Below are 281,710 nucleotides of genomic sequence, written 5' to 3' on the forward strand. Positions count from 1 at the left end.
ATTGGCCTTTATCAACCATTTCATCAGTTTCTGGAGCACGACACTGTGTGAGGCGTCCTCTGCAACTGTCCATCTGAAGGAGAAGCCATCTCTCCTGGCTCGAGCCCAGACCATCATTCTCCAGCATCCCGAGATGGCGAAGGCAGAATCCACTCCAAAGAACTCTGAAATCTCATTAGCGAATAGTTGTAGGAGACAACGAAAATCGCAGTCAGGCGGCAAAAATCCCTAGGGAATGCAGTTTTTCTTCCTGTGACTGATTGAAAAAACAATTACATTTCTCAATATTCCTCCAACGGAGGCTTGGATTTCAGTACTAGATCACATACAAACTGCCGGTTTGAGGCTCTTCTGTCAGTTCAACTAGATAATCAGAAAAGGATGGTTAGGCGCACACATCCGAAGTCATGCTCATCAGAAAAGCAAAATGCTTTTAAGACAAGATTACCAGGATTTTAAAGACTAGACAACGTGTTACTATTTAAGAAAAAATATTTTTATTCGCAAGAAATGGAAATACAAAAGCATAACAATTTCATTTTTTTTTCCCAAACTACAAGTATCCTACAAAGCGTTTTTATTTGTGGTATTCACTTAGCTATGATGAAGAATAAAAAGCCATAAAAAAACCCAGCACAATATGACAGATAACAGACTCACAATATATTTAGACTTAAACACTGCTGGTCTATAGAACTATTACAAAAGAGAGGTGAAGTCCAGCCTATCAGCATAGACATTGAAGCTCATGGTTGATTATAGTCTAGGGTCTGCTCAGCGTTGTTTTGGTAGGGTCCCTCATGATTTGTCAAGGAGTGCTGGTGTTTTCCACAGACTCAGAAAACGTTTTATCGGCCAGGGAGAGGTTCTAGGAGTGTAGGCCCTGGGTCCATGCTGCAAAAAGTTCATGTTCTCACCTAGCTGGTGAGCAAAGGACAGGGCGGAGGAATGGAGCTAAAACCCCCGGGGATTTTCTTTCCCAGGATGCAGAGCCTGCTAGCTGGAATTCACAGAAGCCTGGATGAACAAGACAGCAGATACACATTTGGTGGATATCTCCAGCGTGAGGCAAAGAGCAGAACATCGCACAGTGGGTCCGGTGCAGGGAGCGGACACCGTGGTTCCTGCCCAGAGAACCTTCAATGTTCACAGAAAGGAGCCTGCCCCACCGAATCCACGGACTGTACTTCCCGTATCACTTAGCTGTTCATCTCTCTCATAGTTACTGGTTGCCCCATTTTCTCCATCTAGAAAATTAAAGCCAAAATTTGTTGAGCACAGTACTCAGCCAGTACTTAAAAAGTGCTCAAGAAATACTATTTCCCCTCGTTCTCAAAACGAAGACAAAAACAAAGCATTCCTGAATTATGTGGCCCCAAATGACAAAATAAGACAATACCTAGATTTTTCCTGTGCTAAGTGTGGGCTCTTTGGCCGCAGAGAGATGGAGCGTTCATCCTCCAATGGGCCAGGTTCCTTGGCCCTGAGAAAATGTTCTGCTGTGAGCATTTATAAGAAGTTTAATCCAGGCTGGCCGTTTTTTGATGTGATTGCAGCTCTACAAAATGGGATTTTCCTGACAGATAAAACCCCATTTCTTTTCTCCGGATGTGCGCATCCGATCATGGCGCACCTCTAGGAAACCATTTTTGAGCCTCTGGAAAAAGGTTTTCCCCCACACTCCCTTCACTCTAACACAATAAGGCTATCCGTAAGGTCTCCCAGGGACAAAGGAGTCCTCGGTCATCCTGGAGCCTATACATAAGGCTCATTTAAGGCACAAACCAGTGTTTGAGACCAGGCCGGAACCTGTGTGTGTGTCAGAAAGAGGGAGGGAGGGAGAGACCCGGTGCTTTTGTCTTTCGAGTAGCTACTGATTGAGTCAAGTGCCTTGGCGCCCTTCCTCCCCAACATTCCCCAGCTCCAGACAGCACTTGGCCTCAGTTAAGACTCCAAAGTCCTGGGAGTGACTGACCGACTGAATGGGAAACCTGAACCGGGTCTCTGGCTCCTTCACAGCCTCCCACTCTCTCCGGTGACTGTCCTCCCGGAGGCGCTCCTGCCATCACGTGTCTCCTAGTTGTCTCAGCTGCAAAGCAGTCCAATGAAACGGCTCCCACTAGAGCACTACCTGCTAAAGGCTTCTCGGTCCTACCAGCACCACCCGAAGCGGGAAGAGCCGGCGTCTTTAATAAAGGGATTGCAAAGACCGGATTCAAGGGAACCAAAGGAACGACTCATGCCGACAAGGGGGTGGCTCACAGCCTTCTCCTCCGTCTCCAGTCTCCCCATGTCACCAAAGCCGGCGAGGGTGGCCCCTTTCCTCAGCAAAGAGCGGGATGGCTCCATTTGTGCACTGCGTTCACGGACACACCCCATTTGATGATGTGTTTGTGCAAGAGAGCTGGCCCCAAGAGGCCTCGGACTCTCTCCCTGTGGTTTCGCCCGGTCTGGGGACATGGAAGAAAGGAGCCATGAAGTGCCGAAAAATTTTCACAGAACGCACGCGACCAAAATCCTGGACACGGCCTCAACGTCCGCGTAAAGATGAATCAATTCGACACGCCTGCTCTACCGGCACGTGAGGGTCACCGCCCTCTTTTGGCATTCAGGCTAAGCTGAGAGATTTGGGAAGAAAAACACCATGGTAATTACAGGCGCTTTATAAGTAAGTTGAGCCAAAAGCTGCTTTCACAATCAACGAATGAGCTCTCCAAGTCAAAATCATCTCCATTAGCCAAAAAAGGTTATCTAATTTTGCCTACACCAGTGTCAAAGTTCACCCCCACCCCCCACGCAAAAGGAACAGCCTAGTTCAGCTATCAGATTTTTGACATAATACTCTCTTTTATGTGGCCGAGGCTCCAGGGTCCTGACACTTCATGGGAATTCCTTCTTAAACTGGCACTGAGGCCTTTCATTTCCAGCATCCGTTTCTGAGCACAAAGTCAAGAGCTGTGTGGAAAGGGCCAAGTGGGGGCGGGGGGGGGGGGGGGGGCGTTACTCAGGTCTCACCCAGTGAAAAACTGCTTGTTCTCTGAATGTTTGCAAGACATCTCCTTCACCAGGGTAATCAAAGAAAGGAAAGAGGAAACCCTGCTTTCACGATGAAGAGTAGAATTAATGTATTTATGAGTAACATATTTATTATTTATGGTTTATGATTACGCCAACAGTGTCACAGTGTTCAAAACTGAAGTTTGGAAGCCGACGTCTGCCACTGCTTGACATCGGCAGGCTAACCAGATATTACTGCCTGGACTAGTGGACCGCTGCATCTGGGGAAACAAATCCACTGAGGTCTGGGCTTAACCCTGGGACAGAAAACGAGCACACATCTGTGAATTCTTGGGTATCCTTCGGCCCTTCTGTGTCCTCTCCACGCCCTGGGATCCTCCCCAAGGGACGACTATTTTGTTCCCTTTACTTGCCCACATTGGGAGCGAAGGGCAGAGGCTTTTCTCAAAACAGCAGGAGGACGTGGAACCCCCTTACTATGGCCATTTGAGCTCCCAAGCTGATGTCTCAGGTCTCTAGATACAGACTCAGTTCTGGAAGAACGGCGTCCCAGAGAGAACACCCTGCTGTTTGGAGGTCTGGAGAAGGGGACAACAAGCAAAGGCAGGTAGGGGCCAAAATAAAATCCTCAAGGTACTAAGGGAGAGACTGGAAGTCTACCGGCCTTTCCCGGCTCCCGCCTCATTCAGAAGAACAGGGTTTTCTACCCTGGCTACCCCTGGAGCCTTCAAAACCTGGATCTGGTTCCATGGCAGCAGGTGAGTATGCTGACCCATTCTCACACTTCTGCCCTCAAATGCAAAAACCCCTCCTTTCTCATCGGCCAAATACTATTGGAGTTAATTCTTTTTGACCTCCTCAGGCCCCCACGGGCTACCTGTGCCTGATAATTACACGGCGTTTTAAAGGAAGGGATGAACCACAGCAGCCCGTGGCCCTACCCGACACCAGCCAGGCCCAGGAAAATCTAGAGCAGAAGGGAAGGAGGGAAGGGAGAGGAGAGAAGCAGGGGCAGGGGCATGTTAGCAGCCCCTCTCCCCGCACAACTCTGACGGCCTATGCTCTCTCTGGCCAACGTGAGGGGCCGTGAGACTGCAGACAGCAGCCCTGATCCGGCTTCCACACACAGCTGAAGAGACACAGTTGGCATCTCCCAGTCTGGAACTCTCTCCACCACAGCACAGAGAGAGGAATCACTCACGGGGAGCTCCAGATGTACCTCGGCAGACCAAGCAGGGATCTGCTCATGAGGTATGATGGCAAAAGCTAATGACACCAAATCCTGCATCTGACATGGAACGAAAGGCCCAGGTGTGGGCTTAATCCCTCGTAAGTGCAGGTTCCAGTGACAGTGTCGACAAAAGAGAGAGAGAGACCAGAGGTAAAGCTAAAGGCCCTGCAGCTAATACTAAAAATAAAATACAAAAGGTAAGCACATTCCTTATACGAAATCTTTCACAAGCTAGGGGAAAACACTTAAGGGGAATCTTCTACATTATACAATAAAAAGGCAATTTCCATTTCTTATCTGTATGAAAGAGGAAAGAAAATTTTAAACTACAAAAGTTACTTTTAATCATTAAAAAAAAAATAAAAATAAAAGTAGGTTGGGGGATTAGGTGGTATCTCTTTGGGTGAGCTGCAAAGTAGCCAAACCTGACTATAAAAGGTAAGACTGTGGATACTAAGGTCACGTACTCCAGCCCCAGGCCTCAGGCCCACCCTCTGTGTTGGGGCAGAAGGGAGGGTACAGCAGAAGTGTCAGGGCAGGTGGGGAGGAGGGGGCTGGGCGCAGGTGCGGAGAGGCAAGCCAGCAAGGTTGTCCGCGACGCCTGATGTCGGGGACGGGGATTCCCTTCTGCCACAGGAACAGGGCAGGAAAAGCACGTGGCCACAGAGCCACCGACCCGAGCAAGGTGTTGCTCCGTCTTTCCCTGTGACTTCATTCCGTGGGACGACCCAAGCTTCCGGGGATTTCCCAAGTACAACGATAGGCCTCGGGTTGAAGAAGGAGGAGGACGAGGAGGAAGGGGAAGATGGGAGAGGAGGAGGAAGGGGAGGGGGTTGACGTAGAAGAAGAAGATGAAAACAAATAGAAGCCACCATCTGGGGGATTGGGATCCCAGAGCTTCGGGTACCCTCCGAGCTCCACGGGCCAACAGGAGACTTTGGCCGTTTGGAGGGAGGCGTCGGATCTCTTCAGTGTGGTTGCCAGCGGGAAGCCTCAGTGAGCTAATAAATACTATTTACAAACGGGGAGGAGAAGCCGGGGAGGCAGACCTATGGGTATGTGGGGAAGTCCTACAAGCAACAAGACGGGGCAGGTTTGCCTGGAGTAGAGGAGCCTGATTCCTTCAGGCATTGCACTTGCGGCCTGAGAAGGGGGGTGGGGTGGGGGTGGGGGCATCCTCGCTCCGGCGCGGGGAGGACGATCTGCCAGGGCTCGGTCGGGGCAGAGTGGCAGGGGTGCTCACTGAAGGCCCCGGCACCTCTGAGGCTCTTGGGGGTGGACGCTCCGGCAGCCGAGGCTGAGGAAGGCAGGACATCAGTCAGTGCTTTGCCAGATCCCAACAGGCATCCTGGTATTTCTGTGGCTAGAGTGTGCGGTCTCAAAAGAACAAGCGTCATCTCTTCTTCACGCCCCACAGTGAGAAAGAGGCAGTCTCTTTTTTGGCACTCTTGGTGGAAACAAGTCTGCTCGTCCCAGCCCCGGACCTAAAATAATTTCCTATGGCAGCAAGCAAGAGGGAGGGAGGGATGCCGGGCTCCGTTCTTCAAGGGGGGAGGGAGAGGGAGGCGCTCTCTCACCGCAGGTGGAAATCCCAAGCTGTCCTCCCATCCAAAGCCACGACCGCTCGCCCGTGTCTTCATCCAGATCAAAAGCAAAAAGGAAAAGCTCCTGACAAGGGGGGTTGGGAGACGTAAAAGGAGAGCGAAGAGAAAGAGGGAGGTGGAGACGGCCTCTTCAGAAGGTGGCGTTCACTCTTCTGTCGAGTTCTACAACTTTTAGTGTCTCGTTCCCCTCCAGTTTGGTGCTGACCCTGTGAAGATACCGAAAGGAGAAAAGAGTCTGAGCCACCAACGGACAACTATGATTCTCATGCTTGGGAGGATCATACAGTCATTCCATGACTGACTTTGTGGGCTGGCCCAAGCGTGTTCTTACTCTTTTCCCACCTAATGACAATCCTCTGTTCCCAAACTTTCCAGCTACCAGCCCGTGCACTTGTTCCCATTCTTACCTTTATCACCGCCTAATAGGAGATGTCCCAACCCAAAGGATAAACACGGTGGTGTGATGCTGATTTGTCATAAATTGCTTTAAGGTCATGTATTTATTGGGTGGTGTCCCCTATGCTAGACTCCGGAAAGAAGAGAATTAAAGGATAAAGTCTGACTCCTGGTCTACAATGCTAATAGTTGAGATAAATTCAAGAGAAAAAGCTACCCTGAAATAACACTCAACACATAATAGAAAATAAATGCTATTAAAGTGTAGAAAGTCTCTAGGCATTCAGCGGAGGGCTACGGGGCTTTTGGTATCAGGGAGAGATCCCAGAAGAAGTGAGGTTTCGGTGGGTCCCTGAACAGTTGAGCCAAGAGGGGAGAAGACTTGTGTCATGCATATGCACATGATCAAGCAGCTGAGTCCTCTACAGCTCCCAGTGGCTCCCCCACAAATGTCTCTGGAATGGAAATAATAATAATGCCTCTCCTCTTAAAGTATTTAAAAGGATTTATATATCACATTTGCATAGTACTTAAAATAGTAAGTGCTAGTAAATGTTAAATATGCATGTACAATGTAAACACATGAAAGTACACATAATTATGAACCTTGCCCCACTGCTTTAGGGTGAAAAAAAGCCGAGGAATTTGAAATAGAATCTTCAAGTGGGAGCATTAGCATTGGAAGAGCACACTTTCTGGGAAGCACAGGGGTCAGGGCAACAAGGTCACCACTCACACCAGGCAGGCCCAGGAGTGTGCACGCAGACCCTCCTTCCTGCACCGTCTGGCATTTTCAGGAGCCCACCCCAGCATAACAACATCTGGCCATCCTGTATGCCTTTGTGTTTCCAAAAAGGCTGTTCTCCACCACTATCGAAAAGAAACAACTCACGGAGAATTGGAGCCCCATACGTTATTTTCAATATGGAATCAGGTATATATGCTCAGTGCCTCTCAAACGATGTCCCTCGATATAAATATATAATTATAATTCATATATGCTTTTACTTACAAATCATAAAACTATATATTGACACACAGCCTGACATATGTGTCTGTAGCTGGAAGGTAGGGGAGGTGTCCTAAGGCTGCATTCGTGTGGCAAGCACGCTGCTAAGGGCGGGCTCTAAGTGTGTTTATGAGGCTTTGAGGGGAGGCAGAAGGAAGTCACCTCTGGGAGCCACCACCTCGGGTTCCCCAGTGACAGAGCAGACACAGGGGCGGCTCATCCTAGGCCGCATCCCCAGTCTCTGCGAAGGGCAGCTATTGACAAGTAGTAAACTCTCCAGAGTCCTGGGTCCTGGAAATAGGTCCCGAAGGAGCCCAGGGGCTGCGCCATGCCTATGCAATGTCTACACCCCACATTCCAGGTTGCTGACTCACAACCCATCATCCGTGCACCTGCGTGTGCTTGACTCACAAGTGCTGCTGTAACTCCAATAGCACGGATTTCTCCAGGCTGCTCTCATTTGACAGAATGAAATGGGGAAGATCCACTTCAGGCCTGGGATCCAACCCTGATGCCCTGAGCAGGGAGGAGCCTCTGTCCCAAGGCCCAAGTTCCCCAGCCGAGGCTGGGCCGGACGGCTCCTCCAGGGGAGAATGTTCCTCATAGATGAGCAGGTTCCTGGATCTCACTGAGGACAGAGCAAAGGAACAGGTGTTAGGGAAAGACTGCAGGGTTTACCACATCCCCTCACTCACTGCCCAGGGCTGGGAGCAGATTACAATTTGTGGGTTCTTGTTGCCCAGAACTGAGGGTGCCAGCTGGAGCTGGCTTTCCACAAAGGCTTCAGGGTTTCAGAGTTTTGTGCATTGAAAAATTATACCAATTATACAGTGCTGGAAGAACAAAAGGAAAGCAAATAAACATGAAGCAAACTTCCACCCCCACTGCTTTGAAAATAAAACTCCCCTCCTTGCCCACCCATAACCATCTGGGGGAAACAATTCATGAAGAATGGGAGTCAAATACTTGGGGATGTCCAGAGCAGCTAAAATAAGAAACATTTCCAATGAGTCGGTCTTGCACGGAGAGAAGGTACCAGGGCAGAAAGCTGCGTTTTCATTTAGAAACCCGAGAGGAGGCACAAAGCCAGAGTCATAAATCAAATCATGGAGACCGTTTCTTTGTTTTATAGGACGGCTGCCTTGCTAGAGGGCTCTGTAGCAATTCTCTGCAACACAGAAACTCTGCTCCCATTGGCTTCCATTTAAATTTACAGATACATTCCCTTAGGGAAAAAAGAACTTCCCAGGAGGTCACTGAAATTATCTGGTTGAAATGCCAGTGTTTCTGTCATACACCTGGCGGAGATACAACTACCTGGTGACGACCAGAGCCCTTTCAGAACTGCAGAACTGTGCCTCCCCCAAATCCAGCACCTCCAATTCCATCCACATTTGCTCTTATTAGTGTATATGCATGTGTATTGGTGTATATATCATGATCCCCAGAGACCGCTGTTATTTCCTACGTACTTAAAAGGGATCAGTGATCTGGGTGAGGTTACCACACACTCCTCTAACACCCAGGTCTCTAAATTCTCTCAGTCTTGGCCATGATGTTTTGTAAGACAGACTGATTCATTTCTGGGATTCTTACTGTGGTAACATACATTTCCCCTGAATGGAAGGAGAAACACAGGAGTTCCTTTAAAATGTCACGGGAAGCTTACTGCTCCCCCCAGTCTATTCCCCACCCACCCCCACCAAATGCACATCCCACCCCTTTCTCAGAGCGCGAAAAGGAGACCTCAAGAATTTGCCAGGGAACGTGGTCTATAGAAAAAGAGTTTGCAAACTGTGCTCTATCAGGCTCTAGAGAATCCCCAGCGGTGCCTCAGCCCAGTGGGTGAGGGACACGAGGGGAGACCCAGCGGCCCGGGCACCATACCCCCATGTCTCTCTTCCCTCCCTTCAATGGAGAAGCTACACTTCTGCCACTTTTTAAAAGTTAGACTTTCTCATAAGACTTGCTTCAGAAAGGCGAACTTTCAAAAAAACCCCAGAGACATGAAACGAGATCCTTCACGAGTTGCTGAGTGCTGTCTTACCGACAGAGGCTGTATAGGGCTCCTGCATGGAGTGCTGGCTGGGCAGAGCCATCTTGGTGGCAGACGGATAGGGTCCGTAGCCCTGAAAGAAGCTCCCGAATGCAACAGCAAAGCAGAGCACAACCACCTGCAGGGGGAGAGGACGCAGGGCCTGTCAGCTCCAAGGTCCACAGGGCAAACCTTGAGCCCTGCACCACCTGGGAAGTCCGGGGGGACGGACTCCCCTTCATCAGGCCACCGGAATGCACCATCAGCTCACCCGCTGTCACATCGCGGCAAAGCAACTGTGTCTGAGCGAGCTGCGTGGTTCCTCCCACCGCACCTGGACTGGGCAAGCTGGGAGGAGACTGGAGATGGGGGTGGGCTGGGGCACCTAGGGCGCTGTCTCTTTGGGAAGCTCACCATGAGGCACGTGCCGGTCTGCGTGCCCGCCAACTTGCAGGTGCGCGAAACCTTGCCCATCACCAACGTCTGAAGCTTCTGTAGTTGCTGCAGGAGAGTTCTGCAAATACAACAAATCAAAGCCATGAGGAGAGTCTGGGACAGAAGGGGGTGCTTTCAGGTGACCTCTTCCCCCATGCTCTGGGGAAGCTGCTGAAGCCTCGTGCCCGAATGTGCACCCAGCACCGAGGCAAAGTTTCATTCGGAGGAAATGCGGACACCGGTGCCTTCCAGAACCAGTGCTGTAGAGCTTCCCAGGGCCGGGGAGGAGCCCGCTTGAACAGCCCATCCGGGTCTTGTGCTGCTCTGAGTCAGAGGTGAATTGCCCCAAGTTACCCCTGACATGCCAGGCCTTGTCTGTCAGCCACTGACAAAAAAATGAGCCAAAAGAACATTTTGCGGGGCGGGTGCTGGTGATACAAGGACAATTATTTACCCACGAGAGAAGAAACAGTGAGGAAGACGTAAGGAAGGAGAAAAGGCAAAGAGAAGAGGAAAATGCCCAACAGAGAACAACTGAAGGAGTGGCCGGGGGTGGTGGCCGCCATGGGAAATGGCAACGGCATCAGCGAGCAGCGGTCACTTAGCAAATTTGAGGAGAAAGAGGAAAACCAGGAATGGCAGGGAGGCAACGGCCAGAGGCACCTCAAGCCGTGGTTCTTGAAGGCTCATGGCACCTCTAGAGTCAGAAACGAAGCCAAAATATGACGGAGCAAAGAGGCCTGCTCAACTGGACCCACGCTCAGAGCCAGGGATCTCGGAAACCATCCTCCCATACAGACTCTGATCCTTCTGCAGGAGGAGACAGGCGGCAGGAGCAAAAAAAGAGTTCTCTCCCTAAAATTGGACAAGTGTGCACACCCTTAAAAGGGAAGGGTTTGGGATGAGAATACTGTATTCTGGTCTGTGTGACATCAGGTCACGGAAAGAGCAGATGGTGAAATTCTTCATGAATTTTGAACAGTGTGAGCCACAGAAAAGGATCTGACAGCACTGCCTCCTGAATCAGAGCCCCTGGGATGAGTGTGTGCGAGCAGCAGAGACCTTGAAGCCCCTCCTGGCCGCACCCCCTTCCCCAAGCCCAATGCACGTGGCCAAGTGCGAAGATTGTATAAGCAGATGCTTTTTCTTGAGCCTTAGAAATTAAAAAAAAAAAAAAAAAAAATGCAGGCCATGATATCACATCAGAAGGCCAGACAAGTTCACTGGGAAACGTCAGCAAATCTCTCATTTGCAGAATTCTGGGCTCTCCCAGAGAACTTGCTTCCCACCACGGTCTGTCTGTCTCCTGAATAGCTTTCAAGTACTCGAAGGACAAGCCGGGGTTCCAGAGTTTGCAACATTTACCCTGACAAGTGCCAAGGAAACGGGTTCTCCTGGGGTTTAAGCCAAGCAGGGACAGGTTGGCCATGGGATGATATGGCCTTCAGCAGCTAGATGGCTACGAATGGGGGCGGATTTGGGGTGCCTGGGTGGCTCAGCTGGTTAAGTGTCCGGCTTTGGCTCAGGTCATGACCTCTCGGCTCGTGGGTTCGAGCCCCACGTGAAGCTCTGTGCTGACAGCTCAGAGCCTGGAGCCTGCTTCGCATTCTGTGTCTCCCTCTCTCTCTGCCCCTCCCCTGCTCAGGCTCTGTCTCTCTGTCTCTCAAAAACAAATAAACATTAAAAAATAAAAAAAAATAATAAAAGTGTTCTGTATGTTACTCAAAGCTTATAAATACTGATAGTATGGTTATTTTAAATCCTACTTAAAGAGAGACTGTCATTTGTGACAGTATGGATGATGAACCTGGAGAACATTACACTAAGTGAAATAAACCAGAGAAAGAAAAATTCCACGTGGTATGACTTATACTTGGAAGCTTAAAAGAGAAAAAAAAATTTTTTTTTAAAGTTGAACTTAGAAACAGTAGAAAACTAGTTGCCAACAGCTGGAGGTTGGGGGAATTGGGGAGAGGCTGGTAAAAGGATACAAACTTTCAGCTCTAAGATGAAGAAGGTCTGAGAATCTAACCTATAACGTGATGACTATTGTCTATAACACTGTATTGGCTCATTGAAATTCATTAAGAGAGTTGAACTTAAATGCACTCAATAAAAAATTAAAAACAAAAAAAAGGTAAATATGTGAGGTGATGGATGTGTTAATTAACTTGATGTGAGGAATATTCCACAATGCGTGCATATATCTACTCATCATGTACACTTTAACTATCTAACGTTTTTGCCAATTATACTTCAACGAAGCTGAGAAAGAAAGGGGAAAAAAATAAGAATTTACAACTAAATGATCATATGATGCAACAAGTTTTTTTCCTTGTCAAATTTGTTCTCTTATCCCCGCACTCCCTAAGAGCACTCCATTCTTTCATTATTATTATTTTCATTTTTAAACTTATTTATTTTGAGAGACAGAAGGGTTGGGGAGGGGCAGAGATAGAGGGAGACAGAGAATCCCAAGCAGGTTCCACGCTGTCAGCGCAGAGCCCCATGCAGGGCTTGAACTCACAAACTATGAGACTGTGACCTGAACCGAACTCAAGTGTCAGATGCTTAACCGACTGAGCCACCCCGGCGCCCAGAGCACTCTACTCTTACCCACTAGCAAAGCTGCTGTTCCCAAGCTGGGCGCTAAGTGGACTGCTATGCACCAACTTGCTGGGTGAGCATTCATTCTCGCAGAGCTGACAGGTGGCTGGTGGGGGTTTACATTTTATTGGCCACCATCTGTGCTGCCGACCCCAAAGCCCTCACTGGGCTCTCCGTGCTGGATTTTGGGATTCCTGGGGCAGGATATATATAGGTGAGCCCACAAACAAGACCTGTATTTGCCCGGACAGCACAAACCCCTTTCTCTCATATTCTGGCCTCTTCCTGGGGTCCCGGATTAATGTTTCTGTTGCCTACTAAACTATGGAAAGGGGCCTCCTGGCTTCCTGGCTCGCTGCCCAAGAACCACGTCTTAAAGTGGTGGCTGCCGCTCCGTGGGGGAGGGGGAGGGGGTATTTCAACTCCCATGGGGCCCGTCTGCTGCCTGAGCTGGCAGGGGCTCACGTTCAGCTGTGCTCTGTGCCTTTGTCCATCCGGGCTTTAGACAGCAGCACTCTAGATGTCCCCAGACCCATTTCCCAAGTGTCGAGATGATTTTAAAGTGAAACCATTTCCATCTTTTCCCAACCATCCCTATTCACCCACAACCATCCCACACTCCCTTCCTGCCCATTTCCTGCTCTTTGCCCAGTCCTTGGAGCACAAAACACCAAGAAAACCAATGCAGCAAATGACTCGGAATCATTCCTCTCTTCAAATTTCTGGTTGAGATTGCTAGGCTGGTACCATTTCCCTGGGATGAAGAGCCTCCCAGGAGGCTCTGTTGCGCCCCCTAAAAACAGAGCTCTAACAGATCAGACATACCTAAACACCAATGGTAGAATGTCTTAGCCTCAAGCTAAGGGGCCCCCAGCTACAGGGGCAAAGTGCTACAAGTTTGGAAGAAGGGTCATTTAAGTCTGGCTGGGTGAGCAGGCAAGGCTTCAGGTTTTCCAGGTGTATATGGCATTTTCCTTGGCACTCAGCAGCAGATCGTCTCCAAACTCATGATAATTATATTCTGAGTCCATTGCAAATGAAAATAGTTGTTTGATGGTCCCTGACTTCTAACAGTTTATAATCTAACTCTTTAAGAGGAACAAACATGTAGTTTTGACATAGGTTCTTTTTCCTTAGCTTGAAATTTTGGTAGAAAGCAACAGTGATTGATAATGTGCTCTTTGCTGCTGCTTCTCCTACGTGGATTAGTGGAGGTGAACTGAACCAAATGGTAGAAATGATCACACTCGGAAGCCCATCCATCAGCAACTCCGAGTGATTTCACCCAAGGAAAGAGATTTAGCTAGCCCATCCATCCCCAAATCTAAACAGATTTCACGCTCCAGTCAAGTCTGGGGAATTCATTTATATTTGACAGAAATACTCATTTTTGTTGTCATAAGGAAAGGAAATTAACAGTGACTGAGCACCCACTGATTGAGTTCTAGGAACTCCACATCCGGAGATACAAAATAATTGTCTGAAAGACATGTAACTTGTTAAGCTGAAGACCTAATATGTAAACTAAAACGTGGTGCTGTAGTTCAGGTACCTTCCAATGCACTGCAACATGGGTACCCTGGTTTATTACCTAACAAAATCTGTAACCAAAATACTTCTTGGTTAAGGAGATTTTTCTCACACCCGGTGACATTCACCTCATATCAACAACAGCCCAATGAAGAGATAGTGTCTACCGTCCACTGTTAGATAAGAAAAGGTTACTATCAACCGGGGCCAAGCCACAGATGGAAGAGCCACAGGAAAAATCAGTCCAATGGCAATGAGATACATACTAACAAAGTTTCGTGATATTGCTACCGAAGAAACAATAAGGGCAAATCAACATTTCCTGGCACATCTCCACCAGAGAGACCAAAGATAAAGTGCCAAGTGATAGATAAAAGGATGAAGGGTGATTTTTGCCCTACATCAGGTGTCTGGAAGTCATGTCTGGGCTTTGTTTAGGAAAACGGAAACTGCAAGACGTGTCCCTCTGTGAGACACCGAAAGAGCTGATGAGATGGCTTTAGGATTGCTCAGCTGGTACGTCTGCGCTCACACAGGGGATTGGCTGAGTTTAGATCTTGGTGCCACTGCTGCATACCTTTAACCAAGTTATTCCAGTCCTGGGTTTAGGCGCCTCATCAAAGTCAATGCCTTTGATGTAATCAGCTACCAAAATGACAAGAGAACCCCCACCTCCTGGAACACTCTGGATTTCTTGAAGCAAATACACCTTTACAGAGTGCTTGCTGTCCCTTTCCGCTGATGACAGATGAAGCCTGCCCTCTTTACAGGGAAGCGTGGTGTCTCCAAACTGAAATATTAGTCTGAGATGATGTGGGATTCTCCCTCATGCCACGGGGATAGATGCCACGGCCCATAGGACGGGGAGCGTGGATGACAGCTGTTAGCCTGCTTCGGCTGAAGAAAAGGCAGCCAGCAGATGAAACGGAAGAAATATTTTAAAGCTAAAGCTCTAAAAACCTAACCACAGGACAGACCCAACAGTGCATTCAAAGCTCAGCATCAACTTTTCCTTTATTACTGTATTTTAAATCATCAGTGACCGGGGCTAATTATGGCTTAATGAATTCTCAGGCTTTGGGGAGCAAGGTCTCAATTTAGAGAACAGAGTACTCTTAGCAAACATTTATCTGGGCCAAGAGATTTTTCACAACTTGTTAAACTGGGAGTGTCCAACTCTTGATTGAAAATGTGGATTCTGTCCTGTGGTGAGACGTAAAAAGAAACTGAGTGGCTGTCCTCATACAGTTCTTTGCAAGAGAGCAGTCGAAGGCAGCTGCCAGCCTTGCCCAAAATAAAGTATCACCCTGTATCTTGGGAGGCATATCAAGGGAAACTGGGCAAAACATTAAAAAATGGCCAGGAGTGCAAGACATAATCTTATAATAAGGGAAATACATCAATGGCCTCATGTGTTTTCTTTGTATTTCATTTAATTTTGTATTCTACAGTTTCCTTTATTTTTGAGCGACAGGGCAAGAAGGAGAGAGAGTACGGTCACACAGTTATTGCACGTGACGCTCTGAACATTCAGGGACCTAGTTTCTCACTGGGGTGAGAAGCCAGAACCCAGGAAAAACAATCAACTGGTGGCTCCCAAAACCTTCCTGGGCCAGAAGCTCCAAACCAGGACCTCTCGAGAGCAGACATACTTTCCATCGTATCTCATAACACGTCTTACTGAGGAACGGAACCAATTGGGCTATGGTGTGTGCGTGTGTGCACACATACGTGTGTGCATATACACCGCTCTCTGGATAAGCCTATAGAGATACAAGCAGTTTTTCCACATCCTTATAGAACTAACAGCGTAGTATTTTCCCAGTCCCAAATCATGAGCCATGAGTGGGTTGTGAAAACACTTGGGTTGCCACGGCCGCGTTTTTTAAGGAAACAGTCAAACAGAACACACGGTATTAGAGGACATCACACAGAGTAAATACGCATTCCTTTGTGAAGCATTCCTATTAGTTATGCACGTGACGTATTATGTTCCTGTGGGGGGTCTGGGTCGCTACCTACAACGCACAATGGTCACAATTAAAAAGCAAGCCTAAGGGCAGTGATATAGCCACACGTATATAATTCACACACATCTATACTCAGCCATACATAATTATCTTGTGTGTGTGCACAGACGCAAAATAATTATATATGGGGGGATATCAGAGGACTTCATGATGTCCTTCTGAACAAAAGTCTCACCTGAATCCCTCCCTGTCTCACCCCCACCCCAGTCTTTGAGAGCTAATGTCTCTAAATTTCGGAGGATTAGGAGGAAGGTGTCCAAAAGCTAAAACATTTACCTCAAAGTCCTGGGGTGAAGGTGGGAAGGTGGTGTATACAAGGAGACTCATGAAGCACCTCCAAGACTTTCACATACTGAAGTGTAACATGTATAAACCAATGACAGTCACAGGGTGCTAAAACCCTAAACTTTGAATACCTAGGTCTTTATGATCTCTTACTTAGGCTTTGAGAGTTGTTCATGGGGCTATGGCCTAAATAGGGGGACGGGGACAAGGATGAATTTCTCCTTCCTCTTTCTGTGCAACTGCTGTATCACAAAGCGTTTGTTTTGCAGGGATCAGAGGACATTTCTGAAATATTCTATTACCTACTTGCCCAGGAACAAGAACAAGAGAGCTCTAGAATGTTTTCTGGGGCTGCGGAATGGCTAATTTTACCACAAAATTGTACTAAAATGCCCTTCCAGTCTCTCTGGGGAACTCTGTCTAGTACCCAATGATCTGTTGAAGTTTGAAAGATGTTCACCTGAAAAGAAGGCTTATACTCTTCACAGCCAGAAGTTACAGACAACGGAGAAATGACAGGGAATTACAGCAAGATCAAGATCTGCAGAGGGTAAGTGTTGCCATTCACCAGTACTCCGCTAGCCTCTCTGTGTAGGGGAGTGGGCGGGATCTGCTGTCACGGTCCGTGGACAAAGAACAGGCGAACCAGGGGAAGAGGGTAACAGCGTGTGGTGCAAACAGGTACGGCTGTGTGGGCTAAGTAAACACACGAGGAGAGGCAGAACACCAGGAAAGCCCAGTGTACTTAGCGGGAAAGACCTCTACCAGGAACTGTAGATAGTTCAAACAATGAGAGGGGCACCTGGGCGGCTCAGTCAGTTAAGCGTCTGACTTTGGCTTAGGTCATGATCTCCCGGTTCATGGGTTCGAGCCCCGTGTCTGGCTCTGTGCTGACAGCTCAGAGCCTGGAGCCTGTTTCAGGTTCGGGGTCTTCCTCTCTCTCTGCTCCTCCCTTGCTCACACTCTCTCTCTCTCTCTCAAAAATAAATGACCATTAAAAAAAAAAAAAGAACAAGCCAAAGTGGAGTTGGATGGAGACAATGATAGCTAAGAGGACCTCACAGACCATGGAGGATTTCAGGCAGACACCGGCCAAGGTTCAAACTCCTTACACACTCCATCAGCTGCGGGGGTGGCCTGGTCTACCCTTCAGAGAACAGACTTGGGGTAGAGACCCACACAGGCCCTGGAGATGGGCCAAGGCCCTTGGGCAGGGAATTCCAGAATCCTAGGTACCAGGGTAGGGTCTGAAGGGGCAGGGTGAGAGCTCCACGTGGAAGCATCATCCTGGCCCTGCTGACTACTCTTCCAACGGAGAGACGTGTGGCTAGAGGTGAGCCAGAGTGGACTCCTCAAAACCACAGGTCCAAAGCAAGGCCCTCTTCTTTAGGTTGAAGGTAGCCCTGCACTAGGAAAGGCAGTGGTCCTGGAAAGGGGTGCAGCACAAGAAAAAATCAAGGTGGGGACTAATCTAAAAATTAAATGGCTGAGGTCTAGTCCGCCCGCCCCACCCCATTCTACCTCTAGACGTTTGAATGACCTGAACCTCACTGGGCTTCAGTCTCCCTTTCTGTAAAATGACGTGACTACGAGTCACATTAGATGGTCTCCGCTAACGTGCAGTTCGACTCTAAGTTCCCATGGCCCCACACATGAAGGCGGAGGAGAGGGCCGGTGGCTCACAGCCCTCCAGAGGCAACAGAGCCAAATACAGAATTGAGAGGAGCAAACTGAACCGCCAACACCTAAAACTGCCGGGCTGGGCGGTATGCGTGTGTCACCGGCGCGGGATTTCTCTGGAATGGGACCCGGGCAGGGCCATCCAGAGAGCCTGCGGCTTAGAAGCGTGGATCGTGAGCACAGGACAGCCAGCATGATCCCCCGGCAGCCCCCCACACGGGCTTCATCCGCACTCTGCAAGTGAAAATGTATTTCCTGACTGAGCACAGGAAGACGGGCCCCCTGGGAAACCTCTCTCTCTCTCTCTCTCTCTCTCTCTCATCTCACACGTTTCCTGATGGCATGCAATTAGTGGATCACCTCAGCAGAGCAGGTGTGAAGGTGCTTTCACACTGCTTGGCTCTGCTCCGAGAGCCTCCCAGGTAAGGCTGCAGAAGCCTTAAGAGCACGTCTTCATTTTCTCTCCTGTCTTCATGCTCTTCGGGTTTCCCGAGCTCTGATAAAAGGGTCTCTACATCAAGAAACCAACAATATGCTAGGTGGCTGCGGCTGAGTCCAGTATAAAGGGAAAGATTCAGGACTGACTCCTGATCTGGGCACTCATTTTTATCTAGAGAGGTGGAAAAGTCCCTTGTGGGGTATAACACAGAAGTGGTAAAGTGTAAAGATAATCTTCCTTTAAGCTGGTCAAGGAGGAAACATCCCGTCACTTTTCCCGCCATGTCCTGCCATATGAGACAATGGCGCCCAAGGCCTCCCGCCCGACTCTAGCGACCCAGGATCCTGTTCACGGAGAGCCGTTTCCCTCCGACCAGCACCCTCCAAAGGATAATAATGCAAGAAGCATGGCCAGGAACACAAACACAGGTGTGTGTTCATTAGGCCCAGCCCTGTACTTAGTTCAAACACTGGGTCACTTAGGCAGTGTTACAGGAGCAAAGGGACCAAAAGTCTCCCCTTATCACATGCCCAAAACACCAGCGCCTTATGACTGGTGTAGGGCAGGAGATTGGCAGGGTTTACCTTATAGTCCGTGTGATTGGTGCAGTGTCCTCTGAGCAAGGTCAGGCCCTTGGCAGGGAACAGAAAGAGAAGGGGGAAGAAGCTGGAGGGAACGTGGACCCACCTTCCCTGTCTCAACCAGGGCAACACTATCTTTATTTCTTGACCTCTCAGGCTAAAACCCGTAAGATAATCTGTGGGAAGGGGCACCTGGGTGGCCCAGTCGGTTAAGCATCTGACTTGGGGGCTCAGGTCATGATCTCATGGTTCGTGAGTTCCAGCCCCGCATTGGGTTCTGTGCTGACAGCTCAGGGCCTGGAGCCTGCTTCAGATTCTGTGTCTCCCTCTCTCTGGGCCCCTTCACCGCTTGCGCTCTGTCTCTCTCAAAAATAAATAAATGTTTAAAAAAATTCTTTAAAAAGATGATCTGTGGGAAGACTATATATTAGTCAAGTGTCAGCCATGACCACCATAAAAGAAGGGTTGTCCACCAGGAGAAGTAAGTTTTGAAGAGGGAGAACACACATAGGGCAGTCGAGGGACGGAGAAGGGCACCAATATCATGAGGTAGGTTGCTTTTTTTCAGTGAGGATCCGAATAAATAACTGGAAAAAATTTCCACACAGTTAGTAAAGAAGAGGAAAATCATCACGGACTCTCATCACTTGAAGAACATGAGATATGTTGACCGTAAGCTCAAATATGCCATATGATCCCATAACCCATATTCTATAATAATACCAGATTACAATCGCCATTATTTAAAAAGATAAAAATAATTGAAAACACAGATTGTTGTTGCACAGAATCAGATGTGCCCTATGTCAGTGTTCCTCATGTGACGGCTCTTTATCAAAATCTGACAGAAATAAGGATTCTGTAGAAATATATTTCCTGATACGAAAATGTGTCCAGTGTATTCTGTTAAATGGGAACAAGATAGGATGCATATAGGTATAAATACATAAATATAAACTATCACAAAATATAAACATATCTCTGGGTGAAATGATTGCAATTTTCTGCTTTTTTAACTGTAGTTTCTGATTTTTTCTACATTGGGAATATATCACCTGTGGGTGTGGGTTTTTTAAGTTTAAAAAATATGATACAGCAGGGTCAGCCTGGAGAGGGGAGGGGAGGCATTTCCCAGGAAAGGGGGGGCAATGGAGCCCTTCTCAGAAGCACCCTGCTCCCCAGCACAGCCCAGAGTGCACCTTTGCTGCCCCCTTGTGGTTGTGAGAAGACCTGGCACACGGAGCCCGTAGACCAGAAGGCACCTGGACAGAACTCTCCAAGGTGATCTTGGATCAGTTCCTCCTTCCCTTCTCAGCAGTTCATGGCGTGGATTTGTCCCACTCATGAACACAGGGCTTCTGCAGCAGCAAGTGCTAGGGCGGGCATGGGAACATTATCTGTTCAGGATGCTAACAAGATAGATATGGACTCTGGTGGGGGTCCAGGACCCAGAGATACGCTGTGGCAGGGGTGAAGGTGGAGATAAGGAGGGGTGGAGCCTCAGAAGACTAATGGCCAAAGGCAACCATGAAACCAGAATCCTAAAGTGGCACTGAAAACCCTCTCCTTTGCCTCAAGGGAATCAAGACAATAGCACACGGAGCTGGTGACATTTACTTACTTCTGCCATCTGTCTACAGAGCATTTGAGGTGACCGCCCTTGATCTGCTATTTGAGCACACGTTCCCAGACTTGGAGAGGGCAGCCCAGTGGGGTTACAATGTCCAATGTTCCCAATGACGGTGGTTTTAACTTCCGAGCAAATAAGCCTGCTGTTCGCGCGTCAAACCATGAAGATGGGAGCCATATTTAATGTTATCATCCAATGACGTGCTAATAGATATTACATGATCCCTTAACAACCGCAAAATCGTTATCAGGCATTTATACTCAGCCTTAAAATGATTAAGTAATATTTTTCTCACCTCAAAGTCTACTTTTCTCTGCTTGGATTGTTTATAACAACCATAGGATCCCCTCACTAATGAACACTTTAATTTTTAAAGCCTGAATAGGCACTGTGCACACACGCAAACATGCATTCTGGATTAAACTCCCCAACCCTAACCCTAGCCCTCAATCCCTTTCTCTTGCATATGCTTCTCCTATATTGAGGCTCCAGAACCAGACATACTGCAGTTAAATACAGCTCTCCCATTTACTGTGTGACCTTAGGCAAGTGACCTAACCATTCTGAGTCTCAGTGATCTCCTCTATATAGTGGGGATATTAATAGGACCACCTCACAGGGCTGTTGGAAGATAAAATGAGTTAATATCTGTGACGCACTGAAAAGAATACCTGGCAAGAGAGCGCTAGAAGAACACGTTAACTCATTCTGTCTATTACTTTTTTAAGTGGCTTTGAGGGTGCGGCACCTGGGTGGCTCAGTTGGTTGAGCCTCCAACTCGATTTTGGCTCAGGTCACAATCTCACGGTTCATGAGATGGAGCCCCAGGTCAGGCTCTGTGCTCTGTGCTGAGCCTGCTTGGGATTCTCTCTCTCCCTCTCTTTCTGCCCCTCCCCAGTGCATGCGTGTGTTCTCTCTCTCTCAAAATAAATTAGAAAACTTAAAAAAAACAAAGCCACTCACTTAAAAAAAAAATAAGAATAAAATAAAATGGGTTTGAAATGTAATGAATGAATGAATTTTTATAAGCGGTAATTTAAAACACAAACTTGGTCTTCTCTCTTCTTTTCACTAATAAACACCATTTGTTACTAAGGCTGAGTGACGACGAAGCGGCCAGTCCCTCTCTGGCCACCTCTAACGTTTAGCGTCATTTTTAGAAGAATCAAACTTATCCAACTTTATTCTCCTCCAAGCCTCCTCCTTACGCCCCTCATCAGAAACCCTGTCAGAACTGGCATCTCCATCAATTCCGTATATGTTAAGAAAAGTAAAGAACGTGCATGCGTGTGTATGTGAGTGTGCAATGCACGTGTGTGGCGGGAACAGGTGGGCGGAGTATGGCCGTCCCAGACACCTGGGCACGACTGTACCTTCAATGGGATCTCCTCCACTTCCTTCCTGCTCTGCCCCTCTTTCCGCCCCCCCTGCCATTAGGCCATTTGAATAGCTCCTTACTTCAGCGACACTCACCTGTTGGTGTTCTCCAGAACCTCCACCTTCTTCCGAAGCTCCAAGTTCTCAGTGGAGCAAGACTCCACCCTACAGAGGAAAGAGAAAGAAGACAACTAGCTGTATCACTAGAGCAAATGCGAGGCCAGGAGCCAGGGTGGAGGCAGGTGGGGCTCAGAGAAGGAGGTGTGGGAATCAGCCACTCTAGAGAGGTGAGGGAGGGAGTCTGGCCAGCCTGAGTTGGGAAGAAGGATAAGACTAAAGAGAAAAGAGACACACACACACAGAGAAACAAGTGCCTCAGTAATGGAAAACAAACAGGATGGTACAAAATGTAAACTCCTTCTGGTGTATTCTAGCCTTGGCTGCTCTCACCTCATCCCGATTACTCTTGACACCTGTTACACGTCTCCCTCATCCTACAAGGGCTGGATGCTGCTGGCTGTAACCTCGGCCGGGAAGACTGATGGGAAGCCAAGGCGTTCGGGACAGGGTGAGGGGAGAGGATGAAAACCCAGTGCCCCAGTACAAGGAATCCAGGCGCAGGAGCATAGGCATCCCCCAAAGAGGCAATAAAGACCATCTTGACCCTGGATGCCTACAGAAAATAATGGACCAGAACGGGAACTGCTTAATGCCAAACTACCAATACTTAAACCAGGACGTAGAAACACTAACTTTCGGTAGGAACTTCAAGAACCAGCCAAGGATCCACTCCTTTCCCCAGACACAAGGGAAGATTCCTTTCTGGATCAGCGGCCTCATTTCCATCTTAAAATGATACCTGTTGGTCAGCTGGAGAACTGTTTTAAGGCTAATACAAAGTTGTGTTTCAAGCCTATATCTAAGCCTAATACAAAGTTGCCATTTTCCTAAGAGCCCTCCTGATATTTGGAGCCATTCGGAAGAACAAAAGACGCCTTCAGGTGTTTTTGTGAGAAGTCACTAGCCCGTAGCATGAATTATAGTGGACGGAAAATAAAGAACGCCAGCTCGACCTACTGCACTGCCTGTGTGTTTCCCTAAGGTGTGAGGGAAGTGGCCAAAAGAACTGATTAATTAGCACTGCCCCTTCCTGCTGAAACAGTGCTTCTCCTCCGTGGAGAGTTCCAGAAACGTGAGCGTATGTTAATATTTACACTTGTTGGCAAGGAAGCCTTCAAGGACTTAAGGAACTTTGGTTAGAACGGTGTAATACAAATGCCTACTAAGACTGAGGGTACTTTTTACTTCCAGCCAAACTTAAAAAGCTTGTCCTCTAAAAACCACTAGGTGGCAGGCAAACCATAGCTGATGAACCAGTGGGCTTTAATGGTGGCCAGAACGAACTTCGCTTCTCATGAAAAACCCGATGCTTTGCACACTCCCGGCTCCCCATGTATGTCACCCAATAAACACACCCAGTTTCGCAGGAGGCTTACTTTTTCTCCAAGCTGTCCATGTATTCTTTCTTCTTTCTCCTACTTTCCTGGGCAGAAATCTGAGATATAAGGGGAGAAAAAAGGATTCACTTCCTGCTATACCGATAAATCAATTATGTGTAAATGGAAGAGAGAGATCTGTTAGTGCAGACATCACCGGAGTTAATCAGTTATGTATAAATGGAAGACAGGAGTCCGTTAGTGCAGAAATCACCAGAGTCCTGCTCACTGTTGTAGCCACTCTTCATCTATTTAACCTGCTGGCTCATCTGTGAATCACCTCTTCTGACCACCCTGGTTTCAACCAGCCCGTGTTCTCCCCAAACTAGGTCCCGAGTGGGAAGCATGGCGAGCCTGAACAGAACACGTGGGTCACAGATCATCTGTAGGATCCTGGATAAATGATTTCAACGCCGTGAGCCTCAGCTGGCTTGGCTATAACACCGAAACTAAGAGGGTTGGGCTTGCTCATACATAACCCCCTACTGGTTTTGCACATGGACCAAGAGCCATAACCAAACTTTCTTTCTTCCTTTCTTTGCCTCCTCCCTCCTGCCCTGCTTGTGCCCTAGTCATGCCCCTGGGCGTCACCAGCCCCGATTTGCACTATAGGGGGCAGAGGGATAGGAGACTGCAGAACAGTGGACTGCAGAATTTTTTTAATCAAAAACCGAGTAAAGAAAGAAAATAAACAAATACCCATAATGTATTTATGTTTAATATAAATTATATACATGCCTACGAGACCGAAATATTGTGCACATCATAAAACAGAAACTTGAAAGGCTGAGATAAAAAAAAAAATTAATGAGAGTTCTAGTATCTTCCTCTCACCCCTGAATGGATCACCCAGGGCACCCAGGAGTCCACACACCCAATTTCGGATCCACTGACCCAGAGGATGAGTGGAGGGGCTGGAAGAACACAGGGGTGAGTGGTGGCTGTGTTCCCGCTTCCCACCGAGGGGAAAGCCAAGCCGAGTCTTGTCCCCCTCCATGGGACGGGCCCTCGGTGGCCACTGGGAAGAGGGGAGTAGTGGCATGCAGGCTCACTTCTGGTCACAGTCTTTGCTCATAGAAGCACTTAGATTTGGGGCGCCTGGGTGGCTTAGTTGCTTAATCTTCCCACTCTTGATTTTGGCTCACGCCGTGATCTCGCGGTGTGTGGTTTGAGGGAGCGATTCTCTCTCCCTCTCTCTCTGCCTCCCCCCCCTCAAATAAATAAATACACTTAAAAAAGAAGCAGCACTTAGATTTGAAGGGCTCACCTTGTTCTTGATTTTCCTCCGGATTTTCTTCAGAGCCTTCTCCTCTGATTTTGTTAGAGGCAATTTGGTGGGGATGGGATAGCCCTCGGCGATCAGGGTCCTCTTCTCCTCTTCTGTCAGGACGAGTGGGCCTGATCCTTGAAGTTTCTGTGAAGTTCAAGGGGGGGTGAGCAGAAGAGGGTCAAAGCACAACAGCTGAGCACGCTGAAGAAACACGCAAACGTCTGAGAGAAAAAGATGTCCGTGTGCTTCGGGGGAGAGACAAGCATTTGTAGTGGGGGCAAAGATGCTGAAGGCACTGTCGTGTGACCTGTTGCAACCCAAGGGTTACCACTCAAAGGAGACCACCCATCCGTTCCCAGAAAGTACCCCACTGGCGAAGATGTCAGAAGGAAAATTACAGGGTTCGTTTCTCGCATCTCGCAAGATTTCGTGGCCTTGCGGTGATGGCGGATACACCTGGAGCTCTGTCTGTGAAAGAGTGTTGTTGTTCTCCTGAAAATGCAGTTTTGCAAGATGCTCTCCTTGCGCCGGGGGTCGCTTCCTGTCCCCCGCTGACAGCTAAGGCGCCAGAAACGCACCTGCAGCCACATCCCGCGGAAGTCTCTGGCTTCAGTGGAGCCCCAGATCGTCCACCATCAGTGAAGATGAGGACTGTCGCTCATCTCATTTAGCCCCTAAGAGGATGATGTGTTTCTGACCGGTCAAACGAGCTGAGTGCCGACTGCGTGTGAGCCCCACGTTCCATGTCATGGCACGCTCAACACAAACTGGGTCTCTCAAGCAGGAGCTTGTGCTCGAGACTGAGACTGAATTGATCCAAGAAAGGGTGAGGGCAATTAAATGTTACACTGTGATAGCAGCTCAAGGTGCACGCAAAACCCGGGGAGAGAGACGCTTCTATGAGTTTGTGTGATGGGGAAAGCCTCCGGGTACGACAAGAGACTTGAATCGTGCCTTCTGAAAGGAAGGGGATGATTTACACAGAGAGGGGAGGGCATTCCAAGCAAAAGGCAGTATTTTGAAAAGTGATTGAAGATGCTATTCTGGAATGGATCAGAAGTTCTTGAAGCAGCAAAGCATCAAGGCACCTAGTACAGAGTAGACATATTAGGGCCTGATACCAAGAGCTAACACAAGAAACACAACAGGCTATGGGGGTGTGACCCCAGGAGGATTTCCTCCAAAAATGTGCAGACTGGATTGATTGGACGAGGGAAAACAGGTATACAGGATGAAAACCATTCTAGTTCCAAAGGGGTGAGGAGTTTACTTAGAGCTGGTAAAGACAGAGTGGGGAAAGTTAATTCCCCTGTCCTTGGTAATGGTGAGAGAAATGAATGTGGCCACAGATCCAGAACTTTCTGGGACACACTGAACTTAAATTTTCAAAATTATGTTAATTGATAGATGGTTCTTACAGAATCTCGAATATCTCATCCCATTCAAATTTGCTCTGTGATATAAATTCAATGCGATATAAATTTCATAAGGTTGATTGTAAGTTTATAATTTTTCAGATTTCACAGACATCAGTGCGCTCTTCAGAATAGTAAAAAGTTAATACCTAGCCCTATTTTTATTGGGGAAAAGGTGCCCTTATATACTTCAGGGATGAATGATGAGTCACGCTTTCTAACCTGAGTCTCTGGAGTAAGAACTGTGCCACACAGGGGCGCCTGGTGTGTGTGCCACATAGTGGCTCAGTCTGTTGAGCCTCCGACTCTTGATTTTGGCTCAGGTCGTGATCTCACAGTTCATGGGTTCAAGCCCTGCGTCGGGCTCCATGCCAAGCATGGAGTCTGCTTGGGATTCTCTCTCTCCCTCTCTCTCTCTCTAACCCCCTCCCTCCCTCTCTCTTTCTGCCCCTCCCCAGCTCATGCACACACACTCTCTCTCTCAAAACAAAAAAATAAACATTAAAAAAAGAGAGAGACTTGTACCGCACACAAAAAGCGTTAAGCTCTGTTTTTGAGCTTTAGACGTTAACACGTTTGATCGCCGACACACTTTTAAGTTCATCAAACATGGTTTATTTGAAAAATATGTTCTCTCGCAGGCCGCAGGATCATCTAAAGTGATGGTAAATATCTGCGACATGATTTGGAGGAGGAAGGCAACACCACATTTTTATCCCCTGTGCTTGTAGCTGCGTAAACTAAGCACATGAGTGGTAACTGGATACGCACAGGGAGAGGAAGAGAATTTGTGTTAGCGTGGCCGGGTGACGGGCAGGTCTTCAGAAAGGGCTGTATGATGGTTATCGCCCTGTTTTAGCGAATTAAACCAACAACTTCCTTCCAAGAACAAAAATCAAGCGGCCTTCAAGGGCACCCCCTCCCAGTGAAGCTCCAAGTGACCGCGGGGGAAGCGTTCGCGTCCAGTGACGCCAGAGTACTCACGTGAGGCGCTGTGAGGAGAGGAGAGCTGGACAGGGCGGAGGGGGCCCGGGCCGTGGCTCTGGCGGGGCTGTGGGTCTGGGGCAGGCCGAAGGGGTGCAGGCGGGGGTTGGGGCTCAGGCTGCCCTCCGAGTCACTGCTGTGGCTGCTGGGGGGCGTGGGAGGTAAGTGCAGGTGTTCCACGGAGGCTGAAGAAAAGAAAGCGATTGCATCCATCAGACAGCAAAGAAGCAGGACCTGGGGGTGGTTCCACATCTGTACATCCATTCAGCCCGACTCGGGGCAGCTGGACCGAAGGCTGAGGATTCTGCAGGTGCTGATGTGGAAAGATCTCCAACATATACTGCTAGGGGGGAAGGGGGAAATCAAGCAGCCCTCCTTTTGTGTGAAAAAGGAGAGAAGGGGAGTACATCGTATTTGCTTGTCTCTGCATCGAGAAACTGGAAAACATATAAGAAACTAATAAAATTATGACCTCGGCGGGGGGGGCAGGGGGGCAGCGGGAAATTAGGGTAGACAGTGAGAGCGCTGGCATAACTTGTCACTGTATCACTTCCTATCATGTATATAGCTTGACGTGTAAACCACGTTAATGTATCAGGTACTTAAAAAAGAATCTTTAAAAAAAAATTAGCAAAACTTGGGGCCCCGGAGGGTTTCCAGTGGCTGCTTTGATTGATAAAAGCTCATGTTTCTGAAGGAATGTGCCGGCAGGGCCAGCCATTCTTCCTTCAGAGAATTTGAAATCCATCCGCCGACAGATAGATAGGTGGGAGCTGGAAAATAAACGTGTGGTGGGGATCTTTCTGCCCCACAGTCCCCTAGCATCTGAAAGTCCACCCCTCGCCTCTCCTCAGGGAGTCACAGACACGCTGGCTGCGGGAGCCTGGGAGCCTCGGTCGGTGTTATCACGCACACACCTGCAGGGCAGCAGCGAGGGGCTCCCGAGGGAACAATCCACTCTGAGTGCAACCTTTTTGACAAAGGAACTCTCCTTTTTCCGACCCGTGGACATTGTCACTATGCTGAAATCCCTTGAGAGCCAGCCACTGTTATCGAGCCGAGGGGCATAACCCTGGGTAAGCCTTTCACCCCGTGCCCCTCCGAGGCCCCCAGGACAACAGAGCCCTTAGCACCTCAGCTGGGCCAGAGAACAGCTTGGGGCCGCGGAAAGGCCTTAGCCTCTTCTCTCCCATAACTAGAGACTGCCGAGGTGCTATCAGTGGGAAGGGCCTTGTAAGGCACAACTGATATAAGAAAATCGATCCCATCCACAGCTGCCTTTGGAGGTGACAAGCAAGGACCAGGTGGCTCTCTCTCTGAAAACACCTGAATATCCCAGGTAACAGGGAGTGTCCCTCTTGGCCACCCCTCCTGCCACCCTCCCTGCTCCTCGCGTCACGCATTTCTTTCTTCTCTGTCTTAGTCTCTATTTTTAAAATGTATTTTTAATTATTTATTTATCTTTTGGTAAATGTTTATTTATTTTTGAGAGAAAGAGCAGGAGTGCGAGCAGGAGAGGAGCAGAAAGAGACGGAGAGAAAGAGAGAGAGACAGAGTCCTACGCAGGATGCACACCATCAGCACTGAGCCCGTTGGGGAACTCGAACCCATGAACTGGGAGATCATGACCTGAGCCGAAGTTGGACGCTTAGCCAACTGAGCCACCCAGGCACCCCTCTCTCTCTCTAACTATGACCTTGTTTTTCTCTTTTTCTAACGTACTACCTTTCACTAGCTGCCTCCCTTTTTCTCTGCCAAAGTCTTGCCAAAGAGCTCCATGGGTTTTTAATGTCTATGGGTATTCTTAAAGCTAAAGAATATTCTTTTTTTAAAAAATTTTTTTCAATGTTTATTTATTTTTGAGAGAGACAAAGACAGAGCATGAGCAGGGGTGGGGCAGAGAGAGAGAGGGGGGAGACACAGAATTGAAAGCAGTTCCCTATGTGGGGTTTGAATTCACTGACCGCAAGATCATGACCTGAGCCGAAGTCGGATGTTTAATTGACTGAGCCACCCACGCGCCCCAAGCTAAAGAATGTTCTAAAGTAATCCAGATATCTCTAATGCCAACACCCCTGCCAACAGTTGCAGGTGTCTGAAATGTGTGCCCACCTAGGAAGGAGTCCTGAGAGAGTTAACCAACGTGTCGGATGACTTAAACAAGGAGGCCATTAGACTGAGATGGCTTTAACGCTGTGGCCTAGGTGAGCAAACCTAAAGTCTGTGCTTGTAGATGCATCAAGGTTACCAAATTGAAACCTAAGGGCAAGCAATTCACAAACAGCCAACCAGGCTTCAGACTACAGCCAATCAATAATTGCTTTGCTTTGCTTCTGCAAATTATAAAAGTCTCTCCCTGAGCTCCCATTGGTGGAACTCTCCTAACCGCTTCTGGTTGAGCACTGCCGATTTGAATACGTTTTTGTCCAAATAAACTCCTAAATTTTTTTTTAATACGCCTCAGTTTATCTTTCAGCAATGTTAAAAAAAAATCCCCAAACCCAGGAGCAAAACCCATTAGGGGTTCCCACTGTCTGCCACCCTGTGCTGTTACATTCTGGAGAACTAGCCAAGTTCTTGTCCTTTTCACTTAAGCACAGTCCAAATTATTCTAATCCTTTTCTCCTTTCCAAGCAGAAGGTACCCCACACAAAAGGGAAACGGCATGACATGGAAAGTGAAGGAAATGTGAATCCCCTCTTTCTTACTTATTAAGAGCCACTGACCTGGCTATCGGGGCCCTGATATCAGATTTCTAAATATCATTTGAAATGCCGGTCTCAGATTACTTGCAAGGTCTGGGGACAGCAAGCTACTTTGCCTCGAAACTCCACTGCATACAAGGATATCGAATTTCCCTCTCTCTGTTTAATCTAGGATAATGAGGAAGGACTGCCTGCCACTTACTTTACTCTTGAAACCTTTCTCCTCCAGTGATCTCAGATTCTGAAGTCACTCCAGGATTCATTGTTATAGTGAGGACACTTTCTGAAGCATATTGCAACATAAACTAAAAGAGCAAGATGCATTTGCTAGCTTTCGTGAGAATGAAAAGAAATACTTTAGAACAGGATATAAAGCTGAATGGTGCTAATGGAAACACCCAGTGGAAAGAAACATTGTCTCTATAGGGATTCTAGTCGATATTATGAATTTTAAGAATACAATCATTTCTTACTGGCAATAAAGGCAAATGCCAACCCTGATTAAACTGTCGCAGATAAAACCCTGAGTTAGTCTCCAGTGCAATGAAATGCTGGTGCCTTTATGAGAAATGTTCACATGTAACACCCACACGTTAAGTACACACTGTAACACAGAGGCCTTTTCTATGGCAAATGCAGATAAGAATTTCTTATTTGTGGATCACACTAAAGATCTGTCCTTCTAACTATGTGCCGAAGATATAAATAAGAAGGAAGATGACGGCGGGTCCGAAGGCACAGATGGAAGAAACGTGGGACCCATGCAGGAGTAGCTCAATAAAAAAGGCAAAAAAGCTCCCTTCTACTCTATGACACTTGTGGGTCAGTGTTTGGAATTCCTCACTATGGGCTTCAGATGAGAACAAGACAGAGAAGTCAGAAAGAAACCGACACAGAGAAAGAAAAACTGAAAAGTATGACAACTTCAAGTCTGACCTTATTCTGTTCCAAATGGATGGCAAGACGCCCAGTGAGATGCAGGAACTAATTTAGAAATAGGGAAGAGGCTCTTTGCAACTATTGTCACTTAAAGTCAACATTTATTTTTTATTAAAAAAATGTTTTTAATTGTATTTATTTTGAGAGAGAGAGCGAGCAGGGTAGGGGCAGAGAGAAGGGGAAGAGAGAATCCCAAGCAGGCTCCATACTGTCAGTGCAGAGCCTGATGCAGGGCTTGAACCCATGAACCAATCATGACCTGAGCCAAAATCAAGAGTCGGACGTTTAACCTACTGAGCCACTCAGGTGCCCCTAAAGTCAACATTTGAAAACACTGAATGATCAGACAAATTGTGAATTCACTTTACAAAGGGTTTAAACTCAAGTTGTTGTAAACAGGCAAGGTGCCTTTGCAGATATTTGTTTATTTGCCTCTACTGATCACTGAGGCAGCACAGAGAATTGGGTTTGATTCACACGCTCACACCCAAAAGGGCAGCAATTGCGTTGGTCATCAGCACCCCAAGTTCATAGCTGACTATAAAGGTTTTGAAAAAACACCCTTGCTAGGAGTGAAACTAAATGAAAAGATTCAGCATAAAAGATTCAAGCATATACACACAGGTAAAAGGTTCAAGTACATACATATATGGGAAATTAAATTGTAGCTTTCCAAGTTTGTATTTAGAATCAATGTTTTATATATATGTATATAAATATACACACATATATATATAATATATATACATATACATACACATATATAAAAATATATGTAAATATATTTTGTAAATATATTTGTAAATATATATGTAAATATATATAAATATAATATATAAATATAAATATGTAAATATATATACATATATATATTTAATGTTTATTTATTTCTGAGGCAGAAAGAGACAGAGCATGAGTGGGGGAGGGGCAGAGAGAGAGGGAGATACAGAATCCGAAGCAGGCTCCAGGCTCTGAGCTGTCAGCACAGAGCCCGACGCGGGGCTCAAACTCACAAACTGTGAGATCATGACCTGAGCCGAAGTCGGTCGCTCAACCGACTGAGCCACCCAGGTGCCCCGAGAATCAGGGTTTTAAAGCACAGAGCTGTTTCAGAAACCAAGCTATCCCTGCGGTACAAATTAATCCCAGCACTTTCTCCCACATTCCCTTTCTCTTTCGACTGTGCTCTGACGTCTAGTAGCCCCGAAGGGAGGCAGGGAGGGTAGACAGACCTTCTTTAGGAGAGAAGTTGAGGAACTGATCCACTTCATGAGGCTCCAGCTTAATCTTAGGAATAATGGTCTGGCAGGAGGAATCAACCTGAAGGGAGAATTTCAAACAGTTTTTAAAAACCGGCAACAACCTCGTAGGATCACCAGGGAAGCTAGCTATTTGTCATCTGTGTGTCGCCCTCCAGGCAGCCCTGCTTCTCGGAGCTGGCAGCAACCTGGCTGAGCACAGGCTCCTTCTTTGACAGGGAGGAGGCTTTGTTCTTAACCTTTCTCTCACTGCCAAATCTGGCACTACAGCTCACGGAACACTCAGAATTCCAAAATTAAAAAACCAGGGCGAATTCATCAATGCTTCCTTCTATTGTTTTTATGGTAACATAAAGGCATTTTATCATGCAACAGTCTGGAGAATTTGTAAAGGGCCACAGGCCTCCACCAGTTTGTCCTATGGCAGGAAGTACATGAACCAAGCTGCATCCATTCCCCTCCAGGCTTCCTCATGGTTGACGACATCTAACCATGAAACAGTACGGAAAAGAGAAAAGGTCTCTGGCCCATGAGTGGAGCAGGGCCATGACCCTGACCTTTCTGAGTTACATACTAAAACATCAACTGAACCAACATCTCGAGGAGCAGGGAGACTTGGACACGCTCTAGAAGCCCAGTGCAATGAACAGATCCAGGCAGCGAGTGAGAAAGGAATTCTAGAGGGCATTGTAGAGGTGTCCTGTTCACAGTCCCTCATCTTTTCCATGATGGGTTGTCAAGAACACTAAGAACAAATATGGCGCCTCTACTCTTCTGTGTGACCTCTTCCTGAACAGGTATAGGTAGATATTACACCTTGCTCAGAGGACATCTGACTTAAAGAACGTCAGTGGAGTCACTGTTTATAACCCTTGGCTTTGAACTTTAGGAAAGGTAGGGCTGGCTTCCAACATCTGGAAGAAGATGTGTGAGTATGATTCTGGTCTATTACTAGATACCAGAAATATCTGGAGAGAAGGTAGAGCAAACTAAATTCTACTTCCTGTAGGCATGGAATTGAACCAGGAAGAAATTCCCAATTTTTTATGTTTTCCGTGGGTAATACGATAAACGTTGGTAGGTTGGAGATCCCTGAACTGGGTCAGGGCAACTCTGCATTGCACTAGGAAAGTAAAATGTTACACAGGAACCAACATTCCAGTTAGCCACCACATGCAAGCATGCATCATCATTTAACCCCTCTCTTTCCCCTGGCTTAAAACTGAAGAGTTTTGTTTTTTTTTTAAACTATAGATATCCATCTATTTTTTTTTTTTTAATTTTGTAACAGCAATCATCGGAAAAATGAAATCAGACTCGCTACCACTTTTTCTGAACAATGTCTTCAAAGGAAGTGGTATAACAAACGCTGACCCCAATAGGTATTGATATATACATACGTACATACGCAATTATATATCCTTAAGCATATACAGCCACTAGCTCTAAAAAGGTTAAATGCCTTATTGGAGAATGAGCATCCGTATCTTTTGATCCAGTGTGTGTGTATAAAAGAAAATTGAGTATACCCCAGTATTCGGTTCCAGGAGGGGTTCCTCCTTTTCAAAAGGGGTGGAGATGGCCGTGATGGTCAGAGTGACAGAGGGAACAAGTCCCGGGGGCGGCTCCTCTGTAATCGGCTCTGTCTTGATGGTTGTGGATGGAAAGTCTGTAGACAGATACCATTTCTCACTTTCCACTTCATCTATGGGAAAAAGATAAGCACATGTATGAATTTGTCCAGGGTATCATACATAAGTAAAACAAACGACTACTGAGCTTGCTCCTCAAAACACAGTTCCAACAATAAAGGGCAGAATAGGAGGAAATAAAGTGAGGATGTGAGAGGGGAGAGAAATGGATAAAGAAATGAATGGCAAAGTAAGAATCTATACCTGCATTCGCTTGAGTGTAAGTTTGCCGAAATAAACAACAAGGATACACGGAAAAGAAAGACACCCACCTTCCTGGTCAGGGCAGCAAGGAGACTGGATGGATGGGGAACAAGATGGGAGGAAGAATCTCCACGTGTGATGTTTTACACTATTTGTTTTCTCAAACTAAGTGAATGTGTCATCTATTCAAAAATATAGAAGTACATTTAAAATTAAACGAATGGTTTGAAACCAGAGTCTCAGGAGAGACGTCTGGGGACCACGGACAGGTGGGCTCTATTCTGCTCTCAGTGAACAGTGATTTTTCCTTTCTTTTCTTCTCACTCCCTGTTTTTGTCCTTCTGTTTCCCTATGACCCCACTCATACCTTAAGCCCGACCTAGAATTCCAGAACTTTACTTAGCCCTCTGCAAAACTTCAGGGTTTATAATAAACATCTGCCTTTGCTGCAATGGATCAAATATCTAGAGAAAAGGGCTGGATCTTGGCTTGCTACTGGCTTTCATGGTTATCACAGGCCCGGGGATTGCAACAAAGCATTAAGAACAGACAGAAGCACCTTGTCCCTTAATGCCCATTCTTCTAGACACTTAATGTCCACCTATTCCTTACCAAATTACTTCAGCACTACTAACTGAGCACAGTCATGGAAAAGGAGGGAATAGTTAGGAAGAGAAAAGACAAGGAGACTGCAAATAGGTTCAGAACAAGAAAAAACAAGTCAGAGATTCCCAAAGTCAGCATTCCTTAGCTGATACAATTTTTATTAAAATGAGGCTAAAATGAAGCAAAGATACATTCCTTGCTTTATGAAAAGGTTTAAACACACACACACACACACACACACACACACACACACACCACATGCTGAGTGAACCATTACTATACCAAAGAGCAAAGTCATTCCCATTAGGACTCAAGTTTTCTTAAGAGAAGGTACGCGAAGATCATTCAGAACTGGTAGAGGCAGGGAAAGAGCAGGCATAGAAGCAAAAACTAAAGGTTATAATTATTAAAACTGTATTCCATAAGCAACTTCCTTGAAACTCAAGAAAAAGTTAGGTTCACATTTACAAAGGAAAATGATCTCCCCCTCTGCAATCCAATTTATAATTGACTTCATTGACTAGCTCAGCCCTGATTTATTTCCTGAGGCAAAGGAAAGATGGGCAAGACTTCTGTTGGTTGAAGACATTTTGCGTTTGGAACTAGTTCTATAAAGCTGTTGAGTGCGATGGTGTGATGGGAGAATTTCCATCATTCACAGGGTACGCACCACATCCTGGCTGAAGGGGGAGGGGCAGGAAACAAAGGGCCTTTTGATGGCGGCCAGAGGAGAGAGACCACACTGTACTTGACACAGAATTCTGCTGGCCAGATGGGCGCCCGGCTCAACTTAGAGAAGCAACTGGATGAAGAGCCAAAAGAAGATTCTAATGCCTCTCCCAAAATGAGCTTAAGAACTAGAAACTTCTGTCACCAGCAAGGAAGACACACTCAGGACAGATTTGGGGAAGAGTTGGAGAGACAGAGTGCACAGATCACACTTTCTCTATTCAGGAATGGCATATGGCTGCCTTTGCTTTGTGAAGTCAACACTTACAGCCTGTCCACACTAAGCAGTATTTATCCCTGGCAGAGAGACTGGAAGAGAGATAGTAAGATAAAATACAGCCTCAGTGTATGTTAAAATTAACAGTAAGGAGACATCCCTGAGAAAAGGTCGCACAGGGAATTGTAAGATAAGACCAGACCCACCCCCATGCACTTACGACCACTATGTGGTGAAGCGTAATTCACAAGGCAAAAAAAGAAAAGGCAAAAGTAAAAACAAAACTATAAGACAAACTGAAGACAGGTAACACAGTCGGTTCTTCCAGTGTAACTAAGCCATCCTCAAAGCACATGCATTCATAACATAGGTCAGGGTAGTTGATATTCTTTTTAAAATATTTTTATTTTATTTTATATTATTTTTGAGAGAGAGAGTGAGAGAGAGTGTGAGCAGGGGAGAGAGGCAGAGGGAGAAAGAGAATCTTAAGCAGGGTCCATACTCAGTGCAGAGTCTGATGCAGGGCTCAATCTCATGATCCTGGGATCATGACCTGAGCTGAAATCAAGAGCTGGACGCTCAACCGAATGAGCCATCCAGGCAACCCAAGAGAGTTGATATATTTTTTTTAAATGTTTGTTTATTTATTTTGAGAGAGAGAGAGTGTGCACAAGTAGGGGAAGGCAGAGCGAGAGGGAAAGACAGAATCCCAAGAAGGCTCTGCACAGAGCCCAACGTGGGGCTAGAATTCATGAAATGAGAGATCATGGCCTGAGATGAAATCAGGAGTCGGACAGTCAGCCGCCTGAGCCACCAAGGCACCCCAGTTGATGTTGATATTTTTAACACTCAGTGTCCTACACCCCTTTTTAAAAATTTTGTCTATCTATCAATCTATCTATCTATCTAAAATCATTGCTGTGTCAGGAATAGAGACTGCAGGATGAACAATGATACTTGAACTAGGAAGCAAAACCTCCTCTCTCAAAGACACTCTTTCAAGTGAGAAGCCCAAGGAAGCTGCCTCTCTTCCCACGAGCTTTGTTGAGGACAAAACACTGGCGTTGCCTTCATGCTTCCACTTCAATAAAGAAATTTATTGGGGCGCCTGGGTGGCTCAGTCGGTTGAGCGTCTGACTTCAGCTCAGGTCACGATCTCGCGGTCTGTGGGTTCGAGGCCCACTCTGGGCTGTGGGCTTGGAGCCTGGAGCCTGCTTCCGATTCTGTGTCTCCCTCTCTCTCTGCCCCTCCCCCGTTCATGCTCTGTCTCTCTCTGTCTCAAAAATAAATAAACGTAAAAAAAAATTGAAAAAAAAAAGAAATTTATTATTCTTTTTTTCCCCAAAATTATTTATTTTTTAATTTTACTTTTTAAAATTTACATCCAAATTAGTTAGCATATAGTGCAACTAAGATTTCAGGAGTAGATTCCTTAGTGCCTCTGACCCATTTAGCCCGTGTGTGTGTGTATATATATATGTATACATGTATATATGTGTGTGTGTGTGTGTGTGTGTGTGTGTATACACATACACACACAATGGAATATTACTCGGCAATCAAAAAGAATGAAAACTTGCCATTTGCAACCACATGGATGGAACTGGAGGGTATTATGCTAAGTGAAAGTAGTCAGAGAAAGACAAAAATCTTATGACTTCACTCATATGAGGACTTTAAGAGACAAAACAGATGAACGTAAGGGAAGGGAAACAAAAACAATATAAAACCAGGGAGGGGAACAAAACAGAAGAGACTCATAAATATGGAGAACAAACTGAGGGTTACTGGAGGGGGTATATACACACATACATATACATATATATACACATATACACATATATATACACATCGTATATATACATATACATCATATATATATGTGTGTGTGTATATATATATACATATATATATACACACACACATATATATACATATATATGTGTATGTATACATATATATACATATACATATATATGTGTATATATACATCGTATATATACATATACATCATATATATATGTGTGTGTATATATATGTATATATATATACACACACATGTATACATATATACATATACATATATATACACATATATATGTATATGTATATATATGTATATATACATATATATACACATATATATGTATACGTATACATATATATACACATATATATGTATACGTATACATATATATACACATATATATGTATACGTATATATATGTATACATGTGTGTATATATATATATGTATATATATATATACACACACACCACATCTTCTTTATCCATTCATCCATCGATGAACATTTGGGCTCTTTCCGTACTTTGGCTATTGTTGATAGTGCTGCTATAAACATGGGAGTGAATGTGTCCCTTCGAAACGGCACACCTGTATCCCATGGATAAATGCCTAGTAGTGCAATTGCTGGGTCCTAGGGTAGTTCTATCTTTAGTTTTTTGAGGAACTGCCATACTGTTTTCCAGAGTGGCTGCACCAGCTTGCATTCCCACCAACAAGGCAAAAGAGATCCTCTCTCTGCATCCTCACCGACATCTGTCGTTGCCTGAGTTGTTAATGTTAGCCATTCTGACAGGTGTGAGGTGGTATCTCTCATTGTGGTTTTGATTTGTATTTCCCTGATGATGAGTGATGTTGAGCATTTTTTCATGTGTCGGTTGGCCATCTGGATGTCTTCCTTGGAGAAGTGTCTATTCATGTCTTTTGCCTATTTCTTCACTGGATTATTTGTTTTTTGAGTTTTATTTGTTAAGTTTGATAAGTTCTTTATAGACTTTGGATACTAACCCTTTATTCTGATATGTCGTCTGCAAATATCTTCTCCCGTTCTGTCGGTTACCTTTTAGTTTTGCTGATTGTTTCCTTCGCTGTGCAGAAGCTTTTTATTTTGATGAGGTTCCAATAGTTCATTTTTGCTTTTGTTTCCCTTGCCTCTGGAGATGTGTTGAGTAAGAAGTTGCTGCGGCCAAGATCAAAGAGGTTTTTGCCTGCTTTCTCCTCGAGGATTTTGATGTCTTCCTGTCTTACATTGAGGTCTTTCATCCATTTTGAGTTTATTTTTGTGTGTAGTGTAAGAAAGTGGTCCAGGTTCATTCTTCTGCATGTCGCTGTCCAGTTTTCCCAGCACCACTTGCTGAAAAGACTGTCTTTATTCCATTGGATATTCTTTCTTGCTTTGTCAAAGATTAGTTGGCCATATGTTTGTGGGTCCATTTCTGGGTTCTCTATTCTGTTCCATTGATCTGAGGGTCTGTTCTTGTGCCAGTACCATACTGTCTTGATGATTACAGCTTTGTAGTATAGCTTGAAGTCCGGGATTGTGATACCTCCTGCTTTGGTTTTCTTTTTCAAGATTCCAATAGCTTTGGCTATTTGGGGTCTTTTGTGGTTCCATACAAATTTTAGGATTATTTGTTTTAGCTCTGTGAAGAATGCTGGTGTTATTTTGATAGGGATTGCATTGAATATGTAGGTTGCTTTGGGTAGTATTGACAAGAAATTTATTATTCTAACTTACGGATGGTTTTTGAGTTGGAAAGAAGTTTAAGGCCATCAAGCTCAGATATATCATTTTATAATGAGGAAACTGACACACAGGTCTAGATCACACAGCAAATCAGTGGCAGAACCTGGTCTCTGCATCCTGACCTGGAGTCTTTCCATTAAAGAAACAACTAAAAATGTAAATAAAGTCCTGTGCACAGATCTGATTATTGTAGCATTATTTATAATCACAGAACACTGAAAATAACCAAAACAGTAAAGAACAAGGGCAAGGTGAACGAATTATGATGCAACTATACGTGGAACATTTATGTGGCCAGTAATATTACACATATAAACTTTTTAATGACAAGGCAAAGAAAGACTTATTATAGAATATTTTTAAAAATCTGTATACAAATTTATATACTATTAATGAAGAAATTGACAGAAAAAAAAAGACTGAAAGGAAATGTGTCAAAATAGTAAAATTCTCTCTGGAGAATAATTCAGAACGTGAATGGATGTTTTATTTCTTTAGATTATATACTATTTCTAAATTTTCTGTACTGGAATATCCTGTGCCTGGATAATCATGCATTGACATGGCCTGTTTCTACATGTTCAACTTTATGCCTTGCGATGATAACTATTAGATAGAAGCCCAAGTGGCTCAAGGGGCCTATTCAGAGTCCCTTGACTCAACAAGGGTCAAAGAGTACTTTCATATATGTCATAAATTGCATAATTGGCTTCAACTCTTCACTCACCCCTCCACTGCCATGTAATTTTGCAGTACCTTCCCACTGTGGACTAATCCCCACCTTGGACTGGCCATATGACTTGCTTTGGCCAAAGGGATGTTAGCTTCCTAATGTGAGTAGAGTCTTGAAATGCACTTGCACAACTGTATTTACACACTTGTACTACTGCCATCTTAATGAAAAGGATGTGCCAGAACAATCTACTGACCCCAGAAGAAGGGGGGCAGACATGTGAAACAGAGTTTGCCCCACAAATGAGACTGACCAAGATCAGCCAACACTCAGCCTTAAATATGTGAGTGAATCTGGCTGAAACTAGCAAAATCACTCAACTGTCCCCCACCCAAAGTACCCAGCCTCCAGCCAAGGCATAGACATATGAGCTATAATAAGTGACTGTTCTTAAAGCTAATGGTTCTTGTTATGCAGCAGTATAGCTGGCTGATACGATATAGCTGAATGTATATGCAAGAAATTAAATCCATTATATCAGAACCTATTGCAACAAAATAGCTGCACCTACTTGCCATAATAAATCCTCTCAACCATCACTTGTGACCATATCAATACGTTTGTAGATTGACTGATTAGATCTACCGGTTACATCATAAAATAAATGACTTCATATGAAGAAAGTCAGCCAGTAAGAAGTGTGGTGAGAATAGCAGTCCAGTGGTAGTTGACATCAGAGAAAAGAGTTTTCATCCTAAACTACCAAGTTTGGGCTTATACTCTGTTCCTCATCGGAAATAAGTATCAAATCAGAGAAAACAAAATGACAAATGTAACCTATGAGGTAGAAGGTTAATAAAGGATAGAGTGAAAGGGCGTGAATAGAACATGTATTACAATTTTCCACATTACCTTATTTTTATGGTTTTATTTTCTGGTCAAAAATATCAGTAGAGCCACCATGGCTTAGAACTGGAATTATCCTCAGATGTTTGAGTTATTGGCTAAACTACAAAAACAAAAGTCAGTACACTTGACACCCTTTAATTTCTAAAACCTGAAGCTCAGATATTGAGGGAAAATTTTTTTTTTCCTAAATGGTGTTTACACACCTTTTAAGTTTCATTTCACAAGGAAAAATCACCCAATAAGGTCAGTAGTGCATACTGTGGGGAATAAGACCATTGGCCCCCATATCATCTGACTTTATTTAAATGGTTTCCTGTCAAAGGTCAAACTCAACTGGCATGATTCCTTAGCATCACCACTTAGCTATCAGCCAGAAAATAAAAATAAGCCACTGTCTGCTGGTGGTGAGCAAGTCCTTCCCATCCAAGGACAAAATGGAACTGCCATGGGAAATGGGGCCAGACTCTAGGAGTACCCACAGCAGGGTGCATGGAGGGGCCAGAAAAGACACTACATCAGAGCCAACACAGAGGCAACACTACAATGTACATCCTCAATCACTTCCATATATACTGCAGAAATTACAGTATTGATTAGATGTTGATTCCTTGGGGAGGGGGAGAAAAAAGATATACACATATGTATATATAATACGTATGCATATATATTCTTTTTTTTTTTAATTTTTTTTCAACGTTTATTTATTTTTGAGACAGAGAGAGACAGAGCATGAACAGGGGAGGGGCAGAGAGAGAGGGAGACACAGAATCTGAAACAGGCTGCAGGCTCTGAGCGGTCAGCACAGAGCCCGACGCGGGGCTCGAACTCATGGGCCGTGAGATCATGACCTGAGCCGAAGTCAGACGCTTAACCGACCAAGCCACCCAGGCGCCCCGCATATATATTCTTAAAAAGAGAAATCACGTGGGGCAAATCCCACTTATATGATACATGCACATATATATCCATTTGCTATTGATATGACATGACTAACATTGAAAAGGAAATTTTTGTAAATTAAAGTACACCTCATCTAAATCTTTCGGCATTTGATAACTGTGCTTGCTCTTCAAAATTTTTCAAAGGAGCTGGCAAATCTTGACTGCTTTTTGATGTAAAAATCTCTTAAAGGAGAAAATGCTAAGGCTGGGTTCTGGAGGCTGGGAGAAAGGCAAGAATTGAGTCAAGTGTGTCAGAATCATGTTAATGGTTGTTTATTTTTGAGAAAGACCCAGAGCGTGAGTGGGAGAGGGGCAGAGAGAGAGAGAGAGAGATAGAGAGAGAGAGGGAGACACAGAATTGGAAGCAGGCTCCAGGCTCTAAGCTGTCAGCACAGAGCCTGACACGGGGCTGGAACTCATGATGGTGAGATCATGACTTGAGCCGAAGTCGGACGCTTAACCGACTGAGCCACCCAGGTGCCTTCAGAATCACGTTAAACTATATACAGCCCGCCACATGTTTGAATGAAAGTTGGTGGCCTGTCTGCCCACGGTCCCCTCCGTGACAGCCTTAACCCTGAAATAACCATCAGTCATGAGTGACATGATGAGGTGTTGAAAAGAGTAAAAATAGCAAACACTTAACTGTGGGTGTTTACTATATGCTAATGTTGTTGTAAGAGCTTTACATATGTTAATCTTAAGAGTAACCAGGTAAGGCATGCACTACTTACTACTACCCACATTTTATAGACAAGGAAGCTAAGGGATCAAATAACTCACCTAAAGTTACCTAGCAGGTGTGCATCAGACCTGGGATTCACAGGCTGTTCTCCTTGCAACTCTAGGATATTGCTTTACAACAGATCAATGATTAAATGGGTCTCTAGCCAAAAGTGATTATTATTCCCTTAACGTGTTTTGAGCCCATAATTAGCTACTGCAAAAGGTGCAACACTGGTTCTTGCTATATTCTCACCTGGGTTTATATAAAATTTGAATCCAGTGTTCCTGAGGTAAAGATTCCCAGTTTAAGACCAACGAACAATAGCCAAAACGTGCCAGGCACTGTTCTAAATGTTTTCATGTATTAGAAGGACCTCTGTGGGGTGCCTGGACGCCTTAGTTGGTTGAGGGTTGGACTTCGGCTCAGGTCATGATCTCACAGTTCGCAAGTTTGAGCCCCGCATCGGGCTCTGTGCCAACACCTCGGAGCCTGGAGCCTGCTTTGGATTCTGTGTCTCCTTCTCTCTGCCTCTCCCCTGCTCATGCTCTCTCTCTCTCTCTCTCTCTCTGTCTCTGTCTCTTCTCTCTCTCTCAAAAATAGTAAATAAATATTCAAAAAAAAATTTAAAGGTTGCGGGGGGCATCATTATCCTCCTTGCCTGTTAGACAAAGAAAGTAAAGGCAATACCCAAAAAGGTGACGAATAGCCAAAGGACATATACCATGAGCTCAGGCATCAGACTCAGAGAGAGCAGCCCCACCACCTCTGAGTCTCCAGCCCACCCACATCAGAGGACCCAGTTACCCTCTGTGGGGAGATGAGCGACAAGTCTTCCTTTTCTACCCTTGAATCTACACCCTCTATGATGGTGGCTCTGACTGACTGACGCTCTTGTTTGTAGCTCAAAGTAAATGTGATAAAGATACAGCTGTTTGTGGTCTTTCTGTGACTTTCAGGTCTCACCTCCTCGGAGCATTTCAACATCAAGATATCTGCAACACTGCCGACTGGAAACCCAAGTCACCTATGACTCCTCTCTCCCCTCTACTCCACCTACTGGACCGTGTGTCAATCCTGCTCTGGGCTTCATCTAATTATTTCAAAATCCATGATTTCTTTGCCATGCATGTTTTATGCCTTTCCTTCTCTCCCTGCATTAATGATCCATGTCTAGGCCCGCTGTCCGTGCTCTGGCATCATCAGCCATGAGACATTAGTTTCGTCTTCAAGCCTTCCCCCAAACACCACCCCACTTTCCTAAATATCTGTTTCTCCCCAAACCCCGAGTCTTGGCTTCCACCAGGCTTCCCATTTACCGGCAGCACTGCTCATCTTTAGCTCGCAGACTATTGTTTTCATTCCCACCTGGGAAAACAGCGCCGTAAATTTAGGGTATCCGTACTAAGCCGGCTTACCTAGCCATCCTTCGCCTCTGCTAGCACTAAAAGCCCAGCTGGCTTAATCGGAAGGAAGATAATTATTATTTATGTTCCTAGTCCCAGCCCCTGTAGAACCTGGAACGGCCACAGTTGCAATCCCTTATTCCACCCCAAATAAAGTTACCTTGGCTTGTGCGTGGTGTAAATATTGTATTAGATCACTCCTATACTAGTGTATTTTATGCTGAATCTGTTGATATTTTACGTAGGTTCTAATTTTGTTCCTCTATCGTCTGGAAGGGTAGTGCCCTTGTCTAGATCGCCCTGAACAGCTTTACTCCGGCTCTACTAAGCTTCTTCTTCAGGAAGAAGACTGAAATTAAAGAACAAAGCAAATGAATACATAGCTTCCCGAGTTAATTACAAAGGAACATGACTAAAATAGAATAACTCGTGAAGATACCTTCCATGTGGTGAGGCACAGGACTTGGTCATTCAAATATAAGCTTTTTTCCCTCAATCCCCGTATAGAAATATCCACAGACATTTTACTTGGATGTTTCTGCTTATCTTTTTATAACCTTCTCTCTCTCTCTCTCTCTCTCTCTCTCTGTTTTTGTAGAACAGAAAACCCTGCCTGGCATCTGGTTAACAGCCTTAATCATGGGGAGAAATGAATGAGCTGGGGGCAGAATATCTTTCTGGTGGTTTTGAAGGCCGAGCCCACACTCTGACGTCTGGATCCTGTGGTTGCTGAGGCCACATGAGTTTTTTAGCTCTAGTGTTTCAGAGAAAGAAGTCTACAGTCATATTCAGTCCTGAAGATAGATGACTCCTATGTAATCTTAGACCAGTGTTTCTCAACCTCTCTTTGTGGGGGGTGGGGGGGGAATGGGGAGGGGGAGGAGGGGTGCTGCGAGGGTGGCAGTCACAGACTCTTGAGGATCTAAAAAAAAGTTATAGATGTTCTCAGCAGAAAAAAATGACAAATGTGGACAGCCCAAAATGTTGTATATCATTTTAGGGGTCTACAGTCCATCCAGGTCCATGAAAAGTCAAGAGGATAAGAGCACCTAATATGCCCTATGTCACTGGTCTGGGGTTTAAGGAGGGAGGGTGGGGGAGAAGAAACAGCAGGGAGAGAACAAGGAAGGACAAAGGAAAAGAAAGAAGTGGGAGAGAGAGGAAGAGAGTATAAAGACAGAGAAAAATCCTAATAAAGTAGGAGACGGTCTACTCCAATTGTTCATCATCTTCTTTTAGGCTTAGCAGCAACTACAGAGGAATTCCACTTAATCTAAGTAAAATTGGACAAGGAGATCTGAATCACTGGCTTTCCCAGGTATAATGAAACAACTGGCTATCCATCACTAGAAACAAGGACTCCTACTTTTGCTTAAGCTGTTTTCCCAAAGCGAGAGAAAAAGAATATTAAATTTAATGTGAACAGCAATTTTTAAATGCCGCCTTCTTACACACTTCCTAAAGAACTACCACCCTTTTCCAACAGGAAGGGGCTCTGTTGGGCAGAACACGTGCTGCAAGAAGGATCCTTGGGGCTGATCCTCCCTCAAGGTGGATGCAAACAGGGTTTCAAATGAATAAAATAATTCTGTTCCCAAACATCTGTCTGTCTACACCAAACTCAGAAAAATATTGGATGCTAAGATGTAGGCAAAGCTTTCCGGGGAAAGTGCCCCATCTACTCATGTACGCTAACTTTGATTTCACACCGCCCAAATGGTTACCCTCCTTGTTCATTACCCCCTACTTGTACAAGTGCTTTTGCTGGCATAGGAAGGTGGTTTTAACTCAGAGAAATCCTGATATTTGAACATGAATGGTGGATCAGAAGCCCTTTGCAAGCTATATCTGACCCACTACACCTGTTCTCAGCAAATTACTAGCAAAGCCTATAGCAGCACAGGATCTATACATAGAGGGAGGCACGAGGTGAGGGAACTGAATGGAGTGTGCTTTGGTCTAATGATAAGAAAGCTTTCCCAGAAGAGATTCACTGCTTCTTTTTCCCTAACACTCAACTATTAGCATCAATGGCACCCCTGAGTTCCCCTGGGTTGCATTTATATTGATTGCAATTAAAATACAAAGAAATCGTTTCATCATGGAAGAGAAAGAGACGGGCACCTTTGGAAACGTACTTATTTGAAACCATTTCACTAGAGACCTTGTTTTAGAAGAATCAATGTCCCAGCCCTCGGGCCTCCGTCTGCTTCCCTCCAGCCACTGTTCCAACTCTACTCAATGCTTCAAGGCCCAAATAAACTCTGTCTCATTCATGGTACATTTCCTATGATCTTCTCTGGGTGTGCCTTCTCTGCTCTGAACTTCTACAGTTTAATTTCCTTTTGGGACATTTCCATTCTGCCTGGTCAAGTATTGGGGTACATGGCATTTTCACTAGAGTCTGAGCTACTTGTAGGTGGGATCTAAGTTTCACTATTGTGTATTGCAATTATCGAGGACAGCGTCTGACCCACAGCAGGTGTTCCGCAAACATACGTGGAATTGAAGGGGCAAGTGGGTCCGCCTAGATTATTTAGGCCTTCTCTAATCTGCATGTTCTAGAACAGCAAGGCTGCAGAATGGCTGACCACTCCACAATTATATAATCATCTAAATATAATACAAGGTGGCCCTATTGTTATCACTCCAGCCACACAGCCTCTGCCCTCTGCACTTGATGTTTCCTCTGCCTAGAAGCATCTTCCTGAGACAGCTAGTTCTTTTCCTCATCTGCTGACCTTTACTCAAACTTTACCTTCAAAGATGGTCCTTCTTGGTCTATCCTATTTAGGATTTCAATTCCTCATCCCCCGTTATGGTGGGAATGCTTGTGTCCCCCCAAATTCTCATGATGAAATCCTAATGCCCAATGTGATGTTATCAGGAGAGGGGCCTTAGGGAAGTGCTTATGTCATATGAGGGTGGAGCCCTTGTGAATGGAAACAGGGCCCTTATTAATAAGAGACCCGTCAGTGCTCCCTCGTCCCTTCTGTCATGTAAGCATACAACAGGAAGTCGGCAACTGGAGAGGGCTCTCATCCACCCATGCCGGCACCCTAATCTGGGACTTCCAGGCTCTAGAACCATAAGAAAGTATTTTCTGTTGTTTATAAGCCATGTAATATTTTTGTTACAGCAGCCTGAATAGACTAAGATGCCCGCCCACGTCCTTCAGCAAGTCCCTATCCATTTTTCTGATTTCTTTTTCTGTATATCACTGATCACCATTGAATAAGCCATATATTTTACTTTTTTCTTTTTCTTATTTTCCGTCACCCCTACCTCCTAGAATGTAAACTCCATGAAGGCAGAGACCTTTGTAATTGTGTTCACTTTTTACCCTCAATGCTTAAAACAGTGCCTCGCAGGTTAAGTACAAGGTAGGTACTCAATAAATCGCTATGAAGTGAATTTTAAGAGTGAATCATAAAGCATTTATAAAATATCTACTCCTACTTGGCACTGTGTTTGCCCCTGTACAAGACAGCTGCGAAAGGCCAAGAAACACCACCTGATCAAATGCATGCAGCCCAGTGTATGTGCATAGTCAGAGAGCAAGCAGTGTAGGGGACAGCAGAGCAGGTGTCTTCCCTGATGCTGTCACCAGAGGTTAGGAATGTGCTTCAGTCTTTTCTATACCTTCTCCCTTAACCACTTACTGTACAATTAACTCAGTGAAATAACTGTTTATCAGATACCATCAAAGTGCCAAGCACAGTGCTAGGTACCAGGAACACACAATCATACTTGCTCACAAACCAGCTCAAAACAGAGAAGAGAATAGAAAAATAAATAATGGCTGGAATATAAGGACACATGTAATAGTCTCTAGACAAATGGCAAAACCAAAACAAATAAACACACAGAAGCAGTGCTGTGAAAACATAATGGGCGACAGCTTCCAGATGGGAGAGTCTGGCACCGGATGACACTGAGTTGGGTCTTGATGGGTAGGTGGGAATTTGACTGGTGGGGCTGACAAAGGTAATGGGAACCCAGAATAAAGAAAACAGTGTAAGAAAAGTCGTGGAGTGGAAAAGTCAGTGCCAGAGGCACACAGACAGGGAGAGACGGGACAAGGTGGGGAAAGGAGGTAGGATCAGCCCACAAAGGGCTTTGAAAGCTATGCTGTGAGGTCAGCTTCATTCTATAGAACAATGGAGGACTATCTGAGATTTTGCAATAGGGAATGAATATGAACAAAAGTGAATATTGATGGCTAGAAACCCAATATCACATTTCATTGTAGGTCATAGCTTGGGAAGTTAAGAAATCCTCCCCCAAACTTTCCTGATCACCTAAAGCCCTGCCATCCTCTTACAGTTCCTGGTTTGAAATAAGAATGATTGCAACAGCGGCTGAGAACAATATCCTTAGTATCAGCAGCTAAGAACGATATCCTGGGCTAGGCACTGGCGTATATTCTGATGTTTAATCTTTACAAGACATGAAATAGATGCTGTTTTTATCCTACTTTTACACATGAGGAAGTTAAGTAGTTGGCCCACAAGTAGTCACTGAAATAGAACTTAAACTGAGGTCTGACTGCGGAGGACATAACCTTAACCACCACCCTTAGCATATATTCTCCATTTTTATAGTCAGTTGTATATATTTCTAATGTTCCCCACGTGGTAGGTTCTATGAGAACAATGTGCTCATTTTTTATTTCTATTTCCTCCAGTGTCTAGCATGTGAACTCAAGAACTGCCAGGTGAATCAATAGCTACAATTTAAGGCACTGATAATATGTAATAAAGGAATTCAGATCTGGAAGAAAGTCACTTTACAGACACATGGTCAAACAGCTTAACACTCTAAAGCCAAGAAAACTAGATCTTCAACAAATACCATACTGTTGGCATTGATGATGGGCATGAAAGGGTCACCAGGAATGCTAGGTGACCTAGGAATGCTCGCCAAGATCTCGTATACATGTGGTCAAGGGAACATGCTGAATATGGGTTAAGAGGAGGCCCAAGAAGCTTGTGTGGAGAAGAGCGGTCATAAAAATTCTTTCTCAGAAAAAAATGACACGATCCCTTAAGCCATTGGAGTTACCGGAATTACCAACCAAACAGGCCAACCTTGATTTGCAAAAGGATGTTCTGCTGCCCAATCCACGGGGTCAAAGAAAGCAACTACTGGCATTCGTTATAGCAAGTTCCCAGAGCACACGGCCGGGGGTGGGGAAAGCATCCCGTGACTCTGCATTTCCCCACAGCCCAAGCCCTAGGCTTTCTGTGGAGTAGGTATGCGGCTAATGTGAGTGCTGACAATAGTGTAACGCACACTCCACACCCCCGAGGAGCTCCGAGTCAAAGGTCCCGTGGTCCCAGTATTTCCCCTGCCCTGAGTTTACCGTCATTGAAGCTGTCACCGGTGGCAACGTGGGTGAACGGTGACTGGGCCCGAGGCTCCTCACACAGGGAGTAGCTGTGCTCAGCCTGGATGAGAGGCGCCGGGGATGTTGGGGACGGTTCCACCTCCATCGACACACTCTTCTCGGAGAGGAAAGGGTCATTAAGGAGCTGACCCAAGACGTTCTGGGAAAACTCATCCAGAAGTTCTGAGAAGTGCTACGAGACACAAAGGAGGAAGAACTCAGTTTCTCTGAACCGTGATCTGACAGGTACACAACATCCTAAGGCAAATCTATCATCTGCTGCTTCAAATGAAGCCATTTATATACAGTGTCCAGTTATCTCTTGCTGTGTAGCAAACTAGCCCAAAGTTCAGTGGCTTAACATAAGTACACTTTATTATTCCTCACTATTCCATGGGTTGGCTGGGCAGACAAGCTGGTTTCATCTGAGTCCACTGTGCTGGAAGGTTGGCTGGGAGTGACGCAGGGCCAGGCCAGTCGAATGGCCGGACCCTTTCCTCAGTGACTGTGTCAGGCCGAGATCCCTCCCATGAGGGCAGTGGTGTCCTAACGGGGAGAAAACCAAACCTGAATGGCCTCAGCAGTCACACATCATCACTCCCTCCACATTCTTTTGGTCAAGGCAAGTGTTGAGGCCAGCTCAGACACATGGGATGGAAAAACAGACTCCACCTCTCGACAAGAGGAATGGCAAAATCACAACAGAAACAAGTGTGGGCGAAGGACAGCACCACTCACTGGGGGCTAACACCGTAACTACCTACCTCATTTTCATGGAAAATATTTTAAAATACACTATATCCTCTATTTCTATAGCACGAGGGTGCTATTTATAGCAAGGTGCCAAGTTCAAAGACATCAGAGGCAGCTTCCTTCTGCTCTCTCCAACCACCCGGACTCTGTGTTCCTCTCCAGTTTTTCCTTAACCTCTTCTCATCCTCCATGTTCAACACCACTGACTCCCTAACCCACAGCATGCCGTGAAGATGATACAGGAATGGTCTATACACATACTCACAGGGACTCCTATGTCCCTTGTTCCACGGTCCCCACTCTAACGGAGCTGCAGCCCCAGCCACTCTCCCTCATTGATAGGGGATATTCCGGGGTTTTTTTCAATCTTGGCACTACTGACATTTTGGACTGGATAATTCTTTATTATGGGGGTGGGGCTTTTCTGTGCATTACTGGGTGTTTAGCAGCATCCCTAGCCTCTACCCAATGAATGGTAGTAGTGCCCCCCTAGTTTCAAAAACTGGAAAGGTCTTCAGACACTGTCAAATGTCCCTGTCAGGAGTGGGGAGAACCATCCTTGGTTTAGAACTACCACTACAGACTACATTAAAAATAATAATAACAAAATTGGGGGTGCCTGGGTGGCTCAGTCAGTTAAGTGTCTGACTGTTGGATTTTGGCTCAGGTCATGATCTCACAGTTGTGGGATCGAGTCCTGCGTCGGAATCCGCCGAGCTGACAGCACGGAGCCTACTTGGGCTTCTCTCTCTTCCTCTCTCCCTGCCTCTCTCTCTCTCTCTCTCTCTCTCTCTCTCTCTCTCTCAAAATAAACCAAATAGATTTGGGACACCTGGGTGGCTCAGTCGTTGAGCATCAGACTTCAGCTCAGGTCACGATCTCACAGTTTATGGGTTAGAGCCCTACACTGGGCTTTGCGCTGACAGCACAGAGCCTGCTTCAGATTCTGTCTCCCTCTCTTTCTGCCCCTCCCCTGCTCACGTGCGGGTATGCTCTCTCTCTCTTTCTCTCTCTCTCTCTCTCAAAAATAAACGTTAAAAAAGAATATCTTTAAAATAAACTTTAAAAATAATAACAAAATTAAGTTAAATTTCAAAGTTCATCATAGCACCTGCTGCTAGAGCCACTTCTCCCTTCTTCACATTCCCTGAGCCACTTACTGATTAAATTTTAGGGACGCTTCTGGTATAGAAAGGAAGTTACAAAAGCAGATACAACAATAGGAGAACTGATTGCAAATGGCGATGCTTAGGGTAGGCAATGAAAACTCTTGGGATCCCCACGGATACTAAATTCTACCACTGAATTTTCTGGAATGAATGCAGCTTGGGGACAGGAAGGCAGGAGGTTAGAGCTCTAAGATTATGGAGCTTGTAGGACAGAACATCTCCTTTAATAAAGGTGAGAAAGAGACAACAGGGAAGAGGCCCTTGTAGGCTAGGTCCTCAAAGTAGAGTTAGGTTGGTGGATTTCACCAACATCATCAACAGGAGAACTGGCTGCATCTCATCAGGACTTTGGGCACAGGCGGATCGGCATCGGTCATCTATAAGAATAAGAGAAGTGTTTGGGGGAGAGTTCTCTGCACACAAACACATTTAGAACCGAGTAGTCCTTAGAAGCATCTAGGCAAGAATTCCCAAAGGCCGACTGCCTGCATCCCAATTACCAGGAGAGTTTTGTTTTTGTCATTTTATAATGAAATATTTTAAACACTCGGAAAAATTATAGAAAATAGTACCATGAATGATTATGTATTCATTCTTATGGGAAAAAAAATCTTAACTTTTCCATGTTTGCTGCTACAACCTGTTTTTCTTAACTCTTTTTTTTTTTTTGACTCTTTCTTTTTAAACAAATATACATGAAGGGACTTACTGAAGCCCCCAACCATTTCTCTTCATCTCTCCTAAAGTTACTGCTACCCTGAACTTGCTTATCATCCCTATTCAGGTCTTTACATTCTTACTACATATATATGCTTCGATTATGTACAAATTAACCTTTTAAACTTTAAATAAATAGTGCCATACCTCATACGTCTTTCTGCAACTTTATTGTCTCCAAGAATATTTTTCAGATTTATTAATATTTATACAGGTAGCACTGATGCATTCACCTGTACTTCCGGATTGTGCATCCCATTGCATTTATCTATTTCTTCTTGAGAAGAAGATAGGTAAAGATTTTATTTATTTATTTTGAGAGAGAGCACACGTGCCCAAGCAGGGTGGAGGGAGGAACAGGAGGACAGGGAAAGAGAACTTTTTTTTTTTTTCCTGTGAGGACTAAATATTTTATTCCTGACAATTGGTTCTATACACTTTTGTATTGCATTTCGCTTTTCGGTAACTGTATATAAGCTGTTCTTGAATTATGTATTATATAAACTTGCTTTTCTTCATGGTATTTTTTTAAATTTATTGATTTATTTCACATAATTTACTTATTTAAATTAAAGTTAGTATTTGTTTCAGGAGTAGAAGCCAATGATTTATCACTTACATACAACACCCAGTGCTCATTCTAACAAGCGTCCTCCTTAACCCCCATCACCCACGTAGCCCATCCCCCCCACCCAACACCATTCCAGCAACCCTGTTTGTTCTCTGTATTTAGGAGTCTCTTATGGTCTGTCTCCCTCTCTGTTTTTATCTTATTTTTCCTTCCTTTCCCCTATGTTCATCTGTTTTGTTTCTTGGCAAATGGCAAGATTTCATTCATTTTGACTGCTGAGTAATAATTCACTGTATATTTATATATATACCACATCTTCTTTATCATAAGTCAATGGACATTTCTTAATCCCTATCACCTATTTCATCAATTGTCCCCGCCCACCTCCCATTTGTAACCATCAGTTTGTTCTCTATAGTTAAGAGTCTCTTTCTTGGTTTGCCACTCTTTCTCTCTCTTTTGCTTTTTGCTCATTTGTTTTGTTAAATTCCATATATGAGTGAAATCATATGGTACTTTTGTTTTTCTCTGACTTATTTCGCTTAAGCATAATACTCCAACCATGTTGTTACAAATGGCAAGATTTAATTCTTTTTTATGGCTGAGTAATATTCCATTTTATTCCATATATATTTTATTCCATATATATATATATATATATATATACCATATCTTCTTACCCATTCATCAGTCAATGGACATTTGAGCTCTTTCCATGATTCAGCTATTGTTGATAGCACTGCTATAAACATTGGGGTGCATAGGCCCCTTCGAATCAGCATTTTCATATCCTTTGGATAAATACCTAGAAGTGCAATTGCTGGCTCCTAGAGTAGCTCCATTTGTAATTTTTTGAGGCACCTCCATACTGTTCTCCAGAGAGGCTGCACCAGTTTCCATTCCCACCAACAGTGCAAAAGTGTTCCCCTTCCTCCGCATTCTTGCCAACATCTGTTGTTTCCCGAGTTGTTAATTTTAGCTATTCTGACAGGTGTGAGGTGGTAAGTTATTGTGGTTTCTTTAGTATTTCTCTGATGATGAGTGATGTTGAGCATCTTTTCATGTGTTGGTTAACCATCTGGATGTCTTCTTTTTTTTTTTTTTTAATTTTTTTTTTAATGTTTATTTATTTTTGAGACAGAGAGAGACAGAACATGAACGGGGGAGGGTCAGAGAAAGGGAGACACAGAATCTGAAACAGGCTCCAGGCTCTGAGCTGTCAGCACAGAGCCCGACGCGGGGCTCGTACTCACGGACCGTGAGATCATGACCTGAGCCGAAGTCGGCCACTTAACCGACTGAGCCACCCAGGCACCCCCTTTTTTTTTTTTTTTTTTAAATTTTTTTTTTTAACTGGATGTCTTCTTTAGAAAAATGTCTATTCAAGTCTTCTGCTCATTTCTTCACTGGATTATTTGTTTTTTGGGTGTTGAGTCTGATAAGTTCTTTATAGATTTTGGATAATAACCCTTGATTAGATATGTCATTTGCAAATACGTCTCCCATTCCATAGGATGCCTTTTAGTTTTGCTGATTGTTTCATTTGCTATGCAAAAGCTTTTTATCTTGATGAGCTCACAATAGTTCATTTTTGCTTTTATTTCCCTTGCCTTCGGAGATGTGTCAGGTAAGAAATTGCTGTGGCCGAGATCAAAGAGGTTGTTGCCTGTTTTCTCCTCTAGGATTTTGATGGCTTCTTGTCTTACATTTAGTCTTTCATCCATTTTGAGTTTATTTTTGTGTATGGTGTAAGAAAGTGGTCCAGTTTCATTCTTCTGCATGTTGCTGTCCAGTTCTCCCAGTACCATTTGCTAAAGAAACTGTCTTTTTTCCATTGGATACTCTTTCCTTTATCCAAGATTAATTGACCATATGTTTGCAGGTCCATTTTCTGTGTTCTCTATTCTGTTCCATTGATCTAAGTGTCTGTTTTTGTGTCAGTACCATACTGTCTTGATGATTACAGCTTTGTAATACAGCTTGAAGTCCTGAATTGTGATGCCTCTAGCTTTGGTTTTCTTTTTCAACATTACTTTGGCTATTTAGGGTCTTTTCTGGTTCCATACAAATTATAGAATTGTTTGCTCTAGCTCTGTGAGGGACACAGAGAATCTGAAGCAGGTTCCACACCCAGCATGGAGCCTACACGGGGTTCAATCTCATGACCCTGAGATCGTGACCTGAGTCAAAATCAAGAGTTGGATGCTTAACCAACTGAGACACCTAGGCACTCCTAAATATTTTATTTTTATATGCGATACTGTAATAAACATTCTTCAACATGACAGGAAATTAAAAACAAAATACAAATCCTGTGACCCACCTTTAGAGATTTTGAGTTGTTCAAAAGCATCCATATTAAATCCACCACCACTGCCTGTGCTTCTAATGCTTTAGTTTTTCAACTCCTGAAGGTCGACCTCATCTGCTCTCACCTCCCCCACCCCCCTCCCACAAGCTCCACTTTACAATTAGTTCCCTAGAAGCTTACAATGTCCCTAGAGGTTGAGATATGCCCAAGTTAGAGGAAGATTCATGGATTTTGCAGCTACCATGTGTTAAACCTTAAATAGATAGTGGGGATACAAAATAGTAAATAAGAAAATACCAAAGGCCTGGGCCTTTCCTGACCACGCTTTGCATACAAGGAACACAACACCTGCAAAACTAAGATTAGGACCCAGGTTTCCAGACTATAAGATAACCTGAAGTCAGGGTCTGCCTCCCTGAGCAGGTCTCCAAGGACAAATTTACTGGTTGCCTGCTGGTGAATATTCTTCACATATCTGACAGAGTTCCTTTCAAGACCAAAATTAAGGTAACAAAAAGAGAAATAAATAACACAAACTTAAACGGCAAACACAAGAGCCGGACTCACAGTCCCTGCATTTCCAAGCCACGTTTCTGTCCCCTGAGCGGCAATGTCTACTCTGGCCAGCTGTGCTGACCCTGCTGACCTTCTGTAATCCTGCTCTACCCTGAGGCAAGGCTCTTTTTGATTGCAGGGCTTTCCCAGGGAAGCTGCCAGGTTGGGCTACTCGGCTGCCACCGTTTTCTTTCTCCTGAGCAGCACTAATGAATGTTTTCATGAACATCCCCCAGATAACCAATAATAAACCTTCTCTAACTCTGCCAACCATCCCCCAACTCCCTCTACTTTGGGTTTCATAGTAATTATCACGTTGCCAAACAACGTAGCTCTAAATGACAGGCAGTCCCGAAGAACTCGCAGTTGTTCCCAAATGTGTTATGATCACCTCCTCTCTGGAAAAAGAACCCCCTCAGAAGGAGAGACCGACGGTACCTAAGCTCCACCCACACCTAGGAACTTGGCAAGGCGGTGAGCACTGAGTAAGTCCCAGGGTGGACACTTGTGATGGAGAAAGATACCGTCCCGACTGGTCTCAACCAGATGCTGTGAGTCAGCCCAGCAAATCAGCTCCAGCTGTGGGCAGCTGTGGGCTCAGGCACTCAGCAGACAGGCTGACATCCCAGTGCCAGTGCAAGAAAAAGGCCAGAATCAGCCCACCATTAATGGCAGCCAGTAAGAGAGGGTCTCAGAGACCAAAAACCAAAGAGGCAAAGTGACCCTCCTCAAAGAGGGAGCCTTCTTGGATCTTGCTAATACTTTAGCAAAGGACTATGCATGTGAATCCAAGAGTTTTAAAATTTTGAGTTGAATTTTTTTCAAAGACAAGGCATAATAGCATTTCACTATTCTAATAGTCCAGTCAAGCTTTCTGGGGTTACAAGTCACTTTCATAGCATTCCAATCAATCAATGCTCACAAGACCTCAGTCATCTGCTTGAGCTAGACCTTGAACTAAGGTCCTTTTTTAAAAAAAAAAAAAATGTTTATTTCTTCATTTTGAGACAGTGTCTGTACATGAGTGGAGGAGGGGCAGAGGGAGAGGGAGAGAAAATCCCAAGCAGGCTCTGTACTCAGCACAGAGCCCGACATAGGGCTTGATCTCATGACCGTGAGATCATGACCTGAGTCAAATTCAAGGGTTTGCCGCTTAACCGATGGAGCCACGAAAGGGGGCCCCCTCTTATTTCAAACTGATGGAACTTTCCCCATAGTGTTTCTTCCAGGAAAGAAGTGTTTGAGGTTCAGATCCAACTGCATGGACAAGTTCCATCAAGTATGAAACCATGACCCTGCTGACGATCACTGATGGTGCAGCTGACAGGACCAGCAGGTGCCAGGTCATCTGGTGGTGAAGCCCTTCACATATTAGACTTTCGGAAAGTGAGCAAGGTGTTGTCCTATAAGTCAGACATGTGCTCTTTCACAAATGAGAAAATGGGGACTCAGGGCAGTTAGGTACATTGCCCAGGGTTGGGGTTGCGGGTTCTGAAGCGCGTGCACTTTCGACTATAGAACGCTGCCGCATTTAAGTCTGCCTCCAAAGCTAACGTAGTGGGGGCTGGAGTTGAAAAAACATTGACATAGATTTCACCAACAGCCCATCCACTCCTCCACCACAAACACAGTCTTCCACATTCAGTGTGGAAACATGCCACGGGGTTGTTAGATGGGGTGGCTCCCGGCATCACTTCCGTGGGACACTAGCAGTAACGATGATGAAGGCATGTACTTACCCTTAGGGCCCAGTCCTGCCAGAGGGTTCCTGGTCCCATCACAGAATCTCTGACTTGGAAGAAACCTCCTTGAAAGGGTTGAACCCCTGCCTCAGGACAGGAATGTTCCTCACCCACTTCAGTGAAGACCCTTGGCAGCTTACTTTAAGAACCTGGGTCAAGGTTTCATCTCCTCATTATCTAAGACCCGGCACTAAATGTCCTCCAGCCTGGCCCCAGCCATCCCGTAGTCTTGTCTGCCTTCATTCTGACCCGTGATGCCTTCATTCCAACTCTCATCGTTTCCTTATGGCATTGGGCAATATGGCTTTAGAGCCAGCTCTGGATTTGAATTCTGGCTCACAGACGTATGGGCCTGAGCAAGATGACTTCAGTTCTCTAAATTTCAGTTTGCAACCCCTGTAAAGTAAGTATAACAACAGTACCAGCTTCCTGTCATGAGGATTGAGTTAAATAATGCATGTGATACACCCAACACTTCCCTGGCATAGCAGTCAATTTTTTAAAAAGCTCTTTAGGAAAAAAAAAATTATCAAAATTAAAACAATAAAATGTTGGCATTTTGTACTTGTACACTGGCTTCCCACAGTGCTCTTTCTAGAATATCTTTTCATCTTCCTATGCATTAGGAAACTACCTTTTAAAAAAGAACACATCTGTTTCTTCTACAGTCATCCTAGACAGACATAGCTTCAATAGACTTTTTTGCTTCTCTGACCAACTTCAGCCTTTTGGAATAAGTATCTCTTAATTTGACACATTTTTACTCTTCTTTGATGTTTCTCTCATTGCCAAGTGACTTAAATCCTTTACCTTTTAGGCCTTATAAACTTCATAACCAAGATGGAAACATTTTTACCCAGCCCCCCTGAGCCTAGTACAGACCACAGGTCATATGCACTCAACAACTGTCTCTTGTCTCAATTTATTGTCATTCTACAATATCCCAGCCAAACAGTAAACACATCTCAATGAAAACCTAGGCCTCCCTATAATTATAAATAATTGCTATCAAAATTTTTAAAACATTATCCATGTTTACAAATCAGATAAATTAAGAGAAATTTTTAACCTTACATAAATTACTTACTTTATAAAAAAAAAAATCACCACATTGCTGAAGCACCGACATTGTATTTGTAGATCATTGGCCAGTTGTCAAAGGGACATGCAAGGAAAGAGTGGTTTACAATCTGGGCTGCCTCCCGCTGCTAACAACCGCCCCAAGAACTGAGGTCATGGGGGTGAGGAAAAGGGAGTAGGAGAATAATGGATTCATAATTCTTTTCAAGTTCATTTTTTATTTATTTTGAGAGAGAGAGGGACATAGCAAACAGGGGAGGGACAGAAAGAGAGGGAGGCAGAATCCTAAGCAGGTTTCATGCTGCCCGTGCAGAGCCTGACGTGGGGCTTCAACTCATGAGCTGCGAGATCATGACCTGAACTGAAATCAACTGAGCCACCCAGGGGCCCCAGGACTCCTAATTCTTGAGCTTGAATAACTGGTCACATAAAGCTACTGAGCTGACTTCCTTGTATAGCTCACCACTAGGTTTTCTCTCTTTCAACAGATATAGTGAGTGTTTACTCTGAGCAACGCGCTGCATTGGCCGAGATGTACAGAAAGATGAGTCAGGGTCATCTTATAGAGAGATGACGGTCCTGAGGGACAATAGGAGCTACCTGAAGTGGATGTCCTGTGCCCTTACCGAAAGATGTGCTCAGAGAGCATGTTCAAAGCAGTTTTGCCCTCCAGAGGTGGGGCCGACAGGCATCTCCTGTGCTCAGGCTGAGGAATGCCAGCCCCAGCCCTGGACTTCTCTGGCTGGCATATCATCTCTTCTAGATTCAGTTTCCTTGTTTCACTCTGTGTGTGTGTGTGTGTGTGTGTGTGTGTGTGTGTGCCTGTGTGTGTGTCTGTCTGTGCGTGTGTGCGTGTCTGTGTGTTGGGGGTGGGGAGAGCAAATAACTAGATTTTGGACTGAATCAGTAGTTTCCCACCTTTTCCGATCTTTGGACTCTTTTGGGAATCTAATGAAAGCTTCCTACAGAAACATGCCCACAAGCACAGACTCCTGGTGGCTCCCCACCTCCTTGAGCCTGTCCAAGAACAGGAGAGGAGGATTCCACAGATTTCCAGTTAAAAACCACCAGCAGAGATAATACTACATACAACACACAAATAGTTACAGGTCATTGCTATCAACCTATTCAACTCTAATACCCTATAATTTTCTAAAATGCTGCAGGCAATACAAAAGGCAAAAGCTTTTCAACTTAAGAAAAGGCCCTCTTTCCGCTTCTTGGGTCTGCCCCTGTTACCCTGCCGTTACCCTGCCTAGGGCAGTGAAGCTGGGGAGGTATAGGAGGTAACCATGGGATAGCAGCACCCGCCAGCTCCCTGCCAAGAGGCAGGGGCCCAAGGCCTGCCCTGGGCTCCAGTATATGCCCCTAACAAAGATGCTATTCTCCAAGCCTACTGCCTGGAATGGGGCTGCCTTTGCTGCCCACATCTGGCTGAAGGCTGGCTCTCAGGCAGGGGAAGGAGGGTTTTTAGTGAAAAAATTGTAGCTAGAAGCCTTGCCCAGAGCACAGAATGCTTCAAAGACTTGGAGCCCCACATGTATGGGACGTGGTAGGGGAAGGCTGACAACTCCCAAAACCTCAAAGAAATGCAAAGAAATAATTTTGAGGGCACGCCTCAAATTTACCTTAGAAACCAAGGTTTCCCTCTAGCAAAACACATAGTTGGCCAGTATAGTTGGCCAGTATTGGACAGGAAGAGAGGGAGGGAGGAGGGAGGAGGCAGAGGGAGGAGGGAGGTGGGGGAGAGGAGGGAGGGGAAGGAAGAGGTGTCCTCCCCTCTCCACTCTCCCAGGGGCCATCTTCAAGGAGGCTGCTCCTTAGACCTAAGTGGATCTTGCCCTGCAAATGTGCCTTGGGCACAAACCACCCAGAAAATGGCCTAGCAGGAGAGGAAAAGACTATTCTGTCAAAAATCACAAGGAAAAACAAAATGGCTCATAAGTCAAACCCTAATACAGTGAAATTTCAAGGTCTCTCAATTTTTTCCAGTACCAATTTTAGGTACGATAAAGAAATCTGGAGTTGAGCTTTAGAATTCCCCATTAAACAAGCAGTTTGGGGGGACGGGGGTTGGTGCGGAGAGGGTTGTATTTTTGGTAGATGCTTTACTGAAATTTTACAAGCAGTAGCAGAAATTGTTTCTCAAGAGCCCTATTCCTGCAAACAATCATTGGTTTGTAGTATCCGGATGTGCCTTTCTCTGTAAAAAAATAAAAGCATGTGAAATAGGGTTAGTCAAATTGTAAAGGCTTTGGGGATGCTTGTATAAAGGAAGCCTATTATAAATTCATTGGTAGGGTATATTCTATTTTTTCTAAAAAGAGTCACCCCTAATTTATTTATTATGTAAACATGAATTTTTATGTGATATTTGTTTCCAGGGAGATGCACCAAATACTAATCCCTTTTAAACTGCATGATTTTTCACCATTAAAGCAAGTAATGGTGCATTTTCTCCAAATGCAATCCAATCTTGAATGGTCTACAGCGGGGCTTCTTGCTTAACATTGGAGGTGAAAAAAATCATTATTTCATTTTACGCAAACAAATTAATTAATGAGATAAAGGGAGAAACACCCTGTGGGTGGCTCCTGCTGGCACAGGGGAGCTCAGAGACTCAGAGTTAAATGACACAAAGAAATCCAATCTGCCTACTTCTTGCTTCATTCATATATATAGTAGCAAATGCCCCAAAATGTATTTCTTAGAACATCCAGATACTACAAACCCAAACTAGCCTTAGCCTGGAGGAAGGCCTCTCTTCTATGGCTTAACAGGATCGGATGAGTTCCTACAGGAATAAAACTAAGAAAACATAATAATAATAAAAATAAGCCATGTTGAACGCTTAGTGCTTTACGCATGACAAAACACTTCCACATCATCATTGTATCTGATCTGGACAAGATCAAGAATAATGTAGAAGGTTGGCCTGGGGACTATGGAGGAAAGGGTGGGATTCCTGGTTTCCAGTTCCATTCCCGTTTACTTTCAGCGTCTCATGCTGCATCCCTGTCACCAATACAGAGAACCCAGCAACAAGATTCCTAATTCTCAGATGCTTTTTGAATCGTGATTTGAGTTTGAGATTAGGATATCTCCTCATGTTGTGAGAGGAAATTCTTAGGGTCCTTCTAGAGCAGTCAGAGCTATCCCAGAAATTACATATAATCCATATCACATGGAGTAGTCCTCTTTGATTAAGAAACTCAAACCATCCCCTGGAGTCCTCTTGTATCTTCCTTCCGCTACAACAGACAGGTGAATCTCCCCCACAAATAAAAGCTCTTCAAAATCATGGTCAAGCCAACCATCCCAGGTGGAAGCAGTCCAGCACTGCCATTCTGTTCTCTCCATCAGCGCTGGAGCCACAGAGTCCACGGGTGGTCTTGACTTGCCCAGTCCCGCAGTCCAGACTCTGCCTCCATGTCGCCCGTGGGAGCACTAGAGACCCAGCAGGGCTTGCTTTCTTTTTTTTTTTTTTAATGTTTTTATTTATTTTTGAGACAGAGCATGAGCAGGGGAGGGGCAGAGAGAGAGGGAGACACAGAATGTTAAGCAGGCTCCAGGCTGTGAGCAGTCAGCACAGAGCCTGACGTGGGGCTCGAACTCACAGAGTGTGAGATCATAACCTGAGCTGAAGTCGGACGCCTAACCTACTGAGCCACTCAGGCGCCCCATAAACCCAGCAGGGCTTTCTGCCAGATGTATACCACATGCCAAAGCCAACAGGTGTGCTTTTAACCGGCCCACACTTAAAATCCCCAACATAATTCAATCCGAGTCTAAATTCCCCACAGAGGCAAAGTAAATGTAAATTTCTTATTCACCATCTCCCAAACTGCCTGAAGAGTTTCCTCCTAACTGGTGTTTTATAACCCTTGTTGATACCCCTCCTTCTGTGCTTGACTTTTAATTTGTAGTTTTACCCTTTTATGCTCTTATGATATAAGCCAGCTGGGAGGCTTGTTTTGGCCAGTCTCTTCTGACTGTGCCTCCCGCCTCCTCTACACATAAAACCTCCTTCTCTTCTCAGGTGCTTTCCACTCTAAACAGAAAACGAATGGGGCGCCTGGGTGGCTCAGTCAGTTAGGCGTCCGACTTCGGCTCAGGTCACGATCTAGCAGTCCGTGAGTTCGAGCCCTGCGTCAGGCTCTGGGCTGATGGCTCAGAGCCTGGAGCCTGCTTCCGATTCTGTGTCTCCCTCTCTCTCTGCCCCTCCCCCGTTCATGCTCTCTCTCTGTCTCAAAAATAAATAAAAACATTAAAAAAATAAACAGAAAACGACTTTATCTCTCTCCCCATCACACACCTTCCAGTCTTTACCAGGAAACACCCAGGGCATTCCCTCGGGGCCTCTAACTTCAAAGAAGGCATAAACTAGGATATTCATTGTTTGTATTTTTTTTAATGTTTATTTATTTTTCAGAGAAAGAGAGAGAGAGAGAGTGTGTGTAAGCAGGAGAGGGGCAGAGAGGGAGACACAGAATCCGAAGCAGGCTCCAGGCTCCGAGCTGTCAGCACAGAGCCCGACGCAGGGCTCGAACCCACGAAACACGAGATCACGACCTGAGCTGAAGTCGGATGCTTAACCGACTGAGCCACCCAGGTGCCCCTTTTGTTTGTATTCTCTTGAGTCCTACCTTAAAACAACCAAACTCTGGTATTTTTGCCATTCTAGAAAAGCTTCTGACTCCGTGGTAACAGGCTCCAGATCATAGACTGATGATGCTTGAAGAAATACCTGGTCATTTTAATTTGAGAAAACTGAGATTTGGGACAATATATGAAATCTTTACACCATTGATTCTGTGACCACAGAGATGGAGACTGTCATAGGATCACCAAACGAATGACTGAAGAGTCCCACAGACTTGGAATTCTTTGAAGAGGACCTATGTTTCACAATGGGACAATTCTATCTCAAGAGCCAATGTCAAGGATGTCAGGTGTGAAAAATTAAAGGAGCCATAAAAGTTTCAGGGAAAAAAAAATTGGCATACTCCCTTGAGCCCTATTTATTTATGAGCCAGATATGCCGTCAGATTACCGAGATCATCTCATCTCTAAAGTGCTATGCTAGGGAAAAGAGAAAGGGCTTCAAGAGTACAAGGTACTATCTGCCTTGTTGTCCAAATGCACAGGGAGTGACTCACTGCCAGCTGGTACCCCTTCACCCCCAGATAAGAGCAACAAGAATTCCATAGGTTGCCAAACTGAGAGATCCAGGCAGGTTCTGGCTTAAAGCCACTTAGACTTTTGCTCTGTCAGATCTCACATGTATGTTTCACCTCCCTGGCATGCTGGCCTGCTGAAATGTACCGGAGGCTCCTAACCCTCTGAAGGAGTGTTCCATCCACTGGCATCATGAGTCTGAACACGTATGTTCTAGATCAGCTCTGTAATTTTTAGCAGTAACCTTGAGCAAATCACTCATGCTTTCTACCCCATCTGAAACTAGGAAAACTGCAATCTGCCTTTCACACTTGTCAGAAGATAAAATGAATTCATAGAGAGCCTGATCTGGATATAATATCGTAAATAAAAACTGGGCGAGAACCATTAATGGGCTATGAACATGAAAGTCACCCACATAGATAGTTATTTCTTCCCTCCTCTTGACCTGCCAGTTAACAAGTGCAAATATTGGGAGCATGGCACCTGCTGGATGTCTGCCCTTCCATGACCCTTCCTCTTTATGAAACTCAACCAGCTGAGGTCATGAACCCCCTTCTATCTCCGAATGCTGTTAAATCCAGGAGCTTGACAGATTGGTCAGGACAGAAATCTTGGCACAGTGAGGAGTGAAGAACCACCAGTTACCTCTCTGCTAACTGGTGAGACCAGAGAGAGATTGGAAAGGCAAACTCCATTATTTTAAATGAAGAAGCTAAAGCTAAGAGATGCTCAGGTACACCCTCCAAAGAAGCAAAACATGACGTTTATTCACTTAGAGCAGTTTCTGTCACTAATAAGGGCTCAATAAATGCTAGCTGTTTTATTGTTATCATTGCTACAAACTTTGCTGAAAGGGGGACAAATTATTAAGCATTTCTCTGATCTATCAGCCTATTAACACGATAAAAGATTGTGAGGCTCACTGATTCCTTGTGATCTCATACTAGACTCTAGTTTGTTCATTCGCTTACCAAGAGGCTCAGTGTTTAGTTCGTCAATTCCTAATTGATAAATCTTCCTCTTCCCCTTTTGAAAACCAGGCCCATATCTCTAATCTAAAACCCTGATATTCCTCCATAGGTCATCACTCTGATTACATCCATGTTTTTTCGAGCCTTTTCATTTTATCCAGCAATTATAATTTTCATGGAAACTCCTCAAACTTTTGAAAGAGAACTGGTCACAGCCAAACTGGATTATCTAGGGCTCACTTGGTGGTACACCTGACAAAAAAGACCCAGAAAACCCAAACTAAGCCAGTGAGAAGAAAGAGATCATCCCCAGTGGGCAACTGAGAATCCCTGACAGAGCTAGCAGAAAGTGAGAAGACTAGGGCAACTTGGTTGTGAAAAATTGTCCTGGAGAGGCTCAAAGATACCTGGCCTGATTGTAAACAGCAGCCAGCCAAAGATTCCCCAAGATGGATATTTACAGGTTTTCAAGTCTTCTTCTAGAAGTAGAGTCCAGGTGCTTCAAAAGGCATCCGTCTAGTGCTGTGGCCACCAGACTGATATTCCCTGTCATATAGCTACGACCCTGCCCTTTCTTTTCATTTGACCTTGGGAGACTTGGAGAATGTCTAATGAAGGTGAAAAAAAGACAGCTAGCATTCTCTTTCTAAGAAAGACCGTGAATGGAATGTAGCGATCTTGGAGTTGTTAGGAGAGTAAGCAAACTAAAGATATTTTGCAGTCCCTCTGGGAAACGACGTGCAAACCTCACATGTAAAAGCTTAAACAGCTTAATTGAGCATTTTTCTCCCAAGAGAGAATGTAGAGCAATGCTTCTCCAGTGTTTTTCATTATTCAACAGCGGTGGATACTTGCTTACTGAGTCACAAGTAGGGAACATTTGCTCTCTGGTCATTAGCGGTGCTTTTTCGCTCCGCACTGTAGCCAATGGTCTCAGAAATGACAACAGGTTTGAATGCAATAGTGATGCAATGCTTTAATGAGGGTGGGGAATGTTTTGGAAAGAAAGTCAGCAAAGTTTCATTAATAAATAAAATAAGAAGTCAAAAGGGCAGCTGCTGGTGTAGTAGGAGGAATGCTCTATTTGGAATTAAATAGGTCTTTTTTTTTAATGTTTTATTTATTTTTGAGACAGAGAGAGACAGAGCATAACGGGGGAGGGTCAGAGAGAGAGGGAGACACAGAATCGGAAGCAGGCTCCAGGCTCTGAGCTGTCAGCACAGAGCCCGACGTGGGGCTCAAACTCACGGACTGTGAGATCATGACCTGAGCCGAAGTCGGACGCTTAACCGACTGAGCCACCCAGGCGCCCCTGGAATTAAATAGGTCTTGATGTAGATGTAGCTCTCTCACAATCCAGCTCCGTGACTTCAGGCAAGTCATTTAACCTCTCTGGGTCTCTTTTCTTAGAATACAAAATAAAAGAGTAAAACCAGCTGGTCTCCCGGGCCCCCTGCAGCTCTAACATTCTGAGAGCAGTTATGATGTAGGCGGCCTCCATTTCTCCTCACCAAGGGGAATAAAATAGCCTGAAAACAAATCTTAAGCCTGAGTCACTGTTCCCTGCAACTCCTTCCCTCTGGCCTTTCCTGAGGCTCTTTTGGCAAAGAATTCGTACCCCTAAGGATGACTGAGCTAACAGCTGGACGGCACTTGGCTAATTTCTGCCTTTCAACAGCTGGCCCAGGACACAAACAACCAGACAGGATTCTACCAGAAAAAATGACTCAACTTTTGCAGGCCAAGTATAGACGGAGAGAAATACCCAACCTAAAAAGTGTTGTACTGTTCTCTCCTGGCCCCTAGACCAATATCCTTGCAGCCTAGCTGTACTGAACCACTACGGGAAATGAGGAAGAAAGAAAGGAATAGACAATTTCTAGGAAGCCCCAGAAAAATCCATGGCCAGAGTATCATGTTTTCTGCTCTGCTCCTTAGAAGAAACCAAACATTCTGAAGTGGTGAGAAGTTCTCAACCAGACCATGTTGGTATTCCAGGTAAAAAGATTCTTCAGAGATTGAAATTGTCCTGCATATTACAGGGCCCCCGGATGCTAAATACTAGTAGGTTCTCACTCCCCAGCATGAGGACAACCAAAAATCTACCATGTATTTCTAAAAACCAAAGAAGGGAACTTCTGATGTAGACCCAGCTGGATGACAAAGAATGTTTATGTTACTTCCGGTTCTTCCGTGGGTCTGTTTTCATGATTCATGGGAAATGCAGCCCTATGTCAAAACGTTCCCTTGATGGCTGTCTGGGTCATTGGATTGTTCTCCCTCCATGGCCTCACTACCCACTAATATCTGAGGGCCCCTTTCCCCATGAATCCTAACACTCTCAACATTTGCAAAGCTCAGTTTTTCTAATAGGCTAAATCTCTAACCTTTGAAGTCTGATCCTTTCCTCACCTTTGTTTAAACAGATTTTTTGCCACCAGCAGCCCGTTTATAAGGGAAAGGGAAAGGGAAAGGGAAAGAAAAACAGCCGCTCACAAAGCTGCACACAGAGTCTGTGTGTGGAACGAAGGTGCCACTGGGGCACCTCACGGACTCGTGATGTCTGCAACGTGCAGTAAAATTAGTAAATCGTGCCAGGGCTAATACGCCAGTCTCAACAAAGTGGTTTGTTTATGAGGGCTTCTCGCTCACAAAAGAGGTATTTAAAAACTTTACAAGTAACCGTGGGGATGGACTAGGGGAAAAGTAAACATAAAGCACAAGTTTTGCCTTTGCAAGCAGCAGGCACTCTATCAATGACAGGACAGCACCTAACACACAGATAAGTGAAGCAAGCACTGGGAAACACAGCAGGATTGCGACCACTAAGAAGGAATTACTGGGGCACCTGGGTGGCTCAGTTAAGTGTCCGACTTCTGCTCAGGTCATGAGCTGAGTGCATGAGTTCTTGAGTTTGAGCCCCATGTGGGGCTCTGTGCTGACAGCTCAGAGCCTGGAGCCTGCTTCGGATTCTGTGCCTCCTTCTCTCTCTGCCCCTCCCCTGCTCGTACTCTGTCTGTCTGTCTCTCTGTCTCAAAAGTAAAAATAAAACATTAAAACAAATTTTTTTTAAATACTAAGAAAGATTTATTGATCAAAGGTGGATAACCCTGACTTGGTATTTATCATCCATCCAAAATGTAAAACAGTCCACATGAGGTTATTTCAATATACTAAGGTAAGCAGGGATATAAGTAAGTAGATATTTAAAATGTTATTGTAAAAATAAATAAATAAATAAATAAATAAATAAATAAATAAAATGCTATTGTAGAAAGCTGTTTGTGAATACATTAAAATGAGGAAAATACATATCAAAAAGAAAACACATTACCAAAACTGAATTCCCTTTATTTTTCAATTATGGAGAATTATCTACAAATGCTATAATGTATGGAGAGAGATCTGACAAAATGTTGACAAATTTCTGCTTGGTAACAGATGTGTAACTAGTCACATAGTATAACAGATGTGTTTTTTAATTCCTATTTATATTTTCTATGCTGAAAATCTAGGAGTTTATTTTATTTTTTATTTTTTTATTTGAGAAAGAGCACGCACGAGGGGGATGAGGGGGGCAGAAGGAGAGAGAGAGAGAATCCCAAGCAGGCTCCAGGCTCAGTGCAAGAGCCTGACATGGGGCTCAATCCCACGACCCTGGGATCATGACCTGAGGTGAAACCAAGAGTCAGATGTTCAACCAACTGAGCCACCCAGGTGCCCCCAAACCCAAGGGTTTATAATGGGGAGAAAGCATTTGTTTTTCAAAAACAGACTCCATTTAATTGAATTAAGCGAGACCTAGATTAAATAGCCCTCAGGGAACAAAGAACAGTGAGGAGAGCTGACTAGAGGACAGCATTTTCTGCCCAGAAGGCAGATTTTCTATATTTCACTCCTGATATATATAAAAAAAAAAATAACCCATTGGGAGACCTGGGCTTAACAGGCTCTGTAGGACAACAATACCCCAACTCACAGCATTGGGTGTTTTCCCCACTGGCACTTTATTTAATTTTTTGAATGTTTATTTTTGAAGGAGAGAGTGAGAGACAAAGCGCTAGTGGGAAGAGGGGCAGAGAGAGAGGGAGACACAGAATCCGAAGCAGGCTCCAGGCTCTGAGCTGTAGCACAGAGCCCAACGCGGGGCTGGAACTCATGAGCCACGAGATCACAACCGGAGCTGAAATGGGACGCTTAACCAACCGAGCCACCCAGGTACCCCTCCCCGCTGGCACTTTAAATGTTAAATGCACAGAAATCTCTTCAATTTTGTCCTCCACAGTGAGGGCAATCAGGCCCCACAACTGGGCCTTTCTCCAAAAAGCACAGCTACCTGCAAGCGAACGTGAGGGGTTTGTTTTCAAAAACAGCTTCAAGGGGGTAGTCTGTGTGCAACTGAAATGCAAACGCTGGAAATGAGTTCCTTTTTTCACCACTAGGGTGGGCCCTGGAACGTCTCCCAACCATGGCCCCAACAATAACACCATTATAAATCAGAATTTCCACCCTGAGCCACTGTAATTAAGCTCTTATCCTTAGATTGTATTTAGTGGTAGTTTCTGTTCTCTCATGAATTAGGGCCACCAGCCAAAAATACCCAAAGACCTTCGATCCTTGCTCTCCAACCCCATTCCCCCTTCCCAAATTATGGTCTGCTACATGGAGAGAACAGACTAACAATGGCCACTCTCTCTCACCCACCGTGGGTGGCTGAATTCTAAGACGATCCCAAGATTCCTGCTCCCTGGTGTATGCACCCTGTAAGAACACCTTCCCTTGAGTGTGGCCTGTATGACCTGGGAATATGATGGCACTCCTATGAGAGCCAGGCTACGTCATGATGAAAAGCAATTTTGCAGATATAACTAAGGTCCCAATTCAACTGATTTTAAGTTCATCAAAAGAGAGATTATCCTGAATGGGTCTGGTCTAATCAGGGAAGCCCTTTCAAAGAAGTTCTAGAAGTCAGAAAAAGATTCTCCTGCTGGTCTGGGAGAAGCAGGCAGTCAAGAGGCCTGCCCACAGATGCAAGAAACTGAATTTTGCCAACAACCACATAAGCCCAAAAAAAGATCCCATGCTTAGAGGAAACTGCAGCCCCAATTCACACTGGACTATAGGTTGGTAAGACCCTGAGGGGACGTAGCTAAATTGGGCCCAGACTCCCAACTTAAGGAAACCATATGCAAAATACATGTTGGTGTAAGCCAGTAAGTTGGTAGTAATTTGTTACGTAGCAAAAGAAAACTACTACACCCACTGATTGGCCTTGTGTCTGTCCACTCCGTCACCCATGCTCTTCTTGTACACATTTTTGAAGATGATTGTGTGCAGGAAAAGTGAATCCTAAGGACAAATGTGGGGCCTGGAGAATCTGTGAGCCTTCTAGTCAGCCTCAAACTGAAGAGTGTGGCCTTGCCCCTTACTTGTCCAAACTGCTCCACTCCTAGCTCTTGAACCTGATGCTTTGCCTCCTTTTGGAAAGTCAGGCCAAGATGGCGGCTATGACTTCATACCTAGCCTGTCAGACCACAGATCTGGGTTTGGATAAGTCTCTTTTTCCTGGCCAAGATGAAGCTGACTTTTTTCTTTTAGAGAAACTTTTACAAGAAAACCATGAGGAAGAAAGAGAAGGGATTTTTGAAATAAAAGAAGTAGACACATTTACTTAGGACTTATTTCTTGCTCTAAGTTAACTGAAGGCTAGTCACATCCTGGGCTGGCTGGTGTAGCTTCTGGAATATTCATCTCCACAGCTGCTTCCCTCCCTGGCCCTGTCTTAGCAGGAGGTTTACAACTGTGCCAGTTTCCCTCTGGCCCGACTTGCACTTAAGTTGGCACCTTAACCAGCCCTGGGGCCCTTCCACTCTGCAGCACCCCTCCCAGGTTGTCCCCTTCTGGTTTCTGGCTCCATGGATGAACCAGGCACCTCCCCATACGACTTCAACAATTCCTCTCCTAAGCCTCATACTGGGGATCTCACAAGATAACACTTCTGGGTCAATCATCATCTTTAGGTCTCTTTGTTCCTATGTCTCACCCTTTTCTCTGACCTCTTCAGCTTTAACTCAGCTACGACATATTAAGAGTTCATTGTATCAGGCAACTGTGCTGAATTCTGGAGATACAGAAATAATGTCATGCAGCTCAAGGCCCACTAGGACTGCCTAAAACATGCTCAGTAGTCCACGACTGAGCCTGGTACTACATTATGCCAAAACTTGATTCACGGTTAATCTATTTTTCTCGGCTAATGCCTAAGCTTCATCTTGTTAGTAGCCAGAAAAGCAGCACAGTTGTGACCAAACCTTACCTGCAGCTTGTCTCATATAAATATACACTATAAAATTAGAAAAAAACAAATGTAATAGGATTTCAGGGTCTACAAGTGCTACTTATAGATGCCCATGGCCAATAACAGAAGAAAACAGAATACCGAATTGCCTTGGGCCAACATGAATCAGTGGAGGTAAATATTACCTCTAAGAGGGTTCTCTTGACTATTCAAATGTGCGCTGGGCTCAACACAAGAATTCCTTAGCTTGAATTTTCCTATTGAATCCACAGGCATCAATATTAGCATATTATTGAAAAATAACTTCATGAAAATAAGCCGACCACTTACCATCAATGTATTTGTCTTAGAGTGCCAGCTCCTAGAAGGTGTATCAAATGTATTTTGTCTTTGTTTTGTGACCTGCACAACAGGATGAGGAAATGGCCATTCACATGACTTCTAGTGATGATAATGAAAACCAGCATGATCCCTGGAAATTGCCCGTGTCAGCTTTGTTACTCTGTCCCAGGATTACCCATGGCCGTATATGAGTCATCAGAAATGTAGTGGGACATTCACAGAAGAATGGGAAAATTCCTAAACACGTTATACATGAAGGCACCCCTCTATGTAGTTGAGAAATGAGTCAATAGCTCACATCAGGATCCAAAGATCACTGGTTTCAGGGTAATCTCAAAGGCTAAGCCAGCAAAAACAAATGTTTTCTCTCAGGGAGATACCTGCTATCAAAGTTCAGAAAGAAAGAGCCACTTGGACCTGGAGTTTCACATTCAGATTGCTGACCCAATCAGCCCCACCATTGTGAACTTTACGGTGACCCTATGAGAGTACTCGAGCAGTTGGGGTTCCTCTTCTGCTAATGTCATACAGAAGTTAAAACAATAATTCCAGAAACATACACCTGTACTGTATCAGTGTAAACTAGGTCTCAAAACATTTTCTTAAGGACCCACATATTCTCACGTAAGTATAAAATTATCAGAACAAAGGGAATCTCTTTATACGTTCCCCGCCCCCCCACCCCAGCCCTAGTAAAGTTGACTCAAAGGTTGGCTGCTTGGGAACGCTTTATCTAGTTTGGGGATCTTACTGTGCAAGTCACTTCTGTATATTTCACTCTTCCCATCAATGGAATGGGTGCCTGTGTTGCACTAACCTCTTCCCACACCATTTATTTGGTCTGGGTGTGAGATATTAGCAAGCCCCTTCCATCACTTCATTCAAAGCCAACACATACATCAAGCTTGTCAATATCCCCGTCAAGATTAGGGCAAAAAACCTAAGGTAGACTTCATTAATGTTTACTCTGAAACATTTATATTTCTTATACTAGGGGAAAGTAATGTGTTACAGAAGGTTAAAACTAAATAATGATGTGAGCTCAGACATTTACTGATGCAGAAGCCAATGTACGCTGTTTATTTAATAATGGTGCTGTTGAAGGTGGTAATCTCCATCCAGGCAGAGATGCCAGGAAGGAAAGGTCACTGTCAAGATTACTTACTGATCTTCTCTCAGGATCTATTTCCTTGTCAACATAATTCTCATCATCAGAGGAATAATGGGAAACTGGCTAGATGTATTATTTCATTAAAGCTTCACAACAAACATATGAGTTAAGTGGTATCATTATCCCCATTTTACCAATGAAAAAATGCAAGCTCAGAGGGGTTCTGCAACTTGGCCAGAGTTGCACAGCTGAGGAAGGGGCAGAGCCAGGAAATCAAAATCAGTTCCTCTGACTGTGAAAACCATATTCTTTCCATCACGCCCCTTGACTCCCCTATGGTGAAAACGTGGGTGGATGTTGTCACGCATTTGGGAGCCGTATGACAGGCACTGTGTTTTCCATTGGGGAGATCTACTCTCACCAGGAAAGAAGTGGTCACAGAAAAGACCAAGACTCACTCTCTGGACCTCTGCTAAGGGTGAAACACTGATAGTCATTTCAAAAAGATAGGTAAGGCCAGGTATGCTTACCATCAACTCACATTTGCCTTTTTTGGGAAAATGAAAGGAACAATTCCATCTCCCTCACTGGGTCATTGTAAAGATCAAATTACATAGGTCACATCAAAGAACTTTGCAAATGGCGACAGCCCTCATAAATGGAAGGTAGAATGATTTCCCTTATCCCCTACTGAGGCTTGGAGGGCTGTTTCCCACCCCAAGCTTCTGAGCTTACTCCCTAGTAGTGCTTTTTCCAGGATTTGGTTTGTTTGGGGTGAGGGGTGAGGAAGGATTATAAAGGCTTCACAAACACCAGAGCAGTGTGTTGGGACCTTCCACAGTGAGTCATTTATGGCTCAGTTATTCATGGCACAGCCAATCAGCACAATAGCATACACAGCCAATCCTCATTCTAGGCAGATTCCCTATTTGTTGACTCGCCTGCTTGCCAAAATTTATTTGTAACCCCAAATCCATACTTGTGGTGCTTTCAGTCATTCCCAGATACACTCAGAGTAGCAACATTTTGAGTATCCTCAGTGCACAGTCTCAGCAGGGCTTCAAGCTCTGCCTTCTTGTTCCAGATCTCATACTGTAAGCAAGTGTCCTTTACATGGTCTATTTAGTGGCACATTTTTCACATTTTTGTGCTCTGGGTGAGTGATTTTGCTGTTTAAAATGGCACCCAAGGGTGGGGCTGAGTGCTGGCTAGTGTTTCTAAGCGCAAGAAAGCCGTGAAGTGCCTTATGAAAAAAATGTGTGTTAGGTAAGCTTCGTTGTTCAGGGATGAGTTACAGGGCTGCCAGCATGAGTTCAATGCTAATGAATTTTAAAAATATATTAAATAAGGTGTCTTTATACAGAAACACACAAAAAACAAGGTTATGTATTAATAGAGAAATGAAAATATTGTGACCAGAGGCTCATAGGAACCTAATCCTATATTTCCCCTAGGAGCAGTGATTTAACACTTGTTGATTCAGTGTTCACAGCAACTTTACAGGACATAACTACCCCCCAAACGAGAAGGGACTATATTTATTCATTAAAATTTGTAAGCATAGAATATAAATTTGAGGAAGCATGGGAAAATGTGTGCTATGCATTTAAAGAGCTACATATTAACTCTCTAAAATCACATATTCTATCAAAATCATGAAAAAGACTGGGAGGGAATATACAAAGTAGATAACAGTGCCTCCAGGTTAGCAGAATTACAGATTTGTTTTTATTTCTCCAACTTCACTAATGCTATCTCCATAGATTAAAAATTAAAATTTAGGGGCACCTGGGTGGCTCAGTCAGCTAAGCATCAGACTTTGGTTCAGGTCATGATCTCACGATTTGTGAATTCAAGCCCCACATTGGGCTCTGTGCTGACAGCGCAGAGCCTGGAGCCTCCTTCACATTCTGTCTTCTTCTCTCTCTCTGCCCCTCCCTCGCTTGCACTCTTGTCTCTCCTCTCTCAAAAATAAATAAACGTTAAAAATTTTTTTTAATTAAAAAAAAAATGAAAGTTTAAATGCAAAATGATTCCCACCATTAATATCAGTGAGAAAAGTACAAAAGTCCTTCCTGTCAATTCTATGACTAATCCAACATTGGGCAACACTTGCAAACGTAATTAAAACCATCTGGAGAACTGGTGATGTTAATCTGATTCACTCTTCTGAGAAACTTGAAAATGATCTTCCTAATACAGATAGGACTTACCGTCCAACAACGTTGAAGGTTCTCTTCATGTTTTGATTTCTATCCCTACCGTATACTCAGCCTCCTGCCCTACTTCCCCATTGCTGATATGACATTGTTCCAAGGCCCTCAGAGTCTCAGTCCTTCACCTCAAATGTCAGTCCATAAAGGCAGGGCCTGTGCCTCCAACCCCATAATCCCCCTATTTTATCATCTTCATGGTATTTCCCATTATCTTCGATTATCTTATTTATTTATCTGTTCCAGCTTTTATTGCCCGACCCCTGCCCCCTCCCTAGAATATATCATCTGTGTGGCTCATTGTTCACAGCCACCTCACCCCACCCCACCCCCACCACACCTAGGAGGGCCAACTGGCAGATAGGAGGAGCTCAATAAATATTTGCTAACTTACTGACTCTTGGGTTTTCTTGATTCCTTTTTCTCCTTTGACCCCAAGCCAGCAGTCATCATTTACCTATCTATCTTATTCCAGGAGTTTGGGAATATGTCAATTACTTAATAAGTCTTTTCAGTAGACATTCCTCTGTGTCCCTTGACCCCATCCCAACTAATTTCCTGAGACACAGCAGGGTCCAGGGTTAGAGATTTAGTTCTCACTCACTGCAGTCAATTTAAAGTGGGATTAGCCCTTCATGGTGTTCTGGTAAAAACGTGCTTATCACTTAGCTGATTCATTGCTACCCAACACAACACATTCCTTCTTCATAACTAAATTACTGCAAAGCCTTCTGACTTCTCTATACACACGCCAGCCTGGCTGAGGTTGAGGGACTGATGGAAGAATAATAGTGTCTCAGACTTGCTGTTGGTTTATGTTAATGTTCTTCTAACAGGGCCAAGGATCCCCAACACGTGACCCTCCTGAAAGGGAGGGGCGAGTGGGGTTGCGGAGGAGAGGAGATTGGGGTTGGTGGTGAGCACCTTGAAATGTGACTATGGAAAAATCATTTTGTCTCTGTTGAAAAATTCTTTTTTCACTTATATGTGTTTTAAGGCTGTAAAGGGGTATACATACTGAGCTATTTGTAACATCATGTCTTAATCAGAAAGCAGCTGTAATATAGAAAAAATGCTTTACCTAATCCTGTTTTCATGTTGGTTTCTAGGCAACTGCCTGACGCCCAGGATGATCCTGGATTTTCACGCAGCCCGGTAACATCACACAGGCATGTAACTTCACCAGGACGGAAAAAGAAGGAGGGGTTTGTGAGCAGCAGCAAACATGGAAGGATAAATGGAACTTTCTTGATGAATCACAGGAAGAAAAAATCCAGTCACTCTTAATGGAAAGAAGATCAAAATCTCAAGAGGCCCCCTGCACGGGCTTCTGTCTGGGATTCTGAAGTTCCAGGAGCATAATCAGAATTCTGCCCTTTGATCTTGGGATACAGGTTTGTATGCGTTCTGCTCACGCACGAGGGATGGCTAAAATGACAACCCAAACTGGGAAATGGTCTGTAGCCTTGAACAACTTCTGGGGACAAAGGTAGAGGATTTCAGTGTTTACTTAATTTGCTTGAATTGTATATCATTTTCCTGAAGAAAAAAAAGAAAAAAGACTAGCAAGCTAATCCCAGGGACCCCATCCACCACTCACAACTGCACCTGCTCTCCAGGTGGGGACAACCAGTAGCACCCAGGGGAAGTAGGAGTGGAACGGGGAGGGGTCACCTCAGAGGTGCCTGTATGCTCCCCGTGCGTGGGGCCTGCAGTGGCCCCACGCTTCAATTTTCAAAAACGCTCAGCCAAAGGAAAAGCAATGCAAAGAAATCATCAGGACACTGCAGGGTGGTGTCACCCACTATACAGACAGTCAGTCATCCTTAAGTCTGAACTACTTAAGGAGCACTTCTATTTAAAAAACAGGTCGTTCTGTGTTGCCCAGTTCCCTAGGTCGGTCACGTGTAAAGTTCATCTGGAATGCTGCGCAAAGTGTTAGGGCTGCTCGCTGTTTTGTGTAGCAGTGAGAGGAAGCAAAACAGAGAGAGACCGGCAGGGGGGCCGGAGGGAGAGCGACCAACTGCCCCAGTCTGCCCCAGACTTCCCTGATTTTAGCGCTGCAAATCCTGAGTCTTGGAAAACTCTTCAGTCCCAGGCAAACCCGGACCATTGCTCAACCTTCAGAGGGGTAGAAAGAAAACTGCAGACATTGCCTAAGCACAGGCATACTTAGTCATTCAACAACCTGAGTCACAAAGAACCCAGACTCAGGAAACCCTGCTCTGCGTGTCCCTGCTTTAAAACTGCACTGAGCCACCATCTGCAGGAGATTCTCCACCCTGATAGTCGCATGGAGAGCCTGGGTTCTTCTTGGATACCAAATAAACTCTACAGTAACAGCATTCCTCTGACAGCCACTGACAGAGACCCCAGTCCCCCACCTCTTCACCCTACATTCGGAGGTAAATAAAGGAAGGCCATGGTAAACCAGTTACTTTCTTGACCTGTAATTCTTTTTTTTTTTTTTTTACATTTATTTATTTTTGAGAGACAGAGAGAGACAGAGCACAAGTGGGGGAGGGACAGAGAGAGAAGGAGACACAGAATCCAAAGCAGGATGCAGGCTCCCAGCTGACAGCACAGAGCCCGATGCGGGGCTCGAACTCACAAACCGTGAGATCATGACCTGAGCCGAAGTCGGAGGCTCAACCGACTGAGCCACCCAGGCGCCCCTTGACCTGTAATCCTTACCAGATGAGCCTTTTGTAAGTGGTTAGTACATACACAACCACTCCATCATTAGAAACCCTTGCTCACTTTCCATTTTCGTTGAGGAGGAAGCCATCCAACAGGAAAAGCAGGGTTCCAGGGGCGCCTGGGTGACTCAGTCGGTTGAGCGTCTGACTTCAGCTCAGGTCATGATCTCGCAGTTCACGAGTTTGAGCCTGTGTCGGGCTCTGTGCTGACAGTTCGGAGCCTGGAGCCTGCTTCAGATTCTGTGTCTCCCTCTCTCTCTGCCCCTCCCCTGCTCATGTTCCATCTCTCTCTCTGTCTCAAAAATAAATAAAAACATTAAGTAAATAAATAAATAAATAAATAAATAAATAAAAAAGGAGGTGTTCCAGACATTTCCTTTAGGAAGCAAGCAGCAAGATCCTTATGTATAGAAGCAAGTCACATGCTAGTTTGCTAAGAGCCACAGGATAAGTGTGACAGTGGCAATTTTAGGATTCCTTCCTCCGGACTGTCACCTCAAGCCAACATGAACATCAGGGTCCAAAATTCTTACAGAACCTAAAAATATGTGAGAGCACCTGGGTACTTTCTCTTATAATTTGTGATTAAAATTTTGTTCTAATTAGGAAATCATTTGAAAAAGAAAAGAGAGAAATCCAGAAAATAATGTAGGAGACACCCCTGAAACCCAGACTTTTAAAATGTAAATGTGCGATGTCAGACTCCGATTTTCAGAAAACGAACTGGGGACACCTGGGTGGGTCGATTGAGCATCCAACTCTTTTTTCTTTTTTAAGAAAAAGAGTTATTTATTTTGAGAAAGAGAGAGAGAGAGCACAAACAAGGGAGGGGCAGAGAGAGAGGGAGAGAGAGAATCTGAAGCAGGCTCCACACTGTCAGCACAGAGCCTGATGAGGGGTTCGAACTCACAAACAGTGAGGTCATGACCTGAGCCAAAGGCAAGAGTTGGACCCTTAATCGACTGAGACACCCAGGTGCCCCAGCGCACCCAAACCTTGATTTCAGCTTAGGTCATAATTCCAGGGTTGTGGGATCAAACCCTGCATCAGGCTCTATGCTGAGCATAGAGCCTGCTTAAGATTCTCTCTCTCTCCCTCCCTCTCTCTCTCTCTCTCTCTCCCTCTCCCCCTCTTGTGTGCGCTCTCTCTCTCTAGAAGAAAAAAAAGAACTGAAATGTTACAGACAAAACTCAAAGAGACACATACCACAAGGAAATGACAATTGAAGCTCAGACAGATGAAACCATTTCTCAAAGCCCCACAGGGAGCTTCTATGAGACCGCTCGAGTCTTAGTCTTTCTTATTCCAAGTAAAATTTATCTTCTCTCATTGGGTACCTTTCAGTCTGCTGAAAATCATTCTTAATCCGGTGCTTCAAAAACACACTAACTCAAGCACTTGATTCCAGGACTCAGATTTTGCTGTCACCAAGTGCTGGTAGATGCCACATGTTTGGAGAACAGTGAATTCTCCCCAGGAATGTAAAACTTCAAGTCAGGAAAAAAAAATTTTTTTTTTAATTAAAAAAACCTAAAAAGGCCTTAAAATCATTTAGAAATAGTTGCTTCCTCCTTGGAAGTAAGTGGAAATGAAATAAAAAAGCAGTAATTGTGTGACGTGAAGAAGATATAACTAGAAGCACACAATTTTGATATAATTGAACACTTTCAATTGTAAAACATCAAATCAAAACTAGGTTCCCCCATATTCACAAAAGCTCTCCAGCCTGTCTCAGCCCCTTTCCGACTGTCATTTCACTCTGTGCTTGCCATCTTTGGGGCCTGACAATCCATTAGCATGCCATGCTGAGTAGTTTTCGAGAAGCGAGAGCCCAGAAATGCCATACTGAAACAGCACCAAATAACAATGACCAAAGTTATTTTAATTTGTATTTCACCGTCCAGGTTCTAAATGTTATGATCAGTACATACAGCACAATGCTTCGCCTGACCGTTCAAGCAGGTGAAACACGACCCGGGGCTAGATGAACCTAGTCACCCTTTTCTAGGAAAAGGGATCTGCCACTTGCAGGAAAAGTGGCAAAATTCAATTAACCAAGCTGTTGAAGAGCTGCTTTTAGAGAAGAACCGGTTTCATTTTGTAAAATAGAGGCCTTTCTAAAACCAGCTGTGTGTGAATTTCATCCAATTTCCCCCTGATGGGCATTAAAATTCTCAGAATGTTTGTCTTCCCTTTCTCCCTGCCTGTGCACTCACAGGGCCCCTGCTCTGATCCAGCCAAACACAAGGACATAGATTTCCCCAAACATGCAAGGACCGTTACTCCTCCCTGCCTTTGCGCACCAGGTGCGGCAGCCAGAATTCCACCTCCCGCCCCCCCCTTCCCGACACATAACCCAGCCTCTTCCTACTCACCCAGGGAGTCAGGTCGCTGTGCACCCAATGTGCACCCAGAGCCCTTATGTGTGCTCCTTCTACTGAATTTATCACTTACTCTGTGCATTTTTTTACACCTATCTCCTGCTCTTCAAGGAAGTTACCCCAGGATCTAACCCAGTGCCTCATCATGGCAGAAGCCAAATAAATGTTTGATAAATTGATGAAAGCCACAGCCCTTTGCTTTCTCTGCCCTTCTGCACCACATCCTGACTGTCACTCTACAGTCAACCACTCTACAGTCACCCTTCCCACCAAAATTTCAGTTCAGCCCTGACTACCTCCTGCCAGGCAGGTAAACAACCAGGCCATTCCCTCAACTAATCAAGAAGCCTTAAACTCAAGAGAAGACAGTTCATTTTTCTTTATTTTTAGAAAGTGAAGAATATGCTGATAACCTAAAGAATTCCTATTCCCTCCGTTCAGTTTACCTGCTTCCTGAGTTCTCCTGAACATGCCTGGAGAAAGACAGCTGGGTATAAAAGAAGAATGGCAAATGCAATGACCTTTACCTCTTTCCCTTGTCAAGGTAATAACTGATTCACAAGTAAAAACATTTCAGATGAGCTCTTACTAATTTTTGCTCTAATATAGGGTAGAATAATGATCATCATACAGCATCTCCTCGTGGAAGGTGAAAGCATCATGTCTGGCATGCTCTGCAGCAGGCCTGACCCACTGACATCTTAAGGAGCTATAAACCGAACCAATCACTTCCCAGTTTTCTCCTAAATACAGGTCATCACTGTGCCAAACTTCCAAGGTCACTGAGAAGCAGGCAGCTCCTGGGCCCTTCTTTCTTCCTTGATTGTGCAATTCCCTGGAGTCAGTGGCAATATAGTTGAGTTTAGAATTTATAGACCAGAAGACAATTCAGAAAATTTACGTTACCCAAGGCATACAGGCCAAGGCTACGACTAACAGACTTTATAGTCTAAAACAAGTTAGAAGAACATTCATATTTTTAAAACAAAGATCCCATTAAGTTTCGGATTTAGAGACAAACCACTAAGATCTCTGGGGTCTGTGGAAGATGATTAGAATTTCTACTCCCTCAAAATAATCAGAAAATAAATCTTTAGCTACTTAAAACAAACCTAGCCACTTGAGATCATCTGATGGATTAAAAAGAGTTCAAAACAACTTTATTTAAGGAACTACCTTATTTGCCTAGCTTTTGCTACAATGCAATGTCTAAATGCTCCAAGAGATCCAGCCAATTAAGTGGGGAGGCTCTTGCTCCTTTTCGCATGTCAGACCTTCTGCAACAGAGGACAATGAAGAAACTGCTCTTGAGCCAGGGCCCCTTGAGCAGCGTCCAGCCAGGTCATCCAGCTGACCTGTCCCTACTCTGCCTGCCCACTGCCTAGATCTGGGTGAGGGGATCTGGTCAGGGAGGAAATCCAAGGAAGGGCCTATGGGGCCAGGGTCAATCTCAGGTGCCAGCACTTTACAAACCTGAGCTCTGGCCAAAATAGAAGGGAAGTGATAATGTAAGCATCTCTTTTCAGTCTTGAAAATATCAAATGACAAAAACAAAACAAAAAAAGGATGCAAATTAAAGCAGAAGAGAAAGAATCTGTTGACTCCAAGGAACCAGAACTGTCAATGAGGATCATAGAGCATAGAGTCCTCATCTGGGAGGGTTGCAAAAATGTTTTCCATATTGTGTGGTTCCTCTCATTAAGAGGTGGTCTCTGTTTCTCTGCTCATTGATTCTGGAATGGCCTTTTTAAAAAAATGTTTTATTTATTTTTGAGAGAGAGAGAGTGGGATGGGGGGAGGGACGGGGTGGGGGGTGGGGAAAAGAGGAGCTGAAGCAGGCTTTGCACTGACAGCAGCGAGCCCAATGCAGGGCTTGGATGCACAAACCACGAGATCATACCTGAACCAAAGTCGGACACGCAACAGACTGAGCCACCCAGGTGCCCCTGTAATGACGTTTTGAGTCGTTTTGGCCAATAGATTGTGGTGGAAGTGACACTGTCCAAGTTCTGAAGCTGGGCACAACTTGCCCTAAGAGTGTCTGACCCTCCCAATCTACCTCATGTAAATGGGCTGCCATATGAATACACCAGGGCTGGCCTGTTGGAGGATGAGAGAACCAAGACCCCATATCCCCACCATTCCCTTCCTCTTTCGCTCTAACTGATCTCCAGCCACCCTCAGAAGCAGCTAGCTGACCAGCAACAGACCACAGATTCATGAGTGAGCCCAGCTGAGATCATCAGAGGAACAACCTACATGAGCCAAGTCTAAATTGTTGGTCCACAGAACCCTGAGCTAAATAAATGGGTGTATGCTTGAAGTCACTAATATGTAATTCAGCAAAAACTCATACACCATTCCCAAAAACTTTCTGAAAGAGATACTCACGTGTTCAAATGGCATTCAACTCCTTGAAGATGAGAAACCAGACCAATGATTTCCCAAATATTCCACAAATGAGGTGAGTGTAAATCATGGTGTAAAATAAAAGTTTCAAGACCAAATAAAACTATCCTAGATAAACTTCATCCTTTACCACTCCACGAGGGAAGTGAGAACTATATTTAGAAAATTTAAAGTAACTTTATTACTGGGCTTACCAATGCAGCAGAAAATGGGATGATAAAATACCTCAGTAACTCACTTCCATTCCCTTGCCCTTCTCAAAAGTCAACCCGTCCGTGTTCCAGGTCCTAATTTTCATAATTCCCATTACTTTGAATCCCCATTGTAGTCCTCTAACAAAACAACACAACAGCAGTAACTTCTGCTTATACGTGAATGGTCACAACCACCCCATTAGGAGAGTATGGTTAGACCCATTTTATAGAGCAGTAAACCAAGGCTCAGAGAAGTTAAGTAACTTGCCACGGTCACAGGGTGTGACTGGGCTGGAGCTAGGATTTAAGCTACCAGCTGTGTGATTTCACAGCTCATGAATTTTCCATTATGTAACACAAGCTCTATGAAATAGTAAGTGCTGAGCTCATAACGTAGACATCTCATGACAATGCAGGCTTAAAACAGAGTGACTATAAATAAATGCAAAAATAAAAATATTTATATAGAGACACACACACACACACACACACACACACACACATAGGGGGAGAGAGAGAAAAAGGTGTAGCTGTGACATGCAATACTGCCAAACTTTATGGACTTTGACCAAAGCCTTTCTGCGACTTACAGAGAGATAGAAAGCAGCAAAAATATAAGATCATTAGAATTAGCTTATTATCCAATTACCTAATAAAAGACATCACTGGACCAATTATCTCTGAACCCAAAGCATACACCAAGACATCAGGAAGGGGAACCATCTGAAATTCACAGGAACACAACCGGCTAAGTGTGCATATTTGTGAGCAGTTTTGCCATAACACAACCACTACTAAAGTCAAACATGGGTTTTATTTAAACTAACAAAGAAATATAATCTTATTCATCAATTATTTTGAACTTAAAAGTAAACTATTATTTGACTTTTATTTAAAGGAGAAAAGTAGTCTTAAAAAGTAAACCTGTTTCTGTAAGAAACTTACATTTTCTTTTTTATTTTTAATGTTTATTCATTTTTGAGAGAAAGAGAAAGAGCGTGAGCAGGAGAGGGGCAGCGAGAGAGGGAGTCACAGAATCTGAAGCAGACTCCAGGCTCTGAGCTGCTTAACCATTTGAGCCACCCAGGCACCCCGAAACTTACATTTTCAAATGTAAGCTTTATGCTCTTCATGAAATTCATTTCCTTCTTCCAAATTATTTATAAACCAGAACAGAGAGAAGAGAATTTAAAAATTTCAACTGCCCTTAATTGTCTTGATTTAAATTAATCTGCCCAGTGTCCCTGAGATCTGGCCAGCATATAATTATGGGGGGAAGTACGTTAAGTCCGGTGAATCAAAACTGGGGAAAGGGGGCACCTGGGTGCGCAGTCGGTTAAGCGTCCGACTTCAGCCAGGTCACGATCTCGCGGTCCGTGAGTTCGAGCCCCGCGTCAGGCTCTGGGCTGATGGCTCGGAGCCTGGAGCCTGTTTCCGATTCTGTGTCTCCCTCTCTCTCTGCCCCTCCCCCGTTCATGCTCTGTCTCTCTCTGTCCCAAAAATAAATTTAAAAAAAAGTTGAAAAAAAAATTAAAAAAAAAAAAAAAACTGGGGAAAGAACGCCACCATTTTTTGGTCAAAGCAAAGCGGAGTCGGATTCTGTCTGATTGGGTCAGTTGTCACTCCCTACATCCAAGGGTCCTAGAGCTGGGGGTCTCTCGGCCTTTTCCGACTTTGCCCTCTCTGGAAGAGGTCCTTCCTTTCCACCTTTGTGGTACCAGGACATCCAGATACTTCTGTGAACCTGGCTGCTAGGCCTCAACTGTGGCTATGGTGTTTCAGTCACTCCTTCCCCTCCCCATTTCTACACCAGGGGTCTAGACTTTTTCTCTAGTAAGTTGGTCCCTGGAGAAGGAAAGCTTTTTCTTATCTTGCCCAGGGGCACACCTCAGAGATTTTGGATTGTCACCTTGATTGTTATCTCTACCTGATGTCCCTGGAAATTCTCAGGCTCGTCCTTCACCATTTCCTGAAAGATCCCCCAGGGCTGACCTGCCAGCACAATGTCCAGATCTCTGTTGCTTGATCTTAGGATGACACCCTCCTGAGGCCCCCAAGGCCAGCTGCCTATCCCCCGAGGCCAAACTCCCTTACTTTTCTGGGCACATTCCTATGGACTCCAACTGCTCCCCCTCCTCCACCCCCGCCCAACACCGTGTCTCCCTGAACCTGTCTCCAGCCCTCCATTTCTCCTTCCCGTTAACCCCACTCATCACCACCTCCCCCTTCTGCTTCCCCATGTGCCATCCCGCTGAAAGTCAGGGCCAAAGTCAGGAGACTCTTGTTCTCCAGGGGGAAGCTGCAATATGTTCGCATCAAAAGGGGCATTGGAGGCTTTTAAATGTAAAACCTGGCTCAATGCAGGGACACTGCCCGTCCAGCACTTCTGAAGATAAAGACCTTATGGTGTAGCACACAGCACTGCTAGGCAGCTTAAGTGCTAGGCTGCCATACGCGGGAACTAAAAGCTGCCTCCTCCGGAACTTGGATGGTTATGGTCTGGACTTTGGAACTTATTTGAAGACTGTCATAAAGGACTCTTGAGCATTGAGTCTCCGATCGTGTCACTCACTTGGATGAACAGCAGGTTCCGGGCTCTACTTTGTCTGCTTTCCAGCCTGCATCTTCTTCCAGCATCAATTCCCCCCTTCTTCCCCTTGCTCACTCTGCTCCGGGCACCGCTGGCCTCCTCAAGGCTGCCCCAGACCCAACACACACCTTGGGGAACCACTTTCCCCACTTTCCCTGGGTTGAGCGCTCCTTCACCCTCACTGCCTTCGGTCTCAAATGCTGCAAATATCAGAGGGGCCTTCCCTGACCACTCCAGGTAAATGAGCCACCCCACCTGTTTTCTTCCCCATAACACCATCACCTCCTGAGAAACTCCAGATGTGGTTGCCTCCTATCTCCCTCACTAGCACGGCAGCCCCCTGAGGGCCGGGCCCTTGTCTGCTTGATTCCCTGCAGCATTCCCTCCCCCCCAACCCAGAATGCAAGACCTGACACAGAGTAAGTGCTCCTGACGCAGAGTAAGTGCTCCGTGAATATTCATTCAATAATGGATTCCCACCCTTCCACACTCCCAAGTGCCATCACACACGCTGGCCTGCATGTCCCACTCGCGGGGTGATTTTGGACTTGGATTCTGACAGCTTTGAGTCCCTTGGATCTTGAGCCCTCCATCTCCCCTTCCTTCCTTCCTTCCTTTCCTCCTCTCTGTCCCTTCTTTTCCTCCCCTTCCTGGTCCAGAACCTTCTACCGCAACAAAAGCCTGGATAAGCACATGGCCTATGTCATCTTCTGATTTGCTGATAAGAACGGTGAACAGATAAACTACGACTCCTCTCTCCTTTGATTTTAAGCCAGAATCTACATTCTGTTGACTGCCTCTTAGCAAAGCATGCTGTGGCCAGGCCAGCGCTGCTCTCTTCCTATTCCCAAAGGAGCTGTGTCATAATCAGCCACAGATGTTGCCCAGAAATTAATGTCAAGCTTTTCACTTTTCAAAAATCTATACTTTTCAAAAATCTACACTTCTCTCTAGTTTTCCTGTGACAATGCTTCATTTTGGTAATCTTTCTACTGGTTTCTAACAGTCCACGAGACGTTTATACTTGTTCTCCAATTAACACCAATCCTTCTATCTTCTGGATACATTGTTTCATTGTTCATATATTTTCATAGGTTGGATTTAAATATTCTTCTAACTTCATCAGCTAAATTTACAGTAGACTCCTTGGTCGTAGAGCTCACCTAATTTTTTCCCTGGATCCTTTGGAATCCTCCTCTCTAAATTTCTGACCCAGGGGTCCTTATGTGCAGGTGTTACTAGGTTTGTTTTTATAACCTTAAAATAGAAATGGCCATTCCCCTCTTAGTTCTGGTGGGTAGTTTTTTTGTTTGTTTGTTTTATTTTGTTCTTTTAGCCTATTCTGCTCTGTAGAAGAAAGAAAGAAAAAAATAAATATGAACAAAGGACGGCAGCACCTAAGTTAAGAATTTATCACAATCTGCTTTCAGCTGAAACAAATCCCTAGAAAGTCTAAATGTCCCCTGATTCCCTTTAAGTTTACCATGTTAAAGAAACCCCTCACTTAATCTCCCGGCCAGTCTGTATACCCGGACTCCCAAGGCACTTGTCACAACCAAGTCCATCCTGTATTTTGACAGGGGCACATTTTTCTCAGGTGTTTATTCTTCCCATGCACTTGGAGCAGACATGGGAGCACCTGAGGCTATGGACTCAACAAATACAAGAATTCTAAGACATCCAGAAAAACCAGATCATTCGAGTAGAGGGGGAAGAGGGGGGCAGCTGAGATATGCAAACCAGTCAGACTCTGAATTGTCTGCATAAACGGACTGCTTCCAAATTCTTCTTCTTCTTTTTTTTTTTTTATAATGTTTATTATTGAGAGGGAGGGAGAGAGACAGAGCATGAGCAGGGGAGGGGCAGATAGAGGGGGAGACACAGAACCTGAAGCAGGCTCCAGGCTCTGAGCTGTCAGTACAGAGTCCAACGCAGGGGTCGAACTCAAGAACCACAAGATCATGACCTGACAGCCGAAGTCAGATGCTTAACTGACTGAGCCACCCAGGTGCCCTGACTGCTTCCAGATTTTTCCAATGCTATGCTTTCTTTCAGATTATAGAGATTCAGAAACCAGTAGTGAGTAAAATCCAGTTCTGCTACAGAGATTATCCAACAGGGGAAAAGAGATAGGTGAGCTGACTGCCTATGTAAAGACACTGGAAATGCAACTGTCTCCAAAACCAGAGTCAGGTCAGGGGATGCTGCTGTGGACGGTGCCCCCCAATAGGTCCGACCATTGCTGACTCCCCCAAGCACACCCTCTGCAGATAACTCGCCATTTCCCTATAAATCGAAGTTTCTCGTTCTCCTCCTCCTCTCTCAACACACATCATACACACAGAGCACACAGATACATTTACATTCATTATAGGTGAACAATAGCCATAAAAGACAGAGAAACGTTGAATTCTGCTAGTATAAGCATTTGGGTTTTTTCCTGTAGAATAATTAAACAAAATCAATGACAGAAGCTACTTGATTCTGAGGTTTTAGACTCCACCCATGAAATATTAGACTATTATTCATATTAAAATATTAAGAGACGGGTGTCTGGGTGGCTCAGTCAGTTAAGCATCTGACTCTGGCTCAGGTCATGATCTCACGGTTCACGAGTTCAAGCCCCAAGTCGGGCTCTGTGCTGATGGCTCAGAGCCTGGAGTCTGCTTTGGATTCTGTGTCTCCTTCTCTCTCTGCCCCTCCCCTGCTCACTCGCTCACTCATTGTCTCTCTCAAAAATAAATAAACATTAAAAAAAAATTTTTTTTTAATATTAAGAGAGCCCACAAGTGATTAGGCCAATCTGACTGGTTCTTTCAGAATTATTTCCTCAGGCCACTTTACAAAGAATCATGCTCTCAGAGAGCACTGACTAAACTATCTTTAGAGAAGGAACATGGCCTGTGCCAGGAGCAAAGAGCCCAGAACAGGAAGCCCAGGGTCCCATCCGAAGGATGCACCTGCCTGCAGAGTTTTGGCCCAGGTCACAAGCTCTCTTCTGTGGTAAAGTGAAGGAACCAGAATGACCTCTCAAGTCTCACCCCACCTCACCCTGTCTGATTCTACATCTGAAGAGGAACAAAATAAAGTTCTGTTATCTATGCCAAAAGCAGCAACTGGGAGATAGGTCCACCGAATCTAGCCGTCTAGCCCAGGGCAGGAATTCTGCACTTAGTTCCTTCGGGTCACTGTAACAAAATACTGCAGGCTGGCCGGCTTAGAAACAACAGAAATTTATTTCTCGCATTCCAGAGGCTAAGAAGTCCAAGATCAGGGAGCCAGCAGATTCAGTGCCTGGTGAGAGCCCCCTTCCTCAGAGACTGCAACTCCTCACCGTGTCCTTATGAGGCAGAAGGGGCTAGGGCTCTCTCTGGGGTCTCTTACAGGTGCTAAATCGCTAAATCGTATTCACCTCCCAAAGGCCCCACCTCCAAACACCACATTGGGGGGTTAGGATTCTCACATGCGAATTTTGGGCAGACGTAAACATTCAGTCCACTGCAAGCATGTATCAGAATCACCTGGTGGGTCGATTAAGACCCAGATGCCAGGGGCTCACCCCTGGAGTTTCTAATTCAGGAGGTCTGGGGTGGGGCCCAGAAATATGCATTTCTAACCAGTTGTCAGATGTTGTTGCTGTCCGTGGAGCAGATGTGGAGAACCACTGCTCTCCAGGGAAGGGACGTGACATTCACTGATGGGATTGGGGACTTTGGGAGCTCGGGGGTGGGAAGGGTGCCAGCCAACCAAGGCAAAGAAGCCAAAGACACAGACCACAGAAAGGGATAGCCATGAAATTCTTCCAGAAAGTGAAAACATAGGGCTAACTGCATCTTCTTAAGTTATATCCTAATGCATATTACCTAAAACTTGGAAAATACATGTTACTTTCATTGTAGATCTTGTTTAAATACTTTTTAAAAAACACAGAAAACCATGTCCTATTAAGCTTAGCTTGTAATGTAATGCTCTTCCAGAAAATAGGTAAAAACAAAAGCAAATTTAGTCAACAAAGAACCGGAAATAATATTGACCTGTCAGCACAGAGCCTGACATGGGGCTCGAACTCCCGAACCGTGAGATCACGACCCGAGCTGAAGTCGGACACTTAACCAACAGAGCCACCCAGGTGCCCTGAGAATGTCTCACATCTAACTGCAGAAAGTGCAATGTGGAGATTTCACAAAGAGCCAGCAATAACGCATTTCGCCTCAGTTTCATGCCTCTAGAGTGAAAAATAATAAAAATTAGGAAATTAAAAAAAATAAAACCCAATTGGACACAAAAGGGAAGAACCTGTGTAATATGAGAGTCAATTAGAGTTTCCCTGCAAAAGGTTTTTATTAACAAGCTACAAGAAGTGTGGTCCTGGATCAGTTTCCTGCTTCCAGATTCTACATGTGAGTAGCACTCTCCTTGAATCAATGCCCTCCCAACATTCAGACTCTAAGTGTCTGGGAACGGGGGCATGCAAAGAGGGTACTATGGACTGAATACCTGAATCCCCCTAAAATTCGTATGTTGAAGCCCCAACTCACAGTGGGATGGTATTCGGAGGTGGGGCCTTTGGGAAGCAATTGGGTTAAGATGAGGTCGAGAGGGTGTAGTTCCCCTGATGGGATTAGTGCCCTGATAAGGAGACCAGAGAGCTGCTCACTGGTACTTGCTTGTAAGTAGGCTCTCTCTCCCTCTCTATCTCTCTTTCCCTCCCTCTCTTCCTCTCTCCTCTTTGATCTTTCTCTCTCTCTGTCTCTTTCTTTCCCTTTCTCCCCCGGCATCCCCCACCCTTTCTGTCTTCTCCTCCCTTTCCCTCTCCTTCCCTCTCTCTCTTTGTCTGCCCTCCCCTCCTCCCAGCCCAAATGAGAGAAATGAGTTTCTGTTCAAGCCATCCAATCTATGTCTTTTGTTATGGCAAATCAGCTAAGTCAGAAGGGAATGAATGTAGGTCATCCCAGCAATTTGGGGCTCTGAACTCGTAATCAAGGAAGCTTCATATACCTAGTGACAATTTATCTAACTTCAGGCCAAAGGCCAGGAAAAGAGTCTCTTCAATATAATAATGCCATCACGCCCACAGCAAATCTCAGACAGAATAGACGCCAGACTTGGTTTGGGTCCCGGTTCTCCTCCCAGAGTGGCTGCACTTCCTGCCCCTGGCTTCTCCCTAATGCTATTCTCAAACAGGTGCTGTCCCACAGGTGCTGCCCCGCAAGGCTCAGCACCAAGTCACCCCTTGAACCTGATGGGGCAGTTTGGCTCCGGCATTCGGATTCTCTCCCAGATCCCCAATGCCATGGCTTCCAACCAGAGTTTGGCTTCTGATCACCATTCCCTGCCTGCCAGTTCCCAGCAACAGGAGACCTGCCCGAACTCCTTTCCAAAGGACCTTCATCCACTGACAGATCAGCCCCACGCTGGCCACCTGCACGAACTTACAGCCACCGCCTACCTGCAATTCCCTTCACTGCAGACCTCCACCCATTTGTGGCAACACCATGTAAACACCTAACAGCTACTGTGCTCTCTCTCTGCCTCTCAAAAATAAATAAATGTAAAAATAAATAAATAAATAAATAAATAAATAAATAAAGTTAAATAATTCAACTATACTCAAATATAAACAAACCAACAAACACAAAAGTTAAATAATCTTACCAAAATCATACAGCCAGTCAGTATCTTAACCTGCGTGCTTGGCTTCAAAGTCATAGTCTTCCTATTATGCCCTAGTGCCATTTTCACTCTATCCTGGCGCACCCCGTCCCTTCCCTAGGTTCCAGGGCTGATACCTTCCTGGACTAGAGCTGGCCACTCTTACATCCATCCATCCTCTTAGCCTTATGCAGTGCCACCCCGGCCTCCAGCAACAGGGTCCACAGCTAGGTCAGCACCCCGCCCCCATACACCTCCTTAACCCCATCGCCTGATCGCTGTCTCGACCTGTTAATTGAATCCAGTTTGGCAGCTCCCCCCTGCCACACCACCAATTTCCAGGCTGAAGCACAGAATCACTACAGTGTGTAAGAACGAGTCTTGTACGAGGAGGAGAAGGAGAGGAGGGAGAAAGGAGAGGAAGGGAAAAAAAAATGAGGAAGGAAAAAGAGAAAGGAAGGAGAAGAAAGAACTTAAGAAATAGAGTTGAAGAGAGAGAAGGAGGAAGAACGAAGACGTGGTGCCCAGTAGGACAACACGTGTCAAGTAAGGACATGCGTGTGTGTGGCTGCTTCGTCAGGAGGGACAGAAACTCTGGAACTGTAGCACAAGCCCTGGGCTTCCGAGTTGGGCCAAAGCAAACTGTTCCTAGTATGAGAATTACAAATCGTAAAAGCCATGTTTGCCCTTTCATCAGACACTGGATAAGAAAAGAATCCAGCCATAAAAGGCATTTGGGGCACAACCAGGGCAATTTGAGCATGGGTATATTAGAAAAGAGCAGGTCACTGACTTTCAATTGTTTTTTGAGTCCCTATGAAGTTGTTCAGGAGTGTGTCTTTGTTCTTCAAAGACACCTGCTAAAGTACTTAGGATGAAATGTGCTAACGGCTCAACTAACTGTTAAAGGGTGAGCAACACAACACAACACACACAAAGAAACACAAGCTAATATAGTAAAATGTTCACAACTGGTGAATTTAGTTGAAGGATGTAGGTCTCCCTTGTACTATTTTTACAACTTTTCTCAGGCCTGAAGTTTTTCAAAATAAAAAAGTGTAGGGAGGGGCACCTGGGTGGCTCCGTTGGTTAAGGTTAAGCATCCGGCTCATGAGATGGAGCCCCGAAGCGGGCTCTGCACCAACAGCCCAGAGCCTGCTTGGGATTCTCTCCCTCCCTCTCTCTCTGCTCCTCCCCTGCTTGCTCTCTCTGTCTCTCTCTCAAGATAAATAAACTTAAAAAGTAAAATAAAAGGGGCGCCTAGGTGGCTCAGTCGGTTAAGGATCAGGCTTCGGCTCAGGTCACGATCTCACGGTTCGTGAGTTCGAGCCCAGCGTCAAGCTCTGTGCTGACAGCTTAGGGCCTGGAGCCTGCGTCGGACTCTGTGTCTCCCTCTCTCTCTCCCCCTCCTCTGCTTGCACTCTGTCTCTCTCTCTCAAAAATAAATAAACATTAAGAAAAAAAAAATTTAGGAAAAAAAAAAAATAAATAAATAAAGGGTAGGGGGAAAAGTACAAATTAGCCCCAACCTAAGAAGCCAAACTTCCATAAGCCTCAGGACATTTCCATTTACCCGACAAGTTCCTCCCACTGATGCTGAAGGTACTACTGTATGGGGATTACGGGCGCATCCAGCCCTGGATTCAGGCTACCCTTGCAGAGACACCATCTACCACCGATGAGCAAAACAAGTTCCTAAACCTCTTCCAACCTCAGTTTCCTCCCCTGTAAAAGGGGGTCCTAAATCATACCCAACCCAAGGGGTTGATTATGAGAGGTAAAGGAGATAGTTCACAAAAGTCACTATTACGTTATGCATACAAGAAGGGACAAAGTGACACTACCCCCACTTAAACTGCTGAAAAAGAATCCCGGAGGACAGGCCGACTATTTTGTCTTAGAATTTTTTTCCTCTCTCCCTCCTATGCAAAACACAGAGAAGCAATTTCAGAAACATGGCATGTGCCAAAACACACAGATATTGGAATGGGTCCGTATGTCACATCTGTAATGGGAGAACAGGGTGACGCCCCTCTACCAAACAAAGCTTCCTACAAACGCTGTTTTTAACTTTACGTTCAGGGTAAAGTACTTGCAGCGAAGAAACAGCAGTTGTGGGAAAGAAAACCGAGCCTCCTTTTGCAAACAGGGCAGTTCACGGAGCAGGGGCAGGGGGCTAGGTGGGAAACCCGAAGTCAAAACAGATCCCTTCTTCTGGCAGGAAACGCTCAGGCCGCTCAGGCCAAGGACCTGGAGGGCTGGCTTCTCCCCTCCCCACAATAACGGCCCTGATGCCGAGCGCGGCCCAGACACAGCACATTCCTTGGGGCTGGAGAGTGGGCGTGGGGCCAGCAGCCGTTAAACACCACTTTTGTATCCTCCAGCAAGAATGTCTGGAACCAACAGCATGTGCCTTGTTCTAAGAACAGATTTCTCCTCTAGCTATTTCTCCAACTTACAGAAGACCTGTTATACGGAGCACATCCACCTATACACAGCACTTACTTTCAAACTGTGTGCCTCAGTGTGAAACACTTGGGAATAGCCATATTTTGTAAAAGCCTAGAATGTGACATGCTTCCAACATCATCAGTAGGAACGTAATCTCTCAATTCAGTTAGCAGGAATATTTGAAACACACACAGATTTCAAAGAAAACAATGAAGTCTACACAGAGCCTACAGTTGCCCGTGTATTTCCAGAATTTGAGTTCTATATTTAAAAAAAAAAAAAAAAAAGAGTGGTAGAAGACTTAGAAGTTGTTACACAGGGCGAGGCCGCTCCCTCTGGGGCAATGCTGTGACACGTGAGTGCATGCAGAACTCAAGGCCTGACGCCTTGCAGTCAGAATACCCTGGGTCCCCTTTCCCGTTACAAACCATCGTATCCTAGGTTCTTCCGACCTTAATCACGGACTTCTCTGCACAGTCACAAAAAGCACTGGGATGTTTATAACGACTATTCTGGCTCTTCTCCACTGTCCGAGATTACTAATTAAAAATTATGCAAACAGATTTAAAAGAGGGGGGAAAATGAGGGGGAAACACCAAAATTGTAACACTTGAATATTAATTGAGAAATACAAAACATACAATGAATACTACACAGGCATTAAAAAGTGATTGGGGGGCACTGGTGGCTCAGTCAGTTAAGCAACGGACTCTTGCTTTCGGCTTAGGTCACAATCTCGCAGTTCGTGAGTTGGAGCCCTGCATCGGGCTCTGTGCTGACGGTGAGGAGACGGCTTGGGATTCTCTCTCTCTCTGCCCCTCCCCTGCTCGTGCTCTCTCACTCTCTCTCTCAAAATAAATAAATAAACTTAAAAGAAAAAAGAAGTGGTAGATAATGAATAAAGGGAACAAACTGGTGGTTGCCAGAAGGGAGGTGGGTAGGCAGATAGGTGAAATAGGTGAAGGGAATTAAGAGTGTTCACCATGATGAGCACTGAGTAACATAAAGAACTGCTGAATCACTGTCTTGTACACCTGAAACTAATGTAACACTGTATGTTAATTAGACTGGAATGAAAAAAAAGTAATAGGTAAGTATTAACATAAGAGAAACGTCTATCACTGGATGTAAGAGAGTATGATATAAAAGTTAAATGAAAAATATTAATTATATATAATATATATTATTAAATATTATTAAAATATTAATTATATATAATATAATTACATATAAATATATATATATAAAAGAAATATTGACAGAAGAATGTCTGAATGCTAATGCAACAGAAATCTACACCAGTTTTGGGGAGATATAATCAGTTTCTGAGAGATGTCTTTTTTATTTTTTAGTTTCTGTAATGGGGTAATATCCTTTTTGTAATAAACAATAATAAGTTCTTCTTTATATACATGTTTTTCTTCATTTTATTAATTTTTTGTTTTAGTTATTTTTTAGATGTAATTTATTGTCAAATTGGTTTCCATACAACACCCAGGGCTCATCCCAACAAGTGCCCTCCTCCCTGCCCATCACCCACTTTCCCCTCTCCCCCAGCCCCCATCTACCCTTAGTTTGTTCTCAGTCCTTTTTTTTTTTATATTAAATATAATTTATTGTCAAATTGTTTTCCATACAACACCCAGTGCTTATCCCAACAGGTGCCCTCCTTCCTGCCCATCACCCACTTTTCCCTCTCCCTCACCCCCATTATAAATACATATATATACACACACATATATTTATTTATTTTTGAGAGAGAGAAAGAATGGGTGAGGGGAAGACAGAGAGAAAGGGAGAGAATCCCAAGCAGGCTCTACGTGGTCAGTGCAGAACCCAACGCAGGGCTTGATCTCACGAACTGCGAGATCATGACCTGAGCCAAAATCGAGAGTCAGATGCTTAACCGACTGAACCACCCAGGTGCCACTAACGGTTACTCTTGATTTTAAAAAAAAGTAAAAGAATGAATCTATAATAAGGGCAGATTTCTGATTATGAATTCAGTATTTATCTAAGGGAATTAAACCCCAAGGTATGATCTGTAACATTGAATACATTCAATAAATACATTTTATGTCAACCAACACAGGAAATATTTCCACACTAGCAAATTCCCATATGGATACCCTGGTAACAAAGTTCTCCTGTTACCTTTGGTAGAGTGCCCAGTTGCCAACACAGGGATAGAGGCTTTTGGGCCCCTGCAAGAATTATCTGTATATGAGAAAACGTGCACTCGTGTGGGCATGTGTGTGCATACACACACACACCTTCCAGAAAATTGAAGAAATAGCCTCGTATGAAAGACTAACATGATTTGAAATTCCTCAGCTAATGATGGACTTAGTCAGAGACAGCCCTACTCCCATTTTTTGCCTTGTGTAGAAGACTTGGGTCCTCAGGGCTAGCGACACTGGGTGTTCTCTGAATTGCACAAGCTCACAGTGGGTGTGTGCTCAAAGTCGATAAGCTTTTACGAAATCAGCTTAGTACCACAGCAAGGAACACAAAACACAGTTTTCTAGACAGTGAGCCACAGGTGCCCATTCTCTTTGGACACACTGGGGATGCACGTGGCCCCTGAAAGCCAGAAGAACACATTGCTAGGGCAAGTTAGTCTACTGTGTTCCTCGGACGGAGTAAGCAGCCAAAGGTAACAGGAGGTGCCGTATAGGCAGGAAAGCAGAAGCATGGGACCATCTGGCACCAGATACATTATTATGTCCAGAGACTCAGTATGTTAAATCTGGGACATCGTAAGGGACAGGTTACGTTTCCTAACGTCACGTAGGCAAAAAGTGAGAAAGGCAAGAGGGGGTCTCAGTCAGCCGGGGCTTTATAATTCAATCTCAAAACCCTCCCCTTAGAAACTCACTTTCATTGTCAGGGTGCCTGGGTGGCTCAGTCGGTTAGGCATCCAACTTGGGCTCAGGTCATGATCTCTTGGTTTGTGGGTTCCAGCCCCGCGTCAGGCTCTGGGCTGATGGCTCAGAGCCTGGAGCCTGCTGCACATTCTGTGTCTCCCTCTCTCTCTGTCCCTCCCCTGCTCATGCTCTGTCTCTCTCTGTCTCTTAATAATAAATAAATGTTTAAAAAATTAAAAAAATAAAGAAATTCACTTTCATTGTTTAATTTTCCATACAGGCTTCTGATTAATAACTCTCCCATCCATATTCACAGTTACATTCTCCAGTAGTTAATTATGCAGGTTTTCACAAGATTACTAGTGATCTGAAAGCATTTTATGAGTTGCCAGTGTATGTTCTGAAGAGCATTTCCAGACCAATGATTGCACATCACTGACTCTGCTGGGGCCAAGCAGGAATCGGTGGGGAATGAGAAATGATAGCAGAAGGAACTGATGTGAAGCAGAAATATCCATATTATAATATCATAAATAAAAGCAAAGAAATAATAGAAATAGAAATAATTGGAAAGAAAAGTAAAATGTCAAGCATCTGCCTCTTAAAAAAAAAAAAACAATCCCCTTGTGTAAAAGAAAAAAAAAGCAAATAAAAAGACCTGTCCTATCTACTCCATTGGGTTCATCCACTGAACAAATATTGCTGTGTGCTCAGTACTGGGATACAATGGTGATAAGACACAAACAGATCCTTGCTCTACTGGAACTTACACTAATGGGTGAGAAGATGTCCATCAGTCAAAATAATGAACAGAGAATATAAAATGTTATAATGCCTCTGGAAAAAAGGCAGCCAGATCTCCAAGAGCAGGGAGAGTTGAATCATAAGGCTCAAGCTCAATCTAACGGATAAGCAGCAGTTAGGTGGGCAAAGGGGAGAGGATAAGAGTGCTCCAGACAGAGGGAAAAGTATGTGTAAAGGCCCTGTGGCAGAAAGAAATATATTTTAAAACCTTACAAAAGGGAATGGATTTTTAGGGCTGGAGCACAGATGGCTAGGGCAAAGCTATATAGACAAAAAGCCACAGAGGGAGATCTGGGCCTTGTTAGGATTTCTTTTTTAATCATAACAGCAATATAAAGCCATTTATAAGTTTAAGGAATGACAGTGACCTAGTCAGATTTGTGTTTCAAAACATTTCTCCTAAATTTGGAGATCATGGGAAGAAGACAAAATAGATGTGGGGAGAGTGGTTAATAGCTTACTACAATAGTCCTGGTAACAGATGGGGGTAGCTTTGCCCTAATGAGGCAGCCAAGGAGACGGGAAGAAGGGAATGGAGTCAAGACACTTAGGAGGAAACGTCCGTAGGAGACTCAGTGACAGACTGAATATGAGGGTTTAGGGAGAGGATGTCAGGGGGCTCGTAGGTATCTGGCCTGCCCAAGTGGATGAGTGACTACACCCTTCACCAAGATAAGGCATAGGTTTTAGGTAGAGCCTGGGGGAGAGAAGGAGCACAGATTCAGTGTTGAAGAATGGCCCAATGGACAGACAAGCTAGCAACTGGATAATCAGGTCTTAGAGAGAGATCCAGGCTAACGACAGAAATTACAGGCCTACCATAATGTAGATGGTAATTGAAACAACAACAGAAGTTGCTCAAGGAAAGGTTACAGAGGGAGAGGAGAGGACATTCGGGCATCGCGCCCTGAGATTCTCAAACCCTTTTAGAAGATTGTCTGACTCAAAGGAGATAAGGCATATGAATGTATTTTATAAACCGTAAAGCATTAGAAAAAATAGATACTATAAAAGCTGAAAGGGCTTGGAGACTAATATTTCTCTGTATTTTATAGGTGTGGAAACTGAAAGAGAAGTTACAGATCAAGCTCAACAACGCCATTAGTTGTGTAGACAGACTGGGAAGGAGTTTAATCCATATCAAAGCTTCAAAAAGTCCCGGAGAACAGACTGTCTGAGTTCTCTGTGAGCCCCAGAGGCTCTGGGAAAGGAGGCTGAGAGTGACTCATAATCGGCAGGGTATTTCTTTTCGGGAACCCACAAATGAGTCCCATACTTTGGCCTCTGCAACACGCTGGCTGCAGCTCCCAAGGGGCTGGCGGACACACTGTAACCTCACATCTGCAGGACTCATGCCCCATCTCCCTCCCTTAAAGGGTCTTTGTTGTTTGCTCCCCAGCCCCACAGGCAGGACAGAAGGGCCTTTGCTTCGGTACTCCTTAGAAGCAGCACGAAGTTTGGGGAGCAGGAAAGTGAGAAAGAGACTTCATTCTGCACATTTCTGGGAGGACCGGGACCCATGACTCAGTGGGAAGTAAAACACAGGCACCACACAGCACACTCTCCTTGAGGCACTGTTCCTCTCCGTTGCCTCAACGCCCAATTGTAAACTAGCAGGAAAGAGAGGGGCAATCAAGCTTGCACAAAACAGCTTTTATTTTTCTCTTAGGAAAACGGTTCTGAGCCATATCCATTTGCTAGAATTAAAAGTGATTTCATCCCCAAAACAGTGACCTTAGAATCACTCTGTCCAGCTGCACAAATCAAATGCAATTCAGTTCAGGCCATTGAGAAAGACACAGAGTGGGAGGCTGGACCAGATGACCCTCAATGCTTCTCAGCTCCAAGATTCTGCTCCCACATTGAAGAACCAGATGTTCCTATAAAAGAAGTAGCATCTTTCAAAAACACCTATTTTTTTTTTTTTCCTCTGCTAATATGTGAATTAATGGCACTCAGAATTTCAATTAATCAAGTTTGGGTTCAACATGGATATTTTATCAGCCAGGAGTTTGCTCTCACCTCTTTTCTCTCTGGGGGTTTCTTAGGGTCCCTTTCCTAAATATACAATGGCCATCAGGCACCAGGCCTGTGCTCACACCTGCTGACCCAACACTCTTTTCCACAGAACATATGCAGTCTCTCTCCACCCATCTCAAACATCAGGCCTTAGGTGGCATCGGCCCCAAATTAATCATCTGGAGAAGTGTGGGAGGTTTTTCTTTTTTTTCTTCAACATTCTAATTTGAAAAATGTCAATCAGAGCAGAGTTGAAAGAATTCTGTAATGAACACTACATACATACCACCTAGATTCTACCATTAATGTTTTATTGTTCTTGCCTTACCACAAATCTATGCACCAATCTCTTCATTCATCACCCCATTTAATTTGTGTTATAAATTGCAGACCTCAGTGTAAATACAAATCTGATCTGGGGACTATTTAAAAAACTCCTATGCCCTACCTTCAAAAAAAATCTGATTCTGTCTTGAGTGGGGCTCAGGCATCTATATTTTTAAAAAAATCTCCCCAGGTAATTCCAATATGTAGGTAATGGGATAGGCAAGAATGCGTCACTTCCCATGAGCCCTGACCAGTAGGAGTGGGACATGCCAGAGGGTGGAGACAAAAGAATTCTACAAGCTATGCAGCTTGCAGTACTCAACTTTCCTATATGCGCACACCAACACACACAACAAACACAAAGGGCAAAAGATGCAGAGGTGGGGGTTGGAAAGATTTGCCTTTATTCCCTTAGAACCAAGGCAGCAGTGGGTGGTGGGGGGTGTGCTGAGAGAATTTGGGTCTAAAGACACTTCCTGAGCTGGCTTACACCCTGGTGCATCACCCCTGCCCAGCTGCCTCCCTCTATCCTTGCCAGTTTCCTTCTCCTCCTTACACTGCCTCCTATCTACAGCAGAAGGCTATAGAGTTGCAGGGCTTCTCAAAATCTAGCAAAAAGAAGAAAATTAGCAATAAACTTTGCCTAGGTTTCTCAGTGCAGACAATCCAGAAGGTGAATGCCTTGGTGGTAGCAGCTATTGAAACGGCAACAACCCCCGTTCTGCTTGAAGACCCAGAACACACACATGCGGTAGTTACGCAACAATGCAACAATTTCAAGATAAAACTATGAAGACAGGGGCACCTGAGCGACTCGGTCCGTTAAGCGACTGACTCTTGATTTTAGCTCAGGTCCCAATCTTGGGGTTCCTGAGTTTGAGCCCCCATCGGGCTGTGCACTGACAGTTCAGAGCCTTCTTGGGATTCTCTCCCTCTCTTGCTCTCTCAAAATCAATAAATAAACTTAAAAACAAACCTCTTGGGGACACATAATACTTACAGGAGTTCAGAAAAAGGAATGACAAATAGTGGTTATGAGAAGAATCTTGGTATAACCCACAAGGCGTCTAATCGAATAACTAGCAGCAATTTCAGAAAAGCCTGGATATTAATTTCATGTTGAAGACAACAAACAGATAGACAGAAAATCAATCATATGCAGCAACACCAATAAACCTTGTTGTTTAAGAAATGTAGAAGCAGTATCCCGCAGTGCCGTTTAATTTGCACTTAATACTTTAGAATCAGGGAGCACTCTTAACATTTTCTAAATTGATTCCACATAAAAAAAATATCATTTAATCCTCATACCAACCCCGTGAGATCAATGGGTATTATCATTCCACTTTACAAATGAAGCAAATGAGGCCAAGATAAATAAAATTAAGTCAGAGACTACTGAGCTCCACGAACCCAGAATGTAATTACCTGACTTCTAGCCACATTTTTGTAATCCAAAAACACTTTACAGAAAAACTGCAATCAAGGTCAGATAGAACAAGCTCTCTTAAAACAGACTGAGCAATGGAAAAGATGAGCTTGAAAAGCAGTCAGGACAAAGCAAATAAAATGTGATCAACTCAACATGAAGGCTGATGGTCCAGGAAGGAGCTAATGGTCAGCCCTGATGCTATATGAAGGTTAGTAAGTCAGGTCACATTGTTTTCGAATGGCAGGGAATAGGCAAAGAATGTAGTAGGACATTGGTCAGGCTTTGACACTGGGGAGCAGGAAGCCGAATGACCCAATCCACTGCTATTCCCACTAAATGATGAGGAATGACAGGAGATGAGGCTGTTCGAGGAGGGCAGCAGAGGTGATAACACCAGAGGCAGGGGCTGGATCCCCACGAGTCTGTGCTTCCCCAAATCGTGGCCCATTGCGATGCTGGGCGCAGAGCACTGCTCGAGAAAGATGTGTGGAAATGGAGACGCGGATGACAATCTCAGAGACACGTGCATTCATTTGACCAAGTGCCTGTGAGGGCCTAGAGAGAGCAGAAAAATGAGGGGAAAGGTGCTAGTAGGAGGTTACTGAGAGCTCAGAAGTCATGTGCCAAAACTGAAGAGTCACGAGTAGTAACTGATGCTACTCTGGGAAGAAGGAAAGTCAAAATAGTTGTGTCTTAAGTGCAACATCTGAGGAACTGGCAGCGTCTGCCTGGAATGCCCTATTAAGAAGGGCTAGGGTCAAGTGTGAGCTCAGAAGGGAGAAGAGGAGGGCCCAAAAGCAGATGTCTGCTGCAGGTGAGGAGGGGGCAAGGGCACCACAGGTGCTGTGCACCCATCATTTCTGATCCAGTCATCCCAGCTCTAGCATGCTTTCTTTATTATCGGGAAACTTCAGCTTTTTAGTTTTACTCTCCTACTTCTACCCCAGGGTTAGGACAGGGCAAACTCTGCCAGGGTAGACTAGGCAAAGTGCCATGAGCTCAAGCCATCAGGCCAAGATATCCCAAAGCATGGGTTGCAGCCCGTCCCACTGGACCTTAATTTCAGAACAGGATTGTTGCCCTGTAGGGCTGACCCCCAAGGGCTTCACGGGGGGGCCAAGTCAGTTTCTTGGGCTCTATCTAGCTTGACCTGGCATCAGCGCTTGGTGCACTGTGGCAGGGTTGGGGTCCATCAGCCTGACAGGAAGGGCAGCAGGATACCTTGCCAGGGGTTCTCAAATGTTAATGCACATGGGAATCAGCTGAGGAGCTGATTATCATCCAAAAAGTCTGGAGTAGGAGCTGAGACTGTGATCAGGGACAAACTCCCCCACGGAGCTCATACTATCAGTCCATGGACACACTTGGAGTAGCGAAGCTCCAAGCCAGTAATTCTCAACCCTTATTTCGTTTTTGGAATCACTAGGGAAGCTATTAAAATTTCCTGCTGCCCAAGCCTCACCCAAGAACCAACTGGACCAGAATCTCTTGGGCTGGGACCCACACATCAATATTTTTTAGGCAGTCAGGTAATTATCACACGTAGCCAAGATCCAAAACCATTGCTCTAGGCCATGGGATGGTCACAGCTGGAGCTTCACAGTTCCAAGGTGTTCATCCGGCCTGAAGCAACTAGGGGTTGGGATCAGTCACAGAGGTGATCAGAGGCCTAGTTAAGGTCTCGATCTGGTGGGCCACACCCCTAGGCCTGGACAAACACAACTGGGGAAAGGGTGGGAAGGTTTGCCGGTGCCCAGGGCTTCCCCCATGCATCACAGACACCTGTAAATAGCAAACCTAGATCCAGATTCCCAACCAGTGGACCAGGCTCCTAAAATACATAACTGGCTCATCAATGTTTGCTCCAGAAGTGGTAGAGCTACAGGCTAGAAGTCCCCAGTATTTCAAGTGTGGGGGAGGGAGACAAGAAAGGCAAAACAGGGAAGAAGTTTTCCACTGCTTACCAAAACAATTCCTCATTGCTACGTAAGAGTGACTAACTCTTCCTGTAAGCTACTCCTGCTCTTTATACATTAGCACAGCTACTCCACAATGTGAACCCTTCTGAATCCCTAGCCGATCCATACATTTGGAAAGTCAATTCTGCAGTTTCCAAGCCCCCCCACCCCGCAAAGACCCTTAATGATGCATAGCATTATTGTGACCACCTCCAGAATGCCATCATCGGCTGAGGCCCACAAGTCCTTGCAACGAGGCAGAAGAATCTATGAACAGATTCCAAACTCTGAGCTCAGGTCCTCACGCTGTCAGGACTGAGCAAAGCTCTAAAAACTGTGGCAGAGTCAGGGCACAGTCAAGAGAAGAAGGGAAGGGACTAGGTGAGAAGAAGAAAGGAGGAGAGCAAAGGACACAAGAATGGAAAAAAGAGGGACAGGAAGGAGACAAGAAGAGGAGGCCTGGGTGGGGAAAGGGGAAATGGAACCCAGGAAAAGGTCTCTACTCTTTCAGGGACTGTGCCCAGGTCAGCAGGGAGCCAGCCCTAGGCTAAACCCAGATTCTAGGAAAGTCTGCACTTTTAAAATGTCTTATGTTTACCACATTTCAAAAGTGATTTCAGTGGCTTAAAGGAAACATATAATATTAGGTCAAATAAAATTGAAAATGGATGGAGAGAAGAAGTCGTGATGTGGGAGGACCAGGAAGCAGAGGAGAAAAACTTAAGGGCAAGCTGGCTTCAGCACTGGGTGTTATGAACGAGTACATGAGCCAGAGCCCTCCATTTATGGTCAGAAAAGACAGCTTCAACTTTTGTCTGCTTTGAGTCATTATCTTGAGAGTACTATGAAATGTCTTTAATAAGTAAGATTTGGTTTTTGGCATATGATGTAAACTGCTCGTTTTGTAATGAATCCTCCAAAAAACCCAAAAAAGTTGAGGGGGTGGACTTTGTTTCCAAGAAGACAAAAAGGTTAGGTTTCAGAGACAAAGTGCTGATTGCAGGTGAAGCTCCCCTTAGTGCTTGGGGAGGTAAGGTCACCTGTCAGCGGTCAGGGTCTGATTAGCATACAGCAGCAGCAAGAGGGAGCAGGGCTTCCCTGGAACATTCTGGGGGATGGACAGCAGCACGGCAGCGGTTCTGGGCCATGCCTACAGGATGCTGGCGGTGGGCACCGCTGTGCACAGACCTGATCCCTCCCAGCCTCCACTTTAGAAGTATAATCTCCAGGAAACTAGCTCTTGACATTTCCAGGGTCAAAAACAACTTTAGAAAATGTGATAAAAAATGCACACTTGCACTGCACCTCCATATCCTGGAGACCATTCCAGGAGGTTCCCAGACCCATTGGAGTCATGGACCCAGCTTAACAACTGCACTCCACAGGGGTTCACCCCTCACGGGCTTCTTCTGGCGGGAAGCACAATGGCCTGTTCACCACCAGTTGTCATTTGGGAGCCTCATGAAACTCCAGTGAACCCCCAGTGCTATGGACTGAATGTGTCACCCCAAAATCCCTATGCTGATGTCCTAACCCCCAATGTGATGATATTTGGAGGCAGGGCCTTTGGGGGGTCATTCGGGCTAGATGAGGTCATAAGCGTGGGATCCCCATGATGGGATTAATGCTCTTTGAGGAAGAGACGCCAGAGCTCTGTCTCTAGCCTGTGAGGACACAATGTAAAGAAAGCCAGGAAGAGGGCCCTCACTGGGAAGAATTTGCTGATCCCTTGATCTTGGACTTCTCAGCCTCCAAACTGAAACAAAGAAACAAACGTCCATTGTCTGAGCCACACAGTCTATATAGTATTTTGTGACGGCAGCCCGAGCCAAGACACCTAGCACTCTCCATGCCAAACACCGTCCACCTGTTCCACCTTGGGCATAAGAGCCTGAGACGCCGGTCCCCTCATTTTTGCCTCTTCGGCCAAATGGCCCTGAGGTAAGGGTGGAGAACGCCCTCCAGAGCACTACCAGGCACACGGGTCCAGCACTAAGGAGACTGGCTGGGCCCCCAAAGAAGTGGGCCTCTTCACAGCCCCCTCACATTCCGGGCACAGGAGAAGTAAGGGCAGAAATGAAATGTCAGGGCCACCAGGCAGTCCTCAGACATGGGGGGAGGGAAGAAGAGAATTGGAATGGAAAGCTCAAAGGGAAAGCTGGTGCAGGGCTAGTGGTCTTTTAGACACGTTCCAATAAATCTGGCTAACTTCACACACTCCCTCTGCAAGGAATCCATAAACAGCATCACCTCCAGGCCGCGCTTCTAGAGAACACACACCAGGCTTCAGGCTTGCATTATTAAATGGCTCCAGCCAGGCAAAGCTGCTCACTCTGAAACCACTGTTTTGATACATCATTGCTCTCCACCAAATAATAGACCTTTACAAATCCCTGCTCAGAGCCAATTCCTCCAAGCTGCCTTTCTGGCCTGGCTGCTCGGTCTGCCATGGATTTCCTTCGTTGTGTTGTTCGCCCGAGTCTCTGCTCTGTCTCACACATGTGATTGTTCTGGCGGCCTTGCTAGGCTTTGCTCCTCACGGCAGGGCTGAGGTTTCTATTTTCTTGTGATCATTCCAGGAGGCCAAATTCCAGGTTCTGTCCTCCGAGGCACCCAGTAATTTCTGCTGGCCAGCTGCTTTTCCTGAGAAAGCGTAATCAGACCTTTTGATTCCCAAATGCAAACCGCCTGTGTCTCTGCCGCTCTCTTCCCTGGTGAAAGGGACTTCACAGCCCATTCACATTCTGGGCACAGTTTATGCATCGGGGGTGAGCAGCTCAGACCAGGAGCGCCGAAAAGCACAACTGGGGTTTCTGGCATACTGAGCGGAAGTAGAAGGAAATAAAGCAGTTCCCTCATCTGTGTCGTGAAGGGGTTGCGCTCAGCAACATCGAGGGTCCCTAGGAGATCTAGGATCCTACAAATTTGGGGCAGAAGTTGTTTTGTAATGAGGCAGACGCTGCTGCTTGGCCACTCAATACCCATCCTGCCCTCCCTCCTCACCATCAGACACGCCAATCTCGTTCGAGTAGCCAGGGATCCGGCTAAACCACTCACCTTCCTGGACCCTCTCTAGCAGTGAGGGATGGCCAGGGAAACCTAACAGGGATTCCGCTGGTACTCCAGAGCAGATCTTGGCTTTTTCTAATATAGGTACTACCCCCTTCTGCTCTGCCCTCTCACTTTCTTCCCGTCAGGGAGGTCGATGTTACGCTGGAGGTGACACAGTCATCTTGCGGTCACGAGGTAATGCCCATGAGGGCAAAGGTCTACCCGCGAAAGATGGCAGGCTGAATAGGAGAGACCATCCCGGTACCCGCTGGCACTGTTCAGCCATGACACCAGCCCTGGAGAGCCTAGCTCAGGACCTCTTGCTTCGTAAAGCTAAGTAGAGCATCACATGGTTAAATTCGTGTATTCTGAAGCCAAGTGACATACATGGTTCCAATCCTGAAACTTTTGTTCCTGGTTTTTTTTTTTTTTTTCCTAGAAGCCAATTTGGCACAGGTAATAGTTTCTCAAAGGGCAATGAGGAAAAATAAAATCTATCTACCAGGATATTTTTCTTTTGGTTGGAAAACACCAAAGAACAAACTTGTCATGAAACTTGTCTGCATTTCACGAAAAACCAGTGAAGGGCTAACCAGTCTCCCCATCTGCCAGCTGCTTCGCCGTAATGCGGCTCCTTGGAGAAGAACCATCAGGTGACTCCTTCAAGTTTGTTAACTTCTAGAGCTAAGGATTTTCTCTCATTGGCATTTAGCCCCATGACCAGCAATTTGTTGTTGTTGTTGTTGTTGTTGAAAATAAAAATGTATGACTTCCAGAGAGGGTGGAGGTTCCAGAGAGGGCACAGGTTTCTAGCAGCTCTCTCCCAAAGCCCTACTGATATTGCCAAAATAATAACAAGGCATTATGGGAGTGGGTCCATTCACATGGCACAATCTCTGGGGAACTTCTGTTGGATAGGAGGCTGGCTGGTCCAGATCAAAGGAAGGCAGAGAAGACCCACTTAGAACCTGCTTCCCAAGAAGGTAGACTCAGGGAAGGTTCTCTCGCTCAACTCTCCTTACATCAACTACTTTGGAAGGTCAAAGGCTGAATGCAGTCAGGCCATGGGTCAGAAAGACAGCCTGTGGCTTCAATGCCAGTTGCTACAACTTATCAACAGCATTCAAAGTCGCTCTGCTGGGAAGGCCCAGGGGACAATCAGAGCCCTCCAGACTTCTCCCTGATGCCATGGTAGGGCCCCACGGGGCTGCCCTATGCCATGCTTACTGTTCTCGTCCACTCTCGCGCTAATGGATTCCTCAGTATGTCACAGTCAGCCCCAGAAACGTTTTTCGTATTAGAAAAGCAATGTAAATGATCTCAATGTTGTCACAGACAGTTGTTTCACGGGGTGGCAGGGACAGGGAATGGGCCAGCTCTCTTTTGCCTTCCTTCCTGTGACTTGAAGAATGTTAACACCTGCTACCAACCCACTCCTCAAAACCTCCAAAGAAGTTCAGTTCTGCAGAAGCAGGTGCCTGAAAAACTGAAGTGTGAATTTAGTCATGCAAATCAAGGCCAGGAGTTCAGCCTAAAAATAGTCAGGTAGCAACTAAAAAAACAAAACAACAAAAAAACCAAAACAACAACAACAAAAAACTTTAAGGTTTCCTTCCCCCTAAATGTCTGGCCACAATCAGGCCACATTAGGGTGAAGGTGGTCTTATTACTTCCAGTTATAAGATAAATTAAGTTCTGGGGATGTAACGTACAACATAAGGACCATAGTTAACAACATTGTATGATATATTTAAAAGTTGCTAAGAGAGCAGAGCTTAAAAGTTCTCATCACGGGGAAAAGAATCCGTAACTAGGTGAGGTGATAGGTGTGAATTAAACTTATCGTGGTGATCACTTTGCAACATATACACATATCAAATCATTATGCTGTACACTTTAAACTTATACAAGACTGTTATATGTTAATTGTATCTCAACAGACCTGGACTAAATAAATAAATAAATAAATAAAACAATTAGGTCACATCCAAGAGGCTTTATTCTGTCTACTAATTTTTTTCCCCTGAAGTTTAGAATTCAGCAAGGGGTTTCTTCCTATGCATCCCTGAAATTACTGGAGTAAAAAAAAAAAAACAAACTGGAGCGCGGGACCCTATTATCTCCTAAGCAGGGCCCATGCACCACCCACAGAGACACTTTGGTCACATCATGGCACTCATCCTCTTTCGTGGCCTTGTGAAACAGCCTCAGAAGGGTACCCAGGGTAGGGAACGCTAGCACCACACTGTGAGCCCCAATCAGCACGTATTTTTTTTTTAACATTTGCTTACTGTTGAGAGACAGAGAGAGCAGAGGAGGGGCAGAGAGAGAGGGAGACGCAGAATCTGAAGCAGGCTCCAGGCTCTGAGCTGTCAGCACAGAGCCCGACGCAGGGCTCAAACTCACGAACCGCGAGATCATGACCGGAGCCGAAGTCGGATGCTTAACCGACCGAGCCATCCGGGTGTCCCCAGTCAGCAAGTATTTTATTGACTACCTATGTTGTGCTCAACACAACGAGTGGGCCGAAGGAGTGCCTCAAGCAGAGGCTGGAGCTGACAGAGGCCCTGGGCCGTGATCGGCCTCACCCACTGCTCTGGTGCACCCGGCAGAGAACATCATGGTCTACGAGTGCCATGCCAACAAGGCTTGGAAGCACTGAACACATAATTGCTTGTTGGTGAAAAGGTTTATGAAGTCTGTGCTGACTCCATATCTCTGCTTTTTCTACTGCCCCCCCTGCTGAGTTGTTGAGCCATCAGCGGACAATGGGATGTTCAGAGTCCCACACCAGACCCAGGAAGGGCAGGAATAAGAAAGCTGCACATACCGACCCAGCCACCCCACCTATTAGCTGGGCCAGGCTGAATTTCAGTTGCCTCCTATCAGTGTGCATTTAAATCAAAAGGAAACGCTGGGTTTCGACCTACCTCATGTTCCTACTATGTAAACACAGCTGAAACACCAAATGGCTTTCTGGCTGCTATTTTTCTGCTCGTCTTTCTCATCACACACGAAAACGTCCACGGTGACAAGGGCTGGGGGTGGTGGGCACCTTCAGTCAGAACATGATGTCCTGGAGCCCAAGCAGTGGGGGGCAGCTTTGTTGGCACCTGGGCTGGGTCCTGGCCTCCTCTGCCTCAGCCCAGGGCGCCAGGCCTTCCAGCTGCTTCCAAATGTGGGTCATGGGCTGCAGAGAGCCCTGGAAAGAAAACTTGCAAATCCAGAGCAGAACCAGAAAAACAACTCCTGGCAGGGCCTCAGAGCCGAATACCATCTCGGGGTAGGAAGTTAAAAGTCATAGCTACAGAGATGGGATTAGGGTGCTTTGGTCATGAAAAAACATGGTATTTCCCCCCTCGATCCCAACTCCTTTCCAAAGGAAAGGAGTGCCTATGCCACTTGTAAATGGAAGGTTGGGGAAGGGGACATACCATATCTTAACCGAAATTCTGCTGAAATCTCTACGGCTGCTCCTAAATTGAAGTTTTTATTAAAATAAAACAAAAAACTGCCCCCCCCCCCCCACCGGACACACACACCTATTTAAGGCTCTTGTGAGCTATTTAGCTTCTTGGACTAAAATGAAAGCCTCTCTGTGACTAATTAAAAAAAAAAAAAGTTAAAATCAAAAGCTGCCTCAGGTAACCCCAGCTGATGAATCTTGACTCCCCATTCCAAACTTCGTAGGAGCGGGATGCGGACACCGTGGTAGAGGTTGTGCACAGTGCCGGGAGGGTAGGGGGTGCGCGGGAACTCGTCATACATGCTGCTCAATTTTACTGTGAACCTAAAACTATTTTAAAAAATTAAGTCTATTTTGTTTCAAGTGTATTTCTTTATTTTGAGAGAGAGAGCGAGAGAGAGCGTACCCATTCGTAGGGGAGGGGCAAAGAGAGGGAGACAGAATATCCCAAGCAGGTGCTGCACAGGCAGCGTAGAGCCCCGCTTGGGGCTTGAATTCTTGAACCTTTGAGATCGTGACCTGAGCAGAAATCAAGAGTTGGATGCTTAACTCACTGAGCCACCCAGGCCCCTTAAGTCTACTGTTTTTACGTTTGTAACGTAGGTTCTTCACAGGACATTCTGTTACTGAAAGAATGGGATAAGAAGCCAGCAAACAAGATGACTAGGAAACAACCTAGGCAGCCAAGAGACCACTCAACCCACAGTGCAGCTGAAACTTGGGGTGGTTCCTAAGCTTCCTCACAGGTGTCTGCTCTGCTCAGGGCTGAGAAGGGCCACCTGCTTCCTCCCTGGGGGAAGTGGAATTGTCCCTCCTCCCCATCCCCTCCTCTTCTCGCCCTCCTGTGGGCCCTCAGTCCTGGCTGCCCAGCTCCTCCTCCCATGCCTGTTGCTCATCTCCCAGGAGGCTGAGGGCCACACAAGCACAGCAGAGAACAAAGGTAGAAGTCAGCCGCAGCACACAGGGGACATGCAGGGGGCATGGAGGGGGCAGGGAGGTGGCTGCAGGGTGTCCCACAAGAGTCCCCTGTGTAGGTCCCGAAACCCAGGAACTGCTTGTAGCTGCACATTTTCTTTGAAGCTGCATCATTTATTTTACCGTTCCTTCCACTGGCAAACCCTCAGGCTCATGTTCTTATAGCAAAACCATTTGTCCTCGCCTACTATCATATCATACAAAAATGGGGCCAATTAGGTTCTCTGCTTGTTGAATAGAGTTGATGTTATCTGTAATCAAACCCATCTTTGGCAATCAGTGGGGTCTACCCTATATTTCCTTCGTGGGACGAGTCAGAAGAAATAAAGCAAAGCCTCACATCTACAGGCATTTGGTAAATCCCAACACTCTTACACAGGTATTAAGAGTCCAGAGACCAGCCTTCTGCATGCTCCAAGGCCATAAATGACACATGCACAAAGGGACACACGCATAAACTCCTGGTTGCCAGCCAGAAGGACATCCAGGGACAGATGGACTCAGCCTGGAGAAAAGAATGAAGAAAGTACCTTCATAAAAGTGCATGGGCACTGTGACAGTCTCCAAGGCCAATTTTAAGGATTGTTTTAGGCTTCTGTAAAAACAAAGGAAAGAAAGAGGCAGCCTTGCGTACATTACCCACTGTGCATATTTACTCCTAGGTGCTGTCCGTCTGTCTTCCACTCCTGCCTGGAAACCAGGCCCCTACCCGCTAAGCACAATGCCACATAGCATGCCACGGGCTCAGACCACAGGGAGGCCGCCATGGCCCTGAGACACAGGCACTGCGCTCAGCTGCCATGCACACAGTCCTTGGAGTCAGCTGCAGTGCACGCTCAGTCTTTATTTATCTTAACCACTCTGTAGCAATTCTCTCTTCTCTTGGATCCTGTGATGGGATTTTCCTGGATTTTCTCCACATTTTCCTATCGGCTCTTTCTGAGTTCCATCTGCAGATTCCTCTTCCCTGGCCAGCCCTTCTAGGGCCCCCAGGGCTCCATCCTTAGCTTTTCTCTTACTTGTCACTCTCATTTGACCTCCCTGGACCAGCTTCTGTGGGCTATTGGCCTCAGTGATCCCCACTAGACTTGCAACATCCAAGTCTACACCTTCAGTCCAGACTTTTCTCCAGAACTCTAAATCCAAGTTCCCAAAGGCCTTTTCCAAATGTTCCATGGACACATTAGAATCAATGTTTGAAAGGGAACTCATTATTTTCCCCACCGAACGTGTTCCTCCACTAAATATCCCCTTTCCAGGTCACTGGAAGCCCCGCCAACTCAGTCTGCCACTTCAGAAAACAGGAGGTCTCCCATATCCCCCTCACGGTCCCTCACGGTCCCCATGTCTCCCGGTCTGGCTCCCAGCCCTTGCTTGCATTCATGTGCTCGTCCCGGTCGGGTCCAAGGCCCTCACGGTGTCTTGTTCGACCTCACGGCTGAAACAGGCAGCCACAGATCATCTCACCACCATTAATTCTACCCTCCAATCCATCCTTCGTAACCACTAGGGTTTCCTTTCGACAACATACTTCTGCTCCTGTCCCTCTTGTTAAAAGCCCTAACAGCCTCCTACCTTCCTCCCCACAAAAGAAAGGCCAAATGGTTAAGCAGGCATGTAGACCTTTTATGATCTTGTCATATACCCCAACACTCTCCGCAGGGCACCTACTCTCAAAGTACATAAAACTACTTGGGATTCCTAGAATCAACCATGACATTTTGCACATTCCTACTCTATACTTGCTGTTCCCACTGCCTAAAGAACTCCTGTTTTATACGTCAGGACCCACTGTAAATCTCACCTGCTCTGTGAGGTGTTCCCAAACTCTTCGTGTTCTTTGTGCTCCAGAAATACTTTGAATGCAGCTCTAACGCAAAATGTACACCAGATATTTAATGACTTGTTTATACATCTTCCTTCCCACTCTACTGGGAGGGCCACAAGGTCACAAATGTAATATCCTCCTGCCTAGAACACACACAGGTTTAGAAAAGCAGTTCATTAAGTTCCTCAAATTGGAGGAAGGACCGACTGTGAGAGATGTTTCCCCAGGATGCGTGGACAGGAAGCCATGGGAAGGAAGGAGTTAATGTTTGAACCTTTACAATGTTATGATTGGTAACCTTGGATTTAAATTTCTGCTTAACACAATTGGCCAGTGAGAAAGCATTTTCATCACAAATCCTTATTTCCTCCAAGTTTTCTAAAAACATCACCCTATCAGTTTGAATCCTGCAGGCTCTTTCTCAGCCAAAAGGAATTTCCCTTTAAACAAAAACTATTCAGACATTTCCAAGATATGAAATGTTAAAAACCAGGATTTTCCACTCAGACAACTAGGAAACTGTTTATGGATTTTTTTCCCTCCAGACTCCTCTTATTTGCCAAGAAGTCTGAAGAAGATTTTTTTTTCTGATGTTAAAAAAATGTTTCCTACCTCTGTGCCTCTCTGTTTTTCCATTCTTTATTTTGTCTGGGATTTACTGAAGCAAGATTTTAAGTCAGAAAACAGAGGCTACAAAATGCAGCATGACATCTGCCAATTAGCTGCCCCAATTATACAAGGAATCAACTAAATCTACTTACTGGTGTTTTAAATCATTTTTTAAAGCTGAGAGCCTTGCAAGGGTAGGAGCATGATATCCAGCATAGAACTACGGGGTTTAAAAAAACTCTCTGGGACCACGCGATACAAATGAAGCATTTTACAGCTGGATAAACTGAGACCCAGAATGTCAAGTAAACTTGTTACAAAATGAATTCACACAAGATGCCTTATGAGCCAAGGAAGAACTCTCTTCCAAGAGACACTGTCTATACTTCTAACAAGAAGCAGGCATAGAAATTTGGGTGGCTCAGAGTACCCCATCTCAACTCTTTAAAAAAGATAAATAAATAAATAAATAAATAAATAACACCTCAAAGCTTTTCAGTAATGTCAGCAAAATCTATATAAATAAATTACTCCACAATACAGCAGTTCAAAGGCAGGCAGTTCAACATGAGGCAATTGTAACTGAGATTGACAGCAGTTATACACAACAGAGGAATACATGGTACATGATTCTAAGAGGTTATGTCTGATTTTTGCACTGACCTTCCACACAGTCCTAGAAAAAATCAGACATACCACCCCAGAACACCACAAAGTGTTTCCCAATCTGAAGAATAAGCACGAGCCCAGCCAAAACACAGCCTCCATGTGATGGGTGACACTGACTCTAGAAACAACTGTGTCCCAGTAATGACCTGTGAGCTTCTCATGCATCTATACGCAGGAGAGCTGAGTCAGTAAAGATTCCCTGAGATAAATGGGATGTAGTGCTAAGGGGGTTCAAAGTGTCCCCAACTCTTAGAGTAATGCATTATGAAGATTCAAGGATTACCCAGCCACAGCTCTTCCGCAGCCAATGAGGGCCCAGAAGAATCTTGGATTATACCAAAGAGCTCCCAGTTTCCATCAAGAGACAAGTAATAGATATGAAAATCTGAGAACCAGCTGTATTGAAGGTGACAGAGGAGCCCAGGAGAGCGTACAGAAAGAAGGTACCAACTGCTCACATTTAACAGGTAGTAAGGAAGCCAGGGAAGAAGGAAAAGCTAAGCCCACTAGACCGTCACGGAAGCCAAAAGCAAGAATGAGTTAGGAGATGACCTTGTGGTCAATGCTGCCAAGTTACTTCCATGAGGCCTAGCAGGTAAGGACAGAGAACAGACTGGATTTAGCAGCTAGACAGAAGTTGGACGATCTTCTAGCAACAGTAGGAACCAGAACAGACAGGGTGCGGAAGTAAGCAGAAAGTAAGGAAATGGAGACTGTAGCTATTGCCCACTTGTTTGAGAAAACCTGGCAGTAAACAAGGGAGAAAAAAATGAGCACGAAGGAGCAACAGCAGAGACGTATGTTTACAGCAGAAGGTAGAAGGACAGGAAATGAAGATGTGTGAGAGAGAATAATTACAGGCCCCCGTGCTTCCCGAATGATGTCAGACTCCTGAGGTGAGGACCTCTCTTCCCCAGATTAGGGGAGAGAGTGGAAAAGCCTATCTATCAGGGCCAGGCAGTGACATGGGAAGAAACCGTGACCCAAAGAGGTGAGGTAACTTGTGGAAGGTCACTAGAGAACCAATGGCCCTTGACACCAAATCTGCCTGGCTCAAAAGCCCACCCTTTCCACAATGCTGCCTGCAATGCCACTCTAGTGGAAACTGGGACTGTTAGACAGCCATCCACACTCCCACCTTGTTCTAAACTCTGCAAGAAAAGTTATTGATGCCAAATGACCCATGTTGCTTTCCACTAAATTTTCAGGTTTGCAGAAGCATTTACACGAATTCAGAGTTTTAAAAATATATTAACAAAAGAGGTCAAGGCCACCAAGCGTATCATTTCTCTAAGACTGCCTCACTCCACTTAATTATGTATCTCTGAGCATCCTGCACTTGGCTAAGCATCATGGGACGACAGCAGAGCCAAAGTCATGTCCCCTGTCCTCAAGGAGCTTGTATTTCAGCTGAGAAAATCTCTTCAGTGCTCAAGGCCTCAGATTCTCTGTAGAAAATACAGGCCATTGCCTCCTATGCGCCTCACAGATGACCTATGTGATTCGATTCAGGGAAAATTGAGGTCACTTAGAACTTTATTTGGAAGAGATGAAGAGCATGTGATGAGCAGGGAGGAAGAGGAATAGGTTCAAGGGTGACCCAAAGATCATGGGTCTCATCATTTTCTTTCAATCCTAACTCTGCAGGGGCAGGGAACATGAACACTCCCTTCATTCATAAAAGCACTCACTTGGACAATTCAGACATCCTACAACAGTAGGCCCAAAACCCTACTAAGGGCCCAACCAAGGCCTAGGGCCATTTGCCCCAAGTCAGTCAGCAGACAGGTCTGAGCCATGCCAGACTGAGGCAGGCAGTTCAAGATGCCAAAAGGCACACATGGGCTTATCAATATTTGAATAGCTATAAACAACTGAGAATACAGCTTCTTTGAACACTGACATTCGGCTTTCCACCTGCTGATCAGAGGTTGTGTGGCCCTCGAACGAAACAAGTCATTCTTGTCTTGCATGATAAGCATGATCATGGACTTAGTTACCTCCAGTCCTGATATTTGACCCTGATGCAGACAGTTCAGATAATATAGTTAATTCTAGTTAGTGAGTTGGGACACAGCGGCACACTCTCCCAGATATCCTTTGTGTGTATTTTGGAGAGGCTATTCCTGTCTCTATGGTCTTCCTTCATTGGGTGCTATTAGCACAGCTAAATAACATCCTTAGAGCTTTGCAAGCGGCACAGTACTTGGTTCGATATTTTATTCCCAAGGCTAATTATTATAGATTTTAAAACATGTTCCATTTGCTAGCCCACCTCTGTGAGGAAAACAGCCATTGGTCAAACAAACCCACTAAAGAAAGGACTGCCAACTCAGACTATTTTCCTAAGGATCACTACAATGGTCATGCTGATTGAGCCTCCAATCACTTCTCAATCCCCAAATGACTGATCTGAGCCAATCATGTAAATCCCTTTCCAGCCATTGGTTTTACGATGGTCAAGTGACCCAATCCTTGCCAACGAAACTCAAAGTAAAATCAGCTGATAGGCTTCTGAAAAAAGTTTCTTCCATCCTAAAAAGGGACACAGGAAGATACAACCTCTCTTTTTCCTTTGGACATTTGTCATTTTGAATCGAACACCCGAAACTCATATGGGAATGAGTTGCTTCCTGGTTGCATCCAACCTGAAGGTGAAATCTGCACATAGATGGATGGCACTTAGGACCACAATGATACCAAGGAGTCGCCAAATGAGCCAAACAAGGAGCCATACTTCTAGGACTCTTACAACATGACATAATAATTTACTTATTGTATAAGCAATCTGAATCAGTTTTCAGTTAGTTACAGCTGCAAACTTTATAATTATTAATCAATTATTAATCTACATACAATATCTCATATCTCTTGTAAGAGCAAATTCACATCAGACCTCCCTGCTTCCATAGAATACTATTACTCAGGGGTCTTTCAAGAAAGAGGGCAAGTACATGGAGTGGCTCAGTGGGTTGAGCGTCCGATTTGGGCTCAGGTCATCGACTCGCGGTTTGTGGATTTGAGCCCCATGTTGGGCTCTGTGCCGACAGCTTGGAGCCTGGAGCCTGCTTTGGATTCTGTGTCTCCCTCTCTCTCTGCCCCTCCCCTGCTCATGCTCTGTCTCTCTCTGTCTCTCAAAAATAAATAAGTGTTAAAAAAAAAATTAAAGAGGGCAAGTACAAAACTCAGCCTCACCGTCTCATCCTTCAGGGCTGTGCCTGAATTCCCCATCCCCAACCTGTTTTATCACTATGAGAACAATTTCAGAGACAATAATATAATGGGTCAAAGAAATTTCACCAAGCCAATGAAAATCCGTTAAATTGTAGATAAATTAGCAACACATGTACCTGGTTGCCCTATGAATAAGGGCCATATATATGGAACAGTGGAAGAATAGTGAAAGTTCCCTCTATTCCCCAAATATTCCTCCTGTACAACCTGGATATTGCTTTAAGTTCTCCATTTACAGATTCACCCTTTTGAGCTGAAGTAATTGTAAACACCCATTTAGGGGGTCATATGTTATGCCTTACTAATATTTAAATTTTTAGTATAAGTTCAAATCTTTCATGAGAGCAAAATTTAAGAGGAGGGGTTAGAAACAGAACACCATTACAATGAGTCCTTGGGGTCTAAGAAGGGAGGAAAACCTGAAAACAAAGGTAAAGAATGGTGAGGTGAGGGCCTTGAAGACAAAGTATGTTTGCTTTGCAATTCTACGTGAACTCACCGGTTATCATTCAGTTTGTGGAGATCAGGTGATAAGTAATGAATGATATTCTCAAGCCACAGGGACCCAGGTTCCCCCTCAGGACCTGGCCACAGGCCAACAATAGGAGTTATCTCCAAGGTGGAACATCAGCCCCAAAGCTCCAATATCCCATTGGAGCCACATCAGTTGCTGGGCCAGCTAGGAGGAAGGGGAAACCACCAGCCTGTGAGATCAGCCAACTCCATCCCGGCACTCAGGGATAGAAGAGGAAGCCAGATGGCCTTCACATCCGGACACCAGGCAGGTTGAACATTCCCTTAACTCTCTACCTCCCACTGTCTGGAATCAGTCGTTTTATTTTAAGAACCAACGAGATATAAAATTTTAGTGCATAACCACTGAAGAACCTTACAAAGTACTGGATTTACGTGAATTGCATTGAAAACAAGCAGAACATCTGTCATTATCTTTGCCAAGACTTCGTAGTTCCCATCGTATAATTTTTTACAAAGATTAAAATCACTGCAAAAATTGAAAAAAAAAATCCCTATTTTCCAGATTGTTAAACCGAGATATAAGAAAGTTACCAAGATCATAAAATTTATCACACCCATACCCACTATTAATCCTCCACCCTGAGAGCCCCTTTCCACCAAGCATTCCTGCCTCCTCTCTTCACCCAAGGCCTCCACTGACTTGAGAGGTGTTGAGCTTTAATGGAGCACCAGATCCCCTCTGCCCCTATGGAGACTCAGGCTAAAATTACCTCTAGTCCAGTTTTACATGGTGCCTGTAAGCTTTAGTTCTTCATTTTCTAAATACACTCAGGAGGTAAAAATTAGAACAGTACAAAAGGGATAGTATGTAAGTAACCCCCTCTCCCCTGTTCCCTCCCTTGACCTCCAGTCCCCAGGTCCTCTTGCCAGAAACAATAATCTATTTCTTGAGCATCCTTCTGAATATAAACTGTATATATATAATATAAAGTTTACAGCCTGTTTTGCTCTTTGAATTACAACATCCCACAGTGAATTTCCAGAAATGTAATTTGCACAGAATCTTAGAGGAACACAACATACGTATTAGAAATGCCCAACACCCAGGCAGGTTTTGGGGGAAAGGAACAAGGTTTCTCACAATGATTTCAAACCGTAAGAGACATACTTCTCGTTTTTTAGATCCACCTTTTCTGAGCCCACGTTTAGCCTGTACACACTCTTGAAGAAACAGTGTTCATAAAAGCACTAGTGACTGGCCCAAAATAATATTTTGTCATCTGTAAGGGAACAATTTTTTACGCTTCAAGAGGAAGCCCAAAGCTGTAACAACTCAGGATTGAATGAGCAAGTCCATATTCGGTCTATCCGTGCACTTCATTATTTTGTAGACTTTGAACCTGTCGCCCTCCAAGCCTTTGTCCTTCTGAGCCAAGAAGTCTTCTTTACAATAACCAAATGAGAAAAACATTGCTCCCTGATGGCTCACAGAAGGCGCCAGAGACGTTAACCACTCCAGCCTCAAGCAATGTGAACCTTCTATGTTTTTAAAATCGGGTAGGTGACAGGTTTGCTAAAACAGGGCATTAGCAATCATGCGTGTGGGAACTAAATCCCTATTTAGACCTGGAGGTCAGGCCATTCCACATTTTGGACGAACAGTAATAATAACCAGTTCTGCAACTGGATACCCAACAGAGTTTAAGAAACAGATGGGAAAGTTATCTATTTTCAAATCTCTGCCAAACTCCCCTTAGTTTAGAAGGAATATAATCCAGTCATCTGTGCTACTAAATCCAATACCTCTTTCAACACTAATTCATACACACAGGGGCAAGGACTTGTAGCAATGATGAGTGGCATTTTGTATGAGTGAGCTGCCCAGAAGAGACATACATCCCTAAGTATTAGAGCTAAAAGTCGTTAAAAGAATAAATAAAACTAGAAAAATTAATAAATAAAATAAAATAAAATTGGAAGAAAAATAATCACACATCACTGCTTCATCACCGTGACATAGAAAAGCTGAGCCCTTAATACCAAAAGGAATGTTAAGGTCTCTACCCCTGAAACTGTGCATAAAGATCTTAATTAGAGCCGGTCCAAACTGTCCCGTCTGGAGTTCATGTCAAGTCACAGGTAGCATTTCAAATCCTGGCCTGTGATCTCACAAATGCAAGTCATGGGCTGAAAGGGAACGCATACGCCTGGACATAATTCATCCCACCAGCTGAAAGACAACCCCAAAACTGTGGCATTACAGCCGCTGGATGAGACATGCTCACAGTATGTGTTAGAACAAAAGGCAAGAACTGCCTCTCTGCAAATGGCTAACACCTGGAGCACCCAATTATCAGAAGATACTCGAAGGCCAATGTGCTGTAAGTTCTGCACTGACAACAGGAAGCACATCTGGGCCACCGAGCCAAAGGCAACCCACGTGGTCTCCTCGGGGGGGGGGGGGGGGGGGGGGGAAAGGCTCAGTGAGCAAAACCCAGATCACGCTACACATCTGGCTTTTGCTCCAGCGTGAACTGCCTCTCCTTCTCAGCCCGGCACTCTGCATTTTTTTCAACAAGCCATTCTCCGCCACTGCTCCACCACAAACGCTTTGGTGGGAATCACAGGGAGGCCCTCATCCCTTTTCCCAAAATAACGTCAGCCAGAGGCAAAGGCCAAGGAGGTGGAGCCTGAGGCCATTTTGCAAAAGTTTCAAATATCCTGGCACCCACCCCCTTAAAAGAAATCATGAAGGGGAGACAGGCAAGCTTCTCATTTTCTCATTAGTGTTGTCTCTCTGCCTCTCTCTCTCTCTCATTACAAACTTCTGCATTTAAAAAACACAAAAAAACCCCCAAAGGGATCTCGCATAAAATCATATTAACATTGCTGGCTGTGGGAAAACAAATTTCATTTTGCAAATTTAAGAACCAAAGATTTGAAATGGAAACTTTCAGAAAATGTGCAGTGTTCTGTGACATTTCGATCCCCAAAAGGGGTCCTGGAGGCATAAGGCTGAACAAAGAACTGGTGAGCTGTCCCACCTTCTCCAAAGCTTTTTTGAAATACGCAGCTGCCTCAGATTTTCCAGACTCTGCTGATCTTTCCTCTGAAGAGAGAGGAAGCAGACTTCTTGGCTGTACAGTTCAAGAAACCAAATAAAGTAGTCTCCCTCCTAAAGTCAAAGGGGCCTTTCCAACACACACACACACACACACACACACACACACACACACGTACTTACAGGAATATAACCAAGAAAGTAAAGAAAGAGAGAATATGACAGCGAAAGAAAGAAAATGCCTCTTTGTTTAGTTTTTTTAAAAACCTTCCCACAAAATTAATAGCAAACTAAACAGTGGCATATTATTCTCCAGTACCTCCCCCTTCTGCTTTACAGTTCTTCCAGCGAGAGCAAATGACATTACAGATGTGAAAAAGGCTCGGGGGGTGGGGGGTACAAATTGCTAAAGAAATACAAACTGTCATTACTATTATTAAAACTTTAAAAGGGCCAGCTGCCCGCGTCTATCTGTTCAGACAGAAAAACCACACCTCTCCCTAGATCTCTTCACTCTGGGCATACCTGCCTCTTCCCAGATACTTCCTTCCCAGGTCCCCGTCCCCAGCTGTTCCTTTGATGACCACACCTCCCCCTTGCAAGGCGCCCCTTCCCCACCCCGCCGAGTCCTCACCGTGTGGTACATGAGAGCCTCGGTTTCCCCAGGCTCTGACAGCTCGCTCAGCTTGCGGTCCCACTGCAGGACGCTCTGCTCCCCGCTCTCCAGCACCTCCATGCTGGTCCGAGGGACGCTGGGCCGAGGATGCTGAGGGCAGGAGGGGAGCGGGCAGGGCCGCGGCAGAGGGTGAGGTCCGGCTCCGCAGGGGGTGTGTGCGTGTGTGCGTGTGTGCGTGTGTGCGCCTGGGCGCGTGTGGCTTATGCACTTGGAACGGAAAACGTTCTCTGCCTGAGAGAGAACTGCCAAGGGTTCCCGTCCTATGTCCTCGGAAATTTGAGAATCGTCGGGGAGAGACAGGCTGCCCAGGTATCTGGCTGAAGGCTGAAGGGGTTAAAGCTGGGCGCGCATCCAAAATAAAGGCAGGAGATCAGCTCTCATCCTAAGAAAATCCCTTCGCAGTAAGCCCACTTTCCACTACTGCTCCAGACACAAACTTTCAGACTCCCCAGAGCTTCTCAGTTGGGCTCCAGGATCCAGCTCTGACTCCACCTCCACCTAGGGCAGTGACCAGTCGGATACTCACTTCGTCCGCTCTACCCAATCAGAAGTCTGGCTTTCCGCCCTGTCCCGCCTTTAAGGCTGGGCAGCGGGAAGTCTCTGCCCAGACTTTGGAATGTGGGCGGGGACCACCTTTGACGTCACCAGGGAACTCCTTCTGCCAGGGCGCAACCAGCCACAGCTCTCTAAGGCAGCGGGCCAATGGAGTGCTTGAATCCGGGAGTGATGGACTGGCATTGTAGCCAATGACAAATGGGGGCCTAGGAGGAACAGCCAATCAAATAGCGACAAGAATACATTTTACAAAAGGGGGAGGGCGAACTCAGTACCTTCGCTTAGAATACCGAGAAGTTAGCGCGCGCTCCTGGAAAAAGAGAGCTGCTGTGTGGGCCGATTTATATATTGTCTTAAGTATTTCATATGCTGTCTTAAATATCTATATACGGTCTTAAATATTTTCTTAATATAGATTAGGTCATTTGAGTCTGGATTGTTTAAAAAATGAGTTACATATTATACACAAACATAAATATTCCCCATTGTGCACGAGTTTGTATTAGCTTAGTTCTAGCAAATTGTCATCGCCTGTTCAAATTTTCAGCCCCCTTTCTGCTATGCTCTTCTCCTGACATGTTGTTTTTAGGGGCTTCACTTATTTTTTGCTTTCAATTCACCCTACAGACTATTGATAAGAGCCAATGGCTTGCTTCTCCAGGTCCTGAAGATCAAGGAGCTAAAGACCTGGAATTCATAGAGCCTTTTATCTCTGTGGAAGAGTCAGGCAAACAAAACAAAACAAACATATAAAAAAAAAAATAAGGCCATAATATAATTTCAGAAAGTAGTAACTGCTACAAAGAAAAATAAAAGCAAGGTAAGAGGATGGGGCAGTTCGATGCTATTTTAGATAGCCGTCAGTGTTCTTTCTGGGAAAGTGACATTTGAGCACAGACCTGAAGGAAAGGAGGTTTGAGGAGGAGCTGGTATTTTGCTGACAGAGAAGCCAGTTTCTGCAGCAAGATTTTCCTCAGTGACTGATGAGAGAGGAGGCCTGAGAGATGGGCAGGGTCCAGATCACCAACCTGCCTAGATTAGGGAAGAGAGAGCCTATTCTAGTATTTTCTCCCAACACTGTGATTTTTCTTCCTCTTTTTAGACTCCTCCTTTTAAGGAAACAAAGTCATTGAAAAGATAGTTTGTTCATTTTGTTTTTGGTATTTTTAATTGGTTTTTTCATTTTAAATATGAAGAGGTCTGCCAAGTGTCTCTAGAAGTTTCTCACAATAGCACATTCAGGTATTAGGGAGTACTTCCTCCTCTCCTTTGCAAGCATTTCTTGGTGAGTGGGGTCAGTCAAAGGTCTTGGAACTCTGTGTTGTCTTTAAGCAGCAGATTGTCATGTAAACTATTCCATTTGTCCGGTCCTATCTCCTGGGACTTTTGAGAATATTTTAATACTTGAATAGAAATTCTAGCTTATGGGCATACACCTTCTTTGTGTAATAGTTTTCTCGTTTTTCCCTTCGTCCTTGATTCATTAAAAAAATTTTTTTTTAATGTTTATTTATGTTTGAGAGAGAGAGAGAGACAGAGTGTGAGCAGGTGAGGGGCAGAGAGAGGGAGACACAGAATCTGAAGCAGGCTCCAGGCTCCAAGCTGTCAGCACAGAGTCCAACGTGGGGCCCGAATTCACGAACTGTGAGATCATGACCTGAGTGAAGTCGGACGCTTAACCAACTGAGCCACCCAGGTGCCCCAATTCTCATTTTTAAATCTGCTACCTCCTTCCCCACATCCTCTTAGCATACCACTCAACATGAGTAAGAAGGAAACATGTACATCCTCCTTAATGGTGGAATACAAATATTTATCTGTCAAATATTGCTGCTTGTGACAGAATCAGCCTCTGGTTATGCCCCATGTAGTAGGCAGCTTCTTGGCTCCGATTATTCTGCTTCTTGGTATTTATATCCTTGTGTAATTCCCTGCCCTTCAGTGTGGGCTGGACTTCCTTGAAACAAATAGAATATGGCAAAAGTAATGGCTTCCAAGAAAGATTCTGACTGCCCACTTGCTTTGTACTCTCTTCCTCTCTTGCTAGCTTGCTCCAAGGAAAGCCAGCTGCCATGCTGGGAGCTGCCCAGTGGAGAAGCCCACATGGCAAGGAACCGAGGGAGGCGTCCAGCCGGTAGCCAGCAAGGAACTGAATCGCTGAGTCCCATAACCCTTGAGCAACCACATCCTGCTAATAACCATGCGAGTGACTTTGGGAGCAGTTCCTCCCCCAGGTTGAACCCAGAGATGACTACAGCATTATGAGAGACTCTGAACCAGAGGACTGGGCTAAGCTGCAGATTCCAGACCCACGGACACGAGAGGTAATACACATATGTTGTTTTTAAGCCACTATGTTTTTCTTCATGAAATAAGTAATATAATAATTGGTACCCTAAAGGTTTGATGAAATTTACCTGTACTCCAAAAATAATGTCACAGTCCCTAATGGTGATTTTTTCCCAGCCCTCCTTGTTTCATGTTTCCTCATATTTCTTGTTCTGCACTTGGGTTTTGTGTCTGTCTCTTTCCCTCTCATTCTTGGGATTTAGCAATTGAGTTGACTTCCCCCTTCCTCTCCCCAGTTTCTCTGGCATCCTTAAAAAGTAGCGGCAGTTACTCCTGTGTCTTTTTCTTTTTCTTTTCTTTCTTTGTTTTTTTTTTGGGGGGGGGGATAGAATTGACATAAAACATTACATTAATTCATTAGTTTCAGGTACACAACATAATGACTCGGTATCTGCATATATTACAAAAAGATCATCACAATGTGTAGTTATAGTCAACATGATGCACATTATATTCTCCGGACTTCTTTATTTTATAACCAGGGAATTTATACCTTTTGACCCACTTCACCCATTATGCCCCACCCCCCATCTCCAATCTGTTCTCTGTATCTGTACATTCAGTTTTTTTTTTTTGTTTTTGTTTTTATATCTCACATATAAGTGAGATCATACAGGATTTGTCTTTCTTCCTGACTTACTTCACTTAACACCCTCAAAGTCCATCCATGTTGCTGGAAATGGCAAGATTTCCTTCTTTTTAATGGATGAATAATATTCCATTGTGTATTTATACCACATTTTCTAAATCCATTCATTCACTGATGGACACTTAGGTTGCTTTTGTGTCTTGCTATTGTACATAATGCTGCAATGATCATGGGGCTGCAGATATCTTTTCTAGTTCGTGGTTTTATTTCCTTCAGATGAATACCCAGAAGTGGAATTGCTGGGCCATATGATAGGTGTATTTTTAATTTTTTGAGGAACCTCCATACTGTTTTCCACATTGGCTGCACCAATTTACATTCCCACCAACACTACACAGGGGTTCCCTTTTCTGCACAGCCTCACCAACACTTACTGTTTCTTATCTTTTTTCTAATAGCCATTCTAACATGTGTGAGGTGATATCTTATAGTGGTTTTTATTTGCCCTTCTTCATTTTCCCTGATGATTAGTGATGTCAAACACATTTTTATGTAACTGCTGACCATCTGTATGTCTTTGGAAAGATCTCTATTCAGATCCTCTGCCCATTTTTTAGTTGGATTATTTGTTGTTATGCTGTTGAGTTATATGAGTTCTTGATATATTTTGGGTATTAACCCCATATCAGATATATGATTTGCAAATATTTAATGCCATTTGGTAGGTTGCCTTTTCATTCTGAGGATGGTTTCCTTTGCTGCACAGAAGCTTTTTGGTGTGATATAGCGCCACTTAGTTATTACTTTTGCCTTCATTGCCTTTGCTTTTGGTGTCAAATCCAAAAAATCATTGCCAATACCAATGTCAAGGAGCTTACCACCTTTGTTTTCTTCTAGGATTTTTCAGGTTTCAGGTCTTACATTCAAGTTTTTATTCCCTTTTGAGTTCATTCTTGGGTATGGTTTAAGATAGTGGTTTTGTTTTGGGGCGCCTGGGTGGTTCAGTCGGTTAAGCGTCCAACTTTGGCTCAGGTCATGATCTCATCGTTCACGAGTTTGAGCCCCGTGTCGGCCTTGGTGCTGACAGCTCAGAGCCTGGAGCCTGCTTTGGATTCTGTGTCTCCCTCTCTCTGTGCCCCTCCCTCGCTCTCTCTCTAGTGCGCAAAAATAAACATTAAAAAAAATTGTGGTTTTGTTTCATTCTTTTGCATGTGGCTGCCCAGTTTTCATATCATCATTTATCCAAGAGACTGTCATTTCCCTTTGTATATTCTTGGTTCCTTTGTTATAAATTAATTGACTATATATGCATGGATTTCTTTCTGGGATCTCTGTCTCGTTGCATTGATCTATCTGTCTGTTTATATGCCAATACCCATACTCTTTTGATTACTGTAGTTTTGTAAGACAGTTTGAAATTGGGAAGCATGATGCCTCCAGGTTGTTCTGCTTTCTCAAAATTGCTTTGTCTGTACTGGGATTGTTTGTTCTGTTTCTGTGAAAAGTGTCATTAGAATTTTGACAGGGATTACACTGAATCTGTAGACTACTTTGGATAATGTGGACATTTTAACAATATTAATTCTCCCAATCATGAAACAAGAAATATCTTTCCATTTATTTGTATTTTCATTAATTTCTTTCATCAGTGTCTTATAGTTTTCAGTTACAGGTCTTTCACCTCCTTGGTTAAATTTATTCCTAGGTAGTTAATCCCATTTGATGCAATTGCAAATGGAATTGTTTTTTAAATTTCTCTTTCTGATAGTTCATTATTAGTGTATAAAAATGCAACAGATTTTTGTATGTGGATTTTTGTATCCTGCAACTATATTGAATTTTTTTATTAGTTCTAACAGTTTTTTGGTGGAGTCTTTAGGGTCTTCTATATATAATATTGTGTCACCTACAAATGGTGACAGTTTTACTTCTTCCTTTCTTATCTGGATGCCTTTTATTTCTTTTTCTTGCCTAATTGTTCTGGCTAGGACTTCCAGTACAATTTGGATAAAAGTGGTAAGAATGGACTTCCTTGTCTTGTTCCTGATCATAGAGGAAAATCTTTCAGCTTTTCCCCATTGAGTATGATGTTGGCTGTGGGTTTGTCATATACAGACTTTATTATGTTGAGATATGTTCCCTTTATACCTACTTTGTGGAGGGTTTTTATTAAATGGATGTTGAATTTTAGCAAATGCTCTTTCTGCATCTACTGAGATGATCATAAGATTTTTATCCTTCATTTTGTTAATGTGACGTATCACATTAATTTGTGGATATTGAACCATCCTTGCATCCCTGGAATAAATTCCACCTGATTATGGTGTATCATCCTTTTAATGTATCGTTGGATTTGGCTTGCTAATATTTTGTAGAAGAGTTTTGCATATACATTTATTAGGGATGTAATTTTCTTTTCTTTTTTTTTTTCTCTTTCTTTCTTTCTTTCTTTTTTTTCTTTCTTTTTTGTTGTTGTTGTTGTTGTTGTTGTGTCCTTATCTGGTTTTGGAATCAAGGTAATGCTGGCTTCATAAAATGAGTTTGTAAGTATTCCCTCCTCTTCTATTCTTTTGGAAAAGCCTGGGAAGAGTTGGTATTAATTTTTCTTTAAATGTTTGGTAGAATTCAGCAATGAAGCCATCTGGTCCTGGACTTTTGTTTGTTGGGAGGTTTTTGATAACTGATTCAATTGCTTTACTAGTAATTTGTTCACATTTTCTCTTTCTTCATGATTCAGTCTTGGTAGGTTGTATGTTTCTATGAACTTATCCATTTCTTCTAGATTTTCCAATTTGTTGGCATATAACTGTTCACAGCAGTCTCTTATGATCCTTTGTATTCCTGTGATATCAGTTGTAACATTTCCTCTTTAATCTCTGATTGTATTTATTTGAGTTTTCTCTTTCTTGGTGAGTCTAGGTAAAGGCTTGTCACGTTTTTTTTTTTTTAATTTGAAGTTTATTTATTTATTTTGAGAGAGGTGGGGAGGGAGGCAGAGAGAGAGAATCCCAAGCAGACTCCATGCTGTCAGCATGGATCCTGATGTGGGGCTCGAACTCACAAACTGTGAGATCATCACCTTAGCCAAAGTCAAGAGTCAGATGCTTAACCAACTGAGCCACCCAGGCATTCCAGTTTTTTTTTTTTTTCTTTAAAAATATAGCTCTTAGATTTATTGATTTTTTTCTATTGTTTTTAAAAAATTTTTTATGTTTCTTTATATCAGAGAGAGAGAGAGAAAGCGAGCATGGGCAGGGGAGTGGCAGACAGACATAGACAGAATCTGAGGCAGGCTCCAGGCTATGAGCTGTCAGCACAGAGCCTGATGTGAGGCTCGATCTCATGAGCAGTGAGTTCATGACCTGAGCTGAAGTCAGATGCTTACCCAACTGAACCACCCAGGCACCCCTTTTATTGTTTTTTTAATCTCCATTTCATTTATTTCCACTGTGATCTTTGTTATTTCCTTTCTTCTACTAACTTTTGGCTTCCTTTATTCTTTTTCTTATTCCTTGAGGTATAAAGTTAGGTTGTTTAGTTGAGATTTTCTTATTTCTGAATGTAGCCATTTACTGCTCTTCTACCCATTTTGATGTAGGTTTTTTTCTCATTTGCCTAATGTATAGGAGTCACTCAGCTAGGTGGGAATGCAAACTGATGCAGCCACTCTGGAAAACAGTATGGAGGTTCCTCAAAAAATTAAAAATAGAGCTGTCCTATGGCCAAGCAATTACACTACTAGGTAATTATCCAAAGGATACAAAAATACTGATCTAAAGGGCATATGCACTGCAGTGTTTATAGCAGCATTATCTACAATAGCCAACATATGGAAAGAGTCCAAATGTCCATCAACTGATGAATAAAGAAGATGTGGTATATATACACATGGAATATTACTCAACAATCAAAAAGAATGAAATTTTGCCATTTTCAACAATGTGGATGGAACTAGAGTGTATTATGCTAAGTGAGGTAAGTCAGCCAGAGAAAGATAAATATCATATGATTTCACGCATACGTGGAATTTAAGAAACAAAGCAGATGAACGTGGGGGCGGGGGGGAAGGAAAAATAAAATAAAAATAGGGAAACAAACCATAAGAGACTCTTAAATATAGAGAAAAAACTAAGGGTTTCTGGGGGGGGATTTAGGTGGAGGGATGATCTAAATGGGTGATGGGCATTAAGGAGGGTACTTGTTGGGATGAGTACTGGCTGTTATATGTAAGTGATGAATCACTAAATTCTACTCCTGAAACCATTATCACACTATATATTAACTAACTTGGATTTAAATAAAATTAAAACAATAAAAAAAGAAAAGGAAGATTAAAATACAGTTAATTAAATTAAAAAAAGGAGTCACTCACTAGTTTGGGGTTTGTTTCAGAAGAAATTATTCTATATGTAAATTCAGTGGGTCTGTGAGAGGACATGAGTTCGGGATTGCCCTACATTGCCATCTTGAATCAGAACCTCCTGTGATAGATAAATGGCACCTGAATAACTGGAAGTCATATTTTCCCAAAGCCAAAATCAAGTACAGGACACCTGGGTGGCTTAGTCAGTTAAGCATCCAACTGTTGATTTCGGCTCAGGTCACCATTGGGGTATCAAGCCCCACGTTGGGCTCTGTGCTGACAGCATGGAGCCTGCTTGGGATTCTCTCTCCCTCTCTCTCTCTCTGCCCCTCCCCTGCTCATGCATGCTCTCGCTCTCTCTCACTCTTTCTCAAAATAGTAAACATTAAAAAAATCAAGTACATAAGCCAACACGATATCTTCCTGATTTTTTGTGGTATTATTTGCTATATTTCTATTTGCTGATCTATTTACAAATTTGCACTACATGTTTTCTATACCTTCATCCTAATTATTAAGACTAATTATATCCAGAATTGGGCACTTGACAGATTTCCACATCATGAAAATAAAACCCTCCTTTCAAGATGGCATAGCCCAATGTTTCCACATGCTTTCAATCTGAGTATTCAATAAATATTAACCTATTGATTTTTCTCTTTTCATGTCCTATAATTTCTTCAGCTTATCCATAAGAATTTGCCAAGTACCTGTTGAATTCCAGACATAATGTGTCCATATTTTCCAGGTATAAAACTTTCTCAAAAAAAAAGATGTGGAATCTTGCCACTCACACTTTTCCTAGACTAATGGTTAGGGGATTAAAAGGCCATATTCAGTCAAGTACGAAGATGTAGAATCCAATGACATAGTCAGATGTGTTCCAGTCTGTCATTTCTCAAGCTTTCCTGAAGTTGGAAATTACCTTTGACCTCAAGCCTTAGCCAGTAGATGAATATCACAGCACCTAAGGAAATTGAAGTTGGTGATAGAAAGATATGATTATCTTGAGTTCTCTGTCCTAAACTATGATCTTTCCTCTATTTCCCATGAATTGGAGAAAGAGTTCAGTGGCAAGCCTGTTGCCTTTCTTGCTGAGAGAAAAAAATCTGCCTAAGCCCACATGAAAAAGTTGTGCAGAATAATGAGCAAAAACATCTCTAGAGTCATACCCAGACACTGGTACCTAACACAAGCTTTGAAAACTTGGTCTTCCCAAGTGAAATCGTGTCTAAGAGAACAAGTGTGAGACTGGACAGCAGCTGGCTTACAAAGGTCTCCCCCATCAACAATGAAAACCATGTGAAGGGGAGGGACAGGCAAGAAAGGATTCCATCACAAAAAGATGCCTAATTCTTTTAGTCTCCCAGTGTTGCCATAACAAAGTATCACAAACCAAGTGGCTTAAAGCAACATCAATTAATTGTCTCATAGTTCTAGAAACCAAAGGTCTAAAATCAAGGTGTTAGTAGGGCCATCCTTCTTTGGGCAGTCTAGACAGAATCCTTCCTTGCCTCCTCTTAGTTCTAGGTGGTGGATGTCCAACCTTGATAGTCCTTGGCTTGCAGCTGTATCTTTCTGATCCTTGTCCCCATCATCACATGGCACCCTCCAGTCATGTGTCTGTGTCTTCACGTGGAATTCTCCTACCTGTGTGTGTCTCTCGTCTTTTAAGAACACTAATCATATTGAATTAAATGCCCACACTACTGTAGTATGAACTTACCTTAATTAATTAGATCTGCAATGATCATATTTCCAAATTGGGTCTCATTATAAAGTACTGGTGGTTAGGAAGGACTTTAACATATATTTTGGGTGAGCATAATTCAACCCATAACACAAATATCAAGCCACCATCAATCAACATTACCCTTTGAGTTCCTAGTGCAAGCACATCCCTTTGTTTATTAATGTCCCTAAAATATGTCTTTGATTCTTTGGTAAAACCACCATAACCTTAAAAAAAAAAACAACAAAGCAGACTTTATTACACTTAGAATTTAGCTTCCCTGTCACTATTATTCAAGGTGTATGCCATGCCCTTCTACTCCTCTTCTATCTTCTCTTTGTACATGCCCATTCAAGAGCTCCCAGCAAACACCACGTTCTCCAGGTCCAGACCTCTTGCCTTCTGTATTGAACCATTTGTGATGACACGATCAGATTTGCATTTCTTGGGAATTTATCATTCCTCTTGACCAGTTGTCCCTTTTATTATAACCAACCATGTGATCCCACCTATCTTGTCTCATCATTGTTTTAATAGATTCTGAAGACTCACCTATTTTGTTCTATTACACTCGGCTTTCTACCGTTCTTTGAGAGTTTTCTTTCTACTTTAACATGTTCTATCCTTTGATTCTAGTTTGGAATGGAATCCAACCTTTAATATTACTTGACATTCCTTCTTTTAATTCTTCTTGTTCTGTCTTCAGTATAACAAAGAAAATTCCCAGCTCTGAGAAATTTTTCAATTATCATTACTTAACCAGAAATGATGTCTTTATATTTCACATTCATTTTTCTTTCTTGCATGTAGAGCAGAGAGGAGAGCAAGTGCCTGGGAGAATCTACAGTCTCTCCCTGGGAGATTGAGGGTTACAAGGTAGGCTTGGGAGTCCTGTTAGTTCTGAGGGACTCTAAAATAAATGGTAATGAGAACTCTGAGCACTAAGATAAAGAATCCAATGAAAGGAGGAGGTGAAGATTACTGCTTCTAACCTCTGAGAAGTGTGCCCTGGGTAGACAGTAAGCTGGAAAGGACTGGAAATCACAAGGCCCTTGACTACAGATTTGACTGCTTGCCGATAGAGAACAGCCCCTGAAGTGGGTCATAGATGGGGCCACTCTACCTGAAGCCAAGGAAACATGTCTCTGTCTCTCAGTTTCTGAGACAGGGCACTATGAAAGCCTAGAGAGCAGGATACCCTTTGAAAATCTAATAGAAAATCTGTAACCTCTTCCCATCTTGGCAAGATCAGGGATGGCAGGAGCCACAGTGAACAAGAGGAGTTGCACAGGCATGAGCTGCTGTAATCACACATCACTGGCCCTGTTCTACCATTGCTGTCCCCAATCTTGATTCCCCACCCTTCCAGTGCCACAAGGCAGCATCACAATCACATTCTGAAGCCATACTCTCACTGCTTTGCCACTGAGCCTGAGCCTGCCAATACACTACAGCTCCTTTTCGAATGTTAGAGGATATTTTCTCAGTCAACTGGCTGTTTGAAAATAAAATTTTATTAAACTCCTACCTTACGACTTCTATGGAAATAAATTTCTGATGGACTAAGGACACAAGTATAAAATAAAATTAAACTGTTCAGAGGAAACAGCGATAAAATACTTTTATAATTTTAGCATGAGCAAGTTCTTGGCATAATATAAAAGGCAGAACATTTTCAGGAAAAACTAGATTTATTTAAACATAGAATACATACAGAAAATGCAACTTAAGTAAATGGAATTAAAATATTATCCATACTGTTGTTAACCTGAATCCTTTAGAGTGAAGCTCTTTTTGAACTGTTTTCCTGGTATTCCCATCCCATCCCAAGTAAACAGTGTTAACACTGGTATGTACCCTTCCAGACTTTTCTTTATGTCTATATAATTCTATACAAATACACATATGGGGTGCTTGGTCATTGTTGTATTATGCACACTTCCCTGCATTTTGCTTTTCTCACTTAATAATAGACTTGAACCCCCCCCCCCCACCAAGTTCTCCAATATAGATCTAGTACAGTCTTGTTAATGACTGACTGAAAAAGGACCATTAAAAGATAAAATGAGTCATATTAAGCATTTTAAGAGTTTATTTGAACAAAATGTGATTAAATCAGGCAGCATCCAATAAATAGAAAAGGAACTCTAAGAAGCTGTACAAAATAAAAGACTTTCATAGGCAAAAGGGAGCAGGAGCAAAGAAGTTGCATGTGGCAAAAAAGCAGGTTAGTTATGCAACGTTACTATCCTTTGGGAGATGGCAGAGGTCTATCCCAGACGAATGACCTAACTAGTGCTTATCAGGTGATTCCTGATTGACTGGTTTAAGATTCCATTTCTGGGAGTGCTGAAAGTGTAATCAAGTTGACTTTTGGTTTGGTGATGTGGGGCTTAGCATAAACAACTCCATTTTGTCCTGTTTTTAACAAACTGAAGCACTTTTTATTCCCCAACTCACAAGCATTTACTCCATTTCCAAATTTTACTGCTAGAAACATCAATTACATGACATGGGATAATATACTTTTCTGTTTTGTAAGGTCCTATAAGTGACCTTCTCCCAGTATGGAAGATTAGTCTCAAGTTGTTGAATTTGACAGCCTAAGAGCACCAGGTGCCCAAGGACTGGAGATGGGGATCCAGGAGTGGAACTTAGGAGGGAGTAGGGAGTTGAAGTGGCACGAAGGACCAGGGAAGGGACACAGGCTTCAAGTATGTACTTTGCCATGACACAGTTTTGCCGGTGACCAATGCAGGGTCCTCACCCTAGGATATTGTTCATACTGTGTCACAAGTGAGGTTGTAGATTACTTAAAGGAGGGTGGAAGACAACCTGAAACTAAAGATCTGAACTAGAAAGAACAGGAACTTAAATTTCAGCCAGAATCTTGGTCACTTCTACAACACTGCCACCTTGTGGCTGTAGAACATTGCAGCTGGCAAACCTGAAGTGATAGGTTGGAAAAGCTGAGAAGTCATTACTTAGAACCAATTCTCATGTTCTATCTTAATTTGTACCTCCTTGGTCAAGGTATAAACATTTCCATCAACCCGAAGAGTGTCCTTATGCTACTTCCAATGGGTACTTCCCCTTCATCATTTTTCCAACCTCCATTAGATTTGCTGTTCTTAGAGATCATACAAATGGAATCCTACAGTACATCCCCTTTTGTGCGTGGTTCACAGTGTCTATGAGTTTCAACCATGCTGTTGCATGTAGTCAATTACTAGTAATGGTGTTCTCTAAATTTTACACAAACATTGAATTAGCAAATACTGGGTCATTGTTTCTAGGGGAAATATAGGGGCAGGTTCCTGTGAGTTTCAGTCATAACAATTTCATCACCTCATCAACACATATAAACAAACATACCAATATATATAAACATATATCAACTGATTAATACATGTAAACAAGCAAAATCAAAGCAAATCCTGTTTTATGTGTATTTCTGTTTAAAGATGCCTTATTTAATATATATTGTTGATTCATTAGCGTGGAACTCACTGCCAAGAGCACTGCATGAGCTACAATGCCTGAAAGAAGCTTATCCAACACATGTATTTTCTCTGTAAGGCACAGCACAGCCTTCTTGCACTTAGAAATGCTTAGTACTACAGCACTAGGGCCATTTTGAACAGTGAAATCGCCATCAAAAATTTGAAAAAACACAGAATAGACCACAACAATAAGGCATGTTTACAGTATGAGGGCTGAAATAGACAGAACATGGCATTATTCATCCTCACTGGAAACATGCATGCCAGGCAATTCAGAGTTTTCACCACTCTATGTGTGTCCATGAATGACCATGAGTGCCATATTGATTTTAGGCTTTCACATACATTTTAGCAAATAGGAAAATTCTCAGTGACAGAATCCACAAATAGTGGTGATGAATTGTATCTATACTCTGTTCTTTTTTATTGCTGAGTAATAGTCCATCGTATGTATATGACGCTCTTTGTTTATCCATTCACCTATAGATGGAATTTGGCATTGTTTCCTATTTAGGGCTACTATGAAGTAGGGTTCTATAACCGTTCTTGTAGAAGCTATTTTGTGAAGATGTATGCATATTTCTCTCCAAGAGAAATATGCATGTTCAGCTTTATTAGAAACTTTCAAACAGTTTTGCAAAGTGATTTACCATTTTATACTCTTATCAGCAATATGAGAGTTTTACTTGTCCCACAGATTCACTTATACCTGCCACTGACAATCTCTTTAATTGTATTTGTTCTGGAGGGTGCGCACTGGTGGCTTTCATTTCTGTTTCCCCCGTGATTAATGATGCTGCACACCATTTTATACGTTTATTGACCATCTGTATATATTTCTTTATGAAGTCTCTTTTCAAGTTATTTTGTCCATTTTTAATTGGGATGTTTATCTTTCTTATACTTAATATATAGGAGTTCTTCTTATATTCTGCATATAAGTCCTTTGTCAAATACATGCATTGTAACAAGTAATGTGACCGTTTTCTCCCAGTATGTGGTTTCCCTTTCCATTTACTTAATGGTGACTTGTGGTGAGTGAAAGTTTTAAATTTCAATTAAGTTTATTTTGTAAATTTTTTATTTAGGGTTACTGCTTTTTGTGTCCTATGAAATCTTTGCTTACTCCTAGGTAATGAAATCATTCTCCTATTTTTCCTAAAAGCTTTATAATTCTACCTTCCACATTTAGGTCTATAAGTCATCTGAAAATAGATTTTTGATATGACGTGAGTTAGAGATCAAGGTTGATTTTTTTTTCATACAGACATCCAATTTCTCAAGTACTGAAAGACTCTCCTTCTTGAATAGAAGCCTGCATCATTAATTTGAAATCTTTCTTCTTTTTAATAAATGTATTAAAGCTATACATTCCCCTCTTAATATTGCTTTAGCTGCACCTTATATATTTTGGTATGTTTTGTATTCATTGTTGAGCTAAAATACCTTCTAACATCCATTATAAACTTTCTTGACCCTTGGGTTACTTAGAAAGTGTTTCTTCATTTCCAAACATGTTGGAATTTTCTGGGTATCTTGTAGTTATTGATTTTTAGTTTAAAGGAATCCAATTCCCATATATTAGGTTGATGTCCCATAGCTCACTGGTGTTCTTTTTATTTTTAAAATTCCTTTTTTACCCCTGTGTTTCATGTTCAATAGTTTCTACGTTTATTGCTTCAAGTTGACTAACTTTTTGTTATGAAATTTCGAATCCACTATTAATTTCATCCAGTGAATTCTTCATCTGAGACATTGTAGTTTTCATCTCTGAAATCTTATTTGAGTCTTGTGTATATTCCATGCCTCTATTAATGTAACATTGTATAAAAATTAAATTTTAAAACTTTAAAATAGTCAAGGCATTGGGTAAATTAATTAACTTAAATTATTGCCATGATCTCATTGATCTAGAGATTTGGTTTAGCTTGTGTGATAAAATTTTATACTTTTTAAGAAAATACATCTTTTCCTTCTTTCTTTTTTCTCCTCACTCACTAACATCATCTTCTCTTGTCTTTCAGGTATCCTTATTAATAATCTGCTGTGTATATTTCTTTATTCAAATTCATGCTCACTTATCCAAATACAATATAAACACATGCATACCTCCCCCCCACACACATGCTCATATATGCACACATGTATATATGGGGTCTTTTTTTCTCTGAAAAGATGGGATTGTATTATACAACTTCTCCCTTACTATCCTTGCTTAACAACGCCATGGAGAAATCCCTCCGGGTCATTTGGTAAGGTTTCCATTTATCTACCTTAATGACTGAATAATATTCCCTGTAGTAGACTGCATCCAACTATTCCACTATTTATGAACATTCTCTTATGTCTAGTTTTTTATTTTGTGGTGTTTTGTTATTATTACTGCTATTTATCATACGTAACAATTATTATACATAGCATACATTATGTGCTATGTATATAACACATGCATTATGTGATATATATGTGTATATATATACTCGTACATATATATTTGTATAGCTTATCTATGGACTATGTCCCCAGAAGAGGAGAGGAGCATTTTCCAGTGAATATCTGCAGTTTTCATTTTTGTAGATCTTATCAGCTTGCTTTCCAAAATAGAACATCTGTTTTTATTTGTACCATCACTGCTTGGACTTCTGCTTCTGGCCAAGATGGAGTAACAGAGACTATATTTAACCTCCTTCCTGAAACAAACTAACAATCCAGACAAAATATATGGAAACAGTTTTAGACACTGGATGTTAGACAAGGAAAGACAGTGATTCCTGAGAGAAATAATGTGAAATGCTATATTTCTCTTTTGAATAAAAAATTTATTTATATATTAGAGTTATGTCAATTTTATGAATTGTTAACATGAATTTAAAAATCATTTTTTTACACAGAAGTTTCTTTTTCAACTGCCACAAACCAGTGTAACTGCATTGCCATCTAAGAAAATTAACAATAATTCCTAAATATCCAATTAATATTCAACTGTTTGCAGCTGTCCCTATCTTTTGTAGTTTTTTTTTTTGAAGCTGACTTCTTTTTTTTATTTTCAAATTTTTATTTAAATTCTAGTTAGTTAACATATAATGTAATATTGTTTTTAGGAGTTGAATTTAGTGATTCATCACTTACATATAACACCCAGTGCTGATCCTAACAAGTACCCTCCTTAATGCCCATCACCCATTTAACCTATCCCCCCACCCACCTCCCTCCATCAACCCTGTTTGTTCTCTATCATGAAGAGGTTTTTTTTATGGTGGGGCACAGGGTGGCTTAATCCATTAAGCATCCAACCCCTGATCCTGGCTCAGGTCATGATCTCATGGCTCATGAGTTTGAGCCCTGCATCAGCTCTGCACATGGAGAGCTGCTTGGGATTCTGTCTCTCCCTCTCTCTGCTCTTCCCTCTCTCTCTCTCTCTTAAAAGGAATAAATAAAACTTTTTTTAAAAAGAGGCTCTTATGGTTTGCTTCCTTCCCTCTTTTTTTTCCCATCCCATATGATCATCTGTTTTGTTTCCTAAATTCCATATATGAGTAAAATCATATGATATTTGCCTTTTTTATAATTTACTTCGCTTAGCATAATACACACTAGCTCTATCCACATCATTGCAAATGGCAAGATTTCATTCTTTTTGATGGCTGGGTAATATTCCTGTGTGTGTGTGTGTGTGTGTGTGTGTATACACACACCACATATTCTTTATCCATTCATCAGTTGGTGGAAATTTCGGCTCTTTCCATAGTTTGGCTATTGTTGATAATGTTGCTGTAAACATTGGGATGCATGTACCCCTTCAAATCTGTATTTTTGTATCTTTTGGATAAACACCTAGTAGTGCAATTGCTAGATCACAGGGCAGTTCTATTTTTAACTTTTTGAGGAACCTCTGTCATGTTTTCCAGAGTGGCTGCACCAGTTTGCATTCTCACCAACAGTGCAAAAGGGTTCACATTTCTCTGCATCCTCGCCAACCTCTGTTGTTAACTGAGTTGTTAATTTTAGCCACTCTGACAGGTGTGAGGTGGTATCTCATTGTGGTTTTGATTTGCATTTCTCTGATGATGAGTGACATTGAGCATCTTTTCATGTGCCTGTTGGCCATCTGGATGTCTTCTTTAGAGAAGTGTCTATTCATGTCTTCTGCCCATTTCTTCACTGGATTATTTGTTTTTTGGGAGTTACGTAAATTCTTTATAAAGTTTGCATACTAACCCTTTTATCAGATATGTCATTTGAAAATATCTTCTCCCATCCCATAGGCTGCCTTTCGGTTTTGATGATTGTTTCCTTTGCTGTGAAGAAGCTTTTAATCTTGAAGTCCCAATAGTTCATTTTCCCTTTTGCTTCCCTTGCCTCTGGAGACACGTCAAGTAAGAAGTTGCTCTGGCTAACTCTGGAAAACAGTATGGAGGCTCCTCAAAAAATTAAAAATAGAACTACCCTATGGCCCAACAATTGCACTATTAGGTATATATCCAGGGGATACAGGTATGCTGTTTCGAAGGGGCACATGCACCCCCATGTTTATAGCAGCACTATCAACAATAGCCAAAGTGTGGAAAGAGCCCAAATGTCCATCGATAGATGAATGGATATGGTGGTATATAAATACAATGGAATATTACTCAGGGATCACAAAGAATAAAATCTTGCCATTTGCAACTACGTGGATGGAACTGGAGGGTATTATGCTAAGCGAAATTAGTCAGAGAAAGACAAATATCATATGACTTCACTCATATGGGGAATTTAAGATACAAAACAGATGAACACAAGGGAAAGGAAGCAAAAAAGAATACAAAAACAGGGAGGGGGACAAATCGTAAGAGACTCTTGAATACAGAGAATAAACTGAGGATTGCTGTAGCAGTTGCGGGTGGGAGAATGGGCTAAATGGGCAAGGGACAGAAGGGCACTTGTTGGGATGAGCACTAGTTGTTATATGTGGGGGATGAGTCACCAGATTGTACTCCTGAAATCATTATTGCACTATATGCTCACTAACTTGGATGTAAATTAAAAAATAAATAGAAGAAAAAAAAAGGAAGTTGTTTCGACTGAGGTCAAAGAGGTTGCTGCTTATGTTCTCCTCTAGGATTTTAATGGTTTCCTGTCTCACACCGATATCTTAAATCCATTTTAAATTTATTTTTGTGTATAGTGTAAGAAATGGTCCTGTTTCATTCTTTTACATGTTGCTGCCCAGTTTCCCCAATACCATTTGTTAAAGAAACTGTCATTTTTCCATTGGATATTCTTTCCTGCTTTGTCAAACATTAGTTGACCATAGAATTGTGGATTCATCTCTGGGTTTTCTATTCTGTTCCATTGATATATATGTCTGTTTTTGTGTCAGTACCATACTGTCCTGATTACCTCAGCTTTGTAATATAACTTGAAGTCTGGAATTGTGATGTCTCCAGCTTTTATTTTATTTTTCAAGATTGCTTTGGCTATTTTGGGTCTTTTGTCCTTCAATATAAAGCAGGTCTTAGGTCTGTGAAATATGCTGGTGGTATTTTGATTTTTTTTTAATTTTTTAAACATTTTTATTTATTTTTGAGAGACAGAGACAGAGTGTGAGTGGGGGAGGGGCAGAGAGAGAGGGAGACAGAGAATGCAAACCTGTAGGCTGTAGGCTCCATGCTGTCAGCACAGAGCCTGACATGGGGCTCGAACTCACGAACCGCGAGATCATGACTTGAGCTGAAGTCGGATGCCTAACAACTGAGCCACCCAGGCGCCCCATGATAGTGGTATTTTGATAGGAATTGCATTGAATGTGTGGATTGTTTTGAGGAGTATAGACATTTTAACAATATTCCTTCTTCCAATCCAGGTGATGGAATGTTTTTTCCCATTTCTATGTGTTATCTTTAATTTCTCTCATTGTTTTACAGTTTTCAAAATATAGATCTTTTACCTCTTTGGTTGGGTTAATTCTGAGGTATCTTAGGGATTTTGGTGCAATTATAAATGGGATTGATTCCTTGATTTCTCTGTGTGCTGCTTCATTATTGGTGTATAGACCCATCTATTTGCTGTCTGCAAGAGACTCATTTTAGACCTGAGGACACCTTCAGATTGAAAGTGAGGGGATGGTGATCAATCATGCTACTGGAAGTCAAAAGAAAGCTGGAGTAGCCATACTTGTATCAGACAAACTAGACTTTAAATTAAAGGCTGTAACAAGAGATAAAGAAGGGCATTATATAATAATTACAGGGTCTATCCATCAGGAAGAGCTAACGATTATAAATGTCTATGTGCCGAATACGGGATCCCCCAAATATGTAAAACAATTACTCACAAACATAAGCAACCTTATTGATAAGAATGTGGTAATTGCAGGGGACTTTAATACCCCACTTACAACAATGAAGAGATCATGTAGACACAGGATCAATAAAGAAACAAGGGCCCTGAGTGATACATTGGATCAAATGGACTTGACAGATATATTTAGAACTCTGCATCCCAAAGCAACAGAATATACTTTCTTCTCAAGTGCACGTGGAACATTCTCCAAGATAGATCACATACTGACTGGGTCACAAAACAGCCCTTCATAATTATAAAAGAATTGAAATCATACCATGCACACTTTCAGACCACAATGCTATGAAACTTGAAATCAACCACAGGAAAAAGTCTGGAAAACCTCCAAAAGCATGGAGGTTAAAGAACACCCTGCTAAAGAATGAATGGGTCAAACAGGCAATTAGAGAAGAAATTTAAAAAAAATGTAGAAATGAAAATGAAAATACAACAATCCAAATGCTTTGGGATGCAGCAAAGGCAGTCCTGAGAGGAAAATATATTGCAATCCAGGCCTATCTCAAGAAACAAGAAAAATCCCAAATACAAAATCTAACAGCACACCTAAAGGAACTAGAAGCAGAACAGCAAAGACACCCCAAACCCAGCAGAAGAAGTGAAATACTAAAGATCAGAGAAGAAATGAACAATATAGAATCTAAAAAACTGTAGAGCAGATCAATGAAACCAAGGGTTGGTTTTTTGAAAAAATTAACATAATAAACCTCTAGCCAGGCTTCTCAAAAAGAAAAGGGAGATGACCCAAATAGATAAAATCATGAATGAAAATGGAATTATTACAACCAATTCCTCAGCATACAAGCAGTTATCAGGGAATACTATGAAAAATTATATGCCAACAAACTGGACAACCTGGAAGAAATGGGCAAATTCCTAAGCACCCACACACTTCCAAAACTCAAACAGGAAGAAATAGAAAACTTGAACAGACTCATAACCAGGGAAGAAATTGAATCATTTATCAAAAACCTCCCAACAATTAAGAGTCCAGGACCAGATGGCTTCCCTGGGGAATTCTACCAGACATTTAAAGCAGAGATAATACCCATCCTTCTCAAGCTGTTCCAAAAAATAGAAGGGGAAGGAAAACTTCCAGACTCATTCTATGAAGCTAGCATTACTTTGATTCCTAAACCAGACAGAGACCCAGCAAAAAAAGAGAACTACAGGCCAATATCCCTGATGAATATGGATGCAAAACTTCTCAACAAGATACTAGCAAATCGAATTCAACGGCATATAAAAAGAATTATTCATCATAGTCAAGTGGGATTCATTCCTGGTCTGCAGATCTGGTTCAACATTTATAAATCAATCAATGTGATGCATCACATTAATAAAAGAAAAGATAAGAACCATATGATCCTATCAGTCGATGCAGAAAAAGCATTTGACAAAATTCAGCAACCTTTCTTAATAAAAACCCTCAAGAAAGTCAGGATAGAAGGAACATACTTAAACATCATAAAAGCCATTTATGAAAAGGCCACAGCTAATATCATCCTCAATGGGGAAAAACTGAGAGCTTTCCCCCTGAGATCAGGAGCACGACAGGGATGTCCACTCTCACCGCTATTGTTTAACATAGTGTTGGAAGTTCTAGCATCAGCAATCAGGCAACAAAAGGAAATCAAAGGCATCAAAATTAGCAAAGAGGAAGTCAAGCTTTCACTTTTTGCAGATGACATGATATTATACATGGAAAACCCGACAGACTCCACCAAAAGTCTGCTAGAACTGATACATGAATTCAGCAAAGTTGCAGGATACAAAATCAATGTACAGAAATCAGTTGCATTTTTATACACCAATAATAAAGCAAAAGAAAGAGAAATAAGGAAACTGATCCCATTCACAATTGCACCAAGAAGCATAAAATACCTAGGAATAAACCTAACCAAAGATGTAAAAGATCTGTATGTTGAAAACTATAGAAAGCTTATGAAGGAAATTGAAGAAGATACAAAGAAATGGAAAAACATTCTGTGCTCATGGATTGAAAGAATAAATATTGTTAAAATGTCAATACTACCCAAAGCAATCTACACATTCAATGCAATCCTAGTCAAAATTGCACCAGCATTCTTCTCGAAGCTAGAACAAGCAATCCTAAAATTTCTATGTAACCACAAAAGACCCCGAATAGCCAAAGTAATATTGAAGAAGAAGACCAAAGTGGGAGGCATCACAATCCCAGACTTTAGCCTCTACTACAAAACTGTAATCATCAAGACAGCATGGTATTGGCACAAAAACAGACACAGAGAACAATGTAATAGAATAGAGACTCCAGAAGTGGACCCACAAAAGTATGCCCCACTAATCTTTGACACAGCAGGAAAGAACATCCAATGGAAAAAAGACAGTCTCTTTAACAAATGGTTCTGGGAGAACTGGACAGCAACATGCAGAGGAATTAAACTAGACCACTTTCTTACACCATTCACAAAAATAAACTCGAAATGGATAAAGGACCTGAATGTGAGACAGGAAACCATCAAGACACTAGAGGAGAAAGCAGGAAAAAACCTCTCTGACCTCAGCCTCAGCAATTTCTTACCTGACACATCTCCAAAGCAAGGGAATTAAAAGCAAAATGAACTATTGCGACCTCCTGAAGATAAAAAGCTTCTGCACTGCAAAGGAAACAATCAACAAAACTAAAAGGCAACCGATGGAATGGGAAAAGATATTTGCAAATGACATATCATACAAAGGGCTAGTATCCAAAATCTATAAAGAACTCACCAAACTCTACACCCGAAAAACAAATAATCCATGAAGAAATGGGCAGAAGACATGAATAGACACTTCTCTAAAGAAAACATCCAGATGGCCAACAGGCACATGAAAAGATGCTCAACGTCACTCCTCATCAGGGAAATACAAATCAAAACCACACTCAGATCTCACGCCAGTCAGAGTGGCTAAAATGAACAAATCAGGAGACTGTAGGATGTGGAGAAATGGGAACCCTCTTGCATTGTTGGTGGGAATGCAAACTGGTGCAGCCACTCTGGAAAACAGTATGGAGGTTCCTCAAAAAATTAAAAATAGATCTATCCAATGACCCAGCAATAGCACTGCTAGGAATTTACCGAAGGGATACAGGAGTACTGATGCATAGGGGCACCTGTACCCCAATGTTTATAGCAGCACTTTCAACAATAGCCAAATTATGGAAAGAGCCTATGTGTTCATTAACTGATGAATGGATAAAGAAATTGTGGTTTATATATGCAATGGAATACTACTTGGCAATGAGAAAGAATAAAATATGGCCTTTTGTAGCAATGTGGTTGGAACTGGAGAGTGTTATGCTAAGTGAAATAAGTCAGGCAGAGAAAGACAGATACCATATGTTTTCACTCTTATGTGGATCCTGAGAAACTTAACACAAGACCATGGGGGAGGGAAAGGGGGAAAAAAAAGTTAGAGAGGGAGGGAGCCAAACCATAAGACTCTTAAAAACTGAGACTCTTATAAACTGAGGGCTGATGGGGAGTGGGAGGGAGGGGAGGCTGTGTGATGGGCATTGAGGGGGGCACCTGTTGGGAGGAGCACTGGGTGTTGTATGGAAACCAATTTGACAATAAATTTCATATTAAAAAAAAAAAGAAATGCAACAGGTTTCTGTATATTGATTTTGTATCCTTTGACTTTACTGAATTTGTGTATCAGTTCTAGCAATTTTTGGGTGGAGTCTTTTGGTTTTCTATATAGAGTATCATGTCATCTGCAGATAGTCAAAATTTGACTTCTTCCTTGCTGATTTGTATGCCTTTTATTTCTTTTGTTGTCTGATTGCTGAGGCTAGCACTTCCAGTACTATGTTAAATAACAATGGTGAGAGTGGAAATCCCTGACTTGTTTCTGACCTTAGAGGAAAAGCTCTCAATTTTTGCCCACTGAGGATATTAGCTATGAGGTTTTCGTATGTGGCCTTTATGATGTTAAGGTATGTTCCCGGTAACCCTACTTTGTTGAGGATTTTTATCATGAATGGGTATTATACTTTGTCAAATGTTTTTTTCTGTATTATTGGGAGGATCATATGGTTCTTATCCTTTTTTTTTATTAATGTGGTGTATCACATTGATTGATTTGCTAACATTGATCCCCCCTTGCAGCCCCAAATAAAATCACTTGATCATGGTGAATGATTCTTTTAATGTAGTGTTGGATTCAATGTGTTAGTTTTTTGCTGAGAACTTTTGCATTCATGTTCACCAGGGATATTGGCCTGCAGTTTTCTTTTTGAATGGAGTCTTTATCTGGTTTTAGAATAAGTGTAATTCTGGCCTCATAGAATAAGTTTGGAAGTTTTCCTTCCATTTCTGTTTTTTAAAATGATTTGAGAAAAAGAAGTATTAAACTCTAAGTGTTTGGTAGAATTCCCCTGTGAAGCCATCTGGCCCTGGTCTTTTGTTTGATGGGAGAATTTATATTACTGATTCAATTGCTTTGCTGGTTATCAGTCTGTTCAAGTTTTTTCTTCCTGTTTCAGTCTTGGTAGTTTATATGTTTCTAGGAATTTATCCATTTCTTCCTGGCTGTCTGATTTGTTAGCGTATAGTTTTTCATAATATTCTCTTACAATTGTTTGTACTTCTCTAGTGTTGGTTATTTTTCCTCTCTCATTTGTGATTTTATTTATTTGGGTACTCTCTCATTTCTTTTTGATAAATTTGACTAGGTAGTTAATCAACTTTATTAATTTTTTCAAAGAACCTGTTCCTGGTTTCAGTGATCTGCTTTACTGGTTTTTCATTTGTTTCTATATTGTTTATTTCTGCTCTAATCTTTATTATTTCCCTTCTGCTGGCTTTAGGCTTCATTTGTATTTCTTTTTCTAGCTCCTTTAGGTGTAAGATTAGCTTGTTTGAGACTTTTCTTGCTTCTTGAGGTAAGCCTGTATCTATATACCTCCCTCTTATGGCCACTTTTGCTGCGTCCCAAAGGTTTTGGGCTGCGGTATTTTTATTTTCATTTCTTTTCATGTACTTTTTAAATGTTTTCTCTGATTTCCTGGTTGACCTATTCATTCTTTAGTAGCATGGTCTTTAACCTCCATGTATCTGTGGTCTTTCTGAATTTATTCTTATGGTTGACTTCCATTTTCATAGCATTGTGGTCAGAAAAGATGCATGATATACTCTGAATCTTTCTGAACTTGTTGAGGCCTGATTGTAATCTAGTATATGATTTATTCTGGAGAATCTCCCATGTGCACTTGAAAAGCATGTATATTCTGATGCTTGAGGATGGAATGTTCTTAATATATCTGTTAAATCCATCTGGCCCAGTGTGTCATTCAAAGCCATTGTTTCCTTTTTGATTTTCTGCTTAGACGATCTGCCCATTGATGTAAGTGGGGTGTTAAAGTCCCATACTAATATTGTATTATTATCAATGAGTTTCTTTATGTTTTTTATTAATTGGTTTATATATTTGGGTACTTCCAAGTTGGAGGCATAAATATCTATAATTGTTAATTTTTTGTTTGTTTGTTTGTTTTTTTATTTATTTATTGAGAGAGGGGAGAGAGAGAGAGAGAGAGAAAGCCTGGGAGGGGCAGAGAGAAAGAGAGAGGGAGAAAGAAATACCAATGCAGGGCTCCAACTCACGAACTGTGAGATCATGAACTGAGTCCAAACCAAGAGTCGGATGCTTAACTAAGTCACCTACATGCCCCTAAAAGTGTTAGATCTTCTTCATGGACAGACCCCTTAAGTATGATGTGATGCCCTTGTTCATCTCTTGTTACAGTCTTTGGTTTAAAATTTAGTTTGTCTATGATAAGTATGGTTCATCGGCTTTCTTTTGACATTCATTAGCATGATAGATGGTTCTCCATCCCCTAACTTTCAATTTGCAGGTGTCTTTAAGTCTAAAATGAGTCTCTTGTAGGCAGCATATAGATGGATCTTGTTGTTTCATCCATTCTCATACCCTATGTCTTTTGATTGGAGCAGTTAGTCCATTTACATTCAGAGTGACCATTGATAGAATGAATTTAGTGCCATTGTGTTACCTGTAGAGTTGGTGTTTTTTGGTGATGTTTTCTGTCCCTTTCTAGTCTTTGTTGCTTTTGATCTTTTTTCTGCACTCAAAGAGTCCCCTTTAATATTTCTGCAGGGCTGGTTTAGTGGTCATAAACTCCTTTAGTTTTTGTTTGTCTGGGAAACCCTTTATCTCTCCTTCTATTCTGAATGACAGGCTTGCTGGATAAAGTATTCTTGGCTACATATGTTTCCCATTCAGCATATTGAATATATCCTGCCCTTCCCTCTGGCTTGCCAAGATTCTGTATACAGATCTGCTGTGAACCTGATTTGTCTTCTCTTGTAACTCAAGGATTTTTGTCCTTCTATTGCTTTCAGGATTCTTTCCTTATCTTTGTATTTTGGGATTTGACTATAATATGGCTTGGTGATGGCTGGCATTTGTTCAATTTAATGGGGGTTATCTGTGCTTCCTGGACTTCAATGTCTGTTTTCTTCCTCAGATTAGGGAAGTTTTCAGCTATAATTTGCTCAGATAAACTTGCCTCTTTTTGTCTCTCTTCTTCTGGGACTTCTATGTTATAAATATTTTTATGCTTGGAGTTGCTTAGTTCCCTAAGTCTAAATTCATGATATAATACTTTTCTTTCCCTCTTCTTTTCAGCTTCATTATTTTCCATAATTCTGTCTTTTATATCACGGATTCATTCCTCTACCTTGTCCATCCTCATTGTCATTGCATCCAGTTGGCTTTGCATCTTGGTTATAGAATTTTTTATTTCAGACTGACTAGTTTTTAGTTCTTTTATCTCTATAGTAAGGGATTCTTTAGCATCTTCCATGCTTTTCTCAAGCCTAGCTAGTATCCTTATGATTGTTATTTTTCTGGTTCAGGCATCTTATTTACATCTGTGTTAATTAACTCCCTGGCTGTTACTTCTTCCTGTTCTTTCTTTTGGGGTGAATTACTCTGTCTTATCATTTTGTCTAAGTCACTGTTTTTTGTATGATTGTTAGAAAAGCCTATTATATTCCTGCTCCTGGAAGTAATGGCTATATAAGAAGAGATCCTATACTCTTTGGGCCTGGTGCTTCAGGAGGTGTTTCAGAGTGTGCATTCTGCTTTGTGTTTTGGCTGCTCCTATCCCGGGTCAGTCCTCTGCAGAGTTTCTCCTTGCCTGCCTGCAGTTGGGGTGGGGGGTTGGGGCACCGTTTGGACATTGTGCACTGTGTGGCAAGTTTTAACCAGGTGTGTTTTGATCTTCTTGTTAAAAGAAGCTAGGTCCTATTTCCTCTGGAGCTGAAGCTTTCCAGCACTCTATGATCATTAGACTTGTACATGAGGGGTTTGTGATGGTCTTCTGGGGAAGGGCCTGCTGCACTGATTCTTAGGTGGACTTGCCCTAGTGGAGATGCAGGGCAGAGGGGGGTAGTGCTTGGTGTAAGTACCTCCAGCCTCCACTGAGGGGCACTTTGTTTCTCACTAAAGTCAGTCAGTGCTGATGAGCAGAGGTGTCACCCCACTCTCTCCTCCCAAGAGCAGAGGGAGTGTGTACCCACCACTCTTCAGGAAGCCCTCACAGAAGAGCAAACAACCTCCCCTCTTGTGTCCCCAGCTTCTGTCAGATCCCTGCCTTCACCCTGAGTCTGAGCCATTTGCCTGCCAGGTGGCATAGCACTCCTGTGTTTTATCTCAGGCACATGACTGGGTTTCAAAACTCCAAATTTCAGGGACGTGTGAGGCACAGACCCACACTGGTCCTCTGGGGAAGGGTCTCAGCACTCTATGGCCAGTTCCAGTTTTTCCCAGAAAAGCAGCCCTATAACCATGTAGCAGTTCAGAGTTTATGGCAAAAAGCAACAGAAAGCTGACACCAAGGTTTGCAGCCCTCAGCAAGTGTCTCTGTTTCTCTGTTAGTGAACAGGGCAGCACGTTGGCTTCTGCTGGCTCTTTTGTCTCCAGATAGGCCATGCTACCACTCCCAAATGCACTCCAAGAGGGGGAACTATTTCTCCCCGTGTGACCCAATGGATCTTCAGACCACGCTGCCCATTCTAGGCCTCCACCCTCCTTCTCCATAGGAACACAGCTAAGCCTGCCAGGTACAACCCTGGCAATAGCACAGACTTCTAAAACTTCAGACTTTGAGCTCCACTGCTTACAAAAACTTGTGATAGTCAGCCCCTTTCCTTTTCCCAGCCAATGGTTTTGGGAGAGAGTTTTTCTTGTGTAATCCTCTGCACGCTGCTTTCACTCTATCTCTGTCTTTTTAACTCCTCTCTCCATGATCAGGGATCCCTCCCCACAATTCTTTTCTCCTCCAGATCAATTCTCTGAAACTCCTACCTTCCACAGTGTGGCCATTCTTATACCTCTCAGTCCTGAGATCAATTTCTTGGGTGTTTAGAATGATTGGATATTTATATAGCTATGTTCAACGGATGAGGCAAGCTTAAGGCCCCCTATTCCTCTGCGATCTTACGTCCTCTTTCTTTTCTAAGTTGGGATCCAATCAAGATTGACACATTATATTTATTAGTGATTTATTACTGATTTTTTTTTAGTCTCTTTTAATCCAGAATATTTTTCCTATCTTTTCTTCTTTCATGGCATTGGCTTTATGAAGAGACAAGACCAGTCGCCTTAAAGAATCACTCATATTTGAGATTTATATGCTTGTTTTTCATGGTAATTTAAAATTATGTACATTGGAAAGTGAGTCCTGAGGCTTGTTAGATCCAAGTTAAAAATACTGGGCAAAAGTGCCCAAAAGAGTGATAATGAGTTTCTCACAATCGTATCATTAAGCAAATAATGACAAGTGGTGGTATTCTTAGTATATGTCAAATTTTATTATTTCATTAAGATGGTAGTTGCTAGCTCACACTGATATAAAGATATATTTTTCTCTCTGGGGTAATATTTTGCCACAGTGCAAATTATCTTGTTGCCCAATATACTTGGAAGTAGAGGTTTCACAACCACTGTGATATTCACCTAAATTAATTATTTAATGGAAGTTGCAAAATGCTGATATTGTAATTCTTACATGACATGCCTACATTCTTCAGTAAATAAGGGTCATCTCTCACCAAGTGGAGATGACTGTTCCTTCCCAAAAGCAGAAGGAAAGTTTAATTATTTTTCTTTAACTGCCAATTTCTATTATATCTTGTATAACAATTGTCTGCAGTGGTCCTCTGTGACTTTTTTCCTGCTTTTTTTTTTTTTAAGTAACTTTGGATTCGTGAAGTTGTATTTATTTAAAGTTTACATAACCACCAATATTTTTGATAATAAAATTGTCCCAAATTTTACCAGTGGCAGCTCCTGCAAACTGACTTCTGTCCTTTTGATGTCATCCTTTTGATGCTTCCTTCTCTTTGGCATATCCAGAAATGACCTTGTCCTTTCCCACCCCAGTCCATATTCAACCATATTTCTGAAGACCCCTAATTCCCTAGAGTGGGGAAAAGTATGTAGATATCCATATCTGAGCTCTAGCTGTCCCACTGCTAGAATGTCATTGCTTTGAGATCCTTTCAATATGCAGAATATATGCAAATATTTTAAACTTGAATTTATATTGGTATATCCAACTCAGATTTAATATGATTATTTATTCATCCCTCTCCAACACTGAAAATCTTGCTTTACCTTAAAATAAACATAAAATATTTTCAAAATTATAACCGATATTACTACTAAAAATAAAACCATTGACAAAGGAGTAAGGTTTATCTGCAGTTCCCTCACTTTCAATATCATTCTTTTTTTTTATCCTTAATCTATGTCTCACTAAAAATGTACAGAGTTCTAGGGGCACCTGGGTGACTCAGTCACTTAAGCAGCTGGCTCTTGATTTTGGCTCAGGTCATCATCTCATGGTTGTGGGATCAAGCCCCACTGAGCATGGAAGCTGCTTAGGATTCTCTCTCTCCCTCTCTCTCTCTGCCCCTCCCCCCAAAAATAGATAAATAAACTTAAAAAAAAATTTTTTTAAATGTTTATTTATTTTTGAGACAGAGAGAGACAGAGCATGAACAGGGGAGGGTCAGAGAGAGGGAGACACAGAATCTGAAACAGGCTCTAGGCTCTGAGCTGTCAGCACAGAGCCTGACGCGGGGCTCAAACTCACGGACCGCGAGATCGTGACCCGGGCCGAAGTCGGCCGCTTAACCGACTGAGCCACCCAGGCGCCCCCTTTTTTTTTTTTTAAATGTTTATTTATTTTTGAGACAGAAAGAGACAGAACTAAAAATTTTTTTTAAAAAGATGTACAGAGTTCTGTGTTCAAAAGTCACTTGGAATAATTCTTTTTTCTCTGAGATTATGTTATCAAATAGACATACAGTTAGATTCATTTGTTTCCTTTTTTTTTTTATTTTAAGGCTTCCATTATTCCTTTTATGATTTAGGTTTTTTTAACATGAAAAATACATACTTTTAAGGTGTAAATTATGTAAAAAATATATATACTCACAGATTTGCTTCTACTCCAAAGCCTTTCACCAGGACTCCAAACTATCACCATATCCACCAGAGGGAATTATTTTTACTCATTTCTAGTTTTTCATTCTAGAGTTTCTCTTTCAAAAATCTTTCCTCAGCTTGCATCTTATAATCAATTAAATATAGCATATCTGTGCCAAGCAATATACATTTTAGTTCTGATGGCTTCTGAACTTCACAGAAAAGGTATGCTACTATCTGTTGTTTTCTAGAACTCTTTTGTCACTCAGTATTCTATTATGAGATTTGTGCATGTTGTTCTGTGTAGCTATTGTTCTCTCATTTTCACTGAAGTATACTGTTCCATTGTGTGAACATACCACAAATCATTTATCCTCCTACCAATACATTTGGTCATTCATGGGGTTTTTTCCTATTATGTATATACTCTCACAAATATTCTTATTCATGTTACCTGGTTCATGTTACCTCATGTAACCTAGTTCATGAGGAAGACTTTTTCACCTATTCAAGATGAACTTTACAGAATGCTCCACCATAGTAAAAATGGTAGAAACTTCTGGTTTCCAGTCCAGGATGTAAGAAGTCTAGAAGTCATCATTCCCATCCACACAAGAAAAAACTGAACACATTGAAAATCAATCTCTTCTTAGATCCATCAGAGAACTGAGGTAATAGGTAAACCCCAAACTGAGGACACAGGCAGATATAGACAACCACAAATTATTAGAGTAAAAACTTTATACAGGAACCAGTCCTGGGGTAGGGAAACCTGAACTGTAACTAATAAGTTGCTACAGGCTCACTGTGGACAATTTTGAGAATGAAAAACTTAGAGCAGGAGAAGTCTTAGGAGAGACCCCACGTGTTTGTGAGCCCAACGTCCGGGAACTCAACCAAGTTCTCACAGTGAAGATCAGCAAAAAATCTTCCCATGCTTCTCGCAGAGAGAGGGGGAAAGTATCATGGTCATCTTAGTAAGCCTTGGCTTCAAAAGAAGTCATTGTGCCAGAGCGTAACTGACCTTGGGGAAGGGAAATACAACTCTAGCCCCATCTAGCCTTCTGTTCTACCTAAAGGTGGGTGGGGGAGATTGAGAAGTACTTGTAAAGGTCATAGCCCAGGGGCACAGGCTTACTAAGACCAAGACCTAATCATAGGACTAAAGACCACTTCCCGTCCCCTGTACCTTACCACATCAATAGTGTTCTGTATAATAATTGGATTACAACGGAAAGAACCACAAGTCTCAGACTTTATTTAAGAAGAAATATCTAGGGAACCCCAAAAAACAGCAGGCAAGACAAAAATCAGACACCAGGAAAATTTTATCATCTGACATCTACAGGTACAACCAACAGCAAATATACTGTAACCCCTCATCAGATAAACCTAAAATCTCACTCTAAAAGCCTATTTATTCCATTCACTTAGCCCAGTATATCATGTCCAACTGTCAACAAATAATTACATAGGCATGCTGAAGACAAAAAACACACTTTAAAGGGACAGAGCAAGCATCAGAACCCGACTCAGATATGGCAGAGATATGGGAATCATCAAACCAGGAATTTAAAACAACTATGGTTAATTAACCATAGTTAATGCTAAGCACTCTAAAAATGCAAAGATGAAGAACAGATCAATAATGTAAGCAGAGAGACAGTGTTGAGAGTTTAACTAAGCTACTCCATGATATTGCTGCCTCGCCATCTATTTTGTGTGGTCAGATGGCCCACAGGGGTGTTGAACTGATACTAGCCACTACTGCAAGCACATGCCCTAGATAACAAGCCTCAGAGTCACAAGTAAATGTAAGCTCCTGATATGACCTCCCAACCACTCTGGTAATGAGCATTCTTTCCGCTTCCCAGGACCTGCTCTGTGTGCCTCTTAGATAAGGCCCCTGTGAAGCTTGCCAAAACCTCACTTTTGGGGGGTTTGAACTGACGAATCTAGTCTTAGCCTAGGAATCACAAAGCACTTCACCCATTGACTTTAATAAAGGCATATGCCCCAGGTCCTGCACTGCTCTGCCTGTAGTCTGCCTTGACTTCCCTGTGTAGCCCCTCAAGGCATGCTATGTTCCTCCTCTAGGAACTGTGAGTAATAAACTCTATTTCACTTTCCCTTGCATTCTTCTGTTGAACTATGGCTCACCATTTAACACCTGGAGGCTCTATTTAACACATGTTAATTTAGCCAAGTCACAACATACGGAAACCCTAAAAAGGAATCAAAGGAAATGTTGGAACTCAAAAACACTGTAACAGAAATGAAGAATGCCTTTCATGGGGTCATCAATAGATTGGACACAGGCAAAGAAAAAAATCAGTAAGCATGACGAAATGTCACTCAAAACTTCCCAAACTAAAATGCAAAGTGAAAGAAAGAACAGAATATCCAAGAACTATGGGACAATTTACAAGAAGTAGAACACATGTGGGAAGAAAATACCAGATGGAGAAGAGATAAGAAACAGAAGTACTCGAAGCAACAATGACTGAGAATTTCCCAAAGTAATGACAGACAACAAAGCACAGATCTAGGAAGCTCAGAGAAAAGTACTATATTTAGGAATATCATATTTCAACTGCAGAATATCAAAGACAAACAGAAAGTCTTAAAAGAAGCCACAGGGCATGGGAAAGAGGGAAACTTTACTTATAGAGAGGCAAGGATAACAATTACCCTGGACTTCTCTTCAGGAATCATATAAGCAAGAAAAGAGTGGAGTGAGATGTTAAAGCATTGAAAGAAAAAACCACCAACCTAGAATTATGTACCCTGAGAAACTGTCCTTCAAAAATAAAGAAAAATTAAAGACTTTCTCAGACAAACAAAAATTGATCAGATTTGTTACCAGTAGACCTATTTCAAAAGAAAAGTTAAAAGAAATTCTTAAAGCATAACATATAGAGATGTTGAATCACTATGATGTACACCTGAAACTAACGTAACACTGTGTGAACTATACTCAGATAACAAAAATTTTTAAATAAGAAAATAAAATAATTCTCCAGAAAAAAATGATATAGGTCAGAAATTCAGATCTACATAAGGTAAGAAAGAAAAGTGGAGAAGGAATAAATGAAGGTAAAAGAAGATATTTTTCTTATTCTTCTTGATCACTGTTCAAAATAATAACAGCAACAATGTATTTGGTGATTAGGGCTTACAGACAAGTGAACTGAATGGCAGCAATATTATAAGATTGAAAGGGTGGAATTGGAAATACTTTGTTATAAGATATTTTCACTGCTCCTAAAGTGGTATAGTGTTATTTGACAGAGGACTTGAATTAGTGATTAATTTATACTGCAAAATGAGAGGTAACCAATAAAAAAGTTTTTAAAAAGGAGAATTTTGACAAGTTAATAAAAGAGAGAAAATGAAATTATATAAAATGCTCTATGAAAATCATAATAGGCAGAAAAATAAATGAAGATTTTAAAAAGAACCAACAAAGAACAAGAACAACAAACAGAAAATAGTAACAAATATGGCAGATATTAATCGAACTATAGTGGTTTAAATACACAAGTGGAATTTAATAATAAATAAATAAATACATAAATTAATAAATAAAAGATAGAGACTCTAACAGTAGATACACACACACAAGACACAACTATACGTTGTCTACAAGAGCCACTTTATAAATGGCTATATAAATACAGATTAAAGACAGATTAAAAAATATATATATATATTTTAAAGACAGATTAAAATAAAGGAATAGAGGTACATAGCAGCTGACATAAATTAAAAGAAAGTGAGAGTAGTTATATTGATTTCAGACAAAGCAGACTTCAGAGCAAAGGGAGGCATTTCATAATGGTAGAAAGGCTGATTCTCCAAGAAAATTTAATTCCTTATGTATGTGTACCCGACAACAGTTAGACTAATGTTTTTTTAAAAAAAGCCACAAAATACATGATGCGCAACTGATAGAACTTCAAGGAGAAATAGATGAATCCACTATTATATTTGGAGAATTCAACACCCCTCTGTCAAAAATGAGAAGAAGGCAGACCATCAGTAAGGATATAACTGAGCTGACAGAACCATCAGCCACCTGGATCTAATTAACATCTATAGAATATGTCATCCAAAAACAGAAAAATGCACATACTTTTCAAGCTTATATGGAACATTCACCATGAGAGATCACATCTGGGCCACAAAACACACCTTAATAATAATTTTTTCCCTTTATTTTGAGGGGCGGGGGGAGTGTACAAGCAGGGAAGGGGCAGAGAAAGAGGGAGAGAGAATTCTAAGCAGGCTCTGCACTGTCAGTGCAGAGCCAGGCATGGGGCTTGATCTCCCGAATTGTGTGATTATGATCTGAGCCGAAATCAAGAGTTGGATGCTTAACCGACTGAGCCACCCAGGCACCCCGCACCCTTAATGATCTTAAATACATAAAAATTACACAAAATATGCTCTCAGACTACAATGGAATTAGAAACTAGAAAAAAAACTAGAAACTAATAATAGAAAGGTAATTGAAAACCTCTCAGATACTTGGAGATTAAACAATACACTTGAAATAACACATGGATCAAAGAAATCTCAAAAGAAATTTTTAGATATCTTGAAATAAATGAAAATGAAAATACAGCTTATCAAAATTTGTGGGATACAGTAAGAGCAGTGCTTTGAGGGAAATTTAGAGCACTGAACACATATGTTAGAAAAGAAGGAAGATCTAAAATCAAAATCTAAGCTTCTACATTAGGAAACTAGAGAATAAAGAGCAAATTAAATTGAAAATAAATACACTAAAAGATACAATAAAAATGACAGCAGAAATCAATGAAATTGAAAATAGGAAATCAATAGAGAAAATCAATGAAACCAAATGCCGATTCTTTAAAAAAAAAAAAAAATCAATGAAAGTGATAACCCCCTAGCCAGGTTTACTCAGACAAAAAAGAGAGAAGAGACAAATTGCCAAATTAAAGAGAGACCATCATTACTGATGCCATGGGATTAGATGCCCTAGACCCAGATGATTTCAGTGGCAAATTCTACCAAATATTTAATGAAGAAATTGTACCAATTCTCTACAATCTCTTATAGAAAGCAGAAGCAGAGTGAATAGTTTCTAACACATTCAATGAGGTCAGCATTACCTTAACTCCCAAACCAAAGACATTCCAAGAAAGGAAAACTACAGATCAATATATGTCACAAATTTTAATGCAAAAATCCTAAACGAAATATTAGCAGTTTGAATCCAATAATGTGTAAAAAACTATACACCATGACCATGTGAGCTTTATTCCAGGTATACAAAACTTGTTCAATATTCAAAGATTAATTAATGTAATCTATCACATAAACAGGCTAAAAAGGAAAATGTATAATAGATTCAGTAAAGGCATTTACAACACCCATTCATGGTAAAAACCCTCAGCAAGCTAGGAGTAGAAGAAATCCCTCAACTTGATTAAAAAAAAAAAAGTCTACACAAACCTATAGCTAACAAATATTTAATGGTGAGAAACTAGATGTTTTCCTAATTAAATCTGGAACAAGGCAAGGAGGTCTTCTCTTATCAGTCCTATTCAACATCTTACTGGAAGTCGTCCTAACTAATATAACAAGGCAAGAAAAGGTAATAAAAGATATACATATTGTGAAGGAAGAAATAAACTTTCTTTGTTTGCAAATGACATAAATGTCTATGTAGAAAATCTCAAAGAATGAAATAAAAATCTCCTGGAACTAATAACCAATTATGGCAAGGTTGTAGGCTAGAAAATTAATACACGGACATCAAGTGCTTTCTTATATACCAGCAGTGAATACTTGGAATTTAATTTTTAAAACATGGTAATGTTTTCATTAGCATGTAAAAAATAAAATACATAAATATGGATATGTGCAAAAATAATAAATAATATGTACAAGATCTATACGAGGAAAATTACAAAACTGATGAATGAAATAAAAGATCTAAATAAATGAAGAGTATTCCATTTACACAGATAGGAAGACTCAGTATTGTCAAGGTGTCCATTCTTACCAACTTGACCTACAGATTCAACATAATTCTAGTCAAAATCCCAGCAAGTTAGTTTGTGGATATGAACAAACTAATTCTAAAATTTATATGAAAAGACAAAAGACTCAGCATAGCCAACACAATATTGAAGAAGAACAAAGAAGAAAGATCTGGAATAGCCAACATAATATTGAAAGAGAAGAACAGAGTTAGAGGACTGATACTATCTGATTTCAAAAGTTACTCTAAAGCTGTAGTAATCATGACAGTGAGGTACTGACAAAAGAATAAACAAATAGATCAATGGAATTATTGATCTACTCTGACCTTTGACAAAGGAACGCGAAATCAACAAAGAATTTCTTTTTGGCATGCCTGGGTGGCTCAGTCGGTTAAGTGTCTGACTTTGGCTCAGGCCATGAACTCGTGGTCAGTGAGCTTGAGCCCCGCATCAGGCTCTATGCTGACAGCTTGGAGCCTGGAGCCTGCTTCCATATTCTGTCTCCCTCTCTCTCTCTCTCTGTGTCTCCCCCACTCACAGTCTGTCCCTCTCTGTCTCTCAAAACTGAATAAATGTTAAAAATTAAAAAAAAAAGCTTTTTTGCCAACAGATTGTTCTGGAACAACTAGAAAGCTATGTATGTAGGTAGGTAGGTAGGTAGGTGAGTGCGTGGGTGGGTAGGTAGGTATGAAGAAAGAAAGAAAGAAAGAAAGAAAGAAAGAAAGAAAGAGATAACCTTTCTTATACTGCTCACAAAAATGAACTCAAAATGGATTATGGACATAAATGTAACTGCAAAACTATAAAATTTCTAGGCTATAGCATAGGAGAAAACCTAGGTGGCTCTGAGTTTGGCAATGGGTTTCTTCATACAATACCAGAAGTATGACCCACGAATAAAAACATGCATTAAGGGGCCTTCATGAAAATTTAAAAACTTCTGCTGTAAGAAAGACATGGTTAAGAGAAAGAAAATATAAGCCACAGACTGGGAGAAAATATTTGCACCATGCATATCTTATAAAGAATTGGTATCCAATCCAAAATAATACAAAGAACTCAAATGTGCCAATAAAAAAAACAAACAACCCGATTTAAAACTGGGGGAAATCAGGGCACCTGGGTGGCTCAGTTGGTTAAACTTCTGACTTCAGTTCAGGTCTTGATCTCATGGTTTGTGAGTTCCGGCCCCACATCTGGCTCTGTGATGACAGCTCAAAGCCTAGAGCCTGCTTCAGATTCTGTATTTCCCTCCATCTCTGCATCTCCCCTGCTCATGCTCTCTCTCTCAAAAATAAATAAACTTTAAAAATTTTAAAAGAAAAAGAAAAAGAAAACTGGGCAAAATATCTGAACAGACACCTCACCAAAGAAGGTTCACCGATGGCACATAAACATATAAAAAGGTGCCCAACATCATATGTCATTAGGGAATTTCAAATTAAAATAACAATGAGATACCATTACATATGTCAGAACGACTAAAATACAAAACACTTTACACTAAATGCTGACAAGGCTTATAGCCACACAAAAACCTGCACATGAATGTTTATAATACCTTTATTCTTAGTTACTATTAGAAGCAACCAAGATGCCCTTCAATTAGGGAATGGATAGGGGTACCTGGGTGGCTCAGTCTGTTAAACGTCTGACTTCGGCTCAGGTTATGATCTCACAGTTCGTGGGTTGGAGCCCCATGACAGGCTCTGTGCTGACAGCTCAGAGCCTGGAGCCTGCTTCAGATTCTGTGTCTCCCTCTCTCTCTGCCGCTTCCCAGCTCATGCTCTCTCTCTCTCAAAAATAAAATAAACATTAAAAAAAATTTTTTAATGGAATGGATAAACAAACTGGTATATCCATACAGTGGCAAATTATCCAATGATAAAAAGAAATGAGCCATCAGGCCACAAACACATACGCATATTGCTAACTATTGTAGACTCTGGGTCTGACGTTCTCTCTTGTCCAGCAAAAGAGAGGGGCGCAGGATTGAAAATGTGAGAGAGGCTAATGTCCAGGAGGAGATAAGAGCCCAGAGTTAGGGTCCTTGTTCTGTTTTTATTAGGATTAGAAGGCTTAAAAACATGGTGATGGACGTGCACAAAGAGACAATGAAATCATAAACATTAACTCATGGGCGTGAGGCAAAGGGGGTTTTGAAGATATGCTGTGTTAGGGGTTTGGGTCAATACAAAACAAAACCTGGCGCCCTGGGCAGAAGGTTGTTTACAGCAGACATGAGGTCCCTCCTCTGTTTACCTAAAGCGGTCTAGGGGACAAGACAGACAGAGCATGCTACCTCAGGGTCAACAAGGCACCTTTCTTTTGCTAGTTAGCTCCTCTCTGGGCAACTTTGCCCCAGAGCAGTCTATAGCCCTGTTTACCTGGTCCTTCCTTCCTGTGAAAGCAGCATTCTGCTATTGTACTAAGGTAGGGGGCATTTCTGCCCTGAATACCTAATCTTGTTTACCTCCTATACCTTTGTCCTATCCTCCCACTTTACCTGTACTGAGGCATTTGTCCTGCCTTACCTAATTTTACCTAAACTCATTCCCCACAGCTAACAAAGTCAATTGGAAAAGCCTACGTTCTGTATGATTCCAACAATATAGAATTTTGGAAATGGAAAACCTATAGCAACAGTAAAAAAAAGTCAATAAAAGATGAGTGGTTACTAGAAGTTCACACAGAGAGTGAAAGGGGGTATGAATATAGTTGGAGCACAGAGGATTTTTAGGGCAGTGGAACTAATCTGTTGGATACTGCAATGGTGAATACATGTCATCATGCATTGGTCAAAATCCATAGAATATACAACTCAGAGTGAACCCTAATGTAAACTATGACTTTAGTTAATAATAATGTATTAATATTGGCTCAATTGTAACAAATTGCATTGGGAAAACTGGGGGCAGAGGCTTAAGGAGGTACATGGGAGATCTGTACTTTATGCTCATTTTCCTGTGAACATAAAACTGCTCTACAAATCGTCTGTTAATTGAAAAAGTTGTAGCCACTTAACCTGCACATTTCTAAGTGTTTATAAAACTTTACTAATTCACATTACAATTTTTGTCTGATCTTATAAACTACCTATATATTTTAAAAATCAAAGGCAGAGTTAATTCTTAACAAACTCAACACCCAAAAAATAAATACTCCAGTGAAGAAATGGGCAGAAGACTTGAATAGACACTTTTCCAAAGAAGACATCCAGATGGCAAACAGAAACATGAAAAGATGCTCAACATCGCTCATCATCAGGGAAATACAAATCAAAACCACAACGAGATACCACCTCACACCAGTCAGAGTGGCTAAAATTAACAGCTCAGGAAAAAACAGATGTTGGTAAGGATGTGGAGAAAGGAGAACCTCTTGCACTGTTGGTAGGAATGCAAACTGGTGCAGCCACTCTGGAAAACAGTGTGGAGGTTCCTCAAAAAATTAAAAATAGAACCACGTTTTGATCCAGCAATTGCACTATTAGGAATTTATCCAAAAGATACAAAAATGCTGATTCAAAGGGACATATGCACCCCAATGTTTATAGCAGCACTATTAACAATAGCCAAATTATGAAAAGAGCCCAAATGTCCATTAACTGATAAATGGATTAAGAAGATGTGGTATATGTATATGTATATGTATATGTATATGTATATGTATATGTATATACATACACACACACAGTGGAATACTACTCAGTGATGAAAAAGAATGAAAATCTTGCCATTTGCAACAACATGGATGGAACATGGATGCTAAGTGAAATAAGTTAGAGAAAGACAGATATCATAAGACTTCACTTGTATGTGGAATTTGAGAAACTTAACAGATGAATTAGAGGAAGGGAAGGAAAAATAAGATAAAAACAGAGAGGGAGGCAAACCATAAGAGACTTAAATACAGATAACAAACTGTGAGTTGATGAGGGGTGTGAGGTAAATGGGTGATGGACATTAAGAAGGGCACTTGTTGGGACGAGCACTGGGTGTTACATGAAGTGATGAATCACTGGGTTCTACTCCTGAAGCTAAGACTAGACTGTATATTAACCAACTTGAGAATGAAAAAACAAAATCTATGGATAATTAATTAATCTATGGGTAAACTGTGTGATACTGATGAGACAATAGATCAGTATAACAGAATATATAGCCCATAAATATACCTGCATAGACATGGTCAGCTGATCTTTGACAAAGGAACAAAGGCAAATCAATAGCCAAAGGAAAGTCTTTTCAACAAATGATACAAATGGACGCCACATGCATATGAAATTACAAGAGGCAGTGAATAGCCAAAATAATCTAGGAAAAGAAAAAATTAGGAAGACTCATACTTCCAGATATCAAAACTGACCATGAAATGGACATTTGGCACAGATTTGCCTTCCTTGCTCATATCACTTCTTCCATAAGGTGAAGATTTGCAGAATACTTGGTCTATTGCAATTATTTACCAAGCAACAATATCTCTTGCTACAAAGATCACATTTATTGGCAGGGAAAGTATGGCAATAGGCTCATGTCCACACAAGTCATAGTCTAAGTATCAGCCAGAAGTAGCTGGCTTAATAAAACTGAGGAAGAGACTATCAGACACTCAGCTCTAGGGCCAGCAAGATAGTCCTTGCAAAGAGGTTCTTTCGGATTCTTTTATAGTGTTTTGCAAATATGAATAATTTATACAGTGAATACTTATACACACATAATTTTATGCTTTTGCCAATGTATTTATGGATAGATTCCTAGAGTAGGGATTTCTGGATCAATGAATAAGCGCATATTTGATTTTACTCTATAGTGCCAATTTTCCCTCCATAAGGGTGTACCCTCTTGTATTCCTATCATCAAACCATGAAAGTCCCTGCTTTCCCATAGCCCCTCCAATAAGGTAAAATTTTTTACAGTCTGATATATATTTCATTTTAATTCATTTCTCTTATTATGAGAGAGGTCAAACAACTCTTAACATGTTTAAGGGCCATTTTAACTTATTTTAATGTGAACATTCAAGTAAAAAAAATTTGTTTTAATGTTTATTTATTTTTGAAAGACAAAGCATGAGCAGGGGAGGGGCAGAGAGAGAGGGAGACACAGAATCCAAAGCAGGCTCCAGGCTCCGAGCTGTCCACACAGAGTTCAATGTGGGGCTCAAACCCATGAACCGTGAGATCATGACCTGAGCCACCCAGGTGCCCCTCAACTTTTTAAGTAACTTATTGTGTGGCTACTCTTCTCCAGTTTTTAAAAACTGTTCATTAATTAGGAATATTAATCTGATTTAATGTCCTAAATGTGTGTGTATGTGTACACATATTTTTATTATTATTATCTTTGGATTTTGAACATAGGAGAGTTTTCTTCCATATTTTTAAGTTCACTTTTTTTAAAACTTTTAAGACTAGTTCCCCTCATTACTGTTCTTGGCTATTCTTACTTGGATATTTTTCTGTATGGTTTTTATAATCAATTCGTCCAGAGATAGAAAAAAAAACATACATTTTTGTTATGAGTATTTAAACATATAAAATACCTTAAGGTAGAAAGTTGTAGTTTTCATTTATTTTAGCTCATTTGGTAATATTGGTTTACAGTTTTCAAATACTGAGTGATCACATTTTCTTTTCTAGTGTGATTTTTGTATATGTTAATATTATGCCTTTCATTTTCGTCTTGTTTTCTTTTGACATCTCTACATGGGGTTTGATTGATATCCTTTTCTGTTGTGCATATTTAAGTAAGATGTGTTTTCTTGTATTTTTGGTCTGAGAAGGATTCTTGGTGTTTATGTAGAGGGTGGGATTAAGCCAGAATAGTTTTCCTAACTTCTCTGCTGGGGGGTGCCTCTGTTGTTACCATCAAGAATCCAAAAGTATGATCTCTACATGAAGCCATTTCTCCAGTTCTGAGAGCTGCTTTCTTTTGGTCCATCCCACCAGGAGCTAAACATTTTTCTCCCTTGTTCTCAGTATTTTACTCTACTGCCTGAAGTCTTTTCCTCAAAATATGTTTTTGTCTTTATTCAGGTGAGTTTTTCCTGGATATTTCTGGAGTCCTCAAAGACTTATACTGCCTCAAGACATGCTAATTGTCCTGCAGCCCTTAGGGAGTACTTATAGGCTTTTTCTATTTACCCACGCATTGGATCCTCTGTTTCTCAGTTTCAGTGATTATTTTCAGATTTGCTTTCTGAGGCTTCCACTCAGATGTAGGTGTTCTCTTTGATGACTCAAGATTTTTGGAGGCCTTTCTGTGTTCTGAGGACACTCTCTGGACAGCAGAACTTCTCCATCTGTTCCACGCACAACTTTTACATAAACTAAATCTGAGTTACACATGATCCTATTTTGGGGAGGCATAAAGCCCCACCTACTGGTGTTCTAGGGTTTGTGGAGGTTCCTTTGTCACCATTTTATTGAAGTTATCTGTTGTCTTTTTTCTTTTTCCCCCACTTGCTCTCTGTCTCTAGTCTGAGGACATTTGGAGAGATTCAAACACTACATTGCCATCATCATCTTCTCTTTCTAAAAATCTCTCATGAAATCTCCGGCAAAAAGGTGTGAGCCAAGAAAGAATGCACTAAAAATTTAAGCAGACAGGCATTTATTTGGGCAATTAGAATTGCAATTCAGGAAACACAGATTCAGGTTGAAACCTAAATTTGTTCTGAAGAAAACAAAGAGAGGGCAGGTTTATAAAAGTGAAAGTTTATAAGAGTAGTTCTCAGTCAGGTCTGTTATGCAAAATGAGAATTAAAACTGGGTCAACTGGGATTGGTTGAATTAATATGCAAATAGATTGAAATTTGTCAAATTGTGTTGGCTCCTTTCAAGGTGAAGAATAGGAATAATTCAGGTGTCATGGTGAGGGAGGAGTTAATTCCAGACTGAGAGCTTGTGGTTGGCAAACAGTTCATGGTTCCTCTGATAAAGCCATGCATTACTTCTTCTTCACTATGTGCTCCTGACCCTATTTTAAAAGAGATTCTTTTAGCGAGACTTGCTTGTTCCATGTTGAAATCTCTTTTTACATTTTCTCCCTTTGATCAAGATCTTTCTTAATAAGACAGCATCAATGGTCAGTCCTTTGGTGTTGGCCCCATTGTGTTGCCAGAGTGGTTAGTACCTGCTCTGGGTCCATAATGTACCTCAGAGTGGGAAGTCTCTTGTCCTCATATATCTTTAAGCCTGGACCACATTTGAGTGGCAAGGAAACCTTTTAGGGAAAGGGACTTTAGGCTACATCAATTGAAGTGTCATTTTCTGTTGTCAAAGTGTAGGGCTGATGAGTACTTTTAAATCTCTGAACAATCTTTGACATTTTGAATTGCAGCACAACATGGGGAAATATATATTACAAACAGTTTAAATATAACAATAAAGATACACGTTAGGATAATGACTAATACTATGACTTAGAAACACAAACACAAAAGAGCTCCAAGCCCCAAAGGAAGTCAACTAAAAGTATCATAAAATATAAAGTTAAACCATCCTGGGGAAAAATTTGAATGTCCCTGTAGGGTCCTGGACAATGTAAGTAGCTAAGTGGTTTCTAATTCCACATGTTGTGAAGTATTTATCCGTGTACTGCAAAAGGTGTTAGTTGTTGTACAGACATCTCCTTGCTCGGCTAAAGGATAATCAGGGGCTATCTGATTACCCAGAACAAGTTTGGCCAGAGAGTCTAAGGATCTTTTTCAGACTATTATTGCCTTAGCAGCAGATTCTTCCATAATTTCAAGACATAAAGAGATGTTGTTGATTATAGCCTTAATTATATTTATCCCTAACCAGGGATGTAGGGACTTGCCAAAGGAGTGAATCCTAAATCATGAACACCTCCTGTTAGGTCCTTTCTAGCTCAACGGTGTAGATTCAGGGAGGGGAGTTGACGAATGAGATCTCTTATTTTGCTTTTGAAAAGTTAGGGGCACAATTAGATTCTTCTCCTAACCTGAAATAATAGGTTTTTCTAAATTCTAAAAGTCAGCATCTATTAGTAATGACCTGGGAGAGAAGGTGAGGGTGTTATCTTTATAGGCCAATGCCAGAGTAAAGGAAAGAAAAAGGAGAAAGGCCTTCATGTTTAAAGCATGAAGCCTTGTTCCATCATCTTGGGCAGAAGCAGTCTACCTCTATGTCCACTCCTTTTCTTTCCTGTCAGTTAGATTTGGAGGTCTCCAGCACCTGTACAGGACCAAGTGTGAGATGGAGACTTTTTCAGTCATGAGACGTGTACCCCAGGCTCAATACCTTCTAGTTTCACAGCAGTGTCAGTGGTCAGGAGCACTTGATAAAGTCCCTTCCATTGGGGCTCTAGGGCTGTCTTCCCCTGATGACATTTCTGAAATACCCAGCCACCAAGCTCTAGACTGTGACCGACTTTGAATTGTGATCTGGAAAGGCTTTTTTTTACATGTTGATCACAGGCTTGAGCATAAGACATTAGAGACTTAACAGTAGCTAGTCATACTAGCACAGGACAACAAGGGATCAGCAGAAGGTTGTATACTGATAGAATTCCAAGAGGTTTGCAAGCTTTTGTTACGGTTCGTATGATTTGCCTAGTGAAGGGGGTGCTTTGATCACTGGAGATCATGGAAGGTGAATCCCAAATGGGAAACACATTCTCTAACAGGTTTTTGGTTTTTTTTTTTTTTTTTTTTTTTTTTTTGCCTCCATGAGAACATCAACCTTGCAGCAGGGAAAAGCTTCAATCCATCCAGAAAACATACAAACAACAAGAACATCTTGATAACACACACTAAGTGGCAGTTGTAGTCCAGCTGTAAGGTGTTCAAAAGGTCCAGAGGGAGGAGATCTAAGGCTTCTGGGAACAAAAACAGCTTTTCCAGAATTGTGGAATGTAGGATTCCAAGATTAGGACCTGTCTGACAGGTCAGACATTGCTGGTAGACTGTTCTCGCAATATTAAAAAAGTCTCCCCATCAATGTCTGTTTATAACCTGTGTCATTTGAAATGCACTGTTGTGGGTGAAGGAATGCAAAAACTAAAAAATGGGGTTTGTCAGGGAGCCAGGAAGACCCAAGCAGCTATCTTGGGTTTCCCACAGCCCCCACTGTTCTTTAATTTACAGCCATTGTTTAATCATCTTAATTTCTTATTCAAGAGCAGACTGTTGCCATGTTACAAGGACATCTGGATGGCAAAAGTCTGGCAATGAGGGGCTATTTTTGCAGAAGCAGAATGTGGACTTCATCCACATGTGCCACAGTCTTGCAAATACAATATAAAGAAGGCTTAGTATTACTTAATTTGGCAATGCTTCCCATGTAATTTACACAGCAAATAAGCCTAATGACTTTAACAAGTCCTCTACAATATTCCAGGTAAAAAAGACTTCATTTAGAATTCAATTTTTGGAATTTTGTCAAAAATATAAGGAGGTCTGGACCATTTGGTTAAAATAGGATCACAAAAACTTGCAAAAGAATAATTATCTATTTAACCAAAGTAACAAAAAGGTTTCAAGAACAAATGTAGATTGTACCTGCAAAAACCTTAGCTTTCCTTGAATAAGAATTTAGTTTTTCTGAATAGCCAAAATGCGATAAAGACAAAAACAGAATCTTTCTTTCTCAGACAGATTACACTAACAGTAAAGAAACTTTGTTTATAATTTCTTATTAAGAACAGACCTGTTATCTAAGAAAATTTTGGTTTAATAGAAGAAAAACCAAACAAGTTCCATCAGTGTACTTTTTACATTAAAGCTCATTTTTCATTAAATTTATTTTAATCTTAGCTTGATTGTACCTAAAATTATTTTCCTAGGATTCCTTTTTCCGCAAACCTTCTACGACTCTTTTTTTAGCATTACAATTTTGTCCTATGTTTTTCCTCTATAAACAACCAGCCTCACTTAGGACAATATTTTTTTCTTTTCCCTCCACACAAAAAAAGTGTTATCTGCATTTCTCAGACCTTCTCTTACTGGAAACATAACCTACTTTCCTGGGATACAGAGATGTTGCCCTTATTATTTCTAGTAGCTTTAATTACATATATTAATTAGACTCCTTAATCCTTAGAAACCTTATTTCTAGTGAAAAGTAAGAAACAGTAGGAAACTGCCTGTTATACCATTATTCTTTAGATTTGCAAGTTTGTGAATATATTTTATAATTTCTAGAAGCATTGCCTTTTTCAATTTTCCAGTGTAGCACTAACACATCCAAATATCTTTTCTCTGTAATACAAAGTCAATAGTAGATAAACCTATTTGTAATACTTAATGTTGTAGTATTTTGTCCTGTTTAGAAAATTGTCCAGGTATTTATTGAAATTCAGTTATTTAGCTTAGCAAAGCTCTGAGGTTTTAAGTTACAAAAAAGATTTGGAAGACTATTTAAAAATTTATCTAAATGACCAGTAGTAAGGACTTACCTGTAAACAAATGAAGTTAGTTTTATAAGCTTTCTGCAGCAAGAAGACTGCAGTCTGTGGGGAGGCATGAGATGCCTTGTTAAGAGGGAGAGAGAGGGGTGCCTGGGTGGCTCAGTCCTTTAAGCTCACTTCGGCTCAGTTCCAGCCCTGCATCGGGCTCTGTGCTGACAGCTTAGAGCCTGGAGCCTGCTTCAGATTCTGTGTCTCCCTCTCTCTCTGCCCCTCCCCTGCTTGCACTCTCTCTCTCTCTCTCAAAAATAAATAAACATTAAAAAAGAAAAAATTTGGGGGTGCCTGGTTGGTTCAGTCGGTTGAGTGTCCAACTCTTGATTTTGGCTCAGGTCATGATCTCAGGACTTTGTAGGTTCGAGCCCTGCATCAGGCTCTGTGTTGGCAGCAGGGAGCCTGCTTGGGATTCTCTCTCTCCCTCTCTCTGACCCTCCCCCACTTGTGCTGTCTCTGTCTCTCTCAAAATAAATAAAGTTTAAAAAAGAAAAGAAAAGAAAAGAAATTTTAAAAGAGGGAGAGAGAGAAAAGGGCTTGTAATAGGAAATCGGGCTTATGTTAGGTGATTTGGGGGAAGGTTTGCAGATGCAGGTATTTGTGTGTATGTGTACCTTCATCAAGCAGGAGAAATACTGTGATTGGGGTATTGTAATAATTTTTAACTAGGAGGCAGAAGGAACAGAGCATGGTTAGAGTTGCCATTAGAGAAAAAGTAGCAGTCATTTACGTTAGCTCTAATAAGAAGCTATGTTGTGAAAATTAAATGAGACAATACATAAAAGCGCATAGTAAATACTCAAAAATAATCTCATTATTGTCATAATTAAAATTATTTGTGAATTTATATCAGCAAAGAGAGTAATAATTCATACACAAGTCTTTTATTGAATAAAAATAAGAATTGTTTTATGTCAGGTCAATTTATTTTGAAAATATCAATATATAAAGACTAACTTCAGAAATTTCTCACACAAAAAAGCAATCTAAAATTTAAATTCACCTCAATTTAGTCAATATGTGTAAAAAACTTAAAATTATTTTAAGAAAGATGTGAGGGTTCTAGTTCCGGGTAGGATGCCTCTCCCAGTGAATACCACTATAAAACATGAAATATATGTATAAGAAGGTTATTTCAGGAGTCTGAAAAAGAAACAGTAGCAGATGGAGAAAGAAGATCAGAACTCATGTACTATTGGGGTCTCTCAGTACCTCTCCCCCCACCCCCCCACCACTGCCCCACCAATCAGAAAGTGGACAGCAGGGTGCAGACAGAGAGAACTATGGTACATCCAGACAATGGACTATAATTCACCACTAAAAAAAAAAAAAAAGAGCTACCAAGCCATGGAAAGGCATAGAGCAACATTATGTGCATTTTACTAAGTGAAAGAAGCCAATTTGAAAATCTGTATGAATCTACCTATACGATATTCTGAAAAAAGACAAAACTTTGGAGACAGTAAAAAGATGAGTGGTTGCCAGGGATTAGGAGGGAGAGAGGGATAAATAAGGAGAACACAGGAACTTTAGGGCAAACTATTCTGGGCGATACTAGTGTGGTAGATAGATGGCATTATAACATCTTCCAAAATCCATAGAAAATACCATGTGAACAGTGACCTTAATGCAAACTATGGACTTTGGTGGATAGTAATAGTTAAAACAGTTTCATCGGTTGTAACAAATGTACCACTCTGGTGGGGGGATGTCGATAGTGGGGGAAGTCAGGGCATGTATGAGGGCAGGGGATGGGAACTCTCTTACACACTGCTCAACTTTGCTATGACCTAAAACTTCCCTAAAAATAAAGTCTAAGAAAAAAAGAACAAAGGACTTACTGTATGCACTCAGTAGCAGAATGGAGGAAAGAAGACAAGAGGAAAAAGTTGAATATAAGTCAATAGAAATAATCCAATCACAAAACAAATTAAAATATACATATTTTTTAAAATGAAAAGAGGTGGGGCATCTGGGTGGCTCAGTTAGTTGAACATCTAACTTCAACTCAGGTCATGGTCTCATGATTTGTGAGCTCAAGTCCCGCATTGGGCTCTCTGCTGTCCCCACAGATTCGGATCTTCCGGACCCCTTGCTCCATTTGCCTTCTCTCTCTCAAAAATAAATAAACATTTTTTTTTTAAAAGAAAAGAGGAAAGTAGCAGAGTAGGGGATTCCAGGTCTCTGTGCTTTTATAAAAACAACGAATCAGCTGGCAAAAACAGTCTCATTTTTTGCAGAAGTCTGGAGTCCAGTCAAGAACTTGAAACAACCAGGGGAAAGCTTAGTGAAGAAAGCAGCTGCTGCTTTTGCAGTAAGAGAGAGGACTGTGTGGTTTAAATGGCCTGCCCACCATCCCCCACATCTGATCCATGGCAGCCATGAGGACTGTGCCCACACTCTTGATGCAGGATGCTGGTGCCACAGAGCGCAATGGAGCTTTTATTCTCAAAGAATCATCACTGTGGTCCCAGACTGTCCGGTGGCTCCCTGAAGGAACACACAAAGGCTTGCCTTTATTTTGCCTAACTCAAAGCATTCCTACGGCAAAGATGGCTGCTCAAGTTTTTGCTGCATGCATTTAAGCACAGAAGTTTTGGCTGTAGAAGCCTAGGGTTAGTTGGGACAACCAATAGACTGAAAATCCTGGCAAAGAAGTTGGGAAAGGAGATATGTGAGGGTAGGGAGTTGCAGGGCTGGTTAATCAAGAAGGCCACACATACTGTCAGGCTGAGCATATGGTCAAAGAGGCCTGACAAGACCCTCAGTTTTCACCTCTGACTGGCCTTCAGGCTCTGTGCAAGCTGGAAACAAAGGCTATGGCAGCATCATAAGCAGCATGGGTAAGCATTGAAGTCATGCCCCAAAGGAGCCAACCTACAAAGACAGAAGTTTTTGGTTTTTTGCTCCGAGCAGTGAAGAAAACTCTGTCAAAACACCAAGTGACCATGACTGCTAAATTAGGTGAACACACCTTTCACATAACAAATGGTAGGGACTCAACAAAAATCGTTCAGAGAAGTTAGTAAATAAGCAAGCATTAACAACTCATAAGCAAACAGCACCAATGAACCAGAGGAGGGGGAAGTAGCTGATTTCCAGAACTGTCACATTGTGATATTCAACACACCCAGTTTTCAACAAAAAAATTACAGAACATGCAAAGAACAAGAAAATATGGCTTGCTCACAGGGGAAAAAAAAGGAATTGTGAGTGTCCATGAGGACACAGAGCATTGGAATTACTAGACAAAGACATTAACTCAATTCTCTTAGATATGCTTAAAGAGCAAAAGAAAATCATGGGGAAAGAACCAAAGGATCCAGGAGAACAACCTTTCACCATGTAGAGAACATCAGTAAAGAAATAGAAATCGTAAAAATGAACCAAACAAATTCTAGAGATTAAAAACACAATAATTGAAATGAAAAATAACTCAAGGGTTTCAACTATAGATTTGAGCAGGCAGAAGAGTTAGGGTACCTGAAGATAGACTCATTGAGATCATCTAGTTTAAGAAGAAAAAAGAGAAAAGAATGACAAAAATAAATGAACCAAGCTCAAGACACCTAGGAGATACCATCAAGTATACCAACATATACACAACAGGAGGCCCCGAAGGAGAAGAGAAGAAGAAACTAAAAGAATGTTTGAAAAACTAATGCCCCCAAACGTCCCAAATTAGATGAAAATCATGAATTTAAATATCCAAAGTGTTCATTGGGCTAAAGACCAAAAAAGTCAGTAATAATAAATATAGAGCAACATATGCAAACCAACGTCTTAGCACCCAAAGGTGTACAATAAGTATTTGTTGGATCAATTTACCAATGATACTGAAGACCAATATTGCCCGTGTTCCATGCTGCCCCAACCTACTTGAAATTCACTGGCTGATCATGTGTATGTAAGCAAGAAAGGAAGTCCAGGAGAGAGGGCAAATGAGTTACAGGCAAACTTCAGCATACTTTTACCAGCCTGAACACAGTTATCTTCGAAACCCCCAAGGCTCACATTTTATACACAGCACAATCCTTTGGAGGAAGACTATAATAAACATTTGTTAGTTGCTTCCCTAACTGCTATTTCTTTCCTTTTTCTTAACAATCTCCAGATTCTGCCCAGGTGAGATTAACTCCAGCTCCACATTCAGAAATTACTTCTGGGGCACCTGGGTGGCTCAGTAGGTTAAGCATCCCACTCTTGATTTCAGCTCAGGTCATGATGTCACAGTTAATGGGATCAGGCTCTGCACTGACAGCATGGAGCCTGCTTGGGATTCTCTCTCTCCCTTTCTCTCTACCCCTCCCCTGTCTCTCTCTCTCTCTCTCTCCCTCTCTCTCTCTCTCAAAAGAAATAAATAAATTAAAAAAAAAAAAAAAAGAAAGAAATGGCTTCTAATTATCTGAGGGTGATCAATCTTTTATGTCCTTTGACCATCATGATTAGTTTAGTGATAGATCCATGAAGCAAGAAAGGTAGTGGAGACCAAAAAGACCTTTTCTAGGTTACTGTGTGAGTGACGGCATAAGTAAAAATCTCTCTTTTGTTGAGTCTGTCTCTGGAACCACGTCACTCCTAGGACGGGCCACCATCTTTTAACAATAAGGAGAGACTGAGAGAATGAAGAGACAGAGAGATAGACTGGTTAAAAGACCAGTTGTTCCTCTGGCCCACTGTTTCCCAAACTTAACTAGGTGATACAATCTTAAAATCCTTCCAAGTCCTGCTGCATCAGAATTTCCAGGCAAGTCCTGGGAATCTGCTGTAGTCTCACCTGAAGCTAGCCCTAATGTTGAAGCTTTCAGAAATATAAACCAATAAATGTCTTTTATAGTTTAGGAGAATTTGAGACAGGCCTGTCACTTGCCCACAAAACCATCCTAACTGGCAGAAGCCAACCAGACTTGTTTCTTTTTGGCTTTTCCCTCTTTTCTTTGTAGAGAAGTAAGCATTAGCTCTCAATGGGTTATGTTATTTACATGCCTCTGATAAAGTTCAAAGGACAATCTCCAGATTTTCAAAACAACCTGGGGAAAAAAAAAAAAAGGTTGAGAAATAGATCTGCTAATCTCTCTTCCCTCCCACTGCTCCTCCCTCTGACTCTCCTTTCTTTCATTAAATAGGCCCTAAAATATCCTTACAAAAAGACTTTCCCAGTAGTGTCCAGAATTACTCTGAAAAACGTGAAACCCAGACTCTCTCCAGGATGAACCTCAGTGCTGCAAATCACCGTATACCCCTAAGTGATGGAAACAGCATTCCTATCATCGGTCTTGGCACCTACTCAGAACCTAAACTGGTAAATCTCTCTCTTTTTTATTTTCATTATTTTGAAACTTCCCTGGAGCATAATCTTTCATTTGTTTTGAATGGAGCTCATTGATTTCCTTTTTATAATAATGAAAGTCACCTCCAAGGAGTACTACTTGGTGTCCTGAGTAATGACCCGGAGGTTAAAATTATATCAGTTTATAATTTAAAATTATCTTGAATTAGAAAATGGGACTTTTCTGCTTCTTTGGCTGAAATTTAGCTAAATTGCGACTAGTAGACTGGACTGAGGCACGTGATATTTCTGAGTTTATTACTTATGGGGTTTTTAAAACTTGTATTTGAGGATTTCTAGTTCAGTCTAACAAGCATTTAGTGAAAACCTGCCATGTATGAAGCACTAGGCTATAGAAGTTTCAAATATGAAGAGAATAGTGTCTGTGCTGCCTAGGAATTAAAAATCAAATAGAGGAGGCTGACTCTTTAATAGTTAATTATAGAATAATGACGATAAGAGTAAATTCTACCCCAGAACTATAAACAGTATCTCTCTGAAAACACATAAAAATAGTTAAATTTGACCTTCAAGATTGAGTAGGCTTCCATTAAAACACAGTTTCTACTTATGAGAAAAATATTTCTGCTTTCTTCATTGCAATTCAAATTTAATGCTGATTACCAGAATGAACCAGTGGTATGTGTAGAAATGCCACTGGATTTGTGTGACCACGTATGAATTACCTCTGTAAAGCTAACTGTGAGTTAAGAGGCAGAGAGACAGAGCTGAGGCAGCACATCTTAGGCAGAAGAACTATAGAGGCACAAAGATATATGATGTGTCCGGCAGAGGCCAAGCCCGTAGTGGCTGGCACATAGAATTAACGGTGGAGACAACGGCATCTGGCTCTGGAAATGCAGGTTGAGACTAGATTATAAAGGACCTTGCATACCATGCCAAGGAGTTGAAACTTCACTGTATAAAAGGAGGAATTATGTGAAGTTTAGAAACAGAGGAAAAGCACCACGAGATCAGTGCTTTTGGAAGATAACTCTGGGGGCAGCATGGGGAATGGAAGGCAGAGAAAGAAAAATAAACTACACGTACCAAGAGGAGTTAATACTTGTATCCGCTGCAATTGCCCAGTTCCACTGATTTTGGTAATGTAAAGGAAAATCACTGTTGAAACAATTATAACAGTCTTAGTCATTGGCCCCTTCCTCTTCTCACTTTGCCCATTGTCTATATATGACCTCGTTCATAATCTTGGCTCCAATCACATATATGCAGAGACTCCTGAAATTTTATTTCCTGGTTTTTGTTTTTTTGTTTTGTGTTTTGTTTTGTTTTGTTCTTTGTTATACATATACTCATATAGCCTGGACTCGCTACATCAGAACCACTTGGGAATTTTTTTTTTAAGTTGAGGAGTTTATTAGGGAAATATGAGAGGCAAAGACACCCCAAGTGACAGAAAATTCTGAAAATGTCCCTTCAAGCCAAGTGGGGGCCTAACCTTGACCTCCCCAAAACGACAAGAAACTGGTGGGTTACCAACAACATTCTCTTGTGGCTACCTTGCCTGGGCATAAGTGTCTCAGACAGGACTGCCTCCCACCCCCCACCAAAGGTGGAAAGGAGACAAAGACTGTTTATAGAACCAATGCAGAGGCAATGAGAGCTGTAAGGAAAGTGTGTGTATGCCTTGCGTGTGTGTGTTTGTGTGTGTGTGTGTGTGTGAGAGAGAGAGAGAGAGAGAGAGAGAGAGAGAGAGAGAGAAGGAGGTGGGGAGGACCTTAACAAAGAGTCCCAGGCGTCTGGCTCTGCACGCCTCAAATACGTTGACAAACAGTTCTACAAAATGTTACTTTAAAAGGTAAAATGCCTAATGTTGTTTCCAAGAGTTCCCCTGGACTTCTTCCCACATGCCACATCACACACCGATGTACACGGCAGAGCCCAAAGGCCACGCTTTTGAAAAAAGAAAAACAAGAATAAGCCCTGTTGCTCTTTAAGGAGAGAGGAAGGAGCTGAGGCTGCTGGGGTCTTTCCCACGTAGGCCTGTGTTCTGTAAAGCAACTTCCCAGCAGTAGCATGGCACAGTTCTAGGTGTGGGTCTCACCTTTTGTCACCCGTGCTTCAATGTACTCTATTCTCCGTTCGAGGGCTGTCAATTTCTCGTTTAGTGTTGCAAGTCTTGAACGACAAGACATAAACGAGTTGAGAAAGTCCGCCATTTTCTTGATGCTGCTGGTGATGACCTCAATGTACTCCCGGTTCGCCCAGTCTTGGTCAATCTCCCGCTGCACCAGATCCTCTTGACCCGCCATGGCTGCCGGCTAAGGAGGAGCCGAATTTTTTTTTTTTTTTTTTTTTTAAGAAATGCTAATCCTTAGTCCTCACCTCTGACCTACCGAATCTGGTTCTTTAAGGGTAGAGGCTGAATATTTGCATTTAACAAGCTCCTTGGATAATTGTGTTGTACAGTTAAGTATGTATTCCATCTTTCATAAACACCTCTAACTCAATATAACAAAACTACACTATCCATTTCTACCTTCCCCTCCAAATACTTCCACTCCTAGGAAATAACACTACCACTCTGAGCCACCCAAGCCAGAAATCTGAGTACATTCCTTCATTCTGCCCTCTATCCTTGTTTCTCTCTTTGTCCACATTTCTTCCAAATGATTGCTGTTGAATTTATCTCAGAAATATTTGTTCACTTGACACCTTCCTCTTGGTCTCCTTTGTCACTGCTTGGTTTGGGTTCTTCATTTGTTAGGCTATTCTTCCAATTTTGTCCCCTCCAATTATTCAAACTGGGGTTGTCAGGATCTTCTTCAGACCCAAATATGATCACATCACTCCTCTGCTTAATGATTTCAATGGCTCCCTATCCATTATAGGGTAGAATCCACATTCCTTACCTTGCACACTGAGCTTTTACGGTTCAGTCAAGACCCGTCTATCCAGCAGAATCTACCACCATCTTCCACCTCTCTCCCTCTCTGTGCAACACATAACTACCTGAATTCCTCGAACAACTCTCCCATCTCTGTGCCTGTGAACATGCTGTCCTCTATCTGGAATACCCTTTCTTCTGGTTTGTTCAGCTAGCCGGCTAAACCTCTACTGAACCTTCAAGACTCAGGTCAAGGATGCTGCCCCTCAGAACCCCATCTCCCAGCCACCACAACTTAGCCCTCTTGTGTGTCCACATAGCCCCTTTTACTTGACTCTATTGTAGCCCTTATCACACTATATTGTAATCACGGTTTCTCTGCAATCTTCCCCACAAGATTGTGAAATTCATTATGAAAGAGAGAATGTCTTGTTCAGCTCTGTATTTCCAGAATATTATCTAGTATGTAATGGGTATTTGGCTGATGCTTTCAAATTAATGAGTGTGTTTGTAAAAGGGGACGTCTACGTTTGTGAGCATCAGAGGGTATGGCGATATAAATGAATACAATAATAACAGTTAATGCTTTCTGATCACTTAACACGTGAACTATTTTAAGTGCCTTACAGCACATGCATTTTCTAATATTCAAAACTTTACAAAAGATACACCATTTAACCCCATTTACAGATGATAAAACTGAGGTATATAGAGAGAAAAAATTGCCCCAAACTTACAATGCTAGGGAACAGAGCTTGGATTTTAACCAACATACTTTGGGTCCAGATTCTATGTTCTAATCCCTATATTATATTGCCTCTTAAGAACATATCTTATATCAATGAAACTGCATATTCCTAACTATGACTTTCTTTTTAGAAAACAATGTTTATTTATTTATTTTGAGAGAGAGAGAGAGAGCGCACAAGAAGGAGAGGGGCAGAGAGAGAGAGAGAGAGAGAGAGAGAGAGAATCCCAAGCAGGCTCCATGCTGTCAGCCCAGAACCCAGTGCAGGGTTCAATCTCACAAACCATGAGATAATAACCTGAGCCAAAATCAAGAGTGGGATGTTTAACTGACTTAGCCACCCAGACACCCCTCTATGACTTGCTTTGTCTATTTCTATTTATGAAAGTATTTAGGAATCCTGAAAGTATATAGGATGTGCGTGAGTATGTACGTGTGTGTATACAGGATGGATCTCTTTCTCTCCCTCACTCTCTCTCTCTCTCTCTCTCTCTCTTTCTCTCTCTCTCTCTCTACTGAAACTTAGTGGAGCTGAGAGTGCTGTGCCTACAATAAGTACAATTAAGTACCCACTATGTGTCTAGTAATATTAACTGCTATAGGTTATGGACATTCAAAAGCAGTTGTGTGTCATTTCCCCAAAAAGAGTTATATTTCACTTCAGAAAATAAGACATGCACTGATTACTCACTTGATACAACTCAACACAACTTAAGAAGGATACTAAGAAATGAAGACCATGCATGCAGCAACTACAGTTGTGATCAGAAATATTACCAGTTGTAAAGTAATAGATGGAGTTCGTGGCAGATCTCACGAAATCAGAAACTCTAATGTGAAGAAAAATACACCACATTTGTGTGGAAGGTTTGTTGGGGCTGCAGGAGGAGATGAGGAATGGGAAGAATGGAGTATCTCACATAAAGCAGAGTCATGGCTTCCTGTTCCAAGCTATGCGACTGATAATTCCCTGATCATCTTCCCAGGACTGGTGAGGCAGAGGCTGGAACGACCTGTGCCCAAGTCAGCCACCCTGAAATAAAAGTTCCCAATTACATTTACCTTCAGAATCAGTCTTAGTCCTAAAGGCAAAGTTGGATGCCAAAATCTAGCCTTCTCTACTTGGCATGCCTGAGATTCTTTTCAAACCCTTTATTCTATAAGAAGTAGAAGGCGAATGGCAGGCTGAGGTAACTCTAGCTGAAATTCATATGTGTTCTGTGTATGTGGTCAAGTCAGTCAGCATCTTTTCTTCCCTAGAATCCTGTTCACTCTTAACACAGAAGTTAGGGCAGGAGGGTGCCAGGGAAAGATGTAGGCATGTCTTCGGGGGGAGATGGGTGGGAGCAGACATGGAAAGCTAAAGTAAGGACTGCTAACACTGTCTCCCCTGACCTCTGCCCTGTATAGATTCCACTAGAATATGTAGAGATAGGAACTGGGAAAGCAACTTGAAGGGACAATACTATGAAGCTGTGTGAGGGGCCCCAGCCCAGCTTCTCCTGACTTAGATTTTTTTTCTCCTAAGGTGCCCAAATTCTTGTAAAGGTTTCCCATGCCTGTGGATTCAGAGAATTTGAGATAGAACCAACATTTAGTAGCACCAGGCTCTCTGTGCATGACCCCACCTGATGATCACTAATGAAGACTAAAACGTGCAAATAAATTATCCACGTGACTTTTCCTTTTGAAAGCGTCCCAGTACGCTTTCATACATGGATGAAATAGTCTAGAACAGCCTCCCGACAGATTTCCCTACAGCTCCACCTGGGAAGGTCTCAATAGTGAGAGTTTGCGTCTTAAACTCTTTTTTTTCAGTTTTGATATAAATTAATTCTGTTTTTATGAACATCAGCCCATGGAATTAATAGCCAATATTTATCCAAATATTCAAGTAAAACTCAACAATGTTACCAGATGTGCAAATGACACAAATCTAGGATGAATGGTAAATATTTTGGAAAATACACAATAAGTCAGTTCAATGAATATTTATTGTGTGACTTCCATATGCAAGGCATTTTCCTAGGTAACACAGGGATTGAAACAATGGTCTAGCAACAAGAGATCTGTAAATGGAGTGACTGAGGACAGAAAAAAAAAAAAACCCACCTATAACTAAAATGTAAGGAAAGGATGAAGTGCTTTAAGAGAGAGAATACTTGTTCAAAGATAAAGTAGCGATGAGCAAATCTAGTTATGAGGTAGATCAAGAATCATCAAGTTATGGGGAAGGAGTGGTCTAGGAAGTAGATTGGGGGTCTCAGTGATCCAGTATTCCTTCCTGGGTGGCCCTGGTTGAGATTTCTATAGTTGCAAGAAGTTTTCACAGTCTGGAGAGTGAGCCAAAGGCTTTGCATCTGGGAGATGTAAAGGAGAGGTAAAGTCCAAGCCCTTGTTGAGGACCAAGGAACAGACTGAAACATCAAGTCCATTCTGCCTTGAGCTGGAAGAGCATGATGCCAGTGTAGATAATTTCCAAGGTATTTATATCATTTGCACTCCCTCCAGCAATGTATGAGGGTACCCCTGCTTGACATTCTCACCAATATTTGGTGTCTTTTTAATATATGTAGTTCTAATAAGTGTGGAATAATCTCTCATTGTGGTTTAATTTCCATTTCCTTTACTCTAGATGAAATTGGCCATTTTTTCATATTTTTATGAAACATTTTGATATCTTTTGCAAAGTGGCTGTGCCTTCTATGTGTTTTTATTTATTGGATTTGTCTTCTCTGATTGATACTGGATTTGTAAAATATCTGAATATAAGTCCTTTGTCGGTTAGATCTATATGAAAATATCACTTCCCATTTGCTTTTAATGGTGTCTTGATGAGCAGAGTTTCTCGATTTTAATGTGGTCATATTTATCACTCTTCATGTATCATTAGTACTCTCTGTAGCTTAAGAAATCCTTATGTACCCTAATGTCTTAGGCTGGGCACCCTGGAGAACAGCCTCTGAGAAGGAGATGTGCATGTAGGGGGCTTAGTGGGGAGTGCTCTCGGAAATCAGACCTGTAAGGGGAGTGAGAGAAGCAGGTCTGTGCAAGGGGGGAGAGTCACACTGTGATCCAGTCACAACTGGGATTAGTCCCACAGGGAGCTATAGAATGTGCTACAAAGTTGTACTAAGTTGAGGTGAGAGAGCCAGGCTGTTACACCCTGTATTATCCATAGTGGGAATCAGAGGTGAATAACTGGCAGCCAGCACTGCTGGCAGCGGAGCAAATGAGTTCTTCTGTCCTGTGGTACACCATAACAGCCACTACAGTCTACCCCCGGCGCCAGCTGAACCTACTGGCTTTGTAGGCTAAGTTCATCCCTGAGCTCTTCTAGACTTGTGTTTGGTCTCTCTCCTGGAAAAGTTTTAAAAGAGGTAGGTTGGCAGGATGAAACAGCTCCTGCCACTAAAGCAGACTTCAAGTTGCAACTTCTCTCCTTCCTGGACTACCCATTCTAGATGTTTCACATCCTTAACTAACATATCTTCTGGTCTTGGTGGCTGATGAGATATTATAACCCAGATTCTCACCTCTGAGTTGTCTGAGTCCCTGGTCAACTTAGATCATGGCCACTGGTCTTATCGATTAACTATCAAATTTGGGAAGGGATATGTTACTGGATGGCCTAGCTGCCTGACATTTTCCTCCCTGTCTCATCGTGTAACAGCGATGGAGCCCTACCTCCTCCTGTGATAAGGTCACTTACCCCTGCCAGTATGGCATTTTTCTTAAATGCTGAATCTTGAAATAAGGAGGCTGGGTTGCCCTGGGAACTAGGATCCACTGAGCCTAAAATTCAGAGATGAGAAGTCCACATTGTCTAAGTAAGTCAAAGGAAATAATGCTAAGCTGAATCACTCCTACTGTGTTTTCAGAATCATGTATTCTACTTATTGGGGACACAACATCATATTATGGATGTTGACCTAGGGTATATGTTACATCTTGGTGGATGGCTCTGCATCCTTATAGGACTCTCCTTTCTTAAGTGGAAGAATGGTGCTATTGGCCACTTTAGGAAATAGAATTCTTTATTTCACTGTTATCGTCCTTAATTGTGGAATCAAAATTTTACATTTTAGATTTCTCCTATCATATCATTTATTTGAGTCTCCAAATATGGTATTCTATTCGACCTGAGTTTTCCCTAAAGTGAATTTTCCTAAGGAATCTGTCAGAATGTACATACAGTTCTCTTATGCTACACTTAAGAATTATAAACAAGCATTTTTCTCACATCCACATTTCCAACTAGTTCCTCCATATTGACTAGAATTGAGTCTAAAATAGTAACTCACCTCATTGCTGCTTCTGCCACCTGAAGGACAATATTTTTAGCAAGCAAAGATTGTACCAGATTGTGAGTTTGGCTTTCAGCTTTCTCCAGCAAAGCTGAGGATGACAGAAAGGATTACTCAAGACTTCACAAGTCAAGAGAGGTGAGAGGGAGGCTAAGGGAACTCTCTCCAAGCTGTTCTCAAGCTCCTGTATTTATGAAGCATACATTCAGGGAAACGTTGTGCAATACATCAGTGGGCCAGTAAGAACGTATAGAAAGTGTAGGGAAAGCATGCAGAAAAACAAGGCATTCCCAAGACTACAAAAGAGCAGATGCAGAAAGCAGAGTGGAGAACAAGATAAGATATTCCATAGATAACATGGTCTAAGGAATTTATGAGCACGGTCAGGACCCAACCTCTAGATATACATTAACTGAATATCGACCAGCCCACTGTTTTCAGCAAGGCCAGAAAGCAGAGTTCTGCTTTGCACTGTGTTCCCTATAATCTCCTAACTCAGGATATAGCTATTTGATTTCCCACACCAGATATTCAGCTTTTAGAAAAGGCACTTTAATGGGAGCTGGATAACTGAAGACTCTCACTACTATAACTTGCTTCTGTACTGTGTCTTTATGAAATAAAGCATCATTTGTATATACTTCAGGCTAATGGTCAGTACCACACTCCTAACTGAGTCCTCATCATTCTCATTTTCTTTATCCTAAATGTTCCTCCTGTTCAACCCCTGTTGATCTTTGAAAACATAAGTTTATACTTTAATATGTATTGTTTGGGGTTTTTTTCCCCCTTGTAGTAAATCTATTTTGGTTCTACTCTTACATTTATCAGTTCCAGCCACAAAATCTCAGTGCTATTTCTGAGATTATATTTACCATCTCATATTAAACTTTATTCTTTCATACTATGCATATACCTGATAATGGAAGTATTTTTTATTTTTTCCCTTACATTTCTGGATTCTAGCCCAGGATTCTCCTCTTCCAGTGTACTTTTTGTTGTCACACTTGCTGTCATCCATAACATCTCATTTTGCGCAGTGTTTTGTGGGTGGGTTTTTCTTGCCTCAATTTATATTCAAGCCTTATTAATCATGTTGCCAATTAATTAGCCAAAGAAGTATTTCTCATATTCCTGGAATGTGTGTCTCTTTTCCCAGCTATTTGATATTTGTGACTATGAATCTCATTTTCTAATACCATCTGTGTAGCCAATTTGTTCATTTATTGTGTCTTCTTATCCTCTCAGTAGTGATGGCTTTCAACTGACGTAGGGAAAGAAAATACAATTTATACTTCCAGTGCTTTTTATTTCCGGTGCAGGACTATAAAGTCACTAGAAATACAAGATATTTCTTGTGTCACTCATTCTTAATAAATCGAATTCTGTGGGCCAGAATTCACAGGTCTGTTGAGATTTGTCAAGCATTTGGTTAGAACACTGATGATATAGAAGCAAGGACAAGTAGTTCTCAACATTTGTGAAGATCGGAATGATCGCCATTTGAATATGAGGTCAATTCAAATCTACAGATATGATTAAACCTCTCCTCCACACATAACCTAAAAAATGATTTGAAAATTGTATTCAATGAGACTAGATGATTGTCTTGATGGAAATATCCATCAAGGATTCCATTTCTCCTAAGAAAAAATTGAACTAAAATGAGACACACTCACGTATATTTAAAATGTCACCATAACTTGGGGCATCTGGGTGGCTCAGTCAGTTAAGCTCCAACTTTGGCTCAGGTCATGATCTCGCGGTTCATGAGTTCAAACCCCACGTCAGGCTCTGTGCTGACAGCTCCAGAGTCTGGAGCCTGTTTTGGATTCCGTGTCTCCCTCTCTGCCCCTCTCCTTCTCACTCATGTGCCTGTGTGCATGCACTCTTTCTCTCTCAAAAATAAATAAAACATAGAAAAAATTAAAATGCCACCATAACTAAAGAACAGTGATTTATGTGCAATCTGAAAGATGGATGACTTATACTTCCAGTGTCAGGAGTTTGTCAGGTCTTCTGGTTTGTCAATATTCAGGGGAGAGGATATTCTTATTCTTATGCTTCATGCAGGTTAATAAAATGAACAAAGGTTTGGCTACCAAATTTGATAAAAATATATCCTTTTTTTATAGCACACCCCCCAAACTGTCTTTTTCCCAGCCGTCTTGAGGAATAATTGACATACAATAAACTCTACGTATTTAAAGTACATAATTTGATGAGTTTGACTCATGCATACACCCATGAAGCCATGACTACAATCAAGATGGTGAATATATCCATCACCACAAAAGTTTCCTTGTGTTCTTTTGTAATCCCTCCCTGCCACCCTTGCCTGCCCCCGCAATTCCCCACCCCAGATAATCACCAATCTGTACCTGAACTATACATTAGTTTTCATGTGCTGGCATTTTATATAAATGCAATCATAATGTGTTTATTTTTTGTCTGGCTTATTTCACTTAGTATAATTGTTTTGATATTTACCCATGTTGCTGTATCAGTACTTCATTTCTTTTTATTATTGAGTGATATTCCATTCTGTTGATATATTCTCAGTTTGTTTACCCAAAACTTTGATTTGTAATTGAGCCTTCTTTAATGAACTTGTGGCCTCTTATAACATAGCTATCATGAAATCTCTTGTCACTGGTAAAACTGCTCAATTACATTTCTGAGGGCACAAAGCTAGGGGAGACTTGGGATTAAGGGAGTACCCCAATGAGGGTGGGAAGGAAGCTCCCTGTGAGGTCAGTTTCCTCAGCCTCCAGACACCACCTTCCAATAACAACAGCATTTAATTGGGAATTTTGTCATTTTTGTTGTAAAATAATGTCCATGTGTACAGTGTCCTGATCAAGAATGATTAAAGAAAAGATCCATTGCTCTTTTTCCCCACTCCAACCTCCTTGTCCTTTCAGACTCCTAAGGGAACCTGTGAGAAGTCAGTGAAGATTGCCATTGACACAGGGTACCGGCACATTGACGGGGCCTACATCTATCAGAATGAGCATGAAGTAGGGGAGGCCATCAGGGAGAAGATAGCAGAAGGAAAGGTGCAGAGGGAGGATATTTTCTACTGTGGAAAGGTGAGATCTTCTCTTCACCCTCCAATTCCTTCTATTAATAGTTGGTCTGGTGTCACTTTTCCCTGTTAAAGAGTGTTGGGCTCAACAAGAGGAGTGAGTTCTCCACTCTCAAATTGCTCACTCATGCCGGGAAGTTCGGGACTGACTAATTAGCCCCCTGAAGGTTAGGCAAAGCTCCTTCTTCATACATGGGCATGATTTAAGACAATATGGGAAGAGCCAAATCTACAGAGCAGAAAAATTGGGGAGCGGAGGGAAGGGGGGAGGTGGTTCATATTAAATAATCATTTGCCAAACCTTTCTTTAAAAGGGCAGCCTTCTTTTGCTTTTGTGTATGCCTATTTGTCCGTAGATCACTAATTTGTTTACTGAGCAAGAATTCATGTACCATCAAGTTTATAAATAAGTTAAATAAATGCTTTTAGTGTATTTACAAAGTTGCATAACCATCTATACTACCTAATTCCAGAATATTTTCATCACTCCAAAAGAAACCCATACCCACCAGTAGTCGTCCCCCATTTTCTCCTCTCCTTCCAGTCCCTGGAAACCAGTGATCTACTTTCTGTCTTTATAGTTTTCCTATTCGGGACATTTCATATAAATTGAATCACATGCTATGCGGCGTTTTGTGTCTAGCTTCTTTCACTGAGTGTAACATTTTCTAGGTTTGTTCATAGCATGTATGAGAATTTCATTTCTATCACTTCTCAGGCTTTTGGCTAAGATCAAATGAGAATTTCATTTCTTTTTTATGGCCAAATAATACTCTATTGTGTGGATATATGACATTTTGTTTACGTCACCACTACCTTTCGAGCCTTTGAAATTTCCAATATTAGAAATCACTATCCACCGAAGGGCAATCCAAAAGATAAAGCATCGTGATTAAAATGAAAGCCAGTGGAAATATAGGATGTATATTTTCAGGCAGCTTTGCAGGAATAAAGCTGTACAACTTTGGAGATTGTGTAATACAATTCTCCTGAGTGTTCTATACGAGAACAAGATGATGTTTCTGATTTCAGCCATTCCCCAGCTCCCCACTCAGGCTCCTTGCCAAGCTCTCTGGGAGTTTTGGTTCCCCAAATCCCCTGCCACTTATGGATTATGAGTCCAAGGAGCTACATATAGCCACTGTCCCAAAATATCAGCCTGAAGCTTTTCACTTTATTATAGCTTTACAATTTTGAATCCTTAAGATTTTACTATTACACAGTATCTCATTGGAGTAAACATCAAACCTTAACCTGGTGCTCACAAAATATTTTGGGGGAAGGATAATCTTGAACTCATATCCTGAGAACTTGGGCCAAAGCAACCTGCCCAAAGGCAGAAATATTTTTGAAGATTTGTGTCTTATCCTAAATTTGTTTTTAGACTTTTGCATTTCCCCCCATAATATTTTCTTATTTGTTTCATTTTGTTTCAGTGTAAAAATGAGGTTACAAGTTACCACCAAGAAAAATAAACCAAAAAACTTTTCTTCTTAGCCGTCTATTTCATAAAGTTGCTGTGAGTTAACATTTACAAAGCGCTTAAACAGTACCTGGCACAGAGCTAGGACTATGTGTGTTTATTGAATAAAAATAAATTAAAATGTATAAAACAGAATATTCAGTTAGATGGGATGGAAGCAATAACAGAGTAATGACAAAAACACATTTTCCCACTATTCTTTCCACATTGTTTTCTCTTCTTTATGCACTTAAGGCAAGAAAAAAATTATTGTCCAAAGTAGAGAAAAATCAAATGTTACCAATTTTGCTTGCCCTTACTTGTGACAATAAGGGTATAGAAATTAAAAAAAAAATTCCCCAAAACACTTTGAACAAATTTGATGCTCCAAGAAGTATTGATTTATCCCAAGGCTCTGAGGACCCCTCAGCACCCTATGTTTTATAGACCTCAAGGGTACACATGCTCCAGTTTGATAACCTAAGTCTTAATCTTTCATTACCTAATAGTTTAGAGATTGAGTAATTTCATTTTCTTTTTTAATTTCTTTTGTTAAGTTTATTTCATTTTTCCCCAGCTTTATTGAGATATAATTGACATATAACATTTTGTAAACTTAAGGTGTATATTGATTTGATACACTTATGTATTGCAAAGTCATTATCACTGTAGTATTAGCTAATACCTACGTCATATCACTTAATTGCCATGTCCTTTCTGTGGTGAGAACATTTAAGATCTATACTCTTAGCAACTTTCAAGTATATAATATAATAGTATGAACTACAATCGCTATGCTTTACATTAGATCCCCAGATTTTATTCATCTTTTATCTGGAAGTTGGTACTGTTTGATCAAGTTCTCTCCCTTTTCATCTGCAGCTGGCTGTCTAATTATTGACTTTTATTAGGGGACGAGGCAGGGTCTCCAATACTACCATTTTGGTGATCTTATCAGTGTAGCCAGATAGCCAGTAATTTCTTAGTAGGAATTGCCAGAATTTCCCTGGGGTCTAAGTACAACCAAATGAGAACAAAGGAGCAGAAAAAGGAAATCTAAATAGTTGCAATAATTTAAAGTTTTGGGGTACCTGGGTGGCTCAGTCTGGTAAGCATGTGACTCTTGATTTTGGCTCAGATCCTGATCTCACTGTTCATGAGATCCAGCCCCAAGTTGGACCAGGCTGCACTGACAGTGTGGAACCTGCTTGGGATTCTCTCTCCCTCCTCTCTCTCTGCCCCTCCCCCCCTCCCATGCATGCTATCTCTCTAAATTAATTAATTATTAATAAAAGTTTCACCAGCGTCCACACTGTCTGTCACAATGTGAAAGATCCAGTGAAGTCACTCTCGCAATCCTATCTCTTGCTCAGCTAAAGCACACCTTTTATCAGAGTGTCATGAAAATAAAGCACTTAGCCCAAACAGCTAGTCAGATACATGTTCCGTTTCTACACACTGAGGAAAAGTGACAGTGCTGAGGGTCAATTCAGAAGTTAGCAGGGAGCAGGGCAAGACTTTGTCACCAAACTATGTCCTCTGTGGTTCAGATGGATCTTCAAGTCTCTGGTACTCTATCTGGATAGAGTATATATACTCCAGGCGTCAAGAGTTATATGAACTCCTCCTCTACCCAGATGACACCTCAGCATAAACGTATTTTTATAAAATGAAATAAGTAAATAACGTATAGGAGTGCTTTGGATAAAGGGCTGCGTTACTGTAAAAAAAAAAAAAAAAAAAAGTGTGGATGTTAGCTAACTATCACCTTTTTATTCTTTCAGCTGTGGGCTACAAGGCATGACCCCGAGATGGTCCGTCCAACCCTGGAGAAGACGCTTAACATCCTCCAGCTAGATTATGTGGATCTTTACATCATTGAAATACCCATGGCTTTAAAGGTGAGTTCAGATGCCTAAAGATTAGTTCTCTGCCCTTTGGCAGCGATGAGCCAGCAGCTGTTCACACGAAGCCTCTTCTTTACTCAGCACCACAGAGTGTCAAGGTGTTTTGTTACTGTACGTCAGACAGGACTGACCAACCCAAACAAATGCTCACAAAGATTTTGTGTAACAGACTCAGGCCTGGATCCCAAGTCTCTTGATTCATAGTCTAATGCACTTGCTATTATATCTTGTCTTCACAGCTATAGTTAAAACTCTCTCCATCAAACCAACATGTGGTCCCCTCACTGTACTCCACCTGTAGTCACCTGGCATTCAGACACACCCTTCTTACTGTTCACACAGTCATGAAAATGGCCCTGTATAACATAATACAAAATAATATCTGTAGCTGAAAACTTACCCTCCACCCCCTCCACAAAAAAATAACCTAAAGAATAGTCAGGTTTTTGGAGCCAGAGCCAAGGTCAGGGTACCTATGTGGTATCTATTCCTTTATTTCAAATTCACTCCTTCTTTGAACTTTCTCCACCTATGGACTTGTTCATGTAACCAACAACAACACACTGTATACGCACTGCTAAAGAGCAGTCACTGCTTTAAAATTTCATTGAGGGCAGGGGAGCCTGAAAAACAAAATTGGCCATTTGTCCCCAAGGTAAATCAGATCCTGTTGTTCATCAGGAAGAACAAAGACTCTGCTATTACAGTGGCCAGAATTCCTTTATGCAGCCAACCTGGAAACACTTTGTTCTGTTTCCTATTCTGTTCTCGGGAAACACTTTGCTTGTTGGTTCTCCTCTGTGGTCACATCCAAGATGGACTTTGGAGAGGATTACCCTTTTGCATCATGCTTCATATTGATGCAGGTTTGGAGGCTTCACAATGGCCTTGGTAATCACAGGCTTTTATTGGTCAGGTTGAGAGTTCACAGACGAGACAATATCCCTTAAAAGGTTGATAGGCTTTCAGTAAATTCACATTCAGTCCAGTATGAATGAACAATTAAAACTAGAGATCTTTTAGGATCACATTTCTTATTATCTAATTTGTGGTCTATGGTTTCTGTCTCTTAGTAAAGAACTTCCTGATTTTATTCATCAGCCCCATCTTCAGCTTACTGACCTCCATCTGGTTTGGAAAAATATAAAATAGGCAGGCACAGGGGCGCCTGGGTGGCTCAGTCAGTTAAGTGTCCGTCTTTGGCTCAGGTCATGATCTCACCGTTTGTGGGTTCGAGCCCCACATTGGGCTCTGTGCTGACAGCTCAGAGCCTGGAACCTGCTTCAGATTCTATGTCTCATTCTCTCTCTGCCCCTCCTTTGCTTGTGCTCTGTCTCTCTCTGTCTCTCGAAAATAAATAAATATTAAAATAGGCAGGCACAGCTAATGTGTTCCTTTCACCCAATCTGCATCTCATTGGATGGTACACCTTTGTCCAGTAGGGCATCTGTGATCTTGCCTTCAGAGGGACACTGAGAACCAGAATTCTCCCAGAGTCCAATATTACTTACCTCTAGGATTCTTACCTTCATGCCTTGGTTGGCACTAACTTTTCTATCTCCAGAAGGCTCAGATCTCAACTTCTGTCATCTCAGGTGACATCCAGAAGCAGAAAGTACTAATTTTAGCAAAATATCATCTTACCCCTCATCTTACAAGCCCAGTAGCAACAAACACATCTTTCTTCAAGAACTACCTGAAGCTTGCAAAAATGGCCAGTAAATTCTAATACCCAGTGTTTTTCTACTAAGTCCCCTAAAGCTCCAGCCTTAGTAGGCGCATTTGTCTGAAACTCAAGCACAACAAGGCAACAATTTAACAGATTCCATGCTATTGCAGAGCAAGGATTGCCAATTCTTGGCTGAAGGTGGGAGACTTCCATATTGACCTAGCCAATTTCACATTTATGGCCCATTACTTGCCATACCGCAACATCTTTGTATTAGTCAGAGCTCCTGTTACAAATGGCAGAAATCCAACTCAAATTTGTATTAGCTAAAAAGGGAGCTAAAAATTCCAAGGGATACCTAGTTCAGGCACAGCTGGTTCCAGAAGTTCAAACTATGTATATGGCTCTATCTCTATGTTTTAGTTGGCTTCACTCTCAAAAATCCCTCTCTATGTGATGAAAGAATGACCATTGACATACCAAGCCTACATCGCCAACACAACTGGAGAATTCAGAGAAAGAGAAACCACACATTAAACCTCATGGAGAAATACTGAGTGGCCTTGCTTGGGCCATTTACCCATTACTGACTAATCTTTGATCTAAGGGCCAAATGAGTGACTGATTGACATCTATGGTTAAGAATGAGAGCTGAGTCAGCCCACCCAAACAATATGGAATGAACTCCTCCAGAGAAGATAGCATAGGTATGGGGAAATAATAGATTTCTACTGAACTCATTAATTAGAGGTCACTTAGCATAGTGGTAAGGAGCATGGGCTGCCGAGTTTGAATCTCAGCTGTGTGACAGACAAGGCAGATGACTTGGTCAAGTTATTACCTGATCTCTTTCCATATCACCTATTCATGGTATAGTGGAAATGTCTGTATGGACTTTGGAGTCACACAGAAGAGGGATTGACTCTCAGCTTTATTACTTACTAGTAGTAGTCACTTTGATCTTTATCTTTTTCTTTCTTTCTTTCTTTCTTTCTTATTTCTTTCTAAACTTCAACTTCATTATCAGTAAAATGGTGACAATAGTAACTCCACAAGTGTTGTGAGGAGTCATTAAAATTATATGTGTGAAATTACTGGCACAATGTCTGACATTTTCTTGATAATAAATGAAAGATAATATTCTGAAATGTTCGTGTGGAAAAGAAACTTAGTTATAAGATATCCCAATAACCTCATTTCACAGAAAAGAAAGTCGAGGCCCCAAACAAGGAACTAACTAACTCAGGTTTAAAGCCCATTAGAGAGAAAAAAAAAGATAATGATAAAGAAAGTAAAGGCCATTAGAACAGGGAGTAGATGGTCAGTCCCCTGATGCCAACTTCATACTTGTTCCCCTACGTGACACTGCCCCTGCCTTGTCCTCGCAAACCTAACAATCCCAACACCCTGTGGACTACAGTGATTTTTTTAAAAATTTCAGGCTCTTGGAAGTTATAACCTCAGCCCTCATCCTCACACAACTAACTTTACTCTTGTTCAAATGGCAGACTTCTAAGCTAAGTCTTAAATATTTGGAAAGAGCCTGTATCTAAAAGTGAGAAAATGAAATTTACTTCTCTCTGGCTGACCAATGATTTATAAAATCTTTTTGGCAAAGTAAATAGAGAATTTGTATTCCTATTCTTAGATGGGATCAAGGCTCAAAGATACAGAGAGAAGGTAAAACTTTTTAACAGTTAGAAAAGACACAGTATAATGACATTACCTCCTAAATGAAACTATAATTGAGAAACCAATCTTTTTTTTGGGGGGGAAATCAATCTTTGAAACCAAAATATCACATGATTTTTCAATCTCATCATTTTTTAACAAGAAACCTTTCTTGCTAAAATATTTTAGCACGATGTTATTTTTTTAAATGTCAAATTAACAACAGCACAATACAAAAACTCATGATAAGATGTTTTAAAAAGATGAATGAAGTTACTGCTGAATTGGAATGAGAGTCAAGAGCACAGGTTTTTGGAGGGTTGAATTATTTTTCCAGTAATGCCTTACAGTAAGGAGGAGTAGAGGACAAAGACAAAGGGTTTATCTGGATTAATGGATTAGTAAGTTAGACACAGTAGAAGCTTCAGGGAGGCATCATAGAAATATTTAACATGGGTGCAGGCTTGATAAGGGCTTAATTAAAACCTGGGGAAGTAAATATTATTTGACAGAGTTCGCAATGGAGGCATAAAGCCATTTCAGAACAGAAGTAAAATTAGGAAATGCAAAAGGCTCTAAGAAATAGAGAGAGAGAGAGAAAAAAAAAAAAGAAATAGAGAGAGAGACTGAAATGAAAATGTGGGTCATCAGTGTTGAAAAGGTCAAAGAGCTTAGAAATCAGAGACAGAAAGGGTCATTAACATGAGTGATTATGGGGCATCAAGGAGAAAGGAGCCCTTTTCCTATTCTCAGTGAGACAGGAGGAACTGAGAAGACATGGTCTTCACTACAAAGCACAAACGGAGAAAATGTTATTGCCAGGGGGAGGTTTCATTCAGGTGAGCTAACAGAAGGAAAAATATTTTAAATATTTAAGAATATAATGGATTTTGTCCAATTGCTTGGTTTTCAACAAAAGAATTCCTATTAGCAAGGTCTATAGACTTCCATGCTGTCATCCAAATCCAAAAGACACTTTGTCCCCATATTATTTGATCACTTTCAACACAGGTGACTACTACCTTTTGCTTTAAACATTTTCAGCTCATGGCTCTATATTACCCTCTTAAGATGCTTTGATAGCTTCTTCTCTGCCAACCTCCAAATGTCATTATGCCCAGTACTCTATCCTTAATATTGTCTTACTGAGCCACATTTTCTTTAAAGGTGATCAGTCTCATGGATTAAATAACACTTTATACACTGAGGACTCCCAAATTAGTCTGCAGCCAACTTCTCTCTGTTTAATTGCCTCCTCAAATATCCACTCAAATCTAATTGACATGTCAAACACAAAATATCCACAACAAAACCCTTGATTGCTAGCCTAACCTCAGGATATGATCACCACCAGCCAGCCAAGGAGCCTAGAAATCATCTTTTATTTCTCTCAATCCCACTTCCAAGCCCACAACAGATGTGTCCCATTTTTAGATGTCGTGAAAAAGAAGAAATCTGAAAAACAATGGCCTTTGTTGGGAAGGGATCACCCCAAAACTGGGTTTGATACTGAGATAATTTGTGAGGTAGAAAACAGATGCTAAACTCCTGGAGGTCCCAGAAAGGGAAAGAAGAGAACCACTGGGCAGGTTATTCAGAACTGAGAAGTAACATGCTGAATTTTCCCTTACTCTTAGGAGGCATTCCATCCATTAGCTACACTTTTCTTAGATAAAGAATTTCCTCTCACCCTTAATGATGACCTTTGGCTTCTTATCGGAGTAAGAAATTTGGTGTTCTCAACTTTGGCAAGGGTTAGGGTTAGGTCAAAACAGTAAGCCTGAAAGTCCTAATTCTCAGCTTCTTCTACTCCTTATTTATGAGTAATTTTGTTATTAAGAGAGATTTTCATGGGGTGCCTGGGTGGCTCAGTTGGTTAAGTGTCCAACTTCAGCTCAGGTCATGATCTCACAGTTCATGGGTTTGAGCCCTGTATCTGGCTCTCTGCTATCAGCATAGAGCCTGTTTCAGATCCTCTGTCCCCTTCTCTCTCTGCCCCTCCCCCATTCATGCACATGCACCTGCTCTCTCTTTCTCTCAAAAATAAAAACATCTAAAAAAAGAGACAGGCAAAAATCCATGGTTTAAGAACAATAATAATCTGTCAATAAATAAAGGAAAAATGAATACCAGGGTGAGATAATGAAACTAATGGGTCATATTTATAATATATAAGTATAAAAAGAATTAGAATTGAATTTCTTTCCCAGGGCCAGGGTATTCCTGGAATTCCTCAAATTCCATAATTTTAATTCCCAGATATAAGTAAAATAAGTTATGTTTGTTATTTTTCTGTAGCCTGGAGATGATTTCTATCCTAAAGATGAGAATGGCAAATGGTTATATCACAAGTCAAATCTGTGTGCCACTTGGGAGGTAAGTTCAAATGGGCCTCTTATCTCAAAATACATTTTTAAACTGTGATCTGACTATTTCTATTCAGTTTATGGAGAGATACAGCCTTTGCTTCCAATGGAAAGTAAAAGAACAGGGATTTTGGGGGCCCCTGGGTGGCTCAGTTGGTTAAGTGTCTGACTTTAGCTCAGGTCATGATCTCACAGTTTGTGAGTTTGAGCCCAACATCGGGCGTGGTGCCTGGAGCCTGCTTCAGATTCTGTGTGTGTCTCTCTGTCTCTGCCCCTCCCCCACTCATTCTCTGTCTCTCAAACATAAAAACATTGAAAAAAAATTAAAAACCAGGCATTTTAACCATAAGCAAAGATATGTGCACTGAAAAATTCTTGATTTTGTTTTGATGGAAAAGAATGCCATAGAAGGAAGAGAGAAGTGTAGAAGGAAAAAGAAAGTAAAGGAAATAAGTTCTAATGTGACTGTAAATGAAAATGTACACATGAGATAAATTCACAAGTTTTTTAAGTTTCCCAAATTGAATTTATAAAAATCAGTAATATGATGTTTAAAAGAAACAAAGTTAAAATGATACATGAAAAACTGAAAAATAATTCTGGTTCCATTTCTCAGCAAGCTGTTGGCTCCTTCCGCAAGATCATGAGAGTAGGAAAACTAGGGGAAAGTAATTAGAAAATCGGTATGGATTCTTGGCCGGGGGTGGGGGGGGGGGGAATGCCGATATTTTGAACTGGTTTGTTTATGAGGTAATATGGCAGCTTTTACCTAGAGTAGAAGGCAGCCCAACAAACACTAGTAGGATTACATAGCAGAGGACCTTCAAGTTCTTTTTGTACTCTCTTCTCTCCTGCTATAGCCTTGGGACAAATATTGTCTGCTCCATATGTGCAGAAACTTAAGATTCATGTTCAGGTGTCTTCAGGAATCAAATCCGAGTAGTACTGAAATCCTGCACTTGTGAGAAGCTGAGAAAAACATAAGTTACTATCTGACCCCTGGTAGTTGTCTCCCTGGCTCTCCCATTCCAAACCCCAAGGCTGAGAAATTATACTCTAACCAGTATCTCTTTCCAATAGATTTCCCCCCATAGGTAAGAGCTGAAGATCTGAATTGTGGAGTTGTTCTGAGGAGTGAGGAAGCATTGATTGGGTTTTCTGGTGTCTGGGGCTCTCCACCTAGGAGACCATATACTCTTTCCTGACCTTACTGTAGATGACTAGTTTTAGAGCCTGGTATTCCCCTCCAAGGGACTGCCTAATAGCGTAGCCAGTATTCCCAGGAAAAAATGTGTTCATAGCCCCAAATTACAAGGCATTTATTTCACAAAAAAGCAACAGATCTCAATTAGAAATCCCAACATACACAGAGAAAAGGACCAAGAACTTTAAATTAGCCAAATTATATACTTATATATATATATATATGTATATATGTATATGTACATATATATATGTATATATGTATATGTATATATATATATGTATATGTATATGTATATATTCATTCAAGGGGATAGGAAAAGATGTTAGCAATATGAAACAAGAACAAGAATACATTTTTTAAAAAAACAAGCAAAAAAAACCATGATCAGATTGAAATATCAGAATAAGGAAATCCCCAACATGAAGAAGAAAAGGACAAGAAAAATTTTTAAATATGAAAGAAAAGATAAGAGGTATAAAGGATACAATTTGAATTTCCACACAATAAGAGTCTCAGAAAAATAAAGAAAGAAGAAAAAAAAAAGAGGTAATATTTGAAGAAATAAAAAGAGATAAAGGGCATAGATTACCGAAGAGAAAAAGAGAAGATACATTACAGTGAAATTTCAGAATATCAAATATTAAGAGAAAATGTTCAAATCTCCAGACTATCGCAAACAAGCCAATAAAGAAAAAAAAAATTGGAACAAAAAAAATAAACTGAGGCGAAGACAGGGAAAGAAGAGGGAAAATGAATGGATGGGAAAAAGTAGAAAGCAAAGACCAAGATGGGAGATTTAAACTCAGTTGTATTAATAATCATAATCTATGTAAATAGTCCAAACAACTCAGTTACAAGGTAGAGGTTGTCAGAATGGATAAAAAGCAAAACTCCAGTACATATTATATATAAGAAACCCATTTTATTTATCTTTTGAGACAGAAAGAGAGGGGGCAGTGAGGGAGAGAGGCAGAGGAAGAGAGAGATGATCCTAAGCAGGCACCAGGCTGAGCACAGAATCCAAAGGGGTGCTGGATCCCATGATTGTGAGATCATGACCTGAGTTGAAATCAAGAGTCAGATACCTAACTGACTGAGCCACCCAGGCACCCCTAAGAAACCCATTTTAAATGAAAAGACACAAATAGGTTGGAAATAAAAGGTTAAGAAAAAAAATGAAAAGGGTAGAAAAAGACATACTCAGCTGATGGTAATCAAAAGAAAGCTAGAGTAGTTATTTTAATATCAACAAAGATTACAGAGCAAAAATTATTACCAGGGATAAAGAAGTTAGTTTAATAGGGTGCCTGGGTGGCTCAGTTGGTTAAGCTCCTGACTTCAGCTCACAAAGAAGGTCATGATCTCACGGTTCGTGGGTTTGAACCCTGCGTTGGGCTCTGTGCTAACAGCTCAGAACCTGAAACTTGCTTCAGATTCTGTGTCTCCATCTCTCTCTGCCCCCTCCCCCACTCCCTCTGTGTCTCTCTCTGTCTCTCTGTCAAAAATAAATAAACATTTAAAAAATTTTGTTTTATAATAATGAAAGGATCAATCCTAAACATCTATGCACCTAATAACAGAACTCCAAAATACATGACGCATAAACTAAGAGAACTGAAAAGAGAAAGAGAATAATCTACAATTATAGTCAAAGATTTCAAAACCTCTCTCTCAATAATTGAGATAGTAAGTACACAGAAAATCTATAGATTAGAGGAGATTTAAATATTATCAACCAGCTTAACCTAATTGACAATTATAAAGTACTTCACCAAAATATAACAAAATGCTATTTTTCAAGTTCACATGGAACATTTAGCAAAATAGTCCATTGTCTGAGACATAAAACAAATCTCAATACACTTAATAATATTCTTTATGCAAAGTAGGCTGTCTGATAAAATCGGAATTAAATTTGAAGTCAATAACAAAAATATATCTGAAAACTCATCAAATATTTTGAAACTAAGAAGCATACATGTAAATAATCTGTAGGACAAAAAATAAAATCTGTATCAATATATGTATGTTAGCAATGTTCAAGTGGAAATTAAGTTTTTAAAAATTTAATTATGAAGTATTTAATAATTAAGTGAATATAAAAATATTAAGTATTTAGAGATAAATTTAACAAAATCAGTGCAAGACTTACACAGTAAAAACTACAATGCATTACTGAGCAGCTTTTTTATAAATCATCTCTATACCCAAAGTGGGGCTTGAACTCACAACCTCAAGATCATGAGTCACATGCTCTACCAACTGAGACAGCCAGGCCCACTACTGAGAGAAATGTTTAATATTTTAAATAAGTTGAGAGATATATCATGTTCTTTGATAGAAGGACTGACCATAAGGATGTCTGGGTGGCACAGTTGGCTGAGCATCTGACTTCGGCTCAGGTCATGATCTCACAGTTAGTGAGTTCAAGCCCTGCATCAGGCTCTCTGCTCTCTCTGCTGTCAGCACAGAGCCGGCTTTGGATCTTCTATTCCCCTTTTCTCTGTGGCCCTCCCCGACTCATGCTCTCTCTGAAAAATAAACATTTTTTAAAAAGATAAAAAAAAGATTGACTATATTAAGATGTTAATTTTCCCCAAACTGGTCGATAGATTCAATGCAATCCCAGTCAAAATCCCAAAAGAAATGGAAAAGCTGATTCCAAAATTTATAGGAAATGGCAAATAGCATAATGATAAAAGATTCATTTACCAAGAAGATATACCAGTTTTAAACACATATGTACCATTTAAAATATCTTCAAAATATATAAAGCAAAGGTTGATAAACTATAAGAAGACATTGATAAATTCTTCTAATACGGTGGGAGATTTCTAACATATTCCTTTAAGTTATTGAGAAGCCAGGAAAAACTAGACCTAATTTTATATAAGATATGTGTATGTGTCTGTGTGTGTGTCTATATATACATGTACGTATGAGACAGAGACACACACAGAGCAAGAGGAGAAAAAGATATATATATAATAATAGGAGAATATACATTTTCACACACACCAGACATTTATAAAAATGGATCAGGTCCCAAGCCACAAAGCAAACCTCAACAGCTTTCAAGAAATAAGATCATTCTTAATGCACTGGTATACATTGTGAAAATGCAAGGGGGAAGATATGGTGTACAATATTTCCCAAACAATTCCTGTCTGTCTGTCCCACTTTTTTTTTTTTCTTCACACACGCCTATTACCATACCCAGGGACTTTCATTCTTAAATTTTTTTTTTTAACGTTTTTATTTATTTTTGAGACAGAGAGAGACAGAGCATGAACGGGGGAGGGTCAGAGAGAGAGGGAGACACAGAATCTGAAACAGGCTCCAGGCTCTGAGCTGTCAGCACAGAGCCCGACGTGGGGCTCAAACTCACGGACCGCGAGATCATGACCTGAGCCGAAGTCGTACGCTTAACCGACTGAGCCACCCAGGCGCCCCGGGACTTTCATTCTTAAAGAATTCATAGTCACCCTCATAGACATCTCGTTTGTTTTGAGGCTTTTTTGTTGACCCATTGGCCTTTATTCAACAGGCTTTGGAAGCTTGCAAAGATGCTGGCTTGGTGAAATCCCTTGGAGTATCCAATTTTAACCGCAGGCAGCTGGAACTCATCTTGAACAAACCAGGACTCAAATATAAGCCAGTCAGCAACCAGGTATAGTTTGACAGGATCGGTGGGAGGTGAGGAATTGGGGTGTGTGTGAGGGGTAGAGGGAGATTCCAATGTTTACTTAACAGCAAGAACCCTGATCTAGGAGTCAGAAATCTTGTGATCACTCTACATATATCTCATCAGAGGACTCTGAGCAAATCTTTTGACTTCTCTCACTATGTGTCTCTTACGAAAAGATTTTAAAGTTCAAATCCAGGCAAAGGTAACCCAAACGATTTTTTGAAGAAAAATAATGAGGGCGAGCTAGATCTGCCAGATATTAATATATACAGAGTATTTTAAAATAATGTAAGATTTGTACAGAACCAACATACAAATGAGTAGAAAATAAGAAATAAACAAGCCCCAAGTGTAATAAAAACATAATGTAAAAAAAAAAAAAAACATAATGCAAACTAATGGCTAAGGGATGAATTTGTCAATAAATAGTGTGGGGGGAAGGGCTAGTTCTGTAGAAACAAATCTAGATCTTTGCCTCATGTCATACTCCTAGTATCTCTTCGATCAGCTGTTAAAGAAGAAAGAGGAAGTCATTTGTGAATACTACAAAACATTTTTAGTTTTCTGGAGCTATATATAGAAAATGTAGCCATGAGAAAATTATAAAAGAAACTGACACATTGAACAGTATAAAATGTTAAACTCTAAAATTAGGAAAAAAAGAGCAAACAAAAATGGATAATTACATTTTTAAATGTAATAGAAAAGGGGAATCATATCCCTAATTCCTACCCCTCACCAGCACATCTTCCTGCACCCTCAAAAACAGTATTTTGTTATAAAGCGTGAAATGGGGAGCCTGGGTGGCTCAGGCGGTTGAGTGTCTGACTTCGGCTCAGGTCGTGATCTCACCGTTTGTGAGTTCGAGCCCCACATGGGCTTGCAGCTTTGGATTCTGTCTCAAAAATAAAACATTTAAAAAACAATGAAAAAGAAAAGAGGCACTAGGAACAGTAGGAACCTCTGTTATTTAAAAAATTAGATAACTAAAAGGCTGAAATGACACACACATTTCTTCTTACAAATATACAAAGAAAGATGGCGGTTTTTGACCTCAGAATGAAAAATGAGGAATTTGACAGTGTGTCTCCTCATGACAAAGAGCATGTTGGAAGATCATAGCCTATTCATGTGTTTCATGGTGTCTGAAGGCAGAGTATATCAACCCTATAGAGATAGCACAGATCAAAGTGAAGGTCTACTGGCCGGCCAGCCATTACCCTGTGCATTGAGCAGGATCCCCTCTACTCCAGAGACACAAAAAAGAGCAGCTTTCAGTTCAAGATCACGATGAGCATACTGTGGGCCTCATACAGAGCGGACACATTTTATCTATGAGGGACACATACCTGGAGACCTTGCATAAGTCAAAATTCACCTATTTAAAAATTAACTTTCCCATTAGAAGAAATTTAAAGTATAATTTGCAGATTTGTCTATTTTTCCGTGGACTTTATGAACAAAGTCACGTAGAATATGACCTTGCTCTCTACTAATTCTCAGAATCTGAGCATTCCAAACTTCCCTAGTACTGTCCAAGATGTCTGTGTTGACACAAAGACATGTGTCTCCCAGGTTCCATCCCTGGCTTAGTCTCTCTGAAAGTCTTCCTGGTGGGCAATTTGTCATGCAGTGTTTTCCTAGCCTAATTCAAAGGAGACCTTTGAATTAGACCTTAGCTCAGGTCTTTTAATTTTTATACACCCAATTCTAACAAATGAAGGAGGGGGAGGGGGAGAAAGGAAAGATCTCCAAATTCTTCATTTTTTTCCTAACCCTACTCACTATGCCTAAATCACAGACGTCTGACTTAGGAAGCAATAAATATTTTTTGAGTGACTTAATTAATGAAAGGAAAATTCAACATAGTTTTTTTACAGAAAGACAGAGGATGAGGTTAACATCTTCCTTCACAGCTTCTGTCCAGCTTAACTTCACCTTGTGAGATTTTGCTATCTCAGGTCCCACGCTACCAAATAGTGTTGGAAAAAAAAGCCCCAGACATGTCAAGACACTGAGAAGTGACATCAGTTTTACATAGTCAACAAGAAAAAGTAAAGACCACATCTCCAGTGGCCCATCCACAAAGGGCCATAACCAGTCCCTGGCAAAGAAGGAAGCAAGTGTGCTTAGTCATCCTTCTCCTTAGAAATGACGAAGTTCCAGGGCAACACTGGCATCAAGGCCCTGTGACATCAGACACCGTCACTGCCCTTCACCTTAAACTCGGCCTCCAGTGCCAGCAGACCCAACAAGGATCATCTGCTGGCCTCAAATGACCCCACCAAGCTGCAGCGCTGATGGAGCCCTTCTGTAAAGTCTGCAGCACCAGTAATTCTAAGATTCTGGCTTGGTCCTGTCTGTCTGTATAGGTACCATTTCCATTCATTCAACAGCCATCGGCACTGGCCTTATGCCACGCACTTTGCTAGGTTGCAGGCATGCATAAGTGACCAAAGACAGATACAGCCCTTCCTCTCGGGGCACTAGCTCTCTAGTGTGGAACAGACATCAAACAATCACAAAAGTTATTGATAGTTAGAAACTGAGATAAGTGCTCTGAAAAAAAAAAGGAATATGGTTCTCTGTGTTCGTATGCACATGGATCTTAATAGCTTATCCACTCCCACCCCCACATTTCCCTCACTGGGTGTCCCGTTAGTGATATGCCCCAGGATTTTTACCTAAGAACTATCTATGCAGGGGTGCTTGGGTGGCTCAATCAGTTAAGCATCTGACTTCAGCTCAAGTCATGATCTCAAGGTTCGTGTGTTCGAGCCCCATGTCGGGCTCTGTGCTGACAGCTTAGAGCCTGGAGCCTGCTTCGGATTCCCTCTCTCTGCCTCTCACCCACTTGCACTCTCTCTCTGTCTCTGTCTCTCTGTCTCTCTCTCTCAAAAATAAACATTGAAAATTTTTAAAAGAAGAACTGTCTATGCAAACATTTATATTAAATTAGGTTATGTTATGTTATTTGAGTGTATATATTAACTCTCAAGTTTTTGTTGAGTAGATGTTTCTCGGATGTTACTTAGTGCAACTCTGTATCATCCCAAATTGCCGTTCACAGATTCAGTTCAGTCATAGACTCCATATGCACACACCTATTTGTTCTGTTTCTAACTCTAATTGCCTTATTATGTATATCTTTTGCCACAAACCATATGAAATCCTTTCTCAAAGAGTAGGTTATAAAACCATTCGATGTATATATAAACATACACACACATATTTACATACACGTATACACATACCTGCTTCTACATTAATAGGCCAGAGACAGGCCACAGCACTGCAATCTGATTAGAAAGGAGTCCTTGTGGGGAGACCAAACTGCTGTGTTTGGAGTGAGCCGGTAGGCATGAAATGAAGGAATTCATACTTAGTTTCTAAGCAGTGAGTGACATGATGAAGTACGTATTTTGGGGAGACTGGCCTACCAATAACAGATGCAACTGGAAATGAAAAAGCAGCGAGTGTTGTTGGAAGGAAACACTAAGTGCGATTCCTGCCTTATTTTAGTTTCTGTGTTACTTTTTAGAATTGTTTAAGAAATGTTCCAAAGGAGAGAAAACCCACAAGTGTTTCTTAGGGTAAGGGAACAAGATTATGTCAGGGAAGAAAAAAAAAAAAAGTATATCAAATGAGAATGGGAATAAGACCCACCACTAAGAGGCCCAGTTTTATCTTTGCAAATTCATAGGTAGCGAGCGGGTCCTTGTGCCTTCTAGAACTCAAACCAGACAGTGAAAATAATAATTAAATACTACAAGTATTTTAATTCAGGCTTGGTTGATTTTAATTTAAAAAGGAAAGAAAAGCATAGGCCCAAAGTTACCAGAGGGGTTAAAAGAAACTTTGCGAAGGACTTTGTGACACAAACATTTTTAGTGCGGGACTGTTGCCAACGAGACAGTGAAGACGGATGTAGGCCTGCACTGGGTGGTGTAAGGAACTCTCGGCCAAGAGGACAAAATACATCTTCAAATTTCATTTTACGCATGCTCTACCTCTTGTGAAAATGTTCTTAGATGCTCGATAGCTACAGAGAAAAGGCTTCGGCAACACGTCGCTGCTCCGTATCGAGACTCTAATCTGAACCTTGAGACTGTATTGTTGTCCTAGAAAATTGTATTTGCTGGAATGGTCACTATAAATAATTAAGTCTGTTCCGTTAAAGCTTTACACTATGATAGCGACATGAAATTGAATTCGCTCCCCGTTTATTTTAGAGTTAATCCACAGGTGGTGACCCCACTAACCACGTTGTAAGTAATCTCACCATAACGTAAACTTCCTTGTTAAGAACAATATTCAGCATTTGCCTCGTTATCCATGATGCTTTTAGATGGGTTTTATTGAAGAACTTTTTAAAACTGTGTAAAACTGGATTCACTACAAGGCTTTGATTTTGTGCTCTGCCCTCCACTGCAACCATGTAGGTTGAGTGCCATCCGTATTTTACCCAGCCCAAACTCTTGAAATTTTGCCAACAACATGACATCGTCATTATCGCATATAGCCCTTTGGGGACCTCAAGGAATCCAAGCTGGTAAGTAAGGCTCTATGTCTGCTCAGGAGTGTTTCTTTTGGTGTAGAATGTGAGACTAATGTGAGTTACTTGAATGACATGACTATTTGGCTCTGTGATGTTAAGAAAGTAACTTAACCCTCTTTGAGCCATTCTCTGTGTGTACAAATTGGAGCTAATAACCTCCCTCACAAAGGTGGGGTAAGAATTGATTCTACTGTATGTGTAAAATTGCCTAGCAGTGCCTGAAACATAGGAAATGCTCCATAAATGTTAGTTTAGGTATTATTTGACAAAGATTCTCCATGACCAGATCCTGAAATTTTTGATTTTTTTCTTTTTTTAAAATGTTTATTTTTGACACAGAGAGAGAACACGGTGCCAGAGCACACAAGCAGAGGAGGGGCCAAATCTGAAGCAGGCTCCAGGCTCCCAGCTCTCAGCACAGAGCCTGATGCAGGGCTCGAACCCACAAACCATAAGATCATGACCTGAGCCAAAGTCAGACGCTTACCAGACTGAGCCACCCAGGCACCGCAGAGAATTGTTTGAGCTCTGTGTTCAGTGGCAGCACTTGTGCTGTGTGTGATGTGTTCAACACACTTAAGTAGAAATTTTTCTACTCGAAGATGACTCCAAGAGTTGTGCCTCTGTTTGCTCCAACAGAGCCTTCCCCTGTGTAGCTGCTTCTAACCCAGTTATCTCCGTAAGACCCACCCAAGAAGCACTATTTACCCTCTGAAAGACACAGCTCTATAAATTTACCTCTTTATCTTTTCCTGATACAAGCAACGCTTCGGGGCGCCTGGGTGGCTCAGTGGTTAAGTCTCCAACTCTTGACTTTGGCTCAGGTCATGATCTCACAGTTTGTGAGCTTGTGCTCTGCCTCAGGCTCCACACTGGTGGTATGGAGCCTGCTTGCTATTCTCTGTCTCTCTCTCTCTCTCTCTCTCTCTCTCTCTCTCCCTCCCCCTCTCCCTCTGCCCCTTGCCCTGCTCACACTCTCTCTCCCAAAATAGATTTTAAAAATTAAAAAAAAAAAGAGCAACTCTTCACTGAGTGCTCTGCACTCCAAGAAATTGGTTACAGGTGACCTGAAGTGTCCTGGTAGGTGAACAGGTGGATAGGGAGATGGAGGAGGAGGGTGATGGACTAACCATCTGTTGTGATGACTCGAGCTAAATATGATGCATGTTTTGATTTTTTTCAAGGGTGAATGTATCATCCCCACCTTTGTTAAAGGATGAACTTCTAAACTCATTGGGGAAAAAATACAAGAAGACAGCAGCTCAAGTTGTTTTGCGTTTCAACATCCAGAGAGGAGTGGTTGTTATTCCTAAAAGCTTTAACCCTGAAAGGATCAAAGAAAACTTTCAAGTAAGAGAACTGCTTCAGTACATGTAAAACCTAGAAGGCATTTTTGTTTTGGAGTTTGGGGTTTTTTTGTTTTGCTTTTTTTGTTTTGCTTTGTTTTAGAGAACTTTCTGTTAATTTAATTAATTGTAATGCCTTCACATTTTCTTTTATACCTGCTCCCCAATCCACACTCTCTAGGTCTGAATTTAACTGTAGCTGAGTTTGAGAGAGTCCCTAGTACTTGGAGGGTTTCCATGCTGCTTGTACATTACCTAGCTCCCTTACTCTTCTGTTTCCTTACCTATTGACTCTTACCTACTCACTTCTCCACCAGCACAGGATCAATAGAAGGTATAGAACTTGAAATTCCTAATAGTAAACTTTCCACCTTCTTAATGGCTCTGGTAGAAGTGAGGAACAAACTTGGAAATCATTGAAGAAGATCATTAGACTTCATGAATGTCACTTGCCTTTATTTCCTCTGTAAATACTCCATGATCAACACGGTGACTTACAGGCGAGAAAAGAGGCCACTAGACAAATGAGTGATTATATTACCTTGCCTACTACTCAAGACTAAACTGCTAGGTAAATACAGCCATAGAAAAGTACCATGCAAAAGTAATTACTCATTAGTTAATAACTTAAGAAAGTGAGCTGCTTTTGTCTTGTTCATAATTAAAGAGGAAAATGAGATAGTATTTATCCCCTCAGGAAAATAATCAGAATATCGAATATGTGGGAAAACATATTGCATATACTTGCATATACTCCTGTTAGAAACATTAATTGGCTTAAGATTTGGAGAAGCAGGATGTCACTTATCCATAGCCATCAAAATTCAAACCCACATATCCATTTGACCCAACAATCTCGAGCCTATATTTACACATACATGCATACAAACATGGATGTTTACTATTGCATGATTTATCATTTTTAAAACCTGGAGACAATCTCCAGTAGAATCTTACAAAACAAATTATAATATATTTGTATAATGAAATATATCGCCATTTTTAAATAATAGAGTGGAAATATAAATACTTCCATGGGAAGATATTCATGATATTAGACAATTTATCTTCAGAGATCTTTTGCTACCTCATGACAGAATGCAACTCAAACTTACCAAAGAAAGAGAGACATGATTTATTGGGTCACAGAACTGTAAATTCCATGGATACATCAGACATGACTGGGCACAGGTATGCAAATGATTTATAAAAGGACTGAGTTCTCTCCGTTCCTCTGTACTCCCCCCACCCCTTACCTTCTCTGTCTCCACGTGGCAGCACAAACAGTCCCTGACATCTCCCGGCTAATCTATTACTCATATTCAGTGAACATGATCATAGGTAAAGGCTTCTGTGAGGGTCTCTATCCCTGATTGTCCCTTTGTGGGCCATGAGCCTCTGCCATATTAATCACTGTATCCAGTGAATAAGACACTTTGATTGCCCCCTTGGACTACATCCTGTACTGGAAATGGGTTCATGTGACAAACAGCCCTACGAGATGACAGAAGAGAAGTTCATAAAAGGAAAAAGGGGATTCTGTTACTAGCAAGAAGGGCAAAGAATGATAAACAGTTATACTACTACTCACAGTATTTTAGCACTTACCAAAGTACTTCTTACTAAAAGAGGTTGACACTGTTTTCAGCCATCTTAAAACAATAGGATATCTGCATGGCTAATGTATTGGTTTATCAAAAATTCAAACAAGTTTTAATGCACCTGAAACAAATGTTTTCATGGATTCAAAATTTTACTGTTCAGAGATTGAGAGTAGTTACTAGTAGTCTGTGCAATGGAAGGTTAAAACCTTTGGAGTTTATATCATTTTGTGAATTACTATTTTGTACTGAAAGAACTGTCATTCTCCTTAAAATTTTTATTGCAACTAATTCTGCTATATCCCATATATTTCCATAGCCCAGATAATAAGGGATTGGAGTTCAGAGGTTCACATACCACAAGAAAACATGAAAGAGATACAAATTTACAAAGAAAATGACAGCTGAATTCACAGCCAATTTCCACTCTACAGGGTTTAGACTTGCCCTACCACCACAAATTTTGCTGGGTGTTAAAACCATTATTTGACAAAATAGAAAATTATTCCCTTCTAAACTGAAAATTATGAAAGTAATTTTAGTTATTTTGCATTCAATAAAATTTACATTATAATTGCATATGTGTACTAAATGTTAGAAGAAACTGAGGTAAAATAAGCTTTAAAAAATATTGTATAAGAATAGGAAATATCCACAAAACATAAAGGGTAAAGGGAAACTTAAATATATTTACAATAAAAGAAGAAAAAGTCATAGAAATAAAAAATTGTGTAATAAAAATTAAGTAAAACCATAAACTTAAAAACTATATAAAATTAAGGGTGACAATGAAGAAAATAAAAAAGCAGGATATTTTTAACATTGAAACAACAAAAAATCAAATTATACCACCCACTATCCAGCCTGTTACCATCATCCACTGATCCCCATTCCTTGAAGGTTTTATCTCTTGATTCACTTTCCTTCTCTCCAACACTCCTTGCATCACAATTCTTCATGAATTCAACATACATAGGGATGGTCCTTCCAATAACCCTGCCTTATAGTTCTTTAATCTCCTCTCCCACAATGATCTTGCCCCATATATTTCAGCAACCAATTCCCACTGTTACTCCCTGGAAACTGCAGTTACACTAACACCTAATAGCTCCTCCATACCCCCCAAACATCCCCCTCTCTCTCCTGCATTATCTCTCTACTGCATAACTCCCATCAATATACAAACATGCTGTGACCTCAATCTTAAAAGGTAAAATCCAATCTAGACTCACTTTCCTCTCCACATATTATCCTTTTCTTTCTTCCTGTTTACAGCAAACCCCTTAAAAGAGAATTCTATTATCACAGCCTCCAAGTCCCTTTCCCCTAGTCTCCCTTAAACACATTGAAACCAAGCTTTCACCTGACCATTCCATTGAAACAGCTTGTCAAGGTCACCAGTGACCTCCTCATTGCCAGATCCAACAATCATTTTTCTGTCCTTGTCTAGTAGATCTTTCAACATTTATACTTACAATTAACAGTTTCTTCTTCTTGAAACCTATGCCATCAGAGAAACAGATGGAGGTGGTAGGAATATCAGGCACTCAGTTTTATAATATGAGATCCTGAAAAAGTGAATAACAGGATAATTTGTGCCATGAAAAAAAATGCAAATCAATCCACATAAACTAAAGAAAAACATTGCATTGAAATAATGGAGGGAGGAGGAATTTGGAAGTTTACCTTAAAATTAAAACTGAAAATCATGAAAGTAATTTTAGTTATTTTATATTCAACAAAATTTACATTACAACTGCATATGTGTACTAAATGTTAGAACAAACTGAGTGAATCAGGATCGATATTTTAAAATATGCTTGACAAAATTACATGATAACAGAATGTGACATTCTTCACATTCTTCACAAAGATTTTTGCTAAGTGATCATAAAGAGAATAATTCTGGTAAAATTTCACAGAGCTTCATATGAAGGAGATCATTAATCCTTTGGCTTTTTCTTTCAGATAATTCTTTTGATATATCTACCAACGTAGTTTTTAACTGCATTAAATTCCTATTTGAAAGACTTTGCCTGTAGTTAGAGCAAACCTCCAAGATCGCTTTCAATGACTTCATGAAATCCTGCATCTTTGGCAAGATTTGTGACTTCGCTTTACGTTACATATTCACTGGAGTCAGAAAATGACTCACCAACACTTAAAAAGTGGGCCTGATGTTAAGCAAAAAGGAAGTTTGAGTAAGGATTTATTTTATAAGTGATTGGTCCAGTCATGACCGTTTCTATGTTATGCAAAGTTGTGATTCCTTACACAATCTCATAAACTCAATACTTGGATGATAAATAATCAAAGAAAAGCATTCCCTGAAAAGAGCACTGGGAAGTAATCCATCGGGGAAATGATTAGGTAAATCAGGTTATATCTATAACGAATGCAGTAGTTACAATCTATGTACAAAGTCAATCTATGTATTTTGACAGAATAGATAACCAAGACATATTATATGAATGAAAGAAAGTTGCATTAGTCTGCAAAAAGATATGATACAATTGCATTTTGCTCTTAGTGTGTTGAATGTTTGGAAGAAATGTCTGGGATGAAGAATAGGACTGGGGTGGTAGGTAAGAAGGAGACCTTCCATTTATTTCATACATGTTCATATGCTTCTTTGGTGTTTTAATTTTTACAAAAAAGCATATATTTATGTATTATATAATTAAAACTTATAAATGTAAATTACTAAAAGTTAAGGGATAGCGAGATAAAACAATAAGTAGAAGATAATTATAATCAAAACAAATGTTAAAAATGTAAATAAGCTAAAGTTAAATATTGAAATGTAAATAAAGAACAATTATAAAACCAGAGCATAAAGTGTGCAAGCTAAAATAAAACAATGAAAATGTAATATATTTAAAAGGTAGAGGATGACATTTAAAAATGATGAGAGAAATGATTGAGTCTAAAACAAAGCAAATTAAAATTTCTTAAATGTTTACTTATTTTTGAGAGAGAGAGAGAGAGAGAGAGAGAGACAGAGCATGAGCAGAGGAGGGGCAGAGAGAGAGAGGGAGACAATGAATCCGAAGCAGGTTCCAGGTTCTGAGCTGTCAGCGTAGAGCTGGATGCTGGGCTCGAACCCACCAACCGTGAGATCATGACCTGAGCCGAAGTCTGACACTCAACTAACTGAGCCACCCAGGCACCCCAAAACAAATCAAATTAAAAGTTCAGGTGAGCAACCCGGAGGGGGAAGAGATGCGCCCAGCACCCTGGAGTTTATCGGACGGACTCTAGGCCTGAGGTACAGAAACCCATCCGTGAAGAGGAACACTTCCTGAAGGAAAATGAGATTATTTTGCAGCTGTCAGCAAGTGCTGTTGGGAGACTTACTCCTAAAACTCTGAAGCATGGTCTTTAAGAATGGCAGCATGGGCTAACTAATTCGGATGTAAATTTTAAAAAATTAAAAAAAAAAAAAAAGAATGGCAGCATGGGGGCGCCTGGGGGACTCAGTTGGTCAAGTGTCTGACTCTTGGTTGATCTCATGGTCTGTGAGTTAGAGCCTTAAGTCAGGCTCTGTGCTGACAGTGAGGGAGCCTGCTTAGATTTCTGTCTCCCTCGCTCTTGGCCCCTCCCCCGCTTATGCCCACATATGCTCTCTCTCCAAAAAATAAATAAACTTATTTTATTTTTTAATTAAAAGTTAAAAAGTACATAAGCAAATTTAGAGACTAGGGAATATTTTTAAAAACACAGCACAGAGGCCATAGTCCAGAATAGGAAGTTCAGCATAATATCCAGAAACAATAAAAAATTCTTCACTCATGGAATTTTAAGAGGTGTCCTAAACACGTGTTGTTGCAGAGCATTTGGAATGTCCCTCACGATGGCTCCATCAGGGGTATTTCTAAGACAAAGAATAGAATCCCATGTTGGGTGTGGCCCCCCAGCACCAGCCCAACTTCTTCCTCATTTGCAGACAGTCGTAAATTTCTGTCTGACATAAAAGTCTTTTGGGGTGCCTGGGGGGCTCAGTTGGTTAAGTGTTCCACTCTTGATTTCGGCTCAGGTCATGATCTCACAGTTCATGAGATTGAGTCCCTTACTGGGCTCTGTGCTGACGTCACAGAGCCTGCTTGGGATTTTCTCTCTCTGCCCTCCCCTGCTCTCAAAAAAAAAAAAAAACCAAAAACAACAACAAAAAACCACACACACACACACAAAAGAAAAAAAAAAGCCTTAAAAAAATCTTTTATGTGTTTGTCACTAAATAACAGAGTTTCAACAGAAGTGAAGAACTGAAACACCTGACAGAAGTGAAAGAAACAAATTAAAAATCTTTGTATCGGTTTCTAAATTTACATTCTAGTTAGTTACCATACAGTGTAATATTGGTTTCAGAAGTAGGATTTAGGGATTCCTCACTTACATACAACACCCAGTGTGTATCCCAAGTGCCCTCCTTAATCCCCATCACTCATCTAGCCCATCCCCCCCACACCTCCGTCGATCAACCCTCAGTTTGTTCTCTATAGTTAAGAGTCTGTTTCCTGATTTTCTTCCCCGCCGGCCCCCAGGTTCATCTGTTTTGCTGTTTTCTTTCTTAAATTTCACATGTGAGTGACATAATATGGTATATGTCTTTCTCTGACTGACTTATTTCACTTACCATAATACCCTATAGCTCCATCCATGTCTCCATGTCATTGCAAATGGCAAGATTCCATTCTTTTTGATGGCTGAGTACTATTCCATTATACATATCTCACATTTTCTTTTTTCATTCATCAGTTGACAGACGTTTAGGCTCTTTCCAGAATTTGGCTGTTGTTTTTGTTTTTTTAGGTTTTTTTTTGTTTTTTGGAGGCTTTTTGGCTGTTTATTAATAACACTGCTATAAACATCAAGGTGCGTGTGCCCCTTTAAATCAGTATGTTTTTATCCTTTGTATAAATACCTAGTACTGCAATTTCTGGGTCATAAGATAGTTCTATTTTTAACTTTTTGAGGAACCTCCATACTGTTTTCCGGAATGGCTGCACCAGTTTGCACTCCCCCCAACAGTGCAAGAGGGTTCCCCTTTCTTCTCATTCTCACCAACATCTGTTGTTTCCCACGTTGTTAATTTTAGTCATTCTGACAGGTGTGAGGAAATAGCTCACTGTGGTTTTGATTTGCATTTCCCTGGTGATGAGTGATGTTGAGCATCTTTTCATGTACCCGTTAGCCATCTGTATGTCTTCTTTGGAAAAAATGTCAGATCGTGTCTTCTGCCCATTTCTTAAGTGGATAACTAGTTTTTTGGGGGTGTTGAGTTCAATAAGTTCTTTACTGATTGTGGATACTAACTGTTGATCAGATAGGTCGTTTGCAAATATCTTCTCCCATTCTGTCAGCTGCCTTTTAGTTTTGTTGATTGTTTCCTTTGCTGTGCAGAAGCTTTTTATTGTGATGAGGCCCCTATAGTTTACTTTTGCTTTTGTTTCCCTTGCCTCTAGAGACATGTCTAGTAAGAAGTTACTACAGCCAGTGTCAATGGGTTTACGCCTGTGTTCTCCTTCAGGATTTTGATGGTTTCCTGTCTCACATGTAGGTCTTTCATCCATTCTGAATTTACTTTTGTGTGCGATGTCAAGTGGTCCAGTTTTCCCAATACTGTTTGTCGAAAAGACTGTCTTTTTTCTATTGGATATTATTTTCTATTTTGTCAGATTAGTTGCCCTATAGTGTGGGTCCTTTCTGGGTTTTCTATTCTATTCCATTGACCTATATGTCTGCTTTTATGACAGTACTATACTGTCTTGATCACTACAGCTTTGTAATATAGCTTTTTTTTTTTTAAGTTTTTTATTTTGAGAGAGAGAGAGCGCGGGAGGGTCAGAGAGAGAGAAGATCCCAAGCAGGCTCCACGCTGTCAGCTCAGAGCCTGACACAGGGCTTGAACCCATGAACTGCGAGATCATGATCTGAGCTGAAACCAAGAGTCAGAAGCTTAACTGGCTGAGTCACCCAGGCACCCTGTAATGTAGCTCTTAAAGTCTGGAATTGTGATGACTCCAGCTCTGCTTTTCTTTTTCAAAATTGCTTTGTCTATTTCAGGGTCTTTTGTGGTTCCATACAAATTTTAGGAATGTTTGTTCTAGTTCTATGAAAAAATGCCGATGGTATTTTGGTGGGAATTGCATTGAATGTGTAGATTGCTTTGGGTGATGTAGGGATTTTAACAATATTTATTCTTTTAATCCATTGGCATGGAATGTTTTTCCATTTCTTTGTGTCTTCATCCATTTCTTTCATCAGTGTTTTTAGTGTTCAGAGTACAGATCTTTTACCTCTTTGGGTAGGTTTATTCCTAGGTATCTTATGGTTTGGGGTGCACTTATAAATGGGATTGGTTCCTTGATTTCTTTTTGTGCTGCTCTGTTGTTGGTATTTAGAGATGCAACAGATTTCTGTACATTGATTTTGAATCCTGTGACTTTACTAAATTCACATATCGATGCTAGCAGTTTTGGGGAAGAATTTTTTGGTTTTCTATATAGAGTATCATGTCATCTGTAAAGAGTCAAAGTTTGACTCTTTCCCTGCTAATTTGGATGATTTATGTTTCTTTTCATTGTCTTATTGCTGAGGCTAGGGCTCCCAGTACTATGTCAAATAACAGTGGTGAGAGTGGACACCCTTGTCTGACTATAGGGGAAAAGCTCTCAATTTTTCCCCTTTGAGGATGATATTAGCTGTGGTTTTTTGTATATGGCTTTTATGATGTTGAGCTATGTTCCCTCTAAGCCTACTTTGTTGAGGGTTTTTATCATGAATGGATGTTGTACTTTGTCAAATGCTTTTTCTGCGTCTATTGAGAGGATCATGTGATTCATACCCTTTCTTTTATTAATGTGGTGTATCACATTGATTGATTTGCAACCACCCTTGCAGCCCAGGAATAAATCCCACTTGATCATGGTGAATAATTCTTTTAAAGATGTTCATAAATTTTTGAAGAGCTCCCATGGCTGGCCCCACTCCCTGATCCCAGGCTTGACCCATTTTCTATCTTCAAAAATATCTTTTATTTCTGTTATTTCAGATCTTTGACTTTTCTCTCACTGAAGAAGAAATGAAGGCCATCGAGGCCTTGAATAAAAATGTCCGCTTCGTGGAGATGCTCATGTGAGTTCAGGGAGACCACCCATCAAGTACTGCCCAGTGATTTTAGATTGTTCTGGGTCTATAGAAATCACAAGGGTAAAGGCCAGTGGGCAGCATGTTCTGAATATTAAACAGGTCTGGGTAAATTACATTCGCTCTAGGAACTTCCTACAAATCTATAGTTTTACTTATAAGATTTCTGGCATTTATGACATCCCATGACTTAGGTTAAGGCATAGCAGGCTAAATATCTTGAAGAGAATTAAGTCATCAAGTGTATATATGTTAAGACAACAGCAACACAAATATTCAAACCTATTTATTTTTTCCTAAATATCAAGTGATACATAACGTAGAGCAAACTTATCAACAAAAAAGAAAGAGACAGAATAGTATAGTAGAAAGAATACCATGTAAGAAACTAAAAACCTAGAGTTTTAGCTAAATGGCTGCCTATGAGATTTGGAGCTTCTAAGTCCACCTATTAGCTGATTCCCACAAGCAAAATCCTTACACTCCTTCAAAATGTTGCTAAATTCAGCTAGTCAACTGAAGTAGCCCTTTATTTTCTAAATAGTATAGGGCCTTTAAAATAACAAAACAATATAGTTCATACATATATAATGTATGTATATACATATATATATATACACACATATATATACACACATATGTTTATATATACACATTTTTTTCCTTTATTCATTAGTATTCCTCAATAGTAATCTGTAATCTAAGTGAGCATTTAGAAAATGCTCATTAAGATAGTTCATATAGTTTGAACACTTATCTTATTGGTCCTACTATTTTTTGTGAGTCAGAAAGTACACTAACTATGCTAATATCACATTTTTTAATCAATTTCTGAATTAATACAACAGCCTCCTAATGTGAATTTTCCAGGGTAAAACATTATTCAACATCAAAAGGTACCACCTAGCCTTGGGAATAAAATAGTAAACACAAACATAGACCTAACAAATACTTATGGGTTAATTAATAGCTGTTGAAGATAAACTATTTGTATTGAATAAATATCATTAAATTAAGAAAAGACAGTAAGAGATAGTCAATCCATTGTACTGATTTTTTTTTTACAGTTGGTGACATTATTTAGTTTGACATTTGACATATTTAATATCTAATTCCAGCTACACTGGGAAAATAACTCATCAGGAAATAACTAGAAAAATCAGCAAAGAGAAACAAACGTTAGGTTTCACTGATCATAAAAATGTACAATTTAGGGATGCTAGGCCATGATTCTTCTGTTTTTCATCCAGTTGGTCTTTGATTTGACATTGACATTAATATTTTAATTTAAAGCTCACAGTACTTGGGGCACCTAGGTGGCTTAGTCAGTTAAGTATCTGACTTTTGACCTCAGCTCAGGTCTTGTTCTCACAGTCATGATTTCAAGCCCCATGTTGGGATCCATGCTAGGCATGAAGCCTACTTAAAAAAGGGTAAAATTAAAAAATGAAGCTCATAATACTTGCAGAGAAACAGAGAATTGAATCTTAGACATGGTCATGGCAGGCATATACACATGCCAGTCTTTTTTTACTGACTGTTCTGTCATTGTTATTTAAGAGATACATTCATTATCATAGAAATTTACTTCACTGATCACTTTACTAGATCTCAGACTTTTGATTCTCAGGAGGTCTAGTGAGAAGGGCAGGTAAAACCTCTGAGAAGAGAGTGACACTGATGGGTAATAGAATTTTGAGGAGAAATGTTTATGTAGATCACTCAGCCTGTGTCAGAACAGCAGAGGGGAGGAAAGAGTTGAGAAGGGGCACAAGAACCCATGGGCAGGCGCGCGCGCACGCACACACACACACACACACACACACACACACACACCCAACCCAGAATGCTATCCTGGGCTTCAGTAAAAGATGATGGCTCAAGGGAAAATAAGAGACTGGGTGAGAACAGAGAAGGAATGAATTAAGGAGAGAGGGAGGGGTCTGTGAAACTGTCAAGGGATGCTAGTAACACACAGCTGTGCAACGTTTACAGTGAACTTTTTCTTTGGGGAATTGTTTTGACAGGTGGTGTGATCATCCCGAATACCCATTTCATGAGGAATACTGACTTCAGAGTGCCCTTGAATGGATTTTTCCTTCCCATGCACGCCAGAACCTTAGATGTAGAAATGAAAAGGTTTTACTATCCTTAAGTGATGTGTTGATGTTAACACTCTCAAGTTTTGTGCAGGATAAATAACTTTGACTTAGGTATGTAAAGAAAAAGATGTTTAAATATGTTGAGATAATTGTTTGGAAACCATAAGCTAATATTTTATTAGATCAAGGTCTTCTGGGTTCCTGACAGAAAGACATTAGGCTTTAGGAGAGATTTCAGAGGCAATATATGATAAGAAACCCATGAATCTGATTACTGCCATTAAGTCTGAACTCCTTACTTTAGCAGTTAACAGGACAACAAAGAGGGTGGAGAGCTGGCACAAGCCAGTGCTGGCAATGACCTTGATGATTTGGAACACTGACTGTAATATAGACACTGCCAAGATAAGATCCACACATGCATTATTAACAAGGAAGTGATTTGCTACACCTTGTATAAAGAGAAAGGGCTAAGTGTAGAAAAGTCTTAAAATAGGGCTAATTAAACAGCACAGTGGTCACCAAAGACACAATGATTTAGTTGTTTGTTTCCACCCAATGGGGGTTAGTTTAGCTTTTACCCAGTTTGAGGGACTGATAATTGCTTGTTCTCTCTTGCATGCTTTCAAGGGCTTGTGTGTGAACATAACTAGTGATCCATACTTACACTGCCTATTACTCTTGCTCTACTCATCCTATAAACATCATTATGTGAAGTGGCTTGAGACAACCAACATACACAAATAAAATTCTGAATCATAAAATAATCCGAAGATGATTATTTTAAAAGAAGCCATTCAAAAAGGACACTTTAGGAGTGCCTGGATGGCTCAATCAGTGCAGTGTGTGACTCTTGATCTCAGGGTTGTGAGTTCAAGTCCCACATTGGGTGTAGAGATTACTTAAAAATAAAACCTTTAAATTAAATTAAATTAAAGTTTAAAGGGGGCTTTATAAAATTTTTGTACTTAGGGGTGACTGGGTGGCTCAGTCAGTTAAACATCTGATTCTGGATCTCAGTTTGTGTCATGATCTCACAGTTCGTGGGTTCGAGCCCCACATCAGCCTCTGCGCTTACAGCATGGAGCCTGATTGGAATTCTCCCTCCCTTTCTCTGCCCCTACCCCACTCATGCTCTCTTTCTCTCTCAAAATAAATAAACTATAAAAAATTATTATACTTAGTACTTTGAAAGTGTTATTGGAATAACTGAATTTCAAGAAACTAGCAAGTTCAAAAGTACACTATTAATTATACTATATGTAAATTTTCAATATTTGAGTGAGAAGATTATTGGAATTCTGCAATAGAGATGTACTGATTTTCAATTCAACTAGAGCGATGTCTTTCTTTTCATTCATATTAAGTCACTCTCACAAGCCAAGAGAGTGCTTCAAAAATTATGTCTTTCAAGACCAATTGCTTACAGATAATCTTCAGTGACCTGAAAACATACATTTCTGAGAAATTATCAAGAAAATTTGATCTATACTCACTGTTTCCACTGATTCTAATATAATGCTGTCTTCTGGAAAGTATTTTGTTTACAAGAAATTATAAAATGTGATGATTTATTGTACCTCATGAATCTCCATTTTGTTCCTAAAGGCAGGGAAGGGGAAAAATTATCTGAATTCAGTTCAGTTAAAAAAACCCAAAAAACCTTTGATTAAGTTCTTACTGGACATTTAGCACTGCGAAGAAGGAAGAAATAGGGGTATCAGTGCAAGAACAGAAACTTAAGCCCTGTTGCCTGATATCAAACTTCTTCAAAATATTTTGGGAGGCTGGTGGGGAGGAGGGACCATACCTAACAAACCATTTTTAAAATAAAGGCATTGAGAAAGAGTCCTGCCATTTTTCAGGAGGAAAAAATATGTCTTAAGATTAGAAGAGTGAAACCCTATCTTAGTTATAACAGAGATGGGGGGAAAGAGTTGGAGACTTAAAACAGGAAGGTCAGGAAAGAGTGACAGTCTGATATGAGTTTCTGCATATGTCACCTCTTCCTATGCTCTCATCCCTCTCAAGCTTCCCATCTATTTGGGGATGAATTTCATCCCCACTCCTCCCCCTCAAAATTCAAACCTTAAAGTCATAGTCCCTAGCACCTCAGAATGTGACCTTATTTGGAAATAGTGTCATTGCGTATGTAATTTGTTACAATATGGTCATAATAGAGTAGGGTGGCCCCTAATCCAGTATGACTGGTGCCTTATAAAAAAGGAAAATTTGGACACAGACAACATACAGGGAAAACACTATGTACAGATCAAGGCAGAGATCAGGGTGATGCTTTTACAAGTAAAAGAACCCTAAACCTTTCCAGCAAACCACCTGAAGGTAGCAGAGAGGTGTGTAACAGATTCTCCCTCACAGCCCTTAGAAGGAACTAACCCTGGTGACACCTTGATCTCAGGCTTCTGGCCTCCAGAACTGTGAGATGATATATTTCTGTTGTTTAAGCCACTTGGTTTGTGGCACTTCGTTATAGCAGCCCTAGCAAACAAATACACCATTCCTCAGTCAAGAGGGAGGTTAAAGAACATGAATAGGTCAACCAGAAAATCAAGTTATTAAAAAAAAATACATGGAAACAAATGAAAATGCAAACACAACAATCCCAAACTCTTAGGATGCAGCAAAAACTCTACTAAGAGGGAATTATATAGCAATACAGGCCTACCTCAAGAGGCAAGAAAAATCTCAAATAAACGATCTAAACTTATACCTAAAAGAGATAGAAAAAGAACAACAAATGAAGCCTAAAGTCAGTAGAAGAGGCAAATAATAAAGATTAGAGCAGAAATAAGTGATAGAACCAGCAGCAACAACAAGACAGTAGAACTGATCAATGAAACTAAAAGCTGGTTCCTTGAAAAAATTAATAAAATTGATAAACTTCTTACTAGTAAGACTTATCAAAAAGAAAAGAGAAAGGACCCAAATAAATAAAATTGCAAATGAGAGAGGAGAAATAACCACCAAACCCACAGAAGTACAAACAATTATAAGGGAATATTATGAAAAGCTATTTGACAACAAATTGGATAACCTGGAAGAAATAGATAAATTCCTAGAAACATACAAACCACCAAAATTGAAACAGGAAGAAACAGAAAACATGAACAGATCAATAACCAGCCAAGAAATTGAATCAGTAATCACAAATTGCCCAATACACAGAAGTCCGGGGCCAGATGGTTTCACAGAGGAATTCTACCAAACATTGAAAGAAGAGTTAATACCTCTTCTTCTCAAATATTTCCAAATATAGAAATGGATGTAATACTTCCAAACTCATTCTATAAAGCCAGTATTACCCTGATTCCAAAACCAAAGACTCCACTAATAAAGAGAACCGCAGGCCATTATCCCTGATGCAATTGGATACAAAAATTCTCAACAAGATCTGGTAAATTGAATACAACAGTAAACTAAAAGAATCACTCACCATGATCAAGTGGGATTTATTTCTGGGCTATAAGGGTGGTTCAATATTTGCAAATCAATCAATGTGGTACACCACATTAATAAAACAACCATATGTTCCTCTCAATAGATGCGGAAAAAGCTTTTGACAAAGTATAGCATCCATTCTTGATAAAAACTCTCAACAAAGTAGGGTTAGAGGGAACATACCTCAACATCATGAAGGCCATATATGAAAAATCCACAGCTAACATCATCCTCAATGGGGAAAAATTGAGAACTTTTCCTCTATGGTCAGGAACAAGACAGGGATGTCCACTAATTTTTTTTTTTTTACATTTATTTATTTTTGGGAGACAGAGCATGAGCAGGGGAGGGGCAGAGAGAGAGGGAGACAAGAATCAGAAGCAGGCTCCCGGCTCCCAGCTGTCAGTACAGAGCATGATGTGGGGCTCGAACCCACGAACTGTGAGATCATGACCTGAACCAAAGTCGGGCACTTAACCAACTGAGCCACCCAGGCACCCCGATGTCAACTCTTACCATTGTTATTTAACATAGTACTGGAAGGCCTAGCCTCAGCAGTCAGCAAAAGGAAATAAAAGGCATCCAAATCAGCAAGGAAGAAGTCAAATTTTCACTATTTGCAGATGACATGATGCACTATACAGAAAACCAAAAGACTCCACCAAAAAATTGCTAGAACTGATACACAAATTAAGTAAAGTTGCAGGACACAAAATCAACACAGATATCTGTTGCATTTCTATACACCAATAGTGAAGCAGCACAAAGGGAAATCAAGGAATCGATCCCATTTAGAATTTCACCAAAAACTATGATACCTAGGAATAAACCTAACCAAAGAGGTAAAAGATCTACATTCTAAAAACTGTAAAACACTGATAAAAGAAATTGAGGAAGACACAAAGAAATGGAAAAACGTTCCATGCTAATGGAGTAGAAGAACAAATATTGTTGAAATGCCTATATCACCCAAAGCAATCTACACATTCAATGCAATCCCTATCAAAATACCATTAGCATTTTTCATAGAGCTAGAACAAACATTCCTAAAATTTGTATGGAACTACAAAAGATACTGAATAGCCAAAGCAGTTTTGAAAAAGCAAAGCAAAGCTGGAGGCATCACGATTCCAGACTTCAAGAGCTATATTACAAAGCTGTAGTGATCAAGGCAGTATAGTACCGGCACAAAAACAGATATATAGATCAATGGAAGAGAATAGAAAACCCAGAAAAGGATCCACATTGCATGGTCAACTAATCTATCAAAACAGGAAAGAATATCCAGTGGAAAAAAGACAGTCTCTTCAACAAATGGTGTTGGAAAACCTGGACAGCAACATACAGAAGAATCAAACTGGACCACTTTCTTACACCATACATAAAAGTAAATTCAAAATGAATGAAAGACCTGCACTTGAAACAGGAAACCATCAAGGTTTAAGGTTAAAGGCAGTAACCCCTTGATATAGGCCACAGCAACCTCTTACTAGACGTGTCTCTGGAGGCAAGGGAAACAAAAGCAAAAATGAACTATTGACACCTCATCAAAATAAAAAGCTAATGCACAGCAAAGGAAACATCCAAAAAAACTAAAAGGCAACCAACAAAATGGGAGAAGATATTTGCAAATGACATATCTGCCAAAAGGTTAGTATCCAAAATCTATAAGTAACTTACCAAACTCAACACCCAAAAAATAAATAATCCAGTTAGGAAGTGGGCAGAAGAGGGGAACCTGGGTGGATCAGTCAGTTAAGCATCCTACTTCAGCTCGGGTCATGATCTTGCGGTTCATGGGTTCAAGCCCCGCATCGGGCTTTGTGCTGGCAGCTCAGAGCCTGGAGCTTGCTTCAGATTCTGTGTCTCCCTCTCTCTCTAACCCTCCCTTGCTTGTGCTCTGTCTCTCTGTCTCTCTCTCAATAATAAATAATAAACATTAAAAAAAAAAAAGAAATGAGCAGAAGACATGATTTGAAATTTTTCCAAAGAAGACATACAGATGGCTAACAGAAACATGAAAAGATGCTCAATATCACTTATCATCAGGGAAATACCAATCAAAAATACAGTGAGATATACATGAAATAAGTAAGCCTGAGGAAGACAAATACCATATGATTTCATTCATATGTGGAATTTAAGAAATAAAAGAGCAAAGGGAAAAAAAAAAGAGAGAGAGAGAGACACAAACCAAGAAACAGACTCTTAACTGTAGAGAACAGACTGATGGTTACCAGAGGGGAGGTGGGTGAGGGGATGAGTGAAAAAGATGATGAGGATTAAGGAATGCACTTGTGATGAGCACTGGTTGATATATAAAATTGTTCAATCACTATACTGTACACATGAAACTAAGATAACACTGCGCATTAACCAACTGGAATTAAAATACAACTTTAAAAATTAAAGTAAAAAAAAATTATTTGTTCCTCAAGTGTTGGCGTTAATTTACCTGAGAATTTCATCTCTGTCTATAGGAAGCCTGCACATTTTCTACTTCTTCTAGGATCAACTTTGCAAATTCATCTTCTCAAAATTTAGCAGTGTTATATAATTTAGCAAACATAAATGTATTTGTTCATTTAGTCAATAAACGTTTTTGTGTGCCACTCTACTGACCTCTACCCTAGGTACTGGAGGTGCATCAGTAAACAAAACAAAAGTCCCTGAACTCTCTGCCCTTAGGACCTTGGCCTCTTCCAATCCCATTACTTCTCTGAAATCCGTGCTCACTTTCCCCTTACCATTCTTATTTTGTATGTCTATGTTTTTGTTTTTTACTATTAACTAATTAGTGATTTATCAAGTTATTTTTGCTTTCTTCTGGATTTCACTTAGAGCAAATTTCCCAAAGGAAAAGAAAGTTCATTGATTAGTTCTGCTGTGTTTCTGTCTTCTAATTCATTAATACCTTGTTTTCTATTACTGATCTCTTGTCTTTTTTTTCTTATCTTGTCCATAGACTTCTACTTCCTAGGTCAAATATCTATTTCATTGGTTTTTGTTTATTTTTTAAAGTTATCTTGGTTAGTAATATAAGCTTTATATATAATGAATTTTACTCTGAGCACTGCTTTAGTTAAGATTTGATAAATCGGCTTTGTTATTTTTTTAGCCTTCTGAAGTTTGGTTTTGCTTTCCTCTTTGATTTATCGCTGTTTACACGAGTTCCTGTCTTATTTTAATTTCTAGTGTTAGAGCTTTCCCCCCCTAGCTTTTATATTCCACTTTTAACCATGCTGAGCTCAGACATCATCAATCAACGTTTTAAATATTTCATGGGATTGTGACAAGACACATTCTATTTTAAAGTATTGAGTTGGATATAATGGACATCCATCCAATCCTGTGTTACACATTTTTAGCATCTAGTATTAGAAAAGCTATTTTGAGTAGTGGTTCTTTCTTTTAATACCACGGCTCATAACTGGAGACAGTTTCCTCCCAGCTTCCCCTAGGGAACATCTGGCAATGTCTGGAGACATTTTTCGTTGTCACAATTAGTAGGAGGTAAGGGGAGGTGGCAACTATTTAGTAGGTGGAGCCTAAGGATGCTGACAGCACCCACCACAAAGAGTCACTTAGGCTAAAATGTCAGCAGTGCCAAGGTTGAGGAGCCCTGCTAACACAAGAGTCTTTCTTGCTAGATAGTAACATGTGCTTATTCCTAATGCCGTAATTTCAGCTTGTTGTGTGTAAATTAAAAGTGTAAATCCACTTAGGCTCATTTTTTATAGTGCTTAAAGTAAACAGACCATGCTTTATAATTCATCTAAGTCTTTTCTTTTACATTGTACCTTTTCTCGGACCATTAAACTGGTAACGGGCTTCATGCCTTTACTGTTCGAGTTTAAAGCATACAGGCAAATGAGTGGCAATGAAAGTAAGTTAATGCAGGAAACAGAAACTATAAATTATTTCCATAGGGTGAGTCAAGAGAAATTTGCTCTGATATATAACAGACTGCTATTAAAAAAAATAGAAGTAATCTGAAAGATTAGATTAAGCCAGTAATCTCATTTCCTTCCTGCCCCAAATTTCTTGAAATAACTAAGCATAGAGCCAGTTAAACAGACCAAATCCATAGCATCTCTAGAATGAAGACAGGGTACCATAAGTGAATGAAAAACCCTTAAGGATTGAAAACAGAAGTAATTGGACTGACAAAGAACTAAGAGTAGAAAACATCCAAAGTACTTACATGGAGCAGCTGCAGTAAAAATAACAATTTCAGATACGCTTCAAACCTAGAATCAATTGGAAAAAAATAGAAGTTCCCATGACCTCACATTCCCTAAGAGCTGTTCCCTCCATACACATGGTTCTGAGGGGCTTCCAACAGCTATGTTTGTTCTTCAGGCAGAAACCCACTTCTTTCTAATCAAAGTGAATGCCATTCCAGAAGAGGCCAGGTTGTAACACAATATTGAGACTGGAGACAGAAACAGATCACAGCCTGGGGTAACTTCAAAGAACCACACAATAGACAGGATTTTTAAAAAGAAAAGCACAGAGCCGATTCTGGCATTTACTCCAGGATAAAGCTATGGAGTATTGCAAGAGAGGACAAGTGACAATAGACAGAGGAAACAGGAAGACATATTCAAGATTACCGGGGTCCCACGGTTGTATAAGGGCCAGTGTATCATGAGTGAAGGACACCAGAATTTGTGCCCCAAATATGCCATTTTGGCTAAGCATTATTTTGAGCTAAAGCAATTGAGAAGAAACAGACCCAAGGAAAATTCTCTGGTCTCCTTCATTTGCCTAAAAGGGGCACATAAATGTACAAAGGTGTCCTCCCTCTCTACCAAGAAAGACAAAAGTTAATCGCTGAAGACAACTTTGGACCCTTGTCAGCCTGGAGATGGCAACAGAGGATTCCATGTAATACCTGACTAATGAGCTCTTACCTTCCATTCGCCTCCCATACATTTGCCATTCCACAGTTTGCTGCTCCCAGAGACTCAAGATTCTTTTCCTTTGCCTTGTCTCTTCTCCAAAAATGTGTTGTTCCTTTGCAAAGAAGTAACGTAAAGCCCAAATTCTAACCCAGCCTTTGTTACTCATCTCTATTATGCAGATACACCTGAACAAACTTTTGCTCATTTTCCTCTCATTAATCTGTCTTTTGTCAGTCCAGCTTACATGCCCCAGCTAGAGAATCTAAGCTGTGTAGAGGAAGAGATGTTTCTTCCCATACATGACCATGTCATGCACAAACTCATACGATCCCCCTAACATCTCCCTGGGAGAGGCAAAGAAGTCGAATATGGGGACAGTCACCATTGAAACCATAAACCACATCTCTTCTTGCCAACTCCGCTGGCCATCTGGGCAAGGAGCCTCTGAAAGGAAAAGTAAACACCAGGACCCACTCTAGAAGGCTAGGAAACAAGAACAGCCCACAGATTATACCAGACAACTGCAAGGAAAACAGCAACAGGGCTTTGCCTACACTGGCCTTGGGTGACTGGGAGTCCGGGAGGAAGAACCAAATCACCAGGGGCTCCAAGGCACTAGGGGCTCCGAATGCACAGCCAACATCCGTAATTCCAGGAGCATTCTTCAGAGCTGTTGTGGCCTGAGAAGGACTGCCCTTATCACCGGTGTCACAGCTGCACTTAACTATTAGCACCATCGATTTCCACCTCTTATTTCCAAGCTATTTGAGCAGGAAAACTGCATTCCAACCTGATGGTAGATCCCTTTGGAACGCTCTATATATCCCCCAGAGTAAGTCCCTGAAGGCTGATTTTTTACTGTGTGATGTCAAAGAGCAGCCCTGTGCGGATACCTAATGATCTTGGGTGGATCCACATAGGCCACATAGACCAAGCTTGAACCACAGGTGATCCGAGTCTTGGCCAAACATCCGGGATCCTCCCCAAACATGAGCACACAGGAGGTTTGTGAGGAACTGTTATAAAGCCACTTCTCACTCACTTCTCTATCTACCAAGGAGGCTGCAAAAAGGCAGGTTCTCATCTCCTCCCAGATTCTGATGAGGCCTGAGGCTCTCTGTCTCCTCTTGTCAAGGTACAGCTGTGGGCTAAATGGTGGCTCAGCAGAAGCATAGCAGTGGCTCTGCAGCCATAGGAAGGGCTGTCATCCGTGCTGCAATTATCTGGACCCTTTGGTTTTGGTGTCGTCCTACAGGAGACACTAAAGAGATTGTCATTATTTTAAGGGACACAGAGAGTGAAAAACGGAAAGATTACGCTGCTATATTCACAAGAAACTCATAAAATTACTTAGATTTCAAAATAATTTTTCCCCGAGGGTCCTGCTGATATATAATCATGTGTCTTTTTTTCTTTAACGGATCAATATTCTTGTAACTACCACCATCTGTTTTCATTTTGCTACTTTATCACCATTGCGACTCTAACGTGCACAAGAGTTGATAAAATCTCCCGTTTTATCCATTTCATTTTTTTCAAGCAAACACATATCTTACCTACCTCTAAGAAAAATAAATCCAATTATAAGATGTATTAAAATTTAATGGAGCAAGTTCTTATTATAATTACCCAATAGAAACAATATTAACATATCAAATATTAATATAGCTGTCGAGAGAAACTCAAAGATTTCCAGGGATTTTTTTTTCTTTTTTATGCTTTAAGTGAACGGAGTCTAAGAAACAAATGTTTTCATAAAGTGGTAGCAGAAAAATGTTTTTAAAAAAGTTTAACTGTGAGTTTCACAGCTAACTAGTTGGTGACTTGGAAACATGTCAAAAGCAAAAATTATTTTTAAACAACTTAATTTTAATATTAATAGGGATATTAAATATTAATTTAACAGGGAAAAGTTTCCTATAATAATCAAGATGATTCCTTGGATAAATTAGACTGGCTTAATACTTTTGGCTCAGAAATACTTATCTTTTCTCTGATTTTACCAGTATAAAATTATTGAGCATATTTTCTTGGATTTGTTTTCTAATAAAAAAAAAAGCCAATGAATTTGGGTTTTCTAAATTTCCTCTACTGATTGTAACGGTCAAACAAGCTAATTCATATAAGATTATAAAATATTGAAATTATTTGTCAAACTAAATTAAATTATAATAGGTAGTTCTTTACAAGAGGCATCCTTACAATGCTATAAATCATCCAGACTTAATATGTCAGCATAAATTATAATATTCAAATCCTTACTTGTAACACTTTAATATTAAATCAATTATTGAATTATCTTTGAATACCCAGAAAATTTCTGGGTAAATGTTGAAAACAAGACAACAGGCCCAAAGTGGAGTCCCTGATGCCAAGCCTCACCTCACTGACCCAAGACTTAATTACAGTTCCAGTTCTCTCAGAAATTAAATCTTAAACCTGTCAATCAGGAATCACGTGATTAGCCCTAGTTAGGTAATCTGCCCCATAGACCCCTGCCTTGCCTTGAAGGAAAGTAACCTTTCTACAATCAATCCCCTTTTTTTTGCCTCAGACAACTTCCCGGTTCCCATTTTCTTCTGCCTATAAAAGTTTTTTATGTTGTGCAGCTACTTGAGCTTCTTTCCATCTGCTAGGTTGGATGCTGCCTGATTCATGACTAGTTGAATAAAGCCAATAAAACCTTTAAAATGTACCCAGTTGAACTTTTTAAAATTTAAGATAAAGTTCAACACATTGGTCACTAAACATCATTTGAATTTGCCCTTCTCTCTTTACAAAAACTATAGAATGGTCATCAATTAGCAGATTAAAGGATGAAATGCCTTTAAGTGATAATGATGTCTATTTTGGCCAAGTTAAATTTGATAGGATGACAGATAATTAGTACTCATGGAAAGAGATAACTAGATGCTTTTTAATCTTCTCTGCTGGAAGGATACAAAAGTTGGTTGTTATAGATGAAGATCTCAAAAGCCCTCTCTTGGAAACCAGATCCAAAATAGGTCTTTTCCTTTCACAACAGATATTACAGCAACCCTCAATCTCTGACAATTTCTAACGATGCTAAACCTCTTTCACTATTCATAAACACTTCCCTTCAGATAGTTATCTGATACCCAAGCATGCCACATTACCAGAGGTTTAAGAATTAACATCTATACTTAATAACATATATTGTGCCTCCAAAGTTATAGATGAAGTTGTGATGCTATGAAAATAAAGGATTTTCCCAACTTCTCTGTGAAGTCCAACAAAATTATTGAAGAGAATCCACAATCCCTAAAAAAACTCATTATTAATCTTAAAACTAGTGAATAAAATGTTTTGACTCTTACTAGCTTGTACCAAACAGGGATTAAAACTTCATAATCAATAGAAAGACAATTATTTAATCTAGATTCTGGAAGGGAAGAAAAACCTTATTCAATTACTGACAGAATCTTGCCTTGTTCATAATTTTTATAGCCCCCTAAAAAACTGAAGCTGGAAGCAAGAACTGAAACCTATCTAAAGAACCATTTGAACATTCACAAATAAATTTTATTTTTTCAAGTTTTGATATACATTTTAATCATCATTTATAAATAAATATTCTGGTTGAATTGAAGTTGTCTCCTGCCAAATGAACTACAGGCTGATACAAAAACTTAATGGATTTTGTTTTCCTGCCCAGAAATACCTTCAATAATCAATAATAATGAAAACTTATTTATAGCTAAAGTTTTTACAAATGTATGCAAAGCACTCATGTTAGACTGAAAAGTCTACATTGTCCCCAAAGCTCTAAGAGGAAAAAGGCACCTTAGATATCTTGATGTGAGTATTATTATCTTTCTTATTTTTGTAGTTAATCATACACAGCAGGTGCCAGCCACATATCCAAAAGGGACACCAACATACACCCCTATAGACTAACCAGTACAGAAGAACTACAGCTTGGATGAACCTTGAGGACATTATGCAAAGTAAAATAAGCCGGTCACAAAAGACAAATACTATATGGTCCCACTTATAGAAGATTCCCAGAGTAGTCAAATTCACAGAAACAGAAAGCAGAATGGTGGCTGCCAGGGGCTGGAGAGGAGCTGGGGACTGGGGAGTTCATGCTTAATGGGTATGGAGTTCAGTGTGGAAAGATGAAGAAGTTTTGGAGATGGATAGTGGCCATGGTTGCACAACAATGAGACTTTACTTAATGCCACTGAATGGCACATAGAAAAAATGGTTAAAATGATGAATTTCATGTTATGTATACCACAGAAAGGAGAAGGAAAGTGAAGAACTTAAGATTATACAACTTGGCCATACAAACTAGCTAGAGACATGACTAGTTAAGATTCTCTCTCTCTCTCTCTCTCTCTGCCCCTGCCCCTCTCCCCTGCTCATGTCCTCTCTCTTAAAAAAATTTAAAAAGTAATAATATATATAATAAAATGTTATACAGTCAAGACTATCAGTATTTTCCTTTCGATATTCTGACTTTTTTATCCTATCCTAAGATTATGAAATTACCTCTATTTTTTAATCATTTCTAGTTGGATCTTTTGTTTTTACATTTAGATCTTTATTTCATCTCAATATTTTTGTATTTGCTATGTAATACAATTATTATTTTTTTAAATGGGGATCCAGTTGTCTCAATGTCATTTATCCAAGGAGCCATCCATTCCTCCCTCATTTTATTTTATTATTTTTTTAATATTTATTTTTGAGAGAGAGAGAGAGAGACAGTGCTGGCAGGTGAGGAACAGAGAGAGAGAGAGAGAGAGAGAGAATCTGAAGCAGGCTCCAGGCTCTAAGCTGTCAGCACAGAACCAGATGTGGGGCTCGAACTCATGACCTGTGAGATCATGACCTGAGCCGAAGTCAGATGCTTAACCAACTGAGCCACCCAGGTGTCCCCCTTCCTCCCTGATTTTAAATGCCTCATTTATCATATATCTAACTTCCATATGTACATGAGTCTGTTTCTGGGTTCCTCCGTATTCCTCTGACCTATTTGTTTATTCCTACAGCAAATCTACTAATTACTGTTGCTTCACAATGTATTTTAGTATGTTAGGTCCCCCCTCACTATTATTCTTTTTCAACAATTTCTTGGTCATTATTCTGTTTGGGATTGCATGAAATATATATATTATTTATAGAGGACAAACATCAGCAGTTTTATTATATGAAATTTTTCCATCAAGAAACATGGTATATCTCTGTGATCACCTCTTGTTTTTTGTCCTTCATGAAACTGTGTAGTTTTTCTCAGATACGTGTCTCACCTTTCTTGCTTAATTTATTCTTGAGTAATTTATGGATGTGTTGCGACTGTAAATTTTTTCTTAATTTCCATTTCTAACCAGGATATTATTATAAAGAAAAATCATTGATTTTTGACTGCTTTATATCTAGACATCATTCTAAATTATCTTTTTATACATAACAGTATTTTTAAATCTTTGAATATCTTGAATTTTCAATTATCAGAAGGTGATAGGTAATTGCTTTTCTTTCAGAGTGAGCAGAAAAAAAGAATTCAGAGTCAAACTATTTCTAAATTGTACACAAGTGAGCAGAACACACAAAATTGTTTAAAAACTGGAAATTTTAAAGCATTTATTTTACCAATAAAGTAAATGTTGTATCCAGAAGGAAATATAAACAAATATAAACATAATAATATAAGGTATTCAGGGGAAAAAAATATTTATCTATATGTAAAATTAAGCAACTTCTATCAGCCAGGCACAAAAGAGAAGGTTGGTTTAATGTAGAAAAGCAATGGTAATTTTAAATTATTTTCAGTAAGATAAAAAATTCATACCAGTAAACAACATTATATCAATTATAAACAATCCTCCCTTTGCATGTGGAACTTTAGAAAATAGACCATGAAAGCTGAAACTGCATAGCAATCCTAATAACCAACAAAAAAATTACAACTGACCGTGATGTTTGTAATTTTTGTCAAGACACTGAAAATTATCTTACTCTTGATTATAAATGTACAATGAAAGGTAAAAAAACTAATATTTGCTTACTACACTATAATTTAAGATTTTAGAAACTTTTAGAATTAAAGTGTTTCATTTCTTTGTGAAAAACTTATCAAGGGTAGTTTGAACAGGTCTTACCTAACTTATTAACCAACAGTTTTCACACCTAACTTATACAAAGCAAACATCTTTTCTATACTTTGTAAAATTGTCATATTCCTTTTCCAGTTTGTATCAGATCCCAACATTCTATTCTTTGTGGTTTCAACATCATGAGGTATCTCTCAGAGTTCCTTCAATGGGAATATATTTGCTAATGCCACTTCTGGGATATCTTCAGCCTTTTCCTTACAACCACTTTCCAGATTTATGTCAATAAATTTGCCTTCACTAAGAACCTCCAGCTGAATGTCTAGAAGCTCTCGTATGGTGACGGTGGCAACATTCCCATGGTCGGTGATCTCTTCTATATCTCCATTTATGTATGATTCAAACTTCATGTTATCACTCTTTGCTTGGTTGTTTGTTTATTTTCTACACTCATATTTGTTGGCCAGCTCCCTATTTTAATTTTCCAATTTTGTAAAATGTTGCATGGGTTTATCACTGGGAAGCAAGGAGGCAATACAACGACGTGCTTTTCTGGCTGTGTGTGATGGGAAAACACACGCACAATGACCCATCACTGACTGACTGATAATGATCAGTTACTGATTATGATGCTCATCTGTTATCTATATAGTTCTTTGTGGGCTGAAGAACTAGCAATGAAGTTTGTATTTTATGCAACCATTCACAGTTAGTATATTGTGGTAACTGAAATTTGGGCCATGTTGTTAGGGGTGCTGGTGCTAGCTCAACTGTGGTTAATGAAATTTGTTCATTTCAGAGCCATGTAAGGCAAAAACTGTCAGTTTATCTGTATTATTCATGTTTTGCTCTCAAAATACATTCCCAGAGGTGTTAAACAGATTCAGGAAAGTTCAAATGCATGGAGACTCAGTAAATATCCGTTAAGAAATCTTATGGTAGTTTCTTTGAAATTAACAAGCTGATTTTAAAATTCATATGGAAATGCAAAGGACAAAGAACAGCAAAAATAATCTTGGAAAAGAAGAACAAAGTTAGAGGGCTCATAATTCCTGATTTCAAAACTTACAGCAAAGCTACAATAATCAAGACAAGTGTAGTACTGGCATAAAGATAGGCAAGCAAATCAATGGGATAGAATTGGGAATTGAGAAAGAAACCTACATATCAATGGCCAATTGATTTTCTACAAGATGTCAAGACAATTCAATGCTGGAAAATGTGTTTTCAATACAGTGCTAAGACAATTGAATATTCACATGCAGAAGAATGAATCTGGACCCCTACCTCACACCATCCACAAAAATTAATTCAAATTGGATCAAAGACCTAAATGTAAGAGCAAAGTCTATTAAACACATAGTAAAAAAACACAGGCATAAATCTTCATTACCTTGTATTAAGAGGTTGGCTTGGATTGTGGGGACTGGCTGTACAGGTCCAAAATCCACAGGACAGCCCATGAGGAAAGGCAGTGGTTTTTTATATATGAAACCTAAAGCACAAGCAATGAAAGATCAATAAGTTGGACGTCATCAGAATTGAAAACTATTGTGCTTCAAATGACACCATCAAGAAAGTGAAAAGATAACCCACAGAATGGGAGGAAAACTTTGCAAATCATATCTGATAAGGGGCTTATATTTAGAATATGGAAAGAACTATCACAGCTCAGTAATAAAAAAGACAAATATTCCAATTTGTAATGGGTAAATTATCTGAATAAACATTTCTCCAAAAAAGATATACAAATTGCCAGTAAGTTCATGAAAAGATTCTCTACATCAATAGTCATCAGGGAAATGCAAATCAAAACCATGGCATATCCCTTTATACCCACTAAAAGGGCTATCCTCCAAAAGATCAAAAATAACAAGGGTTGATGAGGATGTGGAGAAATTAGAACCCTCATACACTGCTAGTGATAATTAAAATTTTGTAGAAGGGAGAAGTTAAGATGGGGGAGAAGTAGGGGGACCCTGGGCTTTCCTTATCCCTCAAACATGGCTGTATTGATGTCAGATTACTTGGAACACCCAGGAAATTGATCTGCAAAGTAGCAGAAGGACTTCCACGGTTGGAGGGAGATAGCTTGGCAGGTACAAGGTGTGTGGAAGTAAACTGAGAGAGGGGAAAAATATGTGGTGCTATGGAGGGGAGGGAACCCTTTCTGTGGGAGGACAAAAGGGAGAGAAAGAGAGAGAGTTTTGAAAGTGCAGCATCCAGTTAGCACAAGAGAAAAACCTCTCTGGACCACAGATTGCAGTGTGGGAAGTACTGAGTGTCCCAGTTCTTTTTTGCCAGCATCTTTTGGAGCTCAAACTCTGGAGGTTTTGGAAATGGATGACTTCTCCAGAGCAGAGTTGTGGCACATGCTCCTGTCGGGGAGGGAGCCGGCCACGGAGTGCATAGCATGGTATAGAGATCTCCAGGGTGCACTGGGAGAAAACAGTCCCCTTCCTGGAACACTTTTGGAAGAGGGCTTATTGCCTCCCCAAGGATAAAAGACTCTGCAAATGCCAATGAAAGGCCTTGCATCAGCAGGGTGAAAAGGCTGTACTCCAGAGGAGAAGAGTGGATCCATGTCATGCCAAGTCCTGTAAGAGTTTAGGCTTTGAGTACCAGCTGCACACCAAAGAAAAAATGCAGGAGAGTTGTGGCACAAGGTGAGCTGACTGCCTTCACTATTCTGTAAGGGCTGCCTGAACAACGGGGTTGAGATTCATTGTCTGGGGACAAGAGATTGGGGCGGTGCCATTTCCCCCCAACACCAACACTGTGGGACTTCGGAGAACAACACAGTGGCCCCCCGTGGAGGCAAGACCCTCTTACACCAAACCCTGCCCCTCCGTGCCAGACAACTGCTTATTTACTGGGGCAGGACTGACTCTGAGCCAATGCAGCTGGCCTCTCCTCCGGATCAGCACAGCCAGCAACCCCATGTACCAACAAACAGCTGTTTTTTTTCCTCTTTTTCTTCCTTCTTCTTTTTTCTTTCTTTTTTTAAATGCTTATTTATTTTGAGAAAGATAGAGCACAAGCAGGGGAAGGGCAGAGAGAGAAAATCCCAAGCAGTCTGTGCACTGACAGTGCAGGGCTCGAACTCACAAACTGTGAGATCATAACTTGAGCCAAAACCAAGAGTTGGATGCTTAACCAACTCAGCCACCTAGTGCCCTCTCTTTTCTTCTTTTTGAATCAGACTCATAGTTTCTTTTTTGTTCTCTTTTGTTTCTTTTCTCTCAAACTCTCTCTCTCTCTCTTTTTTTTTATCAGGATTTTTTATTCTTTTTTCTTTTCTTTCTTCTTTTTTTTTTTTTCTTTTTCTTCTTTTCTTCTTCTTTGGAATCAGAGCGTGTATGTGTGTGTGTGTGTGTGTGTGTGTGTGTGTGTATACATATACATATACATACATATATTATTCTCTGGTTGTTTTGTTCTCTTTCCTTTTCCTTTTTTGGGATCAGTTTCCTCCCTTGCCCCCACTTTTTTCCCCCAGGGTTACTTCAACAAACAAATCCAAGCACATCTGGTTAAAGGTCCAAACACTCCATCACTGCAAGCAGGGAGGAACTCTGCAGAGAACTGACCAGTGGGAAAGAGCAGCTAAAATGCAACAGCAGAGTGAGCACAGTATACACCAAAAACACTTCCTGAAGTGCCAGACACTGGACCATGTATGACCCCATTTTAATATAGCAGTAGTCTCAGGTGTAGGAAACATAATAAGCTTTTAAAACACACAAAAGACATAAATTTAGCCAAAATGACAAGATGAAGGAATTCTCCCCAAAAGAAAGGTCAAGGAGAAATCACAGGCAGGGCCTTCTCAAAACAGATATAAGCAATATATCTGAACAAAAATTTAGAATAACAGTCATAAGACTAATAGCTGGGCTTGAAAAAAGCATAGAAAACACAAGAGAAACCCTTGCTGCAAAGATCAAAGACCTAAGAACCAGTCAGGATGAATTTTAAAATGCTATAGCTGAGATGCAAAACAAACCGGATAGAGTGACTATGAGGATGAAAGAAGCAGAGGAGAGAATAGGTGAAATAGAAGGTAAAATTATGGAAAATAATGAAGCAGAAAAAAAGAGGGAAAGGAAATTACTAGATCATAAGGGGAAACTTAGAGAAGTGACTGAGTCCATAAAACGAAATAATCCATATCATAGGAGTCCTAGAAGAAGAGCTGGAAAAGGGGCAGAAGGGTTATTTGAACAAATTATAGCTAAGAATTTCCCTAATCTGGGGAAGGAAAAAGGCATACAAGTCCAAGAGGCACAGAGAACTCCCTTCAAAAATCAACAAAAAACAGGCCAACACCACAATATGTCATACTGTAACTTGCAAAATATAAAGAGAGAATTCTGAAAGCAGCTAGGGACAAAAGGTCCATAACCTACAAGGGTAGACACATAAGGTTAGTACCTGACCTGTCCACTGAAACTTAGCAGGCCAGAAGGGGGTGGCAGGAAATATTCAAAGTGTTGAATAGGAAAAAAATGCAGCCAAGAATCCTTTATCCAGCAAGGCTGTCATTCAGAATAGAAGGAGAGATAAAGGCTTTTCCAGACAAACAAAAACTAAAGGAGTTCATGACCACTAAACCATCTCTACAAGAGATTTTAAGGGGACTCTGAATGGAGGGGAAAGAAAAAAAAAAAAGAAGAAGACCAAAGCAACAAAGACTACCAAGGACCAGATAATATCACCAGAAACACCAAATCTACAGGTAACACAATGGCTCTAAATTCTTATCTTTCAATAATCACTTTGAATATAAATGGACTAAGTACTCCAATCAAAAGACACTGGATTTCAGAATGGATTAAAAAAAAATAGATCCATCTATATGCTGCCTCCAAGAGACTCATTTTAGACCTAGAGTCACCTGCAGATTGAAAGTGAGGGTATGAAGAACCATCTGTCATGCCAAAGGAGGTCAAAAGAAAGCTGGAGTAGTCATTTTTATATCAGACAAATTAGATTTTATTTTATTTTATTTTTTTCAACGGACAAATTAGATTTTAAAACAAAGACTGTAACAAGAGATGAGTAAGGACATTATATCATAATTAAGGGGTCTATCCACCAAGATCTAATAATTATAAATACTTATGCCTCCAACTTGGGACACCCAAATACATAAACCAACTAATCACAAACATAAAGAAACTCTTTAATAATAATAACATAATAAAAGACTTTAATACCTCACTTGTAGCAATGGACAGATCATCTAAGCAGAAAATCAACAAGGAAACAACGGCTTTGAATGACACACTGGACCAGATGGACTTAATAGATATATTCAGAACATTTCACCCTAAAGCAGTACAATACACATTCTGCTCAAATGCACATGGAACATTCTCCAAAATAGATCACATACTGAGTCACAAATCAGCCCTCAACAGGTACAAAAATATTGAGATCATACCATGCATATTTTCAGATCACAACACTATGAAACTTGCATTCAGTCACAAGAAAAAATTTGGAAAACCCTCGAATATATGGAGGTTAAAGAACATCCTACTAAAGAATGAATGGGTTAGCCAGGAAATTAAGGTAGAAATAAAAAACTACATGGAAGCAAATGAAAATGAAAACACAACAGTCCAAAGTCTCTGGGATGCTACAAAGGCAGTCTTGAGAGGTAAGTATATTGCAATTCAGACCTATCTCAAGAAGCCAGAAAGGTCCCAACTACACAACCTAAACTTACAACTAAAGGAACTAGAAAAGGAGCAGTAAATAAAGCCTAAAGCCAGGAGAAGTGAAATAATAAAGATTAGAGCTGAAATAAATGATACAGAAACAAACAAACAAAAACACCAGTAGAACAGATCAATGAAACTAAAAGCTGGTTTTTTTGAAAGAACAAACAAAATCGATAAACCCCAAGCCAGACTTATCAAAAAGAGAAAGGACCCAAATAGATAAAATCACAAAAGAAAGAGGAGAGATCACAACCAACATCACAGAAATACAAACAATTATAAGAATATTATGAAAAATTATATGCCAATAAACTGGGCGATCTGGAAGAAATGGACAAATTCCTAGAAACCCACACACTACCAAAAACTGAAACAGGAAGAAATAGAAAATTTGAACAAGCCCATAGCCAGCAAATAAATTCAATAAGTCATCAAAATCTCCCAACAAAAAAAGAGTCCTGGGCCAGATGGCTTCCCAGGGGAATACTACCAAACATTTAAATAAGAGTTAATACCTATTCTCCTCAAACTGTTCCAAAAACTAGAAATGGAAGGAAAACTTCTAAACTCATTCTATAAAGCCAGAATTACCTTGATTCCCAAACTAGACAAAGACCCCATTAAAAAGGAGAATTACAGGCCAATATCCCTGATTAACTTTGATGCAAAAATTCTCATTAAGATACTAGCAAATCAAATTCAACAGTATATTAAAAAAATTATTCACCATGATCAAGTGAGATTCATTCCTAGGCTGTAGGGCTGGTTCAATATTCACAAATCAATCAACATGATACATAACATTAATAAAAGAAAGGATAAGAACCATATGATTCTCTGAATCAATGCAGGAAAAGCATTTGACAAAGCATTTGCAGAATGCTTGTTAAAGCCCTCAAGAAAGTAGGATAGAAGGAACATCCTTCAACATCACGAAGGCCATATATGAAAGACCCACAGCTAACATCATCCTCAATGGGGAAAAACTGAGAGCTTTCCTCATGTCATGAGGAACATGACAGGGATGTCCACTCTGGCCACGGTTGTCCAACACAGTACTGGAAGTCTTAGCCTCAGCAATCAGACAATAAAAAGAAATAAAACGTACATGAATTGGTAAAGAAGAACTTCCACTCTTTGCAGATGACGTGATACTCTACATGGAAAACCCAAAAGATACCACAAAAAAACTGCTAGAACTGATACGTGAATCCAGCAAACTTGCAGGATATAAAATCAACTTATAGAAATCGGTTGCATTTCTGTACACTGATAATGAAGCAGAAGAAAGAGAAATCAAGGAAGTGATCCCATTTATAATTGCACCAAAAACTATAAGATACCTAGGAATAAACCTAGCCAAAGAGGTAAAAGATATGTACACTGGGAGTGCCTGGGTGGGTCAGTCAGCTAAGCTGCCAACTTCACCTCAGGTCATGATCTCACAATTTGCAAGTTCAAGCCCCACACTGGGCTCTGTGCTGACAGCTCAGAGCCTGGAGCCTGCTTCGGATTCTATGTCTCCCTCTCTCTCTGCCCCTCCCCTGCTCGTGCTCTGTCTCTCTCTGTCTCAAAAATAAATACACTAAAAAAATTTTTTTTAAAGATCCGTACACTGAAAACTATAGACAACGCACAAAATAAATTGAAGAAGACACAAAGAAATGGAAAGACATTCCATGCTCAAATGTATATACTACCCAAAGCAATCTACACATGCAATGCAATCCCTATGAAAACAACACCAGCATTCTTCACAGAGCTAGAAAAAACAATCATAAAATTTGCATGGAACCAGAAAAGGCCCCAAATAGCCAAAGTAATATTGAAAAAGAAAACCAAACCTGGAGGCATCACAATCCCAGACTTTAGCCTCTACTATAAAGCTGTAATCATCAAGACAGTATAGTACTGACACAAAAACAGACACTCAGACTAATGGAACAGAAGAGAGAACCCAGAAGTAGACCTACAAATGTATGGCCAACTGATCTTTGACAAAGCTGGAAAGAGTATCCAATGGAAAAAAAGACAATCTCTTCAGAAAATGGTGCTGGGAAAACTAGACAGCGACATGCAGAAGAATGAAACTGGAACACTTTCTTACACCATCAACATCATTCATCATCAGAAAAATACAAATCAAAACCACAATGACCTATCACCTCACACCTGTCAGAATGGTTAACAACTAAGGAAACAACAGATGTTAGTGAGGATGTGGAAAAAGGGGAACCCTTTTGCACTGTTGGTGGGAATGCAAACTGGTGCAGCCACTCCAGAAAACAGTATGGAGTTACCTCAAAAAATTAAAAATAGAACTACCCTACAATCGAGCAGCTGTACAACTAGGCATTTATCCAATGGATACAAAAATGCTGATTCGAAGGGGTACATGCATTCTAATATTTACGGCGGCTCTATTAACTATAGCCAAATATGGAAAGAGCCCAAATGTCCATCGACAGATGAATGGATAAAGATAAGGTATAAATATACAATGGAGTATTACTCAGCAATCAAAAAGAATGAAATCTTGACATTTGCAACAACGTGGATAGAACTAGAGGGTATTATGCTAAGTGAAATGTCAGTCAGAGAAAGACAAATATAATATGACTTTGCTCATATGTGGAATTTAAGGTACAAAACAGATGAACATAAGGGAAGGGAAGAAAAAGAATATAAAAACAGGGAGGGGGACAAAACATAAGAGACTCTTAAATACCAAGAACAAATTGAGGGTCGCTGGAGGGGCTGTGGGGGGATGGGCTAAATGGGTAAGGGGCATTAAGGAAGACACTTGTTGAGATGAGCACTGGGTGTTATACATAGGGGATGAATCACTGGAATCTACTCTTGTAATCATTATTGCACTATATGCTAACCAACTTGGATATAAATTAAAAATCAATTAATCAATAAAATCTACTAAGACTTCTAAAAAAATAAACAAAAATGTCAAACATAGACTTACTATATGACCCAGAATTCTCTTCCTAGTTGTATACACAAGAGAAATGAAAACATGTGTCCACAGAAAAACTCATAGAAACCATTATAATAGCCAAAAAGTGGAGTAAAATCTGTATAAGTCACAATTCCACCAGAGAAACAACCAGTACATATAAATGTATGTTTATGAAGAGATTTGTGGCAAGCAATTGGCTTACTCAGTGATGGGGCTGGCTGGGAAAATACAAAACCATCGGGGAGACTGTAAGGAAGGACAGGCTAGGAACCAAGGCTGCCATACCAGGCAGAATTTTTCTTCCACAGAGAAACCTCACACAATTGACCATTACACAACCTAAGTATCCATCAACCGATGACTGGATAACAAATGCAGTCTATCCACACAATGGAATATTATACAACCATAAAAAGAAGGAAGTATTGATTCATGTTAGAACATGGACATGGGAAACTGTGTGAATAATCTAGGCACTAAAGACCATTTATTATGTAATTTCATTTATAGGAAATGTACCAAATAGACAAATCCATAAAAACAGAAAATAGGTTAGTGGTTGCCTACAGTTGGGAGATTTGGGAGGAAAAGGGGAGTGACTACTAATGGCCTTTCTTGTGGGGATTAAAATGACTGGTACTTCTATCTGGACCAGAATAGAAGCCAAATTCCCTGAAGTTCCCTCAACTGGTTTGTCTACTGAGACTGAATTAATTCTCCTCAAGAAAGTTTCTGACTGTGGCCCTGACATGATCAATTCTAGTGATTTTTCAGACTTGTCCTTAGAGACATTCCATTTTGGGGAAAAAATTGTATTTGGAAAACCAATTTTTAAGAGAAATAAAAGCTATTTTCAACTGACATAATGGAGTTTACCAATTCAAATTTATAATATTTACTTATTATAAAGTCAATTAATTAAAACAGTGAGGCAGTTTAGATGAACACCAAAATTTTAAAAGATACTAAATGTTATAGCAATCCCTGGATCAAATTTCTTTTGTTTTTAATTACAGAGTATTAATAATCTTGACATAATACAGGATATAAGTTATTTTTTCTTATGTTTTAACCACCTTGTTTATTGATAATTCCTTCCTCGGCAAAGGTAAAAATGACAGCAAAATAACATATAATTTTGAATGCTCAAATCGTTCATGTGAAATCAGTAATCACTTTAATACTCTCAAAATTGTTATGAAAGGTAACCTGAAATATTTATTTCAAAGTTGAATCACTAGCAAAATCTAAATCTATTTGGTGTCTTTATCACAAATACAAAAATCAAACATGAAATCCCCAAAACTTACACTAAGAGCTGAATATATTATCATTGTATAGTACACTGTATTATTTTCTTACTGTTGCATAACAGCAACCTAATGGCTGTGAATATCCTCAAGGAATCCCAAGACAAGTGCCCAGAATCTCTATCTTCCACTGTGGAATATAAAAATTACATATTTTTATGTAATAATTAATGTATTATAATTTATATACCAAAATATAGTATATAAAATAATGAGTATATACAATTACATGTCCCATATAAATAAAATTTGGACACAATTCAACATTAAAATAAAGTCAAACAGCTATTCTTTGCCATACAGCACATTTATTTTTTTATTTATTTATTTTTTTTAATATATGAAATTTACTGTCAAATTGGTTTCCATACAACACCCAGTGCTCATCCAAAAAGGTTCCCTCCTCAATACCCATCACCCACCCTGCCCTCCCTCCCACCCCCCATCAACCCTCAGTTTGTTCTCAGTTTTTAACAGTCTCTTATGCTTTGGCTCTCTCCCACTCTAACCTCTTTTTTTTTTTTTTTTTTTTCCCTTCCCCTCCCCCATGGGTTTCTGTTATGTTTCTCAGGATCCACATAAGAGTGAAACCATATGGTATCTGTCTTTCTCTGTATGGCTTATTTCACTTAGCATCACACTCTCCAGTTCCATCCATGTTGCTACAAAAGGCCATATTTCATTTTTTCTCATTGCCACGTAGTATTCCATTGTGTATATAAACCACAATTTCTTTATCCATTCATCAGTTGATGGACATTTAGGCTCTTTCCATAATTTGGCTATTGTTGAGAGTGCCGCTATAAACATTGGGGTACAGGTGCCCCTATGCATCAGTACTCCTGTATCCCTTGGATAAATTCCTAGCAGTGCTATTGCTGGGTCATAGGGTAGGTCTATTTTTAATTTTCTGAGGAACCTCCACACTGCTTTCCAGAGCGGCTGCACCAATTTGCATTCCCACCAACAGTGCAAGAGGGTTCCTGTTTCTCCACATCCTCTCCAGCATCTATAGTCTCCTGATTTCTTCATTTTGGCCACTCTGACTGGCCTGAGGTGGTATCTGAGTGTGGTTTTGATTTGTATTTCCCTGATAAGGAGCGACGTTGAACATCTTTTCATGTGCCTGTTGGCCATCCGGATGTCTTCTTTAGAGAAGTGTCTATTCATGTTTTCTGCCCATTTCTTCACTGGGTTATTTGTTTTTCGGGTGTGGAGTTTGATGAGCTCTTTATAGATTTTGGATACTAGCCCTTTGTCCGATGTGTCATTTGCAAATATCTTTTCCCATTCCGTTGGTTGCCTTTTAGTTTTGTTGGTTGTTTCCTTTGCTGTGCAGAAGCTTTTTATCTTCATAAGGTCCCAGTAATTCACTTTTGCTTTTAATTCCCTTGCCTTTGGGGATGTGCCAAGTAAGAGATTGCTACGGCTGAGGTCAGAGAGGTCTTTTCCTGCTTTCTCCTCTAAGGTTTTGATGGTTTCCTGTCTCACATTCAGGTCCTTTATCCATTTTGAGTTTATTTTTGTGAATGGTGTGAGAAAGTGGTCTAGTTTCAACCTTCTGCATGTTGCTGTCCAGTTCTCCCAGCACCATTTGTTAAAGAGACTGTCTTTTTTCCATTGGATGTTCTTTCCTGCTTTGTCAAAGATGAGTTGGCCATACGTTTGTGGGTCTAGTTCTGGGGTTTCTATTCTATTCCATTGGTCTATGTGTCTGTTTTTATGCCAATACCATGCTGACTTGATGATGACAGCTTTGTAGTAGAGGCTAAAGTCTGGGATTGTGATGCCTCCTGCTTTGGTCTTCTTCTTCAAAATTACTTTGGCTATTCGGGGCCTTTTGTGGTTCCATATGAATTTTAGGATTGCTTGTTCTAGTTTCGAGAAGAATGCTGGTGCAATTTTGCTTGGGATTGCATTGAATGTGTAGATAGCTTTGGGTAGTATTGACATTTTGACAATATTTATTCTTCCAATCCATGAGCAGGGAATGTCTTTCCATTTCTTTATATCTTCTTCAATTACCTGCATAAGCTTTCTATAGTTTTCAGCATACAGATCTTTTACATCTTTGGTTAGATTTATTCCTAGGTATTTTATGCTTCTTGGTGCAATTGTGAATGGGATCAGTTTCTTCATTTGTCTTTCTGTTGCTTCATTGTTAGTGTATAAGAATGCAACTGATTTCTGCACATTGATTTTGTATCCTGCAACTTTGCTGAATTCATGTATCAGTTCTAGCAGACTTTTGGTGGAGTCTATCGGATTTTCCATGTATAATATCATGTCATCTGCAAAAAGCGAAAGCTTGACTTCATCTTTGCCAATTTTGATGCCTTTGATTTCCTTTTGTTGTCTGATTGCTGATGCTAGAACTTCCAGCACTATATTAAACAACAGCGGTGACAGTGGGCATCCCTGTCGTGTTCCTGATCTCAGGGAAAAAGCTCTCAGTTTTTCCCCGTTGAGGATGATGTTAGCTGTGGGCTTTTCATAAATGGCCTTTATGATCTTTAAGTATGTTCCTTTATCCCGACTTTCTCAAGGGTTTTTATTAAGAAACGGTGCTGGATTTTGTCAAAGGCCTTTTCTGCATCGATTGACAGGATCATATGGTTCTTCTCTTTTTTTTTGTTAATGTGATGTATCACGTTGATCGATTTGCGAATGTTGAACCAGCCCTGCATCCCAGGAATGAATCCCACTTGATCATGGTGAATAATTCTTTTTATATGCTGTTGAATTCGATTTGCTAGTATCTTATTGAGAATTTTTGCATCCATATTCATCAGGGATATTGGCCTGTAGTTCTCTTTTTTTACTGGGTCTCTGTCTGGTTTAGGAATCAAAATAATACTGGCTTCATAGAATGAGTCTGGAAGTTTTCCTTCCCTTTCTATTTCTTGGAATAGCTTGAGAAGGATAGGTATTATCTCTGCTTTAAACGTCTGGTAGAACTCCCCTGGGAAGCCATCTGGTCCTGGACTCTTATTTGTTGGGAGATTTTTGATAACCGATTCAATTTCTTCGCTGGTTATGGGTCTGTTCAAGCTTTCTATTTCCTCCTGATTGAGTTTTGGAAGAGTGTGGGTGTTTAGAAATTTGTCCATTTCTTCCAGGTTGTCCAATTTGCTGGCATATAATTTTTCATAGTATTCCCTGATAATTGTTTGTATCTCTGAGGGATTGGTTGTAATCATTCCATTTTCATTCATGATTTTATCTATTTGGGTCATCTCCCTTTTCTTTTTGAGAAGCCTGGCTAGAGGTTTGTCAATTTTGTTTATTTTTTCAAAAAACCAACTCTTGGTTTCGTTGATCTGCTCTACAGTTTTTTTAGATTCTATATTGTTTATTTCTGCTCTGATCTTTATTATTTCTCTTCTTCTGCTGGGTTTAGGCTGCCTTTGCTGTTCTGCTTCTATTTCCTTTAGGTGTGCTGTTAGATTTTGTATTTGGGATTTTTCTTGTTTCTTGAGATAGGCCTGGATTGCGATGTATTTTCCTCTCAGGACTGCCTTCGCTGCATCCCAAAGCGTTTGGATTGTTGTATTTTCATTTTCGTTTGTTTCCATGTATATTTTAATTTCTTCTCTAATTGCCTGGTTGACCCACTCATTCGTTAGTAGGGTGTTCTTTAACCTCCATGCTTTTGGAGGTTTTCCAGACTTTTTCCTGTGGTTGATTTCAAGCTTCATAGCATTGTGGTCTGAAAGTATGCATGGTATAATTTCAATTCTTGTAAACTTATGAAGGGCTGTTTTGTGACCCAGTATATGATCTATCTTGGAGAATGTTCCATGTGCACTCGAGAAGAAAGTATATTCTGTTGCTTTGGGATGCAGAGTTCTAAATATATCTGTCAAGTCCATCTGATCCAATGTATCATTCAGGGCCCTTGTTTCTTTATTGACTGTGTGTCTAGATGATCTATCCATTTCTGTAAGTGGGGTGTTAAAGTCCCCTGCAATGACCACATTCTTATCAATGAGGTTGCTTATGTTTATGAGTAATTGTTTTATATATCTGGGGGCTCGGGTATTTGGCGCATAGACATTTATAATAGTTAGCTCTTCCTGGTGGATAGACCCTGTGATTATTATATAATGCCCTTCTTCATCTCTTGTTACAGCCTTTAATTTAAAGTCTAGTTTGTCTGATATAAGTATGGCTACTCCAGCTTTCTTTTGGCTTCCAGGAGCATGATAAATAGTTCTCCATCCCCTCACTCTCAATCTAAAGGTGTCCTCAGATCTAAAATGAGTCTCTTGTAGACAGCACATAGATGGGTCTTGTTTTTTTATCCATTCTGATACCCTATGTCTTTTAGTTGGCGCATTTAATCCATTTACATTCAGTGTTATTATAGAAAGATATGGGTTTAGAGTCATTGTGATGTCTGTATGTTTTATGCTTGTAGTGATGTCTCTGGTACTTTGTCTCACAGGATCCCCCTTAGGATCTCTTGTAGGGCTGGTTTCGTGGTGACAAATTCCTTCAGTTTTTGTTTGTTTGGGAAGACCTTTATCTCTCCTTCTATTCTAAATGACAGACTTGCTGGATAAAGGATTCTCGGCTGCATATTTTTTCTGTTTAGCACACTGTAGATATCGTGCCAAGCCTTTCTGGCCTGCCAAGTTTCAAAGGAGAGATCAGTCACGAGTCTTATAGGTCTCCCTTTATATGTGAGGGCACGTTTATCCCTTGCTGCTTTCAGAATTTTCTCTTTATCCTTGTATTTTGCCAGTTTCACTATGATATGTCGTGCAGAAGATCGATTCAAGTTACGTCTGAAGGGAGTTCTCTGTGCCTCTTGGATTTCAATGCCTTTTTCCTTCCCCAGTTCAGGGAAGTTCTCAGCTATAATTTGTTCAAGTACCCCTTCAGCACCCTTCCCTCTCTCTTCCTCCTCTGGGATACCAATTATGCGTATATTATTTTTTTTTAGTGTATCACTTAGTTCTCTAATTTTCCCCTCATACTCCTGGATTTTTTTATCTCTCTTTCTCTCAGCTTCCTCTTTCTCCATAACTTTATCTTCTAGTTCACCTATTCTCTCCTCTGCCTCTTCATTCCGAGCCATCGTGGATTCCATTTTGTTTTGCATTTCGTTTAAAGCGTTTTTCAACTCCTCGTGACTGTTCCTTAGTCCCTCGATCTTTGTGGCAAGAGATTCTCTGCTGTCCTGTATACTGTTTTCAAGCCCAGCGATTAATTTTATGACTATTATTCTAAATTCACTTTCTGTTATATTATTTAAATCCTTTTTGATCAGTTCATTAGCTGTTGTTATTTCCTGGAGATTCTTCTGAGGGGAATTCTTCCGTTTGGTCATTTTGGAGAGTCCCTGGCGTGGTGAGGACCTGCAGGGCACTTCCCCTGTGCTGTGGTGTATAACTGGAGTTAGTGGGCGGGGCCGCAGTCCGACCCGATGTCTGCCCCCAGCCCACTGCTGGGGCCACAGTCAGACTGGTGTGTGCCTTCTCTTCCCCTCTCCTAGGGGCGGGATTCACTGTGGGGTGGTGTGTCCCGTCTGGGCTACTTGCACACTGCCAGGCTTGTGTTGCTGGGGATCCGGCGTATTAGCTGGGGTGGGTAGGCAAGGTGCACGGGGGGTGGAGGGGCAGGCTTAGCTCGCTTCTCCTTAGGTGATCCACTTCAGGAGGAGCCCTGTGGCAGCGGGAGGGAGTCAGATCCGCTGCCGGAGGTTTGGCTCCGCAGAAGCACAGAGTTGGGTGTTTGCGCGGAGCGAGCAAGTTCCCTGGCAGGAACTGGTTCCCTTTGGGATTTTGGCTGGGGGATGGGTGGGGGAGATGGCGCTGGCGCCTTTGTTCCCCGCCAAGCTGAGCTCTGCCGTCCGGCGGCTCAGCAGCTCTCCCTCCCTTTGTCCTCCAGCCTTCCCGCTTTCCGAGCAGAGCTGTTAACTTATGACCTCCCAGACGCTAAGTTGCGCTTGCTGTCGGAACACAGTCTGATCGGCCCCTCCGCTTTTGCCAGCCAGACTCGGGGGCTCCGCTTGGCCGGCGAGCCGCCCCTCCGCCCCGGCTCCCTCCCGCCAGTCCGTGGAGCGCGCACCGCCTCACCGCCCTTCCTACCCTCTTCCGTGGGCCTCTAGTCTGCGCTTAACTCCGGAGACTCCCTTCTGCTAATCCTCTGGCGGTTTTCTGGGTTCTTTAGGCAGGTGTAGGTGGAATCTAAGTGATCGGCAGGACGCTTTGTGAGCCCCGCGTCCTCCTACGCCGCCATCTTCCGGAACCTCCGCCATACAGCACATTTAGAAGGAGATAAGGGTATTCAAAATTCTGGATCCCCGAGAATTGGTATGATCTAATATTTGGCAATCATTGTACCCAACATTTTGAGTTTGTTGCTATTGCAATAGTGTATGACCTAGCAGATTTGGGTAGCAAATTTGCTCTGAAAAGAGGACAAAGATTGATCTTTGAGAATGAATGAACAGATAGCAGTGTTTCCATGAGACAATGATGTTTTTTTAAGGGTGTGTGTGTGTTTTCCCCAACCGAACCCCTGCCTTAAATGTTAATTCTGTGGCCCTCTAACCTTCTGTCAATGGGTAAAATAACACAAACACCAGGCCAGTACTGTTTCTCTCAAGAACTATGGCCCTCATAGCTCCATCTCCAATCTAGGACACTACAGACCTGCTTTTTCAGGCTGAGAACACCAGGTGGCATATGGTGGCTGAATCAGAGCCTTGGTAACCATGGCAACCAGCCACCATTCCAGCTCTGCAGCTGCCATCTTTTATCCAAAGCAGTGTTTTGTGCACACTGGGGGTTTTGCTTTGAAATGGTTGTACTGTGTGCTTTTCATTCTTTATACAGTCAGGGTTTCTACTTCCAGGATGGGAATTCCTGTCAGAGATAGATAAAATACCTCGGGTCAGTTGCATTAATTTTATTTTCTGTGCATTACTTATTTCCTCTACATAAAACAGTCTATGCAAGTGATGTTTGAGAAGACCACGCCTTCCACAGCAGGCTTTCTTTAGGGAGGCTAGACTTCATTGAAAGGAAATGCATAATGGAGTGAGTGTCTCCTCTCCGGACCAAGGTTAAGAACAAATGTAAACGCCCAGTTCAATGCTTGAAATGGTTGTAGGTACAATGACCCTCAGAGCTGCCTGTACCTAAGGGATATCTGTTATAACTATCACTGATCTGTAGGCAGATGTCTGTTTGCCAACCTACTGGAAGCATACATTTGACATAAATAGTATCTTTTCAGAAAATGTGTTAACTGTCTACCATGTAATAATAAACCAAATATTTATAAATTGGAAACTATCCCTTTCCTTTTCTGTCAGTTAAAAGCAATGAGATTTTCTAAGTTAATTGTCAGGCATTGCCTCTGGTGGTTGGCAATATATCACTAGCTGAGCTGCCAAAAGCCATTCTCTTTCCCAATGGGAAGAGAGTTGAAATGGGTAATGTTATCCAAGTATCTTCCCTAAATTCCAAAAAGGTTCTGTACAGAATAGAGACTCACTTATGGACACATCTATTTCAGCATGGTGTTCTTTCTGGCTGTTAGGTAGAGGGGTTGTATCTCAAATGTGCATTATCTGGATGAAAGATCCTTCTCATAGAATTAAGGTTCAGTTAAAAATGTATTATGTTATGTCACATGAAAAATGAATTTGCATTGTATACGTAATAATATTCATGAAGGATAAAGGAGAGGGATCTCTGCTTAGAAAATGACGTGTAAGAAATACAGTAAATATTAACAGTTGTGAGATTTTGAATGGATTTTTTCTCTTTTTTCCACATTTATGCATTTTCTACCTTTTAATCAGGAGAGTTTACTTTAATCAGGAGAATTTATTACTATATCATAAACATAAAAACATTAAAATATTGTACTTTAGAATACAGTCTAATTTCATTAAAGCAATCTCACTGTTTTTATTTAACTTGCTACATGAACATAACATGTCAAATGTAAAGCTTTTAACATTTCGAAAAAACTCATTTCAACTTCCCAAACGAGATTGTAATTCATTCTCACTAGACAAATTGTACCATGTTTGCTGTAATAGAAAAAAAACATTTTCAAAATCTATAAATAAAAATACATAAATACTCTTAAAAGGATTCTTACCTGAGATCTCTCTGAATTAAAGTATTATTTGCAGTATCAGAAGAAAGGAGCTATTATATTTGATTATATGTGAAACTCAGTTTCCTGTTATTTTATGAAAATATCTATTGACAAGAGGGATGATATCTGTATTTATTGAGAAAGCTGCTTATAATTGGAAAAAAATAGTCATGGAGTTTTCACACATTTACTGGTTTCATGCTATAGCATGTTTTTTCACCTTCTGCTTAAAAGGAAGAAAAAGAAGAACGGTTTTGATGAATCTGAACCATGAGAGATAGGCAGTACTAGAACATGAGACACTGGGACACCATGCAGGCTAAAATTTGGCCCCACTTTATAAATGTATGTCCAGCATTTACCTAAAGGAGGTTGTGTGTGTCACTGACTGGCAGAAGGATGGAGGAGCGTCCCTGATGAAAGAGTTCAGGGGCGCTGAGTGGCTCAATTGGTTAAGCATCGACTTCAGTTCAGGTCATGATCTCGCGGTTCATGAGTTCAAGCCCAGCGTTGGGCTCTGTGCTGACAGCTCAGAGCCTGGAGCTTGCTTCAGATTCTGTGTCTTCTTCTCTCTGCCCCTCCCCTGCTTGCACTCTGTCTTTCTCTCAAAAATAAACATACATTAAAAAAATAAAGAAAAAAAGAAGGTGTTCAACTTAGTCTCCTCCAGAGCAATGCTGTTGCAGTAGCTGCAACTTCTATATGTCACACAGCACAGTGGAATTCTGCTGGGCTGTTAACAATTATGTTCTAGAAGCATACTTAATAATATGGAAATATATTCAAATTATACCATTAAGTGAGGAAAAATTGATATTGAAATAGATGGCAGATAGACACGCCCTCCAAGTGATTAAGAACCATCATCTCTGTCATCATTTAATTAGTGCAATTACAAGTAATTAATTATTTTTCAATATTTTTTACACATTGCAACTATTTTCTGCCAGATTGATGCTTTTTAACATTTTCCCTGATATCTTTTGTCATACCTCAGTGTTTTGCTTTTATCTAATTAAGTCTCTCAATCTTGTGGGTTTTTTTCCTTTTTCATTCTAGGTTTTGTATCACCTTTTAGAAGGCATCCCTGCCCCCAAGATTATTAAAATACTACCAGTCTCTTGTATGATTTTTTTAAATTGTTGATGTCTGTTTCTTCAACACATGGAGAATGTATTTTTGTATACACTGAGAGGTAGACTTAATTTTGCAATAAGAGTAAAGCTATTATTACTGTTGAAGGGGTTCAGAAGATGCCACCTCAAAATATGCCACTTTGGCAAGTGGATTATTTTTGAGCTAAAGGCAATCAAAATTCAGCATGACTCAGAAAAAGCTGTTACCTCCCCGTTAATTACCCCAAATATATACATTTTTCCCATTTGTGGGGGTAATCTACATTAATAGAGGAAACTTCCATTTGATTTTTTTTTTTTAACGTTTATTTATTTTTGAGACAGAGAGAGACAGAGCATGAGCAGGGGAGGGTCAGAGAGAGAGGGGGACACAGAATCTGAAACGGGCCCCAGGCTCCGAGCTGTCAGCACAGAGCCCGACGCGGGGCTCGAACCCACGGACCGTGAGATCATGACCTGAGCCAAAGTCGGCCGCCCAACCGACTGAGCCACCCAGGCGCCCCGAGGAAACTTCCATTTGAAAGAGAACTTGCACCAGAAAAAGAGCTTCTGCCAGAAATACTTTTTTTTCACCTGAGAGACTGAACTATATGACAGGGTAAACTTTGTTTACCAGACATTCCCTTCTTTCACCTTCCTATGAACTTCCAGCCCCAAACTCTTATCCCTTTCCTTAGCTAAGGATGGTATAAAAGTATCAACCTTCTGGTCACTTTTGAAGTCTCATATCTTTGTGTGGCTCTTATGCATACATATGTACTTAGGTTTTTTTTCTCCTGTTACTCTGTCTTATGTCAATTCTTATGCCAGCCACTGAACCCCTCCCCTTGACGGTCATTATAATTATTATTTTATTAGATCTTCTCTGGATTTTGTTCTTTATCTCCTAATTCTACCAGATTCCAAGAATCTGATTCATATAAATTCTAGTTGGTGCTATGAATGAATAATCTGAGAATGAAGAAATTATCTTTAAAACAAATGCAAATGTAATAGATATTCATCTGGTTACTTGCACGCATTTGTGGCCAACCACCATGAGCTATATAACAAAGGAGCTGCAGTGCTGTTTCACCTCTGTAACCCTAAATTGGGTTGTATTGACTATCAGTAATTGTAAAGAATCTAAGATCTTATCCTACTTACAAGTTGAGAAGTTATAACTTTTACCTTTTCGTGGATGCTGATAGAAACTATGAGACTCTAGGTCACAATAAAAGGAATTTATTATTCACAGCATAGCAAATGCCGAAGCCAGTTTGGTCATGTACAGTGATTAGTTGCTTTTTGATAGACACACATGGCTTCTAATAATTACAGGCAGGTGACAAATACAGAGTCCTCACTTCCAGACAGTATGTTATAATGAAAGCAATCTCAGATCTCATTCTGACACATGAATAAATATTTAATAATCAGGACCACAAACAGTCCTATAACCACTTCAGTGAGCCTGATGAAGTCTTAACTTTCTGGCCTTAAAACGCTCCAACTGCACTCTACAGGCATTAGAGGCAGGAAGTACAATGTTCCAGCTTTGGGGCAGGCCTGAGTTAATTCTCAAGTCAGAGCCAAAAGTCCTCCCATTATAGCTTGAACACATTATAGTGTCTCAAGCAGGGAGAGACAATCCAAGGTATATAAACTGTTAGTCTGGCTTAATTAATTTTTTTAACCTCTTTCATACAAGGGCAAGATTATCCATAAAACATTTTTTTCCCAATCCACATAAATTGAAACTCATTTCACCATTGAGAAATCCTTTCTAACTTCATTATGCTAATTAACAAAGTCCCTGAGATATAAGATGAAAATGGCAGAAGCCTTAACATAACCCCTCTGAAATGTGGCTTTTGAAAATTTCAAACACCTGCCACCCAGAATGTGTTTTCTCAGTTAGGGATCTTCAGATGTTAAGCAATCATTCCTAAGAAAAGAATAAAACTAACTACGACACAACATATTAGTGTTGGGGAGGAAAAATTTTCCTCCGACCTTTCAAGGTTCTTCTGGCTGTTTTAAAAATTAAATTGACCTGAGACAGATTCACAGGAAAAAAATCAAACAAAATCTTAATTACCTATTATGGGTAATCCACCTACACATGAAAGATTCAAAAGGCAGGCAAAATAAAGTTTATGAAAAGGTGTAGGGGTCTGGGGATACAAAGGGGAGGACGATCCATTCATAGGAAGGAGACGAGATGTTTAGAAACAACAATTACCCTGTTACACAGATAAGTTTCTTAGGTAAAAAAGAACACCTGGTAATAGCTCTCTTACTAGTAGAGACCCTGCTTTCCAATGTAAATTTAGGCATATAAGGGAGAGGTAAAGAGCTTTTCCTGAATCTGCTGGGTTTTTATTGTTTTTGTTTCAAAATAACCTTTCACAAAGTGGCATATTTTGGGAAGACCTGTCCCGAACTCCTTCACCCCTTTAAAGTAAATGTAAAGATGATCTAATCACACATGCTCATTTTTCTCCTGGCGACTTTTCAGGGATATTGTTTTCTATTTCTCAATCTGACTTAAAGGAACACAAGTATCTCAGTCATTACAGAAGATGAGCCTCATCACCTGCCTTTAGGAAGGACATCTTTTTAAGTCCTGGGCATCACTACAGAGCTCTTTTGTCTTATAAACAACACCCTCCTCTCAATATAGCCCAAGACTCTCAAGAGGAGGTGGGATGTGGGGGACAGATCCTCTCCGAATCCTCTCCAAGTTTCATTAGTCAGAAATCCTAAGGAAAAGATCTCTCCACCCTGTTAATCCTCCCAGGAGGGAAAACTGCTGTCATTTTCCCAAACCCCACTTTCGTAGACTGGGTTCCCATGAGATTCCTCTCTGCATTCTATATTTTACCATCCCCTTGACCTTAATCAGTAACAAAAGCCTTTGCAGTACTAGCATCTCATTGCCCTCAGCCCAGGTTTAGAAACTCCTTAGCTCCCTTGCCTCAGGGCAGGTCTGCCTATTGCACCTCACAAAAGAAAGAAAGAGTCGAAAAAGAATGTCTAGCCCTAAGCTTCCTTTTGCATCTGTATGCTTGCTGGCCTCTGAATCCCCGAAGCAATGAAAGGTAAATAAGCCTCTGGTCTATTCTTCCTTTGTTCTCTGATCTGGGACTTCACTCCCAAGGAGATTTTCTTCTCAGATTAGACTTGAAGAGGTCTTTTTTTCTTTGCTTAGATGATTTGAACTGATAATTTGCATCTACAAAGGGAACTAAGAAATACTGAAAGGGTACTACTCCTATAGAAGACACAGTGGAGGGGCTCCTTATAATAATCTCACCTCTACTTTTAGAGAGGAGAGCTCCCAAGTGAATGGAAACCTAAAAGCAAAAATTTCAGTGCCAAGCTTTTTCTAATATTGCCTCCGGATGACTCTCTGGTCAAACAAGCCTTAAGCCACTAGCACTTCCTCTCCCCCCGAAAAAGAATCCAGATAATTTCAACAAAAATAAACAAATAAAAGCATAGGATGAAAAATAAATTAATGTAGCATTAGAAACAAAAGTAACACAGTATTACAAGCAATAGAAGAGCAAGATAACAAAGACTCTTGTGAAAATCTCATGCAACTCTATCTCCAATAGAGTTCCTTCATAAAGCATAATATTTCTTAATAAAATATATGCAGTTTATTCTCAGTTAAGGTAAAGCAAAACATTGCTTGCCTTTAGTAAACTGTAACAGACTTTCATAAGAGAAATAATACAACAAAACACGCAGCAGCTGGAATAAAATAGATAAAATAAAGAGAAGATAAAGGTAAAAGAAAAGCAGGCAGTAACCAAAGAAATCAGAACAAACAGAGCAGAAGCAAAATCAAAGTAATAACACACACACACACACACACACACACACACACACACACTTCTATCAAAAGCAAACAGATAATGGATTGGAGAGATCACCATGTTATGGGGGAGGGGTTGTGAACAGAGAGCAATGCTCACACATACCTGGGGAATAGTTTTAAATTTCAAACAAAGGCAGCAGGGACTCAGCCTGCAGCTTTCTATTGAAGAATTTATGAGGTTCCTTAGCCCCTCTTCTAGCACCTAATAACAGAGACACCTTTACCTGAAAACTCTCCTGCTTCCCTCACACACAACCATCAGATATATTATAAAAGGAGAGCTTTAGGCTTCAGAAAACACCAGATAATGACAGAGGTCTGCAGAAATCACAAAGTATTAGCCTCAATTCTCTTAGACTGATAATAATGATAGATATAAGTTATATTTAATAAGAAGCTTGATAAAATCTGAAATGCTGAGTTGGCAGTACAGTCTAAATGAGAAAGAGTTGCCTAATATATTTCCTTTCTGGTGATAATCAAGGAGGAGAAGGAGGAGAAGGAGGAGAAGGAGGGGGGAGGGGGAGGAAGAGGGGGAGGAGAGAAGGAGGAGGAGGAGAAGGATGAGGGGGAGGGGGAAAAAAGGGGGGGGGGGAGACAAAAATTCCTTCCCTGACATAACTCTAGTGAGGCTTCTCTGAACCCTCTGTTCAACTATACCTCCTGACTTTAGACTTATTTGTCTGTTTTTGAATTGCCTAATTCTAGCAAGAATCCTGTAAAGTCAGTTCAGGCAGAATCCCCCACTCTTGATCTCTAATCACTCTCTGAATCTGATCAAATTCTTCATTCCCTGTCAACCCCCATGTGACTATCTTATCACCCTAGCCTGCCTTCAGTAAGAATCCTGTTAGGTTAGTTTAGGGGTGAATTATCCTGTTAGTAATTTTCAATCTACAGACCCCCCTCATCCCATCCTTTTTCTTGTCTATAAAACCCCATTTTTCCTGGTTGTATCCAGAGCTGAGCCAAACTCTCTTCCTACTGCAAAACCCCATGATAGTACCTATCAAGATAGTCCTGAATAAAATCTACCTCAGCGTCTGTAACAAGTGCTACATGAAGTTAACAAGGAGGCCATTAGACTGAAGTAATTTCATCACCAGTTAGACCCCAAGACTTGAACTTTACTATCAACCTGCTTCTGCCCACTGACCTTTGTCCCACATTTTTCCTTAAACTCGTCCCTCCAGCTTATCTCTTAATTCAGGCAAAACTCTCAACAGTCATATCATCCTGTGATGAAAACCCAAACTACCCCCTCAAGCAATGAGGATTGTCCTGATGAAAAGCTCTGGCAGCCCAGACCACTTTGAGTTCAAATTCCAGCTCAGGCCTATGCAAATGGACCAGGGAGTGACCAATAGTTACCTTTACCTCATTGTAATCCTAAAATCCCTGCCCAAAGAGGAGCACAAGCTTCATTACCATAACATACCCTGTACTATAGGCATGTTTCCTTAAGGTGCATGCACCACCTTATGCCCACCTCTACATACAATGACAAGGCTCCCCTTGTCTAAATATTCATCCTAACCCTAAATAAAAGGAACACATTTACCCTCGTTCAAGGAGTCATGGCTTTGGAAGTTATTCCCCGTTATCTCCTTATTTTTTGCAAATAAAGCTTTTGTGTGTGACAATTCCACCTAGAGTAGTTTCTATCTATAACTTGCCAAGGAGTGAACTCACATTAGTTCAGTTACAGCTGTTATGGCTTCGTAGCTTACATAAGTGTTAGAAGGCAAAAGAGGGTCAGTAATTTATCTTCCAGACTGAGAAAGCTCTTTAAGACTGATAGAGGAAGCAAGCCACTCCATACCACTTACAACCAAGTTTTTTTCAGGGTAACTTACTGACTGGGAGATTGGGAAGACAGACAATCCACAGTTACACAGCTATTCTCCAGCATGCTTCCTACCCAGTCCAGACTTCAAGCCACCGCTTTTATAGAAGGAGGAGCTTGTGGTGAGGTCACAGGTAGTTATCTAAAGTGACACTACCTGTGTGCCAGTTATCTTTACTAGTTACCTAAAGTGGGGCCTTCTGTGTACCAACCAACTCTACTAGTTATCTAAAGTGGAGCCTTCAGGGTTTCCTGGGTGGCTCAGTGGATTAATTGCCCGACGCTTGATTTCGGCTCTGGTCATGATCTCACAGTTTATGAGTTCGAGTCCTGCATTGGGCTCCGTGCTCATGGCATGGAGTCTGATTGGAATTCTCTCTGTGCCTCTCCCATGTTTGCTCTCTTTCTCTCTCTCTCAAAATAAATAAATAAACTTAAAAATAAATAAAGTGAAGCCTTCAGCACACGGCTCTAGGGAAGATCAGAACAAGCCTTCGCACATTCTGGTCGGGACATACATTAACCTCCATGGGACCTGGAACTTGTAGCTCCTAGGGAAGTCATTGCACAAGCATGAAGAAGACAGAGGGCCAAAGATACAGTGTACATTATCCACACTCCAACAATAAGCAAACCAAAACCTAGGTCTAAAATGCCTGAAGGTTAAGAAATCAAAACTTAAGGACAACCAGTCACAAATTGCCAACTAGCATTTTCCAAATAAAATAAACACTTAAGCTATAGTCAGTGAGATTATGTCTTTGCTTCCAACTCTTCCCTATATAAAGCGTTTCCCCAGCTCCTCTTGTTGGAATACTCCTGACAACTAATGGTTTTCGGATTGCCTGAACCTGATTGATTTTTGTCCAGATAAACTGTAAAAAATTCAGTATGCCTCAGTTTATCTTTCAACACATGTACCATGAATCATTTTTTTCCTTTGACACTAGATAAGGGAAAAACATTTCCAACTGAATACGTAAATTGAATACGTGTTTGCCTCTGATCATCCAGAAACTTCATTGAAAGTAACAGTAAAGTAGTATGAGTCATAAACTCAAAAGGGCAAGGAGAATAGGAAAGGAGATGGGGTGCTAACCAAACTTTTGGAAATGGAATGAAGATCAAAGATTGCTAATTGGCTTACCAACCAAAGAGCACCAAAATCAAAGTGCCAGAAAGGAATGCACGTGGGTATATGGAAATGGAGAAGAAGCTAATAAGCAAGCTGAATCACAATGCTGAGGCCCAGAAAGTCCCAGGGATTTGTGGCACAAGACCCCCCCCTCCCCCGCCACTTTTAGGTGTGTCTAAAAACAGGAGGATTAGTTGAAAGTCTGTATTAAAAGTAGTTTGGGGAAAACAATGTTTTTAAATTAATAAACAAATAAAAGTAGTTGGGGAAAACAAGAGAGCCCGAAGTGAAGTAGGAGCCTACATAGCAAGCTACTATGTGTGGAGTTTGCCTCGGTTGCAAGCTGCAATGCAACCATGGCTCAGAGCCACCTGGGAGACACCTACTATCTGGCAGAGACCCACCTGGAGATGGAAAGAGCCCTAAACTCCTACTTTGAGCTACTTGTGAATAGTAGAGTCTTGGAAAACCACCCGTAGATGCTCTCTGGGCCCAAGCCCTGCAAATGGTGACCTCAAAAGGAAATTGATAGGAAGATTTTAGGTCTAAAAAAAAAAAAAAACAAAAACAAAGATACAAGCCTGTCTGGTTTCCGTTCCAGTATGTAAAGAGCTTGAAGTCATCACTCCCATCCTCAGAACAAGACAAAGACTGTACAAAATCAGTAATTCTTGTGCGAACCATCACAAAATAGAGGTCACAGGGCAAATTCCAACTCTAAAAATGGTGAGACAGATGGGTCACAAATTACATACAGCAGAAGTTACTGGAGATGAAGACTGTAAGAACACTTAAAATGTTATTGACTTTTGAACAAGGACTAGCATGAGAGTTATGAAGTCCTTGGGGCCCAGTCCTAGGATGACCCCTGATACTTTTATGAGTTTATTTCTGAGTCCCATCAGGTTCTCATGATGAAAATCATAGAAAAACCTCCCAGCCTGCACACAGAGAGTTATGTTCTCCATAAAAAAGCCTGCCCTCAGAGCAAGTACTTGACCAGAGCCTAATCTGACTTAGGGAGAGGGCAGTTAGATAAAACATCTCCCTCTAGCATTCCTGTCTCACATGAAAGGAGGCGAAAGAAAAAAAAAAAAAGTCTGAAGGTTAGAATCCAGGGACACAGTCCCATTTTTAAAAACTGAGATTTGGGGTGCCTGGATAGCTCAGTTGGTTGAGTGTCTAACTCTTGATTTTGGCTCAAGCCATGATCCCAGGGTTGTGAGATCAAGCCCCACAATGGGCTCCATGCTGAGCGTGGAACCTGCTTAAGATCCTCTCTCTCTCCCCACTGCACATCTCCCCCACTCAGATTCATTCTCTCTTTATAAAATTAAAAAAAAAAAAACCCTGAGATTCAATAATAAGATTATGGAGTACTTCCCTTCTACAATACTTTACCACCATCTCAACACAATTCCAGTGTAACAATAGTGAATTACAAATGACGGAGCTACAAAAAGCAGCCTCTACTTAAGAAGGAGTTTCTAGGGAAGCCCGAACACAAAGTAGACAGAAACAAGGACACTAGAGAAAATTGAAGTCCCTGACACCTACAGTGACAGCAGGCATTAAACACATCCTAACTCCTAGCCAGATAAATATAAAACCTCACACTAAAAACCCATTTATCTCAGTTCTTATTACCCAGTACTTCATGTCCAGTATTCAACAAAAAATTACAAGGCATGCTAAAGGCAAAAAAAATATACAGTCTAATGAGACAAAGCAAGAAATTGAACCAGACTTAGATATGGTAGATATTTTGTAATAACTAGGCAGAAATTTAAAATAATTATGACTTGTATGTTGTAATGGAAAAAGTGAACTACATACAGGAAGGATAATGTAAGCAGAGAAATGGAACCTCTAAAAAAAAATCCAAAAGTCATGTTAGAATTTTTTTTTTTAAACTGTAAGAGAAATGAAGATTGCCTTTGATGAACTCGCTGGTTGGACACAGCCAAGCCAAAGAAAGTAAACTTGAAGAGGTCAACACAAACTTCCAAAACTAAAAATGCAAAGAGAAAAAAATGGGGGGAAAAATAGGACAGAAAATGCAAGACATGAAGAACAATTACAAAAGGTGAAGCATATGCAAAATGGAAATACCAGAAGAAGAAAGAAAAGAGTAGAAGAAATATTTGAAGTAATAATGTCTGAATTTTTTTTTTAAATGACAGTTACCAAACCACAGATCCAGAAATTTCAGTGAACACAAAACAGGATAAATACCCAAAATCTACACTGAGGCATATCATTTAAACAACAGAAAACAAGACAAAGAAAAAAAAAATCTTGAAAGGAACCAGAAAAAAAAATTTTTACCTATAAGGAAATAAGGATTAGAAGTAGATCAACTTCTCCCCAGAAATCATGCAGGTGATGCTCATGGATTGGAAGAATAAATATTGTCAAAATGTCAATACTACCCAAAGCAATCTACACATTCAATGCGATCCCAATCAAAATTGCACCAGCATTCTTCTCGAAACTAGAACAAGCAATCCTAAAATTCACATGAAACCACAAAAGGCCCCGAATAGCCAAAGTAATTTTGAAGAAGAAGACCAAAGCAGGAGGCATCACAATCCCAGACTTCAGCCTCTACTACAAAGCTGTCATCATCAAGACAGCACAGTATTGGCACAAAAACAGACACATAGACCAATGGAATAGAATAGAAACCCCAGAACTAGACCCACAAACGTATGGCCAACTCATCTTTGACAAAGCAGGAAAGAACATCCAATGGAAAAAAGACAGTCTCTTTAACAAATGGTGCTGGGAGAACTGGACAGCAACATGCAGAAGGTTGAAACTAGACCACTTTCTCACACCATTCACAAAAATAAACTCAAAATGGATAAAGGATCTGAATGTGAGACAGGAAACCATCAAAACCCTAGAGGAGAAAGCAGGAAAAGACCTCTCTGACCTCAGCCATAGCAATCTCTTACTCGACACATCCCCAAAGGCAAGGGAATTAAAAGCAAAAATGAACCACTGGGACCTTATGAAGATAAAAAGCTTCTGCACAGCAAAGGAAACAACCAACAAAACTAAAAGGCAACCAACAGAATGGGAAAAGATATTTGCAAATGACATATCGGACAAAGGGCTAGTATCCAAAATCTATAAAGAGCTCATCAAACTCCACACCCAAAAAACAAATAACCCAGTGAAGAAATGGGCAGAAAACATGAATAGACACTTCTCTAAAGAAGACATCCGGATGGCCAACAGGCACATGAAAAGATGTTCAACGTCGCTCCTTATCAGGGAAATACAAATCAAAACCACACTCAGATCTCACCTCACGCCAGTCAGAGTGGCCAAAATGAACAAATCAGGAGACTATAGATGCTGGAGAGGATGTGGAGAAACGGGAACCCTCTTGCACTGTTGGTGGGAATGCAAATTGGTGCAGCCGCTCTGGAAAGCAGTGTGGAGGTTCCTCAGAAAATTAAAAATAGACCTACCCTATGACCCAGCAATAGCACTGCTAGGAATTTATCCAAGGGATACAGGAGTACTGATGCATAGGGGCACTTGTACCCCAATGTTTATAGCAGCACTCTCAACAATAGCCAAATTATGGAAAGAGCCTAAATGTCCATCAACTGATGAATGGATAAAGAAATTGTGGTTTATATACACAATGGAATACTACGTGGCAATGAGAAAAAATGAAATATGGCCTTTTGTAGCAACGTGGATGGAACTGGAGAGTGTGATGCTAAGTGAAATAAGCCATACAGAGAAAGACAGATACCATATGGTTTCACTCTTATGTGGATCCTGAGAAACTTAACAGAAACCCATGGGGGAGGGGAAGGAAAAAAAAAAAAAAAAGAGGTTAGAGTGGGAGAGAGCCAAAGCATAAGAGACTGTTAAAAACTGAGACCAAACTGAGGGTTGATGGGGGGTGGGAGGGAGGGCAGGGTGGGTTATGGGTATTGAGGAGGACACCTTCTGGGATGAGCACTGGGTGTTGTATGGAAACCAATTTGACAGTAAATTTCATATATTAAAAAATAAAAAAATAAAGAAATCATGCAGGTGAGAAGAGAGTAGAATGAAATATTTAAGGGGCACCTGGGTGGCTTAGTTGGTTAAGTATCTGACTTCAGCTCAGGTCATGATCTCACAGTTCGTGAGTTCAAGCCCCACATTGGGCTCTGCACTGGTGGTGAGGAGCCTGCTTGGTATTCTTCCTCTCCCTCTCTCTCTCTGCCCCTTCCTCACTTGCTCTCTCTCTCTCTCTCTCTCTCTCAAAATAAGTAAATAAAATTTAAAAAAAAGAAATATTTAAAGTGTTGAAAGAACAACAACAGCAACAAAAACAGCCTACAGTTCCATGTCCAGCAAAATTATCTTTCAAAAGTGAAGAAGAAATACTTTTCTCAGACAAACAAAAACAGATAATTTGTTGCCTGTAGACCTGCCTTTCAAAACATGTTGAAAGGAGTTCTTCACAGGAAAGGAGTATTATTTCTGTCATAAACTCAGATTTTCATAAAGAAAGGAAGAACAGTAGAGAAGGAATACATGAAGAGAAAACAAAACCTTCTTTTTCTTACTCTTAATGATCTGATGGATCACTAAGCAACAGGGACACCTGGGTGGTTCAGTTGGTTAAGCGTCTGACTTTGGCTCAGGTCATGATCTCACAGTTTATGAGTTCAAGCCCCACATCAGGCTCCACACTGCACAGAGCATGCTTGGGATTCTCTCTCTATGCTGTCCCTCTCTCTCTCTCTCTGCACCTTCCCCTCTCGAGCTCTCTCTCAAAAGAAATAAATAAACTTTAAAAAATAAATAAATAATAACCACTTTTTAAAAATAAATAAATAAAACAATAACAGCAACAATGTATTAGGTGATAATAGTGTACGGAAAAGTGAAAAGAATAACATCAATGTTATAAGAGAGAGGAGGCAGAAAGTGGTACATATATCACTTATGAAGTGGTATAGAGTTATCTGAAAGTGGACTTAGATTATTTGTAAATGTATAGTGTTAAACTCCAAGGCAACCCCCAAAAATGTTTTGCAAAGAAGTATAATTGATTTACTAAGAAAGGAGAGAAAATGGAATCATAAAATGATCGATTAAAACCAGAGAAGACAGAAAAAGAGAGGAAGACAAAAAGAAACAAAGAGAAAGTACAATGACTACAAAACAGTTATAAATATGGTAGATATTAATCCAACTATTTCAATAACAACTTAAAAAATTTTTTTAACGTTTATTTTTGAGACAGAGAGAGACAGAGCATGAACGGGGGAGGGTCAGAGAGAGAGGGAGACACAGAATCTGAAATAGGCTCCAGGCTCTGAGCTGTCAGCACAGAGCCCGACGCGGGGCTCGAACTCACGGACCACGAGATCATGACCTAAGTTGGACGCTTAACCGACTGAGCCACCCAGGCGTCCCTTCAATAACTACTTTAAATGTGAATAGTCTAAATATACCAATTAAAAGACAAAGATGGACAGAGTAGATTAAAAAAAAATCAGACCCAACCATATGTTGTTGTGTACAAGAACCCACTTCAAATATAGAGACACAAAGAGATTAAAAGGAAAGGAAAAGATACACCTTGCTAACGCCAATCAAAATAAAGCTGGAATAGCTTTCTGAAATATTCATTTCAGACAAAGCAGATTTTAGAATAAGAGAAATCATCAGGGATAAGGAAAGGCATTACCTAATGACAAAGGGGTCAGTTCCCCAAGAAGAGATGGCAATCCTTTATGCGTATGTATCTAACAATAAAGCATCAAAATATGTGAGTCAAAACCTGATAGGGCTACAATGAGAAATAGACAAATCCACTGTCATAGTTGAAGACTTCACACCTTTATCAGGAATTGACAGAAAATCAATGAGAATGTGGTTGAAGTGAATGGCACCATCAATCAACTGTACCTAATTGACATTTATAGACTTCATCCAACAACAGCAGATGACACATTTTTCTCAAGCTCACATGGAATATTCACCAATAATGACTGAATTCTGGGCCATAAAACACACTTCAACAAATTTAAAATAGAAATCACTCAAAGTATGCTCTCAGATCACAATGAAATTAAACTAGAAATCAATAATGAAAAGTAGCTGCAAATTCCCAAAATATTTAGACATTAAACAGCACACCCCTAAATAACAAATAGGAAGTCTCAAGAAAAACTTTAAATATTTTGAATAGATGAAAGTGAAAAAGTATTTGGGTCTCTACATGTCCCTGACCCCACAACATACACATAAAGGTAGGACGTCATCCCTCCTCTGCCCTGGCAAAAGATAGGAAATTTACTCTCTGGAGATGTTGCTTTGAAATCTGGACTCAGGACAACAAGCATAGCCAAGGGTAGTAGAGAGTAAGGGAAACTAATATTCTTCCTTTTTTTTTTTTTTTTTTTTTTTTTACATTTATTTATTTATTTTTGAGAGACAGAGACAAAGCACAAGCGGGGGATGGGCAGAGAGAGAAGGAGACACAGAATCCAAAGCAGGCTCCAGGCTCCGAGCTGTCAGCACAGAGCCCCACGTGGGGCTTGGGCTCACAAACCGTGAGATCACGACCCGAGCCGGTCGGACACTCAACCGACTGAGCCACCCAGGCGCCCCAGGAAACTAATATTCTACACATCACTTTTCTGCTCTACTTCCCAAGCACCTAATATTGACTAGAAATATGGCCCTGTAGCAACAGAATAATGGCCCCCCAAGGACGCCTACTTCCTAATCCACAGAACCTGTGCATGTGTTGTGTTACATGATAAGGGAAAACTAATAGGGTATTAATAAACCTGGATTATTTGGGTGGGACCAATGTAATCAGAAGGGTCCTAATAAGTGAATAAGACATCTATGTGTCTTTGAAGATGGAAGAGGACCACAGCCAAGGAAGGGGGGGGGGGGCAACCTTTAGAAGAAGCTAGAAAAAGCAAGAAAACAGATTATTCCCTAGAGCCTCCAGAAAGGAACACAGCCTTGCTGACTCCTTGATTTTAGCCCAGTCAGACCCTTGTCAGACTTCTGACCTCCAGAACTGTAAGATGTAAATATATATTGTTTTAAGACAGACGTTTGAGGTAATTGGTTAGAGCAGTAATAGAAACACAGTTCCCTTTTCAGAAAGTGTAGACTTTGAAATGGCCAGTGTAGGTCCCCGGTCCTTCTTCCCCCTTTAGCACATGCTCCACCCAGATTTAACATATACGTTTCCAAGTTGTATATACAAAGCATCAGTTACACACACAAAAAGCTGTTTTTTATTCACACACACACAAATCTCTTTCTTGTATGCTGACAATTTCATAACAGACGCTGACATTTTCAAGCAGGCTATGCCCCCAGATATGCACATATTCCAAATTTTCTTACCAAAAGCAACCTAGCCAGGCCAGGTACATCCTGGCAAAAAGCATTCTAGAAACGATCACTCTTTCTGCTTGTCGATACCATCTCATCAGCTTGTTCACAAGAAGATCTGACATGGTCATTTTTTCCCCCCTCTCCTCTGGCATTCTTAAGGAAGGTTGGATAAGTAACAGACCAGCTGCTAACCCTTTTCGGTCCCAGATGGTATAAAAAGAAACATTCAGAAAATCTTGGAAATCAAAAATATGATAGTGGAGGGGCACCTGGCTGGCTCAGTCACTTAAGTGTACGACTTCAGCTCAGGTCATGATGCCACGGTTTGTGGGTTTCAGCCCCACGTCAGGCTCTGTGATGACAGTTCAGAGCCTGGAACCTGCTTTGGATTCTGTGTCTCCCTCTCTCTCTGCCCCTCCCTTGATTATTCTCTCTCTCTCAAAAATAAATAAACACATTTTTCCAAAACCCTTTAGAAAATATATATATTTAAATATATATTATATAAATATATAAATATATATAGAATATATATGTATATTCAATATATATATATGATAGTGGAAATAATATTTCAACAGAAAGATTGAAATGTAATGCCAAGGAAATCTCCCCTAGGATAGAGCAAAAGATAGAGACGAAAAACAGAACAAACAAAAAATATTGAATGATCAACCTAGCAGGTAAGTCAAATAATAAGAATTCCAGAGAAAGGAAACCAAGTTTTAACATGAGGAAGTGATATGTTACATTAACATATGTGATATGTTAAATAACAGCAAGTTTTCTTCCAACTAAGGAGAGTAAGTTTCTAGCTTGAAAGGGACCTCCTAGAAAACTGCACAATGAATTGGGGGGAGGGATTTGAAAAAAATCACACAAAGGACCATTGTCATGACATTTCAGAATACCAAGGATAAAAGGAAGATCCTAAAGCTTCCAGAGAAAGGGAAAAAAATCTCAAATACAAAAGATCAGTAATCACGATGGCACTAGACTTGAATAGGAACACCGAAAGCCAGAAAATAATGAAGCAATGACTTCAGAAATTCTTAGGAGAAATGATCTGCAACCCACTGGCACCAAAAACTATTAAGTATAAAGGTAGTATAAACACTATTAAGTATAAAGGTATTATAAAAACAGCAACTCAGGTTGCCTGAGTGGCTCAATCGGTTAGACAGCCAGACGACTTTGGGTCTCAGTTCAGGTCTTGATCTCAGGGTCATGAATTCATGTCCCACATTGGGCTCCATGCTGGGCATGATGCCTACTTAAAAATAATAATAATAATAGTAAAAATGTAATAATAATAATAGGGGCACCTGGGTGGCTCAGTTGGTTGAGCATCTGAATCTTGATTTCAGCTCAGGTCATGATCTCACAGTTGGTGAGTTCGAGCCCCACATTAGTCCTTACACTGACAGCATGGAGCCTGCTTGGGATTCTCTGTTTCCTTCTCTGCCTCTCTCCCCCTTACTCTCTATCTCTCTCAAAAAAACAAATAAACTTTAAAATAATAATAGTAATAAATTAAAATTAAAAAATAAATTATTTTTACATGCCAAATCTTGAAGTGACTAGAAAAATCCATCTAAACAGTGAATACTACAGAAAATAAGACTTAGGGCTTCATAAATGGAGAATCCAGCCCAGAAGAGAGACCATGAAAATTATGAAAGTGAGGAGGAGGAGATCTAAAATAAATATGAGACAAGCTAGAAAATAGTCATGCAGAATGGAAAAGGAGGGAGGAAAATGGCAGATTCAGGAGAAACACCTGCCAGGTCTCCAACTGGATGTACAGACAAATGGATGAATGGGTGGGTGGATGGATGGATGGATGGATGGTTGGAGACAGACCAAGGGCAAGAGAAAGAGAAAGGCTAAGCTAACTGATATTTATCAAGTTTTATTTTAAAGGATAAGCTCTGCATTTGTATTGTATTTTTATGAATTATAATAGATAGCACATTCATATGATTCCAAAAAAAAGCACATGAATTCATCCACCTGTCCACCCCTTCACAAACATAACTATTTTTAAAAAATTTTTTTTATTATGTTTATTTATTTTGTGAGAGAGACGGACAGAATGCAAGTGGGAGAGGGTCAGAGAGGGAGACAGAATCCGAAGCAGGCTCCAGGCTCTGAGCTATTAGCGCAGAGCCCGATGTGGGGCTCGAATCCATGAATGTGAGATCATGACCTGAGCTGAAGTTGGCAACTTAACAGACTGAGCCACCCAGATGCCCCCATAACTATTTTTATTAGTTTCTCACATGTCCTTTCAATATTCCTTTACATAAGAGTAATTTTATATATTTCTCACTATCTGTATCTCCAGGATATATTCTTATGAGTAGGAGTTCCAGGTCAGAGAATAAATGCAATTGTGATGTTGATAGACATTGCCAAATTGCCCTGCATAGAGATTTTAGCATTTTCAATCACACCAAGAATATCTGAAAGTGCTTGTTTCCCCACAGCTTTGCCAACAACATGCGTTATAACTTTTAGATTTTTGATGATCTGAGAAGTGAAAATGGTATATGCAGCATTAATTTGCCTTTAACTATTTTTGTATTTATATTTCTTTTCTGTGAAATCACTTCCCATGTCCTTTGGCACTTTTTTGATCTAGTTACTTTTTTCTCATTGACTTTTATGTGTGTGACTATATTGAGAGAAGATCTATTCTTTTTTTTTTTAATGTTTCTTTTTGAGAGAGAGAGAGAGAGAGAGCAGGGGAGGTGCAGAGAGAGAGGGGACAGAGGATCTGAAGCAGACCCCAAAATGACAGCAGCAAGCCCAATGTGGGGGGATCCAACTCATGAACCATGAGACCATGACCTGAGCTGAAGTTGGACACTCAACCGACTGAGCCACCCAGGTGCCCCAAGAGAAGATCCATTCTTCTGACAAAGAGTTTGGAAACTAAACAATATTATTTGGGATAAAGAAGACATGTGGGGTAAAAAGGTGTAAGGGTTCCAAGGGCTCTTCCACAATAGGAGGTCAGTAAATAACACCTCAAAATCCTAAGTCACGAAATAGCATTATTCCCTGTTATTTTAAAATGTGGAAAAAATACTAAACAACAATCTAATGAGTTGAAAATGCCTTCCTCTAAAGAATGAAAATTAGGGGGAGAGAGAGGGAAGATGGCGGCGTAGGAGGACGCTGGGCTCACCGCGCATCCTGCTGATCACTTAGATTCCACCTACACCTGCCTAAAGAACCCAGAAAACCGCCAGAGGATTAGCAGAACGGAGTCTCCGGAGCCAAGCGCAGACAAGAGGCCCACGGAAGAGGGTAGGAAGGGCGGCGAGGCCGTGCGCGCTCCACGGACTGGAGGGAGGGAGCCGGGGCGGAGGGGCGGCCCACCGGCCAAGCAGAGCCCCTGAGTCTGGCTGGCAAAAGCGGAGGGGCCGGAGGGACTGTGTTCCGACAGCAAGCACTACTTAGCGTCTGGGAGGTCATAAGTTAACAGCTCTGCTCAGAAAGCCGGAAGGCTGGAGGACAAAGGGAGGGAGAGTTGCTGAGCCCCCGGACAACAGAGCTCAGCTTGGCGGGGAACAAAGGCACTCACCAGCGCCATCTCCCCCGCCCATCCCCCAGCCAAAATCCCAAAGGGAACCAGTTCCTGTCAGGGAACTTGCTCGCTCCGCGCAAACACCCAACTCTGTGCTTCTGCGGAGCCAAACCTCCAGCAGCGGATCAGACTCCCTCCTGCTGCCACAGGGCCCCTCCTGAAGTGGATCACCTAAGGAGAAGCGAGCTAAGCCTCTCCCTCCTGCCCCCGTGCACCTTGCCTAACCACCCCAGCTAATACGCCAGATCCCCAGCGCCACAAGCCTGGCAGTGTGCAAGTAGCCCAGACGGGCCACGCCACCCCACAGTGAATCCCACCCCTAGGAGAGGGGAAGAGAAGGCACACACCCGTCTGACTGTGGCCCCAGCGGTGGGCTGGGGGCAGACATCAGGTTGGACTGCAGCCCCGCCCACCAACTCCAGTTATACACCACAGCACATGGGAAGTGCCCTGCAGGTCCTCACCACTCCAGGGACTATCCAAAATGACCAAACGGAAGAATTCCCCTCAGAAGAATCTCCAGGAAATAACAACAGCTAATGAACTGATCAAAAAGGATTTAAATAATATAACAGAAAGTGAATTTAGAATAATAGTCATAAAATTAATCACTGGGCTTGAAAACAGTATAGAGGACAGCAGAGAATGTCTTGCTACAGAGATCAAGGGACTAAGGAACAGTCACGAGGAGCTGAAAAGCGCTTTAAACGAAATGCAAAACAAAATGGAAACGACGACGGCTCGGATTGAAGAGGCAGAGGAGAGAATAGGTGAACTAGAAGATAAAGTTATGGAAAAAGAGGAAGCTGAGAGAAAGAGAGATAAAAAAATCCAGGAGTATGAGGGGAAAATTAGAGAACTAAGTGATACACTAAAAAGAAATAATATACGCATAATTGGTATCCCAGAGGAGGAAGAGAGAGGGAAAGGTGCTGAAGTTGTACTTGAAGAAATAATAGCTGAGAACTTCCCTGAACCGGGGAAGGAAAAAGGCATTGAAATCCAAGAGGCACAGAGAACTCCCTTCAGATGTAACTTGAATCGATCTTCTGCACGACAGATCATAGTGAAACTGGCAAAATACAAGCATAAAGAGAAAATTCTGAAAGCAGCAAGGGATAAACGTGCCCTCACACATAAAGGGAGACCTATAAGACTCGTGACTGATCTCTCTTTTGAAACTTGGCAGGCCAGAAAGGCTTGGCACGATATCTACAGTGTGCTAAACAGAAAAAATATGCAGCCGAGAATCCTTTATCCACCAAGTCTGTCATTTAGAATAGAAGGAGAGATAAAGGTCTTCCCAAACAAACAAAAACTGAAGGAATTTGTCACCACTAAACCAGCCCTACAAGAGATCCTAAGGGGGATCCTGTGAGACAAAGTACCAGAGACATCACTACAAGCATACAGACATCACAATGACTCTAAACCCGTATCTTTCTATAATAACACTGAATGTAAATGGATTAAATGCGCCAACCAAAAGACATAGGGTATCAGAATGGATAAAAAAACAAGACCCATCTATTTGCTGTCTATAAGAGACTCATTTTAGATCTGAGGACACCTTTAGATTGAGAGTGAGGGGATGGAGAACTATTTATCATGCTACTGGAAGCCAAAAGAAAGCTGGAGTAGCCATACTTATATCAGACAAACTAGACTTTAAATTAAAGGCTGTAACAAGAGATGAAGAAGGGCATTATATAATAATTACACGGTCTATCCATCAGGAAGAGCTAACAATGATAAATGTCTATGCGCCGAACACCGCAGCCCCCAAATATATAAAACAATTACTCATAAACATAAGCAACCTTATTGATAAGAATGTGGTCATTGCAGGGGCTTTAACACCCCACTTACAGAAATGGATAGATCATCTAGACACACGGTCAGTAAAGAAACAAGGGTCCTGAATGATACATTAGATCAGATGGACTTGACAGATATATTTAGAACTCTGCATCCCAAAGCAACAGAATATACTTTCTTCCCGAGTGCACATGGAACATTCTCCAAGATAGATCATATACTGGGTCACAAGACAGCCCTTCATAAGTTTACAAGAATTGAAGTTATACCATGCATACTTTCAGACCACAATGCTATGAAGCTTGAAATCAACCACAGGAAAAAGTCTGAAAAACCTCCAAAAGCATGGAGGTTAAAGAACACCCTACTAACGAATGAGTGGGTCAACCAGGCAATTAGAGAAGAAATTAAAAAATATATGGAAACAAACGAAAATGAAAATACAACAATCCAAACGCTTTGGGACGCAGCAAAAGCAGTCCTGAGAGGAAAATACATTGCAATCCAGGCCTATCTCAAGAAACAAGAAAAATCCCAAATACAAAAACTAACAGCACACCTAAAGGAAATAGAAGCAGAACAGCAAAGACATCCTAAATCCAGCAGAAGAAGAGAAATAATAAAGATCAGAGCAGAAATAATATAGAATCTAAAAAAACTGTAGAGCAGATCAACGAAACCAAGAGTTGGTTTTTTGAAAAAATAAACAAAATTGACAAACCTCTAGCCAGGCTTCTCAAAAAGAAAAGGGAGATGACCCAAATAGATAAAATCATGAATGAAAATGGAATTATTTCAACCAATCCCTCAGAGATACAAACAATTATCAGGCAATACTATGAAAAATTATATGCCAGCAAATTGGACAACCTGGAAGAAATGGACAAATTCCTAAACACCCACACTCTTCCAAAACTCAATCAGGAGGAAATAGAAAGCTTGAACAGACCCATAACCAGCGAAGAAATTGAATCGGTTATCAAAAATCTCCCAACAAATAAGAGTCCAGGACCAGATGGCTTCCCAGGGGAGTTCTACCAGACGTTTAAAGCAGAGATAATACCTATCCTTCTCAAGCTATTCCAAGAAATAGAAAGGGAAGGAAAACTTCCAGACTCATTCTATGAAGCCAGTATTACTTTGATTCCTAAACCAGACAGAGACCCAGTAAAAAAAGAGAACTACAGGCCAATATCCCTGATGAATATGGATGCAAAAATTCTCAATAAGATACTAGCAAATCGAATTCAACAGCATATAAAAAGAATTATTCACCATGATCAAGTGGGATTCATTCCTGGGATGCAGGGCTGGTTCAACATTCACAAATCAATCAACGTGATACATCACATTAATTAAAAAAAAGAGAAGAACGATATGATCCTGTCAATCGATGCAGAAAAGGCCTTTGACAAAATCCAGCACTCTTTCTTAATAAAAACCCTTGAGAAAGTCGGGATAGAAGGAACATACTTAAACATCATAAAAGCCATTTATGAAAAGCCCACAGCTAACATCATCCTCAATGGGGAAAAACTGAGAGCTTTTTCCCTGAGATCAGGAACACGACAGGGATGTCCACTCTCACCGCTGTTGTTTAACATAGTGTTGGAAGTTCTAGCATCAGCAATCAGACAACAAAAGGAAATCAAAGGCATCAAAATTGACAAAGATGAAGTCAAGCTTTTGCTTTTTGCAGATGACATGATATTATACATGGAAAACCCGATAGACTCCACCAAAAGTCTGCTAGAACTGATACATGAATTCAGCAAAGTTGCAGGATACAAAATCAATGTACAGAAATCAGTTGCATTCTTATACACTAACAATGAAGCAACAGAAAGACAAATAAAGAAACTGATCCCATTCACAATTGCACCTAAAATACCTAGGAATAAATCTAACCAAAGATGTAAAAGATCTGTATGCTGAAAACTATAGAAAGCTTATGAAGGTAATTGAAGAAGATACAAAGAAATGGAAAGACATTCCCTGCTCATGGATTGGAAGAATAAATATTGTCAAAATGTCAATACTACCCAAAGCTATCTACACATTCAATGCGATCCCAATCAAAATTGCACCAGCATTCTTCTCGAAACTAGAACAAGCAATCCTAAAATTCATATGAAACCACAAAAGGCCCCGAATAGCCAAAGTAATTTTGAAGAAGAAGACCAAAGCAGGAGGCATCACAATCCCAGACTTCAGCCTCTACTACAAAGCTGTCATCATCAAGACAGCACAGTATTGGCACAAAAACAGACACATAGACCAATGGAATAGAATAGAAACCCCAGAACTAGACCCACAAACGTATGGCCAACTCATCTTTGACAAAGCAGGAAAGAACATCCAATGGAAAAAAGACAGTCTCTTTAACAAATGGTGCTGGGAGAACTGGACAGCAACATGCAGAAGGTTGAAACTAGACCACTTTCTCACACCATTCACAAAAATAAACTCAAAATGGATAAAGGATCTGAATGTGAGACAGGAAACCATCAAAACCCTAGAGGAGAAAGCAGGAAAAGACCTCTCTGACCTCAGCCATAGCAATCTCTTACTCGACACATCCCCAAAGGCAAGGGAATTAAAAGCAAAAATGAACCACTGGGACCTTATGAAGATAAAAATCTTCTGCACAGCAAAGGAAACAACCAACAAAACTAAAAGGCAACCAACAGAATGGGAAAAGATATTTGCAAATGACATATTGGACAAAGGGCTAGTATCCAAAATCTATAAAGAGCTCACCAAACTCCACACCCGAAAAACAAATAACCCAGTGAAGAAATGGGCAGAAAACATGAATAGACACTTCTCTAAAGAAGACATCCGGATGGCCAACAGGCACATGAAAAGATGTTCAACGTCGCTCCTTATCAGGGAAATACAAATCAAAACCACACTCAGATCTCACCTCACGCCAGTCAGAGTGGCCAAAATGAACAAATCAGGAGACTATAGATGCTGGAGAGGATGTGGAGAAACGGGAACCCTCTTGCACTGTTGGTGGGAATGCAAATTGGTGCAGCCGCTCTGGAAAACAGTGTGGAGGTTCCTCAGAAAATTAAAAATAGACCTACCCTATGACCCAACAATAGCACTGCTAGGAATTTACCCAAGGGATACAGGAGTACTGATGCATAGGGGCACTTGTACCCCAATGTTTATAGCAGCACTCTCAACAATAGCCAAATTATGGAAAGAGCCTAAATGTCCATCAACTGATGAATGGATAAAGAAATTGTGGTTTATATACACAATGGAATACTACATGGCAATGAGAAAGAATGAAATATGGCCTTTTGTAGCAACATGGATGGAACTGGAGAGTGTGATGCTAAGTGAAATAAGCCATACAGAGAAAGACAGATACCATATGGTTTCACTCTTATGTGGATCCTGAGAAACTTAACAGAAACCCATGGGGGAGGGGAAGGAAAAAAAAAAAAAGAGGTTAGAGTGGGAGAGAGCCAAAGCATAATAGATTGTTAAAAACTTAGAACAAACTAAGAGTTGATGGGGGGTGGGAGGGAGGGGAGGGTGGGTGATGGGTATTGAGGAGGGCACCTTTTGGGATGAGCACTGGGTGTTGTATGGAAACCAATTTGACAATAAATTTCATATATTAAAAAAAAAAGGGAAAAAAAAGAATGAAAATTAGGGATAGAGCAGAAATAAAACTGAGAATGACAATGTTTCATTAAAAGATTTAAAAATTGAATGATAAAAAAGTACTTTTTAAAGGTTCATATTTGCATGCTCTTATTTCCTCAGATACAAAATTGGCTTCCTATGTTTACTGATAGTTATTGAAAAGGAAGATTATCTTGCTATAGAAAATCCCAGATCCCTGATGTAGGTGGTTTGGACAATATAAGTCAGTAAAGAAATGTATTTAGGGCGGGGAAAGGGGGTGGGAGAAATGGGTGTTGGTAGTCAAAGGGTATAAATTTCCAGTTATAGATGAAGAAGTTCTGGAAATCTAACATACAGTGTGGTAACTATAGTTATGAATACTGGTGTTTTTTTGTTTTTTTTTTAACAATACTGTTTTGTATGCTTGAAAGTTGCTAAGAGAACAGACCTTTAAAGTTCTCGGGGTGCCTGGGTGGCTCAGTCGGTTAAATGGCCGACTTTGGCTCAGGTCATGACCTCGCAGTCTGTGAGTTCGAGCCCCGCGTCGGGCTCTGTGCTGACAGCTCAGAACCTGGAGCCTGTTTCAGATTCTGTGTCTCCCTCTCTCTGACCCTCCCCTGTTCATGCTCTGTCTCTCCCTGTCTCAAAAATAAATAAAACGTTAAAAAGAAAGAAAGAAAGAAAGAAAGAAAGATCTCAACACACAAAATGATAACTATGTGAGGTGATGGATGTGTTAACAAAAATAAATAAAATGTTAAAAAGAAAGAAAGAGAAAGAAAGAAAGAAAGAAAGAAAGAAAGTTCTCAACACACACACAAAATGATAACTATGTGAGGTGATGGATGTGTTAACCTTACTATGGTAATCATTGCGCAATATATACATATATCAAATCATTATGTTGTACACCTTAAACTTATACAAGGTCATATGCAATTTTATCTCAATAAAGCTAGAAAAAAGGAAAGAAACATATGTAACAGATCCAAATATAAACATGATACAAAGCTTCATTCCTCCACAGTTCTGAATCACCTAATTCAACCCCTTCCATGGCTTTTTTTCATTCTACTCTAACTCTCTGTACTAGTCCCCTAGGTGCTATAACTAAGTATAGCAAACCGGGTAGCTTAAAACAATAGACATGTATTGTCTCACAGACAAGGAGGCTATTAACTAAATCAAGGTGTCAGCCAGGCTCTAAAGAAGGATCTTTCCTTGCCTCTTACTAGTTTCTGGTACTTGCCCACACTCCTTGGCTTGTAATGCCAATCTCTGTCTTCATCAGTACATGGCATTCTCTCCATGTGTATCTATGTCTAAATTTCCCTCTCATTATAAGGACACCAGTCACTGAACTGGGCCCACCCTAATACAGTATGACCTCATTTTAGAGTGTTTACACCTGCAGGCTCTATTTCCAAATAAGATGACATTCAAAGGTACCAGGTTTAGGAGTTGAACATATCTTTTAGGGGGATACCATTCTGTCCACAATACCTTCCCAGCTAATCATGCTGTTTATCTAAAGTTTCTTTCTCTTTTCTTGCAGACTTCCCCACAGAAGTCCCTGCTTCTCTGAAGCCAAACTAAGCTTTTCTTAGTAATATAACTGTTTCAGGAAATACCTCTTCTGGATATGCCTGAACCCATCTGTCCCAGAAATTGTCCACTCCGTTGGGCTAACTTAGTTCCTCCAAGTGAGAACCCCACTTAGTACTTAGTAATTGCCTATTGGTTTTGATGTGCAAATGACACAAAGATCCCAGCATAAACATAGAAGAAATAATAGTGTAACTGAAAGAGTACTGGGTGTGAAGTCAGAAAACCTGACTTCCAATTCAGATACAGATACTTAAAAAACAGGACCAACCCAGGGCTTCTAAATTTTAGAATAATGTTCTTCCCATCATTTCATGGCTAGATAGTCTTAGATTGCACTAAATGCAGCAACGCGATTGAACTGGAAACGTCTGAGGGAAAGGAAGAGGAGGAAGAAGAAGGAAAAGGAAGAGGTGAAAGAGAAAGAGGAAACAGCAAAATACAGTGTCCAAAATACCTGCTTTAATGATTGTTAAACAAATACACAGAGAAAAATCCCAAAGGCAGACTGTTTCTGAGAGCTTCCCTGAAGATGAATGGAAAGACCTTGGCTGGAACCAGCACGTGCATCATGCTATTTTGGTTAGTGGGTGAGTCATACATGCTGGAGAGTGAATTTCTCAGCCTTTCAAAATTTAAATGGGAGTAAATAGTACAAGGCATTCATTTGAGCATGGAGTGTTTGTGCCTAGTGTTCACAAAAGGAATCCATTGTGTGATGACTAGGTCATGCTTCATCCACCTTAGAAATGTCTTCAGAGCGACAGAATATTTATTTCTCAGAGACACCACCAAGGTTCATGAGGGTCTGGTCAGCATAGTTACAAAACCCAAAAAGGGTAAGGCAAATCCACCCCCCACCCCCGCCTTTTTAGGTCTCCTGTTACTGTTACTTCCTCCGCACTTGGGTAATGACGCCCACCTTTCCATTCTAAACATAGAATGGAAGGGTAATTAATAGAGACTAATTGTACCAAAAGAAAACCTTGCTTTTTAAAAATCTTGCTTCAGAATAATTTAATTGTGCTTCATATGTGTTTTGAACAAAAATTTTAGACCAGACTTTAAGGATAAATTGCCATTTTTTCTCAACCTTTTTTTCTCATAATTTTTTCTCATAATTACATAAATAAACACATAAATTTCAACTTCAAAACTACATCTAAGATGATTCATGAAAATGGATTGTACTTCTGGACCGAACCACTGCATGTGGGAATACCACACATCTTTGATGCCAAAATTTTCAGGGATTTAGCTCCTAAAAATTGGCAAATCCAGGTCAAAATCAGAAAATCAGCAAATCAGATGCACTGAATTTGACCCAGTGGCTATGCAGTCACAGATTGGATTTGTAACTAACACACAAAAGTTATTTATTTCTTCTTAGATTTGTTGCTTTGAAGGGGCCTCAGGTGAAAGATTTTGGATGCGACAGGGCGGCAATCAGGCATCTGTTAGGGATTAACTGAATAAGATGAATTGGGTATTCTTTCCATTCAAATATCAAACCACAAAAATTGACGTCTTTCTTGAAACAGCTAACAAAACAACCTTAAGGAAAATTTAGGTTTAATACCATCAATTCACATTTTAATTGTTTTTATACAAGAATTTTTTTAGACAGGATGTTTAATTAACACCACATTGACCTAAAGAGAAATATATGCAGGGTCCCTTTCTTTTACAGTAATCTTTCCCTCCTTTAAATGTTTATTTATTTATCTATTTTTGAGAGAGAGAGAGAATATGAGTAGGGGAGGGACAGAGACACACAGACAGACAGACAGAGAATCTGAAGCAGGCTCTAAGCTGTCCGCACAGAGCCTGACACGGGGGTCCATCTCATGAACCGTGAGTGGAAGTCGGACACTTAATCAACGGAGCCATCCAGGCACCCCAATCTTTCCCTCCTTTAAAGGCAGATTCCTTGGCATATAGCCGCTAAATACCAAAAGAAATTAATAACATTGTCCTTGGTTTTATAGTGATCAATAAAAAATATTTAAATTTTCCAATCAAACTGGGTTGTCAAGGATTGTTGCTAGCATTGTTTTGATAAACAGTGATTACATAATAACTCATTGGAATACAAAGGGGAATGTTAAGCGAGATACCGCTAATGGACAAAGCAGGGCATTGGGGGTATTTTGGTTTTAGTGTCAGGTGTTTTCCTACACATCTCCATATGGTAAAAGCATACCATTGGGCATTTAGTTAAAACGAAAAGGGAAAAGGGGGGAGGACACACTATGCCTGTGTCCACACACCAGTTTCTCTCTGTACATTAAACCAATGGGGAGTAGGATGTTGCAAGACTAAAGAAAATGAGTCGGGAGTAGTCAGGATGCCATAGGCAGATATGCATGTAATCTGAGGAAGCCCAGTCTGGAGTTACAAGGCACTCTCTCCAGCACACCTCTTGTGGGACAAAGCTTCTTAATAGGCAGTGTTTTCAACGGGACAAGTGAGTCCTTTATATGGGTTGTTCCCATCAATCTGTCTCGGTGACAACCTGTGTCATTCTCAATACCTGTTAACTAGTTAATGCTTCTGCTCGCAATTCCTCTGTGTGTGTGTGTGTGTGTGTGTGTGTGTGTGTGTGTGCGTGTGTGTTTTGAGGAGAGGTGGGGGGAGGTTTCTATGCCACCTAGCAATTATCTAACACCAACTAGGTGTCCTATAGTTCAACTCGATTCCGACACTACATACCTGGAGTTGGCTTCAGACCCCACAGGTTAAGGACTCTGCCCTATGAGCCCCCGCCCTCCACTTCAGATGCCAATTGCAAGTCCAGGCTGTCACCTGTGCTTCTGACAGACAGGATATCGATCAGAGGTTCGTTCCAATGACCCGCTCTTTTGGGGTCGATTAATGTGCCAGAGTGGCTCCAGGAACTCAGGAAAGCAGTTTACTTACTAGATTATCGGTTTATTATAAAAGGATATAAATCAGGAACAGCCAGATGAAAGAGATGCATAGCACACGATATGCAGAAAGGGGACAGAGCTTCCACGCCCTCAGAGTGCACCAATCTCCCCTAATTCCGTGTGTTCACCAAACCGGAAGTTCTCTGAACCCCATGCTTTTGGGTTTTTGTGGAGGCTTCCTTACATAAGCTTGGTTGATTAAGTTACCGTCCATTGGTAACCAAACGTAATCTCTAGCCCCTCTCCCCTCCCCAGAAGTCAGGTGATTGGGTTGAAAGAGCCAACCCTCTGATCACGTGGTTGGTTCCCCTGGCAACCAGCCCCCAGCCCTGGGTGACCTGGGAGCTTTCCCAGAGATGCCTCATTAACATAACAAAGACACCTTTATAGAGCTCATCTAGAAAATCCTAGGGTTTGGGGCGTTTTCTGGCAGAAATGGGGATAAAGATCAAATATATATTTCTTATTCTAAATCCCAGTATCACACTAGCTTACTTCATGTTACATGCCTCTTATTTTTGGATGATACCTCACAACTGCCCTGTCCTCTATTGGTCCACAAACTGGCCCTGTACACAGAGCACAGTGAGAGACCTAAGAGGCAGAGCACCCCAAGGGAACCCACTTGTGAGGCTTGTCTTGGGCACCGCAAGAGTAGAGCTCCATACCCTCCATACCGTGACTTAAGTCCTTGAAAATGGCTTCCACACTCCAAGGACAGGGGACAGGGAAGAGCCTCTGATTCCCTGGGTCCAGCTCACAGGTCACCCGGTGGTCATGTCCTCTCAATGACCTCCTGCGACCGCTTGTCACTTTCAAATTAATATGACCACTACTCTTCTCCTTTGTGGGGCTTTTCCTGGTTGAGCGCCCCTCAACCACTTCACAAAAGGGGAACGAGGACCACACCCGAGGAACACACAAGCTGCACCCATGGTAAGCATTTTAAAATTCTAACAAAAACAGTGAATTGTTAAAATATGTTTAGAATAAAGTTTAAGGGGACAAAAATTGCTATTAATTACCTTGCTTTCAACCATAGGATGTTTAGGTTGGAAAGGAGCTTGCTGATGAGGAAACAGGTGCAGAGAGATGTGGTGACAAGTCCCAGGTCACCCTGAGTGGGCTATAGAACTAAGTAGGCACCCAGGTTTCTCATCTGCTTTCCCATTGGTCCCCAACACTCTGCCCTCCCCATCAACTGCCCTGGATCTTAATCCTCCTCCTGTGCCTTCATGGCTTTAAAGAAAGAAAATTTAACCTTTCTTCTACTTACTTCTTTTTAAGTGTATTTATTTTTGAGACAGAGAATGTGCATGCAAGTGGGGGAGGGGAAGAGAGAGGGGGAGAGAGAGAATCCTAAGCAGGCTCCATGCTGTCAACTCAGAGCCCGATGTGGGGCTTGAACCCACGAGCCATGAGATCATGACTTGAGCCAAAGTCGAACACTAAAGTGACTGAGCCACCCAGGCACCCCTCTTCTACTTATTTAAATCAGTGTTAAAAGCCCACCGAAATCATGCCTAGGGCTTTACATTTAACTAGTAGAGTAAAAAGATAAGAGAAAAAAAAATGGATGACTCAAGTCCATGCCTGAACATATATTCCCTGAGAAAATTGTGCTCACCTGTACCAGGATACCTAAGGAACTTTTTGCATCTTTTGTCAGGAGTCACACATAACCAACGCATCGATGGTCCCTGCTTCCGAGAGGAGACCAAAGGGCATGCCCAGTCCCAAATCCAGGCTGCAGTCCCACAGGTGGATCCAACAGCCTATAGTGGCTACCAGCCTGGTGCGGGACACATCAGCCAGCTAGTTCCAGCTCTTGGTTTAATAGCAGCCCTTATTATGTTCGCAATTTTTGACTTGGGCAAGATCCCATACAGTAAGTAGAGGGGAGCTCCAAAGGGCTACAGAAAGGGCTACAGAAAGGTTTTAAAGACAGAACAAGGAAGCCATAAACAAATGAACAAACAAAAAGCATTATTTTGCGCCAGGTCTTTGCTGCGGGGACAGAAGGGTCTTACCCAGTGGATTGCCTCATCTTGCTTTGGGGGATAGAGAGAGCCTGAGTTACAGATTACTTTATTGGTGCTGACCAGAAAATTCCTGACTGACCAGTTAAAACTACATTTCTGAGGGAGGTTGAAACTGTAATTGGGTTAGGTATTAAGCCCTAGTTTGGTGACATGGCCTAGCATAAGGGACTTCATTTTGGGTCTGTGGTTTTCCTCCTGACAAGGGAGACATGTTAATCTGGTAGCATATCTGTGGGGGCTGGCCATGTTGCAGGAATGCCCCAGAAACCATTTCTGACCTCTCAGTTCGGAATCTGGAAAATGTGGTAAGTCATGCTCTACTGGCCAGTAATTATAAATGGTCTGTTTGTATTAACTTTCTGAAAAGAGGTCTTTTGTTTTTCCAATCTTTAAAGTGTCCTTGAGATAGAAATTGCCAATATGAGTGAAATCCTTTGCAGGTATTTGTCTAACCGTTCATTCCACAGTCCCGGTGATTCTCATGAAAATTATTGTATTATTGACCCCATTTGACAGAGAGAGAAACAAAGCCTTGGGGAGATTAAGTGATCTACCAATTGCCACTTGTCCCTTAAGTGGAACATCCAGAAAGAGAACCAAAGTCTTTTACTTATAGTCCTGGGTGTCTTTGCTTTTTCCCTTCAGTTGTTGCTTAATCTATGTTTCAGTGTGGCCAGGACGCAGGGGTACCTGAGCACGTGGCTCCGGGGGTCCCAAACAGACCAGGTTTGGCCCCTCAGTGCCAACAAAATCCAAAGGCAGAGAGACAAGCAGTTTTGAAACAAGAAAGGATTTTATTTCCTAGAGGCCAACACAGGGAAGACAGCACACTAGTGTCTCAAAGACTGTCTCCAAAGTGCTGAAAATACTTCTAGGTTTGTGTAAGGAGAATGTGGAGCAAAGGTTAGCGGGTATGTGCAGGTGGGCAGTACAGGTCAGGTCAGTCATTATCTTGGGGTCAGTCACGCAGGGTCTTGAGGCTCTGGGCTATCCTTATCACATGAGAGGGTGGATTCGGTTCCCATCACGGATGCTTTGCCCAAAGGGTCTTTTGTGAGTTGAGACATGAGCTAGAAAGAACTTAATTAGTTAGAAAGTACAGACTGAGGTCAAAATAAAGGTAGTTAAGGTGACAACTGTGTCTTCTTTCAGTATCTTGGACTTCAGAGTGTGTAACATGGAATTTTATTAGACATATGGATGATAATTTTTTATTAAAAATTTTTTTAATGTTTATTTTTGAGAGAGAGAGAGAGAGAGCATGAGTGAGAGCGGGGCAGAGAGAGAGGGAGACACTGAATCCCAAGCAGGCTCCAGGCTCTGAGCGGTCAGCACAGGGCCTGACGTGGAGCTCGAACCCATGAACTGCGAGATCATGACCTGAACTGAAGTCAGAAGCCTAACAGACTGAGCCACCGAGGCATCCCCTGGATTACAATTCTTTAAAAAGAGTCTTCTCAATGCTATTTACTGAATAATCTTGTGATGCTGTCTTAATGTTAAATTTGCCTCTGTCTGAAGTTCATTCATTTTCATTAATATATGGTCCTTCAACGTATACAAATATACCTCAGTTTCTATATTCTATTTAGGATGGATATTTATGTTGTTTTCAGTTTGGAATGATTCCCTTTGTAGTTCTGATGTTAGGGTACACTTTCCTCATGACTCCCTCATGCTCAATCTGAAATATCTGAGTGTGGATATTTCACATTAGTTTTTGCCAGGAATAGCGTCCGCCCCTTAGAAACAGAACTTATTGAATGGCCTGGTTTCCCAGCCCAGGCTCCCACTTTCAGCAGCTGCCCGAGAACATAGGCCATGCTGGGAGGAAGTGTGTCACTTGTGAAAAGTTGTAACCCAGGGGACCTTGAATCCAGAGTGTAATTCCCGAGTGTGAGGAAGAGAAAGCCCATTTGAGACATTTTTGCACTAGGAGATGGGAGGCCTCTGGCTGTTGTCAGTGGAAATCCCTGCCATAAACCACTCCAAGCTGCTCTGAAGAGAGGTTACAGGTTTTCCAGTCGCATTAATCTTTAACCTCTGTCCCCAACCCTTCCCAATAAGCTTTCGTGTCATAGCCATGCATCCTCAAAGACCACACCTCAACCTCCCAGCCTAGTCTATCCCTAAACCCAGTTGCCTCACCAAAGAGCTCTCTGGAAAATCTACTGTCCCAGGGCTACTGGAAAATTAATTTAAAGGACCAGTTTGCCCTTGAGGAAAACTACATGGACTTGGTGATTGAAAAATTGCATTAGACCCACTGGTTGAAAAACAATACCTTGAAAGTGATGGCTTAAATTTGCCATGGCAGAAATAGAATATTCAGGTGAAATGATTATAATTGATTATCAAAGGACATTTCTTTGATCTTTGATTATTTGCTGTTTGTAATGCAGGCCTGAAAAAAAAAAATTTTAAGGCTAAAATTGTTTGAATTGATTGTTACAGTTTTAATATACTTTACCAACCAATATATTGATTGGGAAATATCATCAAATTCAAAACACAAATCCATACTTGTGCTAGGGCATTGGCTAAAGTTGACAATTCATATTGTAGTTCATAACATCAGCTATTGGCTTATTATACTAGAAAGGCATTGTTGAGTTTCTAATTTAGATCTTGTTTCAAAAAAGAAAAGACAAGATGTTAACATTAGGGAAAGGCCCCAAATAGAGTCACTTGTGCCAAGGCCCACATCACCTAACCTAACTGTAGTTTCAGCCTCTCCCAGGAATGTAATCTTAACCAGTCAGTCTGGAATTTCCTGGTCAGCACTATTGAGGTAACCCATATGATAGATCCCTACTGTCCCCTAAAGGAAGGTGACCTTGCCTGAAACAATCCATTCTTTGCTGGTAACTTTCTTGTCCTGCCTTCTCTTGTCTATAAGTCTTCCATTTTCTACAGCCCCTGGGAACTTCTTTCTATCTGCTAAATGGAATGCTGCTCAATTTGTAAATCATTGAATAAAACCAATAAGATTTTTAAATTTACTCAGTTGAATTTTGTTTTCTCAACAGTGTCTAAGTTCTTTCATTATGATATAAATCATTGTATAATAACTAATACTCATTTGCCACTAAAAATTCACAAAACAGTATTTCATACACATAAATTAGAAGTCTCTAAATCATTATCCAGTGTATATTTTATAGAAAGTGTCTGTTACAGAAATTCATCAGTATAAAAATAACTGCTATTAAAATTTAGAGTGTATAATAAGGATATTATTTAAAATTTATTTTTATTTTTAAATAAATGGCATTTGTACTATTTAAGTGGTATAAAACTTTTCTATATACACTTCACCACTTTTCCCTAATATTAACATCTTACATAACCATCATAAATGATCAAAAACATAAAACTAACATTGATATAGTACTATTAACTAATCAAAGACCTTATTCAAATGTTACCAATCATCTTACTAATGTGTTTTCCTGATCCAGAAAAAAAAAGATCAAAACCAGGGTCCCACATTGCATTTGGTTGTCATGACTCCTGAGTCTATTTCAATACAGAATAGTTTTGTTTTGCTTTGTTTTGTTGTGTTCCCCCCCCCCCCCCCCATGACTTTGACAATTTTGAAGATCACGAGCCATTTACTTGGTGGAATGTCCTATAATTTGGGGTTGTGTTGTAATAAAAAAATACATTTGGCCTTTGTCCCTAGTTCCTGCCACTGAGCTCCTAAAACCCTTGGATTTCCTGAGTAGTAGCAATGTCTTTGTTATGTTAATGTGGTTACTCAACCCGGAATGGGTCTTGTTATCAAAGGAAAGAACAAAAACAAAAATAAAACCAAAATCTAAAACTAACCATGTGATTAGAGGGTTAGAACTTTCAGCCCCTGTGGAGAGGACAGGGTCTGGGGATTGAGTTTTATCACCAATAGCCAATGATTTAATTACTTATGCCTACATAATGAAGCCTTGGCAAAAATCTTTTGAATAACAAGGTTCTGGGAGCTTCTGGGTTGGTGAACCCATCAATGTGCCAGGACACTGGCACTAGAGAGGGCATGGAAGCTCCGCATTCCTCCTACCCCATCCACCCAATACGTGCCCCATACATGTCTCCCACTTGGTTCTTCTGAGTTGTATCCTTTATATAAAACTGTAATTGTTAAGTACAGCACTTTCCTGAGCTCCATGAGCCATTCTAGAGAATGATCAAATTTGCGGGAAGGTTGTGGGAAACTCCAAATCTCTGGTTGACCAGACAAGTTCGTTTGGGGACACCCATGAATTGCAGCTGGTATATGAAGTGGGGACAGTCTCATGGGACTGAGCCCCTTCACCCTATGGGATCTATGCTAACTGCAGGCAGTTAGTGTCATGATTGAATTGAATTGTAAGACACACAGCTGATGTCACAAAATTGGTCTTCGGAAATGACATGCAAGGTTACCTGACATCTCCTCATGATAAATTTAGGTTATGATTTTTTGTAAGATTACCAGAGAAGTGATGTGGAGCCCTTCTCAGTATATCATGTCAAGAGGCACATGATGCTGATGTCTCATTACTGGGATGTTAACATCCATCACTCAGTTGAGGTAGTCTTCCAGGTTTCTCTACTATAAGGTCATATTTTCCCCAAATGTATTATTCTTTAATATTTCACATTCTAAGATAAAATATTAAACTACTCATAACTTCTTCCCAGATGTCAAAAATATTTTCTTAATCACCAAGAATAAGAAAATAGAAATACATTAGAGAAAATGAAAGAAATTTATTTGTGCAATTGAACAAATTTTTGGAGAAAATAGATGAGATGCAGGAGGAAAGAAGGAAAAGACCCAGAGTTAATAGTGACAGAAGAATGTAGGATTGAAATGTCACTGATTGGGCAGGATATGAAT

The 281,710-nt window shown here is 41.3% G+C and overlaps 2 protein-coding genes and 1 pseudogene across 3 annotated transcripts; 1 reads left to right on the forward strand and 2 right to left on the reverse strand.

The window, feature by feature from the left end:
- Nucleotides 1-474: 474 nt before the first annotated feature.
- Nucleotides 475-120,320, reverse strand: CREB3L2 (cAMP responsive element binding protein 3 like 2). 2 transcript variants are annotated; one of them, XM_060633227.3, is made up of 12 exons: nt 119,796-120,320; nt 48,971-49,187; nt 33,485-33,660; nt 31,929-32,016; nt 27,053-27,237; nt 24,651-24,797; nt 23,384-23,442; nt 21,984-22,052; nt 9,708-9,807; nt 9,306-9,432; nt 7,651-7,886; nt 475-6,059 (listed from the first exon to the last, which is right to left on the reverse strand). In XM_060633227.3, exons 1-11 carry the CDS (start codon nt 119,895-119,897, stop codon nt 7,666-7,668), a joined length of 1,491 nt encoding a protein of 496 aa, XP_060489210.1. In that variant the 5' UTR covers nt 119,898-120,320; the 3' UTR covers nt 475-6,059; nt 7,651-7,665. The 2 variants fall into 2 exon arrangements, with proteins under 2 accessions (XP_060489210.1, XP_060489209.1); XM_060633226.3 differs by having other exon boundaries at nt 7,670-7,886; nt 119,796-120,319.
- A 50,970-nt stretch (nt 120,321-171,290) lies between these two features.
- AKR1D1 (aldo-keto reductase family 1 member D1) lies at nt 171,291-214,072 on the forward strand. The gene is made up of 9 exons (XM_060633228.3): nt 171,291-171,495; nt 182,350-182,517; nt 185,760-185,876; nt 191,521-191,598; nt 196,343-196,465; nt 200,926-201,035; nt 202,226-202,391; nt 211,043-211,125; nt 213,165-214,072. The coding sequence occupies exons 1-9, from the start codon at nt 171,403-171,405 to the stop codon at nt 213,205-213,207; spliced, it is 981 nt and encodes a 326-aa protein (XP_060489211.2). The 5' UTR covers nt 171,291-171,402; the 3' UTR covers nt 213,208-214,072.
- Nucleotides 172,962-173,797, reverse strand: LOC132679573 (putative protein BRICK1 pseudogene; annotated as a pseudogene).
- Nucleotides 214,073-281,710: the final 67,638 nt, after the last annotated feature.

Source organism: Panthera onca, chromosome A2 (genome assembly GCF_046562875.1).
Source record: "Panthera onca isolate mPanOnc1 chromosome A2, mPanOnc1 haplotype 2, whole genome shotgun sequence".
NCBI lineage: Eukaryota > Metazoa > Chordata > Mammalia > Carnivora > Felidae > Panthera > Panthera onca.

Coding starts and splice junctions, on each gene's coding strand:
- CREB3L2 (XM_060633226.3), bottom strand. CDS start 119,897: ATGGAGGTGCTGGAGAGCGGGGAGCAGAGCGTCCTGCAGTGGGACCGC. Junction 33,661..48,970: donor CGGTGACAGCTTCAATGACG/GTAAACTCAGGG, acceptor TTTTTCCCATAG/ATGAAGTGGAAAGTGAGAAA. Junction 7,887..9,305: donor GCCCTATACAGCCTCTGTCG/GTAAGACAGCAC, acceptor CTCTGTCCTCAG/TGAGATCCAGGAACCTGCTC.
- AKR1D1 (XM_060633228.3), top strand. CDS start 171,403: ATGAACCTCAGTGCTGCAAATCACCGTATACCCCTAAGTGATGGAAAC. Junction 185,877..191,520: donor AAATACCCATGGCTTTAAAG/GTGAGTTCAGAT, acceptor ATTTTTCTGTAG/CCTGGAGATGATTTCTATCC. Junction 196,466..200,925: donor ATAAGCCAGTCAGCAACCAG/GTATAGTTTGAC, acceptor GCAACCATGTAG/GTTGAGTGCCATCCGTATTT.